Below are 288,358 nucleotides of genomic sequence, written 5' to 3'. Positions count from 1 at the left end.
TACCAGCACCAGGTTTGTCAACATATAAAATAATCACACACTAAGTATGTTTTATGTCAGGAATGTAAACTTTTCTTAATATTCAAAAGACAATTAGTGCAACACAACATAATCAATAAAGGACAAAATTATATGATCATCTCAACAGACTTAGGAAAAGAATTTGATAAAATCCACTACTCTTTTTATGAGAAACAACAAGAAGCTAGGAATAGAAGAGACTTTGATCAACCAGATAAAGAGCACTGGTGGAAAGTACACAATTATCATTCTGAATGACGACACTGAATCCTTTTCAACAAATACTAGGAACAAGACAGATGCTTCTATTGAACTTTGTACTGGAGCTTCTGGCCAGGGCAATTAATCAAGATTAGAAAGAAAGAAGCAAGACTATCTTTATTTACAAATGACATATTTCTTGTATATAGAAAATTCCTAAGAAATATGGTAAAAAAAAACCATTAGAACAAGTTCACTAAGTTTGTAGGATACAAGATATATGTATATAATTCATTACCACATTATAGTTCTTTATACTAGCAAGAAATAAACCAAAAATTAAAATAACAAATTTCAGTTACAGTAATACCAAAAAAGAATACATTTCTTAGGAAAATAAAAGAAGTCTAAAACTTGTACTCTGAAAACTACAAAACACTGTTAAAAGAAATTAAAGATCTAACAAATGACAAGACATGAAAAAGAGAATAGGAAAATAGAGAAGGTCCACAAAACCAAACATGTTTCATTGAAAAGTCTAACAAAATTGACTAAATTTACTATTACTAAAATCTGGTATGAAAGAAAGAACATCATTATGATATTACAGAAATAAAAAGTATTATAAAATTATGCTATAAACTACTATATACCATGTTCATGCATTAGAAAACATAATTTTGCTAAGATAGTAATTATCTCCATACTGATCTACAGTTTCAGTGCATCTCTATCAAAATCCCAGCTGCTGCTGCTTCTTATTATTATTCTTATTGATAATTTGACAAACTAATCCTAAAATTTGTATGGAAATGCAAAGGATCCAAAAAAAAAAAAAACCAAAACCGTCTTCATAAAGAAGAACAAATAGAAGGATTAATTCTTCCCAATTTTAAAATTACTGCAAAGCAACCCCAGTCAAGACAGTGTGATACTGGCACAAGGATAGACATACAGATCACTGAGGTGGGGAAGAGAGAGAGAGTCCAGAAATAATTCCACATACAAACAGGAAATTGGTCTTCAAATTTTTCAGTAAAAAAGTAATTTATTCTAAAAAAATTGATATTCATATGTAAAATAATAAAGTTCAAGGCCCTACCATGTGGAAATATTAATTCAAAATGTCTCAAATACCTAAATGCAAGCACTAAAACTAAAAAAAAAAACTTAGAAGAAAAAAGGTATAAATCTTCATGAACTTGGGTTGTCCAATCTTCCTTAGATATGACAACTAAAGCACAAGAAACCAAAGAAAAAGCAATTGCATTTTATCTAAATTAAAACCTTCTGTACTCTCTTGATGCTCTTAAGAAAGTGAAAAGATGATCTACAGGATGTGAGGAGATATTTGCAAACCATGTAGCTAATAAGGGTTTATCCAGAACATATTTAAAATTTTGTATCCAGAATATATGAAGAACTCCTAGAACTCAACAACAAAAAGACAAGTAACAATTTTCAAAAGGGACAACGTGTTGATATACACATTTCTGTGAAGAAGACAGACAATTAGACAATAAACACATTAAAAAGATGGTTGATCTTACTAGCCATTAGGAAAATCAAAATTATAATGAGATGCCACTTTTCATCCAATATGAAAACTGTAATAAAAAAGACAAAATAAAAAGCATTCATGAGAATATGGAGAAACTGGAACCCTACAGCCCACTGACAGGAATGTAAGATGGTGCAGCTGCAATGGAAAATTCTTTGGCAGTTTTTCAGAGAGTTGCATTAGAAACCAAAAATAGATCTACATTTGATCTAGTTATCTCACTTCTGGGTGAATAGATCCAAAGAAAATATAAGAATATCTAAGAGAAACCAGCACATCTATGCTTATTGCTTTCCTATTCACAATAGCTAAAATATGGAATTCACTTAGATGTCCACCAATAGATAAATGAATAAAGAAAATGTGGTATTTTATACACAATGGAATTTTTTCAGCCATAAACAATGATTTCCTATCATTTGCAGCAAAACGGATGAAACTGGAGGACATTACATTAAGTGAAATAAGTCAGGCAAAGAAAGACAAACACCACATTTTCTCTCATCTGTGGATATTTTTAGAAGTGGATTTGGATGTAGAAGAGCAATTTCTAGAGGCTGGGAAGGGTTGGGGAGGCAGGGAGGATAGAGCGAGGTTGCATAACAGGTGCCAAAACACAGTTAAATAAGATAGAAGTAAATCAGTTCTAGTGTTCTACAATAGCACAGTGGGGTGACTTTAGTTCACCATTACCTATCATATATTTTATAATTTAACTAGAAGAGAGGAGTTTAAAGTCTCCACTATAATAAAGATATGGAAATGTTAATCATCCTGATTTAATCAGTGTATATTGTAGATATGTATTGACATATCTCTCTGTACCCCTAGACATGTATAATTTAATGTGTTAATCCAAAATTTTATGAATTGTTTTAGGAGATAAAAATGCTGACTATCCTGATTTGATCATTATCTACTGTAAGCATGTATTGAATTGACACACCGTTTGCCACACATATGTATGATTAAAATAGCAATGTAAAATTAATACATTTTTTTAAATAACTAAAATTGATTGTAGCAATGGTTGCTCAAGTCTGTGAGTGTACTAAAAGTCACTGAATTGTATACATTAAATGGGTAAATTTTATGGTATGTGAGGTATATAGCAATAAAGCTGTTTGAATTTTATTGAAAGATTATTTTTAATTGATTAGGAGTGTCTAACAAAATGTCATTCCTTCAGCAAATACTTATTAAGCATCTACTGTGTGCCTGACACTGTTGAGGGCACATTGGCTAGAGTTCTGAACAGAACAGACTTACATCTCTGCCCTCAGAGGGCCCAATTCCCAGTGGAGGAGTCAGACTACATACACAAGGAGAACACACAGTTTTTAATTATTGCCAAAGATTTGGCAGAAGTCCCTGCCCTCATGGAGTCTGACTTAATGTATTATCATCTTTGCATCTCTGGTCCCTAGACATCATTACAAAAGTGGAATTAATAAAAAAAAATCTTTTGGCTTACATATACTGAAAATTCCCAATTGCATGAATCATCCAATTTATGAAGTCCTTATTCAAAGCACTTATCTCACATGCAGGATGACGGCGGAGACAGAGCTTTCCTTCCACAGCAGGCAGCAGCCTCTCCTGCATCTTCACCTGTTTGGGGGGCTCAGGACTCAGAATCAACATTTTCCCCACAAGAGCATTCTTCACCATGTACTAGGTGCCCTGGACTTCCCTGAATTTGCTTCATGCCCATCTCTCTGGGTGAAAGGGAAATGCACCAATCCCTTCTCTAGATTACCATAAGCTTTGACATAATTCTGTGACTTCAGATCTTTTGTCAATGGGAATATTATAACATACCTACCAATTTTCTATTGTGGACATGTAATTTTCCTAATTTGGGCCTACTCTAAATAATGTGAGAAGACTTCTTAGCATGATATCTTCATGTTACCTTTTTATACCAATGAGAGAACCTTTTCAAGGTGGATTTCCCAAAACTAGGAATGATTTATCTGAAGGTCAGTTTGGACAATAATTGTGTGAGTCAGAAATTATTGAAAGCTTTGAATGTAGGTATATATTTTTCCCCTGAGTTATAAACTCCTTGCATCACACAGAGTGCTGACAGAAAACAGGAGGCAGAACTCAAACTAGATAAATTGTGGGGTATTTAAAAAGAGAATTACTTACTAAAAGTGAGCCAAGTGTAAGGAAAATGGTCAGAGACTAAGACTGTAACCCAATGCTAGTAATAATGAGGAGTTATTATAGGCCCTCAGCCTGAAGGGGTGTGGAGAAGAAACAGTTATTAGATTTTATTCATTCAACAGATATTTATTGAACATATGCAATGAACTATAGGGAGCGTAGCTACTAAAAGTGAGATGTTTAACTAGGCAGATGTTTTGTAACTAGGCAGATATTTAATTAATATTACCACCATTTATATGATCAGTGAAGTGCTAAAGACATCTATTACTTCCTTTCAAAATCCAAATTTTCTTTGAAGAAGAGGCTATTAATACCCTTTACATTTTACAGGTGAGGAAATCAAAGTGGTTAAGTGATTCACCCAAGTTGTAGAGCATGCATAAGAAAGAACTAAAATGTAAGCCCAGGTGTGCCTGGCTCTAAAGAGTCTCTATGCATAGTTCTTCTTCCCTGTGAACCACTGCTTAAAAAGTACGAGTGTGGTGATCCCTGCCTTTGAGAAATAAATGCAGCAATAGAAAGGGAAAGCCTGTTTGAAATTTTTACAGTGAAGTCAGACTAGTGTTACCTTATTTATCAGGTGTGAAATTGGATTTTAATCCTTTTCTGGTAAGCACAACACACTCTTAGTTGCAACTTTGTAAGTACTTCAAGAAGTTTGACCTGACTTAAGTGAACGCATCCATCCCTGCACTTGTTTGTTCCATTTTGAAGATGTACAAATGAGTGTGTGATGGGTAATGTTATGTGTCAACTTGACTGGATCCTGAGATACTCGAATATCTCATTAAACATCATTTCTGGTTATGTTTGTGAGAATATTTTTGGAAGAGATGAACATTTTGGACTCGTGGGCTAAGTGTAGCAGATGGCCCTTCCCAATGTGGGTGGGCATCATTCAATCCATTGAGGGTCTGAAAAGAACAAGAAGACAAAGGAAATTTGGTTTTGCTCTCCCTAGACTGACTGTGGGTGTATGTGTGTGCTCTCCCTAGAATACAACACAATGCATATTCTAGAGAGCAAATTGTGTTTGGGGTGGGGGCATGTTTATTCTATTTCTCAACTCAGTGCTGAGTTCCTATATGATTCAAGTATTCCTCACATTCCAGAACCCTGCAACTCCAGCCATTAACTGGCAATCCCAGAGCTACCAGGGATCCCAGGTAACCACAAAATTCCACAATTCTGAAATACTAAAGGAAGAAGGATGAACTGGACTAGCCCATTTAGTCCTCAATTTTTCACCTAATCCCACATAGAACACTGTCTATAGATAGTGTTTCTTCTCAAATACCAGCAAATTTTAAATAACTGTTACTGAAAACATTTGCATAATTTCTTTTAGCAGTCAGCTAGGAAGATTAATGTGACAAAATAGTGTCTGAATAAACAAAAAATTGATAGTGTGCTTTTATTAAAGGGCTTTATGGCTTTGAAACTAGCATATAATCCAATTTGCAACTTATAGCAGCCTGTTATGATAGCTTTGACTGCACTTAGCAAAGGAAAAGAAGTAAGAAGAGAAGATAAACAAATTACCCAAAGCTATACAGCTGGATGTTGGAAGAGCTGATACAGAGTCCATTGCTTCTGATGTGTAAAACAGTCATCGTTCTAGTTAATACAAACAGAAACAGCAGAGTAGGAGCTATTCTGTGTCTTACCTGGATTTGATAAATCTCTTAACAGAAAAGCCCTTCATGCCATATGAACTGATCAGGTGCTGACACCCCTCCCTCAAGATAGATGACAGACATAATTACAGATAAAGAATCCAGAAGACTGAACAGTGAATCAATGAATTTGCTAGTGGAAAATTTAAATGTTTGGAGAAATGGGGAATAAGACCACGTTATCAGTAATTGCCTTTTAAAAATGATATCCTGGGGTATAGAATTTTTTTAATGTTCTTACATCTCTTCATCTCATATGCCTACATAAAATTTTTGCTCATATAACCTTGAACCATTTGTTCTGTGGAACCAATCCAGATTCAAGGACTCTTTAGCTGACCTCCTGAAATGTTCTTTTTACTGTTCTTCTCCATTAGAACTCTTGGCTTCCCAGATACCACTTCTTTCTTTCTTCATTAAATTCCTTGTTTTGATGGAGTACATCCTCTAATAGCTTCCCAAGAAAGGAAAAATGAGATGTATATTTTTTCAAATATTGGAACATCCAAAATTGGTTTAATTGTCCTTAGTGCATAGATAATTTGATAAGTATAGAATCTTATCCTGAAAGTAATTTTACCTTGTAATTGGGAAAGTGATGGATCCATTGTGTTTGAATCTTTGAAATTGCTGTTAAGAAAATATTTGTATCAGAAAATGCTATGGAATGAATCTGACATGGCTTTCTTATGCACATGGATGAATATTCTAAGTGACTCTTACTATCACATACATCCTCAAAACTTAATTTTAAGAAGATAATTATGGGAAAATGGCAGAAAGATCCAAAGAGGGAAGAGAGCAGGGGCTGGGGAGGGAGGGAAAAGGAGAGGTAGTGGGGAATGAATTAGAACAAGATATATTCCATGGGTTTAATAATTATGTCAAAATTGATTCTACTGTCATATATAACTAAAAAGAACAAATAAAAAATTAGGAAAACATTTGTATCAAGACCTTGGAAATGGCACCCAAGAAGGTGTCCACTTACCCCACCCCACCCCCGGGACTTTTATTTTCTCCTAAAAAGAAAAAAAAAATTCTACTCTTCTGGTTGTGTGTGGGAGTTGCTATATCGCAGGCTGTTGGCATTCTGGAAGTAGGACTAGAAAATAAAGAAAAGGATCTTCAAAACAGGGACCACATTTTTATCTAACTCTGCTTTCAGAGAGTTTCTGTATTTTATTTCATCCTTTAAATGTGCAGCACTGTTTCATTTTCCCAGAAAATAAATTTCAATTATCCCCAAGAGTGGGTAGTGATGGGTGGACACGGTAGTAGTAGAAATACCAGAGGATAGTGTTTCTGGTATGTACACAGTAATGGAGGGAATCTAGTGTTCAACCACTTAGTATACAGACTTTTAAATTAGTATTGCAACCCCTCAACAGACCCTGTTTTCCCTAGGAATCTGGAACCTCTAAGTAATACTGTTTCAGGGATTCTGCCTTGAGTTCTAGAAGCCTGTAGCACAACAGTATACATACAGCAAACACTTGTATTGTACACTTTTAAAAGGCTAAGATGGTAAAGTTTCTGAACACAGTAAAAAAAAAAACTGTTCTCTCTCTACACGTGCACAGGCAGGCAGACAGACACACAGGTTACATAAAGCAATAAGGAAAACAGGAAAGTCTTAGTACAAAATAAATGACAGTTTAACCCCTTAAGTGATCAAAAACATGGAAAATATTTCATTCATAAGCCAATGCAAAATTAAAATTATAAAAATCAGAAACTCTGGTATAATCTTAGGCTTTTTGTTTCACCAATCTCCACATTCAGGGTAAGTATATAAACATATCATCTTATATTCTATCTACACACATATAATTTTATGTATGAATAAATAAATGTATAATGTATATAAAATCTGGAAACATCTTTTCCAAGAATTTCTTCTATACACTAGATTTTCTCTATTATTGTTATTATACATAATATCCACTTCTTCATTCAAGTTGTCAAATTTGATCTGATTATTTGTAAAATAGAACTGACTATAAAATAACAGTGTTGATGTTTGTATACTCATGGTGACTTAGGTAATACATTGGGGGCTTATATTTACATAGCCTTTACTGCATTGTATATGAAGTGTATGTATATATGTATGTTTATATTGTATAGAAGTGTATGTATATATGTATGTTTGTTTGAGATATGTATATACCACAAAGCAGTACGACTGTTTTAGATTACATAGATTATAAAAATTGTAAAAATACATGAAATGTTGAGGATGTAAATCAGTGGTGGAGCACTTGCCCAGCATGTGTGAGGACCTGGGTTTGATCTCCCATACTGGAAAAGAAAAATAAACAGTATGAAAAATGAAACATTTAGTAAAAACTTTTTTCTTTTGCAGTCCTAGAGATTGAACTCAGGTGTGTTTTACCACTGATATACATCCCAAATCTTTTTTATTTATTTTATTTTGAGGCAGGTTCTCTCTAAGTTTCTAAGGTTAGCCTCAAACTTGCAATCCACTGCCTCTGCCTCCCAAGTTACTGGAATTTCAGGAGTGCACCATGTCACCTGGTGATAAAATCTTCTTCATTGGTATAAGATTGCCTGAGTATCAGTAAATATGACTATTAAAAAATCAAGTCAATTTTCCCAACAAGAAAGGGATCAATGTCAAATAATCCTGTTGTTTGCAAGTATGATGTTAATTTTCCATTTATCTTATATAAATAAAATAAAAATTTAAAAAAATAAAATCTGATCCCCCAGAATATGTTTTTCTAGGCTTCCACTTCCATGGTAAGTACCTCATATTTTTTGTATCAAGCTCATTACAAAGTAATCATTTCTCTACAAACATTCAGGTGTTAGGGTTCTTCTCAGCCATGGCAACAGATCAATCAGACTCTCACTCAGGACAGAGCATCTGTGATTCAGAAAGTAGTTATAGGCGCTGAACTGAGAATCACCAGACTCAGTTGTGAAGCTGCCTCCATCATTGATTGGTTCTCTTCAGGACCATTTGCTCCTCAAGTCTTAGTTTCTGTTCACAAACAGAAATCATATGCCACAAATCCTTTCAGCAATAAAAAAAGCAAAAGTTCCAAGAAACAAGAAACATCACTTTCACTTAAGTTAGTACAGTTTGGTGGAGAAACAATTTGTTCCAGTCATTTGCCAATGAGCTTCAATTCTCTAGGAATTCAGTTCCAAGGTCAGCTGCGCCTGACACCATTATTCTTTCTCCCAACAACAGCATTTTGTGAGTCTGTTTCAGAATCTTCATGCTTATTCACTGGAGGAAATATTTTATCCATGATAAACAGTCTCCTCACTTTTGTTCTGCCTAGTAATTCACCATTACATATCTTCAGCCTGGTATTATTTTTAGATGAAAAACTGGATGCCTCTGAAACATTTCACCTTGTGAGACTTATCATTATTTGTAAATATTAAGATGAATTCTGTCCTCAGTGGACACAGTCAGGGCAGAAGATACTTCCACAGAGAAAATGACACTGAAAGCTAATTCAAAAATATTCTCCCGGAGAGATGAGAATGGGAACGCTGTGTGATCTGTGCATTAATCGGTTCTTGAGCACATTTGTGTGTCTAAGTCTGTGCCTCACTGTGCTCCTCATACCCCCCCAGAGTCTTCCTTCCAACAGTGATGATTCATAATTGTGAATCTACTTATGGAATCATATGTTTAATGCCTGTCTCTCCCACTAGCTTCCTTCAAGACAGGCGTTATGTCTGTTTTGCTCACCATCATGTTTTCATTGCCTAGATAAGTGCTTATAACATAGTAGGGCTTGGTGAATATTTGTTGAATAAATGAATGGAGATTCTGTAAACAGGCAATTCTGACCATAATTCCATTTTCTTTCCTATTACAAGGTCTAAGCTATTCGTTTATCTTTGTTAAAAGGCTTCTTGGGCCAAAGGTGCTGAATATAAGCATTTGGACTCTTTTGGTGGTGGTGGTGGTGGGGGGGGGTCTCAGCAAAGATTGAGTCTTTCTTCCCTTGGGAAGAGCATGTTTCAGAGAACAACATCATTGCCTAGGCATGATACACAGAAAGAATAGGATATTGAGAAGAACTTATGGCTCAGCAGTCTAGAGTAGGGACAGAAATTTGTCACACTCTTTACATGAGCATATTGGTCACTTGATTCATAAAAGACAAAGGGGGTCTGAATGGACTGAGACTTCTTGCTCAGAAGTTTTCAAAAAATACACAGTGTCCAGGAAGCAGGGGCTCTTCCCCAGGTTCTTCAGCAGAGGGCTGACAGTCTGCCTCTACAGAACAGGCCTCCCATCAGCTGCAGGGTTACTACAGGTAGGGTATTCTACTAACCAGCCTCTAGCCCTGGAGAGCAAACACAGTGACAATCTACCTAATGGGACAAAGGAGCCAAAGAAAAGAAGAACAGAATAAGAAAAACAGCAAATAAAAAATAGCTGTGCCCAGTGGTGTTGTCACAGCCTGCCATGACAAAGCAACCACACCAGAGAGAAGGGGTTGGCAAAGTTTTTCCATAATAGTATTTTAGGTTTCCAGGGTCATACATTTCTGTTACAAGTACGCAAGTCTGAAATTTTTGTGTGAAAGCAGCAATATAAAGGATGAAAAAATAGCGTTTGTTCCCCAAAAGTTTATTTAGAAAAATAGTCAGTGGGTCAGACTTTGTTAACAGTCCATAGTTTGCTCACCACTGGCCTGGAGTAAGACCAACTGTAGACCTTCCCTAATGATGTGTGAGATGAAGCCTTGATAAGATCCATAAGGAAAGCAGAATTTGAAGGTTGAGTTCCACCCAGTAACATGGCTTGGGAAAAATCTCAGACCTTCCATAAACTTTTCTTAACAAAATATAAAAACAAATCCAAACAATAAATTGAACTGACAACTAGAACAAAAATAAACATTCTTCACAGGAAAATAACAGCACTCAGAGTCTCTACAATGTATTATCAATAACATCTAGTATGAAATAAAGAATTATTAAGTATCAAGAAAATGTCACTCAGAGTCAATGGGAAAGAAGCCAACAGCAAGTCTAAAAAGTGACTCTAATGATGAATTTAGAAAAGACCTTGAAGTATCTATTTAAAATATCTTTAAGGACTTAGAAGAAAATATAATCTTGATAAGATCTGAGATAGGATCTCAGTAAATACAACCTATTTTTTTTAAAGGAACCAAATCAAAATCCTAATACTGAAAATTACCAAAAGTATAGTGAAGAATTCACTAACTGACCTTAACTGTAGCAGATTGAAACATTCACAGGAATCAATGATGCTGAAGATCAATAGAAATGGTCACGTCATGGAAAAGAAAATAAGACTGAAAACAAATGACCAGGGATCTATAGGATAACACCAAACTAACAATTGAAATTGGAGTCCCAAAAAAAGAGATCAAGAGAGAATGGGGAAGAAAAAATACTTGAAGATATAATAACTAAACATTGCCCAAGTTTAATGAGCAGTGTTTGCCTAACATTTTATTCCTTTCCAGAATTCCAAACTGTAGTATTGGTGAGACATTTCCCAAGAGTTACAGAACTATAGAATTAGTTGAAAACGGCAAAAACTACAATCTCAAATGTATAAAGGTAATTATGGTCTCCTTGGCTCTTTGGCCCAAATTAGATTCAATATTCCAAGTATAGTTCATATCCAAGAACATAAATAATCACAATCATTTCCACATAAAATGAATATGGGAAAACACCTTGACTGATAAATGCTGATATATAGATTTGATTAATAAAAGGGGCAAGAGAAGACTCATAGGACATTAGCAGTCTGAATTATCATATTGTGATCTCATAGCTGTTCAATTTATTCACATTTTTATGATTTAATTGCAAAAATAAAACTATTTTTCCCAGACTAGTAGTCTTACAAATATTTAATTTTTAAAATTACCCCAGAAGAAATAATTTATCTGTCATTTGTTTTTATAGATTATCCTTTCTCAAGGTATCTAAGTCTCTGTAGCCTGACCATTCCAGTGTTGTGGAAGTTCACACATATGACCTAAATCTTGACAGATGAAGGCCACATAATGAACCCATCTTTAAAACTTCAACCTTCTAAAGTAATAGTTCCAAAGGACATAAAAACTCAGAGGCCATTGCTTGAACTTGGTGTTTATCATAGTCTAGCTCTACTCATTTATCTATGAACACTCTACTGATTCTTAGAACAAAATTATGACACATATTTGCATTATGACTTCAGGAAATGACAGGTATCCTAGAATTTCTGGGACATATCCAATTTAATATCATTTTATTCCTTTTAACAAATTAGATGTCACTTAGTTTGTATACCTTTGTAAAACTTTTCCTACAACAAATCTATAATTTAGGGGGGTTAAAAAGAAAAAAGAATTGAAGAACATCAGAAAATGGGAAGCAAATGAATAAGTTAAAAATAATTTTTTTTCCTTCTCTGGGTTTTCTTAAAGGAAAACTGGTTGCTTAAAGTCAAAAATATAAATAAATAAATAGATAGATAAATAACAACATTATAAGGTAGGATTAAAAATGAATGTTGAACAGAAGAATGTGACAATGGCATAAAGGATGGGGGAATATAGATAAATAAAACCCTATAGTTGTAAAGTCACATTTGTCAAATGGGAAGTAGAAAGTCAGAAGAATCAATCTGAAGTGTGAAGTCAAGTTCTACAATAGTTATTCTGAGTTTGATAAATTAGGAGTCCATTGCCATTAGGCTTAAAGCAACCACTAAAAAGAGTGAAAAGAGTTACAGCAAGAAGCCAATAAGAGAAACAAAGTAGTTCATTAAAATATTTTGTCAATGAACCACAATCATGGCACAAAAGAGAAACTGAAGAGCAAAGAAGATTCACAAATAAAATGAGAATAGCTGGAAGATACAGATACAACTTGAAATAAAGAACAATAGTAAGAGTATTGAAGGAAATAAGGTGCAAAACAGAATTTCTGAAGGTAGAAAGTACAATTTCAAACTGAATAATTCAGTGAACAAATTAATGGGGAGCTGTTATATTGAAACCTCCATCAGTGGCAAGAAGAAATGCAAAAGGCAGCTCCAAAATACTTGTAATAAAAGAGCAACAATAAAAAGAGAAGGCATCCACAAGGGGAAAATACCTAAAAGGTACAGAAGCTTTGAAATACCAGTAATAATAGTTTCAGAAAATGAAAAGGGAAAGAGTTGAAGGCAAGGGAGAGGCCCTAATTAAAGAGATGCCAGTAGAAAATTCCCCTGTGATCAAGAACATCTGACTCTACACACCGACAGGGCCCAATAAGCACCAGGCAGGAAGAAGGAAAAAAGATTCTTGTGTAGGCATCTTGCTACTATTCCCAAACATTAAATATTAGGAGAAAATCTTATAGGCCTCCTGGTATTAAGCATAAGTTAATCTTTCTTTCAAGGGAAAATAACACTCTTGTCATTGAATTTCTCATCTGTCACACTAGGAGGTACAAGATAGTGCACTAATATTGAGAGAGAAAAAGAAAACAAATTTAATCTAAGAATCTTGAACTAGTCAAAGTGTCATTGGTGTTTTGAGGGCACAGAAGGTTCTTTAGGGGACATGTTTTGGGAAATGAGTATATGCAAGAATTTAAAGAGTGTATCTAAGTATCCACCTACCTCAACCATGAAAAATACCTAAGAAACAGTTCCAACCAAACAGAAAATGAACAAGTACAAAGACCTAAAGTTGAAGTAAGAAAAACAGGATACTATACAAACAGACACCCCCCCCCCCAAACACAGGAGCATCAACTGTGAAAAAACCCTGGAATCATTGAGCATTCAGTAATCCTAATATACACTCCACAGCAGAGGACAGCAAACTTGTTCCATAAACAGCCAGATGGCAAATAATTCAGTCTTACTAGCCTGGCATTCTTTGTCACAACGTCTCAAATTTGTCTTTGTAGTATAAAAGCTGCCATAGACAATGTGTAAGCAAATGGACTTTGACTGTATGCCAATAAAACTTTATTTACAAAAACAGAATTGTGGTTTGTCTCCAAGCTATAGTTTGCTGAACTCTGATCTATAATGCACAATACTGATTAATTTTCATTCAAAATACTTCCTTCCTGCTTATATATCATCAGTTTAAAAATATGAGGGAATGATACAAACTGAAACAGTAATATGCATATGAAGTTTCTAGAAGCAGTGAGACCTGAATAAAGAAAATTATTTTTAGAATGACAGACATTATAAAATTATTAACAGAGAAGAATAAAATGGTTATATTCTTAAAGGAAGGAGGCAGGATAACAAAGATGCTTTTTCTTCCTAAGTGAGTATTGTGGTCAACATAACACTAATCAAACCTCCTTGGGGCAGGGGTTGAGGAGGTGGGGGTAGAAGTGGGGGTTAGAATTTGACTCTTAAATTTATCTACAAAGAATAGTAAAAAGAGGACACAAGATGAGCAGGAAGTGGCTTTTCTCACAGCTCCACGACTCAGGACTCAAACAGCAAGAAAACTACTTCTCTGTGAGGTGAGTAGGAAATAAAATCACTTCGCTGATATTGGAACCAACCTAGATGCCCATCAGTAGATGAACGGATAAAGAAACTGTGGCATGTATACACAATGGAATATTACTCAGTAATAAAAGAGAATAAAATCATGGCATTTGCAGGTAAATGGATGGAGTTAGAGAAGATAATACTAAGTTAGCCAATCCAAAAAAAAAAAAACAAATGCCGAATGTTTTCTCTGACATAAGAAGGTTGATTCATAGTGGGGTTGGGAGGGGGCATGGGAGGAATAGATAAACTCTAGATAGGGCAAAGGGGTCAGAGGGGAAGGGAGAGGACATGGAGGTAGAAAAGACAGTGGAATGAGATGGACATCTTTACCCTAAGTACATGTATGAAGACACGAATGGTGTGACTCTATTTTGTATACAGAGATATGAAAAACTGTGCTCTGTATGTGTAATATGAATTGAATACAATCTGCTGTCATATATAACAAATTAGAATTTTTAAATTATGTAAAATAAAAAATATTAGACAGAAAACATTGAATTCTGGAAAATCTGGGGTACATCAGACAAGGGTAAGGAATGGAACTGGAGCTGAGCTGGGGGGGTGGAGGTGGGGGGGATTAATACACAATGTAGGCAAAGACTGAAAAGTGCTGGGAAAGTCTTGGCGTGGGGAATCCCAGGATTGGAGGGGCAGACTGCCCTGGGCCTACACAGAGGCTATTTGGATCATTAAACTGTTGCTCAAAAGTTACCTGGGTCTGCCTGCTGAGTGCAGGGAGCCCAAGTTGGAGAGGTTTTGGTACCTCTATGCAACAGCAGTGCCAACTCAGATGGGAAATTTCGATCAGTAAACTCCGAGCTGATTCCAGTACATGAATCCAGCAGACACTAACCTCGAGATCTAAACTGAGCCTAGCAAATCAGGACAATCTCTGGCACAGAGAATTTCTGGCATGGAGATCACTTTGCCTGAGGGCAACACAGGTCAGAGAGGCCTGAGAAAGCCCATTCTCCTCCATTCCCTGGACCTGGCAGTGTGCAGGACCAACAGCAGGGTGAATCTGAACAGGTGGAGTGACTGAGCTCCCTGGTGCTCAGAAACAGTCCTTAGAAGCTGAAAAAGGCAGTATCCCAGATCAACCGAACCAGCAAAGGACCAACTCCCCTTCCCAGGAGTGGAGCCCTGGGGAGAGAAGAGGGGTACAGTCCCAGAAGTGGTTCATTCATTAATGCTCAAAAACTCCCCACACAATAAAACACCTGGGGCTGACCAGAGCTAATCCCCGCACCTGGGAGCTTCACAGGCACAAACTCATCTCACAGAACCCAGCAGCAGCCATACGCTGGAATTAAAGCCAAGAGCATCTTCCACAGCTCCTCACACCCTCCTGCTGAGAAGGGAAGCTGAGAAAGGGAAAGGCAGTTGTGCACAGACAGCAGGCAAGTACTCTCATGGGCTCTTTTGTTATCTTTTTTTGAATGTGTGCTGACTGATACATGGTGGACATTTATACATTTGTACATATACATATTTGTTTCTGCATTTTCATTTTTAGCCTTTCTTGAAGGTACTTTATTTTCTATGCTCTGTTTTTTGAGGGTTAGGATTTTTTGCTTGCTATATTTTGGATTGATTTTCTCCTGTTTCACAACTCTGTTTCCCTTTATTTCTATTTCTCTTTCTTGCTTGCTAACAGCCAAACTCTATTGTTCTCTCTTTCACTCTTCCTCTTCTCTTTCACGCTTTCCTTCCTTCTTTTATTTCTAGTTTTTACTTCTCCACCCTCATAAACACATCCTATGTCACCTCTGAATTTTCCCTATTCACATCTACCATTTTCTACCAACCCAGTCTCTTCTTCTTTCCTCATAATGAACTCTAACTGGATACTTATACATATTCATATCTGTTTATTTTTTTCTCATTTATAGCATTTTTTAAAGCAATTATTTCTCATGGATCAGTATTTTGGGGACTAAGATGTTTGATTAGTATATATCAATTGTGTCCTTGTATTATTTTATTTCTCTTCTTATTTTTATTTTTTAATTTTTATTTTCTACATTTTTCTCTCACCTCTTTCCCACTACTCTCTTTCTCTCTTTTCTTCTGCTAATAGCCAATCTCTATTGTTCTCTCTTTCACTCTTTCTTTAATTTTTACTTATATTTCCTCTCCTCCCTCACAATCGTCACATTTTATATCACTTCTATTCTATCCCTGTTCACCACTGGACATTGTAAGCCCTTTTGTAAACTTACTGTTTTTACCATGGGTAATAATTGATCATATCATTTCTGATTATTGTGACAAGCAATATTGTAGATTTCATAGCAATAACGATTGGGTTTAATTCTGTAAATTGTTTGCTTTGGTTGTTGTTATTATCTGTCTCCCCCTAAACTGTGAGGTACTGTAAACCTTCAGTAACACTATAAGTCCACAGGGTAGAAACTCTACTACCTCAAAACCAACTGTTAGATAGGTAGACACACAAACAACATGAAAAAGCAAGGGAACAAATCACCTCAAACAAACCAAAATATTTGAATAACAGAATTTATCAACACTATAGGGGAAAAATGTCAGAAAATTTAGAATGTTCATAGTTAAATTGATCCACAAGGTAAAGGGTGATGTAAGGGCGAAAATACAGAAAGAAAAAGATCATTTCAACAAAGAGATAGAGATCCTTGGGGCAGGGGGAGAATAAATAATACATACCAAGCTCTAAAAGAAATGGATGCCAACCAAGAATACTATACCTGCAAAATTAAGCTTCAGAATTCACAATAAAATAAAGCATTTCTATGATAAAAAAAATGTTAAAAGAATTCACAAGTAGCAAGCCTACACTACAAAATGTACTCAATAAAATATTTCATGAAGAAGAAATGAAAATCAGCAAAGGGAGGGACTACCCTAGAAGAATAGTTGACCAAAGGAGAAACTATTCAAATTATAAACCAGAAATAAATCAAAATGATAGGGAATAAAAATCATTTCTCAATAACATTGAATGTAAATGGCCTGAGCTCATCAATCAAAAGACATAGACTGGAAGATTGGATTTAAAAACAAGACCAAACAATACGCTGTCTCCAACAGACTTACTTCATAGGCAAAGACATCCACAGATTAAAGGTAAAAGGATGGGAAATAACATATCACTTACACAGATCTCATTAACAGGAGTTTCTATCCTCATATCAGATAAAGTGGACTTCAAGTCAAAATTAACCCGAATAGACAAAGAAGGACATTTCATACCACTTAAGGGAATTATACATAAACAAGACAATAACAATCATAAATAGTTATTTGCCCCAATGGAGCATCTATATACATCAAACAAATCCTTCACAAATTCAAGAATCAAATAGATCACAATACAATAATTAATACTGGGTGACTTAACACGCCTCTCTCAACACTCTATAGATCTTCCAAACAAAAACTAAAAAAAGAATCTATAGAATTAAAAAATACAATTAATAATTTAGACTTAACATGCATATATATGATATCACATCCATCAATGAATAAATACACTTTCTTCTCAGCAGCACATGGATCCTTCTCTAAAATAGACCATAAAAGAGACAACAAAGCAACTCTTAATGAATTCAAGAAAACTAGAGATAATACCTTGAATTCTCTTAAATTATAATGAAATTAGAAATTAATGATAAAATAAAAAATAGAAGCTACTCTACCACATGGAGACTAAATAATATGCTATTAAATGACCAATTTACCAGAAGTCACCCACGATCTGTGCGTGAACTAAAACTAGCATGGAAGCCATTAGGTGGGAAAGTCTGGTAACTGGGAACTCACAGCAGCACTCCTGCTGGTCTGAGATTGCCCTGTACATGCGACATTCTACCCAGCTCTGCCAGGTTCCACTCAGCACAGGAGATGGGGGTTAACTGCTACAGCCAAATAGACACACAGCCTCTCAGAAATGGGTGTGGCTTGCCAAGATGCCAATCAAACCTGTTTGCTGCAAGTCCCCTGGCACATGGAGAAGCAAAACTCCTCCTGCTGAAACCTCATCCTTGCCTTTGATGTACTCTCTTAAATAAAGGACTGAAGCCATTTTCTAGTCCATTGGGTTCCAGCTCCCACTGGGGCTGGAGAACCTATCAGGCACTCTACTTCCCTTTTAAGACTATTTCCTGGCTTTGACTCTTTATTCTTCAGACTTTTATATTCTCAGGTGGGTTATCCCCTCCTGAGCAGAAAACTGCCCTAGCCATGCTGGCTACCCTGTGTTACTAATTGATAGCAGAACTAAGACAAAACTTAGAGGTAAATGAGAATAATGACACAACATATCAAAATCTCTGAGACACTATGAAGGGGGTTCCAAAAGGAAATTTCATTGCATTGAACTCATTCATTAAAAGAATAGAAAGTCATCAAATAAATAACCTAACTTTACATCTCATAGCCCTAGAGAAAGAAGAATAAATCAACATCAAAAGTAGTATCAGAGAGGAAATCATGAAAACCAGCCAAAATTAATGAAATTAAAACCAAAAAGAATTCAAAAAAAATCAATGAAACAAATGTTAGTCCTTTGAAAAAATAAATGAAATTGATAAACCCTTAGTCATGCTAATGAAAAAAAAAGAGAGAAAACTCAAATTACTAAAATTTCATGATTGAAAAGGAAATATCACAGACACACTGAAATACAGATGATAATCAGAAACTATTTAATAAATCCATACGCAAATAAAATAAAAAATCATTAAGATGTCGACAAATTTCTAGAGACATGACCTAACCCAAATTGAAAATGGATATAGAAAATTTTCAATATCGTTGGTTGAAATTGATGATGCCATCCAACAAAGAAAAGTCCAGGAACAGATGGATTCTTAGCTGAGTTCTACCAAACCTTCAAAGAAGACCATATACCAATACTCCTCAAATTACTCCATGAAATAATTCCAAACTCATTCTATAAAGCTAGTATCACCCTGATACCAAAACCACATGAAGACACATCAAGGAAAAAAACTTTAGACCAATATCCCTGATAAACATTAATACAAAAATTCTTAATAAAATACTGGCAAATTGCGCCCAAAAATGTATCTAAAAGATGGTGTACCGGGATCCAGTGGGGTTCGTTGAAGGGATAGAAGTCATTTCAACACCTGGAAATCACTAAACATAATTCATCACATCGATAGACTTAATGGCAGGAATGAGATGATTATGTTAATAGATGCAGAAAAAGCATTTGACAAAATACAGCACCCCTTCATGACCAAAACACTAGAAAAACTAGGGCTAGTAGGAATATACCTCAATATTATAAAAAAGTACATATGTTAAACCCAAGCCAACATGATTCTAAATGGAGGAAAATTGCAAGGATGTTCTGTTCCCACACTTCTATTCAACATAGTTTTTTAAACTCTAGCCAGAGCAATGAGGTGAAAGAAAGAAATTAAAGGGATATGGGAAGAATGCAAATTATCCCTATTTGACAACGACATCTCTCTTACCTTCCATAAAACTCAACTCAAAGTGGATCAATGGCCTAGGCATTAGACCAGAGACCCTGTGCCTACTAGAAGAAAATATAGGCCCAACTCTCCATCATGTCGACTTTAGAGCTGAATTCCTCAACAAGACCCCTACAGTGCAAGAAGTAAAATCAAGAATCAATAAATGGGATAGTATCAAACTATAAAGTTTCTTCACAGCAAGGGAAACAGTCAAGAACATGAAGACAGCCTATAGAATGGGAGAAAATCTTTGTCACCTGCACCTCAGATAGAGCATTAAACAGCAGGATATGTAAAAAACTCAAAACACTTAACACCAAAAAAAAAAAAGCCCAATCAATAAACTAGCAAAGGAACTGAACATGCACTTCACAGAAGAAATACAAATGGTCAACAAATATATGAAAAAATGTTCAACATCTCTAGCAATTAGAGAAATTCAAATTAAAACCATACTGAGATTCCATATTACTCCAGTCAGAATGGCAATTATCAAGAATACAAGTGATAATAAACATTGGCAAGGATGTGGGGGGAAAGGGACACTCATACATTGCTGGTGGGACTGCTAATTAGTGCAACCACTCTAGAAATCAGTACGAAGATTCTTCAGATACTTGGGGAGGAATCACCATTTGACCCAGCTATCCCACTCCTCAGTATATACTGAAAGGACTTAATATCAACATATTATACTGACAAGGTCATATCAATGTTTATAGCAGCTCAATTCACAATAGCTAAACTTTTGAACCAACATTTGTAACTCTTTGAACAGCCTTAAATTTATTTTGGATTATAGTGTGACAGATATAAATTATGTCATCAACAGATGAATGGATAAAGAAAATGTGGTACATATACAAAATGGAATATTGTTCAGCCATAAAGAAGAATGAAATTATGGCATTTGCCAGTAAATGGATGGATATGGAAACTGACATGCTGAGTGAAATAAAGGCAAATATTCTCTCTTATATGTGGATGCTAACCCACAGTAATGGGGGGTAGGTAGATGTTCATTGGATTAGATACAGGGGAATGAAGGGAAGGGAGAATGATGGAAATAGGAAAAACAGTAGAATGAATTGGATATAACTTTTCTATATTCCTATATAAATACATAACCAGAATAACTCCATGTCATGTTCAAACACAAGAATGGGATCCTAATTAGAATAAGTTATACTCTATGAATGCATAATATGTCAAAACACACTCTACTGTCACAGATGTCAAAAAAATGATAATTAAAAAATAAAAAGACTAATAATGGAGAAGGACCTTGCTTCACTACATGTTAAAACAAAATTTTAAAGTTATAGTACTCAAGATTGTATCTGTCTAGCAATAATAAAGTCAGATGTCTGAATTAGAATCATAACTTTGAAAATTACCCCGTAAGCTGAAGTGAGGCAGAGCAACTTTGATCATCAATGGGAAAATTACACTTGTTCTGTGAAAATTTTGAAAAATTGAGACAAAACATTTTTTTAAATGCTCTTAGCATCAACTATAGATGCATAGGAAAATGAAAAAAAAAAACAGTAAAACTTGTAGAACATTAGAAACACTGAAATTTGAGTATCTCCTTGCTCTGTTGGAAACTTACCAGGAGTCGTTTTGACATTGCTTGTCGTCTTGCAGCTCAGCTTATGATGCAGAGCACGCATCTTTTGCTCCCCCATAAGTTTTATTGGTCACACTCCTCCCTGGGTTTGGATCGCCTCCACAGTTTTACCCTTTTTGTCCTCAAATGCTGTGAAATACCTCTGATATTTCATGTGAGGCTGAGCTTTTGGCTGCATAACTTCCTCCAGGACATCTCCAGCCTTTTCATCATGTTTGCTTTTACTCATTTATGCCAATAAATGGGCTCTCACTACAGTCCTCCAGCTACTTACCCGATGGCAGCAGTTGTGACATTCCCCTGGTCATCTATTTCTTTTATAACTCCATTTTACGTTCGGTTCAAATTTCCCTTCCAGAGCGATCACATTTTATTTCTTAGCTGCACTTTTATCTCTGTTGGCCAATTCTCTCTTTTGATTGTCTATTTTTGTAAAGTGTCACATGCACTTATCAATGGAAGACAAAGTGGCAAAATAACTCACATTTTTCTGCCTGTGCATGAACTGAATAACAGATGCACCATGACCAGTCATAGACAGACTTCAAAGGAACATGGCTCCTCATTGATCATGACACACATCTGTTTTTTATGTAGTAATTTATGCACTAAAGAAATTACTTACTCTATATGTAATCAATCACACTTAATATACCATGATATCTGAAATTTGAAAAGTGTTGCTAGGGGACTGGACCTTTTTATTTTTTATTTTTTTTTTTGAGATAGGGTCTCATTATTGTTTAGAAAATTGCTAAATTGTCAAGGCTGGCCTCCAACTGCCTCAGCCTCCAGAGTTGCTGGGATTACAGGCACGCACCACATGTCTCCTTCCAGTGTATCTATGTGTGTATATGTCTTTCTGTGTACATGTGTGCAGACTACTCAGAAACAGAGATGGAAATTCAGAAACAGAGAGTGAGAGAGAAAGAGAAACCATTATATTCTGGGGTTAAAAGAAAGAAAGTTGTATAAAATATATTGGGACTATTGATAATTTATATCTGTCACACTATAATCCAAAATAAATTTAAGGCTGTTCAAAGAGTTACAAATGAAGTGATAAAGCTATAAGAAAAGTATACATAAGTGAGATTTGAACATAGTTTAGAGATCATGTAAACTAGGGTCAACAATGCTCAGAATACTGTGATTTATGATGGTCGAACTTCTAACCAGTAAATTTAATTTACTTAAAGTCTTTTGGGGTATATTATTTATCCTTTCAAAGATTCTGAAACACAGCTAGTAGAGACAGCAAGTTATGAGACTGTCTTTATTCTTATGAGACACAAGTTGAAGTATTTAGGTACGAAATGTCTTCTCTGCACCCAACTTTTTGGTTTATTCCCCAAAGATGTGCATTTATAGACAGATGATGTACAAATACATAGAAAACAGAAATGAAATGTTTAAAGAAACATAGATGTTTCTTATATGATTTTTCCCATATTTCTAAAGCTTTTTTAAATGCAAAGTATGGGAAAATAAAGAAAATAACCTATGATTTTATCTTTAAAAGGATACTTACACGAAAGTTGCTTTGCAATTCTCAGTTTGATTCACTGTTTTCTTTAATGAGATTCAGAGTGAAAATGCATCCCGTTGAACATTTGTCTATTTTGCGCTTTTAGCATTAAATATTTACTACAGTCCAGCTGTCTTTTAGAAGGACAAATGCTTTGAAAGGGTTTCTGTTGACAGCTCTTTCTCTTAGTTAACATCTAATGGAAAATGTCTGTGGGCCTGAGAAAGAGGCTGCTCAGTAGAGCAGTTTGAGTAGCTGGGTCAAAAATAAAGCCTTGTTTTCCAGTTGACAGTCTCTTGTAAACCAGAAGGTCTAACCTTGTCCCTATGGCTTCACATGACTTTTGCCAACAAACTTATAATTGACCATCAGTGGCCATTGGTCTCCTTCTTGACCATCTAGGACACAAGATGAGGGTGTGACAGTGACACTGCAGGCCCCCTAAGAGTGGGAAGGGTGGTACTGTGGAAGGAGCACTCTTTCAACAAGATGAGGTGACACGCATGAGGTTTCTTCAGTGCCAACTAGGTTTTGGCAGTTTCTTCTCAGGGTCCCTGTTCCTCCTACCCACCAGGGGATGTTTTCTATGTGGATTTGGGTTTGTTTGTTTGTTTCTGTTTTTTTTAAGCACCATCAATTCTATAGGTTATTGCTTTTCCCTCAAGAAAGGCTTGACCCCTCCCATATCTCTGGCAACGAAACCTACTTCACTGTAAGTGGAGGGTCCTGAAAATGACCTCATCCCATCACCTGTACACCTGGGTGAGGATGTCTTAAGATAGCATGACCAAGACTGCTGGCATCCTTGGGCCTCAGCCTGTGCTCCTGTTGAAAGAAAAATTACCCCCAATTCTATTTGAATCTTGACCTCACAATTCTATCAGCTCATCTTCCTGTCTCTCTAACATTCGTTAATCTCTTTTTTGCAAATCTATCATCTCCTATTCCCTGCTCTGCTAACAGATAGCCCTATCTGAACTCTATAGCCCTATCAATTGGTCCCCTCTGCCAGGTGGCTTTCAGTTCAGTTTGGCTGCTGGGAGACACTGGAAAGACACTGGAGAAAAGAAGTGGGAAGCATCAAGGTGTTTCTTTCCCACTAGCTCCCTCCCTTGAGGTGCATCTCTATCAGAAGCAGCCTGTTAGGCACCCCTCCCCCACCCTCAGGGTACCAACTCATCACACTCCTCATGACTAGGGATGCAGTGGCTGTATCTTTGGATGGTTTCTGGATGTCACATCTCACTGAATACTCTCTTCACTTAAGTCTCTTCCATTGATTGATCTATGGATGAAATTCAGTTCCCTCCCAGGGCCCTGACCCATACTGATATATTGGTTGTCTTCCCTTTTCTTCACCTTCAATCCTGCTCAAGATCCCATACCTTACATTGTGCACCATTTACTTCACTCCGGACCCTCTCTGCTGTTCATTCCAGAGAACCATTCAGTGGTTACAAGCTGTTGTCTGTCTTCACACTCATCACAGAGTATACTTCCCCCCCTGCCTTAACTGAAAATTACATCTCCCCTCGGGGCACTTCTTCCCCTGTAGTCTTCTTCTAGGAAATGCCTCATGGCCCCATAGCCACATACTGCAGGTATGAAGGCAGGTTCCAAATTATCAATGCTCCCCACGGCTAATGCTACCATCCTCATATAAAATTCATTTCTATTTTGAGATGCAGAGCACAGAAATGTGCAAGCTATTCTTTTCTTACTGTCATTTACCTCCCTCTTCATCCTTTGAGGATATTGCCATTTAGATCAAAGTCATTCTCCCTTGTCATTATCCTGGGGAATGTGAAGTTTCTTTTTCTTTCTTTCTTTTTTTTTTTCGTACCAGGGATTGACTCAGGGGCACTCAACCACTGAGCCACATCCGCAGCCCTATTTTATATTCTATTTAAAGACAGGGTCTCACTGAATTGCTTAGTGTCTCGCTTTTGCTGAGGCTGACTTTGAACTCATGATCCTCCTGCCTCAGCCTCCTGAGCCCCAGGGATTACGGGTGTGTGCCACTGCACTCAGCCCTAGAAGTTTCTTGATCCAGTCAATGTTGTAAAACTTCACTTCTATTCCACTACATGTAAATGCACCTACAGTGGCTACTTTAGACTTAGGTTCAGTTGCACTAATAGACTTTGTAGAATGACAGTGGCTTGAACAATATACAGATTTTCTTCTCTGTCTTGTACAAGTTCAAGCTGGAACGTTAGCTAAGTTCCATGAAAGCTTTGTGTTCTGTGAAGCTGGCGTTTGGGCTATAATCCTTGAGTTTAGAAGGCCTAGATTCCTACCTTGTTGTTCTGCCATCTGTAAATTACCATTCTTGTCTGCCTGGACCACCCTGGCTCACCACTGTCTACATGCCAGTGAGCACTAGTGGCAAAAATGTCAGGAGAGAGCATGCCTCTTCTTGCAAGGGGCAACCAAGATTGCATATATCATTTCTTGTTTACTAGTTACTGGAACTTTGTCATATGGCCACATGAAGCTGTAAGGAAGGCTGGAAATACATTCTTTATTTGGGGTGACAGTGAATCAAGCTGAAAATTCTACTGCTAAGCAAGAAAGGAGACAATGTGACCTGGGCTACTACTGCTAACGGTTTCTTTCACATATCATACCCTAGACACTGCCATCCCCCAAACCTGTCCACTGTGAAATGTTCAACAACAACCTCTTGTCCACATGTCCTTCTCACTCCATGCACTAACTTCATTTGTGAACAAAAAGAAGGCTTTTAATCTACTGATCCCTCATATTATTTCAAGTTTTCAGATAAGTCCTATAGCTAATAGAAACCTTATCATTAAGGTTTATAATTAATATAATTGCATATTAATTCCTCTTCCAGATTTATCTGGAGAAACTCCAAATCTGGATGATGGCTGTTTTCTGCCTTCCCTTTTTTTGCACATAGTAGACCACACTGATTGCTCCCATGACACACTCAAAGCTGCCATTATCTGCCCGCTGTCAGCCTTGCTTGGAAATCCTTCTGGCGCGCCCTGCTGGCCCCCTCTCCAGCTGTGCACAGTGAGCATTTTGTTTTCCTCATGTCTTTTTCTCCTACCAGCTTTCATCTTATGTCCAGAAACACACTGAGGTCATTTTCTTGCTTCTGGAACAAATTATCATGAATTTAATGCCTTAAAACAAAACATATTTATTCTCTTGTAATCCAGGAGGTCAGAAATCTAAAAATCAAAGTGTCGATGGGTCTTCATTCCTTCTGGAGCCTTCAAGAAAGAACTTCTCCCTTGTCTTCTATAGCTTCTGGAGGCCACCTGCATTCCCTGGGCCATGGCCCCTTTCTAAACACCACCTCAAGCTTTGATTCTGTCACCTCATCTCCTGCTCTGACTTTGTTCTTACCTCCTTCCTCTTATACAAGGGCCCCTGGGTTTGGATTGGATCCACCCAGAAAATCCAGGATAATTTCTTTAACTTCATCACCTCGGCAAAGTCCTTCTGGCTGTATAAGTAATATTTTCACAGATTCCAGGGACTTGGGTACAAACACCTTTGGGGAAGGGCATTGTTCAGCCTACCTCACTGACATTTCTCTTATTTCACAGGCAGAGTATAGGCATCGGGCAGAGGATGCCCTAATATCTATTCCCACTTCCTCAGGGATATATTTATTAATATTCAGACTCACCCCAACTTCTCTCTTCAGTTTCAGTGGATAAGATGTTCTTCCCATCCAAGATGGATCTCTCAATCTTTTTCTGTAACCCAGGCCTCTTTATTATTGCTTTGCACCTTAGATTCTTCCTTGTCTAATATTAGGATTGCTACATCAGCTTTCTTTTGGTTTATTTTTGCTTGTAAAAGCCCATGCCTTTAATATTAATGTTTTGCTTGTGTGATTATACTGTAGTCGTTAATTTTCTAAATACCTCCATGATTTAAAATATAGTAAGTTCTGCTAAAACATGATGTATGCGTCCCTAAAAGAAATTACCAAAATGCGCAAGGTTGGGCAGTAAAAATTACAGAGTTTATAAACAACAACAACAAGAAAATGGATTTTGGAGCACAATACTAAAAACATTCACCAGTAGCATATCAACAAAAGGGAAAATGGGAACACAGTTTTGTTGGTTAAGAAATAGAGAAGTGCTACAAGAGATTCTGCATTTCGGAAAAAGACTGAACATTTTCTTGGGGGTGTCAAAAAGACTGCTGATTGCAAGTTTTTGTGAGGTGGTGGAAAGAAGATTACCTGAAATCCGAAGGTTTTCTCAATATCCACAATGTCTGCAATGTTATTACAAAATTTCCCATGCATTTTTTTTTTTACTTATCCTGTTGAGGATGATTTGGTGCATCATTTCTCTCCACAGACCCACAACCAATTTTTAATATTGAAAAAATATTCAGCATTAGTCGTTTCAGCATTTTTTCCCCTTCAACTTTTTTATTCTCTTCTTCAACTCCTTTTAGATGTATGTGGAGGCTTCTCATTATAAGCATCATAGTTCATAGTTCCTATATCCTCTACTCTCTGCGCTGCCTTCTGGGTAATTTCAGATATTTCAGTTTATTAATTCTCTCTCTAATGACTTAGAGCTATGTTTGACCTATTTGTTCCATATTGTTAAAATTAAGGGAGGGGAGAGGGCAGTAGGGTAGGAATGATAACAGAACGAATTGAATATTATTACCCTATATGCATGTATTACTACCCAAGTGGAGTGATTCTACATCATACACAACCAGATGGATGAGAAGTTATACTCCATTTATGTATGATGTGTCCAAATACATTCTACCGTCATGTATAACTTATTAGAACAAATTAAAATGTATTAAAAATTTAACTTTTCAAATTCCTCATCTTCGTTTCTCTACTTGTCCCTTATTCACAATCTTTTACACACTGACCTTACCTTAAGTATTTTATTCCACACTTATTTTCAATTTCTGAACCAATTTATTTTGAGGTCCCCATCACAGTGCTTTCCTATCTGTGAATTCTTTAATTCTTGTGTCTTGTGACTCCCTCTCATGGAAGGAGTTGCCTACCTTCCTAAGGCTGCTTCTTACACATTGCTTTTTCAGTTAACTTCTCCCTGCAGCAATGTTTTCCACAGGAAATCTGTCACAAAGAAATCCCAGACAATATTAGTTTGAGGTTTTGATTTCTCAGGAGTTACTCTTTTCCCAGTTGTGGTTCAGAAAAGGAGTCCTGCACCATGGTCTTTGGAGATACAGCAGCCCCTTCATTATGCAGAACCACTTATACAGGAGCTTCCCTGACAAGCTGGAACCTTGACTTGAGACCCTACATTCAAAATTAACATTTGTAGGACTTCCTATTACTCTCTTGGTAATAACCCTTCACTTAAATACTAGCTTAGCATCATAGTTTTGGGCTTTCTCATCATTACTAATCTAGAAAGCTTTCCCTTTCTTGTTTTAAAACATTACCAAGTGTTTACAATACACTCTGTACAAATAATCTAGCATGTACACACACACACACACACACACACACACACACAGGTCTTCTTCTGGTTTCCTGTGTTTGCTACTCTGTTACATTGACCAGAAGTCTTTTCATATACCATTATCTTGGAATGATTCCCAAATCTGTATTTCCATTCCTAGATCTGACAACTGAGCTCTACAAACATGTCCCACTGCCTACAAATCTCCACATGGAATCAACAATCACCACCATGACCAAAATTACTTTTTTTATATTTCCCATATTCCAAACCTACAACTCTCTCTCCATGTTCCCATCTTAATAAATGGTGCCACCATAGGTCAAGATACACAATTTAAAATCCTGGAAGCAAATAATGTTTTACTTCTTCTACCTCTTCTTCTCCTTTAAGGCTTTGGTTCATTCACTGAGGATGACTAATCACACCAATTTGCCCTGTATTGAGGCGTTCCTGTGATTTGGAACCTTGTGAAAAAACCAGAAAGGTCCAGAAAACCTAGACAAGCTTGTTATCCTAACTTCCTTAATATCCTCTTTATCCCCACTTCCTTCCTCTTCAGACAACCATAATCTCAAACCAGAATTCATTGTGGCCCTTGCTCTAATCTCTTTTTGGCTGTAATCTTACCATTTCCCCTCCATTCTCCGTGTTATTGATAAACTGAACTCTTAGGAATGTAATTCTGCTCATCTCAATCTAAGTCATCCACTGGCTCTCCTTGTCTCAATAACAATTTCTAGCTTTTAGACACAATCCACTGTACTTCCCTCCAGAATGTGGCTCCTACCTCTGCAGTTTTGTTCCTTGATTCCATTCTCTTTCCCACGTGTGCTCCAGTGGTACTGAATGACTCATAATTCCTCAAATACACTGTAGGATTGGGTGTCTTTAGGCTTCCCAACCAGGTTACACCAGAACTGCTCTTCTCAGACCTTTCCTACCTACTCTTTGTTAAAGATACAGGTTCAGAATCACCTCCTCAGGAAACCTTTTCTACTCTAGCCTGAGCAAGTTACCTTTATATGCATCAAGTCACTCTCCGTGTTAGGAGCTATCTTGGCACCATTGTGTTCTAATTAACTTTGCACGGATCTGTTAGACCATGACATTATTGAAGGGATGTGATGTGGTATCTTCACTGTAATTCTACTGTTTAGGATACACCCAGAATGTTACATGAAACAAAAAACTGGGAGTTTGAGGGTTTGATAGAGTCCTGGCTCTCCCCTTACAAAGCTACTTAATTTCTATGTCCAAATTTTCCTGCCTTCTTTTGGCTTGATTACTTCTCATCCTCCAGGTCTGAGCCTACATGTCATTGGCCCTGAGGAACCTTCCCTGATCCTCCAAAGCAAGGTTAGGGGAAATTCTGATAAGATCCTATAGCACCTCATACAGCCTAAATCTACTTGTCTATAAATCCCATTAGTGGAAGAATCAATTTGGTATTGTTCACCTTTGTATCTAACACAATGGAAGATCTGTGAGTAATGATTGCAGTAATAAATTATGAGCTTCAGGTGTCAAACTGAAGAACATGATCTATAAGATACCTTTAGGTTTAAAGCAGTCTTCAGCGAGAAAAACAAAACAGGAGGCATCACAATACCAGAATTTAAATTATAGTTAAAAAAAAAACACAGCATGGTTTGGGCACCAAAACAGGCAAGAAGACCAATAGAACAGAGTAGAAGACACATAAATACAGCCATCTCATCTAGACAAAGCCATCAAAAACACACACTGGGGCTGGGGATATGGCTCAAACGGTAACGCGCTCGCCTGGCATGCATGGGGCGCTGGGTTTGATCCTCAGCACCACATAAAAAAAAAAAAAAAAGATTTTGTGTCCACCAAAAACTGAAAAATAAATAATTAAAAATTCTCTCTCTCTCTCTCTCTCTCTCTCTTCTCTCTCTTTCTCTCTTAAAAAAAAAACCACACTGGAGAAAAGATAGCTTCTTCAATAAATGGCGCTGGGAAAACTGGAAATCATATGTGCTAGAAGGAAATTGAACCCCTATCTCTCACCCTGTACAAAAATCAAAGTGGATCAAAGACCTAGGAATTAGCCATGCATGGTGGTGTATGCCTGTAATGTTAGGAGGCTGAGGCAGGAGTATTGCAAGATCAAAACCAGCCTCAGCAACTTAGTGAGGCCCTAAGCAACTAAGCAAGATCCTGTCTCTAAAAAGACTATAAAAGTAAGAAGTGCCACCAGGTTCAATACCTAGTGCCCCCCCCCAAAAAAAAACGACCCTAGGAATTAGAAGAAAAAGCAGGTCTAACACTTCAAAGTATTGACTCAGAAACTGACTTCCTTAACAAGACTCCTAAAGTGCAAGAAACAAAATTGATAATCAACAAATGGGATGACATCACGCTAAACAGCTTCTTCACAGCAAAGGAAACAAGAGCATGAAGAGAGAGTCTACACGATGGGAGAAAATCTTTGCCCCTTGCGTCTCAGAAGAACACTAATTTACAGGATATACAAAGAACTCAAGAAACTTAACACTGAGAAAGCAAATAACCCAATCAATAACTGGACAAAGGAACTGAATAGAGCCTTCTTAAAAGAAGAAATACAAATGGTGAACAAATATATGAAAAAATGTTCCACATCTCTAGCAATAGAGAAATGCAAATCAAAACTACACTGAGATTTCATCTGACTCCGGCCAATGGCAACTACCAATAATACAAGCAATAATAAATGTTGGCAAGGATGTGGGGGAAAGGATACTTTCATAAATTGTTGATGGGACTACAAATTGGTTTAAGCACTCTGGAAAACATTATGGTGGTCACCAGGACTTACTGCCCATTATCCTCCAGAATACAACTCCATGTCAGGAAAATTATACGTCTAAAGATAAAATGGATCATTAAGCCCTTGTTAAGGAGTTTTCTTAAATTATTCACCAAGAATCATTCTCAAGCCAGAACTCAAAACTTTCAAATGGCCAGGCAAGATTAACGCATTTCTTTGGGGAGGACTGCTTAGATCCTGGAGCTTTCCCTACTTCTTTTTTATTATTATTGTCATAGTCTTTTAATTTCCTCTACTTGTGAAAAGGCATCTTATGGTAGGAAAAAAAAAACTTTAAAGCTAAAAACAAGTCTCACGTCAAAAGAGCTGACTTGAGAACTCAGGGTGTTTGGGGAATGACGGAAACAAAAAGCTGTAAGGGAGAACGGAAATTGCTTCTGCGGAGGCTCGTGCGAGCTCTGAGGAGAGAGCAGCTGCAAACAGAATGGAAGGAGTTATTTTCACTGAAACCCTGTGAGGCATTGGGGTGCAAAGGGGGTCACACCAAGGAAGAAGATAGACCGTGCCCTCAATTTTGCATAGTCTTGCGGTTAGCTGTGGTGTGTTGGAGTTAGATATTCTTGGATGCTGCTGGTCAGTGGGCAGCCAGGATGGATGGATCATCTTGGTATGCATGGGAATATAATTGCATAGTGATGACAGGCATCACTATGGAAGGCTGGAGCAGGAGTAGACAATGGCCATCTCTAGATTGTGGTTGACAGGATTTGTTAATAAGAACTCATGAGAAAGTCTGAAAATTTTTAGAAACATGTCTAAAAATTTTCAGTACCCAGAGGACCTTTTAATAATCAATGGGGCCCAGAACCTGGCTAGTAAGGCTTATTAGAGTTAATAAGACCCTGCAATTAAGCATGGCCTCTGGGAACAGAGGTGATAGTTTGGAGGATCTGGTCCAAGGTTATTGATAATTCTGACATGGTGCCCACTCACATCATCAAATAATCATTATTCATGGACTAGAGCCAGAAGAGCATCTGCATCATGATTTCTCAACCACTGGCAGAGCCAAGCCTCAGAATAGAAGCCAATTCCCACCCAAGAGAGAAAAAAACTATTGAAGCACATTAGTTAACTTCTGGTGGCAGATATTGACTGGGCTTGATATGGTGGCCGTGGAGTGGGATCTTCACAGATTTGAACATCCTTAGGTATAAAATTAAGAACAAATTAAGAAGTCTTAAAAATCAGTATTGATATGAATCAAATTTGTTAAATCGTGTTTTTTATATGGGGTCTTTCTTGGAGCTAGAAAAGAAGATCTATGATACTAGCAAGTAATTTTGTATTAATCCAGATTCCTTTCCCTATTCCATCTCTCTGGGTAGAATCCCTTTGTGGGAGGCAAGAAGGAAAGCAGTCGAGTCAGAGGGAGAAGCAAATGGCCCACCAAATGAGCTTGTTTGGGGACTCTAACTCTCTGTTCATTCAGAGAAAGGTTTTGAAATTATGTTCTAATGCATACCAAGATGATGCCTACTGTGGTCTGAATAAATAAGTTCCCTCAAAATACATTTTGAAATCTAAACACCACTGATATTAGAAGGTGGAGCCATTGGGAAGAGATTAGGTCATGAGGGTGAAGCCCTCAGAAGTAGGAAATGCTCTTAAAAACAGAGCTGTTTTATCCTTCCCACCATGTGAGGATGCAGGGAGAGGGGGCCACCTATGACCAGCGGAGGGGTGCTTGCCGGACACAGAATCTGATCTTGGACTCCTCAGCCTCCAGAGGTGGGAGAGAGAATTTTCTGTTGTCCATGGGATGCTCATTCTATGGTATTCCATTGTCAAAGCCTGAGTGGACTATGACAGTGCCTTAGTGCCCGGTCCACAGAAAGTCAGTGTTTCCTGCATTAGAAATTCTACCAAAGCTCAAGGTTACTGGAGCCTTTATTGTTGACTGACTCTAAACAAAGATGTTTCCAAAGTGCAGGCAAAACCACTCCCTAATCAGGTCTCTTGTTGAAAGTCTGAATCCGAAACCACCATGATTTGGAGACTGGCTAAAATAGCCCTATTTGGAACCTGTGACAACAGAAAACACCAGCAATGAAATGCTACTGTGGACGCTCAAATTGCATTAAAGCCTCGGGGCCTCTTTGGCTCTTCACTGTCACTGTTAATCAGGAGGAGCAGATGAACAGAAGAAGCACACCCCAGAGGAGACCTGCCTCAGGCTTTCCTGGTAGAAGTTAAAGTGACCGTGGCCTGGCAATTTCAGTTTGTGTTGGGGTCTTTAATCCTTTTAGGGAGTAGAGACCACAAGGTTAGATCCCTAGTGGCAGAGAACCCCTTAGCTCCCAAAATACACACACACACACACACACACACACACACACACACACACACACTATCCTTCCTACAGGGAAGAGGATGAGGGGTAAGCAAAATTTATCAGCTCCAATGGTCAGAATAAAACACCCTCTGAAAACATATTGAGGGGATTTTAGAAAAGCAACAAAAGTTCGTTTCTTTAAAAGTTTTCTTACATTGTAAAAGAAAACATTTGAAGTCCTTAACACCAATGAATAATATATTGAATAAATATAAGTGAAGACTCACATAACCCTCACCCAGGACAGGAAGCAGAATATTGCAGCTTTCAGAAATCTCCTGTATGTTCATTTTTATATCCCCTAAAAATCACTGCTGCCAGAATTTTTTTGGTAATTGCTGCCTTTTTTTTTCTTAATAGTGTTACCACATAAGTATGCATCCTTAAAATTTACTTTTTCTTATTTTAATTTATATAAAGGAAATGTATTAGATATCAGTGTTATGTTCCTAAGATTCATTCATGTATTTGTGTAAAACTTTTCATTGATGTATAGCATTCTATTGTATGACCAGAGCAAAATTTTTCTCTATCTTCTACTATGGATGGGTGTTTGTGCTGTTATAGTTCGGGATGACTATGAAGAATATCACTATTAACTTTATTTTTTTCCCTGTGGTGCTGGGGATTGAACCCAGAACCTCGTGCATACTAGGCAAGCACTCTACCAACTGAGCTACATCCCTGGAGCACTAACATTCTTGCATGTATATCTGGTCCTCACCTGCTCAGCCTTCCCTGTGGTATATAATTAGGGGAGAAGTGACTAGGTTGCGTGGTTGATATGTGTATTAATAAGTGTTATCCAGGAAAAAAAGAACCAATAGGCTGTTGTATGTGTTTATAATTATAAAGACAATTTTTTTTTAAGAAATTGATTTACATGATGATGGAATCTGGTTAGTTCAGAACCTGCAGGCTGTGCCAGCAGCTGGCTATAGAGGAAGGAGTCAATATTGCTGTTCAAGTTCCAAAACTATCAGCTATAAATTCTCTGATTTAAATGTTAATCTCATCCAAAAACATCCTCAGAGAAGTATCCAGAATAATATTTGACCATTTATTTGGACACAGTGGTCCAGCTGAAGGGAGATGTAAAATTCACCATCACAGTAAGAAAATGCTCCATTTTTGTAGGTAATAGTATTTTTGCCAGAATGACTGTATAACACAGGGTTATTATAGGTAGAGATCTTTAGCTTCTCCTTAGGATACCATTGATATTGATAAGCAGCCCCCCTTTTTTTCTCTCTTGAATGTACAGCCTTCCAATACCTTCAGAGAAATGGAAACTAGAATGAAGAAAGCCTTGCCTCCTGATACTCAGGAGCTGAGATAATTGCCAAGACTTTCTGCAGTTGAGAGCAGCCTAGCTTTTTACTACAAAACCTGGTGGGATGTATGAGGGGAGGGCACCTACGTCTGGGTGCTGGAACTTCTACCTATGTTTCCTGTAGGTGAGTGAGGTCACCGTCCACAAAGTGGCCTCATCACAAGCCTGGATTGTTGAGGGCCACAGCCGAGTTGGGATGATGCATGGCGTTTTTGCCAGAAGTAGTGGTTGAGAGGTGACACCAGCGAGCCATTAAGATGATGACTTTTGAGTTCTCACGGAGTTCCCGTTGAGTTCCGGTTGAGCTCTCGCGGGGATTCCTGAAGAGTTCGAGTTGGTGGGTGAAGTTCCGGTGGTGGGAGTTCCGGTTGGTGTGTGGTGTGTTCCTGGAGGAGCCGCGTGGGTGGCGTTCAGGAGAGTTCCCGGGGAGTGTGCAGGTGGAGTTCGGAAATAAAGTTTGTTCCTGCTAGAGTGACTCGTGATTTGTGCCTAGCCAGACTGCGGCACTGGATTTTATCCCTGACTTTACCACCTATTTATAGCTAATTAGCCATCAATTCCCATAGACTCTGCCTCCTACTCTATCCTCTCCAAAACTCGATGAGTTCAGGCAATTCCTTGCCCAGACAACTGCAAGAAAAAGCTCTTAATTGGATCCCTGCCTCCAGTCTTGCCCACCCAATCCATTCTGGGTTCTGAGAAGCCCGGTGATTAGAAAAAATATAGCTAAGAAATTATCACTCCCCTGCTTAAAACGCTCACTTGGACATGCAATGAGGTCCTTGCTCCTTAATCTGGCTTCCCAGACTCCATGTGACAGAGACTGACTTTTCTTTACTGCCTTCTCCTTTCTGCTTCTTGTCCTCACAGCCTTCCAACCACAGAACACTTCCGTCAATTCCTCCAACCAGCCACATTCTGTAGAGTCTCTAGGCCTTCACACATGTGAAGTGGAAGCTTCTGGAAAATTCTCACGTGTCCTGGTTCTACTGCTCTGGCAAACTCAGCAGCCACCTGTGAGAAGGCAGAGCCCTAAGACTGAAGAAGCAGGATCTCTGAGTGACTACGGAAAAGGAAGTCCTCCAAGTCTGTGTCAGCCTTCGTGAGAGCAAAACACGGGAGGTATTTTATTGACTCACTTGAGTTTTTTTAAATATTCATTACCACAGCATGTCCTAGTGTCTTCTAATAGAGAAAACTGTCAGGCGGTGGATATTAACACTGTAATAACTTATATATGTGGCATTAACAGCACCTGGTGGAAAATGGTAAAATATTTCATAAACTTTTTCTGTGATGACAGAAACAACATGCCTAGGGAAGGTGTTGAGCCCTAATGGAAAACATCGGAAAGAAGAAACTCAGTTAAAATGTGTCACTTGATATTTGGCTTAATTGGCAAGGACTTGCTAGAGGAGATGAAATCAGAAAATAATTAAGCAGAAAGAGACAAGCTAGATTAAAAAAAAACGGATTATTCGCCTTGAAGGATTGGAAAAGTCAATTTCTTTTATACCCCAAACATAAATAGATTATGTTAAGAAAGTCTTTGAGGGGCACCAAGGCCCATTAAAATTCAGTCCTGTGTCAGAGATAAGTTTAGGTGTGAAGCTTTTCCACAAATGATCAACAGCCCTTCTTCAACTCCAGAATCCTCTCCATTAAGAGAGTTTGGAAGATGATAAAGCAAAGAAAAAGAGCAGACATGAGAACCATGTCTATAGATATCTGTGGCCATGGTGCTGACATGGGAGCTGGTCAGAATCCAATACATATGTTTTGGAAAGAGCTGAAGTGTTTAAAAAGTGTTTAAAAAAATCCAGATCAAATCTTAACCATTCAAGACTTTAAACAATACTTAGGTTCCCTCGTCTTACCCCTTAGTCTACCCTGACTCCCCCCTCTTTGGTCCAGACCCCATTATATGTGCACCTAACATGGCATTGTCATGCTATATCATGTTTGCCTCTTCCTGTGTCTCTTCCTGAGTGATGTTTGTGATGTTTACCCTCAAAGAGGGCATATTCCTCAATGCTTAATTCAGATATAGCCATAAAGGAAACTGGAAAAGGGATAAGCTCCAAAAAGGTAGGAACCAAGAGCCACAGAGCACAGGGAATGAGGGAGCAATTCCAAGGCTTTATCAAAGAATCCTCCTCATCTCCAGGTCAGGGTTTCTCAACATCAGCACTATTGACATTTTGGTCTCTTAAGTTTTGCTGCAGTGGAGGTGATTCTGTACATGTTAAAACCTTTAGCAGCATCCCCGACTTCCACCCACTACATGCCAAGAGCATCTCTTTCCCAGTTGTGACAACCAACAATGTCTCCAGACATTAGCAAATGTCCCCTAGGAGGTAAAACTACCCCTGATTGAGAACTACTGTTCCTAAGCTAAGGGAATTCCAGAAGGTGTGCCCGGCAAGACTTCAGAATTTTTATGACTAGTGACTATTGTGTGTTTCCTGTTCTTCTGTATTCCAGATGAGAATATGCATGGTGATATCTCTTGTTCTGTTTTATAATGACACATTGAAAGCACAGAAACTTGTCTATTCAGTTCATGTCTCCAGACCACGGGAATGCACATTCATATCTTATTTCTCCAGAGAGCCTGAGCTTGGAGTTTGATGCTATAACTGGCTGGGATACTGAATTGCCTCACATGCAGAAATATATTCTATATGTAGAAGAAAGAAGGAAATGGATATCTGGTAACCAGAAGGAGGGATGTGGCTGAAGGTGGTGTCGTCTCAAATGTTATATGCATTCAAAAATTCTGTATCACATTCCTTATTCTGGGGCACATGGCTATCACCTTCCCAGCCTTCTTGTGGCTCAGTGGAACCATGAGACTGTTTCGACCAAGGAAATGTGATTTAAAATGCTTCTTACAGAAGCAAGAAATGAATTTTTATTGACTAAACCAATGGGATATTGGGGCTGTTTGCCCTAATGTTGTTCCCATCAGCTCAGATGTCACTCCAAGTGTGAAGTCTACCCTGACTCCCCCTCTTTGGTCCAGACCCCATTATATGTGCACCTAACATGGCATTGTCATGCTATATCATGTTTTGCCTCTTCCTGTATCTCTCTTGTTGGAGACGGGGATCATACTTTTGTTCCACACTGCATAGCAAAGTCTAGCTCTCAAATGTTTGTTGAGTAGATGAATGATGATTACTGGTCTTAGGTGGGTGAAGTTGGAAATCACTGAAAGATAATAGAGAGGTAGAGCCAGTTATTGTGAATATTTATATTTCATGGAAATAGCAGGAAGGAAATGTCTTGATTGGGGGAAAACGCTAACCCTGTTGAAGGTGATGGCTGATGACACATACTTAATTACATTCTCTGTTAATCACAGTAGTCTTCGTACTGGAGCATGGAAAACAGTGGGAAATAAATCTCTTCAGTCACAAGCACTGTTCTAGAAAATTCCATTAGCTGAGTTCAGAAAGATATAATTTTGATGACCTTCCTGTTTTTGAGATGTGAAGGAGAGATTGAAACAAAGTGCTTGGGGCTGGAGCAAGAAAATTTTCTCCACAAGAATATGATATGGGGTAGGTTCAAGACAACCTACACACCAGAAAGCTAAATGACTCAACAGCGTCCAAGGAAAGATCTGACAATTAATGATCTGAGGAATCCTATTAAAGAACCGATGCTTAACTGGATCATTACCAAACCCCGCAGACCATATGCTTTCCCAATTGTGGTTGTGAGAAAAAAAGTCTAGAAACATTTGAATGTGTGGTGTACCATATTCCTAATTATATGATTAATATTGATGATTACATGGCACCCCATGGACAAGATGTATTGAGTTATTTGATAGGGAGCCAGCGATTCACTGTGTTGCTATTTCAGAGTAGATATACCAGATACATATGGCTCTTTCAGATTAGGAAGAAAAAAAAAAACAGTCTTTATTTGCCTAGAAAGTTTTATTCATTTCTGAAGGTGCCTCAAAAATATTTTCAAAGCCTCTCTTAATTTTAATGCTTAATGGAGAAAAAGATTGAAAAAAATTACTTGAAAATGCTCACACACATACATAGTAGAGAGGCGAAAGTCTTAACTCAGTTGGTTGAAATTTCTTAGAAATTATCCTTAGCTAATGCTAGGCTCATCTAGACTTTGTAAAACATGTTAGGTACATGGTATTCCACGTGAAAATGAGCACTGGTCTTGGAAAGATTTCTGCTATTATTCTGGCCATGACACAATAACCACTGGGAAACAGAGAACCATGTGAAGTTCTAGTTAAGAATTCAAGAACTTGGTGGAATTTTTACCCTAAGAAAATTCATGAACAATATTTCAATACCACAAACTGACACTGGGGTATTAGGCCTAAGCAGGGGCAATGGTTACAAAGTGAAGTCAGAAATGTATTGCCTTCTGGAGTTCAGTGGTGTGGGAAGAGAGAGTTTTCAATGCTTTGTTGGCCTGCTTGGCTCAGACATGAGTGAAAATAGGTGCACATTTTACGACTACTAATGAAACTATATTAGGAGGATAAAAGTAACAAAAAGACCATGGCTTTGCCAGCAGGTGTCCGTCAGCATGACTCAACATTTTATTTATAAGGACAGAAATTTTGACTCTGACACTGGTCATCAATTATCTTCAGAGATATTTGCTGACAAACTATCCCTTACCTATATGTGCTTATTAATGTTTGTCACCTCAAAGAGCCAAGCAGAAGCCAAAATAATCAGGGAAGAGACAGGTCAGGATCATTAAAATTTTTACCTCTCTAGGCTCATCTTCCATGAGTTGTGGAGGCTGGTAGCAAATCAAAGTAGTTGTTCAGCAGGGATGCATTATTAAGGTAGTCATAATAGGGAAACTGTGTAAGTGGGTGGGGATATGTAGGAACTTTCTGTATTTCCTGCTAATTTTTTTTCTGTAAGCCTAAAACTATTCCAAACAATAGTCCATTGATTTCAAAAATATTGAAATATTTCCATATTTGCTTGTAAGTAGGTGTGACCCATTGCCCAACAGCTGCCCCCCGACTCTGGCCGGTCACACTGTCCGCTGTCCCCTCCAGGCTTTTGCCTTCTCTTCTGCAGTGATGAAAAGCTGAGGAGCCAAGAAGAGGTCTCAGTAGTTCCATGGGGCTGACAAGACAAAAAAAAATGGAATCAGCCATCATGAAGAAGGAATGATCCTTACAAATGTCCAGAGTCACTTGAGACTTCGGAGAACATTACCCTAGGATTAATGGTGAACTGAAAATAGACCAAGCCTCACACACAGCAAGCTGTCCACTCTAATCAGCTCAAGTCCTGATTGGATTAAAGTCATTCTGACCACATGCCAAAAGCAGAAGGAACTCCCTCCCCTCTGGGGGAACATAACATTAGCCGGGCACCTCCCACAATTGCTGTAAGACCCCTTTTCTATCATGCAATGAGAATGAACATACAAAAAGACAAGAACTGACTTAACATCAAGAGAAATTGAGATAGTAGAAACAAACCCACATGATGTTCAGCTATGGGAATGAGCCAGCCTGGGCATTAAAGAAACCGTAATTAATAAGAAATTTTTAAAAAGATGAAAAATGTCAGCAAAGAACTGAAACCTATATAATAAATAAGTGAAGATTCTGAAATCAAAAGCATAAAATATGCTTTGCAAATACTAACCAAAAGAAAGTAGAGAACCGGTACTAGTATCAGACAAAGTAAACCTAAAGGCAGGAAATATGTACATATCATCTTATGTACCCATCTTATGAACCCAGGAACATGCCTACGTCAAAATATATAAGACAAAATCTGACAGAACTAAAATTAGAAATAAATAAATAAATAATAGGAATAAATAAATAAATAATGTGAATAAATAATAGGAATAAATAAATAAATAATGGTTCTTATTCCTTCTAATAATTTTATACATAGAAATTCCAGAGGAATCTAAAATAAGTCCTGAGAATTAATATTTAATTTCCCCAAGTCACAAATGAAAAGTCAAAATACAAAGAGCGATTATAAATCTACTTACAATAAAAATTTTAAATTGCAATTTGCAAAATCACTTCCAACACCATCAAAATTATTAAACACTTATCAATATGTGTTTAAAAAAAAGATTTGCAAAAACCCTCCATATAAAAAATTACAAAATTTAACTAAGAAACATTAAGCTCTAAATAAGCAAAGATGTACCATATTGGGGGATCAGAATTTCAGTACTGTAAAGATATCAATCCTTTCAAAATTAATTTATAGGATTAAAAACATCTTAACTTATATTGTAGCAATTTTCTTGTAGCAATTTGGAGTTGTGCATTTTTTTAATAAAATTGATTATTTTAATTCTAAAGTTTGTGTGCAAATGTTAAGGCTAAAAATAACCAAGGCAAATGTGAAGGGAAAAAAGTTAAAGGTTCCATGCTGCTAGATTATAATACAGATCATTCTAGTGCTATAGTGGTGTTGGAGCAATATACACAAATAGCCAATGGAAAAGGATGGAGAATTTAAAACTAGGCCTTCATAAACAGAGATAATTGATCAATGGCAAGTATGGCACTGAAGACAGACAGGTGGAGCATTCTTTCAAGTAAATTGTTCGAAGACAATTGAATACCCACAAGGACAAAGATGGACTTGAAGCCATTCTCCTACTGCACACTACTCATGTTATTCAACTCCAAGGAGATGATAATCTACATAGACAATTCAAAGCCATAAAGTTAATGGAAGATAATATGAGAACATCTTCATGACTTGGAGCAAGTAATGATTTCTCAAAGCACAAAAATCTTCGTTCAGAAAGGAAAAGAAATAATAATTTGGGATACATTAAAATTGGGAACTTGATACCATCAAAAACAGCGAGCAAATGAATTTGCAAATGATGGAACACTATGTGGTGATGAAAACAACTGAACTGTTATTACAAACAACATAAATGAACATCTCAATGGTGATGCAGGGTGACAAAGGCCGTGCAGATGTAATTCCATTCATTTTTTAAATTTAAGTTTACTTTAAAACTGGTACATATGTTGTTTTCATAATTTAGCTATTGTGAGTTGAGCTGCTATAAACATTGATGTGGCTACATCACTGTAATATGCTTATTTTAAGTTCTCTGGGTATAAACTGAGCAGGGTCAAACTTTCTGGGTCAAATGGTGGTTCCATTCTAAGTTTTCTGAGGAATCTTCATACCACTTTCCATAATGGTGGAACCAATTTGTATTCCCACCAGCAATGTATAATGTGGTATACATACACAATGGAATATTATGCAGCCTTAAAGAAGAATGAAATTATGGCATTTGCTGGTAAATGGGTGGAGCTGAAGAATATCAAGCTAAGCGAAATAGGCCAGTCCCAAAAAACCAAAGGCCACATGTTTTCTCTGCTATGCAGATGCTAACCCACAATAAGTGGTGAAGCCGGGCTTGGGGGAAGAACAGAGCTACTTTAGATTATGTAGAGGGGAGTAGAGGAAGGGAGGGAGGGAGGGAGGTGTGGGGATATAAAGGATAATAGAATGAATCAGACATTATTAATTTATACACATGTATGACCACAAGACCAATGGGATTCTACATCATGTGCAACCAGAAGAATGAGAAATTATACTCCATTTATGTTTGGTATATCACAGTGCATCCTACTGTCATGTATAACAAATAAAAAATTAAAAATAAAAAACCTGACACATAGAAACATAAAAATTGTACATATATGTGAAGTATTATGATATTTTGATATATATATATATATATATATATATATATATATATATATATATATATATATTTCAAAAATTCATCGTGTTTTTTAGGGTGAAAACATTCAAAGTCCTTTCTTTTAGACTTTTGAAATATATATTAAGTGTCATTATCTGTAGTTTCCCTTCTGTGAAGTAGTACACCAGAACTTCTTTCTCTTGTCTAACTACAACTTAGTACCCGTTGATGAACATTTCCCCATCCCTCCCTCCCTCTTTCTCTCCTGTGCCTGTTAACCACCTTTCAACTCTCAACTTCTATGAGATCAACTTTTTTATATTCCATTTGTGAGACAGATTATATAGTATTAGCCTTTCTGTGCTTGGCTTATTTCACTTAACATAATAATTTGCAGTTCCATCCATGCCAAAAGGACAGGATTTCGGTCATTTTATGGCTCAATGGTATCCTGTGTCTACAGACCTTCATCCATTCACACATGTAGGTTTTTTCTGTTTCTTGGCTTTCATGCTACAATAAACCTGGGAGTGTAAATGTCACTGGGACATACAGGTGTCATTTCCAGAGCATCCCTGGGTTAATTCCTGCCCCTTTCTTCTTAGAAGATGATAAGAACATACATTGGAGAAAGGGCACTCTCCCATTATGTATGTTATCTCTTCAATGTGGCTTTTAATTTTCATGTGCTCAACTTTAGTAGTTTTAGTTTGATGTAATTCCATTGCATATTTTTGTGCCTTTGTACCTTTGGGATCATGTAAAAAAAAAAAAAAATCCTTGTCTGTTCCAATGTGCTGAAAGCATTTGCCCTATGTTTTGTTTTCTCCTTGTAGTTCCAGAGTTTTAGGTCTTACATTTAAATCTTTAATCCACATTAAGTTGATTTTTGTAACTGATGAGAGATAAGGGTCTAGTTTCATTTTTCCACATGTGAATATCCAATTTTCCCATTTACTGAAAATACTATTTTTTCCAATATGCAGCAGAATGCTCTATTCCTGAGCTGAGTTACATCTGCAGCTGTTACATTTACTACCGCTACTACTACGATTATTTGAGACAGTCTCGTCTGGGTGCTGGGGCTGGCCTTCAATTGTGATCCTCCTGCCTCAACCTCCTGAGTATCTTGTATTATCCAATGTTCTTAGCACCTTTGTCAAAAATCAGTTGACTGTGGATGCATGGATTCTCTTCTCTATTGCAGAGGACAAGATTTTTGTATAGAAAAGCCTGAAGACTACACCAAAAAAAAAAAAAAAAGAAAGAAAAAGAAAAAAAAACTATTAGTAGTAATAAAAAAGCCCATCAAAGTTTCAGGACATAAACTTAACATTCTCTCTCTGTTGAGAATTTTTCCTTTGTTCTGTGTCTATTTTGTCAATATCATGCTGTTTTAGTTACTGCAGACTTGTAATGTATTTTGAAGTCAGGTAGTATAATGCCATCTGCTTTGTTTTCGTTAAGATTGCTGTGACTATTCAGTTGTTTTTGTTCATTTATTTGTTTTTTTAATGAATTTTAGGATTTTTTTCTAATTCTGTAGAAAATGTCATTGGTATTTTGATAGGGATCTCACTGCATCTGTAAATGGTTTGGGCTACTATGTACATTTTAATGATATTGACTTTTAATTCACGGACACAGGATGTCTTTGTTTTATCATGTCTTCTTAGTTGTAGAAACTGTAGCAATCTTCCACTACTTTGGTTAAATTTATTCATGGTTATTATTGAAGGCATTGTGAATGGTATAGTTTTCTTGATTTCTTTTTCAGATAGCAACATTCCTGATTTCTGTTTGTTGATTTTGTACCCTGCAACTTTGCTGGACTCATTTATTAGGTCTAATAGTTTTCTTTGTCTGTTTGTTTGTTTGGTTGGTTTGGTTTTGGCGCCAGGAATTGAACCCAGAGGTGTTTAACCACTGAACCAACATCCCCAGCCCTTTTTTTATTTTAATATTTTATTTTGAGACAGGGTCTCACTGAGTTTCATAGGACCTCACTAAATTGCTGAGGCTGGCTTCAAACTTGTGATCCTTCTGCCTGAACCTCTTGAGCCACTGGGATTACAGGCATGCACCACCGTGCCCAGCCAAGTTCTCATAGTTTTTTGGTGGAGTCTTCAGGCTTTTCTTTGTATAAGATCTTGTCATTTGCAAACTAACAATTTGACTTTCTCTTTTTCATTTTGGATGCCCTTTATTTCCTTTGTCTGCCTGATTGCTCTGGGTAGCACTTCTAGTACTATTGAATAAAGTGGTAGAAGTGGACAACCTTGCCTTTTTCCATATCTTCCCCATCTGATATGATGTCACAATTGTCTTATCATATATGACCTTTATTATACTGAGGTATATTCCTTCTATGCCCATTTTTTTCAGAGTTTTTACCATAAAGAGATGCTAAATTTTATCAAATATGTTTTCTGCACTTATTGAGATGATCACAATTTTTGTCCTTCATTGGTTGATATGATGCATGTTTATTGACTGACATGCGATCTTCCTGCATCCTTAGTCTGAACCCCTCTTGGTGAACAATCTTTTTAATATGCTGTTGAATTCACTTGGTAATATTTTCTTAAGGAGTTTTTGCATCTACGTTTATCAAGGATATCAGTTTTCTCTCTTGGGTTGTTGTTGCCTTGTTTAGTTTTGATATCTGGATAATGCTGGCCAAAAGCTGGATTGCACCAGAGTCTCACAACCACTGGGGCCTGAATAGTCTGGGGTAGGGGCTGGTGCCCAACGCCCACTCCAAGGCTGGCCATGGTGCAGGTTTGAAACATGTGTCCATCCAACCAGGATGCATCCCCCACCTGTTGCCAGATCAGTTCTAGAGGCTCCATATTTGAGCTCTGGCCTGGCAATAGGGGCCCTTGGTTTTTGCCTGGTACTGAATCAAACTGAGTTGGACCAGGCACTGAACTCCAGACAAAGAAAACTATTATGAAAGCTTTCTTGATCTGCTCCAAGCAGTGAGTGGGGGTGGGTAGTTGGGTGGGGGACAGTTTTCTCCCTCAGTTGCAGTTGAGACGCCCAAGGTTCCAGGAGAGGTGGTCATATTTGTCCCTTGTCCACCAAGCTAATGAAGTTCTAACAGTTCAGTCTGAGGGTAGTAGCCTGGGAATAGAACTCCACCTGGCCCTGGGTTTCACCATGGTGGATCTAACTGGGTTTCAAGTCTAAGACTTGAACTTAATTTCTTCTCCTTCTCCCAAAGTAGGAAGCATCTTTGTCTACTCTGCATTGCTTAGAGTAGGGGCAGGGACAGTGATGCAGGCAACTCATTCTTTTTCAATATGTCTTTTTAATATACTAAAACCCAACAGTGTTATTTCTCACCTGGCTTCCTTTGCTCTGCCTCTCCCATGATTTTTAAGTTTAAAAACATGCTAATTGAATCTTAGTTTTAGGAGCTAAGATAGTGGTTAACTTTGGAGGTGATAGGGTCCAGGAAGTACAGGAAATTCCTAAAATTCTGGTAATACTTCATTTTTGCTTAACCTGGGTTGTATTTACAAAAGTATATTTACTTTCCTTCACCCATTAGGTTCTACACATATGACATATGCTATTTCTGTGAGTACGTTTTAATTAAAGGAAATTCTTATTTAAGAAATTGAGATAGATACATATTTTCATTTCAAACATATCCGTTAGAGATGTCACTAACATACCCTGTAAAATATTCTCCACTAATAGAACTGAATCACTTGCTAGAAAGGTTAAAATGGTCTGAAAATATTTCCAGGTGATAAAAAAATAGGTTTTTTTTTAAGTTAACAAAAGATATGCAAAACCCCACAGAAATGTTATGTCGGTAAAATCACAGAAGTTGTAAAAATGCCAAATAGTTATGTAATTTTTCTAGCATTTATTCTTGAAATACAGGAATATATAAATATTTGCCCAAGCTGAACTTCTAGTGTAAAGGCTACAGAAAAGAGTCTTAAAAATTCATAACTCTATTCACAGGCACTTCTTAAAGAATCTACTACAAAATAAGCTTTCCAAAAGACCTGTGCAGAAACCAACAGAAAGACAGCTGGTGAGCACTGAATAGATTTCATTACAAGTCTAGGACAAAACAAAGGTGGAAACAAGTATGAAAGAGTCAGAAAGAAATATTAAATATTCTGATAAATTAGAAATAATGCAACTTTGGTTGTTTTTTTGTTGTTGTTTGTTAGTTGGTATCAGGAATTGAACCCACCGGTAAACTTTACCACTGAGCCACATCCCTAGCCCCTTTAATTTTAAGACAGGGTCTCACTAAGTTACTTATGGCCTTGCTAAATTGCTGAGGCTGGCTTTGAACTTGTGATCCTACTGCCTCAGCCTCCCAAGACACTGGGATTACAGGTATGCACCGCCGTGCCCAGCAGACATGATGTAACTTTGAAAATAAGAAGGAGCAAGAAAAGAAAAGGGGAAATATTTTGAACCATCTGAACTTAATCAGCCATTTTATCTACAAAGCAACATTCAGTATGGTTCATCTTAATAGGAAAAGCTAATTGATGGGAGCCTCAGAATATCATTTAAAGATGATAATACAAATAATAGAAGCCTATATGAATAAAAAGACACTGAGAACATTATAAACGGCACTAGTATATAAGTAGCCACTCTGAAGAAACCACAAATCTTTCTAAGTAAAAATAAAGTAATTTTAAAGCAAACAGATGGCAAACATAACTCATATGTATTTATACCTAAATGCAAAAAAGCACACTGAGGAATATACCATAAAATAACATGACAGACTTCAGAGCTCACATATCCGTCATATCATTAAATATGAATGGGTTGAACTCACCTTAAAAGAAAATTATTTTCATGCAGGCTTATAAGCAGAAACCCAATTCTACGCTACGTACTGGAAGAACACGTGAAACAAATCTGTTCAGAAAGCTGTAATTTAACTAAGGGAACAGGCACAGCTGTATCAAGTGAATGCAAACAAAAAGAAAAGAGGAGTAGAAATCCTGATAGCAGGCAAGTCCAGATTCAGTGACATAGCAATCAATTGCAGTGCATGATCCTTGATTGGATCTAGATCAGAGAAAAAAATGTTGAAAAAGAAATATTTTGTTTTAGAGTGAGTGTGGAAAACTGAATTGAATGTATACCATATACTAGATAATAAATAAAGAATCTTGCATCAGTTAAATTGCTTGAATGTGACAAGCAATTTTTTAATTGTGTAAGAAACTGTCTGACCTTAGGATTTAAGAATACCTCACCATTTCCTGCAAGGTTTGTTAAAGACAAATTTTGCCCTTCCGCAATGCCCACACCTTCTCTTCTAAACTCCCAGGTTTTGAATCAGGAGTCTGGGGCAGGGGATCCTTCATAATTTGCATGAACTGGATCAGATATCCACCCCCCGCCTTAGGATAGAGGACTTGTGTGCGACAGAGTGAAAGGAAAGCCCTCAGCCAGCAAATGGCTGGAGAGCCATTCAGACACAGTGCTGTTGGTAAAGTGATTGTTTTTCCCACTAATCTCTTTTTTCCATATTTACAATGTAAAACATTTTCCAACTATTTTGACAATAAAATAAATGGACAACATTGAAAAATCAAATATCCTTTCAGGTCAGGTGATGGAACCATCTCTGGACCAGGTGGACCTAATTATCATTCTTCAGGTCAAGTGCTGGTGCACAGAATGACTAGATGGGTTAAAGCAGAGCCTTTTTTGCAGTTGTTCCTGAGTGAAAACTGATGCTGTCTAACCAGTTTCAATGTCTTCCCAGATCCTAGCATGGTGTCTCTCATGCTGAGAAATGAATGAGTTTCGAAGCAGTGCCCTATAAATAGCTGCATTTACAGACCTCGAGAAAATGGCAAAGCCCCAAAACATCTAGCTAACCTGAAGAATCTCTGTAATATCCAGGATCTGAGCTGGCACCCTGGCTGGCAAAGGCTGAGATGGCTCCAGGTAATGAGGTTAGCCAGTTCCCTGAACCACTACCTGCCTAAAATTCAATCCACCCATGAGACCTCAGAAGGGAGGAAGGCCACAAGGCTCAGGCTGGCTGGCATGCCACATCGAGGAGCCTAAACAAGCAACCAATTACCTTGAATAAAGCAAATTTTGTACATATGGGTTTTGCAACATAATAATTTTCCAGAAGAAATTAGTTTTCTCGATCGAAGGGAATCATTTCAGCCACATAGTTGTCATAGAACAGATTTCTAGGTGGTATCCCTGATTTTCTCATTTTAGAGAAATTTACTTTTAATTTTTCATTTTTTCTTTGTATTAAAGAAAATCAAATTAATCACCGAAGATCCAGAAAGTGTTGAGAAGTGGAGAAGGAAAACCTTAAACAAATCCACAACTGTTCCCACTGCTAAATTTTGGTAAGTCTCTTTCCAGTTATTTTCTCTCATATGGGTTATACATATTAATTTTTAAGGAACTGAGATCAAATTATGGATGCTGTTTGGTATCCTGCCATTAAAACATCTGTTATAAGCCCTTTTCCACATCAAAGTAATGCTGAAAATATGACTTTTAATGACTGGATCATATTCCATTATATAGATGACCACAGATTATCTAACTCCCAGATTCTATCCTTGAACATTTATGCTCCTTTCATAAGTTGCTGTGGAGCCTCCTAAACAAAAAGCCCTATGTACATCTTTGAATTTTTCTTCAGAATGTAAATCTAGAAGCAAAGTCACTGGATCAAAGGGATAAGTATTATTTTAAGGCTTTAAAGACATAATATCCAATTGTCCTCCAGAGGGTATATGCATCAATTTATACCTCTACTCAGAAGAATTTAATGCCACAGCCCTGGAGATAAAGAATGTTCATTTGCCAAGGGACCCTAATATACATCGGTCCCTTATCAATGTGGGAGGCAATAGAGGACTGCGTTAGCATTTGAAGATCTTGGTTTCCAGCTTTTGATCTCATTTTATCAGGGGATCAGATACAAGAAAACAAAAACAACAATCATGTGTTTAAAATTCATCTTTTAAAGTCATATTTATGCAGTTTGCTCTCATTTTTAACATCTTTATGTTTGTTACTTTATATAATTTTCTTCATATAGTTTTTGCTTCTTAAAGTTTCAATCAGATGTATTTACTTGCATATTCAATTATATTTTAAAACAGAACCATCTTTGTTGTAAATTTTTTAAAATTCTTTTTTTCAGAAAGGCATAATAATTATTGAGTTGAATTTTATTTAATAGTTATTGAGTTAATAGATTTTAATTCTAAAAAAATACCCTTTCTAATTATACCCATTTATTTACTACCCTCTGTTTTCGTAGAAGATATAGCACATGAAAATGGTGATTAAGCTTCAATTTTTTTTTCTGTTAAATGTAATATGGCTGAGACACAGACCCCTTTGTATTTGTGTGTATGCGTTTCTGATCTAGGATGTCATCACATTGAAGCCATAAATCCTGAGACACGAGGTGAAGGCAGAATCACAATTAACAGGTATTAATTTTTCCAACTATCCTGTATGTGTTAACTGAAATTTTAGTCATTAGAGAGAGATATCTACTTGTTATTTTATTCCTCCTTTCTCTTCCATTTTGCAAAGAGACATTCAGACTCTGCTACATCTTCTTCAGCTCTTCATATACATATACCCTCCTTTAAAGAATCTCCCAGATAGACAGAATAAAATAACATTGGCCCCCACCCATGTTGATATTGGTCTCCATCTCAGGAGTTCACAACATCCACAACCCAGTACTGAATATTCTGTCCCACAAACATCAGTGGGTCGACCTAGAGCTCCAGCGTGTTGCTCGCCCTGCTCTCTTGTCTCTCCTCCTCCGCTGCCGCCCCCAACTCCCCTTCCTTCACCCAATGCAGCTTCTTCTTTTTTTTTGCAACTGTCATTAGGTGACTTAATTACTTCAGTCAAAATACAATAATTTCTTTAAGGCTTTTTAGGGGCCAACTTCTTCCTCTAAACTAACTTGGAAAACCTATATAGCAACTTCCTAAAGGGTATGCTGATGTCTCCCTCCCTTAAGAAACAAAGTCTCAGACAGACCACCAGGGCCTCTGTCCCTACTCTGGCTGAGCAGACCGCACTCCCATCCATAGCCTCCAGTTCACAGGGGGCTCATAGCTCAAAATGTGTCAGAAAAGGGCCTGTGTGGAAAATGGCTGGAGTGAAAAAATATTGCTCTCTCCCAGACAAGTGACAGAGAAATGCCATCCACATAAAGCTGTGATCACAATACTCATGCTGTAAATTGGAAATGCTGTTGAAAGTCAAATGGAGCCGATAGAACAGGGCCTGGCAGCCTGGCATGCAGTAAACACTACTTCAGGGCCTCCCACCCTCCTCTTCCTCCTTCTGCTGCTTCTTATTATTATTAATTGTTATTCTTATTCTTTTGTGACAGGAAGGCACACAGTTTGATGATTTCTGTGTTATTGCTGCCTCCTCCTCTCATATCACCTGCCTAACACCAGCCATTTTCATGCACTTTGACCCAGTTTAATACATTTGCATTGATCCTCCAGTATGCATGGGGTGAAGGAAATGAATGGTTGACTAATATGTTTTTTTTTTTCCCCTCTGGGAACTACTTAATTTGAAAGACACATAATGCACCCACGACACTTTGCCTTAAGAAAGGATGGCTAAGGAAGGAAGCCAGTGACTAAAGGTAACTCAGTGGAGAAGGAAGAGGATACCGCCACTCTGGTGGTTTGAGGGGATCCAGGTTTATGGGGCCCTAAGCCAAGCCTTCTTCCCTTTCCCTGCCAACTCCAGTAGCTTCAGAATTTAAGGGCAGCCAGACATAGGTGAGCTGTAGTCCTGTTGGAAAGTTGAACTAAGCAAACAAAAGAACCGGGCAGGAATTCTCTCAGCAGGCTGGGCATTGCTGGGAGGTCAGCCTGGGGACCCAGAGGGAGGCCTAAGGCAGAGGAATATGGATAGAATGTAGACTCAGAGATCGGAGAATCAGAGTGGCCCTTTGTGGGCAAGGCCTGAAAAACTCCTTAATGCCCAACAGCCCTGGAGGAAGCAGAAAGGGTGAGTGAGGTCTCTCTGTTCCTAGGGCAAGGAAAGGGAAGGCAGGGAGGATACCCAGTGTTATCCCAGCAGAACTCGGACAGCCTGCCAGCTTCTGTGATCTAGGTACGTGGGTAGGAGGAAAAGGAACCAACCCTAACCCTGACCTTCCCACTTCTTTCACAACCTAGAAAACCTCAAAGATCATTGTCTAGGATGTTGATTATGGTGTGTCCATTCTGAAACTCACATTTAAATTTAATCCCCACTATGAGTTATTCAGAAGTAAGAGCAGATTAGGGCTGTGCCCTTATGAATGGATTCATCCATTCATGCAGTTCATGAATTAATGAGTTAACCGGTTATTAGAATGTTTCTGCTATAAAAACTAGTTTGGTGAGCTATCTCTTGTCTCTTACCATGTGATGTCCTGTTTTAGGATTTTGCCAGCAAGAAGGGCATCAGCAAAAACAACCCCTTCCTCCATCTTGGCCAAGAACTATGAGACAAAATATATCTCTTTCTCTTTTAAAAATAACTTACCCAATCTGTGGTACTGTGTTACCAACAATAGGAAACCCACTCAAATAGTACCCCAACCACTAGAACTGAGAACCCAAAAAGGAGAACAAAAACCTTATCTAAGTTATTGTGAATAATTTTTCAGTGAACCTAGAAATGCAAATATCTTTTTGACATAGGTAATTTCATTTTATTTGTATACTTAGTAGTGGAATTGCTGGTTCATCTGGTAATTCTGTTTTAAATTCTTTGAGAAAACTTCCTGACTCTATCTTCCATAATTACTCATAATTTACATTCCCACCAACTACACATAAATGTTCTCTCTTATTCACAATTGCTAAAATATGGAATCAACCTATATGTCCATCAACAGATGAAATGGAAAAAATAAATGAGATATATTTATACCATGGAACACTGTTCAACCTTAAAAAAGAAGAAAATCCTGTTATTTGCCACAACATGGGCAAACTGGGAGAACATTATGGTAAGTGAAATAAGCTGGGCACAGCAAAACAAATACTGCATTATCTCACTTACATATAAATCCCCAAAAAATCAATCTCTGAGCAGTCAAATGGTAGTCACCAGAGAGTAGGATAGGGATGTTGATCAAAGGGTACAAAGTTTCAGTTAGATGAAATTTAAAAATTCTGGAGATCTATTGTACTATAATAATGTGCTGCATACTTGAAAACTGCTAAGAGTGAATCTTAAACATTCTCACTATAAAAAGTGATTAATATAGGAGGCGATAAACATGGTAATTAGCTTGATTTAATCATTTCACAATGTATAAACACATTGTATTGTGCTTCACAAACATTCATAATATAAAAATGAAATGAAAAGAAATAAAGAAAATAGCAACCCAAGCAAAGGTGCCTCAGAGTCAAGGAATCTGAAGCTCAACCACTGTAAATGTGCTCAGGTCAGACAGCGGCTGAAACAGATGAATGCCTGAATGAAACATAACAACAATAATAAGTGTCCTTAAGGAGACTCAAACACAGAAAAACATGATCTCCAGAAGCCAAACAAAAAAGCAAAACAAAAATATGATGGCTAAAATATTCAGTAGCTATATTAAAAGACCCAAAGGAATGGCCTAGAAGTTCAAGTACAAGAAATATTTCTCAGCACAAAGCAAAAATACAAAAAAAGATGGAAACTATGAGAAAAAAATTAGAGAAACTTGAAGGATTGCTTTTACAGTATTTTAACTGCAACTCATGGTAAGAAGAAGTGGGGAAGGAGGAGGAGGAGGAGGAGGAGGAGGAGGAGGAATAAATCCTTTTTACATTGAAACTCTGTCCACCAGAGGGTTGTGCTATTTTAATTTGTAATACGCTAGGCACCACCAACAGGTCAGGAATATTTTTTAAAATACTTAGAGGGTGGACCCAGGAGACTTCACATGCTGAAATGAAAATCTTAAAAAGAAAGAAAAGGGCTGATGGAGGTGAAAATTTCAAAAAGTAGTAGGAGAAAATTACCTTGAGATGATGAAAGGACTCACGCAGTCTCATGATGGATTTAAAACAGCATACTCACATATTTCTAAAATTTGCTTGAAGATAAGACTGATCCAGGGTACTTGTTAAAAACACAGATTGCTGAGCCCTAGACCAAACTAGTAAGTTAGAATTTTAGGGGAACATGATAACATGTATTTTTTTAACATGTACCTCAAGAGATTTTTATCTTCTGAGAAATTTGGAAAACATAGGATCTATTTTAAATGTGTACATAAATTTTAACGTATGTACAAGTTAAAGTTTTATTAAAATGCAGATCTGGGTTGAGTAGATCTGGGTCTAGATCTGTCCAAAAATTTCTATTTCCAACTAGCTCCTGGTGATGTCTGCTACTGTTTCAAGGACCAAGACTAAAATCATTTCTGGCTATTGGTAAAGATGAGATCTTTTTTTTTTTTTTTGATGTGTAACACTAATATCAAAACCTGAGAGAAAAAGAAAAAAGTACATAGTTATTAAGAAAATCAGTGCAAAATCTTAAATACATTAGCAAGTCGAATTTAGTGATATATCACAGGAATAAGATAGTTTCCGGCCAAGAAGAATACATGCCAGGAATACAAGGGTGAGTCAGTATTTGAGTCAGTATTAGGAAGTCTATTCACTTAATCCATTGTGTCAATAAACTAGTGAGAAAGATCATACAATCAATAGATCCTGAAAAAAGGCAATTCAAAATAAATGACAAGATATTCCTATTAATACTTCAAAGTAATAAAGCAGAAAAAAGCACTTAAGCATAAAAGATTCCTTAGCAAGTTTAGCTAAAATAACATTAGAATAAAATAAAAAATTAGTAACCTAGCTAGAAAATACATATGCATATACATACATGTATGCATACACAGAATCAAGTTTTTCTTTGACCTAGCATCAATATTATTTTAATAATGTTATTATTAAATTATTATTATCATCTCATTTACAATATCAAAAAAGTATAAAAATTGATTGAAATAAATTTAATTCAAAGACTAGATCTATTTTAACCTTAACTATAAGACATTTTTAAAAGACAGAAAACAAGACCTGAAAAAATAGACCATGTTCTTGAACAAACATCCCCAATATCAAAACTCAATTTTATCAATATTAATAAAACAAATGTTAATCATTTCCCATCAGAATATTAATTGGAATACTAATGAAGTTTCTTGTTGTTGTTTGGAGTTTTAAAAGTGGAATAAAAACTATTTAAGCTTAAGTGTGATATCCTGAAATAAGTAAGAAAAGCATGAAATGAGCCCTCAGGGGAACTTGTCCTAAAGAAATCAGAATTCCTATTCCTATATTACTCAGGATGGGCAATCATCTGATGAGCAATGAATTCATCCCAAATCCTGCCTTCATATAGCAATATTTAGTTTATTTCTTGCTTATGCTACATGCCCATAATGCTTTGACAAGGGTCTATGTTACATAGTCACTTGGGAACTAGAGATGATAGAGACAGAGTCTTCAATTACAAGAAAGTCACCTTGTAACTGAAACATTTGGAACATGGCAATTGGCAGAGGGGATACAACACATGGAGAAGACTATGCCCCAAACTAGAAGTGACACAAATTGTTTTCATTCACAATCTATTGGCCTGAATAATCACTTGACTCTGCCTAGCTACAAATGGGGGAGGTGGCTAAGAAAAGTAGGGCATCCTATGAAACACACACACACACACACACACACACACACACATACACACACACATTGCCATTGGTTGGAATAGACAGATGGATCAGTAGACTCTGGAGAATAGAAATATTAAATCACAAATATTTAAAAATTTAATTTACAATGACATATAATAAATGGAACTGTCAAAACTAGCTGACTATATGAAAGAAAGAAAAAGTAAATGTATTTTATTTGTATTTAAAAACATAAAATAATAAACTGTAGCTGAATTAAAGGCCTTAAGGTAAAAAATAAAATTTAATAAAACTTGCAAAGTTATCTAGAAAGTTGGAAAAAAAAACTAGGATTGTTTAAAATCAAGACAGGAAACCCACATGCTTTTAAAGTAAATATGACTGCATAAAATTGCTTCAGTTTTTTTGGAATATATAAATTCAGGAGAGAAATAATAGTATTGGAAAAATATTTGAAATATTTTTGACAGGCAAAGTGTTTGTACCTATAATACCAAGAACATTTAGAAAAAAAACTAGAAAGCACTACAACATAAAAAAGGACAAGACATGTGTCTAGAGAATTTATAGAAGGAAAAATTCAAACAGCCAAAAAGAAAATTTCTAAAAGAAATCAAATTCTCTAGTAATTGGGAAATTACTATAAAATTCTATAGTAACAATATTATAATACTTTAGAGCTACTAGACCAGTCTGAAAAAAAGATAAAAAGGCTTTTAACACTTATTCCTAGAGTATGTGTGGGGAAAGGAGTAATCTAATTGCTAGTGAAATATAACAGTATGTCATTCTCTTTGGAAGGCAATCTGGCAATATTAAAGTACAAATAGAAACAGCACATCTACATATCTGCACACGAATATAAATAATATAATAACATCAATTTATGGGTATTACAAATTACCCACCAACTCCACTTGGAATCTGTCCCATTAAAAGAAAACATCGGATGCTTCAGATGTAGCTCAGTGGCCCAGCACACACACACACACACACACAGAGAGAGAGAGAGAGAGAGAGAGAGAGAGAGAGAGAGAGAGCACAAGAAAGAATGAAAGCATTAAAAATATCAGGCTTTGGATACAGAGGTAAAGAATATTTAATGCTCATTGTTGCTAGTGGCAAAAACTGAAACAAAATAGAAATTTTAAGAATAAAAAATGAGTGTATGAATGATAGTGTATCATCTATACCATAATAATAATATTTAGCCATTATAAAGAATAAGTTCATCTATACTCGTTGACTCAGAGCATTTGTACAAAGTTTTGAGTGAGAAAAACAAAATGTAGACAACAATGAAAGTCCCTTATTTGATTTTCAGGTATGGGTATTATGTGTGTTTGCATTCCTGTCTAGATAAAGACAGCCTGGATTTAAAGTACTTTGTCAACAGGATTTCCTTCAAGATGGGTGACTCTGTTTTGTGTGTCAAGGAGGGAGGTCAGTAGAAAGGGAAGCTAAGAAACCCAAGGATAAGAAAAAAATATATCCAATCTTGGAGGAAAATAGAATGCATGGAATTTTACCTACATATTTGTGCAAATTTATTCCTAAATGGGAAAGAAAGTCATTACTTTCAAAAGGGGCAATGATAGAGAGTGTTCCTGCTCAGAGTGTGTTCACCTTCTGCTGCAGTATAACTATGGCATTTTGGGTTTCTATTAATTGTGAACCCCCTCCTGAGTATGCTTCGTTTTTTCTCTGGAAAGAAATTAACTTTAGCAAGCCATATACCCCCTGGTATATGACTACAAGCCATGAAGAACAGAAAGTAGGAAGGAGAGCAACCCAAGGCACTCGTCATAGGTGCATCAGGCTGGAGAATGCCCAGCTTTGGAGGCCCAGCCCAGGACTATAGGTGTTATGCTAAGTTAACTGGACAGTCTTCATGGAACTTCAAGCAGACTGACTTAACTTGACTTAAAAAAAATTAAAAAAAAAAAAACTCTGTCTGGGATATTCTCCTCCCTCTTATCTCAGCCTCTTCCCATCCTAACTCATCCTTCAGGGTTCTTGATGGGTAGGATTTTCTACACTCTACCCAGATTCCCTTGGTTGTCTAGGTGAGGTGGACTTCTTCTCTTTCACTCAGTGCTTAATACCTTTCTAGTATAGCTAGTTGCCTCTTTTTCCTTCTCTAGACTTAAGTCTCCTGCACCCCCAGCTCCTCAGGGCCCCTCATCCTCTCTTCAGAGCTCCTCCAGGTGGTGAAAGCAGGAATGAAAGATCCAAAATGAAGTGAGGAAGCCGTGCAAAAGAGGAAATTTATATTGTACCGCTAGTCTCCATCGGGGTTGGGGGGGGGGGGCACTATCTAAGGCATCCCTTGAGTTTTCTCTGCAGGGCTTAGAAACTTTAAGGATGCCTGAAAGAACGGAGCAGAGAGAAAGGAGGTTCCTATATATGTGCAGAAAGCAAAACCAGAATGTGTCACTTCTAGTTTGGGGCATAGTCTTCTCCATGTGTTGTATCCCCTCTGCCAATTGCCACAGGGGAGGGATCCGATTTTATCCTGACACAAATCAGTACAATAAAATTTCCAGCCTTAAAGTATTTGGCGTTAGCAGAAGCTTGCCAAACTAGTGCGCGCACACCGCTGTCTCTCGGGAGGGTGAGCCTGTGCGCCAGCCCAGCCTACGCATGCTGATGCTACCCCGCCTGCGTCTACCAGTTCCAAGTCCCCCGCAGTGAAAAAGGATGGCAGAGGGGTAGATGGCGCCCCAGGAAAGACTCCAAGGGTCCCTTGCGCACCGCAGTTCACTCACAACACACTCCTGAGCTCATCTCAGGAAGCATCTCAGCTTCTCCAAAATGATTCTCTCTGGCCTGCCTTTCCCCTACCTTCTCCCAGTGCCCAATCCCCAGCTGTACCTTTTGAAATTGCCTCTAACTGGGAGACTGGGGGCCTCAAAGTCCACCAGGGGCGGGGCGGGAATAGGAAGAGAAGGCAGGACAGACGTAGCCTACAGTTCCTACATAAACCTGGAAGAGGGGCAAGGGTAAGGAGCCCCCAAGTCATTCTGGTCCCAGCTGGTCCGCGGGCCAGGGAGGTGCGGAGAAGGTGCCAGTTCCCCGGAAGCGAATGAGAGTCCGCAGCAAGTGTTGGCAGAAAGCCCAGAACCGCGTTTGGGCAACAGGCTCGCAGGCTTAAGGGTGGCTTCTGCACTCACCAAGCTTCACAAGGAGCCCAGTCTAGTCCCCAGTGCTTGCGGGGAGGCTCGTCCTGAGAGCTCAGATGGAAGGCTTAGCAGAAGCTTCTCCTAGAGTGAGGAGCCAAGTCATCAGGGCGGCTGGAGAAGGTGCACGAAGGCTTAGAACCTTTCCAGGTGCTTTCCAGGCGAATCAGCTTGCCAGGGACAGGAGCTAATTTTGTTTTGTTTTGTTTTGTTTTGTTTTGTTTGGGGTGGGGGAGTGGATGGGGTGGCTACGAAAGTTTTCCAGACTCCTGAAACCGGTTGTTTTCAAGCAGTTCAAGCCTATGGTGCCCTTAGGCTGGAGCGCTGGCACCTTGCCCTCCCACTTGCCCAACTACCACAGCCTTAATAAGCAGGCGCCTCTGCAGAGTTGCAGCAGGGCTCTACGCTGCCTCCCTGAACGTTGACTGTCCTTCACTTCAACTGTTTCCCAAATCTTTCCTTTCCCCCCAGCCTCCCTGGTGCAACTGTGGTTCCAGCTGTGGACCCATCTGGCTCAGTTACTCCCAGGCCACCTACCGCCCTCTGGTGGATTGCTGCGGCGACCGGCTCACAGACGCCCACAGCAGGTAGCAAGCAGCAAAAGGCAGGGTTGCCGCGGCGGTGGAGTGAGACAGTTGCCAACAGCTGGCGCAGCGCTGCGCACAGGGACTGGCGAGTAAGCAGCCCAGGTACTGCCCCCTTCCCAGTGACGTGTCTGCAGCGTGTTATAAAAGCCTCGTGCGCAGCCTGCCGAGGTTCTGTTAACTCCCGAGCTGAGCAGAACCCAAGCCAAGAGACGCCTGCAAAGCTGCAGGCAGCGGCAGCGGCGGCTTCAGCTAAAGCGCAGAAGAAAAAAAAAAAAATCTTCAGCTGGACACGAGGACCCAGAATTCTGGCCATAGAATCAGAACTTTTATAGACAGCGCTGTGACAGGCCCTCTTTCCCTCCTCCCAAGTCCTCAAGCAACACAGGGCTTTGCCTTTCCCGCCGCAGAAAAGGGAGATAGGAGTTGCAAATAGCAGCAGGTGCAAAAAAGGCGGGGTTCTCTTCTTTCCTAGAACGGTAACCGGTGGAATTGCTTTTCCCCTTTCAGTTTGACGCAGAAGAGACGCTGACTTCAGATTCGGAACTCAAATGCTTCCTGAAGCTTGAAAGTGGAGGAATTCAGAGCCACAAGGGGCAGGCAGAAGGTAAAGCTAGCATTTATTCTCTGAGCGCCAAGTCTCCTGCTTATAAGGAGAGTTCTGCCCAGAAAGAGACTTCCTCCCTCCTGCCTGACTTAAGCAGGGCCCTGAGCCTCAGGAGCCTGCCACAGGACCCCCCGCTGCAAAGGGAGCCACAGTGTACAGAAGGGAGGTCTTTGCTGCCTAGCTGCACAATGGATAATGTCCTCCCTGTGGACTCAGACCTCTTCCCAAACATCTCCACCAACACCTCGGAACCCAACCAGTTTGTGCAGCCGGCTTGGCAGATTGTCCTTTGGGCAGCTGCCTACACGGTCATCGTGGTGACCTCCGTGGTGGGCAATGTGGTAGTGATGTGGATCATCTTGGCCCACAAGAGAATGAGGACAGTTACTAACTATTTCTTGGTGAACCTGGCCTTCGCGGAGGCCTCCATGGCTGCGTTCAATACAGTGGTGAATTTCACCTACGCTGTCCACAACGAGTGGTACTACGGCTTGTTTTACTGCAAGTTCCACAACTTCTTCCCCATCGCTGCTGTCTTCGCCAGTATCTATTCCATGACGGCTGTGGCTTTTGATAGGTGAGCTTGCCCTTTGCGGAAGTGAGAAAGTGTCCAGAGTGGACCACTGCATTGCTCTGGAGTTTGGGGGCTGGGTCATATATGGTCCAAGGGGAAGATGAGCCACCCATGCCCTGGGGCTTTTACTGGCTGTCAGTTGAGTCAATGATGGATGGAGAGCTTTATCTTATTTTTCTATTTCATCTTTCTCCCCCTACCTACCTTTTTTTTTTTATCACCCATTACCAGTCTCCCTTGCTTTCAACACACACTCCCATTTTCTTAATATAACTTTCCTTACTTCATTCATTCATCTCCCTGACATTTTCATTTCCACTCCTGTTTTGGTTTTTGTTTTTCCCATGTATTCCTTCTCTCCTTAAAGCCTGAGGGGCATTCCCAGGGCTTGGCCAAGGAGCTAGCCCCTGAAGGGAGCTTTGTAGATTCTCCAGGCCTGCTCTTCTGTTAAGCAGTTTCATGTTGTGTTGTGTTTTAAGCACACCTCAGCAAATTTTCTCATTTTTCACTTTTTCCTGACGATTCAGGGACTTTCAGTTCCCATCTCAACTCTCCAGTTATTATTTGAATGTGAAGAGCATTTCATCCAAATCATAAAACACTCCAGATTCTAATTCAGCTTCCTCTGTGCTGCGAGGAGTTCTCATTCAAGAATGAGAGCAGTACAGTTCCTAAGGATCAGGAAGCTTACCCAGACAATTCCTAAATTCCTCTTGCTATGGAAAGTCAATGTTTTTAGCCTGTCTGCATCCACAGAAAAGTATGCTTGGCCAAACAAGTGAGAGCCCTTCATTCCCTATAATTAACAAATTAGGGTTTCGGAAGCTGATGGAAAGTGAAAACATTGGCATTTTCAAAGACAGGCTGGTGTTCTAGAATGAATGGCCCTTGAGGGGCCATGATGGATAAGTAACTGTTAGGGCACAGCTTTATTGGTATTGACTTTTTTGTAGGTGTCCCAGGTCTCTAATGTGTGTGTGTGTGTGCATGGACACAGGTGTCAAATGCTCCTCTGGATGTGGAAGCATGTTTAAAACACCTGCACTGTGATTTTAAAATGGATTCTTTTGGTGTACCTGCTGAGATAAATGAATGTAAAAAATCCAGAGAAAGAGCTACAAGAAAACTTTTTAAAAACTCAAACTATTAACCCCTTTTACATAAAGATTGCTTATGATTTGCAGTTGATTTAAAGTCTCTTTCATTTTTAATGAGAAAAATCTGTATTTTTATCCTTTAAGGTGGTATCCAAATGTTAACTTGTGAATTCCATATACACTTCCCTTTGTGCAACTCTTATTGTGCTTTATATGTTGTGCATGCATTAAGCAAGTTGTAGTGAATCCATTTATATTTTAAAGGTAGAAGGTAAATCAGTTCTTTTTAAAGTGGTAGTGGTACTCTTTTATGCTATTCTGGTTTTCATAGATTCAATTTGCTGGAAGTGAGATACACCTGTAGGTCCTTCTGTATTGACTAGCTCCTTTACAGTAGCTTTTATAAACTTTAAAAAAAATTCAGTGCATGATACAGAACCATTTATCAGTGCAATGAAACATGATGTCATTTTGCCTTACATACACTTTCTTGATTCCTAAATTAGAAGGTAAGGTAGTGTTTTGTTTGTTGTTGTTGTTTCTGTGCTAGGGCCTTGCCTAAGCCCTGCAGACCTGTCAGTCAATGTGAGCTGGGGCATTCCGCAGCTGATGGAGCACAGCAGACAGCTCTCTCCCTTTGGCTAACACAGGAACATACTTCACAGCCCTACTCTTTCCTCTGGGATTTAGAAGATTAGGGGTAGAAATGAGGACCAGGACCCTCACAGTGAATTGGACAAGGAGACATATTTTCACTATTGTTTTTCTCTAGGTAAACCATGGCAGGACCTTGACCCTCTATGACACCTGCTCTGTGTGATCAAAGGGTCTCAGGTGCCAGAGTTATGAGAAATGACAGCAACAAGAAACGTCCTGTGTTTCTAATGTGCAGCCATGACTCAGGGTTAGAGTTCAAATTAGAGTTAGGTTTGGGGGTTCAGCTCTCTGTCTTCATGTACCTCAAGTGCTCCTTCTAGTTTTCCTTGCTCAGCTTCATGAGCACACAGTGAATTCATCCCCTGAGGCCCCCTGGTAAATGTGTCTCTTGCATGCATGGGCATCCATTCTCCCCCGGAAAAAGTTGTAGAATTGGAAAGGGGCCTTAAGCTCTCTATGAATTCTCTCTCCTTTTTCCAACATGGAAATGCAGACTTGCAAGAAATGTTAAATTACCTTTTTGTGTGTTCTTTGAATTTTCAGTGGACAACCTTGGAATCAAATCTTTAAAAATAACAGCATGTTTTTTCTGATGGTGAAATGAAACCTTTTTTATTGCAAAACACTCAGGAATTATGGAGAGCATAGACACAGAAATTCAAATCAGCCATTACCACACCATCCAAAAATAACACCTGTTAACATTTGATTTTTCTCTTTTATAAATATTACACTACATAATTGAGGTCAGAGTCTATATAATTTTGTAGCTCACGTTTTCCCATAGATATTGGTGGAAAACATTGGTAACTTTGCCCATGTTATTACAATATTTAAAACATAATAATAACAACTTAGTATTGCTTCATTATATGAATGAACTATTATTGATTTTGCCATTCCCCTACTGTATTTAGGTGATTTCTAATTTTTTTTCTATTATGACTAATGCTGTAATGGATACATCTATATGAAAATTTTGCTGTGCTTTTTTATCCCAGTAATGGGGATTGAAACCAGGAGTGTTCTACCACTAAGCTAAATCCCCAGTTCTTTCTAGTTTATATTTTGAGACAGGGTTTCTCTAAACCTGGTCATAAACTTGTGATCCTTCTGTATCACCCTCCTGATTGATTTGCTGTCTTGACAATTTCCTTAGGATAGAGTCCCAGAAGTGGAATTACTGGATCAAATGAAATATTTTTTTTACAAAAAAGAAAACTACTCCTCCTATTTTTACAGGACTATAAACTCTGGGCAGAGCAAAGAAAACATCTGTTCTGTCTTGTACATTTGAATCTCTTTGGCACAAAGCAGAATGTTTGACACCTAACAGTCACCTGAATGTTTATTGAATATATTAATGAATGAATAAATTACACATTTCTAGAACATTTGGGAAACAAGTTATATTGTAACCAAAATATAGAAATCACTTTAAAATCCCACTGGTGATAGTTAACCAGTTAAAATTCTGGATTACTGGCTTATAATTACTTTTTATCTGTGTTGTTTCTGGCATTGACAGTCATTCATATTTTTAAGAGTAAATTTTAGATCATAATGAAAACAATTTCAATAGCTGATGAGGGGGCTTTTTATGGCCAGGGGGCTTTTGTGGTTGTTATTGTTTTTCCTTGATATTAAAGCATAGGAGTTTTCCACGTCATAAAAAATGTTTTTAAAATGGGATATTTAATGGATGCATTATATTACATGACTAAAATCATTTATTTAACTATCCCTGTAGATTTTTTTTTACTTTTTCATTATTACAAGTAACTGAAATGAATATCCTGAACATAAGCCTTTGAGAGAGTCTCTGTTTCTTTCCTTGGAATAAACTCCTTAAAGTAGAATTGTTCAGAACAACTGTCCTATCAGAATTTGCCGTGTTTCCTTCTAGAACCCAGATGTGACAAAATTCAGTTGCAGATTGCAGTACTAACTTAAATGTTCCTTGAAGTCTTTTCTGAATGGGACAGAGACTGGGGGAAGGATAAGGGGCGATCTGGTTAAGAAGGTATACTTATTTTTTGAAGTCATTGATTACCTAGAATAAAATAAGTCTTTCAGAGATAAATGTAGCTGAATAAGTTAAACTCTAGCAAACACCAGGAAGTTTTTCCTGTGAAATGTTGCAATTCCTCACACTTAGAATTTGAAAATTCTTTTCTACTATGAAAACTAAAAGGTATGTATGGTGCTTTATGAAATTGGAAGATGGGGGATATTGAGAGATCATGCCCCCATTATACAGGGGCTGGTGACGATGTCCTGTTCTATAGGAAGAGCAGACTCTGAGGAGGGACCAGGAGAACCTATTCCTAAGCCCTGTAGGAGCAGATGAAAAGGCAACAGACCGGGAACCTAACTAGGAATACACATGCAGTAACAGGGGACCCCAAACAGCAGTGGCCTAGTGTCACAGCTCCTATTCCATGTCAGGGGCAGGTATGATCTCAGAGAGATGAAGCACCACAGTTGTTCACTACTCAAACTGGTTCTAGATAGGTTGTATTTGAGTGAAAGGAAAAATCCCAATGGGAATGGTCTCTGGATAACATAAGATATGATCAGGACCAGAAGTATAGTTACCCAGGTAGGGATGACTATTGAAAATAAAAGAGCTAATGAGCTCTCTGAAAGAGTAAAAGAGGAACCTAGCACACGCGCGCGTGCGCACACACACACACACACACACACACACACAACAGAAACTCTGCCCACTGATCTCTGGTGTCCATCTTACGCCCATCTTCCCTGGTCTCTGCTAGACCTGCAGTCTGTCCTCAAATCTTACCTTAATGGTTGGATGTGGAAGTCACTGTCTATCTAAGGGAAGGCAGTCCTTCAGGCCTTCCCACTTCTCCCAGAAGCAGGACTTAGATTCCAGGATCCTTTGCAATCATTTAAATGGACCTGGAAACCCAGGGTCAAGAATCTCTGGGATGCTGAGAATAGCCATTAATTAGAAGCTCAACAATCACAACTGGTCCTATTTTTTCAAATCAGGAACTGCAAATATTATTGTTGATGTGAATCAAACTTGAGTCTGTTACATCTCCAGTGGATATTTAGGCTTCCAGACCTCTCCTTGAGACGCTCAGTGCTCTATTGCAGCTGCCTCTCCACACTTGTGCATCCTCTCCTGACTCACGAGAGTCTCCACTGTCCTGAACAATCAATACTGTTTTGTTGTGTTTGGGGTTTTTTTTCTGTTTTTTTCTTCTTCTTGTTGCTGGTATGTGTTTTGTTTTTGCTTTTAATCTGGCAGAAATATAGGTCATACTGGGGAAAAATAAATAAAAGTATATACATTTGTTACTATTAGTGTCGCTGAATTAGAAAATGGTAGAAGATCATGAGGGAGAAACACTCAAACTTAGGAAAGATGTTGAATCCATTGAGGGATGATGCCACCAAGATTAGGTGATGTTTCCAGACTCAGGGCTTTGTGTCATCCCTCAAAGGGCTCATGCTATATATTAAATCAAATAAGAGTGATTTAGAGGTAACCACTAGAAAAGACGCCAAGTGATCTGTCTAATACCAGTTGCACAAATAATTCTACAGGAGAGGAGAGAGTTCATGGTCAGCAATGGTGAAAGATCAAAGATGACTGCAAAAAGTGGCAATTGAGTTGAGTCTTGATGTATAGATATGAATTTTAGAGAGGATGATTTTTTTTGTACCAGGGACTGAACTTGGGTGCACTTAATCACTGAGCCACATCCCCTGCCCTTTTTATTTTTTATTTTAAATCAGCGTCTTGCTAAGTTGTTTAGAGCCTTGCAAAGTTGCTGAAGCTGACTTTGAACCTACAATCCTCCTGCCTCAGCCTCCTGAGTCACCGGGATTACAAGTGTGTACCACCATGCCCCACAAGGGAATGATTTTTTGAAAAAGTGACATTCCAAGTACAAGACAGTGTATGACAAAAGCATGGAGGTCAAATGTTGCAAGGTGTTTGGGGGAGAATGATGGACTGATTCATCTAAATTAACTCACATGTGAGTCAGGGGATGAATGGAGAGTTTGGTGGGAAGAAAGTGATTACAGTTATCGGATCTGATGAGAAAATATAATGATTCGTTGGAAATGCCCAAAAAGCAACTTGAGAGGTGGGGGTCAGAGAATAAGAAGTTATGAATCAAAATGTAGATTTAGGAGTTTTCCAGATGAGCTACCTCTTCTGTCTATATACATGCCTCCATAGAACAGTCTCAAGATTCACAGGAACATCCTACCAGAAACTAGGATGGAAAAAAGAAGAAGCAGAGAGGGAGTAGAGAAATTAGAACCAGTGGAGTGACAAAGGTTAAGAGACTCAACTTGTGACTGATTCTGTTCATTTGTGTCATTGAACCCAAGGACAGTGAGGATGTTTGATTTGTCAATTAGAGAACATTGGTGACCTGTAAGAGACAGTGTCTGCAGGGTATGGTCAAGGGAATAAACTTGGATGGCAACAAGGGGAATGGCCTCTTTCTCATTCATCAAATGATCATTGACCACCTACTATGTACCAGATGTTGAGACAGGAAGACACTGTATTTCCCCTGTGGGATTGACAAAGACACAAACATCAAATAACCCAGTAGAATCGATGCCATGCTAAGGGAGCTTGGAAACAGAGTAAAGAATACCCTCGGGAAGACAGAAAAGACTTACTGGTAAAAGTAGGAGAAGGAAGGGTGGGGAGGGTAAGACGAAGTAGAGCAAGAGGAAAGAGACAGAGTTGGAAAAGAAGAGGAGGAGGGGGAGAAGGAGCAGCAAGATACAGAGAAAAGAGTGTGGAGTGTTATTTTTTAATTAACTTAAGAACACTGGATTGGGAATGCTCATAATGATTTATTAATATGTCACTTGAAAAGTAGAATGGAGATTTCATATTAATAAAATTGATAATGATATCTTCTATTTGTATGCTTTCCAACCCATTGTCTCATCTAATCCTCATGATGCCAAGGGGGATTCTTTTTCTCTCTTGGAAAGACTATTAGAAACAATTTCTTTTATCATTGTCCTCCAACTCTCCACCCCCTCACAGCTTGAAGACACAGGCAATTTGCTTTTATGTGCCTTATATACCTCCCTACATAATCCTGTTCATGGAGGCTTTTGAATCATATTGTATCTAATGAAAGCTGTCGCTGAAAGCATAAAGGTGATGGAAGGATCTGACTATACCAAATAGGACATAAGAGACCTTTTTTGACAATTTTTTTACCCAAATATAAATTCAACCCCACAACCTTCCAGATAGAGTCATGGTAAAGAGTTTCAAATTCTGCTTGAATATTTCACTCAATTTGCCCCACACATTAATCCAATCAATTGTATAGCATTATAAATTTCTTCCTTTTGTTGAGCTGAAATTTGCCTCTCTGGTTTTAGCCTGTTTCTACATCTACTCTCTCTTCCATGTGACAGCCACTCCAAAACATCCATCCCAAATCTCCCCCATCCCTGGTTAGCAGTCCCGGGTTCCTTCATCTTTCCATCCTCACTGGTCTGTATAAGTTATCCCCACTTGTTAATGGTCCTCTGAAGAACAAGTGACTAGAATGCAGCCTTACCTTATCACCATGACCCTGCCCAGCACAGGAATCCTCCTTGGTAGCCTTGTTGTCCTCTGAGGCTTGGCTCAGGAGCCACCTCCATTAAGAAGCTTATCTTGACCTATAAGTCTAAACAAGGTTCCTTTTTATCTATTCCCTTAGCCTTTATCCAATGGTGTTGTAATGGTCTATAATGTGCTAGTCTAGCACACCTCTCTGCCCACTAGACTAAGCTGCACGAAAACCAAGGTGCTTTATCTAGTTTCCTGTTCACAGTATTTACACAAGTGCCTGGCACGAAGTGAGAGCTTTTTAAATGTGTAAACTGACTGGATGAACTGACTATGCCTCCCTCTTGCACACAACAAAATCTGAACACTAGACCTAACACATGGAACAGATCCTAAACCCATCTATAAAGTTTTGTGTTCAAGCAAAAGAAAAATATGGGCAAATATTGGTTACTATAGAGTTGTACAACAACATAGGACACTTTTGATTAAGAGGAGGTGTTGGAGGAGGTGTTGATCATTTTTACCATTCTGCTAATTTCTCCACACATACTAGGGATGTCTAGACAATTTATAGAACTTTCCCTGGTCCTAACCCCCTGGCTTTTTCTCCAATTCTTACCACTAAAAACAAGATGTACACTCTCTTCTTTACTTGGCCTTGAGGTAAGACAAATAGAAAACTACACTCCAACCAGCCTTTCAAGTCCTCTGTCCACAATAGTTGTCTGAATGCCTTCTCCATTGACCCAGGAAAATTCCAGCATACAGTGGCCCAAGAAAGTCACAGAGTGGGGGACAGATTAGGCACTGGCTTATACTGCCCCAAATTCAAACCCCCTAGAGCAGCTGTGTCCCACCTCAGTGCAAGGGGGAAAAGGAGGCACTGTGGGAAAGGAACCCCGGGGATGAAGAGGTACTTCCGTCATGTCCCTGAGGCCTGAACCTCAGCATGGGTTCCAGCACTAGTTCTACCATATGCTAGCAGGGCAAACATAGGCAAGGTACTTGACCTTTCTGGACTTCAATTTCCTCATCTGATAAAATGAACACAATAAAACTTACCTTGTAGAATATTGTTTCAAGGAAAGAGAGAAAAGTATTTCAAAACCTCCAGTTTATTGACTGACCCCCAATAAGAAATAAATTAATAGGAATGAGCATTATGTTCACTAATAAACCCTGACACACCACTGTATTGATTAGACAATCTCATTCCTGTCTTAATCTCCTCCTGGATTCCTTCTACATCAAGTATAATAGCAATAGGATGCCATTATAGATCCTTTATAGATTCTTACTATAGGGTGAAGCATTTATAGATCCTTACCCACTAAATTGTAGTTTAAAATACTCCTGATTGACCCAGCAAATCCCTTGATAAATGCTTTTCAGCATTCTTGCCATCTTTTTGTGGGGATGCACACTCACTCCATCATTTAGATACTGTAGGTCCTGCTCCAGCTCAGCTAGCCCACAGAAGAACCAGTGCAGGGACCCATCACCTGTGCTTTTTCCTACAGGCCTTTCTCCTGTCAAAAGCTAGAGTCAAGATTATTAAAAGGCACTACCCTAGGAAGGACAGGAAAGGCACTCCTAGGGGAGTCCCAAATTTTAGACATAGTGATAAGACTGAATTAGAAAGTAGATTAAAGAAAGAAGGATTTAAAAAAAAAAAGTGGTGGGATTAGGTCCAGGGCTGCTTGGAAAATTCTTCTTTTATTATCCCCCAAAACCCATTTTCACTTCTCCAATCTTTTATTTCCCAAAGTCACCACCTCACATGGAGAGCATGATTTGCATGTTGAATGTCAGGGAAAACTTGTTCGTTGCCAAAAGTTCTTATAGCTGCATGATTTTTTATTGATATTCAACTTATTCCAGTTGTAGTGTGTACTTAGCCTTTAAACACATCTTCTAAATCAGGAATCATTTTTCTAAATCTAGTTTGTGTGTGTTGAAGTGTTAAACATGCACTGCCTCTTGAGCTTTGACTAAAGTTCAATTAACATCTAATCATGAGCTGCAGTCCTTTCCCCTAATATTCAACTCCATTTCCAGACTAATTAACATATTTTAAATTCGTCCCAAATTTTCCTAAACTTAACAAGTCAAATAATTTTTAAAATGTAAATAGCATGTATGAACTTGATGAATTAAATTCCTTTAAGCATCTCAAACTGTAATCACAAATTTAAAACATATGGTTTTCTTAAAAACTTAAAATCCCTAGTAAGATGACTTACAAATCGGATAAACAAGATCCCTCTCAGGATTTATATAGCTCTTGTCAGTCAAGTCAATCGAAACCTTTAGATCTAGCATATCAAATTCTCTTAAAGCATTTAAACTTCCAAAGAATTAAACTTATAAGTTCAGTGAAAGAAGTTCTCACGAACATCTAAATATTGACTAGAAATTAACTCAACAAATCCTCCTAATTGTTGCAATAAAATCACAAATCTGATAAGTCCAATTCTCTAATTGTCAGACTCTCATTTTTAACATAGTAAAAGCAAATCACACACAAGATAACACACCAATCACAAGACTCACTACTATACACACATTGCTTTCATAGAAGTACCATTTCCCATTGTTTATTTAATTTTTAAAAATGACCTTTTCAGCATCACAAAGTTATGCAAGCAAAGGTGGCAGGAATGCCTTCTCTGTAAAGGGCCACTGAAGTCCTGGAGTGAGGGGCCAAGTCAAAGATCTGAATCTGGAGGTGCCTCAGGGGGTCTGCCCAGAGCTACAGCCCAGCACTGAGCCCTTACTCTCAAGGGAGCCCTGCCTGCCCAGTACCTATAGGGTCCACCCACACTTTGCCTCTGGAATCAGGTTTTGAATCCCTGCTGTGTGTGTCCTGAATCTCCTTGGCTTCCTTCAAGTTTCACCTTTTCCCAATGATTATCTTAACATTTGATTATCTGATTTACAAAGATGGAATCATACAAAGCGCCCCCCTACCCCTTAGTTTGCATTCACCTTTTTTCCATCTGATTAGAGTTCACTGCATCCTGTACCCTCTCATAGCTTACCTTATCAACCTCATTTCAGAACTGTTCCTTGACATGTGTTTTAGTCCATTTTCTGTTGAAAAAAAAAAGTTATGGACTGTAAATTATTAAAAATAAAAGAAATTTGTTTTGACTCACAAATCTGGAGGTGCAAGTAGAGGAATTGCATCTGGTGATGGACTTCTTGCTGGCAGAGCCCATCAAGAGACAGGGAATATGTGTGTCTGTGAGTCTCTTCTGGTCTTGCTTGCTCTACCAGGATTCGGTCATGGAGGCTCTACCCTCATGACCTTATCTAATCCTGATCACCTCCCAATGGCCTCACCTGAAAACACCATAGTAAGATGAAGCTTCCACCCCCTTCATCCTCACAATGGAGAGTAATATTCAACACATAGAGTGCTGGGGGTGCCCTCAAACTGTATCCAGACCATTGCATGTGGAAAAAGTGATCCCCCCACCCCCACCCCCACCTCAGTTTCTTTTCTGAGACTTTCGGGTCATGAAAAGTGCATGCTAGAATTTTTCTGGGTGTATACTATGTCTCCACACAAATCATCAAAAATGGGGCAGTTGACAAACTGGGCTCTCAGCATGGTTCAGGCCTATGCTCTAGAGACATAGAGTGCTTCCAATACAGATCTATACAGTAGCTCCCTCTGGTCATGGCAAAAGTCTGTAGTGGCAGGGTCTTGCTTCCTGGAGCCTGGAAGGCACCCAGCACCCTTGAGTCCTCCAACTGGATCACAGGATGCTCTTTGTTGGGATCGATTGGGTTTCCCTTCTGAGCCAGAATCTGATGGTTTTTTCACGGCTCTGGAAGTGCTGGGTTCTTTCCCCCTCCCTTCATCCCCACTGTCATCATTTTTGGGTAACAAAAAAATAATCTAAAATTATGCTGCTCTTGCACCTCAGCCCAGTACCCGAAGTCACAAATGGACTGATGAGCGGTCACCTTAGCCATTCCGTGGTTGCCTGAGTGCACACAGGGAGGCTGCTGAACAGCAGGCCAGCTACCCGCTGCTCTCTGTTTCATAGAATATAATGAGACACTAATTTTTTAAAGCCTCATGTGCACATTCCATAGTATGTGAGGAGATTAGGAGCACAGGCTTAAATACCCACCTTGTACGATTTATTAATTTTATTTTACTGTGGAGGAACGTCCTCTTGAATAATTAATGTTTTCATAAGAGGATTTGTCTGACTCTGAAATTGGTTAAACAAAAGAGAACTCTATGAACAGCTGAAATACTCTCCTAAATAGTCCCAGGGAGTCAGAGGAGGACTTAAAAATGTTCTAGAATTCATGATGGGAACTGAAATAGAAGCAACCCTGAGTGGGAAACACAGTCAGCTTGACAGCTGGCCAGAGAGGAGTCAGAAGGTAACACAGAAGACCCTGTGACCAAATCCTCACTGGAACTATCCTTTAAATCTGTTCCTAAAGGTTTTTCTCTTCCCAGTTGGAAGAAAAGGGTCCGAAAGTGAGTGTGTCCAAGATTCGAACATGGGTGAGCCATCACAGGTATTCAGTGGCCCAGTGAAGTATCTGACATCCTACAAATGTCAGAAGGAACAGAAGAAGGTAGAGAGATACTGTCCCATTCTTTCTGAAGATTTCCCTCCAGTAATGCTTTAACTGGCTCAAATCTACTTTGACGCACATGCTAGTCCTGCGCCATAAATGCATGATCCCAAATTACTGCTCCGTTAACCTCACAGCACAATCCAATTTAGCAAATTGAATCGAACCAAGAGAAGCATAGCTGATTAAAATCACACTAAGGTGGGGGTAAAAGTAGTCCCTATGACTTCTTTGTACCTCCAAGGACTCATTTGGACTTTAAAATGGGAATGTGTTCATTCTAGTAACCGCCTCTTTGAGCAGGAAAGATTGTAGAGAATCGAGACAAACTTAGCACTAGGGACTGGGCCAGTTGCTACAAGCTGTAAGGAACCCTAATTTTTAGGTAATATGCATGTTTCTGAAGTCCTGCTTTCACCAAACAGCTCCATGTGTCTATCAAGGAGAAATGGAGAATCCTGGGGTGGGAGTGGTTGTTGTCGTGAGCCCAGATTGCTGCTAAACGACGTTCTTGTCTCTGCCCCGAGGTGCCAGTGAACTCTGCAGTTGTGTTTGGGTAATGAAACTAGGTTGAATTTGCTTCTGTTCTTGCTCATACTTCTTTGCAAGTCACTAGTTGTCTTGGTAAGCATGTAATGTTTTCATAACTTGGAGCAATGTGACCATCACACAGAGACTTTGGAGCACAGTTCCAGTTAGTCCTAAGGGTCAAGGAGGTGGGGGTTAAGGGAAGCAGTGTGGTCCTGTTGAGAAGGTCAAAGCTGATTCTTCACTTCGCCTGCATCTTTGTCAATGGGTTTGTGCTATTCATCAATCCTGGGATAAGGGCCAGTTTTCCAAGACCTGGGCTTCCTGCCAGGGTCTGTCTGGACCCATGCTTCATCTGGAAACTTTCATCCTTATTTTTTTTTTCTTGTCTGTGTCTTTTCTTTTTTCTCCTTTTCTCTCTACACCTGGATAAAAAGTTCCTTGCTCCATTTCCTGAGCATTTTGAAAATAGCACAGATTCAATCAATGTAAATGGCTGGAAAATAGCAATGGAACAGAAAAAAAATCTGTTCTGTACAAAATATTTACATAGCAAAATTAAAAAATCAAATTACTAGTGTTCAGATTAAGCAAATGAGTTCAGAAGGATCCTGAAAGGATTCTTGGAAGCTGTTCAGTATTTAGTGATGAACTTAAGTTACTTTTTCTAAGAAAAAAAATAGCTTACTCTTGAACTTTATCTGTCCAACTCCAAATTCCCTTCTGATCATATTTAATGTACTTATTTTTAAAATATAAAATATCATATATTTACTAAAGTGAATCAGGAAATTCCTAAAAAAATTAGTATGAAGACAACCAAAAACAAAATCAACACTTGACTGCCTGAATGCCACTTTCATCAATTCTTATGATTTTTTTATTCCAGGACATTTTTTTTCTATGCATAAGATCTTTTTCATAATTATAGTCCTTGTCTTAGTCTACTTTCCATTATTGTGACAAAATACTTGAGACAATAAACTTAATAAAGAAGAATTTATTTAGATTCGTGATTTCAGAGGTTTCAGTCCATGGTCACTTGGGCCTATGGTGACATAGTATGTCATAGAGGAGTACAATGTGGAATAGTCCTGTTCACTTTCTAGCAGTTGGGTAAGAGAGAAGGGCAGGGGGAAGAGTGGGCTGGGGCCCAATATCCCCTTTAAGGGCACTAGGTTCTATCTCTAAAAGGTTCTACCCTCTCTCAATAGTGCCACAGGCTGGTGACAAAACCTCTAATGAATGGGTCTATGGGGGACATTCAAGATCCAAACAGTCATTTAGCATATAGAATTTTATTTTAACATAATAAAGTGAGAAATATTGCTATGATAAATTTTCTTCTATAAAAGCATGCTGAAAATAGTCCCTTATCCTTAGATTTAATAGTGGTTTCTAGTTTTTGCTATAGTATGCTATTTGTAATTAATGTTTTACATATGCATGTTGTACACATGTACAACTATTAGGATACATTCTTAGACAGAAGAAAAGCTGTCTGTTATGGGCATTAAATATTTTCAGGCTTTTGCTTCATTCTGTTAAGTCAGTCTTCAGAAAACTTAAGCAACATAGCAGCATAAATAAGAATATACAGACCCAACATAAAGAAGAATTGCTTTATCCATATTCCTAACAATTTTGGGAAAACATTTCCAATTTAAAATGTTATTGCTGTATCACATCAGTTACCCTTCCATTGATTGACACATTGCCTTTCTAGTGTCTGATGTATTCTGCTGTCTGTCTTATTCTCTACTATCCCCCCTCCCCTCCCCTCCCCTCCCCTTTTCTCTCTCTACCCCTTCTACTGTAAATCATTTCTTCCATTTGTATTATCCTGTCTTACCCCTCCTTTCCTCTTATATGTCATTTTGTATAACCCTGAGGATCGCCTTCCATTTCCATGCGATTTCCCTTCTCACTTCCTTTCCCTCCCACCTCTCACCCCTGTTAATGTAAATCTTCTTCTCAAGTTCTTCGTCCCTATCCTGTCCTTGTTTACTCCCCTTATATCAAAGGAGTCATTTGGTATTTGTTTTTTAAAGATTGTACATATTCATGGGGAAAAAAAATAAAATGTTATTGATGTTTGCATTTCTTATTAGTGAGCATATTTTTGTCCATTTATTATTCCTGTATATTACATTTTTTGTGAATTAGCATATTTTAACATTTTAATCTTAGTTTTTAAGTTACATCTGGATTGCAGAAATGCTTTATTAAGGACATTGGATTTCATCTGGCATATAATGCAAACATATTTAATGCTGTTTGTTAAAACTTTAAATTTCCTCTTCAGTGATTATCTTATTTTATATAACTGCATCCATCCACATTTTTCTAATATCATTTCTCTTGTTGGCATTTTTCTTAGAAGGCCCTCCTCAACCCATAAGTAAATATGCACAAGTGATTTTATTTTTATTTTTTTATGGTTTAGAAGTTCTCAAAATTTTCATTGATTGTCCTCCACTTAATTTAATTAACAATTAGGCTGTCTCTTTTTTATTGTGTGATCTCTATTTTTTACTAACATATATAATTGCATATATTAGTGGAGTTCTGTGTGACATTTCCATGCATATATTCAGTGTATATTTATCAAATCCAACCATCTTGTTTCCACCCTGCCACCATGTTCCCTCCCTCTGCCCCAGCAGCCTTCAAAATTCCTAGTTATCCCCATTCTACTTCCAGGTCACCTTTTTTACTTTTTAGTTTCCACATATGAGAAAGAACATGTGATATAGTGATTTCTTTAATAGTATCAACATTATATTTATCCCTCCCGATAAACTCTGGATTTATTATTTGAAATACCTATATTGAAAATGAAATGTGTTAGTGCATTACATTTAGAAATTACCTTTGGGGAGAAACTGTTAGTGTATCAAGGTTTTCCAATGAACATGGTGCATCTTCTATATACTTAAGACCTTAATGTGTTTTCTTAATGTAACTTTTTCTATTTTTAATTACATAGAAAGTGCACATTTCTTTAAAAGCTTTATATATTATATTATTGTTTATGTCATATGTAAATTATAAATATTATATATACAAATCTAACAGCTTTGGTTGCTAATAAAAATGCAATCATTTCTGCATGCTTTTTAATGGAGTATTATTGGTGCATTAGGAAGCTACTGGTATAATTTTAATAGTTATTTTGAAACCAGCTATTTTAATGAGTCCTATACTTTAGCTGAGGTTCTAATATTTTTCCCAGACTTTCCTATCTATAATGTCTATAAGTCATTATACTGTTTTATTGTATATGTAGTGTCTATGTACTTCATTTCTTTTTTACTAGGTCTTTCAGAGCAATGTTAATCAAAATTGGTAATTGTACACATTTTTTTAAATCCATAACTCCAACCAGAATGTTTCTCTTAAAATCACTGCCACCTGTTGGCTTAAGGCAGACTTTTTAAAATTACAATATTCAATTCCTAGTTTACAAAGAGATTTGATCAGATCTAGATAATTTACTTACCAAGTGTCTTTTGGTATCAATACTTTTTTGTTGTTGTTGTTGCCTAATTTCCTGGGCTTCAACTGTTTTACAAGTTCTAGAACAGATACTATTTTATCTTACGCTTTGTTCTTTTAGCACACTGTTAGCATTACTTGCAAATATTTTATTTACATTCTTGCATCTTTGCTGTAAAGTACAACTAATATAAGCTTTTTAATGTTCTATTTTCAAATATAGGTTTCAGGGCTATGAATAAGTGAATTCTCTAAGGTTTGTTCTATGGAGTGATATAAGCAAACTTCATTAAGAGCTTTTCCTTTGCTGGGCATGGAAACACAGGCCTATAATCCCAGCTCTCAGGAGGCTGAGACAGGAGGATCGAAAGTTTAAAGCCAGCCTCAGCAATTTAGCATGGCCCTAAGCAACTTAGCAAGACCCTGTCTCAAAATATAAAAAATAAAATGATTAGGAATATGGCTCAGTGGTTAAGCACCTCTGAGTTCAATCCCTGGTACAAAACAAACAAACAAAAACCCTTTCCTTCTAATCAATTTACTAAACAATATCACTTCCCTATTTTTCTCTGTTTATCCATCACATCATAGTACAGGGATTTTCCAAAGCCTTTCCGGTGAAGCACCAGATGACACAAATACAAGGAAGCCACACTTTCATAGTCCAGCATGATCACTGCAGAAGCCAGCTTCAGGCCAGAGGAGGGAAAAGAGTCCAGTAGCAGTTCTCAGTGAACAGTCACTCCTCAGAACTCCATGCTCCATCTTTTTCCTACCACAATACACAGTGTCCCAAGGCATCCACATCCTTGTGAACAGACATAGATTTTGACAAAGCCCAGTGATATGTAACAGAGAGCAAAATATAGCAGCTTTAGTGTGCATTTCCTAAGAGCTCTATGAGAGCCTATGATTAATATAACTGCTTATTTAAAAAAGCCTACCCCCCTGAATTTCCTGGCTCCAAGGATTCAACAGTCAGTAAAAAACAAGCATGATTTCTTCCTTCAAGGAGCTTATGGTCAAGTGGGAGAAATGGATATTAATAATATATTCATCCAATGATTATTCAAATAAATGTATAATTGCAAACTGTCTTAAGGACTGCTAAAGAATATTAATGTTATGAGAGTATATAAATATGCACATTATTTGAATGGTTAGGGAGATAAGGTCTAAAGGAAGAGTAGGAATTAGGGATGGGGTTATAAGTATGGGCATTATGGCAGATAGTGTATTTTGGCTATGCAAGTCATTTCCAGTCCCCTTCTTCTGTGCCATCTCCTACTAATGATGCTGTCCATATCCCAGCTTTCCTAGCAGGGAACACAGGCCATATGACAGAGTTTTGTGGAGTGTGTTCCAGAAGGAAGTTTCTAGGTAAAGCTTCTCATGCCGAATAAAGAGGATACTACAAGGATAAATGTGGTTTTGTTGTTATTTTATGTTTTGTTTTGTTTTTAACCTTTTGTTTTTTCCACTTACTTTTTTGAAACACAGGTGATAGGCTTAGAAGGCAGCAGCACATTTGTCTATGAGAACAGCTCCTAACCACTGAGGATTGTCTATCAGGGGGTTAGAAAGAGCTGAAATTCCCTTGAGCACACCATTGATCCACATACCAGGACTACACTGCCTAGCTCTGGGCTTCTTGTTATGACAAGCAGTGCAACTTCTGTTTCTTTAAGCCCTTTTAGTTGACAGAGTGTTATGTGCAACCAAATATATACCTAACTAAAAGGAGTTAACTCATATGGGGAAGAAAGAGTCCTAGACAAGTTAACTGCATTTATGAAAACCCTGGGCAGGAGGAATCATGATGCACTGGAGAAACAAACACTTTCAATTTATACTTTCCACCTCTTATGTTAAAAACATTTCCATGAAAATGGAAGAAACATAAAATCATAACGCATGAATACTATGGTTATTCATTACCATTGCAACTATTTCAGTAATGGAAACTCTGTAGACTGGAGGGAGATAGGATAGGCTGAGAGTTATTGGAACTGTCACTATGAATTCCAACTATTATTTCATATTTAGGAGGGCAAAAGAATGAGAATGACATGATCATAGAGATAATGATAGACCCACTTTAATTCATTTTTTCACACTGCTAACATTTGACATGAGGAATGCTAAATTAATTTTAACATCAGACTGTTAAAGACCAATGGTCTGGAGTATGTTTTCTTTACTTTTTTGGTTTTTTTTTTACTCCCTTATTGAACTTGCTCAGGATTATTTTCTAAGTAAATAATTTTCAAAGGAATTTTGGGAAGAAGTGTTTTTTCAAAGTGACTTTCCAATCTTTGATCTAAATAAATTCCTATTTTTGAAGTTAATAAAATTAATGAAAATGAGGATTTAATTAATGAAGTAGAGCATGTTCCAGACTGGGGAATAAATTATGGATAGGGATTCCAGTTAGGAAGTGATTATAATATTGAGACAAAATATTATAGGAATCTGGACTGGATAAGCCAGATTCCAGTGATTGGGAGTGGAAGTAGATGATTTAGGGAGTCATTAGATGTGTGGAAGGGAGTAGGACTAGAAATGATAAAGAGGAAGGAATTAAGACTTCTCCCAATATAGTAACTCGGGAAACTTAGTGGATAGATAGTCAAATCAGGAAAAGAGGAGGCAGAGCAGGTTATGAAAGAACACCTGCATACTCACTATAAATTATCTATATATCCCCTGCAGGTATTCATTAGCTATTTATTGAGCCCCAATTCTGTCAGTTATCTATTGCCACAATAATGCTGTGGAACAAGTAGGGATGAGATCTCAGTGGTATACAACCATAAACAACTGTTGAGTACGTTAGACACCATCATCCAGCTGATTTGGGCTGGGCTTGTCTGATTTGTGACAGGGCTCACTCACAGGTCTGGGGCCAACTAGCTACCAGAATATCTAATCTGGCCACAGTAGAGATGAAGGGACACTCAGCTCCATTCCACATGTCTTTCATCCTTCAGTAGCCACGGTATGTTCTCATGGCAAGGAGAGGGTGTAAAGGCCAACTTTTTGAGGTCTATGCTCTTGTCTCCTATACGAGTACCCCAATGGCCAAAGCAAGTTCTAAAACTAGACCAGATTTGAGACTGGGGAACTACATTCTACTTCTTTAGTGGCAAGAACTTCAAATACCTATAGAAAGGGACAAGGATACCATGTTAATCAGCTTTTCACCACTGTGACCAAAGTACCTGATAAGAACAACTTAGAGGAAGAAAAGTTTGTTTTCAGAGGTCTCAGTCCATGGTTGGCTGACTCCATTACTCTAGGCCTGAGGTGAGGCAGGATATGGCAGCTTGAAAGCAGAGGGAGAGAGAGAGAGAGAGAGAGATGAAGAAGCCAGGGACAAGATATTGTGTCCAGTTCACATGCCCAATGACCTACTTCCTCCAGCCTTGACCCACCTGCCTATAGTTACCTCTCAATAGTCTATTCGAATTATTAATCCATCAAATGGATTAATCCAGTGATGAGGTTACAAAGCCCACACAATCTAATCATTTCACCTCTGAACATGGCTTCATTGCCTGACACATGAGCTTTGGGGGGAACATTCAAGATCTAAATCATAACAGATAAAGAATTAATTAGGACTGACTATGTGCTGCAGCAGAGAACAACAATCCCTCAAAAAAAACATTCTCCCTTTAAAGATATGGACAATCAATAAAGAAAAAAGATAACTTTTTTTGGTACTGGGAATTGAACCCCAGGGGTGCTTTGCCACTGAGTTACATTTCCAGCCCTTTTTATTTTATTTTGATACAGGGTTTTGCTAAGTTGCTTGGGGATTTGCTAATTTGCTGAGGCTGGCCTCAAACTTTCAATCCTTCTGCCTTAGCCTCCTGAGACACTGGGATTACAGGCATGCACCACCACACCGGCCAAAAAAAATATTTAATTTTGAGTACCGGCAAGTGCTATAATGAAAAGATAGGAGGCTAGAAAGTGGTGGTATGAGATAAAAGGAAGCTATTTTGAATATGGAGATCAGAAAAGGCCTTTCTAAGAAGATGGTGTTTGAATAAACACTCAAATAATGTGATGGAGACTGTTGTGTGATAAATTTGGGGAGGGATTTTCCAGGTAGAAAAGATGAGTATAATCAAAGACCCTGAGGCAAAAATGGATTTGGCAATAAAGCCTGGATGAGTCATTTGGAGGAGACTAGTGAGATTAGAAGTCCAAGTAGATCATATGATTTAGTCAGAGTGGGCTGTGACATTCTGAGTAATGGACAAACCCCCAAGTCTCAATGGCTTAATGCACAGTTCATCTATCACTCACTCTAAGTCACCACAAGTCCAACTTCTCTCCAGAGAAGATCCTGAAAATAGTGCTTAGTTACAGACCATTTCCATCTTGTAGCTCAACCATCCCACCTTGAGCTACTTGATTGCCACATTAGAGGAGGAAAGAACTGAGAATCATACTTGAGCTTTAACCTGTCCACAGGTGATACATGTCGTCTCTCTTAATAATGCATTAGCAAGAACTAGTCCCAAGGCCTAGTCTATTACAATTCCTCTGGAAAATGTGGGACAGCATATGAATATTTTGTGAACCTTAAAAGTCTTGGGGCTGGGGCTGTAGCTCAGTGATAAAGTACATGCCTCACATGTGAGAGGCACTAGGTTTGATCCTCAGCACCACATAAAAATAAATAAAGATACTGTGTGTTCATCTACAACTAAATAAATATTTTTTAAAAAAAGTCTTAGCTAGATAAATTGAGGTTTTATTGTAAGTGATGAGAAGCAATTAGAGGATCATGAGCAGCAAGGGGACATGAACTTAATTACATTTTGAAGTTGTCCCCTACTGTTGTGTGGAGAATAGAGAACAGGAGGCCAAAAAGGAAACAGGAAGACCAGTTAGGAGCTCTCCTATGGTGACCTCAGAAGAGAGATTGTGGTGCCTTAATCCTGGATGCAAGGTGGAGAGGGTGAGGAGTGATTAGATTTAGGATGTGTCTTGAAAGTATAGCCAAAGGATTTGCTGATGGAATAGATAGAGGATAGAAGAGAAAAAGAATGACTGCGGTTTGGTGCTAAGTAACTGGTGTTTCCATTTGCTGAGATGGGGAAGCCTGGAGAAGGCATATCAGGTGTGATTTGGGCCCTGGTAAGTTTGAGATAAATAGCAGACAGAGAAGGAGAGATATTGAGTGAACAGTGGTTGATTTTTTTTTTCATTAACTCAAATTGTTTTATTAGAAGTAGTGTCTCTGCAAAACACTAACAAAAAACTATAAACAGGCAGTTACAAAGTTTACAAGGAAAATACAAAATGAAATTAACAGAGCAAAAACAATCAATTTGTATAATAGCTATGAACCAAGAAAAATGATTTTTATAATCTTAAACATTTAGTTATATATCTCCTGTTTATTCTGAGATTATTTAAAAGTAATCTTCTTTTAAAATTTATTCTGATTTGTTATACATGACAGCAGAATGCAATTCAACTCATATTACACTTATAAAGCACAGTTTTTCATGTCTCTGGTTATACACAAAGTAGAGTCACACCATTTGTGTTTTCATTCATGTACTTTGGATAATGATGTCCATCTCATTCCACCATCTTTCCTACCCTCCTCCCCATCCCTTCCTTTCCTCCCCTTTGCCTATCTAAATTTTGTCTATTCCTTCCATGCTCCCCAATATCCCCATGATGACTCAGTGTCCTTATATCAGAGAAGACATTTGTCATTTGGTTTTGTCATTTGGGATTGGCTTACTTCACTTAGAATTATATTCTCCAACTTCATCCATTTACCTGCAAATGTCATGAGTTTATTCTCTTTTATTGCTGACTAATATTCCATTGTGTATATATGCCACATTTTCTTCATCCATTCATCTCCCGAAGGTTGGTTCCATAATTTAGCTATTGTGAATTGTGCTGCTACAAACATTGATCTGGCTGTGTCCCTGTAGTATGCTGTTTTTAAGTCCTTTGGGTATAGACCAAGGAGTGGGATAGCTGGGTCAAATGGTGGTTCCATTCCCAATTTTATTTCTAATTTTTTATTGATTTTATTATTTTTTTTAAATACACAACAGTGGAATGCATTACAATTCTTATTACACATATAGAGCACAATTGTTCATATCTGTATATAAAGTATGTTCATGCCAATTTATGCATTTATACATGCACTTTGTTTTGGGGTGGGTTTTGCATTACAATTCTTAATATACATATATACCACAATTTTTCATATCTCTGTTTGTATATAAAGTATGTTGACACCCAATTCAAGTCTTTATACATGTACTTTGTATAATGATGTCTAACACATTCCACCATCCTTGCTAATCCCCTGCCCCCTCACTTTCTCTCCCACCCCTCTTCCCTATCTAGAATTAATCTAATCCTCCCATACTCTCTCTCCCTACCCCACTATGAGTCACCCCCCTTTTATCAGAGAAAATGTTTGGCATTTGTTTTTTGGGGATTGGCTAACCTCATTTAGCATCATCTTCTGCAATGCCATCCATTTACCTGAAAATGCCATGATTTTGTTCTTTTTTAATGCTGAGATTCAATTTTCCAAGGAATCTGCATACTGTTTTTCATATTGGCTGCACCAATGTTTTTGTCCCACCAGCAATGTATGAGTGTGCCTTTTCCCCCACATCCTCGCCAACACTTATTGTTGTTTGTATTCTTAATAGCTGCCATTTTGACTGGAGTGAGTTGAAATCTTAGAATAGTTTTATTTGCATTTCTCTAATTGATAGAGATTTTGAACTTTTTTCATATATTTGTTGATTAGTTGTGTACCATCTTCTGAGAATTGTCTGTTCAGTTCCTTGGCCCATTTGTTGATTGGATTATTTGGGTTTGTGTGTGTGTGTGTGTGTGTTAAGATTTTTGAGTTCTTTATATGTCCTAGAGATTAATACTCTATCTGATGTGTGAGGGGTAAAAATTTGCTCCCATTCTGTAGGCTCTCTATTCACCTCATGATTGTTTCTTTTGCTGAGAAGAAGCTTTTTAGTTTGCAAGTACTTGATTTTTAAATCTGGAGTTCAGGAAAGCAATAAAGACTGAGATACAAATGTTGGTGTTATTACCATACAACTAAAACCACTGAACTATGTACAATCACTTAGGGAAGAGTGAGATAGAGAAGGTTGCCCTGACTGAGCCTTGGAGAATTCCAAATTTAGGAAATAAAGATGAGAAAAGAGAAGTAGCAAAGATAACCAAGAATGAAAAGCCAGTGAGTTCAGAGAACTAACAGGTGAGATATCCTGGGAGCTGAATAAGGAAGCATTTCAAGAAGGAGGAAGAACCTACTCCACTGTGTCTTAAGCTGCTGAGAAGTAAGATGAGGACCAAGTCTGGGTCATTGGATTTGACAAGATCAGAGCATTATTGACCAAAAAGATGGGTTCAATAATGTGGTAGGGAGTGACTAGGGTGGGTTATCAGAAGAATGTGCGGAGAGAGGTGGAGTTTTAAATGGTAGAAAGGGAAAAGTATAATAGGTAGAAGGGCAATTAGTTATAGGAAGGGGTGTTTGTTTGTTGTTTGTTTTTTAAGGGGAAGGTATTACAATATTTTTGTATAGAGACAAGAGTGGTGAAGCTTAGGGAGAGAGGAATTTAACAGGAAAACTTCCAGGTGACCAAAGAGGGATGGGTCCCGGGTTGTCCTCTAAAGCAATGAGTAGTGATCCACTTTAGCTAAAAGGAAGTGGATAAAAAGGTAGAAGTGAAGGTCTGTGTTATGGTTTAGATATGAGGTATCCCTCAAAAGCTCATGTGTGAGACAATACATGAAAGTTCAGAGGTGAAATGATTGAGTTACGACAGCCTTCACTCCATCAGTGTGTTAATCCTCTGATAGGAATTAACTAAGGGGTAGCTGAAGGCAGGTAGGATGTGGCTGGAGGAGGTGGGTCATTGGGGGCATGCTTTGGGGGGTATATTTTTGGAGCTTTACTCTCTTTGTTTCTAGTGTGATATTTTGAGCCACTTTCCTCCTCCTACTCTTCTGGAGCTCTAAGGAATGGAGCTTCCTGTCTATGGACTGAGACCTCTAAAACTATGAGTCTCCAAAAACACTTTTCCTCCTCTAAAATTTTTCTTATCAGGTCTTTTGGTCTGAGCAGCAGAAAAGCTGACTAACCCAATGGGCTAACAGAATTGATGGTGACATAGTAAATTTTTATTATTTCTGTTTCCCCAGGGAAGTAAAAAGTCAAATCATCAGCTGAAGGTGAGGTGGAAGCGGATATTAGAGGTTGAGAAAAGAAGTTGTAAAGTCATGTTGTGGAGTCGAAAGGTCAAATGACTAGAGAAATATTTTAGGACTGTCAAGCCATGGGCCACTTGAGATTTGTAAATTGATGAGAGAATTTAGAGATGATTTAACACAATGTGCTCTTTTCTGCAATATAAGGATAGCACAGGCAGAAAATCATTAGCATTGGGATTTTGCCAAAAGAATAAAAGGGAATCAAGGGTATGTGCATGGAGTGATTTTAGGGATGGTCCATGAAATCTAAGCTGGGTAAACAGAGAAACAAGGGCAGGGTGGGGGATAGACAGTGAAATGTGGTGGAATCAACAGGCTGGAGATCCTGAAGAATGTTCAGAATTGTTGGACATGAACTAAAAAGATAGGAAGGATGGTCAGAGACCCAGAGGCTTGAAATAGAAATTTGGGAAAGGATATAGTTATGGATGATGACAAAGTCCAGGTCACTGTACATTGTGACAGTGGAAGCCTGGAGCAAGTGGCAGAAAACAGAATTGAATTATGAAGAAGCTACAGAAATGAGACAGGGAGTTGGGTTGATCATGAAGGTGGATATCACAGTCACAAAAAGTGAAGGCAGGGACAGGGGTGAGAAGGAAGACAGTGATCCAGGGGATAGAATGTCCAATGGATGAGAGGGAATGGGCACCCGATGGGTCAGGGAATGGCAGCAACAGTGTAGAAGCAGTGTCAAAGGAGCTATGGTTTCTAAGAGAAAGAAGGAATGATGGTCTGGTGGTGACAATGAAGAGTAGTGAGTACATCAGCCCCTGGTCCAAGCTCTGAGGTGGGTGGACTGTGGGGGAAGAATAGCAACAGCCCAAGATGGCTACAGTGGTAGAAGTGACTTCCTCTAACACCCAAGGTGAAAGGAACCTTTGAAGAAGAGTTTGCTCTATACAGACTGTGTATCATGGGAGTTGAAGAGGGTGGGAAGGCACATCACACTAGGAAAATGTTTGGAGCCATATTGGAGAGAAGAGCCAGGTAGTAATTAGAAACAAGAAGTCAATCTCTGGTGGAGATCAGAGAAGAACGGAAAAACAGAATTAGTCCTGGGGTTTCTAGGAGAAGGTACGTAATCTCCTAATTAGGACTTCCTTCTTGGGATTAGACACTAAGGCATCTTGTAGTGGTAAAATGCATGGTGGGTGTCACAGGGACAAGGTAGAGGTCTTGGGAGTATAGGAAGACCAGTCTTGCCAAAGGCCCTTGGAAATCTAGAAGATTCCTCCAGAGATTTTTCTAGTAAAGTTCATGACTTTAGGAGTAGAGAGCTTACCAGAATTATGGAATATATAGTCAGGGAATTATCTGATGCCCCTCGCAAAATTAGGTTTAGTGGTATTTTGAAGGAGACTAAAGGGAGTTAAATCCAATGCATAGATAATAGACCCTCTTCAACTGAGAGAGACAGCAGGAATCTGAGATGCATATGGCAGACTGTAAGTTCTACTTTTTATAACAAATATTTTATAATGCTTCCATGTAGTGAAATAAAATTTACATATTTTATAATCTACCAATACATACATTTCCAAGGGAAAATTAGTATAATTTCAAGGAGAAATAAGATAAAATAATTTATATTTAAATATGAATTTCAATATGGAAATGCTCAGATACACGACAATTTGATAGAATAAAGAAGATATGACAGCAGACATAGGAACAGTTTCTTTTGCCTTTTTTTCTTTATTTTTGTTTTTGATTTTGGCAACTCAAATACAATAAGCCATGCTGCTATCTATAGCATGATGTTCTGAAATGGGGATTAATTCTTGATTATGAACAAAAAATCAAAATCATTTCTTCTTTATATATTATGTTCCTAGAAAATCCAATTCATATTAAAAATCATTCAAAATACTTCTTATGTCATTGTAAGGATAATGACCTCCCAAATATGTTCTCATCCTGATTGCTGGTACTGATGAATATGATAGTCCCTCCTCACCCTTGGTTTTAATTTAGTTACCCATAATTTTAGTTGCCCACAGTCAACTATGGTATGAAAAAGCTAAAAGAAAAATTCTTTTTTCAAAGAATTTACATTCTAAATTGCACTGTTCTAAGTAGTGTGATGAAATTTTATGCCATCCTGGTCCAGGACATGAATTGTTCCTTTATCCAGTGTGTCCACGCTGTATATGCTACCTATCCATTAGTCACTCAGCAGCTATCTCATTTATCAGATCAATAATCATAGTGTCACAGTACATGTGTTTAAATAACCCTTACTTTTGTTAACAGCCCCAAAACACTGGAGTAGTGATGCTAGCAATTTTAATACATATATGTTTATAATTATTCTATTTTATTATTGGTTATTGTTAATCTCTTCCTATGCCTAATCTGTATATTAAATTTGCCAAAGGCATCTGTAGGGGGAAAAAAAAACACATAGTTTATATAGGGTTCCATACTATCCAAGGTTTCAGGCATTCCCTGAAGGTATGGAATTTATTCCTCAGGGATAAGGAGAAACTATTCTGTGTTACTTTACGTGGCATGAGGGACTTTGCAGGTGTGACTAAGTCAAGGCTCTTGTGATAGGGAGATGGGGCTGGGTATCTGTGTAGGCCTAATGAAGTCACATGAGTCCTTGCGAGTGAATACCTCGTGAGGTAAGAGAAGGTGCCGTGCTGCCAGTTTTGAAAATGAAGAAAAGGGCCATGAACCAAAGAACAGGAGCAGCTTCTAGAATCTGGAAGAAAAAAAAGTGCGGGGGAGAACAGATATTCCCCTCAAGTCTCCAGAAGAACGGTAGCCCTACCAACATCTTAATTTTAGCCTGGCAAAATCCATTTCAGACTTTTAGACTCTAGACCTGTGAAATAATAAATTTGTGTTGTTTTAAGCAGCAACAGGAAATGTTCACTTGATTTATATAAAAATCAGAGATAGAGCTGGGCATGGTGGTACATGCCGGTAAGGGAGTCTAAGGTAGGAGGATAGTAAGTTCAAGGCCAGCCTAGACAATTTAGGGAGGCCCTAAGCAACTTAGCAAGACCTTGTAATAAAATAAAAATTAAAAGGGGCTGGGGATGTGTCTCAGTGATTAAGTGTCCCTGGGTTTGAGCCCCAGTTCCAAAAAATCTTGATAGATTCTAAGCTTGGGTAAATTATAAACTGGCTTTTCTCCTCCATGAATACCTGGAGGGATATTCAAAAATCACCTGGGAAGTAAGGCAATATTTCCTTGTGCAGGATTGTAGCACTCATCTGAAGGTATCCAGAGACCCTGATTTGTGACAACCAAACACATACCACAAATATCTAATTTTCAAAAGAAAATACCATCTAGAAGCAAGGAGATTAAGGTATAGTCATATCTGAACACTTCTCTGAATCAGAAAACCAATTTCAAAGATACTTTCAAGGACCTTTAGCTACTTGGCATTCAGTAGCCTGAAAGCAGATCCAATTTCAGAGTCAAGATCAATAACCTATCAGTACTCTGATCGATCAATAAAGACTCCCAAATTGATTTCATAAAAGCTTATATTTTGCCTCTCCTCATCACCTGCCCTGATAGTGGGAATGAGAACAGATCTGTATCTGAAAATAGAAGCCATCGTGATTGATCCATAGTCATCTAGTTTCTCAGGGAGACATCTTAATGAAATCCCCAGCCATTATAAATATTCACAATTGGGGAGAATTAGTGCAATTAAAATGGAGAAAGAGGTGATTCCCCTTTCATTCTTCATTGCTATAGATAACAGGGAATAAAAAAAATAACCTTTTACATAACATCTCCTCCCTCTGCAGTCATTTGTTATTATCTGCAAAGGTGGAGCATACTTAGCGACTGCTCTTGAAAGAAAAATGTCAGAAAACAATACAGTGGATGCCCTAACACTAAAGCCACTTTAGACTCCACTAGGGGATTCTGGGTGTAACACCCAGAGAAAGGGCTGCAGGATTCAAAGAGGGCAAGGCACTTTGGGAGCCAAGACAGGCAAATCCTTCTGTTTGGGAGCAAAGCACAGGAGTGGGTGTGGACGGAAGGCAAGAGAATGAATGTTTCGTTACTTAGCTGCAGTGTTGTAATTAGCCCTCACCAGGGAGATTAGGCACCAGCGCATTGTTTAGCACATCAGGCTGTCTGTCCTCAGGGAAGGCTGCATGGCTCAGGAAAATGGAGCAGGGTAAGACAGCTCATTACTGAACTGTTCCTTGCAGAAGAACAGGAAGCTCTAATTTCTGCACTGCTCTCTACTTAAGAATGTAGTTTGATCATTACCAAAGCAGAGGATGTTCTTTTTGAGTGAGGAGAAAGTATGATAAATAGTCTTTCAAGTTAAGAGAATAGATAATTGTATAATTAGACAAAAATTTCACCTTAGGGTTTACTGGAGGTGCACCCCTAGGTGAAGGCTGAGGAATGAGCTATTTTACTTTTTTGACTGCTTTGTTAGGAGAAGATAGCCGCTAAGTTCCTCCAGATGTCCCCATCACTCCTGCACACCACCTTTAGTTTAACCAGATTCATTTGTCGAGTAGATCAAAAGCCAGTTTCCTAGGTAGAAAATGACCTCTGTGTATTATTCACGATTCAGGAACCCAAAGAGGGCATTAACACAGTTGACAATGATCAGGTATGGTAGAAGTTCCGTGCCAAGGACTCTGAAATAACTCATTTTTAAAGAAATATTTGATGATTGGAAACTTCAAGGTTAATCTGGCAGTCGGTTGCTAATCCCTGACAAAGGCTCTCTGGGCTGTGGCTTGAAGAATAATATGCAGTAAAGTAGACAAATTTATGAAAACCCAGAGTGTGTGACAATTTTCACTGGATTGTAAAATGCTTACCAAGGCCTACTCATCCTGTGCCCCCTGAACCAGAGTGCACCATGTCTAGCATAGAAGATGCAGAATTCATCCACCAGCACTGTTGTGAGCTGAATTTTGCACATAACCACCTCAATTCACACGTTAAATTACAAAACCAGGCATGGCACCTGTCTGAGAGTTCCAGAAACTTAGGAGACTGAGGCAGGAGGATTATTTGAGCCTGAGAGTCCAGGGTTAGGTTTCAGAGACATAGCAACAAGACCCCATCTCTTCAAATCATTAGCATTTTGCTTTAAAGCTTGTCATGCAGTCATTTTAATAAAGCTCTGTTCAGCATCCCCCGCGTGTGTGTGTATGTGTGTGTGTGTGTGTGTGTGTGTACACGCGCGCACGTGTGCCTATGCATGTCTATATATATGTGGACACATAGACCCATAGAGGGCAGACAGTGTGAAGAAAGGCAGGGAGAAAGTAGTCATCTACAAGCCAAGGAAAGAAGTCTATAGTGGGTTCTTCATTCCTAGCCCTCTGAAGCAACCAACACTGCCCACATGTGGATCTCAGACTTCTAATCTTCAGAACTGTAAATTTTTGTTCTGCAAACCATCCAGTTTGTGATACTTGTTACAGCAGCCCTAGCAAACCATTCCAGGTACTTTCTACTGCTAACATAAGGAAGCCTCTGAGAAAGTCATTGTTTTCCAATGTGTCCAGAAGAATGTCTTCACTTTTTCTTCTTCCCTGAATGATACCTCTTAATCGCAGAGGCTGCAACTTCCAGGCTGTAGCAAGACAAGTAGAAGACAGGGAAGGGACAGGTATTGGCATCTGAGATGTATGTCTAGGCCCCATAGAGAGCACATGGAGGAGAGCTGCTAGGATAGGAGAGAGCCCCCAAACAAGAGCCATTGTCCCTTCTCAGATCAAAGGATTATGTGACTATTTCTTTTTATAGAAAAATAGGCATTTGGTAGTAGAGATTTTTCCACCTCAGTGCAGCAAAATTACTCAAATGTGATTTCTAATTACAACAATCTCTATTAACAGCTCTATTAGGGTTGTTCGATGCGCCTTCCAGATACAGATCCTAGAAGGAATTTGACCACGTCCCAAATGCCCAGTGGCCCCTGTTTGGCTCAAACTCAGATCTGGTTGACTTTCCATTCAAGAAACTCACTGGGGACTTATAAAAATTATTTTACAACACAAGATGGGAAAAGTGTTCTTCTAAAGAATGAAAGAAAAGACATTCTTTTAATAATTTGGCACAAGAAATAAATCAGAAAATATCCACATTAGGTTCATTGAATATACAACCTTTGCCCTTATTTAGATAAGAAGAAAATCAGGAGGATCTGAATGATAAAAGAGAAGACCATATAGTAATGCACACAGAAATCATATTTGTCATATAGAAGAAAACTAAGTTTTTCTAAAACAAAAGAGGAAGAGAAATGAAAATCTAAGAGAGAAGTTATTAGTTGTGAAAAAGACAAGATAGAAATGTAATTTCACATACCAAGTATTCCTGAAAAAGAAAGCAGCCTAAGTTTAACAGTTATCATAAATTTGCAATAGAATAAAACATTCCAGAGCAGAATTTATATTCCAGAATCAACATAGAATGGGCTAATATAAATGGGGAAAAGTTTCACACCCATTAATATTCCTTTTGCTTTGGGTAAATTTTTGAATTCTGAGTTTAAATTTTAAAATTTCTTTCTATATCTCAGCAGGAAAACCATCAAAGATACTTAAAAGAAAACTAACTTCTAGCTTCAGTTCTCTGATAGTTTGCAATAAATGTTAGAGAGAAATTGAGCTAAATTTATATAGTATTTTTAAGCAGGAAAGATTGTGACCTTATGTTCTTACATTGTTGTTCATGTATGAAAGATGTTCTCAGATCTGCAAGGACATATAAAACAGAATAATCACATGCTTTTCCTGAAGAAAAAAAAAGCAAAGACATAATACAACCAATGAAGAAATTAACTAAAATTGAGTACTTAAAGAAGGAAGAACTGATACAGAATAAATGATAATGAGAATTATAATCTATCAAACATGGTTTCTACCCAATTGCTATATGGTAATTCAATTGAAAGCAAAAGTTAAAATTTTTTAAAAAAATTCTTGAAAGAGATTTATGTTTTATTAAAAGCAATAAGACAATAATAATTTTTAGATTAATATTTAGGTAGAGTTATGAAGGTATATAGCCATTGTAAATATTTTTGATTTATTAATTTCAGAAATGTAGGTTAAAGCATATTTTACCTAACAATTATGTGCATTTTTTTCCTGATTACAAAGGAGAGACATGTTTGTTTTGAAGAACAAAAAATCAAGGAAGAAAAAACCCTCTTGTAATTACAACACCTAGAAATAATCATTGCTACTACATTTACCTTTCGTCCTTGGAACTAGGCAGCCAAGTGTGCAGTTTGATAATCTGCTTTTTACATGTGACTGAATAGATTCTTAACCAGTATGACTTTTAGGGTCTGATAGCAAATGATCCCATTTGTAATAGTTTTCTATTGCTGCTGTAACAAATTACCACAAGGTTAATGGCTTGAAATAACACAGTTTTGTTAGCTTACAGTTCTGGAGAAGTATGTTTATTCTTTTGGGGCACTCAGGAGTAGGTTTCTCCCCTTGCTGTTTCTAGTTTCTTGAGACCTCCTGCATCCCTTGGCTCAAACCTTCTTTCTCCCTCTTCAAAGCCAGTAACACCCTGACTCTCCCACGTTGTTCAGCTCCCCCGCCTCTGCCTCCCTGAGATCACAGCTGAGAAAGATTCTCTGACTTTGAGGACCCAACTGATTCAATTAGGCAGACTTGATAAGCCAAGATAATCTCTCCATCTTGGGATTCATAATCACATCTGCAAAGCCCTTTGTTCTATGTAAAGTAGCATATTCAGATCCTGGGATTAGGAATTGGACCTCTTAGGAGCCAGAGGATCATTATTCTGCCCACCAAAATACTGTACAGCCATAATTCATCTAAGTAATCCCTTCATTTGGCATCTGTTTCCATATTTTTTAAATAATAAATAACAATATTATCCTGCAAAAGTGTGTGCAAACATTTTCCCACAGGGCAAATTTCTAGAATTGGAATTCTAAGTCAAAGACTATTGCTTTTAAATGTCAAAATTCTTGACATGTTGTTAAGTTTACTTTCCGAAAGATCTAAACTCATTTTTCTCCAGTAGCATATGAAATTCCTGATTTTCTACCTTAGCAACCAGAGACCATATATCTACTTTTTGATATTTAACAATTGGATGAGTAAAAAAAAAAATGGCACACATTGTTGTGCCAGCTACATTTCTTTGATAACTAATGAACCTAAATATTTTTTTCCTATTTTTATAAGGTCCCAAGCCCATAAAGGTTTTTTATTACAATATTAAAATGACATAAATTGACTTTATAATCTGTAACTGGATAACACATATCTTATTCATCAGCCTGCTGAACTGATCTTTCTTCAGAAATACCAAAAACGTTCAAAAATTGTCAGATACCTGGTTTTTAACTTTCGGGGCTTGCTGAATCACAGCAGCTGAGTTTGAAATAAGTTCAATGCCATTTCTTTAAGGATTAACTCATCTTTCTGGGCTTGAGATACTGAGAAACCAACAACTGACCTCATTCGAACCCTCATTGTTCACCCAAGAAATTCCAGATTTCAACAAGAGACCCATTCTCCTGAATAATGACTTCGATGAGGAAATGAGTGTGCCGCGGGCCTCATCTCCTAACGGAAACCCAGTGTAACATCTTTGATCATGCACTTCTATGAATGGTGTACTACCAGATGATTTGTCAACCAGAGCTGCTTTTTTTTTCCCTTCTGAGGAGACTGAGTTCTGTGTTGATGTGGTGGAAGTCTCTCCTCAGGGTTCCTCTGGGGCCATTCACAGGAACCATGCATCTCATGAGAATGATGTGGGCATTTTCCAAAATGATCTTCCTTCTCATGGTAGATGTGTTTTTCTGTATCTTTACTGATCATATGTCAATCTTATGTTTTTAAATTATTTTAATTCCTTTGTACATTTTCTTATTGGTGTACAAATAAGAATTATCATGAATTGATTTCTAAGAATGATCTCCGTTTTTAACACTATTAGCTCCTGCCTAGAACTGAGGGACATTACCTTAAGTGAAATGGCTTAGACACAGAAAGACAAATACAAGTCCTCATGGAAACTAAAAAAGTTGATCTCACAGAAGTAGAAAGTAAATATTGTTTTCCAGAGCCTGGGAAGGATGTAGAGGAGGGGGATGAAGACTGTGGTTAATAGGTACAGGTGTGCAAGTAGGAGGACTAACACCCAATCTTCCAAAGCACAGTCAGATAACTACAGTTGACAGCAATTAATTATGTATTTCAAAATAGCTTGTAGAGAGGAATTTGAGTGTTCCTAGCACAGAGATGATAAATGTCTGAGGTGATTATCCTGATTTAATCATGACGTGTTGTATACGTGTATGGAAATGTCACTGTAGCCATTAATGTGTACAATTACTATTGTCAATGTTTTAAACGTCTTAAAAGATTAATTATTTTTAGTATAAGTTACAAATATATTTCAGGTTTATTTGCTTCTGAAATTTTCTGAGATATTTTTTAATTCAGAGTTTCACATAATCTATTACACATTTACTTTTTCACTACTAATTTCTGATAACCCCAATGTTTACCTCTATTTCCTTCTGAATTTTGTATGGGGTGAAATACACTATTTTTCCAAATAGTTCACCAATTGTTACCAGCAGGATTTCTTGACAGATCTTTCCTTCTTCCATATATATATAATGCAGTGGGTAGTTTATACTGAATTCTAGTGTGTGATAAGGCCTCCTTGTAGGCACTTTATTACAGTTATTTGATCCATTTTTCAATTCTTATGTTGATTTGGTCCATCTTGCATCCTTATGCTTTTATATTAGAACTTCAATGCTGTTTCTGATATTTTTGGACTCTTTTGCCAGTCTGTTTTTCCAGGTGAGCTTTAGAATCATTAAATCATTGTCCTAAGAAAAACCTTACTGTACTTTTAATTGGAATTACACTAAAATATAAAAAGATTGAGAGATCATTGATATCCTTCCCATTACAAGTCTTCCATTTTTAAGTTGTCTGTTCTACCCGTGACAAACACTGAATGTATTCATCATACAAATGTCCTTCACATTTTAGTTTGATTATTCCTACAGTTTATCTTGTTGCCATCATGAAAAAATATTTCCATGATCATGTACCGTCATTTTTATTATTGTTGATAGTATGTGAAGCTCTACTGTTTCATATCTATTATGTAAATAGCTACAATGAGCAGAATGCACATTGTATTATGAGAACACTAAGGCATCTAAAACCCTGAAGCAGGATAACAGCTGTATCACTGAATGAACTAGAACAGGCATCCATCTCTCTTTTCCAGCAAAGAGGCATCCTCAGATAATTTGGACTAAATAAAAAAGGATGTAATCTCTGAAGGCATCCACATTTTACATTTTGCAACTCCAGCCACCCACAACCTCCAGCCCACACACTGTGCTCTTATTCTTTCACTCTTGTTCTCTGTCTTCCAAATTGTCTTGGGAAGAGACTACTGGCCAGACTGATGAAAGTTTCTATCTCTGGAAGAGTCAGTCATAGCCCAGAGGGTAAAGGCCAATAAATGTGTACGGGGGAGGGGCAAAGTAAGAGGGCAAAGATGCTGATTGTTTGGTAAACAACTAGGTAAGGGTTCATCACAATCCTCTGGAATTTGCAAGTTAGATGATCATGTTAATGTACAGAATGTCTTAAAGCAGCTATTAAATATTTAATATTGCTATTAAAACATAGCAATAATAATAGTGGACATCCTAAATAGAATGGGAATGCTTTTATAGTTTTATCATTCCATATGTTGCTTGTTGATTTATGATGCTTTTTACCAAAAATGAAAGAACGTGCCCTTGTTGCAAGATTTCATGAGAATGGATGTTGAATTTTATTGAATTCATTTATGGTCTCTATCCAGAAGGCCACATGTTTTTCTCCTATAACCTAATGATGTGACTTTTGATTATTAATGAGTGATGTAATATCCAGTCAGTCTTGTTTGAATAGAGTGGTGTGTCTGTATGATGGCATGTTTTCAATTGTCTTAGTCTCATTCCTCTCTACTCACAGTAAGGGAAAAAGAATTTCCTTAGGGAGTGTTCATTTGTATGACTTTTTAATTAAAGATTAAAGACTTACAGGATATTTGTGTGCCTCTTTAATGGATATTAATTGTTTGAATTGGCTCATTAAAGTATGGAGTTTTTCCTTCTTGTTAAAAACTCATTCCAAATGTTCTGAGCTTGGTGGGGATAGAATATGTAATGGAAGGATAGAGAAAAAAATTAACTGGGGAGCCACATCCCAGAGGGGATGTGGGCTGTCTTCCTGTCTCCACGGCTGGTCATTTGTTATATTTAAAGTGGAGGACAAAACGATGAGAGCCCTAAGTTACAGGATTTGCCATGATGAGCAGCAGAGTAAGCTTGAATACATGGTGTTTTATGAGAACTCACTCTTGGGTGCAGAAAAGTCTAAGGCCCCTCCCAGGTTACTCCAGTGGTCCAGGATTATCACCTGGAGAATCTGGAAGTTGGACACCATTCTCAGTGGGCATGATTCCTGAACCCTCTGTAAGGAGTTCAAAGTCAGCAAATAGATCTTTCTGCTCTCACTATTTTAAGATCTTTCCCTCAAAAGGGGCTTAAGAGCATAAAAGGGCGTTGTGGCCAATTTATACCAAGATAGTTTCATAAAATGTTGATGGAGATCGGGACTCTCCTTGTCAGAGCCGATGTAGAGGCCAAGATGAAGTTTGACCTTCAACTTGGTGCCTGAAGGGGCCTTCTTGCAATCCTAGGAGCCAGATTACCCACAGTCCTGGATAATTCCACCTAGACTATGATGTATTCCCTGCCAGGTTCTCATGAATATTTTGTTTAGTGTTTCAAGGTTGAGGGGAGACCCGTGAGGACAGACTGGTGACTGATTCTTTGAGTTTGTGCTTCATGAAATTAATCTGGAGTTTTATCTGTTTTCTTTGTAAAGGATTAGTTTATATGTCATAGAAATTATATAACATCTCTCCTCACTCTCCTGTCCCCTTCCTCCCTCCCTCCCTTTCTCCCTCTCTCCCTCTCTCTTTCTCTCCTTTTAGACTGCCTGGGCCCAAAGTCATTCAATAGATGATCTTTTCATTGTCTTCCATGATTAGTGTTCTTTTTAGATTGCCATATTATGCTTCCATTGGTTTGGATAATTTGTATTTTCCTAGAAAATTGTCTATTTCATTTACTGCATTCAATTTTCATGATGTTTTTTGTATACTTTAGATAATGCCTTCAACTTACAAAACAATCCATTGTCATAATTTTTCCATTATTTTTATTTTGTAGAGTGTAAATGTTGTTAATCCTGCTTGCTTTAGTTTGCATGTGCCTGATTGTATTTGCTTTTTTAGGGAATGTGTTTTTATTTTAAGACAAGAGTGACATTGTTTATACCACTTCCTAAAACATTCTGAGAAACAGAACAATCCTTTTGTGCAAAATATCAACAGTTAATCTACATGTAAAACTTAAATGATTTATTTTAAGTTTCACTAAGTAAAATGAATAAATACATAAAGAAGAATAATGCAATATTGGAATAAGAATCAGTCTCAATACCCACCCCACTGTGTGTGTGTATGTATGTGTGGGTTTACCTACCCTGCCTTTACTTTGTTTTAAGACATCTACATTTTAATATTGACTAGAGTGTCTTCTTCAAAATAAATTATAAAATGTTTTCAGTGTAAACAGAGTTGAATGCAAACTTTGCACTTTTTAATTTTTTAATGCAACTGTTTGTGAACTTTCCAGAATAAGTCACTAGCTAGAAAGGAAGTTCAGAGTTCATTGCTCTTACCTCAAGTTGTTCCCCCAATTATCTGCTAAAGATTTAATTTAAAAAATAATAATAAATCTGGCAACATTTGCCTTTGTATTAATACAATCAATGCAGAATTGTATTTAATAGAACTTATGACTATGTAATTCTAAACTAGTTTTTCCTTTTTTTTTCCAAGACTCATATTTATTCTAAGATTGCTAAGATATATAACAGTAATTGTCATACCACTCTGTAGAATTCACTTCCAGAATCTGCTGTTGTTCCTATTGACTGATAATGTACAGTAAAAATTGCCACAGTTACAAATTCTGTTAAGATATTAAAAATTTTTTAAGATTTTTTTCTTCAGATGCATAAATCATTTCTTTTATTTGTTTATTTTAATTTATTTATGTGTTCAAAGTCTTATATAAATGTTTTTATTTTAGAAGGTGTACATTTTAGCTGCTGTGAACTGATTCACATTTTCTTTTTTCCCCAAACTCAGATTTTTTCAATCAATCAATTAATTAATTTTTTGTTTGTTTTTTTCCTACATGACAGTAGAGTGTACATACATGGAGTATAACTTATTCTAATTAGGATCCCATTTTTGTCATTGAACATGATGTGGATTTATACACATGATAATGTTCATGAATTCATATATGAACACATGAAAATCATGTCCAATTAATTCTACTGTCTTTCCTATTCCCACACCCCTCCCTTCCCTTCAGTCCCCTTTATCTGATCCAATGAATTCTATTTTTCTCTCCCAGCTCCTTATTGTGCGTTAGCATTTGTATATTAAAGAGAACATTCAGCCTTTGGTTGTTTGGGGATTGGCTTATTTCACTTAGCATGATAATCTCCAGTTCCATCCATTTACAGACAAATACCATGATTTTGTTCTTCTTTAAGGCTGAGTAATATTCTATTGTGTGTATATACCACATTTTCTTTATCCATTCATCTGTCAAAGGGCAACTAGTTGGTTTCATAGCTTGGCTATTGTGAATTGAGCTGCTATAAACATTAATGTGTCAGTGTTACTGTAGTGTGCTGATTTTAAGTCCATGGAAAATATATGCCAAGGAGTGGGATAACTGGTCAAATGGTGGTGGTTGCATTCCAAGTTACCTGAGAAATCTCCATACTACTTTCCAGAGTGGTTGCACCAATTTGCAGTCACACTAGCAATGCATGAATGTACCTTTTTTCCCACATCCTCACCAACATTTATTATTATTGTATTCTTGACAATTGCCATTCTGACTAGAATGAGATGGAATTTCAGTGTGGTTTTAATTTGCATTTCTCTATTGCTAGAGATATGGAACATTTTTCACATGTTTGTTGATTGATTGTATCAGTTCCTTTGGCCATTTATTGATTATATTATTTGGTGGGTTTTTTTTTGTTTGTGTGTGTGTGTGTGTGTTAAATTTTTTGAATTATTTATATATCCTGGAGATTAATGCTGTATCTAAGGTACAGGTGGCAAAGATTTTCTCCCATTCTGTAGGCTCTGTCTTCATGCTTTTGATTGTTTCCTTTGCCGTGAAGAAGCTTTCTAGTTTGCACCATCCCATTTATTGATTCTTGATTTTACTCTTTGTGCTTCAAGGGTCTTGATGAGGAATTCAGTTCCAAAGCTGACATGATGAAGAGTTGATCCTATATTTTCTTCTATGAGGTGCAGGGTCTCTGGTCTAATGCCTAGGTCCTTGACCACTTTGAGTTGAGTTTTGTGCTGGGTGAGAGATAGGGGCTCGATTTCATTGCACTACATAGGGATTTCCAGTTTTCCCAGCATCGTATTTTGAAGAGGCTATCTTTTCTCCAATGTATGTTTATGCTGTCTCTGTCTAGTATGAGACAATTGTATTTATGTGGATTTGTCTCTGTGTCTTTTATTCTGTTCCTACCGGTCTTTATGTCTGTTTTGGTACCAATACCATGCCATTTTTCTTACTATAGCTCTGGAATATAATTTAAGGTCTAATATTATAATGCCTCCTGCTTCATTTTTCTTGCTAAGGATTGCTTTGGCTATTCTGGGCCTCTTATTTTTCCAAATGAATTTCATGATTGGTTTTTCTGTTTCTATAAGAACATCATTGGAATTTTAATAGTAATTGCATTAAAACTGTATAGTGCTTTTGGCAGTATTGAAGGAGGCCAGAGAACCCCCTCCCAGAAGACCCTTACCATAATTAAGCAGAAACTCCCACCATATTTGTAGCATGTAGTTCCTCTTAGCCTATCAGAAAAGCTTTTTATCAGCAAAAGCTTCTGCAGAAGGGCATTGTGGTTGGTAGTTTACTCTTTTTGTAAATGTCAGGTTTGCAGGAGAAAAACAGTGAAACCTCTATCTAAAAGATGGAATGAAAAGCACTTGTCATGTGAACCTCCTAGCCCCCTCCTCCCACTGGGTATAAAGTTCAATGAATTTCAAAAATTTTTGTCCAAGGGAGCATTATTTTTAATAGCAATAGCCCATGTGGACCCTGTAGTCAATAAACCTACTTCCTGAAAATTCTTCAGGTGTTCAGCCTCTTCAGTATGGCCAGTTTGACAATATTAATTCTGCTTATTCAAGAACATTGGAGATCTTCTCTAATTCTATGGTCTTCTTCCATTTCTTTCTTTAGTGTTCTGTAGTTTTCATTGTCTTTCACATTTTTTTTGTAAGATTGATTCCTAAGTTTTGTTTTGTTTTTGAGGCTATTGTGAACAGGATAGTTTTCCTAATTACTCTTTCAGCTGAGTCATCATTGATGTATAGGAATGCAATTGATTTATGGGTGTTAATTTTATATCCTGCTACTTTGCTGAATTCATTTGTGAGTTCTAGAAGTTTTCTGGTGGTATTTTGGGTCGTCTAAATATAGAATCATGTCATAGGCAAACAGGGATAGTTTCAGCTCTTCCATTCCTATACATATCCCTTTAATTTCTTTCTTTTGCCCAATTGCTCTGGCTAATGTTTCAAGGACTGTGTATTTGATTCACATTTTCATTAAAAGCAAATAAATATTCATAAGTCCTCAAGTTGACCTCAAAAAGAAAGCACACACACACAAAAAAAATATATATATATATTAGGTGATCAATACCACTTGCAACAGACAAACCCTGAGTTCCCAGTATATCAGCACAACCATTGACTGCTTCCTCTCCCAAAGTCTGATGTGAGTCAGAAGTTCCTCTCCTCCATCTGATGACTCAGGCATCAAGTTTGCCTCTATCTCCTGACACTACCATTTCAACACATGACTTCCAAAGTTGCCATGACTTAGTAAGACGGAAGTAGATGTGGCATGTCAGCTCTTAACTGTCTCAGCCTGGAAGTGATCTCACTTCCATTTACTTTTCATTGGCTAGATTTATTAACATAACCTTTCTTATTTGCAAGAGAGCTGGAAGGTGTCATCTGTCATAGCATCAGGATGTAGAAAATAATTGAATATGTGAAAGCACCAGTAGCCTCTTCCACAAGTGATAAATGCAGAATGCTTCATACTCAGTAGATTGTAAATGTAATTCTGGCATAGAATTTTTAACAACCTTGAAACATCAACAAAATTTCTCTGAATCATCCATCTTCAAGTGAAATGGCAACATATAATTAATGTGCAAAAACATTTTAAGTGAAAAAAACGTCGGCACCTTAATTGTCTCCCAGGCATTAATAGCACACAAAAATGCTAAAATATATAATCATACTGACTTTCAATTACAAAGAAATGTATCCCTAATCAAGAAAGTTGTGAATATAATTAAATATGTCTAAGATGAAGCGGACCTCAACTAAACCTGTTCCCTTTTGATATATTTTTTACACCTACCTGAGGCTTTTCGATTTCCACTGGCCTAGTCCCATTGTTTTCTTTGCTAACATAAAATAACTAGACTTTCCTGTGAAGGCTCTGGCTCTCTTCCAGTGTGATTTGGAGATCAGAACCATTGGCCACTGAATTAGTATGCATGCTATATGTATGCTACAGTGTATGTCTCTGCTATGTGTTTTTCGGATTTTGTCATTTTTCTTGAAGAAATATTTAGATGGGATCACGACAGCATACTTTAGGATGCCTTTAATCTTTATAAATCTGATTATGTAAAACTTTTATTGCATGACTGTCTTTTTTTGGAATCTGTAGATGTCACAAAGCAATAGCATTTTATTCTAAAATGCATTTTTAGAACATTCTTTGGCTTACATTTTGCAAATATATTTCCAATATGCTTCCAAGTGATAATAATAATGAGAAGGTGCCCCCTCCCCCCCTTTTTTGGATGATCATCAGTACTTGAGTATTGAGTACTTGATAAATTCTTTGTTGGGCTTCTGTCCCTCAGTTTTGACAACTCCATTCGATGTTCACTCTGGATAAGTGATTATCTGATTTGCCTGTTTGTTCCCTTCCCAACACTGCCCATGAGGAGATAGGAGAGATAGGATTCACTTCCATTAGTCATATTTGAACACAGGTTATCCATCTTTCCATGTGTGACTTTTCCTGAATAATGATTTCTTTCTTTTCTATTCTATTTAGGTTTTTTTACATATTTCTGATCTTTTATCTTTTAGTAGGAGTGTTTTTGCCATTACTGTTTCTTGTGATGAGCATTTCTTGATTTATCATTGTCTCTTTACCTCTTTTATTACATGGATTATATTTTCTTTGATTTTGTTTCCTCTAGTACAATGGTGTTTTCTATTGTTGCTTTCCTAATGGTCAGTTTCACATTAAAAAAAAAAAAAAAAAAAAAAAAAAAAAAAAACTTGAAGCTATTCTTTTCTTCCCGTCAACACAAAGAATAAAACTGTATTTCTTGGCTATCTCTATGAAAAATAACATTTTTTGTTTCTCTCACCCAGTTTTTTTTAATTTTTTTTAGTTGTAGTTGGACACAACACCTTTATTTTATTTATTTTTATGTGGTACTGAGGATCAAATCCAGCACCGCACACATTCTAGGTGAGCGCTCTACCACTCAGCCCCAGCCCCAGCCCTTCTTACCCAGTTTTTAATGATAAAAATTTTAATTCATATTTTTACTATTAACTTTTATGCTGTATATTTTCTATTTCAAGGGCTATTTTAACATTAGTAGTAAGCCTTATAACATAACAACTATTGTGAAGACTTAATTTTCTGTTTGAATGTTTGTAATGTTTGGCATAATCCTTTTAGTCAACAGTATTCCTTTTCTGATCCTATTCTGAGCTGTTTCTCTCTAATTGAATAATGTCTTTGAGTAGTATTTTGTTTTGAGGGATTTGTTGTTATTGCTTATTTTTTCCAAGGATGGTATTGCTAGTATACTTTCTGAGCTCTGCCATTTCTAAGAAGTTCTTCCTGCTACCTTAACACATGAGTAAAAACTTGGGTAGAAAAGTCTCAATCTATAAAATTTCTCCTGCCATAATTTTATAAATATGTTTCAATTTCCTTCCATTATGGTAGGAAAGAATTGAAACTGACCCAACATTTTCCCCTTATATATGAAATGTTTATTTTTTAGTTAGCTAGTAGAATTCTTTGTTTTGGTACTGAGGATTGAACCCAGTGGCACTTGATTACTGAGCCACATCCCCATCCCTTTGTTGTATTTTATTTAGAGACAGGGTCTCTCTGAGTTGGTTAGGGCCTTGCTAAGTTGCTGAGGCTGGCTTTGAACTCATGATCCTCCTGCCTCACCCTCCAGAGCCACTGGGATTACAGGCTTGCACCACTAGAATTCTTTGTTTGCTTTTGAAAAAAATAAGAAAAATATATCAGAATATCTCAAAGTATGTATTCCCTCTCCTTGAACTTATTGATTTGCTTAGCGTAGACAGGCCCAGATTTCATTCATTTCAGGAACGTTTTTCTTCTACTATGTCTTCAATCACTGTTTCTGTTTAAATCATTTAGTTCTGGTCAGGAATCCCAAAGTCCTCATTATTTTTACCTTAGTGTCTTTTTCATTTTCATTCTTGAACAACTTGCATTGCTAATTTCCTTTTCTGCAAGTTACTTTTTCTAATGCTGATTTTATTTAATTCTGTCACCATAAGTTTTAACTCCTTCAGAATTGTTCTCGTATCTATCATGTAGTTATCCCTACCCCCTGCTAATTTCTTTTTATTTCAGCCTTTATTCCTTTTATTTTTAATTAGAACTGTTCTATAGTCTGTTATCCTGAAGAGCTTTTAAAGCCCAAAGCTTTCTAGTTTATTTAATTAAATTTTTAATCAAATTAAATTTAAAGACTAATTAAATCAAATTCTAATTTAAGTATATTTTTGTACAATTTATTTCAGAAACTTGCTCTTACTTATCCTTCAAAATTGTGTTGTTCCTCTGATTTTTGAGTGTTGGCTCCTCCTTTTATAATACAAACTCATAATTCATTGTTACCAAGTTCAAATTTTATATATATATATATATCTTTTCAGTGGAGAGGTCTGCCTAGGCTAGATTTTACTGTAAACATCTAATGTGGTTTTGTTTTTAACTTTGTTCCCCTCATTACCCACATAATTGCTGATAGAATTCTCAACCCAGATCTTAAGATCAAGTGTTGTTTGATATTCATACTTTCCAGCTCATTTTTCACTGTTTTGAATCCTTTTATGTAGGGTGAATACACTGCCAAAAGGAGACATCTAATCCCACGGCCCGTTTATCTTTTCATGAGTGGTGTTGATTCCTGCATAGTCAGACATTCTGTCCAATTCTTTATCATGCCTGTGCCTGACCCAGTGAATGGTAGGTTTGCTTAACACATAACAAGTGCTCAGTAAATGGTTTCCACTATTCAGCATAACTCCCAGAATGCACCACAAGCCCGTCAGAATCAGCTCATCCCAGCTGCCAACAGACCCTCCCAGATGTAAGCACTCCTAGTCCTATGGCATTATGGGTAGCTGCAGTCCCAGAACCAATGTGAGAAAATAGTAATTAGTGTCAGGGAAGATGTGAAAATAGCTGTGATTATTCCAGAAGTTAGATATAAGCTAGCTTCCCTTTCTCTGGTGGGAAGACTCCATCTTTCTTAGGAAAGCATTTGTAGTGAATGTAGATTGAGCAAATAAAAGAGATGTAATTTTTTTCCTTTCTTCAAAGCCTCCTCAGAACTTTGGCAAGTGAAAATTCTTTCCGTTTCCTGGCATATTGCTGAGGAATGCTTTGAGGCATGAGGAAACATGTTTGGCACACATTTCCTGGTCTAGAATTAGTTTATAGCCAAGTTGGACTACACATCAGCTCTATTCCTTGGCCTTTCCTACAAAATTAGCTACTCATCCTTCCCCCCAAGAAATTACCAATTAAAAAAATTTGTTTTTATGAGTGAGTATTGTAAGGATTAAATAAGGTAATACATCTCAAGCATTTAGTACAACAATCTTCTGTGGTTGGTGTGATTACCAACACTGTTTACAGATGCTCAGAGATTTGAGATAACTTTCTGGAAGCTGCACAGCTGATTTGTGGCAAAGCCTGGGCTAGGACATGGGAGTTTGGACCAGAGACTCAACTCTAACTAAATTGCCACATAGCAAGCATCTCACCTGATCACAGTTTCCTCTCTTGTCAGCTCCACTTCCTCTGCTACCCTAGGCATGTCAATTTGAGGCATACTAAGCTTTCATGGCCCAGCTGCCAAATTAGATTATATTGCAAACATTCAGCTGTCTCCCTGGGCTACACCACACACTCAGCAGGCATTTGAATAAAAATTAATTGATGAAAATATCTGGCAATCACCCAAAGCTGATAAAAACAGCTTTTAACCCTGCTGCTAAGTCTAGAGTTAGAACTTTAACCAAGGCCTGGGATAGAGATTCCCTCTTAGGACCATTTCCATTTTTGCTATTTATATAATTAAATATATATATATATATATATATATATATATATATATTTTAGAAAATAGCTGCCCCATTGCTGTCTTTTAAAGTAATCCCTCTAATTAAGTCAGGCCCTGGCCATACATGATATGCATATTCCTCTCAGGAAAGAGAGAGCAAAGAAGAGCTCTAAAGCCTAAGAAATCTCTTGATGCACACTTGGTCTACTTGAAATTATACCAATTATATAGTTACTTAGAAGAATGCTTTCTCCATAGCTTCCCAAGCCTTCACCCACATGAAGACCTCTGAGATTTTTACCAGAAATGAGGTAAAGGTAGTGAGGACTGTGGGGACCCTCAACTACCTCTGTAATCCTACCTAAACTCTTTACATAGCTAAGCTTCCTTTTTTTATGGTTAAAATAAGGCTTAGACCTAACCTCATGAGGTTGTAATGAGAATAGCACAAGTTGACTTGTGCATGTGCAAGTTCTTTGAGGAACAAGCTCCACGGTTCACTTCCATGTGCTCTTGGACACAGGTGCTCTCACCTTGTCTCTAGGAAGGAATGCTATCAAGTGCTTTCCATTGTCACTTCCCTCTCCATAATCAGCAGATTTTCTTTCAGACTTCTTCCCACATCTTTCTGATAATGGCCAATAGCCAGAGCTCAAAGAACAGAATGAAATACTTAAATTGCTTAAGATTTACCTCTTCCTGAATAACATAAATCTATTTATCAGTTTCCTTTTTTTTAAGGGAGTCAGGTTCCCCCCGCCCCCCCCCACACACACACACACTTGTCATAGTCCTTGCCCTAGGCCCTAGGCCTGGGCCACTTACCTACCTCTTTCTTGGAACATTGTACTTGAACAGGTTGGGGAACCAGATGGGTACAATGCTCCTTTTTCACTCTTACCAGTACCATCTCGGATGCCACTAAATCAAACCCTTGTCTTTGTAGGTCCTTCCTTACCACACCTCGAAAGGGCTCATTTGATGAGACCTGAGTTCTTTCTTTGGGACAGTAAGAAAGGGAAGTGTGGGTGGCTACCCGAGTCACCAGGTGGCCCTTGTTTCCATGGCTAGGTGGGGAGGACTAGAACAGGCAGACAGTGGAAAGGAAAATGAAAGAAAAAAGGTGATTTATCCAGACTTGGTGGGGAGATCCCAGCCTTCCTGCAAGTCTCAGTTATCAGTTTGCTCCCACGTACCACCCTTTCCTCCCTCACTCTTCTCCTGATAAATCCCCAACACTTGTCCACCACTGCTACAAAACTGAGTAAAAGCTGAAGAAACAAATTCTCCCTTTGTTTTTTTCTGACCATGGATCCAGGTCAGCAGCTGGAACGTGGTAGAGACATGATTTCCTTTGGAGAAAAGGATGGAGCACCAGCCCCTGCTCCCACCCACCCCGGGCCAGGGTAGGCGTCACTCCACAGTGTGCCCCAGGCCTCCTCATTTTCTCTTTCATAAGTAGAACCCCAATCTATCCTTTCATTTCACTACCTTTTTACCCACTTAGGAGGAAACTGCTTCTCAACAAACCTAACAAAGTACCATGTAGAAAGTCAGATTGGAAAAAAGATTGGCAAATTGTTGACAAAATGCCAGTATCTTCATTTCCTAGAGCTTCAGGAACAAATTACCACAAACTGGGTGGCTTAAAACAACAGAAAATTACTTTCTTACAGTTATAGAGGGCAGAAATCCAGAAATCAAGGCATTGGTAGGGCTGTGCTTCCTCCAAGGCTCTCAGGGAAAGTCCCTCCCTGCCTCTTCTAGCTTCTAGTTATTCCAGGGGTTCCTTGGCTGAGACTCCCTAAGTCCAGTCTCGGTCTCTACTGTCACATGCCCCTCACCTATCTTCTCCTCCTTTGTGTCCTAGAAGAACACTCGTCGTGGGATTTAGGGCCCACCCAGATAATCCAGGATGCTCTCCCCTCGAGATCCTTTATTAAACCTGCAGACACCCTTTTTCCAAATACGGAAACATTCAAAGGCTCCAGGCCCTCGGGCATGGATATGTCCTCTGTGGGTTCACCATTCAACACGTTGGAGTCAGATGGTAAACATTTTAGGCTTTATAGGCCATATGGTCTCTGTCACAACTGTTCAACTTGCTACTGTAGCACAAAAGCAGCTGCAGATAATAAGTAAACAAATGAGCCTGGCTGTGTTCAAGGAAGACTTAAATTATGGACACGGAAATTTGAATTTCATAGAATTTCACGTTATAAAATATTCTTCTTGTTATTTTTTTCCAGCCATTTAAAAAAAATACAGACTATTCTTCTACAGGCCATGTTAAAAAAAAAAAAAAACAGGCAGAGGCCAGATTCAGCCCATGGGTCCTAATTTGACAATCCTGCGTTAGAATAACAGAATATATTCTAAATCATCTTGATTTTTTTAAGGTCTCCAATAACCTAATAAATTCAACTGTCTGTTCTCTGTCTTCATTATCCTAAATGTCCCTGTGTCTTTTTTAAAAAATATTTTTTTAGTTGTGGATGGACACAATCTCTTTATTTATTTATTTTTATGTGGTGCTGAGGGCTGAACCCGGTACCTCCTACGTGGGAGGCAAGGGCTCTACCATTGAGCCACAACCCTAGCCCTGTCCCTGTGTCTTTTGACTCACATGGTAACCATTCTCCTTTTTGAAACTCTCCCTTCAGCCAAGTAGATATAATAAAAGGTAAATGTGGCTTCATAAGAAATATGATAAGGAAGGGTAACTGGTGGTTTCCAAGGGAGGAGAGTGATTGTCTTGACCTTGTCTCTGTGTATCTGAACTGTGCAATCCTGAGATCAGGATAGAGTAACATCTCTGGAAGGAGCAGAAGAGCTGATGACGCAGGGCTGAGAAATGAGGGCAGTTGTGAGGAGCTAATGCACATTTGAGAGAAAGATAGAAACAGAGAGAAAGGGGGAGGAAGAGAAGGTGAGCACAGAGAAGGAGAGAGAGGGAAAGGGGAGAGGAGAAGGAAGAGGCAGAGAGATGAACGGAGGTTGTGAGTGGCCAGGTAGGAAACTCAGAGGATTCTGAGTGAGCTTGAGGCTGGCAGGCTACCCCAGGAGAGAGGACAGACAGAGATGTCTTAAGAAGAAAGCAAAGACATGTTAGAAGCCACCATTCCAAGCACAGGAAAAGGATCCCTGAAAGCTTGAGAGCAGAACAGGCAAAGGCACTGGGCTTAGGGACAGTTCCTGGATTTTGTGGTTTGTCTTGTTGTCAGAATGGAGGTCAAGGGAAAACTTTCCGAAATAGACAAAGTCGGAGTTACCCAGCTCTTTCCTTTGTAGTGAAAGGTGGGGTCAGAGATGGCTCTGCTCTGTGAGGATTCAGGTGACTAAAGGATTGGGGAGAACAGAGACTTGCAGGGCAGAGGGCTGTCATGACAGAGGGAGGGCGCAGTGGCAGGTGACCTGGGAAGCCTGTGTTAGGGACTAGAGCCCTGGAGACCCAGAGGGTCGGAGGAGCAAGGGCTGAGCAGTGCACCGCAGAGAGGGCCTAGGGGGACTCCATACGGCTGCAGGGATGCAGGGTGGATGGACAGGGGACAGCTGGGGCAAGAAGACCAGAGGAGAACACAGGTCAATTAGGAGCCACCAACCCAGAGCAAGATGCTCTGTCCTCAGTGAGGATGGAAGAATAGGGAGAGCCAGGAAACCCTCCTCAGAGGGTCCCCATGGGCTCCCGACACACATTTCTCCCTCGGTTTGTGCTGGGTTTGCCTCTGAATGCCCAGTGTTTTTTGATTATTTATTTTTCTTTTTCCTCTAATTTATGTATTTTCTTGGCTTCCAATTATCCTCCCTCAGGACATTCTCAGTCTGGGGCATCTACTCCCCGTAGGTCCCTCCGGGGTGGTGTTGTTTGTAATTTTCAGGAACAGAACGTTCAAACTTCAGCAGCAATAGCACGACCCTAATCTGTTAGATGGAGGGAAGCCAGGAGCCTGGAGGAAGGCGGCACCAGGATCCTGTGGGCCACAGGTTTCTTTGGGCACCAGGAGGGGGCACCCAGGGGAGCTGGTGCTCTGCACAGTTAGCCTCCACCTCTGTCCTTCATTTAGTCAGTTAGCCAGCAGCTCGGCCTGTACCGAAACCCTGCGGCAAGGTCAGTCCCTTTACCAAAGCCTGTGTTCTCCTACAGCAGGGACCACCCAGCCCTTTTCTTTATACAGCACCCTGAATAAAAAGCCCAATCATGCTCATAATCAGTGATTCCAGCAAAACATTAGTGAGTCTGATGAGAGTATAAAAAGTATACTGATGACCTGGAATTAGCTGGAATAGAAAGAGAGGACATTAGAGGAGGTAGATTCCTACACAGAGGAGTTAAAGTCACATCCTCCGTCTTGCTTCCCTTTCCTCTCTTCCTCCTCCTACTTGAATTTTGTTGTAGCTTCAATCCCAGGGGTACAAAATTTCATGACTACTATAAGAGTTAAGAGATTTGCTTTCATCCTTTTTTTTTCCCCTTGATTCTGAAAATGAGCCCCAGATCATTAGATCTGAAGGAGACCTCAGAGTGCAGCCCTGGCATTTCATAAATGAGGTCATTGACCCTCAGAGAGGCAAGTGGCTTGTCCTGCCTCAGTGACCACATTTAACTGTCAGGATTATCTTCTCAGTGACAATCTTCCATATTGTCGCACTGGGGCATGGATGACTTCCGAAAAGACACTTGATGGTTTCTGTTTTCATGCCATAGCATCTCGTTAGATTCAATAAGATGATTGTGACCATGATGCCATTTCTGGACTGCTTTTCTGTTGAGCTTTTGCCTGAATCAAATTTCAGAAGAGGTTTTGGCCACATCTTTCTTAGGGATTAATAATCATCAATCTACCTACGGATGATGGCACAGAGCATGATCCATTTTCCCAAGGAGATCCCCTTAGGAGGAAATTTCCCTAATGGGAATACAGTTGGGATGATTAGGTGAGCTGTGATCCGCAGGCCTGTTTAGTGATATTTATCACTCATTTATTAAACATTTATTGAATTCCTATGCACCTACGACTAAGCTTGATGTTTTCAGAGTTAGGAAGAGTCAGATGTCTAACATTCAGCCTTTTGGATGAACCGGTGAATGAGATGTCCCTTTTCTCAGTTCCCAAAGAGTTTTGAGCATACGTTTATTAAAGTTCTTATCTCACCCTATTGTAATTAAATGCCAATATGTTTTTTTTTTTCACTAAACTCTGAGCTATTCAAGGGCAACACAATGTCATTCATCTTTGCAAAACCTTATTGCTGGCAAAGTGCCTGGCATTTCATAGATGCTTAACAAATACACTTTGTAGGGATGGCTGAGGGAGGGAGGGAGGGAGGGAGGGAGGGAGGGAGGGATGAGGGCTAAATCCATTACATTGTGGCCACTTGATAGTTGTCCCTGGAACATTTCCCACTAAGAGTCTGGAGAAACATCAGCCCCGTGGCCATTTGAGATCCTCATAGTAGACAGAAAAGACAATTGGAATGTCAGCAGGTCTGGCCATGTGCCAAGCATCTCAGGGTTCTGTCTGATGGGGGTATTTTCCAGCTAAGTTCTGGGAAGGAACATGGTGTGTATTTAAGTGCTGGCATCTATTTAGACAAACAGGAAAGCATTCTGCCACCTCCCTTGACTGGAAGTGGAATTCTGCTCACCGTTCGAAGGCTGAAACAATACTGCATTGCAAAACATCTCACATCAGTTGGCATCTCTGGCAGCTTAGTTTGCGTCAGTGCAAAAGCACACAGCAGATTGTGTTTCTGTGTTAACAAGGTTAACAGAACGCATCTTAGGATGAGAAACTGGCACTATGGAGGAGGTGATGGGGACATTTCTCAGGACCAGTATCTCAGTAACATCCTCTTTAGCACATTTCACATTAAAATGTTGCCTGGAAGATCACCAGAACCCAAAATAATACCATCTGTTTATATAGTGGTTTATAGTTTTAAAAACATGTCACAGTTTAACAAACTTTCTTCAACAACTGCAACCCTACTTTATAGATGAGTGAATTGAGACTCATTAGGTTTTAGTGACTTCACAGAATAGTAGATTTCACGTGTCCTGACGCCTTCATCCTAATTAGCATCACAAGAAATTCCACTGAATTTTAGCATCTCCACAATTCCACTGAAACTATTCTTGCCATTGTGACCAGTAGTCTCCTAAAGGCCAGAGAGAATGGACTATTTTCCATCTTTATCTTGCCTGACATATCTGCAACAAATAATCATGTAGACATGTAGACCCCCTCCCCACTTGCTAGACTTTCTTCTTTGGTTTCTAAGATGCTACTCTCCCAGTTTTCATATCATCCCATCTTCATCTCATTTACTGCCCCCTCTGTCAGGCAGAATATTGGTGTTTTCCAGAATTTGGTCTTTGGTACCTTTCTTTTTTTGCATTCATTTTACATATAGCCTCATAGGGGGTCTCATCCATATTCATGACTTCAATCATGCACTCTACAGTGGTAATGCCCAAATCTCTACAGCCAACCCAGATCTCTCTCCTAAATTCAAAATATACCTGCTTTCTGCACATCTCCACCTGGGTGTACAGTAAGAACCTCAAATTCCGCATACCTAAAATGGAATTGATTCCATTGTTTTAATATTATTTAGAATAATATTATTTAGAGTAATATTATTTAGAATAATATTATTTAGAACAATGGAATGTGCCATTATTCTAATAAATTCTATTATTATTTAATAATATAGCAATATATTAATCATAATATATTATAGTATAGTATATAAATTAAACCTACTATGATATATTAATAACTAATGTAGCAATATTAGGTGTGCCCATTCAGTAGCATATAATGTTTCTTTGCTTTTTCAGGTTTCTATTTTTTCTTTCAGTAAATGAATATTTAAGTCCCACATATTTGAATCTGTGCTTGTATGTGTTGAGGCTTATATATGCTCCCAACTATTGTGATATCATATTATTTTCATAATATTTTGTAAATGGCTATTCTGAAAGCTATGAATTGGCTTCAAAACCAACTATTTTCTAAAATCTAATTAGGTTTACTTAGTTTCTAATTAGTTTTCAGTTGATTATCTTTGGTTTTGTAGACAAGTTCTCATCTATGAATGATGATAGTTTTTTCCTACTTTATATGATCCGTATTTCTTTCTTCTTCTTCTCTTAAGTGCATTAGCTAACATGCTCAGAACAATGATACTACTGAAAATAATAACTACTTCCATAGTTCTTGACTTCAATAAGAATAGACAATTTCTGTTTTTTATCATTATACTTAAAATACTTTCACTAGTAAATTAAATATATGTGTACTTTATTTTATTAATGATATAGCATTCTATTTCTGTCTTATATTAGTTAATGATGTAAAGTTTTTATTAAATGTCTTTTAGTCATCCAAAGAAATGATTATAAATTGTTTGCCCTTTGATCTAGTCATATGATAAATTATATTAATAGAGTTCCTAATATTGAGTCATCTTTGTTTTTTCCCAGAAAAGGCCTATTTAGCTTAAGAACTTAAAATCTTATTCAACTCAGGCCTATACTCCAAATGTATTCATTTTTGCATTGCCTTCTAGATTTCTTATGACACTGTATTTTGTCTCCTAAAAATACCCTTAATGTCTCTTATATTTTCACATATTATATTCATTTCAGTCTTTTGCTTCTGGGATTTTAGAGGATTTCTCAAACTGAACTTTTGAATCATTGATATAGTTTTCTATACTATCCAACCTGTTATTCACTTCTACTAGTTGCACATAAAATTTTGAAATTTAAAATTTGAATCTACAAATTGATAAGATAAATTTACACTTAAATTTAAAATGTTTAAGAGTAATGTTTTATGAAGTCTGATTTTTGCTTTTGGATGGAGGTAGGTGCTCAAATCTTAAGTCTCATTGAAAATATGAGTCTATTCTGGGTGTTTTGTTTTGTTTTTTGTTTTGTGTTTTTGGCTATGTCTCCCTTTTTGATGTGAGCTTCTATCAGAGGAAAACGTTGGCTTTGCTTCTTCAGGTGAATTGTTTCAAATTGCTGAATCATTCCATAGATCTGGTAGTTTGCCTGTATTTACCCATCTTTCCTGAGAGAGCCCTGTTTGTTCACAGTCGTAAGTTACTCTGGTTTCTATGGGAGGTTGTAGAATTGCTTATTTCAATCTTACATCCAAGAAAATGAAAAATGGCAAAGTCTGAAGCTTGAGTTTGTAAGGTACTGCTGGCTGTGAGGAGCTTCAGCCAGAGTCATGTGTACCAACAAGAATCTGGTATTGTGCTGAAGAATTCCACAGTCCAGGGTGAAGTCCACAGTCATCTCAGAACCTCCTTCACTTTAACAACCACACCTCTGCAGGCTCAGGGGGTTCCATCTTTCAGCTCATTAAATTTCTGAATAGTGACCCCATAGAGCCCTGACCAGTTACTGCTCAAATTCAGGAATGTTTGTGCCAAGATGGGATTCCCTGTGACGGTGGAAAGCAGGAAAGTAATTTCTACTGAAGACAGTGTGATGGCACACGGCTTCACTACCAGGCAGATGGGGACTCACTCCTCTTGTACTGGATTCAGAACTCTCCTCTATACCCCACCCTCGGTCTCTTCTATTAGAAAAACCTCCAAGTTTGGAACTTAAGGGGATTGCTGTGTTGTATCCCATCTGCCCACAGCCTGGATCAACTCTTCCCACCCCTGCACAAAATTGGGAACAGGGTCCATCAGTCAATCCAGACCAGCAGCATCAAATTTTCACCTATATTAGGTAGTGTAATGCTGCACGAAACTACCCTATTTTTGGAGCCAGTCTCTTTGAGTTCAAATACTAACTCTGCCTCTAGCTGTGTGTGCTCGTCAACTTTTCATCACTGTGAGCAACATACCTAACTAACAAGAACAACTAAAAGGAGGAAAGGATTTTTTTAGGTTCATGGTTTCAGAGGTTTCACTCCATGGTCAGCCTGTTCCATAGCTCGGGACCTGAGGTGAGGCAGAAAGAATGTCATGGCACAAGGGCATGACAGAGCTCATCTCATGGCAGCCAGGAAGTAGAGAGGGGAAGAGCCCAGGGACAAGATGTAGTCTCCAAGGGCATGGCTCCAGTGACTTCCAACCATGCCCCACCTGCCTACCGTTTCCATCTATTCCCAGTAATCGATTCAAATCATTAATCCATTTCATGAATTAACTGATGATGTTAAAACCCTCATGATTGAATCACTTCCCAAAAGCTTGGCTCCTGGACACTGATGCATTGAGGACTAAGTCTTCAACACATGAGCATTTAGGGGACATTCCAAATCCAGAGCACCCTCATGCCCCATAACACTGTGGGACTATTGGATTTAGTTACCGTCCCCACTGCACCCTGCTCTTTGGTTTCTTCTTAATAGGACTGTAACAGCCCCTCAGGAGGATAATGATGACACCTCCCTCGTGGAGGGCCATGAAAACTCAATCAACGAACAATTCTAAGCACTGGACAATGCCAACCCCAATAATGCTCAATCAATTTTAAGTACAAAAAAAAGGGGGGGCAACACTTCTGCTTTGAGGAGTTGCCCTTCCCTGATTTTACTCTTTTTAAAAATATTCTTTGGATATTTCAATGGACTTTTGCCAAGAGTTCATGAGTAAGTTTATATTTCCATCTTGTTCCAGAAGTTCTAATGTTTCTGAAACAAAAGCTGATCATTTCATACTATGGATTTAAACTTCTGGATGGCCATCCACATCCAAATAGGAAAAAATGCAAATTTGCTGGTGGGATTAACAAGGCCACCCACTGGGAATGCAGACCACCTTCTAGCCTTTTCTCTAACCTGGTCCTTTTTTTGTAGCCAAGGCTGCAGCCCAGCCAAACCTCCCAGGTTCATCACAGGGCCTTGCTCATTTGGGACCCACCACTTCCCCTCCCTTCTCAGCATCCCATTCAACTGACTCACTTGTCTACACTTCCGAAGGCTCACTTCAGATGTTGTCTCCTGTAGGATGCCCAGAAACGCACTACGTGACCTCTCCTTAGAACCAACTGCACTTAGCCCAAGGTTCTCTGTGAGGTGCCTGTGAGGCTTTATCCCCATTTACCACGAGATCAGAATCAACTGGGAAGTTGATTATTAGAAGTGCAGGTGATGGCTCCAGAAGATTCTAAGGTCAGAGCAGGAATCCGGATATTTTAAAACAACTGAGGTGATTTGGAGAATTGGCTGATTAACATGCCTTCCTCTCTAGTTAGCCTGACCTCTACTCGGTTAGTGTGCTCTTCCTTGGGTTTACTACCCCCACTTACTGGTTAGTGCAGCCTCCTCCCTAATAGGCCATAAACTCCTTTAGGGCAGGCACCAAGTCTTATCTGTCTTATGACCCCAGCATGTACATAGCTCCTGGCACTCAAAACTGTGCTGCGTAAACAAATAAACAACCATATCACCTCTTCCCTCCTTCTATTAGGGATTTTTATCCTTTCCTGTTCATTGCTTTTGCTCACCCCATTTGATTTTTCAGACACTTAATTGAGGAGTTTGTTAGAGAGACAGGGACCATTGTTTCTACTTTGGCAACACGCACCAAATTTGTTTGCCAAACTTATTATGAATCTTCTGTCTCCTTTCTTTTTTTTTCTTTCCTTTTGTCTTCTGGAGAAGAGAGCCCAAGGGATCAGAGAGGTTATTGTGTAAGAGCCTTCTCCTAAGACTTAAATATTTGGCAACTTCAAGTTTGGCATAAGGATTGGCATAAGGAATGAGAAGTTTGAGCACTTGGAAGCCAACACCTTAAATAGACTTAGTGGTGAAGCAGGCAGAACTTGGAAGCAGAGGCTGGAGATACTGAGACTGAGCCTCTCCTCGTCCCCAGTGTCCTTCACTGGCTGGTCACTTCAGGCAAGTCATTACCCACTCTGATCCCTAAAAAAATGGATTATCACTGGTTGTTAAAAGAATTAGATAGAAAAGTGCATGTAAAGCCATGAAGTATAGTGCAAGAAATATTATCTCTTTCCACTGTGTTCAAGTGTGTGGCCTGGAAAATTGCAACAGAACTGAGACCCAGGCATGGACTCTTATGGTAGTATGGACAGACCTGGGCTATGCAGCTTCAGGAAACCAGAATGCATTCGCCTGAGCAGGCAGATCACAATTCCAGATAATATGAAAAACAGCATTGAGATAGAGCAAGCAGGCCACCTTCTTAGCATATCCGAGGGTCCTCAGGGGACTGCCGTAGTAGGAGATGTTATAATACATTTTCAGCAACTATAAGCACTTTTTGAGAAAAGTTTCATCTGTGTATTCCAAGCATTAAATAAAGGGCCTGATAAAGGATTAAGAAATATTTATAAATTCAAAAGTGTGTGGACAAAGGTACAGCTTGATGCCATCTCTCCTTAGTTCTTTCCTATTTTCATCCTCCAAACAAATTTCGGGCTTTTGTGTGTGTGTGTGTGTGTATGTGTGTGTGTGTGTGTGTGTGTGTGTGTGTGTGTATGTGAGTGTTTTTCTTCTGTGCATGATGGAAGTAAATTGATGCTTACTGAGAGTCAAACATGTGGTGCATACCCCTGTCTTCATGTTTTTATGGTCAGGACTTTCCAGACGGAGCTGAACTTGCATCCAGTTCCTCAAGGCTTCCAGAGACCATGTGCTCCCCCAACATGGCAACCAATGAAGTCTTAAGTATTGCAAAGGGCTTTGTAGGGAGGTTTCATACTGGAGATGTTGCAGATGCTCCAAGAGAGAAATGGGAGAGGAAGATAGAGCCAACAAGATGATGGGAGGTGCCCAGTGAGACCTTCCTGAGATCTCTAGTAAATTCCACCTTCTTACTTTGGACTCTACTGAGACTATAAAACTGAGAATTTGAGCCAAATGAATCTGGACCAAATGAAGAGGGAGTACTCATAATACCCGAATACCAACGGTGATTTTTTCTGTCCTTAGATCAAGTCCAAGGACAAAGTGTTACAAAGAGCCTTTATTTTTTTTTTTCAACCTTGGTGAACTGACTTATTATTTCTAATCTTTTTTAGTGGATTCTTTAGAATTTTCTATACTCAAGGAGGTCCTGTCACACGAAATTTTACTTCTTCCTTTCTAATCTAGATACCTCTTAACTTTTTTTCTTGCCAACCCTGGCTAAAAGTGGTGAGAGTGGATGTCCTTGTTTTTTTCTAAATCTTAAGGGGACAGTATCTTACCATTAAATATGATGCCTGTGTTAAACTTCTCACAAATGCCCTTTTTTTTCAGGTTTGAGGAGCTCACTTATATTCTTTTAGTTCCATTTATCAAAAAAGGATGTTCCTTGGCTGATCTTAAGCCTTACTGGAAAAGGGATGAATACCATTGGAATTTCTCTTCTCACGCAGTCATCTGCCCCTCAAGTATTTTCTCTGCTGATGGCAATATAAACTAGTTACAAAGAGCCTTTAATAGAGAGGGATTTGGGCTGGGGATGTGGCTCAAGCGGTAGCGCGCTCGCCTGGCATGCGTGCAGCCCGGGTTCGATCCTCAGCACCACATACAAACAAAGATGTTGTGTCCGCCGAGAACTAAAAAATAAATATTAAAAATATTCTCTCTCCCCCCCCAACTCTCTCTTTAAAAAAAAAAAATAGAGAGGGATTCCTGATGGAGAGGCAGCAAGTTCTGTTTAAGTTCTCTGAACTTGTCATCTTCTAGACATCAGAAGGAATGCATGACTAACTACAACCTGGTCCTTGTTCTCAAGGAGCTGACAGTCTTATTGTGCCGGATGTTAAACCACAGGACAGTGTGCCTTCTGACTGCATTTGAATTACAGTACACAGTGGTGAAGATGATTAGAGAGAGGCCTTGAAGAGGGCTTCTTAAGGGCCACCCTGAATTGCATCTTAAAAAGACATTGACAGGATTTGGTCTGGCAGAACTCAGGAACAGCCTTCCAGAGCTCCCTGTGGGAATCTCCTAAAACAAATCAGCCCACAACCATCCAAGAGAAAAGCAGCCCCAGCCACACTCATTTAAAATACCTGCCTCCCATAATCTACCTGTAAGATTTGCAGGTAAATTTGACTCCCTTATTTCTTAGAATAACTTTTAAAGTCATTTTTCCAAGTGGATATAGGCATTTCCCTGACTTTGCTTTTTTCCCAAAAAAAAAAAAAAAAAACCCAAAAAAACCCTTTTCTGTTACTTCTAGCATCCTACCCTCATTTCCATTTGCCCTTTGCTTTTCTGAATTCACCTGAGTAGGAGAAAGGGAGATACATGCCATCCACACAGCTCCCTACCCCTAAAAATAGAGTGTTTGCACCCAATACTACTTGAAAAATTAAAAGTTGTAACTTCCAAAGGCTAATGGGTGAATCTGAGCATTTCCATTTTCATTGTGACCTGGAAATAGACTGTACCCAGAAAATGGACTGTACCCTATGATGAGACTTTGATATTCATTTTAATGGAAACATATTGATTTCAAAGAACAAAAGCAGATTTCTGAATTACATGTCTTCTCTCCCCATTAATAACCTGGGTGTGCATCTAGAATTAATGCACTATATTTGTGCTTCTGCTTTGCTGATTGGGATTGGCCAGGCTACTGGCATTGACTGAAGCCTGATCTCTCCAGTGCTTACCTCTGTGGCTCACTCTGTTTTCCCCCAGCTGAATGAGATGTTAGTTAGTATCTTGGCCATGTCTCAAGTAAAATTACAATTGAGGTTTTTATCTCTCCCCCAATGGAGCTTCTCAAATCCCTTATCTTCTGCTCAACAGGAAGGAGATTACTTTGTTACCAGAATATTGAACACTGATGATTTACTTGTTTATATGTAGAGAAAAGAAAGCTCTGAAGTATTCCAGTTCCCATACAACAGTTCCCGATGCTCTGTGGAGGGGCCCAGCGTGGCTTAAGTGCATAGAGAAAAACACTGCCTTACCCTGAGCAGGGAGGAAAGGCCACCTAAACCCACGGATCAGACTAAGCTACCAGGTGCATATGATGCACGCAGGGAAACCATCAATGTGGATGCTCCTTTGCTGCTCTTCTTATAGTAGAAAAATTACAGATGCTAATGTCAGACAGCCTGGGCTGCAATCCTATGGGATCCCTGGCCACCGCCTCATAGACTTGTTCAGACACTTCTTCTGCTCTAATTCCACACTAGCAGTGTGACCCAGAGCAAATGACTTAATTTGCTTTGTGGTCTCACATTCCTCTGGGGTGAAATATGAATGATAGTACCCAGGTGATGGAGTGATTTATAGGAGATAAAAGACATAAAGAGTCTAGCATGCTACGTAGACAACTCTATTTGTTAAGCATTCCATATGGAATGCTTAAAATTTTTTGATTTTTGTCTTCCTTTCCTTTAGAAGACTAAATTAATGCCTTGACATTTCGTGCAGGGATCAGTAAACTATAAACTGTGGCTAATGAGCCAAATCTGTACAGCCACGTGTTTTATAAATAAAGTGTTATTGAATGTTTGTGCATTTGCACACTGCTTGTGGCTGCTTCTGCTCTAATGGCACAATGAAATGGGTGCAATAAATACCATATGGTCCATGAAATAAAAAAAATATTCACTGGGGCTGGGGTTGTGGCTCAAAAGTAGAGACTCACCTAGCACATGCAAGGCCCTAGGTTCAATCCTCAGCACCACATAAAAATAAAAAAATAAAATAAAGGTATTGTGCCCAACTAAAACTAAAAAAAAATAAAATAAAATATATATAAAAAAATATTCACTGGCCCTTAAGAGAAAGTTTGCTCATCCCTGGGTTAGCAGAAGGTGGCTGGGTTTTAGAGAAGTGGATTTTAATCCTCGCTCCAGTACTTATTAAGTGTGAGGCATTGAACAAACTAAGTGAACTTTCTGAGCCTGAGTTTCCTCACCTGTAAAATGAGAATAATCTTACCAGGCTCAAAGGGCGGGGTTGAGTATTAAGCAATAGAAAATATATAAAGGATCCGAGCACTCCTACCCCTTCCCTAATGGAAATCTGAAAAGAAAACTAAAAATCATTATTTTTTTGTAAGGAAAAAAAAAATCTTAGACATGATCTGCTGAAGTCTGGGAGCACCTAAAAAAATACTGATTTCTGAACCTCACCCCAGAAATTCTAACTGGGGAGGCCTGGAGAAGGGCAATAGCATCTACCTTGATTTATAGTTTCTTAGATGACTTCAATGATCAGCCTGGAGAGGGTGGTCAAATCCTCCCCAAACACATTTCAGGAGAAGTTGGTCATCAAGTGCAGAGACACTGTGGGCCCTGGACCAGAGGGAGTCACAGCGGCATAGAGGACACCCCCAGCCTTCCCCCTGCTGGTCCCTCCCATAGGAGCAAGGAGACTTGGTAGATGCACAATGATGTATGCAGAGGTTTCCTCTGGACCCTTAGCAACCTTGTCCTTCCCACTGTCCTTCTTGAGTCCCTGAGCTCTAAGAACCCTGAGAACCTTAAGGACACAGGATACCAGGGACTATGGTTTATAACTGAATATCATTCTGGCTTGCCTTTAGCCACTCGAGCCCCAGAGGTCATGAAGACTGGATGCACTTGAGCCCCAGAGGTCATGAAGACTGAATGCAGAGGGTTTAAGGAAGCCCTAAAGCCCTCACGCACCCATCAGAATTCAGAGAACCAGAATAGACTCTTCAGCATGCCAATCTATCCCCTTTCTCCTGTTTGAAACCCATGCCAATGGCCATTTCCATTCCATTCTACCTGCTTGCTACCCTGGTGACAGGCTGCCTGGGGAGTTGTACTGTTTAACAGCCAACAGACCTTGGGTACATTACTAAATCTCTTTGTGGTGCAGCTTCCTCAGCTGGGAAATGTGGGTCATCATAGCATCTATCTCTTCAGATTGCTGAGAGGATTAAATGGGTTCACATACATAAAGCTCTTTAAATAATACCTGGCAGAGGTATTGTGGTCATTATCACATACCCTCTTCTCTCTCACTTCCTGTGTTCAAGTTCCTTAAGTGTGCTGGGCTTTCTCCCACCACGGGGCCTGTGAATATGCTGGTCCCACTCTTCTCTGGAATCACTCGGCCCCCCAGGTTACTTTTTACCTATCAGATCCCACTCGCCTTGGAGGTTTCAGCTCAAATGTCACCTCTTCAGAATCTTTCCCTGACTATCTCTTCCTCCCCACCTCCATTGACCAGGTCACATTGTTACATGCTCTTATGGCCTTTCTTCTTCGTAGCACTTACTGCATCTGCGATTGGACATGTATTTGTAGGTTTAGCTGAGATTCATCCATCAACCTCAGAAGAAAAGAGCTTCCTGACACGAGAGCTGGTATTTATGATCTCTTCCTCTGTAGCCACGGCCTGTGTCACAGTGCTGGACTCTTAGCACTCAGTAAATATTCAAAGGCATGCCTGGGTTAGATGACTCAACCATTCAGGATGAGTCAGGACCACAAAAGTGACCAGTGAGGACACCATCCCAAACAGGCAGGTCTTCATCTTTTGACATGATTAGAGCCCAGCAGACGTCGGTTTATCATGGGATGAAGAAATTAGAGCAGCTCATGGATCCATGAGAGCACAGCCATTCACCTGGGTGACTCCCCACTGGTCTGGGATGGACCCATTCAAATAATCCCTCAATTTTGAGTCAAGAAAGCAGAATTTAGGGCTGGGGTTGTGGCTCAGCGGTAGAGCACTTGCCTAGCATGTGTAAGACTCTGGGTTCGTTCCTCAGCACCACATAAATAAAATAAAGGTATTGTGTCCAACTACAACTAAAAAAATAAATATTTAAAAAAAAAGAAAGCAGAATTCCTCTTATGGGCAAGGGACCATTTCAAAACTGGTCTCTTTCTACTCGAGTAGCCACATCTTGCTTGGAGTCAAGTTAGGTAACTTCAGTCAGGGTTAGAAGGCAAAAATTTCAATGAGTTTTTTTTTTTTTTTCCAATCCCTAATGCTCCTGAAGTGGTGGTGTCACAGTATATACTGCCAGCACGTAGGAGGTGGTTAAAATAAATAAGTGTTAGGAACAATGTAAAAATCTGTGGCCAAGTCATTTTCTGTCCTCTGTCTTTTCACTTGGGGCTCTGAACCATAAAGAATTTTGCACTCCTCTTCCAAAGCAGTGAATTTGGAATTGGACAGAACGGAGAGGTGGCCCCATCTCTATTATTTAATTGCTGTATTCGTGAGCCCATTCGGGTTTTCTCACATGTGGCCCTGGGATATGTGATAGTAAATATGTTCATCTTTGCTGATACGCCTTGCTCAGGTGTGCAGGGTCAGCATCATCTTATTCAACGAAGCTCTTACATTATCTTAGATATAAATGCATCCTGAATAGTGCTGCTGCATTCCCACCATGCTGAATTCAGCCCTATGCCAAAATTCCCATTACGAAGAAAGGCAGTTAAGGTCTAGGAGTGTGATGAAAGTGAATGGGTGTGAGGAAGATGAAGAGGCTTTGAACATCTCAAGCACTGAAGGATCCTAGAGCCTTAGGAGTCTCTGCACACCAATGAAGCGCTAAGGCATGTTTCTCTCTTGGACCTAGAAGAAGAAGGGAATTGAAGGGGGCACCATGTATCAGCTTGACCTAAATGATGAGGATTTTGTTTATATAAATTCTACTAAAAACACATGAATTTTAAATAACTTATAGGAGTGGACTAAAATAAGCTGTTATTAGAAAAATTGGGCTTTCCATGAAGCTCTTTAGAGATCTGGGATGTGGTATTTGAAATCCTAAGATTGTCAAAGACATGCAGATGCTGGTTTGGCTTGAAAGTCAATGGCCACAGAGGGAACTGGTGTCCCTCCAAATACTGAGGGTGGTATAAGGGAATTGGTATCCAAGCTCACCACCTGGGTGCAGAATAGCAGGCTTACCTCCTCCTCTGGGTGCAGGTGTCCAGCTACCACTTAAAATCACACAATTGGTACAAGTTCACCTTTTCAACTCATTCATGCTTCAAATCACTGTCTCTCACAACAGAGCTGTATTCTTTCCTGACTCTCGGTACAGCCTCTCTGGATCTAGCCTGAGTTCATCATTCTCATAGGACCTTACAAAAACAAGAAATGAGCCCACGTGTACCTTAGTTATAATGCTTCAGGCTTAAGCAGCTTGAGTTCTGGCTTCCAAGGTATAGTGGGCCATGTTTTGACTTCATAAGAAGGGTTCACAAGTTGCCAACCTGCAAAAGCTGAATCCTTAGCTTCTGTCTCCTCTTTCTCCCAATAAGCTAAGGCCATAGTTTATGGCTCTTTTCCTTAACATATCCACTTACAAGTGCCAAATTCTGCTGTTACTTAGGATTCAGATCAGCTGAGAGTAGTCTATCACATAAATAATCCCAGTGTGAGAAAGGTCAGCTGGCACTCTAAGTATGCCAGAGACATGAATTGCTAGGCTTATCTGAAAGACAGGTATGGCATCTCTATGAAACTACCAGAAACATGGGTTGCTGTTATGGTTTAGAAATGAGGTGTCCCCCCCGCCCCGAAAGCTCCTGTGAGATACAATGCAAGAAAGTTTAAAGGTGAAATGTTTGGGCTATGAGGGCTTTAGCCTAATCAGTGTATTAATCCACTTGAATGAATTAACCGGATGGTAACTGTAGGCAGGGAGGGTGTGGCTGGAGGAGGTGGGTCACTGGGAGCATGCCTTTGTGGTATATATTTGTCCATGGTGAGAGGAGTCTCTCTCTGCTTCCTGGTGTCATGTTCTGAATTGCTTTCCTCTACCACACCCTTCTGCCTTGATGTTCTGCCTCACCTCAGGTGCAGAGCGAATGGAGTCAGCCATCTATGGGCTGAAACGATGAGCCAAATAAACTTTTCCTCCTCTAAAATTGTTCTCGTCAGGTCTTTGGTCATAGTGGCAAAAAAAAAAAACTGACTAAACTAGCTCCTTGGAACTTTCTTCCCCCACCCTCACCCCACATACAGCTTCTATTCTCAAGCCACTTCATGGTACAAAATGACTGCAGAGGTTCAAGTCATCGCACCTGTGTTGTAGGCAGCAAAACAGAAGAAGGGAGAAGAAAGAAAGTTGCTTCTCCTGAAACTTATACAGTCTTTCATTTATATCTCTTGAGCCAGAAGTTACATGACTCCAATTAGGGTTTGTTACTGAGAAAGAAGGGAAGAATGAAGATCTGGAGTAGACTACCAGCTGACTGTGCTCCAGATAATGATTAGATACTAAGGGTAATACACAATTGTGGTGATTTATGAAATCACCACAATCAGAGAATCTGAGGGAGGCATTGCTTTCCCAGAGCAGAGGCAGACGGTTGCTTAGCCTATTAGGTACTTGGGAGTAGACAATTACATATGGATGAGATTTGACAGGAAAGGCACCTTCAGGCAGGTGAGACATCACACCATGGCTATTCCAGGTGTGTTACTAGACTCCTCCATCCCTTCCCGGGGCCCATCCCATCTCTCATTTCACATCATTCCCAGCCCTCCCATACCCATGGAACCTGTTAGAAGTAGGGGTAAAACAAAGGAAAAGGCTTACAATGGAGAAACAATTTTCTGCTCATTAATTGATATCTGAAAAAGATTGCTTCATGCTGACCCGGCCACAGTGAAAGAAAAGACTTATCAAATCAGTTAAGTGGAACCATCCTGCTTCCATTCCAGCGGGGGCACCTCCTGGGTGACAGGGCCCCAGCGAGATTCCAGGAGCCACTTGGAATGTGAACCACCTGGCCCCTTTGAAGACAATAGCTCCCGAAGTGGCTCACGGCCACCTCTGTCAGTGAGGCCTTTCACCCCGGGGGGAACTTGCAACCGCTCAGAGTAAACAGTCAAAAGGGAAAAAAGAGAGAGAGAAAATATTGAGAAGAGAGGCCTCAAAGCTGGCCGGGTGGCCATGAAACAGAAACACAGCCACTGAAGCTGTTCAAACAAATGCCTTTAATCTGTTTGTGACACCTGTCGCTAAGACACGGAAAAAGAGCTGCGGAAAGTCAGAGCCCTTCCAAACACAGTGGGAGAGAGAGTCCTTTCATGAACACCCCTCCGGAGGCATTATAAAGCTGGGTACACAACACCATCTTTTCTGTGTGCACTGATGCTTATCAGTAAAAATCCCATCTTGGTGCATTTCATTGGTCTTCCATATTGCTTCTTGTGGTAAGAGAAGTTGGTGCTAATGAGTTTGTGGCCACAGATTACTTTCCTGATCACCTAAATCTGGGCATGATATGGAGCTGCCAGCATTCCTCTGAAGTGAGTGTTCACGGCCCACAGAAGGACCCAACTCTGCCCCTCCTGTTTCCATGGGACCCCTGCAGAGCCTCTACTGGTGGCCTAGTCCAGAGGGAGGGCTCATGGCTGAATGGAACCAGGAGGAGTTGCACTCTTCCTCCTTTACCCAAGAAGGTTCAGGTGGCCACAACTAGTGAGAAGGAGTTTCAGACCATTTCCTCCCCTCTGTGTCCGCTCTGTCTTCTTGATGGGACAGGTGCTTTACTCCCCCTGGGTGATCCCCACATTCATAGTCTGGGTGCTTCATCCTCTGGCAGAAGCTGCCCCAGAAGATAGAGGGGGTAGGGAGCAGGAGAGGGGAATCTGGCTCCTCCACAGGGAAGCAGAACCTTGGGGTCCCCCTGCAAGGAGAGGACTCACTCCAGTGTGTAGCTGGCTGGTGTGGGTGCCCCCTTTACTAGCTTCGACACCAGGTTTCAAGCAATTATCGTGCGTCAATGTCTCACTGGAATGAGCAGATGGGGACTGGAGATGAACAACATCTCTTTAACCTATTTTTTTCCCCCATGAAATACTATTTAAGTTGTAAATCGGGTACTTCCATCTTTGACAGTAGTTATTAAGCTGACGCCACTGCTCACTGGCCTTTGGCTGTTTTGAGTATCTTTGGGCGCCTGGCCCTGGATCCCATCAGTCGCACTGATGTTTTAAGCGTCTGGTGCCTTGCGTAGCCTGGGTTTAAACTAAGCACTGAGTCTCAGGGAAGAGACCACATGGCCCTGGACCTATGAGCTACAAAGAGACAAAGGGAAGATGAACGTGTGTTGTGCACCCATTATGCACCAGACATCATCTGTTCCCTTGATGGGCATTATCTCATTCAACCATCAGTGCCCAGTAAATATTATCAAGCCTCATTCCAGAAGGAGAAAACTGAGATTCTGAGCCATCACTTGAAGAGAAATTAAGTAGCTGGAAAGCAGTACATAAGAGCAATAGGGAGAAAGAAAAATGACCTGTTCTGGGAGCCCCAGGAGAGGAGGGATGTGATAACTTAGGCGGCATCTCCACTGCCAGGGGATCCAGCCTAAGGAAGCCCTATATCACCAGCAGGACAGGTCACAGGGTGGTCTGTAAACACAGGTCTGAGGAATGTGTACTTTCTCCAAAGTGTGTTTCCTTTTTGGGGGCTCTCTGCGTTTGGCAGCCCTGGTCCCAGCACCTCTCACATGCTGCTTTGAAAAATAAGCATCCTCCCTGAGCACTTCACCAGCAGAGACCCACAGGGCCTTGTCCTTCCTCACCTGCCCTCTATCCTTGTTTCTTCCTCATCATTTGCAGGAGGCAAACTCAGAAGCTGACCTCTCTGCCAACTGCATGCTTCCTAGAAGGAAGGGGTCATAAAGTCAAACGACTGGCAGTTACTGGGAGCTATCTTGTGCCTAATCGGGTGTCCTGGAGATTCTGAGGATTTGAGATGCAGTCCTGACTCCTGATCAGCCAGACTCTACTTCCTGATTGATGCTCTTAAAATTAGCACACACACACAAAAAAAAAACCCTCTGAGTAAGATACCACACATGCACGCACACACACACACACAAGAACCTTCTTCAATACGTTCATTATCTTGTGAATAAGTAGAAGTTATATTTTGGATCTGAAATGTCCCCCAAAGTCTCATGTATTGAAGGTGTAATCTCTAAGGGAGCAAAGTTCAGAGGTGGGGCTTTTAGGAAGTAATTGGATCATGAGGGCTCTAATCTCATTAATGGATCATTCATTTGATGGATTAATAATTTGAATGGACTACCAGAAGTGGTGGAAGCTGTAAGTAAATGAGGCCTGGTTGGAGGAAGTGGGTCACTGAGGGCTTGTCCTCAGGGTGTGTAGCTTATCGCCTGTTCCTCCCTTTTTCTGCCTCCACAGTCTACCCTGAGCTGAGAAGCTCACATCTCCCATGCCCTTCCACCATGATGCTTCTGCCTTGGAGCCAGTCAACCATGGACTGAAACCTCTGAAGCTACAAGCCTAAATAAACTACCCTCCTTTAAGTTGCTATTATCAGATGTTTGTGCCACAGTGATGAAAAACTAGCTAAAAATAGTAGGAAACACTAAGATCACATTTTAAATGAAGGCAGGAATTCTAAGTTTTGGACAGAACAGCGAAGCTATTTTTTTTCTCTTGAGAGCTTTAATCTGATCTGCATAGAGTGTGGGGACAACGGACAAAGCCTAGGACTTTCCCAGGTGGGTTGTTGGGAACCAAAGGGCTGTACCCCCAGTCTAAGATAGAATTAGAAATAAATTTCTGTCCTGCCAAGGACAATAAGAAAAATTATCCATCTCTAAACTTGGTGCTAAGTGGATAGGAATACTCTCCTGAGAGTTTGTAATGGAAAAGGGATCCTTGTATGAGCATATAGGCCAAATGTGTTGGAAAACAAACAAACCAAAATTATAAAAATAAAAGATAATGACAGCATGTCAGATGTGCCAAAGAATCTGTGAACTGGAAAATTAATCAAAAAAAAATTATCCAGAATGCAGAGATACAAAAGGTTAGATCTATAAGACAAAACTCAGGGTACAAAACTAAGTTGTCTTAGTAGATAGGTTGTCTCTGTGTTTCTTTTTTAATATTTTACCACATTTAAATACTGCAAAATTATGGGTTTTTCTCAATTTCATGCCACTGTATTCTGAAACAGAACATAAATTATTTTCCAAAAAATGAGATCCTTTGAAAGATTCTTCTCACTAATCAAAATATTCCTAAAATCAAGTTAAGAACTTCAAACTTGTGCCTGTAATCTCAGCAGCTTAGGAGGCTGAAGCAGGAGGATTGCAAGTTCAAACCAGCCTCAACAATTTAGCAAGACCCTAAGCAACTTAGAAAGATCCTGTCTCAAGATAAAAAATAAAAAGGGCTGGGGATGTGGCTCAGTGTTGAGTACCTCTGGATTAAATCCCCAGTATCCACCCCACTATCACCAAAAAAAAAAAAAAAAAAAAAAACCTTCAAAATTAAATACTAATGCTTTTTTGTTTGCCATATTTATATCCAAAACTTGCAATTTGTTAAGAGCCTCAGAAATCAAAATTTGGGGGTACTTTATTAAAAATATTTTAACTAAATATTTTCAACTAATTTTTAAACAAAATACAACCAAAGCAGAGAATTTATTTATTGAGGGAGGGAGGAACAGCAGTACTATTACTAGAGTTAATTAACAAAACAGTTTGTCAAGGTTTCAAACACTTCTAAAATCTTACTAAAGCAGACTTTTATATATATTCATCAAATAAAAATAGATCACCAAAAAATGAATTAGTTATCCTACACTTATAAAATGTTATAAATTTCAATGACTATTGTTTCTATTTCAGTTGATAAAATATAACAGCTTGTTTGGACACAGTCAAAATTATGTGTATCATTCTATTCCAAGTAATTTCTGTTTCATGGGTTTCTTAATTTAGTAAAAATATTGTTTTTATCACATGGTGTTTGTATGAGTAGCAAAACAATTTATCTTCATCACTGAAGTTTGAAACAAATTTATGATACAATGTCAGCTGTTTCACCTTCCAAAAACTTTGAAGCTGTGAATTAACAGGATTAAAAAAGAATTGAGCCATTATTGAAATGAACTATTTGAAAAATCTGATGACATGGATGTAAAATTAGAATCATTTAGCTGTTTGCCAAGTTCTTCTGTTCTGCTAACCGAGCCAACATATTAATAGCTATCACTTGACCTTTTGTATATGCACAAGAAAAATTGGAACTGAAAATTACTAAAATTAATTGTTTCATCTAAATGAAAAGCCATGCTCCCCAGATAAGATGGGCAAATGTTTCCTTTTCCCCACATCTATCAATGTCGTTGGTCACAGTTGTGTTAAAATAACTACTAACTTTTTCACATCCTTGTAATGCTTTTTCAGCAGATTAGAATCTCTTGGTTTTCACATTTCAGTGATGGCATTTTGGCCCCAGAGAAGGTAAATGTCTAAAATCACTTTGTGCAAGTTACACATTCATCAGCAACTTTCATGGAGAGCAGAAATCCAGTACTTAATTATTTCATCAAGTATGTTCTTTTGTGTGTGTGTGTGTGAGAGAGAGAGAGAGAGAGAAGGAGAGAGAGGGAGAAAGAGACCAGGGATTAAACTCAGGGGCACTCAACCCCTGAGCTACATCCCCAGCCCTATTTTTTTATTTTATTTAGAGACAGAGTTTCACTGAGTTGCTTAGCGCCTCACTTTTGCTGAGGTTGACTTTGAACTCATGATCCTCCTGCCTCAGCCTTCCAAGCTGCTAGGATTACATGCGTGCATTACCATACCTGGCAAGCATGTGGTTTTGCTCACCTATAATTTACTGCTATCAAAGGATTATTTAACTCAAAAAGTACCATCAATCAATCAATCAATCAATAGTTATATAGTTACACTATATAATAAAAAACAAAAACTGTCACAAGGGGCACGGATAACTACACTCTCTACAGCAGGATCACTCAGCATCTCTCCAACTCCCTCCACTACTGGTGATTTTCCAAACTTTGCATTGACCGTGCTGTCTCCTTATTTGGGGACCTGGGGCATTTCAAGGCTGCAAGGCCCAGAGCACAGCAACAGCACATAATAAGTCCCACCACTGCCCAAGTCCAAGTTCACGACATTTGATCAGTGATTGTCCCACCTGGTAGCCCCGAGTGGGAGATGCCATCAGGCCTGGAATTAAAGTGGGGCAAGTGAGCCCTTGGGGGTAAATTTAAGAGAGAACACACACACACACACACACACACACACACACACACACACATACACATACAAAAATCAGCAAAGCAAATCATGTTTTAATAAGATAATTTAAAATCTCAAAATGAATGCAAAAACTAATGAGTAAAATATCAAAATTTCAATAAAAGAGACAATCAAGTTCTGCATTTGCACACCCTTGACTGTGAATGGCTCACTGGTCTTACCCTAATTCCAACCCACAGATTCTGCCTTTATGGGCCCAATAAAGGAGATTTGTGGGTGAAGAGGACCACCCTAAGCAAGGAGGAAACAGGAACATGCATTTCTCCAGAATCTTCTGCTACCTCCTCTACCCTTTTGTCCACCTGCCTCTGCTTCAAGTTTTCTGCTGCCAAGATTAAAAATCAAGTTTCAGATTGTCCAAAAAAACATGCCTATCACTCAGAGGGAGGGGATGGCAGAGAATTGGGGACACTCTAAATATAACTTTGTGTGACAGCAGCAGTTTCCATATAGCCTGCCAGGACCAATGAAATGAATATTTCAGCCTACAAGAAATGCACCTTTGGTGTTGTTCACGAAAACTTCAAAACTGATTGGAAGAGAACATTACCTAAATGAATATCACGGCCATAGTGCATAAGATGAAAATTCAATGCTCTATCAGATTATGGCCAATTACATTTTCCTACCTAGCTAACCTGAGAGGGTTACTCAGTACCCCAGTGACGATAAGGATAAAAAGCATGGCCAGCAATGTTAAAGATGCCATAAAGGCGAACTTCTTCCCATCATCAAGTTTGTCCTAAAACCATGACCTTCAATCACCTCAAAAGCCTTTTCCCTCATAATAATGAAAATCTCAAATAAATCACTTTCCAAACTTCTTTATTCTTCTCTCTTTTTTTTCCCCTCTGCCACCAGAGCTGATGTGGGCCCATCAGCATTTCCCAAATCATATTTCTATACACCCCAGTTTCTCATGGTCTCTATACCCCTCCTACCCAGCTTTCAATTCCAAATCCCAAACTGTGAATGTCACCAAGGACTGGAGTTTGTCTCCGGGCATCATCCTGGGACCCCGGGGGACAGTTACTGCTGCATGTTCCCACACACACTAGCACGCTCAGGGTGGAATCCCAGATGCAAGCGTGAAGATGCTCTATAGGTAGAGGGCAGTCATTAGAAGTGTAAGGAGCCCGCATGCTCATGACAACAGCCTTCAAACTGAAGGTGAAATGATGGATTACTTTCCTTACCTTCCATCACTTTTCAAACCCCCTGTCATTTCTCTTTTAAGGTAGAAAAAAAATGACAAGCTCTGTCTTCTTTTTCCACCCCAGCCAATCCCATCTCCAATTCAGCCACTGATAGGGGGGAGTTCCATCAGGAATTGTGAATCCCAGTGATTAGTTGCCTGTCACTCCTGAAGTCTCTCCTTTCCAATTATAATGGTCTGGCCTGCCTCTGTGCTGGCAGAAATTATTAGTCTGGAATTTTACTGCCTTTCTCCCATAGTTCACATCAGGCTTTAGTCATGGATACTCTTATGAAAGCTCTGGCTCTGGGAGCTAAAAAAAAAAAAAAGAGGGTAATCTAGACTGCTGAAGGGTCATTTCCTAAATAAGCCCAATCAAGAGCACTTTATTAATCCTGACTTTGTGTCTTACTTTCCAAACTAGCTTTAAGGAGTTCTGGAAAGAATACTCCAGAATTTACTCACCCATCCCTTTATAATCTGTCCCTTTGAGACTGGTCAGAATGCTCTGAGTAGGGCTACTAAATGTAACTTCTGAATGAAGATGGAGTTCTTTGGGCAACCACTGGCACTTCCAGGCAAATGTCTATCAATCATGGAAGGCTCTCCGTTAAGTTCCCCCCAAAAAATTAAAAGACAGGTGAGCACTGTCCCTGCCCTCTCAGGCAGTGACAGGGTGGGAAGGACCACATACTGCCCTCTAATGAGATGGAATGTGCGGGCAGCATAGGGAAACGCAGCTAGCAGGAACATGAGAGGGTTTTCAAGAGAACGTGAGGCAGATGATCTCCACGGAGCTTTTAAACAATCAAATAAGTTTTCTTAAAAGAGATGGGTTTTGATCCACCTTAGAGGATGGGCAAAATTTCTACAGATGGTGGTGAGATAGGAAGTAGGATCTGGAGAAGCCAGGTGTGCTTTCATGGTCTGAAATCGCCTTTCTCATTAGTCCATACAGAAGGGATTATGCTCCCTAATAGGCTGGGGACTCCATACCTGAATCTTCTTTGAACCCCATGAGCCCTTCTTTGGTCGCACGTCGGGTAGAACTGCTCGGACAAGAGTCAGCTGCGTCCCCTCTTTCACCTCACTCTAAACTCTCATGGGCTTGCAGTTCTTCGGGTCTTGTTGATGGTGCCCTTACTGTCAGACGGCACATTTTGAAGTGAGTCTCTTGACAGTGCGAAGATCTGCATCAGCCGGGAGATCAAAACCGCATACATCCCTTTTGGAATTACAGACATCACAGCAGTGAGGATGTGGGGGAGGCTGGCGCTAGTGAAATGCTCAGTGGTGTGTAAACTTTGTGCCATCTCTGGAGGTGGTTCAAAGGCCTCTTTGGTTATAGCTGTGAGAACTGGAGCTTGGTGGCATAGATGAGGCTGTTGGTAAAGTGATCTGGATAAAAGATAAAAGTCAGGTCCCCGGAACAAAATCCCAACTGATGAAGAAATGTTAGTGACCTCAGTAAAAAGACTGAGTCCTCTCTGACATGGAAGTAGACGAAAAGATGACAGAACTTATTTAGACGAAGAGCTGGAGGGCGTACTGTGTAGAAAGACTGAATGCTGCACAGTTCCCGGCATACGGTCAGTGATGAAGTTAGACAGTCAACAAAGAATTATTAGAAATTTACTTAAGGGCTTAATGTCAAGAGAGAAGAAATTCTGAAGACCAGGGACCATGAGATCACTCCCACAGGACGATCCTGGATGACTGTATACAGAAAATATTTCAAGCAGTGGTTATTCTCACATCATAATCTCAGCTTCTTCACTGCTGTGATTAAAGAACTCAACCAGAACAATCGTAGGGGAGGAAGAGTTTTTTTGAGGGCTCATGGTTTCAGAGGACCAGCTCCATTCCTCAGGGCTCAAGGTGAGGCTGAACATCATGGCCAACAAGTATGGTGGAGAGAAACCGCTCACATGTTGGTCAGAAAGCAAAGAGAGAGAGACTCCACACTGGAGATAAAGAATATATATCCCATAGCCACACCCCATTCCCACCTCCTCCAGCCACACCCAACCACTTCAGTTACCACTCAGTTAATCCCTATCAGGGGATTAATTCACTGATTAGGTTAAGACTCTTAGAACCCCATCATCTCCTCTGAACCTTCTTGCATTGTCTTGCATATGACCTTTTGGGGAACACCTCACATCTAAACCAGTAGCCACTGTACTGACTAATATCTACCCAGTGGACTTCAGTCTCAGCATTCTCAGTCTGTCAAAGGTGATGAGTGTTTCTGAAGTTTACACTATGTTGTCCCATGGCTCTAATTCCTCCTGTTCCTCATCTCCCATAATCTCTACCAGAAGCCAGCAAACTATGGTCCAGCACTCAAATCCAGCCCACCATCTGTTTTTGCAAATGAAGTTATATTGGCTTATGGTCATGCCCAACAATTCTTTCCTGTCCATGGCTGCTTTTACGTAACTACAAAGGCAGAGTTGAGTAGTTGTGACAGAAAGTACATGTGCCTCAAAGCTTAAAATATCTGCTATCTGTCCTTTACAGAAAAAGTTTGCCAGCCCTTGATCTAGAGCTACACTCTCAGCAGTCCTCACCCTTGGTCATTTGAACTCAGGAAGATGTGGTCCCTTATGGGAACCTCACACCATATGAGGAAGGAGTTCCTGGAGATCAGAAAAGGAGGGAGCAGAATTAGATGGAAGACTATGGATGAAGAGCCCAGTAAGACAAATCTTCTGAGGGAGAAAAGACATTCTCTCTGCCCATTGATTTAGGGCTGGGGTAAGAGGAAGTTACAAGGCACTGCTGTTTGTCAGAAAATGAATTCTTATTTACAATAAAATTGTTTCACTCTATTTAAAAAATATGCAACATTCTATTTTGCCAGATTTCAGGAATGCATAATGAGAGATCTTTTTATAATGCACAGTCACACAGAAGGAAGACTATACCTTTGGTTTTTCAGGCCATATACATTTCTAATCAGGTCTGATGGCCCTCCATGGGAATGAAACAACCTGAAGTGGAGAACACAATCCACATCCCACACAGCTTCCGGACCCCTGTCTCTGGCAGCCTGATGATTAATGCATAAACCAGAAAGATGTTTCATTGACTGCCTTGCAGTCTCATGAGCTCAGTGCAGTCAATAAATACTTATTGAATGTATTTTCCTACGGCTTGGAGCAATTTCTAAGTGATCTCCTATAATCAAATAAGAAAGATTTGTTCAGGGTGGTTCCAAATAAATATATAATTGTATATTCATGAAATCCAAACTAGGAATGGGGAGTAAGAAAGAAAATATTCATCCATGTACAAGTTATCCGAATGGCAAAAGTATTTGAATAAATAAGAAATAAGCAAATTATACAAGCCTCAGAAGTAAAGATAGCAATAGAGAGAAAGAAAGAAGAAAGGGAAGGAGGAAGTAAGATTTATAAATGGCTCTATTTTGAACAAATGAAAATATATACATTTATAAGCAAATTATACAAGCCTCAGAAGTAAAGATAGCAATAGAGAGAAAGAAAGAAGAAAGGGAAGGAGGAAGGAAGATTTATAAATGGCTCTATTTTGAACAAATGAAAATATATACATTTTTTAAAGCCAATCTTTTTTTATTCTCTCTGGCTTTGTATGGGGAATACTTTCATCTGTCATTGAAATGGCTCCTACACTCAAAAAAAGGCAGCGAGTTAACTGAAATGGGCTCCCAAATTGCAATTTTTGCAGTAAAGATAAAATATGGCTTTCTGCCACCCATTTGAAGCTCTAGTGCTAATATTCTGATGCAATCCCCCTTAAGTACAGTCACATTAGATTCTAAATGGTGTATCACCAATTTGGGCACGGGGATGGTTATTAGGATTCATTTATTTAAGACTGAGTATTTATCCTGAGTTAGAAACAAATTAAAATCTTACATTTGAGATAATATTAAAAGAGGGCAATGTAATTACCACACTCTCCCCTGTGCATCTTCCTGGATCTGGTTTGAAGCCTAAGAATGCACAGCTGCCGGTGCGGGGAGAAGCAGCCTGCATTGGACTGGAGGTAAAATAAGGCATCTTCATGCTCCCTGTCCAGGTTTGTGGAAATCTTGCTTTTGGGAAATGATCCAGTAAGTGCTCCTACAATTATAATGCAAACACACAAAGAGATTCTGGTCATGATTCTGGTTCCTGACGATCTAGGTCCATCCTTGACCAAACTAGAAAGAAGGTAAACATGATTGATGGTTGAACAGGCCCACCTCCACTGGCTCTGACTCAGGGGTTCCTCCCATCCACTATTATCCCATGTCTATACAGGAAACCCAGGTTCCATCCTGTCAGGCAACAAGGATGTCACAGGTCTGGGGTTGGGGACAGGAATCAAGACTTCTCAGGGTGCTTTTTAGGAGATTAATCCAGATGGGAAGATTATTTAAGTCTATGGTACGAGAGACTCCCTTAATGGTAACTGTGGCCCTCTGGGATAATGTAAAGAACACAGGTGATGCTTGATTCACAGCGTCTTGAGAACTCTCTTTGCCCTTTCAGACAGTATTTGAGTAAAATATTTCATTGTTACCAACTAGCCAGGGAAGCATCCCCAAAGATTTTTATTTTGCTACTCACCCCCACCGTAACATCTACTCCAAGTCTTTTCTAACTCCACTCTCTCCTGATTTCAAGACCACCTACTTACTTTTTGAAAGGGGCAGAAGGAAGTTTCTGGAGATTCCTTCCCGGAAGTTATCGTGACTTCTGACTGTGTATACAAAGGCTGACCCGAAGCATTCCCCAAATGCAGCCTCCCTATACTGAACACCTTCAGTGTAGCTGTTCTTGCCAACAGAAAAAGGAAGATCAGGTCCCTAGCACACACACACACACACACACACACAGAAAAAGCAGAGAAATGATAAAAAGATGCTCAGGGAAGAAATCTACAAAACAAAGCTATCAACCCTTTTCAGAAAGTCAGATCCAATCCTATCCCAGAGGAGGAAGGGCTCCAAACACTTCCTGCCCTTGGAGCAGGATACTCAACAGGTTCACCCCCAACCCAGCTGAGCGTACCTCTTGAAGCCCCTCCAAGAAATCACCCACTATTCCAAGACTTGATTACTTCTGCAGACTCCCTAAGGCTCTAAGGTACTGATCAGATTACCGCTTGAGGTCATTTTTCCTGCCGTTGGGTTTTGTGGTTGCTTATTGATGCTCCTTGTTTCCCTGGAGAAATTAGATCCTCAATGCCCAGAAGGAAAGGGTGTGTTCTGCAGGCAGCAGGTGCCCGGTGAAAATTGTAAAATGCATGCTGAATGAAATTGCTTTCCTTATTACCCTGTCCCACTTCTTGCCCAAAGGTTGTAGGAGTTCAGAAAACACAATGAAAGGATTATGTGGAATTACACGAAGCCAGCTGACAGATGTGCTGCTATTTGTCTGTGCGTTTCTGAAGTCTTCATGGACCATTCTGTCCCACGGAGACCAGAAATACCTGCATGCCAGAGAATCAAGTGTGTGATTCTGAGGTTTTGGTCAAATAATATTTAAACCCCAAATGATGTATAAAAAAACATAGCTGCAACTTTTTTAAACAGATGCATATTTTAAGAGATAAATCCATAAACATTGTAAGAAAAATACACATAGGGAGATGGCTTTTAAATGAAAGAGGCAGAATCGATGTGTTTATAACTGATATAAAATGCTGATTGTAGTATTTGTTTTTTCCTCACATCTCTGCAGCATCTTAGAGGCTGTGCACAAATTCAAACATGTGGATGTATTCATTCAAATGATACCATTTAGTTCACCATTTAGTTTGTTGCCTTCCGGCCCCTGTTTTCTGATGCAGGATTGATAACCTTTATCATGCCCCACTAGGGCTTTAAAAACTACCACAATCATATGCAGCTTAATGAAAGGGGACACATTCTGCAAAATTCATCAACCAATGTCATTGTTGTGCGAACGCCATGCAGTATACTCACACAAACTAGGACAACTATTATGTTGTTAGTCAATCTTATGGCACCACCTCAATGTATGTGGTCTGTCTTTGGCCAAAGTGTTGATATGTAGCACATAACTGTTGGTGATTTTTTGTATGGATTTTAGCATTGTGAGTCAGAAGCCATAAAACTTAAGGATAAAATATGGAAACAGGTTGGGAAAACGTCATCGGGAATCAAAGTGTTTCTGGAACATTTTTGTTGGCAGATTTTGATGACCAAATCAGAACGTTGTCCATTCTTCTCTGTTCCAGATACATGGCCATCATCCATCCCCTCCAGCCCCGGCTCTCAGCCACAGCCACCAAAGTGGTCATCTGCGTCATCTGGGTCCTGGCTCTCCTGCTGGCCTTCCCCCAGGGCTATTACTCAACCACGGAGACTATGCCCAGCAGAGTTGTGTGCATGATCGAGTGGCCAGAGCACCCTGACAAGATTTATGAGAAAGTGTGAGTAGAGACTTGTCCCTCTGGGAAGCTGCTGTGATTCAGGGCTCTATTGTTCCTGCTTTCTTTCCATATTCCTCATCAGTTAAAATTTAATGTGTATCTATAAACATTTCTCAAATCCACCCTGACATCAGGCTATGTTCACAGTTATGAGCAAATTAAAATACCCTCAAATACTATTCTGGATTTTGAAAAAGCATTTAAAAAAAAATGGTGAGACCTTGATCCTGTTATATCAGACTCACAGGTGTCCTATCATGTCCCTCAGGCATTTTATGAGAGCCAGTGTCCTCCCAAAATCCCCATTTCTTTGCCAGGGAACTTTTTCCTAAGCTACAGGCTGCCCCTCTGCCCTCCTGCAACACGCATTGGTGGGTGGGGAAGTTCCTGCCCCTCCTGGCAGCTCTCAACAATGACTGACAGGGGAGTTGGCCTATGCACACTCTGCTCCCTCCCCCTGGGAGGGATGTCTCTGGGTTTGAATCATGAGACGAAGCTCCAATTGCCCAGAAGGTACCTAGTTCTACAATATGCATTTCTTGACCCACCATTCTTTTCCTGAACCTGGGCCAGAGGGTGTTTTGTTTTTTTGCTTGTTTTTTTTTTCCTTCTCCTAAATAAGATGCTTGCTCTTGAATCATTCATCTCAAGATTCTACCTTCCTGGGTTTTGCCCTGTGAGAAGAGAGCACATATGAAATGCTGAGAATGTAGACCAGGGCATTGAGAACTGAGGAGTTAACAGAGCCCTAACAGGGAAGGCCTGCTTATCTTCCAGGAGGAGGGCTGGTCACAGTTAGAGTTTTTCAAAGTATCTTGGCAATTTTCTCTAATACTTCTTATCCTGGAGGCAACACTGAAATGGTTTATTTCTTTGTTTTGTTCTGCTCAAGCTAGCAGCGATGTGACATTTATGTTGTCATTCTGTTTTCTGTACTCACAGCACATGGGTAGAGTAGGTCCTTTGGAAAGTCCTCTATAATTCTCCCATCTTGTTTTTATTATGCGAATCACAGAACAATCTTGGTGTTAAAATCCAGAAGTTCTGGGTTTTAATTGTAAGATGGCCCCTAGCCTTGTGAACCCAGGCAAGGTGCATAGTCTCTCCTCCTTCCAAAAATGGAGGATAATAAAGCTTTGTTTCCCATAAACAACTGTTGTCAAGATCAAATGAAGTAATGTATTCTCACCTTGTCAGCTATTAAACGCCATACAAAAGTTATGAACCAAATTCATGAACCAGTTTATTCACAAGGCCTGTAAATTTATTAAATGTTAAAATGAGACACTATACCTGTCATGCCCCCAAGATTTGAAGGCTGGAGAGCCTGTTGCACATGGTTACACTGCCACATCTGTTCCACAGAGCATGGCAATGGGACTTGCCAGGAAACAATACATAAAGCTCAGACATGGCCTTCCAGGCACAGACAGTGGGATTTAATCGATCAAGCAGTGGGGGGATTAATGCTCAGCCTAGAAAGAGATATTAAAAATTATTCTTCCAAATGGAACTACAAGCCTGAGCAAGGTCTCACCGGGAGAAAGAACATAGCTTTGCAAGCTGTGCAGCACCCGTTAATGTGATCAAGCCAAAAGATTTATTCAAAAGTGTGGGGGGGTGCGGGGGGGACCTCCTTAAACTGCTCCAGAAACCTCCACCCCAGACCATGGCTTTCTTTTTAGTTCTCATCATTTTTTTTTCAAAGCCTGATCAGCTTTCTACAATTTTTGTTTCAAAATACTGACGGTTCTTTTATCTTACAACAATTTGAAGTTTAACTTACAAGCATCTGATTTTATGGATTGAACACATTGAATGATACAATAGCAAGCCTGAAGTGTCTATACTCCCCATTTGTATATTCATTGTGGTACAAACATTAAGTCAAGTTCATAGCAAAGCTTTATGCAAGCTTATTTTCTTTTTTGTCAGTGTCTCTATGTATATCGTGCTATATTTTTAGGGAATTTATATTTTACCATGTCTAAACTAAGTATTTAATTATATTCTCTTCTTTTAGAACTAACGATGATCATTTCCCCCAGAATAATCCCAAATTTGAAACCAGATGGAAACTTTATTTTGAGGCAGTAAAATAAGGAGAAATTATTATTATTAGAGTAAGGGTGTGGGCTCTGGAGTTAGGTGAGGGGTCACCTCCTAGGCCCATCACTCTCTTATTGAGACATAAACAGTCCACTCATTTAAGCCCCTAAGCGTAACAGTACATTCCACATAGAGGTTTTCAGAGAAGCAAATAAAAGAACCCACACGAAGTGCTTAGCTCAGGGCCCTGTGTAAGGTTAAGGACTACTGAATGTTAACTACCGACATTTGTATCATTCACTGATCAGGGTTCACTGGCAGATGATCAGCAGTGGGTAGTGTGCTGAGCAGATGCTTAAGCCCAATTTGTCTCTCAGATAATTTGTGCCAATAATTACATAAAAGCATTTTATGAAAAAAAAATTATAGATGGCCACAAATGCATTCTGGCTACATCATATACCTTCAAGCCTAATCATTCATCATTTGGACTCTTTATTAATATATTGATTAAATGAAGCATTGTGAAAGCAGGTAATCTAATTTAAAAAATGGACAAAAGTTTTGAAACATAACACTTCACACGCAAAAAAAAAAAAATCCAAATATCTGTTAAATATGTGAAGAGGCACATGACTTCATTCCTCACCAGCAAAATGCAAATTAAAACTATAATGAGATATTATTACACATTATCAAACTAGCAAATGTTAATAAGTAGGAAAAAACTATTTCAGACTTTCAAAGGATATGAGGCAATGAGTATTTTGGTGATTGCTAGAAGTATAACTTGATAAAATTATGCTGGAAGATACTTTCATGTATCTAAGAAAAGAAGGTGTACATATCCCAAAATTCAAAACTTCACTAAGAGGAGCTAGAGAAACTCATGCACATATGTACCCTAGTACACCTAACAGTGTTCTTTGGCATTGTTCCTTTTTTGGGAGGGGGCACAGGGGATTGAACCCAGGGGTGCTTAACCACTAAGCAGCATCCCATATCCTCACTCTTCTTTATTTTTTTAATTTAATACAGGGTCTCTCTAAGTTGCTTAGGGCCCTGCTAAGTTGCTTAGGCTGGCCTTGAACTTGGGATCCTGCTGCCTCAGACTCTTGAGTCTCTGGGATTATAGGCATGTGCCACCATGCTTGGCTCTCTGTATTAAACGCCTTCCACTGGAGATATTTTAAATGTCTATCATCAGTAGAATGGATAAACAATTGTGGTACAAGCATGTAAAGGAATACTATATTGCTAATGAAATGAACAAAATGTAGCTTCACATTACATTGAAAGCTCTTACCAAAAATAGTTCTAGAACAAGCAAAACAAAATGACGTTTTTTGAAATATTTAAGTGGCAAAACTACATTTATAGTAAGCAAGGAAGTGGACATCATGAAAATAAAGAATGTTGTGTGACAAGTGTTTCTGAGGGGATGACATTGTTATATATATTCAGCTCAGGGGCTGCAGCTAAATGGATGTTTGCTTTAAAAGTACTAATAATACCAGATAATCTGACATGCCCATTTTCTGGAATATATATTTCATTATTTTTTAACTTAAAATTAAAAACTCAGCAAAGTTTCCTTTCTTTTCTTTTTTCACAAACCTTAAGAAACTGATTTCATTGAGATAACCCCAAAATTCTCCAGAAGAAATTATTTTCTGAGGTGTGGGGCTTTGTCTAGGATGACATTTTTCATAGGAACTTACCTCTGAATGCTCAACATGTGTCTAGCCCCACCCATCCTGATGTTTGCTTGAACTGAATTTTATCTTGCTCACTCCTATGTGCCAGCTCCCCTGAATTTTCCCAACTTAAGGGAAGATAAACCAAATGTTTTTCTCTGGAGAGAAGTGGCAAATGTAAAATCTGAGAACAAGGCCCATCTAATCAGGGCTTACATCCCTTGCTGCTGCTATGTTCAAGGGCAGGGGCTTATGGACCACAAAATTCTGCAGATGCAGTTGGTCATTTTTCCTAGGAAGTCATTTACACTTCATTTACACTCTGTTTTGCATTTTAAAAATATGATACGTTATCGTGAATAATAAAATTCCCATGACTTCTTTAATCAATCATATTTCCATTATTTACTAACATTTTGATGACTATTTGTCCAGGTAAATACTGTTCTTAGTTTCTTTTGAAGCAAAATAGACATTCCAGTCAACACAAATGTGGATTGTCTCCCTCTTTGAAATACAAAACAGCTTATTATGCAAACTATTCTATACCCCCTTTATTAACTTAGCAATATGTCTTGGAGATCTTTCTGCATGAGTTCATAAAGATCTTCTCTTTTTTCAGCTACACAGTATTCTACTTTTTGAATGTATAATACTATTCAAGCAGTCATTTATTGGTGGACTTTGGATTGTTTCCAACCTTTTGCTATTACAGAGTGTTGTCATGAATAACTTACATCTATCACTCAAGGATATCTATAGTCTGAAATCTCAACAGGGAAATATGTCATTTTAATTTTGACATTTTTTTCTCTAGGTAAGATTGTACAAATTTGCATTCCCACCAAGAATGTGTGAAAGGGCCTGCTTTTCCAAGGCCTCGCCAACAAAATGTATTGTCAAACTTTTAGATTTTAGCCTATCTGATGGAGGGAAAATGATATCTCACTACAGCTAATATTTATTTACATGTCCCTTATTTCAGTTGGGTTGAACATCTTTTCATAATTCATGAGCCATTTCACATACATTTTATAATCTGGCTTATTTCATTTACCATGTCACCAGTAATTTCCTATGTCATTGAACATAGGAATATACAACATGACATATATGTGTGTGTTTGTACACACATACACTCACACACAGATGTTATTAGTGAATCCCCTCCTTTGAAAATTGATTAAAACCAGCGGTTTCTCTTAACTGGCTAGTCAGATAAAACCCCAAACTTCAAAGTAGGCTGCTTCTAGCTAAATCCCTAGGTCCCTGGGGGGACTGGCTCAGTTTCCTCTGCCATCCTCTATTTTTGTTTACAATGCAGTGATAGAAAATTGTGCAAATCTTATAAAACTCATAAAAATGAGATCCTTGGCTCATCATTAATACCATATTATCATAATTTGTAATTGAGTCTGCCACATAATTTGCAACCTGGCAGCCTAACCAAGGCCCTTCTAGCAAAACAGCAACACTACCCCAGAAGTCTTATAAAGGTGAATTTGATTGACAGGTGATGAAGGACAATTTCATATGTGACCAAATGTGCCTCTTCTCAGTGGAGGAAGGAAGCACAGAGGAAGGAAGATAAGGGAATAAAGAAGAAAAGTTTGGCTTTGCAAAATGCATTTTCCCCTCTCCCTACTTCTTTGAAATCTTTGAGGACTATGCAATAGCTTTCAAAGTTAATCAGAGCCAAGGCCATTCTTGTGGATGCTGTTCAGGCCATACAGTGACAGCAGTCTTAGAGGAACCAAAATAATGCCCCTGAGAACAAAGGAGATAAAGGAGTCAACCCTTCTTCATCAGAGTGCCCACTACCAAAGCCAAGAAGAAGTCTTTAATGAGGAAAAAAAGTGAGAAAGACATCCAAAAGAGTGAGATTTAGACAGCTTGGGGAATTTCAACTTCCCAAAATATTTATTAATATTGGTCATATGTCATTTTCTGTTAAACTTCAATGTCCATAACTTTGTGGTAGAGCTTTAGCAAGAAGTAAATGCCTCTTCTGAATTTCAAAGACTCCCAATAGTCTGAGAAAGGAGATGATGTTAGAAAGAAGTGTCACTCATGACTCTTTACCAGGAGATTTTTGTGGAGACATACTAACTCTAATCTTATTCTCTGTAAGTTCAGGTTGTAACAGAAGACTCTAAAAGTATGCCATCACCAATGTTCACAGCAGTTTCCCTTTTATATGTTATAATCCATTATCAGAAATCAGTTAAAATCGTGTGTTTATATTCATTAATTAATAATAATAATTGAAAACCAATTCACTGCCAAGGAATGAAAGTGGAAAATAAAATATTAGAAAATACACCTGCAGTATTACTTCTCAAATTTTCCAACTTCTTGATCATTTGACAAATTAAAAAAGAGAAAGAAGCAAAGGAAGAGTAGACCCTCTGCCAAGCTGCTGCAGGCCTTGGCCAAGGATGTCAGCATATTTGTGTTTCCAGAACCGATTGTTTATGCTAGCTGCTGTGATTCATCTTCTCCCCCGACACCCACTACATTTATAAACATAGCCCCGGGTCCCTAGTGTTGTCACCATTGTTGATGAGAAGCAGTTGAACCAAGAATGAAGAGTGCATTGACACTACAGGGAAAGATGGTGGCATAAAAAGAAATCCTGAACCTTGACTCCCAGAAAGAAACTGAAGTAACCAAAGTTGTTTTTTGTTGTTGTTGTAGTTGTTGTTTAAAGGAAGAAAGAAAGGAAAGCACACATTAATGCAGAAACTAGGAAGGTTACTATACAAATGGCAGGAATTTCACTATGGTTCTGGTAGATGTTGTGCAGGTAGAACCCAATGGGGGGCAACCTCCCGGGCTACTGTGGCTGATGCACAAATGCAGCCTCTAGATAGGAGGTCAGAGGGTGAGCCTAGAAGCCTTCAGATGGGACCACCATCTGAAGGCCCATTTGGGATTCCTTTGGACAACTGCAATCAACTTCTGGAGCAACTGCCCTCAGATTAAGAAAGATAAAGCCCGTGCAGGCCAGTGAGCATGACTGACAATAAGCTAAAATGAATGATTTTCTGTAAAACCATAAATAACCAATTTATACAGTTCAGAAAGTAAGGGACAAGGATGAAAATATTGATCAAGAATGACATTTACCAAAGCAACTGGAATCAAAATTTATTCAAGGAAATTCTTTCAAATGCCCTAAGTTCTGCATGAGTACAGAACAATACGGAAATCTTGTTCATTTATTATATAGAATTAGCCTAAGCCAGATTTAAACAACTAACAAAGAAAGCTCCAAAACCAAAGTTTCAGGCAAAGTCCGTATACAAATATGCACATGAACATCCCAGTTAAAATATCCACCAGAAAATTCAAAGTTATATTAAAAGAACAATGTTTTGCTTTTAAAGATGACTTTTTCCAATAAGTAAGATTTGTAAATTATCATGAAGTCTATTATTATTTTCATCAAATTACTTGATCAAAGGGAAGCATATATTCATCTCAATAATGCCAAAAATATATTTGTTAAAGTGTAATATCTCTTAAAGAAAAAAAAAGTAGCTTGTAGACATAATAACCCTTGCCAAAATAAAGTAAATAAGAGATCTCCTTTCCAACTGAAACAAAAGAACACAGAACAATTTAGAAATAGTCAGATTTTACTTGAAAATAATGAAAACTATCTTGTTGTTTTAGACTTAAGAAAATGTTGAGAAATACATTTTATGAGATTTGAAACTCAAAGTCTCCCTTTTATCTTTATATAATTCTGCAAGGATACCAGTTCTTCTCAAACTATTCCCAAGAGTATGTGTAGGTGTTTGATAAAGTGGATCATTTGAAAAGAATAAGTGGATTAAAATAGTTCAAGAAAATATTGAATGAGAAGTAATCTTGATGATCAGCAAAATGAAACAAAATCATAAGAGTGATCTTCCAGATATCAAAATACCCAGTGCTGGGGGATCGAAGAAAGGGACCAGAAATCACATACTACACACACACACACACACACACACACACACACAAACTCACACACACAGGCAGGGGCCGGGAAGAGGATCCCAAGAATAAAATTTTATGTTTAGTTCATAAGGATCGTTCCATACTTTTTTGAAACCTAGGTAGCCCACAAAACTACTGTAGGATTCTATCCTCAAATGAGTTTGTAAAAAATAAACCTAGCCTAGTCTACCATCACTCCCAGCTTGGAGAACTGCAATGTATGTATTACTTTATTGAAGCCCCTGAGCATATGGAAACTCTTTACATTTTTTCTAGTTTATCTTTCTAGGTAATATGCTCATGGCTTATACACCAGGAAGTCTAAAAGGGCAGACAGGAATGATTTCTCCCATTCATTTTGTCCCCCTCCTGCTCCTACGCTTCAATACCTTGTAAGCCTTCCAACGCTTCTTTATGCTAAGAAAGTACAACTATATTCTCATTTTCTCCTTTCTTAAAAAAAATACACCTCATTCTTGCTTTTATCTGTGAGTTTATCTCAGATGTTCTTTCCCATCAATATATAATAGCCTTCTCATTTTTTTCTTTCCAGCTGTATAGTATGCTTTTATATGGGAAAGCCATAATGTACTTATCCAATGCAATATTAATTTATATCTGGATTGCTCCTAGTGTTTTGTCAGTTGAAACTATATAGCATTGAATAATCTCCACTGAGATGTTTTTACAGTAAAGAAATCTGATAGTTTTGCTTAAACCTTGTGTCTTCTAAAATTATTTGATCACAGAATCTTTTGATTAACTCTGTTAACATCCCACAGAAATCATTTATAAAACATTCTGGTAGAGATTCCTTGGAAAGCTGGGAATGGAACCATCATTTGTCCTAGCTATTCCTCTTCTCGGATTATACCCAAAGAACCTAAAAACAGCATACTACAGGGACACAGCCACTTCAATGTTTATAGCAGCACAATTCACAATAGCTAGACTGGGGAGCCAACCGAGATGCCCTTCAATGGATGAATGGATAAAAAAAAATGTGGCATATATACACAACGGAATATTACTCAGCATAAGAAATAATAAGATCATGGCATTTGCAGGGAAATAGATGGCATTAGAGTAGATTATGCTAAGTGAAGCTAGTCAATCCCCCAAAAAACAAATGTCTTCTCTGACATGGGGGGGTGACTCAAAATGGGGAAGAGAGGAAGAGCATGGGAAGAAGACTACCTCCACATAGAGGGGTGGAAGGGGAAGGGAGGGAGAAAGGGAATTGCATGGATGGTGGAAGGAGACCCTCATTGTTATACAAAATACATGTGTGGAGATGTGAGGAAAAAAAAAAGAATAGCATTACCCTAGATTGGGTAGAGAGAAGGGATGGAAGGGGAGGGGAGGGGTTGGGGAGATAGGAAGGATAGTAGAATGAAACAGACATTATTATTACTGTGTGTAAACGTGACCGCATGAACAATGCGATTCTGCAACCTGTATACTCAGAAAAATGAGAAAGTATATCCCATCTGATTCAAATGTATGATATGTCAAGGTCATTGTACTATCATGTGTAACTAATTAAAACAAATTTAAAAGAAAAAAAAAACATTCTGGAGAAATTCTGGATTAACCATAAAGCTGGATTTCTTTCTCACATATTAAAACCAATACATAGTCCAAATAAGTTGAAATGGAATAAAGGCTTCAAAAGCATAACACTGAAGACAAAAGTCAAAATGAAATAGATTGCTGAAAGTGGGCATAATGGCACATGCCTGTAATCCCAGCAACTCGGGAGACTAAAGTAGGAAGATCGTAAGTTCGAGGCCAGCCTCAGCAACTTAGTGACACCCTGTCTCAAAATTAAAAACAAAAACAGCTTGGATGCAGTTCAGTGTTACAACATCTCTGGGTTCAATCTTCAGTACAAAAAAGAAAGAGTTGTGGGGGGTGGGAGAGAGAGAGAAAGAAAGGTATTGCTGATCAAATGCAGATATATATACAATTTCAGATATAAATACAGATGCATATAGATATAGTTTTTATTAAATTGCATATCTGAAAACTTATGAACATCTGGGCAAGTCACAAATAGGAAAAGAGTACAATATATGAGACAAACTAACAATATCATTAGCATAGAAGAGCTCTAATTAATAACAAGGCAAGATTCAAGAATTAACACCTCATGAATGAATATGAAAAATTACACTGCAATAATGGATACAATTTTTCTTTTATTTGACTACCCCACATTTAACATAATGAAAATGCTAAGTGTTAACATGGTTATGAGGGAGGTAGATGTTGTTTACCAAAAGATAATGTAACAATATCTATCAAGGTTTCTAAATGTACACTCGATTTAAATCAGCAATTGCACTCTTACAAAGTATGAAGTATAATAATGTGTATGTAAGATATTGATGTCAGTATGGTTTATTAGCTTGTAAAATTAGAAATAAATGCCCATAGATGACTGATTTCAAAAATGATATATAATCTATACAAAGAAATCCTGTGCAATTGTTAAAAATGGCATTGTACACATATGTTAACATGAAGATACTTTCATGATATTCTGAAAGTATATAGCTTCAAAGTAAGTAATATGTGTAGTTAGTACCGTCTGTGAGTTTCATAAAGTTTACACATGTACTTAACTGATTCTAGGTGAAAAGTGTGGAAAGATGTGCAGGAAAGCTTAATACTCAATGTTTTTGTTTGGAATGTGGGATTATAGGTCATGAAAACAAATGTTTTTGTTTATCTGCAATTTAAGTTTCTTCCTACTAATTATAAGTTTTGTCTCTATGGGATTAGTTTTGGGGGGAGTACTATGGATTGAACTCAGGGATGCTCGACCACTGAGCCACATTCCCAGCCCTATTTTGTTTTTTATTTAGAGATGAGGTCTCACTGAGTTTCTTAGCACCTCGCTTTTGCTGAGGCTGGCTTTGAACTCATGATCCTCCTGCCTCAGCCTCCCAAGCCTCTGGGATTACAGGTGTGCCCCATGGCACCTGGCTTCCATGGCATTTTTAATTTAGTAGCATAAAAGTCATCTCCTTCTGGAATCAAAAGACTATCACTTTAAAAAGTCAATAGAGAATAAAAAGGTGAAATAAAATGAGTATATTAACTCCAGAAAAATAGATCACAATTATTTTCTTTCTAAATTCTTCAGGATATTGTTCCTCCGTCTCTGACACTGAGTCTTGCAAAATCAGATGCCTTCTGACCTTTTCCACCTTAGATTATTTGCAGTTCCTGTCTGCATGCAGTTAGGATTTTTTGTTATATTTTCTGTCAGTGTTGAGGAACTTCCAATCTAAAGTCAGATATCTAGTTCAGGGAAATTTTCCTTCTAAAAACAAATTTTAATTGATTGCCAGAGTTATATTCTACTCTCCTTTTCATAGTTAGTGCTCCACATAAATTGTGTCCCTCCAGTCTGCCTCTTCCTATTTTACTCATCTCCATCATTTATTTCATCTCTTTTTCTGGTTTCTGGCGGAATTCTCAAGAATTTCTAATGAAATTGTAAGATCAAGAAGAGATTGTCTGCTTCTCCCTGCTCCCTTTTTGTTTTTAATTCTATGTTTTCACTTGAAAGTAGCATTTCCTGCCCTTTTCGAGGGTGACGCAGCCTTTCAAATCTTGTTTTCAAAACAAATAAGGGATTACTTTAAATATCCACCTGTTTCTTGAAATAAGATCTTTCACAAGGAGACATTTACTTTTCCCCCAGATTGGTTCCCAGTTGGTCCTGGCAAACATCCCTTCATTTTTTTTGCCCCTCTTTATAAAGTGTAGTCCTGTGTGGGGAGTTAAAATGGACTTGAATAGTACTCTAATCTCACTCAGAGAAGAATTTCACTCTTAGTAAGTGCCTCCAATGGTATGGGGCAGCCCAGAGATATTGGAAGCCTTGCCCCTTCTTTGATCTTTATCTAGTTCAGGTGTCCATCTGTCTCAGCCAATGGAAAACTGAGCTGTCAGTTTTGTGGGGTTTGTTTGTTGTTTGTTTGTTCTTTGGTTTCTGCTCTCCATCCCTAGCCCAAGCTGACAGTTCTATACCCTGAGGCCTACTGCACATCCAAAAGCTGGTGTTCGTTTTTTTTCATTTCCCCAAGTTCTTCCTCAACTCCACCCACAGCCTTTTCTATTGAAATGGGTTCCTTTCACGCGTTTTCACAAGTGGGTTTTTTTCTCCAGCTGGCTGGACTCTCCCTCCATTGGATCCCAGCCTCACACCATCTGAAGAAATTCTCCCTGGCCATAAGTGAAACCCTGCACTCATTTCCAGAGCTAAAATGGATTTTGACGATCCTTTGATATTTTCAGGTACTATTTCCAAGAGAAAAGGAATTATCTCTATTGGACTTACACTAGAATATTAAAAACAAATATTGAAGTGATTCTTTTCATATTTCCAACTGATAACAGCAAAGTAATTAATTTTATGAGCTTTTCTTTTATCTAGCCAGTTTATTAATTCTAATAATGTTTCAACTCTTTTTCCCCTGAGGATTACAATCTTATCATCTATAAAGATTTCATCTCCAACCTTCAAGTGGGTATAAACACTTATTATATTATATTATATTATATTATATTATATTATATTATACCTCTTATTTTTACCTCATGTCATATTATAACAACCAAAATTTTCATGGAATTAAATAATAATGACTTTGTTAGCTGTCTTACTTTAATTGCTTTTCTGGGACTGTCAGGCCACTGAATTGAATTTTGGTTACTGGTTTACCAATTAAGTTCGAAGTTGAAAACTTTACTGAGAACATTGATTCTCAATATTCATATATTTTATTATATAAAAGAGCATCCTTAACAAAAAAAATATTATCTGCATTTGTTGAGGAAAGTATTTTCTAGTGTACTCCACCACTGCAGATCACTGTAATTCTATCCCTTTCTCTCTTGGATAAATCAGGTCATGGTGCACTATGTGTTTAATATACTAGCTGGTTAGTTGCATTAAATAAAATATTTATACCAATATTAAAAAGTAATATTTGGTGGTTTTCTGTGCTCTTTTTAGAATCAAGTTTAGGGATGCTTTTAAAAACTGTTCTTATTTACTGAAATAGCATTGGAATTAGCAAAGGAACTCACCCATAAAACCAGCTGGCCTGAGAGCCCTTGATAGGAGGAACTCTATAATACATTTTACACATCACAGCTACTCTGAGTATTTCTGCCTTTTCAATTTACTAACTTATACTTCCAAGAAAAAAAGCATATATTTCACATTGGGTTTTTTTAAAACATTTTTTTAGTTGTAGATGGACACAATATCTCTATTTATTTTTATGTGGTACTGAGGATGGAACCCAGAGCCTCACATGTGCAAGGCGGGCGCCCTACCACTAAGCCCCAGCCCCAGCCCCCACACTGGTTTTTTAATTTAAAAATGCAATTATACATGACTTTTAAAATATTTTATTTCTACTTCCTTCGTTTTTATTCCGGAATGCTTGCCAAGAGTTTATACATTCTACTGCTTTTAATTCACAAATATGTCTTTTATGTTTACTCTTTCCTTTCTTGCTTTTCTTAAATTTATTTAAATGCACATTTTCTGGATTTCTGAGTTTAGCACTTAGTTCATTGTTTTTGTTTTTCAAATAATGAAACATCTACTAATAAAATCTGCTTTGTCTCCATTCCATAGCACTGTTAGTGTGTGCTTTCAATTTCTTTGCTTTTTAAATAATTTACTGCTATATATCTTTTTGACTCAGTAGGCAGTGAGAAAAGTTTTATTTTTTTAAAGTCCAAGACATCTGGAGTCTGTCCTTCGCTTCCTTCCTTCCTTCCTTTCTTCCTTCTTTTCTTTCCCCTTCCTTTCTCATAAAGAACAGATACTAAGGCATGTATCAAAATAGTACCTCTTGAAACTTGCTAAAATTTCTTTATGGCTCAAAATAAAGACACATGAAAAGATAATACAATCTGTTCATATGGAACTCAAAGTCTGATAGTGAATCCATTTACTGTTTTCTTTAAGGTGTTGTTCTCGTGGATTTTGATAACTTATCCAATCACAAAGTAACGGTCACGCCTTAAAATCTTTCACTATAATTGTATTTCTGCTAAATTCTCCTTATATCTCAAAAAGTTTTTGTTCTACATATGTTGAATCCATTGTGTTTTTATTTCTGTCCTTTAAGCAATAAAAAATGTCTTCCTTTCTCTATTTAGCGGTTTTTGTCATCAATGCTACTTTCTGTAGCATCAATAGTGACACCACTGTTTGGTTTAGTTGGTTTGTTTTCTATCTTATTTAGTTTTAGTTTTTCCATTTATTTAATTTGTCTTTACATTTTTATACTGTCATTTATTCACATATCTTGTATTTAATCTTACTTTGTCATTTGGTTTTACACTTTCAGTTTTTATTATTTTCTCTTCATTCTGTCTTTGCTTTATAGATGGTTTTGTTGACTATTATCTTTGATAATTTAGAGAGAAATATTTTTATTCTAAACAGTTATCTTAAAGGTTTCAAAGGCTCTTCCTTACTTTTAGCTATTGACATTTATAATATTTATAATGTCAATTGAGATTATATCAACCTAATGATGACAGCAGAATTCATTCTTTGCTTCCATTTATAATAAGAAATTTATCACTGGATATCCTGATATTCCCATGCCACTTTTTCAGCTAATAAACTGGGATTTATAACCTGTGCTTTTAACAATGTGTTTCAGCCATTCTCCAAGTGTGATCAGAGGACTCCAAAGACACTTTCCAGTGATCCGTGGGATCAAAATTTTTTATATGAAGACATTGTGTTAGTCAGCTTTCAATCTCTGTGACCAAAATATCTGACAAGAACAATTTAGAAAAGAAAAAAAATTATTTGGGTTCACGGTTTCAGAGATTTAGTCCACGGTCAGCCAACTACATTGCTCTGGACCTAAGATGAAGCAAAACATCATGGTAGAATGGCATGCCAGAAGAAAGCTATCAGCTCATGGCAGCCAGAAAGCAGAGAGAGGAGGGTAGGAAGATAGGAGAGACAGGAAGAAGATATAGTTCAGGCTACTTCTCCAGTGACCTACTTCCTCTAGCCAAATTCCACCTGCCTACAATTATCAAATTATCAATCCACTGATAAGGTTACAGCTCTTATAATCTAATCATTTCACCTCTGAACATTGTGGCATTGCCAAACACATGAGCTTCTCAAGGACATTAAAGTTTTAAACCATTTTAGATATTATTTGCCTTTTTCACCTTCTTTCTCTTGTGAATGTACAGTGAAATGTCCCAAAGGCTCCATGATATGTGATATCACAAAAGACTGAATATAGAAGTAGCTATGGGAATACAAATGGTCTTTTATTCACTCAGAGATCAAAAGCCTTTGTTATAATACAAAACAATGCCACCTGTAATAAATTTTTTGGAAATTGTTATTTTCATAAATATAATTATTTATAGTAACTTACAATGAATGAGTTTGTTGTTGCTATTTTCAATTCTTATATTTTAGAACTGTTTTTATTTATATAAAAGATAGTAGAAAGAGTTCCCAAATACCCCACACCCAGTTTCCTTTATAGCTAATATCACATTTATCACAGTTAATTAACTTAATATTGATACAATATTACTAACTCAAGTCTATACTTGGTTCAGATTTTCTCAGTTTTGCCCTAATGTCCTATCCAAGATACCACATTAATTCAGTTATCATATCTCTTTAGGCTCCTGTTAGTTGTGGTCATTTCTTAGGCTTTCCTTGTTTTTGAAAACTGACAATTTTGAGGAATGCTGATGAGGTATTTTATAAAAGCTCCCTAAATTGGAATTTGCTTTACATTTTTCTCATTATTACACTAGAGTTATATGTTTCAGGGATCAACGGAGAAAAACAAGTCAACCAGGTACAATATCATTCTCCTCATGTCATACTAAGGGGATCTGAAATCAATATTACTTATTGCTATTTTTTCAGCTTTATTCTAATATAATTGAAAAATAAAAATTACAAATATTTATTACATAAATATAATGTGTTTATACATTATGCAATGATTAAGCTAAGCTAATAAACGTATCCATCACTTCATGTACTTCTTTTGTGTTGAGAACACTTAAGATCTACTCTTTTTGCAACTTTTAAATATACAATGCATAATTATTAATATTGTTTTCCTATGAATATTAATTGTTTGCTCAAACTGTGAACAAAACCCAAGAGATGCTACTTTTGTTGCTACATGTTCATACAGACACAGAATATAGTAATATAATTTAGCCAATATCACTCCCCAGCATATGATGCATTAACTATAATCACCATATTGCAAATAAATCTCTAGAACTTAATCATTCTGTCTATCTGAAACTTTGTACCCTTTAACCAACATCTTCCTATTCCCCTCCATCTCTAGCACCTAGCAACTACCATTTTCTTCTCTGTTTTCATGAGTTTAACTTTTTTTTTTTAAGGAAATCACACAGGATTTGTCTTTTTGTGCCCAGATTATTTCACTTAACACAATGATCTCCTTTTCGATTCCATGTTATCACAAATGATGATTCCCTTCTTTTTCCAACTGAGTGCTATTCCATTGTGTACCCATACCACATTATCTTGATGGACACACTTAGGTTGATTCTAAATCTTGACTATCTCAAACAATGCTGCAATGAACATGGGAGTGCAGATATCTCTTTGACATATTAATGTCATTTCTTTTAGATATCTATCCTGAAATAAAATTACTAGATCATATGGTAATTCTATTTTTAGTTTCTGTGGGACCTCCAAACTATTTTCTGTAATGGGTATATCACCTTACATTCCCATCAACATCATAAGAGGGTTCCCATTTCTCCACATCCTCACCCGTACTTCTTCTCTCCTGTCTTTTTGATGAGGGTCATTCTAACAGATGTGAGGTGATAGCTCATTGTGGTTTCAATTTATATTTTCCTGATGATTAGTACTGTCAGGCTTAAAAAAAATGTTTATTGGCTATTTATGTGTCTTCTTTTGAGAATTTTTCCTCCTATTATTGATTTTTAATTTCATTCTACTATGGTCAGAAAAGATATGATTTCTGTCTTCTTTAATTTGTTAAGTCTTATTTTGTGGCCTAACATTTGATCTATCCTGGAGAGTGTTTGGCGTGTAATTGAAAAGAATGTTTGTATTCTTCTAGTAAAAGAAATGTTTTACAAATATCTATTAGGTTCATTTGATCTAAAGTATGGTACAAGTCCAATGTTTTCTCATCGATTTTCTGTCTCAATGATCTATCCATTGTTGAAAGAGGAAGTCCCCAGCTGTCATTGTATTCTTATGATTTTCTCCCTTCAGATTTATTAATATTTGTCATATATAGTTGGGTGCTCTAATATTGGGTGCTTATATATTTATAATTGTTGCGTCCTCTTGTTGAGTTGATGGCTTTATCAATATAACAATGGCCTTCTCTGTCTCTTTTTATAGTTTTTAACTCACGGTCTATTTCGTCTGATACAAGTATAAGCTCCCTTGCTCATTTGGTTTGGTTACATGGAACAACTTTTTTCAACCCCTTCATTATTAATTTTATGTATTTCTAAAGTTGATATGAGTCCTTTGCAAATGGCATATAATACACTCTTATTTTTTTTTAACCATTAGTTACTGTATGTCCTTGATTGGAGAATCCATATATATTCAAGGTAGTTAGGAATGAGTAAGCACTTACTGCCATTTAGTCCATTGTTTTCTGGTTGTTTTGTAGATATTTTGTTCCTTTCTTCCTCTATTACTGTTTTCTTTGTGATTTTATTGCTTTCTATAATGGTGTGGCTTTGATTCTCATTTTCTTTCTCTTTGTGTATCTACTATATGTTTTCACTTGGTGCTTACCACAAAGCTTACATAAAATATGTTATTGTCATAATAGTCTATTTTAAGCTGATAACAAATTCAGCTTTTATCTTCCTCTTTATTCTCTTGCTGCTCTCACTCCCTCGGTGTTAATCTTGATTACCCAACTTGAGATCATTGCTGTAGTTTGGATGTGGTGTCCCCCAACAAGCTCATGTGTGAGACAATGCAAGAAAGTTTGGAGGAAAAATGATTGGGTCATAGCATTAACCTCGTCAGTGAATTAATCCCTGATGGGACATAGCTTTGGGGTTTATATTTTGTATCTGGAGCATGGAATATCTCCTCTCCCTCTCCCTCTCCTTCTCCCCTCTCCCCTCTCCCCTCTCCCCTCTGCCCTCTCCCCTCTCCTTTCCTCTCTCTCTCTCTCTCCCATTCCCTCCTCCCTCCTTCCTTTCCTCCCTCCCTCTCTCCTTTCTGATCATCATATGAACTACTTCCCTCTGCCACACTCTTCCACCATGATATTCTGCCTCACCTTGAGCCCTGAGGAATGGAGCCTGCCTCCCGTGGACTAAGACCTCTGAAACCGTGAGCCCACAAATAAACTTTTCCTCCTCTACAATTGCTCTGTTCAGGTTCTTTAGTCACAGCAACAAAAAAGCTGACTAAAACAGTAGTGTTGGTAGTGTTTCTCTACTATAAAGTTATTCTTTTCATCCCCCTCTCCTATGTTGTTTTCTTTGGAAGGGTTACAGTTTGTAGCCCATGCTTTAGAAGTGAAGCATTAGGTTCACCCTTCTACGTTAATTATTTGGAATTCCTACCAATAATTTGTCTCTTCTTCACCATTTTCTTATTTATTTAGTCATTTATTTATATTAGAATGGATTCATAGTCATTTATTTTGTACTAAGGTTATAATCCCTTTGGGTTATTTATTGTGTTGCTCTAATTGTTGCAGCATTGACCATTGGAATCTCTTTTAAATGGCTCCTATATCCCCTTGACACATCCTATTATGACGTAGCCAGTGTATTGTTGTGATATGGGGGTTTAGTTTATTGTGTTTTGTTTTTGTTTTTATTTTGTTCTGTTATAATGTGTTTTGAGCACTTTCTCATGTTGTGGTACCACAAGATGTTCTAGGTTAATCCTGTAGATTTCTTTGTCCCGTTCCAACCACCAGTCATTTCTCTAAGGTACCCTAATTTCCATTTCTTTTTCTTTTTCTTCTTTCTTTTAGAATAGTATTAGAAACCAAGATCCAAGCTCTTGGCGTAGTATTGTTATTTTTATATGATTTAACACTTTAAATGTTCTCAGGTTTCTTTTTTAAAGTGGTAAGTATTGGTAGGTATCACCCACATAAACAAAAGCACCTAGGATCCTCAATGAAGTTTATTAGTGAAAAGAGATCCTGAGACCAAGTAGGTTAAGAGCAAATGATATAGATGTGCTCTCTTAAAAGTTTTTTCCTATTCCATTTTATAATTATGGCTCAAAACAATGGTTTGCTGTCGTCTCTATATACTTCTGTTTCCCCAGTCATTGCTTGTTTGCTAGCCCTATGACCTCTTTATTTTGAATTCTCAGTTTCCATTCATCTTTCACTATCCTAAAGCATGCCTTTGGTAATTTCTTTACAAAAAAAAAAAAGTACTTTATTGCATATTCGAGAATATCTTTCTCTTCCATATACTTGCAAATGTTTCCCTTTAAGCTCTGCAGAGATGACTCATATATTGTTTGAAGCCAAAATGATTTCTTGTTTTATACATAAACCTGAAATATATCCCCCAAATATGAGTAGAATCATATGGTAAGCTTAGAAATACAAACAAGAATGAATGAAGTCAGCCCACAATCAAATACTCACTGTCAATTTTCAGGACAAGATATATAAACTCAGTGAGACCCTGTCTCTAAATAAAATACAAAAAAATAGGGCTGGGGGTGTGGCTCAGTGGTCTAGTGCCCCTGAGTTCAATTCTTGGTATATACCCCCTCTAACCCCTCCCCAAAAAAACAATGATTTAAAATAACAACTGTTCATTTAGGTCATGGTTGTGTGGGTTGGCTGACTGGTCTGGTTTGTGCCAGCTCAGCTGAATTTTGTGTCTGAAATCAGCTGTGAGTCATCTGGCTGCTAGGTTACATATATAGCACTTAGAAGATTGTCAACCAGTGTGAGAGGGGTGACAGACCATGCCAATATCTAGTAGGGGAGTTCAGTCTCCTTTACTTGGCTGGATTCCAAAGTAGTAAGAGAGAACACACCCCATTGCACTGATACATTCTAAGCCTCTGCTTAGTTTTCAAATGCTAGCATGGCATTTGCTAAACACGCATATGGCAAAAAATATGTACATATTTAATTTTCATTTGCCAAAGAGATCCTGGCATTCATTCCTCAGGTAAAATTCCAGAATTATCCTGATGAATTTCCCAAGTTGGGTCAAGAAGTCACTCCCAAAGTATTCTATAGTAAAGTCACCACTCACCAGCTGTGTGACTATGGGCAAGTCATGTTACTACTCCTCTGAGCCTCAGTTTCCTCATCTGAAAACTGGCAACATTTATCATACCTAGACCATGTGTTATTATGAGGATTAAATGAAATATTATATGTGTAGCCTTTAACTCAGTATCTGGTACACAGTAATCATCCATCTAATTTTAATTTGGTTTGCCAATTATTATTATTGCTAATAAAGATGATCTTGCAGTATTATTACTAGGAGGGCTTATAAGAATGATATGGCAAATCTATGACTTCATCACAATCGTTCTGATATCTTTCAGAAAATCTTTTGGTTAGTAGGTAGGATCTCTTGAAAATTTCACTTCTATATGATATTTCTTACCTTCATTTTTATCTTGCTTTTCTAAAATACTCTCAGAGAATAATCAAGTTATCCTTTGCCTAACTGATCCAATTTTCACCTTGTCCAACATGTTATCACTGCTCCTTTTTAAAATTTAGAAATTACACTCATCACCGTGGTTGACTAGGCATAGATGCTTGAACTCCTATAATGGAAGTTTTCTTCTTTTTTTCTTAAAAAGACATAATATTATTGAGCATTTCTAAGTACATAAAATTAGATACTTCAATAATATTCTTTTTTGTCTTGTAATAATCTATTTTAGGGATGCTTATCACCAAGAATGTTTAGTGAATTGGGAATGACAGTCTTCTGAACCACAAAATTTCTCCATAGTTCCCATGATCATTTTTTTCCCCAAATTATTCTTAAAAAGGGAGTACCACAGTTATTCAGTATGATTTGTCAGTTCATATATTTAGTTAGCAAATATTATGAACCCTTATTTCCTAGCAACTTCTATACTGGAGACGAAACAATGGGCAAGATGCAATCTTCACGCTGAAAACAATCAGAGATGCAAAACACACATGTAAACACAGTAGGCACTAAATGAGAATAAACCCACAGAGACCAAAAGCATAAAGAAGGGGTGTTCCTTGCCACAGACCAAGGAAGTAGCCAGCTGAGACCCGGAGGCAAGGCATGAAGGAATCAGACAGCACCTGGGTGGAGAGAAGCCGAGAAGTAGGCAAGACTCCGCAGAGGAAAGAAAGGTAGAGGCAACTACAGGCACAAGGCCTGAAAGAGAGTAGGAGATTGTGCTTTAAAAATTAAATTTAAAAGTGACAATAGCTAATGTTCATTAAGCACCTATAAAATTCCAGGCATCATTTCTTTTTAACCTTCTCAGGTGCTCAATGAGGTAGGCACATTGTCCAAGATTCCCCAGTGCCGAAACCAGAATTTGGATCAAGGAAGTCTAGTTTTGGAGCTCAATTCGTTAGCTACTACATCACCTGCATCTCTAGAGAAACTAAGTATGGTTGTGTAGGGCTGGGTGAGGGGTGGGGAGATGTGAAAGGCAGGATGGGAATGAGGGGAGACATACCAGGCTGAAGATCAGAAAGAGTATTGGAGGCCCATTGAGTTTCAGCTTGACCCTGACAACAGTGGAGAGTACATTCTGGAACAGGAGAGCACCAAACAAAAGCATCATCATGCAACATCCCAATGGCCATATGAGTCCAGCTCATGAGTCAGGACTGAGGAAGAGATAAAGCACTATTGAGTCATACGCTCATAGATGGATTTACAACCTTGGAGACAGAAGAGTCACCTGGAGAGGGCTAAGTAAAGAAAGTCTGAACAAAGTCCTTAGAAAGTCAGTAGAACAATAGGATTCAAGAAAGGGTCTCTGAATCAGTGGTCTGCAGGTTAGGAGGGAAGCTGAGGTGTGGTGTCACAGCAGCACAGAAGGAAAGGGGCCCAGGTATCTAAAGTCACATCAGTCAGGTTAGCTGTGCAAATCTCTCCCAGTGTGCACCTGAAGCATCTAAAGCAGCAGCAGACAAGAACGTAGGTAGATGGTTGGCACCTTTGACCCAGTTATCTCACTCCTCAGTATATACCCAAAGGACTTAAAATCAGCATCTAGTGACATAGCCACAACAATGTTCTTAGCAGTTCAATTCCCAATAGCTGAGCTATGGAACCAACCCAGGTGCTCTTTAATAGAGGAATAGATAAAGAAAATATGGTACATATACACAATGGAATATTAATCAGCCATAATGAAAAATGAAATTATGGCATTTGGATGGAACTGGAGACTATTATACTAAGTGAAATAAGCCAATCCTAAAAAAACAAAAGCTGAATGTTCTCTCTGATATGCAGATCCTGACTTCCAATAGGGGGTAGGAGTGAAAGTTCACTGGATTGGATGGGTGGATGGGGATAAAGAGAGGGAGGATGGGAATGGGAAAGACAGTAGAATAATCAGACATAACTTTCCTATGTTGATATATGAATACTCAACCAGTATAACTCCACATCATGTGTAACCACAAGAATGGGAAGTTATACTCCATGTACGTATTATATGTCTAAACACACTCTACTGTCATGTAAAACTAAAAATAACAAATTTGAAAATTGAAAATAAAAAGAATGTGGGTGGTTGAATTCGTCCTGAGCTGAGATTTTTATCAGGTGAGCATGATCGAGGAGGGAAAGTGTAAGGGAATTTACCAGAGTTATCTGCATAGTAGTGAGTACAGGCTGAGTATCATTTTTTTAAAAATGCTTGAGACTAGTCGGTATTTCAGCTTTTATTTGGGAATATTTTCATATAGATAATGAGATATCTTGGAGATAGAAATGCTGAGTACATATCATATTTCATATACACCTTACACATGTAGCCCAAAGGTAATTTTATGCAATATATTTTAATAATTTTGTGCATGAAACAAAATTTCATGCTATGGGATTTCCTCTTTGAAGTCATGTTGATGCTCAAAAAATAGATTTCAGATTTTTTCGATTAGGGGCTCAACCTGAAAAACTTGAAGGGGCTGAAAAATAGAAAGAAAATGGCGGGTTCAATTGATGTGAGTTCTCACAAAGACAGAATTGTGACAGTGGAATTGGGCAAGTGAGTTGGGATGATGGACATGGTATTTATGGAAGGCATATTAGTCTGATTTTTGTTATTATAATAAAATACCTGAGGCTGGATGCTTATAAAGAGAAGAGGTTTATTTAGCTCATACTTTTAGAAAATCAATGTCTAAACAATAGAGCACCAGCTTTGATGATGGCCCCTTGGCCATATCACCAGATGGTAGATAGCACTGCAATAGCAGAAGTACATATGGAAGAAAGACATCATAATGCCAGATAGGAAGCCAGAGAGAAATTCAGGGGTTAGGCTCACTCTTATAGCAACCTATTCTCATAAAAACTGTCTTAATGACTTCTGAGTACAGCACCCCTAATGACCTAAGGACCTCACACAAGGATTCATCTCTTAAAGTTTTACTTCCTTCCAACATCACCACACCGAAGGCCAAGTTTCCAACACATGAACCCTTCAGGGGACACAGTAATCATATCCAAACCATAGCAGAGGGGATGTTTGAAATCTGCATCTCAATAGTGGTGCATACTCCAGGGAGCACAAAACTGAGGGAAGGAAGAGATGGAAACGAGGAGTCTAAGTCCTGAGATGCTAAGCTTCTGGGCAGTCTTCCTTGGAGACCATGAGGTCATTGGAACCAGGCAGAGTCCAGGACAGAGGAGGAGGCTTTGAGCAAGAGCCAAGGTCCTCAGTGGGAAGAGTGCCCAAGAGGTTGGAGTGTGACAGCAGTAAGAGAAAGAAGTGGCCTAATATGTGCTCTTTAAAGGGATGGTATTAGGACAGAAGGTGGAAGTGGTCTGGAAGCTGCAGGGAGGAGGAACAGGAGAACCCTGGCTTCACCTGCTAGTTCTGGGAGGAAAAAATGTGAGAGTAAGAGGGGAGGGCAAAAAGCCTTAATTTACCAGAAAAAAAAAAAAGCATATACATTCTCAGGAGCTCTATAAAGACTAGAACTAAAAACCTTTCCAAAACTTTGAGTATAGGCAGGAATTTACTTGCTCCAGAGCAGAAACTAAAAGACAAAGGTGGGAGTTTGAAAGGAAAGTGGGTTAACTAATGGAGCAAACCTAGAAGTAGGAGCATAAGAACCAACTCTGAGCCCCCACCCCCTACCGGCTTGTTGGTGAGCAAAGTTGTTGGGGATATGGGTTCCAGACTCTGAGGCCCGTAAGTATCTTACCAGCTGGGAGTCACTCAGTTCAGGGAGCTGTAGTCACCAAGGATGGGCCAAATATTGAGGCAGCTCTTCCCAGAGGGTTCCCTTCATCTTCCTCATGGCACAACTGCTCTCATAGTCTGTCTCAAAAAATATTTCTGGGAGATTTATTTATTAAGGTAAACAAGATCATTTTTTACCAAAAATTGGAAACAAGCTCAATGTGCTACGATATGGTCTAGATTGATTATGTGCTAGAAAGTTATACAACTGCTAAAATGTTTGCAACAAATTTGTACTAACATGGGAAAATGGTTATGATGTGTTAGAGCAGGAAAAAAAAAAGAAAGATGAACTATTGTTTTAGTCAGCTGTTTCGCTGCTGTTACTAAAAGACCGGAACAATTGTGGAGGAAGAAAGTTTTATTTGAGGTCTTGCAGTTTCAGAGGTCTCAGTCCACAGAAGGATGCTGGCTCCATTCCTCGGAGCTCAACGTGAGGCAGAACATCATGGCAGAAGAGTATGATGGAGGGAAGCAGCTCATATGATGGTCAGAAAGCAGAGAAAGAGAGACTCCATTAACCAGATAGAAATATATACCTCAACCCCATGCCTCAATTCCCATCTCCTCTAGCCACACCCAACCACTTCAGTTTCCACCCAGTTAATCCCCATCATGGGATTAATTCACTGATAGGGTTAAGTCTCTTACAACCCCAATCTTCTCTGAACCTTCTTGCATTGTCTCCCATGTGAGCTTTTGGGGGACACCTGACATCCAAACCATAATAACCCTAGTGTAATAATGACAACTATGTAAGAACTAAACAGGAAACACAATCTAGGCTTAGGATTTTCTTTCTTTTCTGAAAATGAAATATATCAAATTATTTCGTTTTATTTTGTTGTTTGTGGTGGTTGTTGTTGTTGGGTGGTGAAGTTCCAGTCACTTTTTTCCTGTCTACTCTCTGCCCCACACTTCTATGACTTTCCGAAGCATGTGCATTATTTTTTAACAGAATGTGCAGCACATTCTGCATCATGCCAGCACCAATCACCAGAGCCCGTTGTGCACATCTCTTCCCAACTCCAAGTCCAGTGGCATCCTGCTGTAGATTGAAACTGAAATTGGCCATGGAAGAATTTTCAATATAGCATGCTACATAGGGATTCTCCTTTTCTGGGAGCCAGATGTTAGGAGCACATCACTGGCTGTGTAACACCATCAGGAAAAGACCAATACACCTAGAGAGGAGAGAAACAACTTGTTCATGTCCCAGCTGAGCAGTGGAAAGAAAATAAAACCCACCTTTTAGATTTAGAAAATAAATAATTGTTGCCTCAATTTTGGGACATCTGGACAGTGCACAGATGTCCACCCCAAGAATGAGAGTAAGAAGGTTAGCTGAGACTGACTTAGCCCCCAACAGTCCTGACTTATGTGTGATGATTTGTCTCCATCATTACTTTTGACATGTTGAGCTCCATTGTTTTCATCATTTATTTTAAAAGACCCTGGGTGGCTCTAATTGTGATTGTGCTATTTGTTAGATGAGAGATTGTTTAGGTCAAGTCCCAAATATTCACATACTTCACAGAACAGAGAAATAGCATCATCACCTACAGTAGGAAATAGAAGATCAATGAAGCAACAGCATTGATGAAAACCGAGAGTAGAAAAGAATCAAAGAAAATGTTACTGAGTCATTTTATCTAGTTTCTTAGTTGTAAAATAAATAAATGGCACTGTGCACCTACTCAGAACAAAAATCTCAGGGGGAAAAAAAAAAGACACTTTCTCTTTATTTTCCCATATTCATCCCACCCATAACGATTTTTAGTTGCAGTTAGAAGACACCTACTTCCATTCTTCTCATCCAAATGAGCAAGGAAGTGGAAATGGAAAATTTAAGTTATTCTTTCAGAGATATATGTGGTAAAGAGAAGGCGAAAAATAACACTTAACCTCATGAGGCAATTTGCTAAAGTGTCATTTTTTGGAATACAAGAGACTTGAACACATTATCTGACTGAGAGCCTGGGTGTACTGGAAGATGCAAAAGAGACAGGGTTTGATTGATGGAGCAAAGTCCTGGAAGTGTTGTGAGCCCAGGATGGGGGTTGGACTGGGTGTCTCACCTTCCTCTGAAGGAGAGAAGAATGAGAGTTATTACAAAGGAACAGAAGGTGGGATACCCATGTTGGAAACACTTGCTATTCTCAGTGGGGAAAAAAAAAAAAGGCAAAGTCATTCACAGAAAGATGTAAGAATGTTCTGGAATGAATACCACAGGCGATGTGAGAGGGAGCCGTGAAGCTCCCACTGAAACCATTTTGCAGCTTTATACACACGATAATATAGTAACTCCACATATTTGCAGATTCCTCGATAGTGCACAAAGCCACAGCACACATTTTGTCTCTATTTTCACAATATCCCTGTGCAACAGGCAGTGAAATTACCATATCCAATCATAACTGAAGACTGTAGCCCAGAGAGATTAAGAAATATATTCAAATTCACACTACTGGTAAGTGGTGGGGGAGGCAGAATTCAAACCCTGATTTTCCCAATCCAAATCCTGTGTCCTGTCACGCTAGCAGGGCATTTTCAAACTGGATTTTGAGTTGCTTTGGGGTTCTGAGGAGCCTCCACTGGGGGCTGGCTGATGTTCAGGGACCTGCCTCCTCACTCCCTGCTTTTACTACAGTATTGCCCTTCCTTTTAAGCATGTCAACCCAGTTGCTGCAGCATTGCAAAAGGCAGCACAGGCAAAGGAATGGCACTCAGGGAAAAGGTGAGGGGATTCATGGATTTTACAGCCACCTGTTTTCCTCAATGCCCAGAAGATCACTGCTATCTGGTTGCACCTGAGAGGAAGCTTCTCAGATGAAGCAGACTTGACCTCATTCATATCTTTTCCCTCTTGTTGACACCAAACTACAGAAGCTGTCAGGATATTGTTCTAACAAAATAACTGAAAACCCCAGGTCCTTATCACTAGAAAAATTCATTTTTCATTCACAGAACAAATTTCACCCAGATCAGCAAAGATCTTCTCCTCACAATCAGGAAGTCAGATCATGGAGGCTCCATTGTTTTGTAACTATATCACCCAAAGCACTTTCAGGGGCACCACGGAAGGGGCAGCAAAGGGTGGACAAGATGTCCTGAGAGCACCTGGCTGGAAGGGATGCTTCACTTTTGCTCATATTCCTGCTCACTCATGGGGCCCCAGCTCACCACAATAAAGGACAATCATGAAGAGGAGTTTGTGGATATTAGGTGAGCATAACTGTCCTGTTTCAGAAGTCCCTGTCCTAATGGTTAGCCCAACTCCTTTACCTTAGTGAGAATTCAAGGCCTTCTCCAGTGTGCCCTGAATGAGTCATCCAGCAGCCCCCACATGGCTCCACTTCTGCAAAACTGATCCACTCATGTCAATGCCTGAACCTCAGCCCCAGCTTTCTTCCCCCCACCAAAACATACTCCATTCCTGCTGATCCAACTCCTATCCTCCTTCAAGATTCAGCTTAGAAATCACCTCTTGCATGAGACTATCCCAGGCTCCCTGTCCTTCAGTGAATTACCTCCTCCATTGAGCTGAAAGGAGGGAAGACTACCCAGGACCATCATGCCTGGGGGATTCTTTGAAGCTGCACTTGGACTGGGCACAGCCATGGAATGGGGGTCTATACAGGTGTGCTGCTGTCTGAACATGAGCACACAGGGAAACTGAAGGGACAGGTCAAGGGTGAAAATCAGCCACATGTTCAGCCCCTCGACCAGGGTTACTTAGAGCAGTTAAACAAGACCCAGACATTTTCAGAGTGTCCATGGTGTACTAAGCACAGCACCAGATCCCTTAGAAAAACCAAAGAACATTTTATATCACCTTTCCCCTCCTGGGGCCAACCATGAACTGCACAGAGCATGCTCCCCCTCAGTGCCCACTCCCAGTCAGTTGTCAAATTCTGTTGATCCACAAATGCCTCTCATACCTACTCTCCTGTCTCCTAAGGGTTTGTGCTATGGGTGAGATCCTCATCAGATTCTGTTTGTTTGAATGATTCTAGTCATGGTCTAGCTGTTTTTGTTTGTTTGTTTGTTTTGTTGTTGTTTTTAATCCTGGGTGAAAACCTAATCAAAATTTCTGTTCTAGAATCTAAGTTTTCACTGGGTATCCTTTCTGGGGTTGTCTTTTACACTTGTAAAAAACACCAATCTCCCCGTGTTCCAAGGAGTCAGGGAAACATACCCTCCTGGGAGCTGCTTCCTCAGCTTGGAATTTCCATTCCCACAAACTCTGACGATTGAAATTCTTGCTTGCCCTTGAAATCTGAAGACAAAGGTACATCTGTCACAACTACTGCCCATCACCACCTTTTTGACTACCACAACCATCACTATCACCATGACTACCACCATTACTACTTCTTTCCCACCACTGCCTCTATGACCATGATCACAATGACCACTACACAGCCATCATCATCATCGCCTCCACCATTATTATTTCCACCTCTACCACTACCAGCATCACTACCAACCCCTATCTTCACCCCTAAGAACCAGCACCACAGCTCACTAACTCAGAGAAGCATCACTGCAGAACAGCTTGAAAGTCAAAACCTACATAGTCTTGACTTTCTATAAATGTTGATTACTTGCCCACCCTGAGAGACTTCAGAACCACTGCAATCCCTGGACTGAAGCAAATTCTACTCCTGGTTATGGGAAATATTTTACCTAAAAGAAAAATTTGAGGAAATGAAGCTCTGTTCAATTTTCTGAATATTGTATTCAACTAAATTCCTACATTTATTTATTTTAACTTCAAAGAGATATTCAGAAAACTTAATTTGGACCTGGAACAATGCTTCAACTCTTTTATTCATTCAACTGTATCTCTCCCATTTAGAAAACTGTAGGAGCTTCCACCCCCAACCCCCAAGGCATCCATTAATTAAATCAGCACAAATAGTATTGTCATCATCAATCACAAATTTGTTTGTAAGAGCTATTTGCATGTGGTGCTATCTGCATATGGAATATTTTTAAAATATTTTATATTATATGTTATGTTAAATATTTTATAATAAATATATTTTTAAATAGCAGCAAAAACATATTAGGAGAAAGCACTATGGCTTAGTGACAGAATACCTGGGTTCTAGTCCTCAGTTTGCCTCTAACAAGCTGTATAATCATAGTTCTACCTGTGGGTCTATTTTCTCATATATGGAAAGAAAGAACTTCTTGAAAGAGATCCCTTTTAATACCCCAGGATTCTAAAGCAAAAATTCTAAGCTCTTGTCTTGCTATCCCACAGGTAAATCCAGGTACCAAAAGGGGCATCCAATAGCAATGACCCCAAAAAAATTATACTTCATAATAATAATGCAAACATATTCTTTTTTAAAATAAATTGCTATTTGCCAAATAGCCTATATTGTTGGTTACTGAGGGGTTACAAATAAAACAGTAAGTATCAATCTTACTCCCAAAGACAGAATTACCTCACAACCAAATGCAAGGCAGAGCTGGGTTCTGCAGGATACCACAGGTGGATGAATGGCAGAGGCTGAAGACTCCTGACTTGATTTCACAGGTGCCTTGGGCCCCCAGGGTCCACCCTGAACTCTACATCACTGTCCCTAACTATCGCGGTCTTAAGTTGGTTGAGAATTCCGCAGGGGGATTAACAGCAGATCAGATGCATTCTTATCCAAGTTGACTGATGGAGAAAATCTAGCTAAGAGAACAAAGCTTACAGCTGTCACCGACAAGCCCCCCAGTTCGTGTCACTGCCTAATCTCCTAATTCCTGAGATTTGGAGCTCTTCCAAATATGGAAAACTAAAATCTTTAGAGTTTAGGTAAATCCTTTCTCTGCTTTCTGGAAAGTCTAACTGGAGGATCAATTCATGCAGAAGAAAAAAATCAGAATTAGAGGTCCCTGTTGGGAATAGTAAAAAATAAGACTGCAACACATCTTTACTCCCCTTCTGTCTCTTCCTTTGTGCTCTTAAAGGGCCCCACTCTCAGCGATACACAGTCGGTTTCCTGCTGTGTGCCTACCATCATCCGTAAATGATTTATAACTCACTAAGAAATTGGAAATGAATTTGGTTTGTCTCACATAAAATAACTTTGCCTATAGATAATAAGAAGCAGTTGAAGACTCATAATTATGGATTTCCTTATTTTGAGAGCTTTAATTCCATTTGCAACTCCAGATTCCTTCCATACCCCTGGATGGAGTCTTCCAGAAAAAGATAATCACACTGCATGATATGTTCATGTAGATGGTCTGCAATAGGGAATGTTGACCAGTGAAGCTGATCTCATGAACCAGGTTTATAGACCTCATATGTCAGTCCAGGGAGTGGAATTCTGATCCTCTGGGTCAAGTAGTTCTAACTGATCTTTGAAGACCTTTTACCCCCATCTCAGAAGCTATCTCAGAGGGAGTAGCTGTGAGTATTCAGTGGGGCTCTGGGTCTCCAGACTACACTCAACCAAAGTATAGTAGTAGGTGAGCTTTGGTAGCTGAAGTATAATTGGTTCCATTATTCAGTTCTAGAGCTACTTTACCCAACATTGGATTCTCCTGATCCATCTATATAACTCTTTCAGAAATTAGATTTAAAAGACCCATCTCCCATTTTCTAGTGTCTTTCTCTTTCTGCATTATTCTTTGTTTTTTGTTTGTTTGTTTGTTTTTTGGAGGGGTATACCAGAGATTCCACTGAGCCACATTCCTAGCCCTATTTGTATTTTATTTAGAAACAGGGTCTCGATGATTTGTTTAGCACCTTGCTGTTGCTGAGACTGGCTTTGAACTTGCAATTCTCCTGCCTTAGCCTCCCAAGCTGGGAATTACAGGCATGCACCACCACGCCCAGCTCTACATTATTCTTCTAAGTTGACCAAAGAAGGTTTCGATGATAAAGAAGATTATGATAATATATAAGGAAAATAACCCTTAATATTTATAACCCAATAATTTCCCAAAGACAGTGAGTCCTGTTAACCAGTGGAAACTCCATTTTCTGAGCACCACAATGAGTTGTAAACATGAGTTTAGAAATTAAAGCTAGTGTTATTATATTCTGCACAATCAACCGAGGAGGAATTTGAAGTTGCAGGAAGAGGAGAAGAAAGAGGTGGGTAACAGAGAGGCTGAGCACCGTGTAGTAAAAGGCAAGTTGGACTGTGGATATTGGGTTGTTTGCTACAGTTTGTGTTGCTGTCTCCTGGTAGGTCTTCAGCGAGGCCTTTGCTGTTCCCGTGTGTGTGTGTGTGTGTGTGTGTGTGTGTGTGTGTGTGTGTTCTTTTGAGAGAACAACAAGGTATTCTGAGATTATATATCCAGATTTATTTGGAAAAAAAAAAAGAAAACAAACACCATGCACTAATGTTACATTCATTTCCTCATTTAAATTTCTCTTGAAAATCCTAGGAGGTAGGTGTTATTGTTCTTATTTAATGAGCTAAAATACCTTGTAAGGTGAAGCTTATAACATTTGCATAACCTGTCCCTAGTCACACATCAGTCAGTAAAAGAACTACTTCTTCTTCCCCATGTGGACTGCCTTCTGTCCAGCTGTCAACATTAAGGAGTCCCCAGAGGGTATGGCCCAGCCCACACCGCAGACAAGTCTCAGAGCCAAACAAGCAATTGTGAACAGATCCCTTTCCTTGACTATTTCTAAAATATTTTTATTAGTGCATTATAGTTATACATAACCTGGGGGTTCATTTTAACATACTCAGTTGTGGAATATGATTTGCTCCACACCCTAGTACTTACTCTTTTCCTCTCCTCCTCCCTCCCCTTGTTTCCTTCCTCTACTAGTCTTCTTTCTATCTATTTATAGGTTTATTTTTTTAAAAAAATGGTGCTTTATAGATACATAAATGTGAAATTCACCTTGGAAGAGTCATTTATGTACATAGCATAATTTGGTTCATTTCATTTGACAGTTCTTCCATCAAAATACCAATGACATTCTTCACAGAACTAAGAAAAACACTTCTAAAAATCATTTTCTTGAGTTTTAGAATGCAATTCAAAGTTCACTTCAGATCATTTGTTCTGCCTAGGTCTGTCATTCACAGCCAACAGTGATATAAAAGAAAAATCGAAGAGCAAAGTGGAAAAAAAGGACACAGACTTTGAAGTTAGACTCAAGGTAGAATCTCAGCTGTCTCACTAAGGGTCAGTTAAGTAAATTTTGTGTGGGTGGGTTGTTTTTAATAATTCTTAGCATTAGTTTCCTTATCTGAAAAAAGAGCATAAGTGTATCTCCTTTACAGGATTATTAAGAAGACTGGAAATGACATAATTGAAGGGTGTGACAGGCTCTTGTGAATGGGAACTATCATTTTTATTATTGCATATGGGCCATGCTATAAAATTAGGTATGATCTCTTAGAATATGAAATCAGGGGAGGGCTTGAATAGCATCTAATTCAACTCCTTTTCTGTAACATAAAGAGAATAAGAGCCAGACTGAGCAATTTCCCAAAATTACCATGAGTTATGGAAGAGTTAAGGAGTGGAAGTTTAGTTAGAATTTTTTTTTTTTTTTACACCCAAGTACGTAAGAAATGGCTATCCAGCACCAAAACGTGTGAGAACAAACAGTTTACACTATGAGTAATCAGGAGCAGGCAGAATAGACATAAACCAGATCCTAAACAGACATTAGGACTTTGTTGGAAATTGAGAAGAGTAGACTCCTAATGGGCAAGAGGGATGGTGATAGACTTTTTCAGACAAGGTGAGCAGTGCTGGAGGCTTAACTAGGTAACCTCATTTCCACAGTGTGTCTAAGGAGAGACCAGTCGGAGAGATTCCAGTTAGAGTCAATACAAGTCACTTGGCCACACTTTTGAACCTGGACCATAAACTCCATATGCAGAGGAAGATGACCTTGGGAGCATGAAGGACACATTCTTGAGGGGAATGGTCACCACTCTTCTGTGGGAAATTTTTATCCTAATTCTCAAAAACTGTCAGAATAACGATTAAGAGAAAGGAGATTGGAGATAACAACTACTAGGTAAATATTTATTGCTTGATTAGCATGTGTGAGAAACTAAATGTGTCACCTATATCAAATCTTTTAATCCTTACATGAATGCTATGAGCTAGGCATTAATGTCTTCTGTGATTTACACATAAGGAATCTGAGACAAGAGAGATTAAGCAATTTTCCCATAGTCACATGCCTAGTTTATATTGACATCTGGCCCTAGAGCCTCAGTCTAATCCTATTATAGATGAGCCATTTTCAAAGATGTATCTATACTTATTGCCTCATTTATTGCCTAGCAATACTTATTGCCTCCCAATTATCTAACTATTATCTCAGAAAACCCTAGCCCTTCCCTATTCATACACCCCAACATGAAGTAATTAAGCACTGGAATCGCATAATCTGGTTTGTGTATTTCAACCAGATTTCATTCTGGTTGCAGAGTGGCAGGTGAATGAGATGGAGACAGATGAGAAAAGAAGCCAAATTGAAGAAACAAGTGAAAGAGGCTGAGGGACCAGGAAAGGAAGGCATCTAAGACAGAGTTGGAGGGGACAGAAAGAAGACATTACCGAATTTATAATATCTAAACAACAAGTGAGGGGAGGATTGAGGAATTAGACCATTCTTCGATAACAGCTGGAGTTTGGATCTGAAATAAAGAGTTGGCTGACTAAATGCAGATAAGGAAAATGTAATGATGTTCACTGGCTTATTTTCTTCCTGGCACTGTTCCAGATCAACTTCAATTAACAAACCAAAGATCCCGTCCACACTGAGTTTATATCTTAGCCAAAGGAGACAAAAAATAGACAATAGATAAGCAATAAATAAGTCAATTAGGTTGTGTGTTGGAAGGTCAGAAATGGTGTGGGGTTGAAAAAGAAAAAGCAGAATAGAAAGAGGATGAACAGTCAGGGGAGGGGAAGGAGTGGGTTAGAACTTTCCAGCAAGGTGGTCATGTCTCTGAGAAACGAACTTTGGGCAGACCTGAAGGAGGTGGAGAGATCTTGTTTATGCAGATGTTTATGATAAGTCCTGTACCCGCCTCATGGACAAAACAATGAAGAGACAATGAATGGCACCACAGTGATTTTAATGAAAATGGTAGTGAGCTGCCACATTTGGTTCACTTATTTTAGTTCAGGTGGTGCTTTTGAGAAATTTATTTCTTTTCTTATAATATTTATAAAACCCTTATAATGTGCCACAGTTCAAGGCAGGTACTGAATATGGATGAGTAATGGTGGTTTTGACAAAACTCTACATGAAGTTCACCTCTCTAGCCAGATGTGGTAGTGTATACCTGTAATCTCAGCGACCTGGGGGACTGAGACAGGAGGACCACAAGTCTAAGGCCAGTCCAAGCAACTTAGTGAAGCCCTAAGCAATCTAGTAAGTTTCTGTGTCAAAATAAAACATAAAAGGGCTGAGGATATAGCTCAGTGGTTAACACCCCTAGGTTCAATCCTTGGTGCAAGGAAGGAGGAGAAAAGAAGAAGAGGAGGAGGAGGAGGAGAAGGAGAAAGAGAAGGAGGAAGAGGAGGAGAAGGAGAAAGAGGAGAAGGAGGAGGCTGTTCTTCACCTCTCTTGGCCTCATTTCCTCCTCTGTCACTGACAGCAGTGACCAGCCTCAGCCACCAGCTCACCATACGCCCCAGCAGTGTGTCCACAAGGTCATGCATTTCATCTACCTAAAATTTGCAAAAAATCTACACACAATTTATTTAATGAAAGCTCTCTATTTTTTTTCTTTTCTTTTAGTTTAAAAAAAAAAACTAGTCTCTACATCATCAGAAGCCCTTATTCAAGAATGACAGTTTTGTAAAGAGGGCTCTTAACCTGCCCATATTTAATAATAATCTCAATGGTATGACTTTCCAGTTTTCAGAATAAAGCCAAACAATCCAAATAAAACATTATGAGAAAGATGCAGAGTGCACACATTGTGAGATCCCATTTGGGCAGAGTCCTGGGGGAGATGAAGGTGAGCCACGTGCTCACCTGAAGGAAGGGTATTCCTGGCAGAGGAGACAGCAGGTACACAATACAGAAGCAGAGCATTCTTGGCACAATGAAGGAACCAGAAGGAAGTCGGTGTTGCTGGAGTGGAATGAGCAGAGTGAGTGTAGTAAGAGACAGTTTGGAGCTGATGGTTGCATGGACGTCGCTTCACTCTGAGTATTCTTTGAAGGCTCCTAAGCAGAAGAAACACATTACATTCCAACAAGATCACTCTGAATGAGGTGTCAAACTTGGGAAGTGAAAACATAAGCAAATATACTATAACAATAATTCTAAAGAAAGATGGCAGTGGATTAGGCTAGATGCTACCTGTGGAAGTATGAGAAGTAGCCCAATTCTTGATGCATGTTTAAAGAGAAAGCTAGCAGATTCTCCTGATTTAAAAAAAAAAAAACTGACATTTATGCAAAAGACAAGCCATGCTGCACCTACCATGTAAGAGCACGACATCTCTGATCTATAGGAGACAAAGAGAATTCCAACCAGCAGCTTCATCTGTCCCCAGCACACAGCCCTGAGTTCTAGGCCAGATGAGGCATAGGCTGTGAGGTCCCTGATTGAATCTGTGCTGTCCCATGTGGATGTTTTAAAACCAGGAAGTTGCCTCGGTGTGCCCCAGGAGAGCTTGATGCTCCCCCTGGAAACTGTCACACTAGCAGGAGGGTGGGGACAGCATGCAGGAAGGAAGGAGAGGGAGCCATAGGCAGAAGCCATAGGCAATGAGATGCCACATTTGGTTCAATTATTTTAGTCCAGGTGGTGCAGATGAACTGTGGAAATAGCAAATCCAGGGAGAAGACAATCTCAGAAAGTATGGAGGAAGAGCTCAGGCCAAGGGAATGAGGGAGGGAGGGGGAAAAGGAGTGATTCCAGATTCCAGCTGACCCACCTAAACCATCCTCACCTCACACATGATAACTATGCTCTCAAGCACAAGGGTCTCCTCCTGTGGAAAAAGGAGGGGATAGGAGAGTGTCCCCTCTGCCGAGCAAACAGCACTCCCTCTGGTGCAGTTTGGAAGTCCGCAGAAAGAGCAGAATGAGCACATTTATTCACTCATTCACTAAATATTTATTGAGTCCCAGCCCTGGGGATATAAAAGTGAACAAAGCAAGCTTCATCCCCACCAAATCAAGTGGCAAAGGAAGGTCTCTAATAATCTTATGACCACATAAACCATATATTATCAGCTGTATCTTGAGAAAAGCCCAAGCCTCCATAAGAGCAAATTTGTATTTATTGGAGGTCTTAGGGAAGATGCCTTGAGGAGCTAAGCTTTGAGGAGGAGTGAGCCACATGAAGAAGGAGGAAAGGCCCACACATCATCTAGGCAGAGAGCACTGTAAGGAAAGACCATCCGGCTGGAGGCAGCAGGACTCGATGGAGGAAAATCACCAAGGCCAGAAAAGCAAGGTGCAGAGAAGCATGAGCTCTGAGATGTGGCTGTAGAAAGAACCAGGGGCAGGGCAGATCAGGAAAGCACGGCTGGCCACATTGAGAGCGTGGGGGTTTATCCATCCTTGTCAGAAAAGATGTAGGTTAGAGCTTCCAGCTACAGAACCAAACTGCAAGGCGCAAGGTCAGCTGCAGAAACAAGAACCCAGACATGGACAGACTACAAATGAGGGGAGTTCATTCCAGAACTGAGAAGAGCTTCCCTTAGCAGGATTTCAAAAATAATCCCTGAAAGCCTGCCCCTGGACCTGAGTTCCCCTCTGGTGTGTAGTTCTCTGTGTAACTTTATGGAGCCTTTTGCTGAACAGCCACAAAGAGCAACTATGCAATTAGAATAAGTAGCTGTTGGAAACTTCATGTTTAAGTAAGAGCATCAAAAATGTTTCTTCAACTGGTTATGTTTAAACCAGGCCAAGAAGTGACTAGGAACCCTAAGGAAGTGAACAGAAGTCCAATCATTTACTGTTTAAAATGGCAAGGAGTGGGGGGAGTCAGTGACAACCTGAAGATACAACTGGGGAAGCATTACTAGCACAAATGGGAATTTAATCACAGATTCCTCCTTGAAGTTGTTTGGGATTGATGGAGCTTCTTAGGCAAGGGCTTTAATTAGTTTCCGTTTGAGTTTACACTTCTACAGCTTTTCTCAACAGTAAGTCCTGTCAAATATATGTGGTGAATGATAATTGTTCTTTGCAACCATCTATTAATGGTGCCTTCCAAATACCCTATAGAGATAAATACTGTTTTGCAGAGAGGGTTTGCAAAGTCTTGTCCCTGGTAGTCCTTAGAGAAGCACTGCTGCAATCGCTTTTCCTAAATTAAGGCATCTTAATTCCTTAGTCCAGACCAGGGCTGCCCGTAGAAATACAATGCAAACTACAATTTAAAAAAGAAAAAAAAAATCTCCCTTTTTGAAGTGCCCCTATTTCTGATGATCCTCCGTTTGGGGCTCCATCTGCAGAAAGCACTTAGTCATCTTTATTCTTTCTTTGAAGTATCTCTTACACCCAACATTCACTACACTGCTAAGAGCCTGACCAGCCCTTTCCCTTTGAATTAGCATCCTAATCTCGCATTTCTCAGGCACATTTCCTCCTGAGAACAGGGTGCAATGAACTGGGTGAATGAAATTCCCCAGTGCAATTCATTCATTTGGTTAATATTTATTGAGCATCCTCAATGTGCCAAGTGCTGTGCTTGAACTTGAGAATAATTCACAATTTATAAAACTAGCATGGTAAATCTTCCAAGAATATTGGATTATTCAGTAATACAAAATTTACAACTTTATTTTAACAGACACAAAAATGTATTGGGAGGTAGAATATAAAATCTGCATGAAGCTTTAAGATAAAACAAAGACTTCACACAACTGTCTAGACTTGACATGCATAGCTTGGGGTTATGCTCTCAAATTCCTGGAAGACCCGCATTCTCAATTCCTCTGCTATAAGAAGCAACTTTGATGGAAAAAAAATCTAAGAAATCCAGTAATTGCTCTCCCTCCTCTGTTTTTTCTTTCTCCTCAACCCAAACAGTACAAAATTGTCCTAAGGGTCCTGTTGCAGCCCAGCTTTGTAATCATTTTTTTTATCTAAACTGTTCTTCATCTGCATTTTTAAGGAGATTTAAGGAGATCAAAGGGACACTCCTTAAACTATTGGTTTTACAATTAAATTCTAAATGGCTAGTTAGGTTCCCCAAAACTGCTTGTGCATGCTGAAGGTACAGAGAAAGAATTCCAGAGGTGATCAGAAAAGGGAGGTGAGTTTATGGAATGGAAAAAATCTAACACTCTATGGAAGAAGTGGAGTTTCAATAAAATATGAAGAACGGTGGGAATTTAGCCATGGTGGAAAGCAGAGAGAATGATTGGGGCTGGAAGGAATCAACATTGCCTGGCTCCAGGCAGGTCACCATTATTATTGTCATTACTTGCCAGATTTTTTCCAGTCATTCACATTCCTAGGAAATTTTTCCCAACCTTAACAGAAATTCAAGGAGAAAATCAAATTCCATCTCCTGTGGGGAAGTCTCCCTGGATGCTTGCAGTTAATTTCAGCAAAAATTAACTTCCGCCCCATCATAATATCCTGGAGTGTAAGTAATAGTCATTTCACAACCTTTTGCATAATTGAAGAGTAACTACTTCCTCTAGTACTATGATCTGTGAACATATCAACTTAAAGACTTCAAAACCAGCTTCCGACAACCTACTCTGCACCTTGAGATGCCTCCACCTGCCTTGACTGATGGGGCTGCTTCGGAAAGGTTGATCTCTCCCTTCTCCAAATTATTGTAGCATTCAGGCCTGTCACTAACATTTGCAGATCAGAAACAAGAGTAGAGCATGAAAAGCATTTCCAAATACACAAAAAGTCATAGATCAAAGCTAATCAACCATTAATTAAAATATCTTTCTCCTGCCCTGGAATAATTCCCCTTAATAGTAACCAGAAGGCCAGGTTTGAACACTTGGACTCCTGGAGTTCTTTGTGGGAAGATGGCCTCCCAGGACCTAGCTCTCAACTTGGCCATGTTCTTCCTTCCCCTCTTCACCTCTATCTCCTACCCAGAGAGGCTCACACGCGTGACCTCCCAATCTCTGCCTACAAGTTCTTGCCATATCAGGTCCCTAGAAGGAAATGCCTGATGGTGCCCCCTCAGGCAACATGGGCTGCACTGTCTAACCTTGGGGAGGCTGACCCCAATGGAAAAGGCTCAAGCAGGCCCTAGACAAGTTCTAGGGGATCCCAGGGTCCCAGTTACAACAGTGCGAGAAGAGGAAGGGACCACCTATGGGCATGTCTTCTAGACCCCACAGACTTCCCACCATCTGGGAGATGGCCCTGGTCTTAGAAGGGCCTATATGGGTCTCCTATATCACAGGACCCAGGAAAGGAACACCTCTTGCCTGAACAAGTGTTATTGTTGACATAATAAGTATAAAGCTGGCAGCACTGATGTGCTCTTTTTATACAACGTGGTATCTATTATTATATAGTCGCATTCTATTTCCTGATTTACCTCACATTTCTGACACAATTGTATCCCACCCCCGGGTCAGGCCTAGCTTTTCTTTTTGTATTTCTCCTAGCACTTGTCATATGATGAATGGAGGGACTGATGCATTGACTGACATGCCCATTATCCTCTCAAGCAATCTGCCATATGGCCTGGAATTATTGCAATTTCCTGGTTGACTTTGTGAAGATGATCTTTCCCTAACAGATTTATCCATTCTTACACCATGTGCCCTATTTTCTGGCCAATCACTTTCTTCCTTCCAGCTTTCCTCACCCCAAACATTACCATTGAGGAAGTATTTCTTCTGTGTACACGAATCTACCTGCTAATAGAGTAATGATCGAGTCATACTTACATTAACAACAAGAACACATGGTGCATGATTCTTTTTATCTTTCCTAAGTGCTTTCACTTTGTTTCCTTCTATATACCTTCATAACAGCCTTAGAAAGTCGGGAATGCATCTGTTATCCCTGTCCAGAAATATGAAAAGATGGAACACTTACTCAGGCCCGCAGGATTGGTGTACGGAAGAGCTAGAATTAAAGCTCTGGTCTTCTGTCCTCTAGAGTTACTGTCTCACCTTCTAAATTAAGTGCTGGATCTAGATACCACATCAGCTTTCTGCGGTAGGTAATAAGGCTTTTGTATGATGGGCAGTTCAATGTTTCCAAAATTCTGAGTTAGAGAGACTCTAAAATCTAACTATAACTGCCCCAAGGACTAGTGGTTATGTGAATATTTAATGAGTAATTAGTTTTTCCAATATCTTTATTAGTGCATTATAATTTTACTTAATAGTGGAATTCATTGCTACATATTTATACATGCACACAAAATAATTATTTCTGAGCATACAAATGGGGTTAGGTGTTCAAGGGAAAAGATGTCAGCTATGTGTGGGCAGTGGGGGGGTATGAGAGAGAGAGAGAGAGAGAGAGAGAAAGAGAGTGTGTTTTCATTCATGGGCTCTATGTGTGTACAGCCTTTTGGGGATTGTTTTTCACCGGACAGAATGACTGAGAACTACATTTTCTTCCTCCGCACATTTCAAAGAAAAATTCAGTGTTCCAGCCATGTGAAATGTAAATCATTCTCTTATAAATATTTATGCCAACTTAATTAGAAAGTTATAATTGCATTTCGATTTCTAATTTCAGTAAAAATTAGCTTCACCCCAATCTTAATATCCTGAAGTATAATAGGCAGATAATAGTGTTTTACAAGATTGGAGAGTAACTGCTTCCTCCAGTGCTATGATCTGTGGACAGAGCAGCTTAATTACCTCAAAGTCATCTACCGACCACCCTCTCTGTGCTTTGTGATGCAGCAGTCTACTGATGGTGACACACTGCTTAGAAAGTGTGGCTTCTCCACCCACAGTCTCTTTCCTCCAGATAACATCAAATACCTCCATGGTTATCAGTCTTCCAGAAGGATGCTACTACTGAATTACTCCCCTCCCCCAAAGAATAATCTTGCAAAGGATGGATGGAAATTACTCACTCCAGAGGAAGTCAAAAAGGCATTAGGTCTAGAAGCACATTTTGGACTTTTCCTGAAATGTAAATGAATCACACTTGAACACAGTGGGTAAGGTGGGCACACAGTCCAGAGAAAGAATAAATATGGAGCAAGTAAAACCAAAAAGGCAGAAAAATCACAAGCTATCCTTGGCAATAAGTTGTTGTTCACAGTAACTGGGTATACTGCTGGGGACCACGGGTTTGGGGTGCATTAAGAGGGAAGACAGGAAGATAGGTTAGGACCAGTAGAGGAACAGCAGGAAGGACATCACGGGTAATAAAACTGATTTCAAATGGCAGATTTAACATTTGAACTTTAACCAGCACACGTTAACCCAAATTGGGAAAGAGAAGTCTAGCAAGAATGGAGGAGCTGGGTTGGAAGAGAGAGACTAGACACAGAGATATGCTAAGGAGTCTTCCTACTGTAACCAATTCAAATATGATCATAGTACAATGGCAATGGCCCTGCATCGAGACATAAAGGAAAGTGTATGAAGGAGGGAGTAAAAGCTATCACACAAAAGAGGTGTGGGACTGAGAGTTGCTCCAGAGGACAAAATCAGGACAAATGGATAAAAGTGACATGAAGGTGTGTCATGTGGCTTCCATGTAAAAACAACTTCAGGAACTAATTCCTCCTGGGAAGTAATGGTTCAGGTTGTTTATGAAGTGGTAAACTCCCTGATATTGGTAGAGACTCAGCCACAGATAGGATTTTAATATTTTGATGTATTTTCCAGAGAGCTAGGGGGGGTGCATGATTCAATCTCGATATTCACTTTATACAGACTTTAAAATTATTTTGTCATGTTTTCCCCTTATGTTTCTGAGAATCTTCAAGATTAGTGACTAAATAGATGGTGGGCCGAGGAAGGAAAACTAAAGGGACAAAGAGCTCTCCTTACCCAGAACATGCAAAGGCAAGTCATGGTGATAAGCACTTTGCACACAGCATGATCATCAGAAAAGGAACAAAATAAAACCAAGAATATTTATCGTTTGAAAAATCACTTGGAATTCCTGTTTGATTTTTCTGATGCCCAGAGAAAATAGTTGCTGTGACTAACCCCAGCCAGCACCACAGTTTCATGGCACCATGTGGGACCTCCATGATGTCGGAAATAGCGTGGATGATGTGACTGGAGAGCATCGGGGCTGGAATTTGGGAAAGCAAACCAAGACGCCACTGAACCTTTTGCCTAGAAAAAGAATGTCTTGATAGAAAGCAGAAAAGGGGGGAAATAACAGAAGTTAACTCTTATGATTTTGAATAGCTTACGTGTATATCAAGCTCTTACCACGAGCCTGAGTGCTGTGCTAGACACTTCAAATGAATAGACCCATTTGATTCCCACAGCCTTCTATGAGGAGGGTTCCAATAAAATCTCTACTTTACAGATACATAACCTGAATTTCAGGGAGTTGTGAAAACCATTGAAGGTCATGCAACTTGAAAAATCATGCAAAATTTATTATTCTAGGCTCAAATGACACAACAATGAAAACCCCAAGTAGAATCGGGACAGTGACACTGGTAGCATCAGGCTCATAATTCAGTTGTTGAATATTGTATTTAAGATGATCATAATTTGACATCTCTCTCAGATCATCTCTGTGCCACTGTCCTGCCCTCCTCAGTGGTTTGGAGGCCAACCTGGATGATTTAGGAGATCCCCTTCACCCCTGTTCTGGAATATTGCCTGACTCCAACTACAGTAGTTACCTCAGTAGAGAAGTGGTTTATTTAATGTCAGATTAAAATGCAGATTCTCCAGAAGGTGTCATACAATATATGGGAGTGAACTTTCCAACTTGAGTTAGTTTGACTAGAGGAAGAAAGAGAAGTGAGCATAGAGGTTGGTCTCAGTAAAAAGAGGATCCTGGAAGATAAAGACCAGGTGAAAAGATCATTAATGAGTTGTGTTCCTGGGAGACTTCCCTGATACTCTTATCTGAGGAGGGGCCTAGCCCCCTTGCTCCCAATGGCTCCTCTGAAATCTTGGTAGACCTGAGCTCCAAGCAAGGAGGTACTATTTCAGTACTGCTGATCACCACCACTCCAGAATCTCAAGCCATCAGTAAATCCTAAGAAAATATTTGATCAATGGATATAGAAATGAATGAACGTAGACCCTGACCTGTGGACTTCAGTGTTCTGCCTCAGGAGGGCCTACTAAGCATCTCTTGCCAGGATGTCTGTGTATGTGTTGTTCCCATGTCAGCCATCAAATATCTGTGGATTTTTCTACTGACTGTGTCAACCATTCATCAAGAACGTCTTCCCTCTAGCTCCTTCTGGAAGCATTGTACCTTACTAGAACAAAAATTCACAGCAAATCCACCTAATCTCTTATTGGAGATATCTTCTAGCCACCTGGGTAGGTTGGCTGTCATGGAAAAAGTACAGTCTCTGGCATCGAAGATTCGAGTCTGAATACTGTCAACACTGCTATTCAAAGTATTCCCACTTTGACTCTCTGTTCTATAAGCAGTAAAATTAAAATGGTAATAGATGCCTTGTGAGAATTCCCTGAAATTACTCCTGTAGAGCATGTGAAACCCAGGGGGCACCTGGTAAGTGTTAGTTCACTTCCCTCTTTCTACTGAATAAAAAAGTCAATTGACAAAGGAGCTAGTGTCCTCAGTCTCTACCAGAGCTGGGAAGACCACCCATGTAAGAACTCAGTCCCATCACTTCAGAGACGAGAAAGAGATACAGAGACAAGCTGAAGCTTGCTCAAGTTTGCCCCAGTGATTTGTCAAGGCCAGAAAAGCATCCTCAGGCTCCTGACTCCTGTCCTATGTTAGCACTACCAAACTAGCACCACGCACTTAGTCCTTTCTGCCTGCTACGAAATTGCCACTGAGGGAAGCCATACTCCCAGTTTCCACAAGTGGCCCCTCCCATGTTTCCAGAGGTATGGATACCATCTGTATGGATACCAGTCTCCCCGTGAAATCAGCCTGAACAGACTTCCTTACTCTGTCGCCTCCTAAGTGACTTCAATAGGCAAAGGAGACAAGCAGTTCCAAAATACTGGTTCTCTGGACTGTTCTTTCACTGTGTCAGTGCTGACAAAGAGGTATATAAGCTTCTGCATGTATAAAGCTGCGTGGGATAGGAAGAGGCATTTGGGACGTAGTATTGTTAGGAAAAATGACAGGTGATGAATTCTCCTGGGACAGACGGAGGAAAGAGCACCAGCTGCCACTGGGCTCATCCATCAAGTTACTTTCTAGACAGTGCCTGGCGTGGGGGTGTGAGGTTTGTTCGGATTCCTCAATTGTGTGGTGCATTCTTTTTTCTTCAGGCATGAGAAATCAATATCTAACAAAAGGGAGAGACCTGCTCAAGGTCACACAGGAAATTAGGAGAGACAGAATAATAAAGGCAGATCTATGCACAAACCTGCCTCTACCACTCACTTGCTGTGTTAAAATCTCCCATTGTGATTATGTATTTGTCAATTTCTCCAAGTGATTCTGTTGAATTTTACTTCATACAGCAGAGCTATGTTATATAGATTCAAGTAAGTTATAACTTCATGGGGATTTTGTAGAGACTTGACTTGTCATGTTGGACACTGGGATATTAGATAGTTTTAATTTTTGCCTTAATGTCTATTTGTCCAATGATAGCATAGTTACCTCCAGCTTGTATTATCTCTTCTGTTCTTTTGCTTTCAATTGTTTTCTGTGTCATGACAACATTGTGTGTGTCTCTCTAAACAGCATTTAATGTTGTTATTGTTGTCTAGATATAATCTTACCAGGCTTTGCCTTTTAACCAGTTAATTTAGTCTCTTTACATTTACTGTAACCAGTAACATATTTTGATTAATTTTCACCTTCTCATTGTCCCAAAATAGTTATTATATCTTTAATTTTTACAAATGAAAATATGTAACATATACGTAAGTAATTGGCATAATGATAATTGAAAACTGTGAGCCCAACACCTACTATGAACTAGACCATTAGTAAGCCACAGGAACGCTCTCCCTCTCTGCCATAGGTATCTCATATGTACTTCTAATTAATAGTTTCAACTTTCTTGATTTTGAACTTTATAGAAATGGTATCATACTGTATATAATTTTCCATGATTTATTTGAATGTTTTGCTCAACATTTTGACTCTAAGATTAATTTGTGTTATTTTATGCAGCTGTAGTTCATTAATTTCAACTGCTGTGTATTATTCTATATGTAAATACTTCACTATTTTGCTTATTGTCACTTGGGTGGTTTCCAATTTTTTGCTGCCATGAACATTTTTTATATGGTTCCCGAGACCCAAATACAAGTTTCTCTAGGGCATATATCTTTTTTGTTGTTATTTATTTATTGGGGTTTTTTTTTAATTATACTTGGTGGTAGAATGCATTTTGATATAATTATAAGCATGGAATATATCTTATATCTTAAAGGGAAGTTAACATGGGTTGGCTCGTGTTGAACTTTAAAAGATAATGCCTATAACTGTTTTCCAAAGTAGATGTACCAATTTACATACTCACCTCCCATAAGAGTTCCTATTATTCTGTCCTTGAGAATACTTGGCACTGTCAGACTTCTCTATCTTTACTCTAATGAGCATTCAGAAGGATTGCATGGGTATAGATGCACTTCATCTTGTTGTAGCCCTGACTTGTGTGTTTCCCTGAGAAAGGAGACAATTGTTTCAAGAAGAAGGAAATGCTCAGCTGTGTAGACTGCTGCTTCTCAGCTGTAATGGTTTAACAGACCCAGCTTCTAAAGGGATCTGCACTTGAAAATAAGACTATTCCTTGAAAAGGCATTATTCTTAAGTAGTGAATCATCAGCCTGCTACTTGCCTGTATGAGAGGAATGCTAGAAAGAAAAGCAGAATCTCAGCACTTCCACATCTATGGTGACCAACCATTCTGTAACTGAGAGGTTTCCTGGAAAGAGATTTATAGTTTTGGAACAAGGAAAATCCTAAGAAACCAGACTAATAAGCCATTACCTATTCTGTATACATAGATGCTTTCTATAATGCTATAAGTCCTTAAATGTTTTCTTCCATACAAGGAGCCTAATCTTCCTGCACATACACACTTCAAAACATGTCTATGTATGGCAGATGGCAGCCTATAAACTACCTTGTCACCAAAAAAAAAAAAGAAAGAAAGAAAACAAAAAGCCATCTCTTAATTACCAAGATGAATTAAATATATTTATTTTTACTCCTAAAGAAAAAGCTGTTTTCAAAAAAAAATTTCTTATTTCCCCAGGTTGGAAAAGTGTGACATCCCAACATGACATCTCAAAAATAGCACAGACTCCAAGGCTAGCCTGCCTGTGAGAGTCTGCCACATTCTGTACTGTGCAGACATGAAGTCTGAGCTTGGCCTCCCCACAAGGCCTGGGTACAGCCAGGAACTCCTGATGGATGATGCCTGTGTCTAAAAGCTGATTTAATTGGGCTCTTGCTAAAGGCTGGAGTTTCAGGGAAAGAAGATGACAGGAACCCTCATCTCTCTCCTTCACAACAAGTTAGGACAGCAGCAGCCAATGTATATGTGGGTGGTTTCTCATCCTGCAAATAATCTTGGTGCTTCTTGAGCATTCAGAAGGATTGCATGGGTATAGATGCACTGGTTGTAAAAATGTTTTATTAATTCCTTTCTGTTTGGCAAAAGTATTATATAATAAGTAGCCAAAAAATTAAATTAAAAAAATGGTTAGGAATATAAATTCTAGTATGTATGTTTAATCTTAGTTACTGTAGATAGCATATCGTTCCAACACATATATTTTAGTTTGGGCAGAGCACAGAATGGGAGAGGCAGGGAGTACTACAGACTTCAGAGTCTTGTTATCTGTTTCAGGAGTTGAGTTCTCATGAAAATCATCTCTGGAAACACCTTCACAGACACATCTAAACATGTGCTTTGCCAGTTTTCTGGGTGTCTCTTAAACCAGTCAAGTTGACAACTAAGACTAAGCATCACACTGGTCAATGTCAACATGGTGCCTGATTTCTTCACAGTGGAGTTGGGGACATCTGCCTTTTGGGCTCCCAGAGTCTGGAGCCAGGAAGCTCTGGAACAACCAACCAACCTCCAGGGGCTGAAAACAATTGCATCAAGTATTTTGTTATAGAAGTCAAGTTGACAACCAAGACTAAGCATCACACTGGTCAATTGTCAACTTGATCAGATCACCTGCAGCCAGGTGAAGAGACCAACCCCCATGCCCTGTTGGCTTAGCATCCCTATTTCTCCCTGGAAATGCTTTACATGTCATATTCTTGAGAGCATGGCTAAGGGCCCCATAGCTCAGAGACTGTACATAACGACAAATGAGGCTTCTGGGATCAAAATCTGGTGGCAGGCCCTCAACTGGAGAGAAACTCTCACAGTGAATGCCCCTTTGGGGAAACCTCATCAGCCAACCAGCCAGCCTTCCCTGGAGGCACCTGTGAGTGCCACAGACACCTGTTTTCTTTCAAACTGTGACAAAGGCCCCTAGTTTATCTGTCTCTATGGAGGAATTTGGATGACTGCCCTAAACCAGACACCACCAGGACTTAAAGGGTTTTGAACTTCCCTCTTAGGGCACTGTTTTGTTTACATGTGGGTGAGGGCCACCTGCCTTAGAATCACTTGTGCAGTTGTTAAACTTTATGCTCCCAGGCTCTACCTTAGAATGGAATAGGACTCAGGAATGGTCATTAAAAAACATGCTATGGTGATTTTTTTCACATAACCTGTTTGAGAACAACCACGATGAAGACAGAAGACAGCAAATGGGTTTACATCTGGTAGGGAAATCCATGTCTTTCTTATTCCAGACCCAAGAGATTGCCTTCTTTCTTATCTTTAAAAACCTTTTTTTGTTGTTATTATCAAGATGGCACCAATAGAGTTTGTCACCAGGACTATACTGAGAGAGTCTGGAATGAAGTGGGATTGTCGGATTTGGTACAGCGATGAGACTTCTGTAACAAAATTCCATTGATGAGGCAGCTTGAACAATAGACATTTATTTGTTACCGTTCAGAAGCCTGAGAAGTCCAAGACCAAAGTACCACCCAATTGGGTTCCTGGTGAGGATCCTCTTCGTGGCTTGATGTCTTCTTGCTGTGTCCTTACTTGGCAGGAAGCAGAGGAAGCAAGCTCTCTGAGGTCCATTCTTAAGACGGGCACTAATCCCCTCCTCAGGATCCTACCCTCTTGACATATTTCCTCCTGAGATCCCATCTCCCAATACCATTGCATTGGGATTAGGGTTTTAGTACATGTACATGGGTTTAAGGGGAAACAAACATGTGAAGATCTTCTGGAAAGAATAGAGGGGTCTTAAAGGTGGACTCTCATTAGTCCATGTTCCACTCCTAATTTTCCAGGACATGAGAGAGGACAAAGCAAGAAGTCACCCTCTCCATCTCTCTGCCCAGTGTTCACCCAGATGGAAACTGGTACACTGGGAACCCTACACAGTCAACTTCAGCAGAACATGTTATCACCCATGTGTTTAGTCATGAGGGTTTAAATGAAGGCTAGTCACAATAAGGAAGGATGTGTGATTTGATAAAATTGAGAGCACTGATAAGTCTCTTTGCCCTTTAAGGTTTCACTTACTCCCCTGACCCTGGGGACCCTGGCACCTCTTGAAACACCATTTCCATGGTATAAAGGCATAGTGTTAGAATGGAAAAAGAAATGAAGATCCTGACTAAAAGCCCAGCTCAAACCACATACTGTCCCTATGATATTCATCAGGAAACCTCTGTGTACCTCAAATTTAATTGCAAACTGTAGGTGACAAGACCTCAACATAGCATAATTCATAAGAGCTTTCAAAAAAGGTAACACATGGTATTTGTGTACTTCAGTTGCTAAACTCAGAGGCAGCTCCAAGGCCCAACCCCAGCCTCAACTTTCTTATCTTGTATTTCCTTTATATTTTCTTCCTTGTTGCTCCTGGATCTCCAAAGAATGCTAGTGAAGTCAGGAAACCATGCAAAGTGTAGCCATATTATTTTATGATACTTGGCAATCTTTCAGCACTTCTTTCCGATGTCATCAGTGGCCTCCCTGGTCTGTGGTCTCTGATCTCTAATCTGGGCCTGCCATCTCTTGACCCATAAGATGATTCCTATCAACCTCATTGGAAGACAGACACTGGACCATTTCTTTCCTCTTTTCCCTTCTCTTGTCCCCTCTGCCCTTGACCACTCTTTCTACTCCTCCTGAGCAGTCTCCAGCTAAACCCTTCGCCATATTGCCATTAATACCTTGTTTTGTATCCACAAATCCACTCCATGTTTCCCCAAGACTACACTAGGCTCCTGGCTCCCACTTCACCCCCTCCTTCTCAACATAAACATTGATACTACACTTGCTGGTATTTTTTTTCCTTCTAGTTCCTACCATCTGGCATTTGTCTCCATCCAACACTGAAATTGTTCATGAATAACCTCGTAATTATCAAGCCAGTTGGTTCTCTGCTCTCTCTTCCAGGATGGTCAGAGCATGGAGAAAGCAAAGGGAGGAACATGGATTTGGCAGCCACCCTGTTCCAAGCATTAATCTGGACATTAGTTAAATAGTAAGAATTAAGGTGGAAAATTATATTATGGAGAGCTTAAAATGCCATGCTAAAGAGTTTGTGCTTCATTTGGTAGGTAATTGGAAGCCTGAGCAGGGAGGTGATTTGTACTAGTTGTCAGAGCTGGGCTTTGGAAAGCTGAGCCTGTGGAGGATAATGCAAGGAATGGAGAGGAAAGAAACGCATGGTCTCTCTTCAAGGAGTTTGCAGACCTCTTGGAAGATAAAGCAAATGTGCATGAGATGAAGAGCTGCACATGACATCCAGTTAATCAAAGGCTCAATAGATACTAAATACTCTGGGGGTTCAGAGGAGTGGGAGGGATGGTGAAGACCAGACTAGCCCAGAGCAGATTCCAGAAGCAGAGCACAGACTCCGAACAAGGACAGGATTTGAGTTGGTGCCAAAGAAGGGACAGTATCTCAGTGACCAAGGTGAAACCAGTGAAGGCTCAGAGTTGGGAAAAGGTGGGCCCAGCCTCTGCTGCTTTCCTCAGTAATGGCCTTAAGTCAGCCCCTTTGAAGTTTTAAGATGGTGAATTTAGGTTCTCTTTTTTTTAATTAACTTTTTAATTTATGTATGACAGTGGATGCATTACAATTCTTATCACACATATAGAGAACAATTTTTCATATCTCTGGTTGTATACAAAGTATATTCACACCTATTCGTGTCCTCATACATGTAATTTGGATAATAGTGTCCATCACATTCCACCAACATTTCTACCTCATGCCCTTCCCTTCCCCTCCCACCCCTCTGCCCTAGCTAGAGTTCATCTATTCCTCCCATACTCCCTCTCCCTACCCCACTATGAATCAGCCTCCTTATATCAGAGATAACATTTGACATTTAGTTTTGGGGGACTGGCTAATTTCACTTAGCATTATCTTCTCTGACTCCATCTATTTACCTGCAAATGTCATGAGTTTATTCTCTTTTATTGCTGAGTAATATTCCATTATATATATATGCCACATTTTTTTATCCACTTATCTATTGAAGGGCATCTAGGTTGGCTCCACAGTTTAGTTATTTTGAATTGTGCTGCTATAAACATTGATGTGGCTGTGTCCCTGTAGTATGCTGTTTTTAAGTCCTTTGGGTATAGACCGAGGAGAGGGTTAGCTGGGTCAAATGGTGGTTCCATTCCCAATTTTCCAAGAAATCTCCATACTGCTTTCCATACTGGCACCCATAAATCAAAGGCATTTTTGTATATGTGTGACAAATCCTCAGAAAGGGAAATGAGGAAAACTACCCCATTTACAATGCCTCAAAAAAATAAAATAAAATACTTGGGAATCAGCTTAACGAAAGAGGTGAAAGATTTATATAATGAAAATTACAGAACCCTAAAGAAAGAAGTCAAAGAAGACCTTAGAAGATGGAAAGATCTACCTTACTCTTGGATAGGCAGATTTAATATTATCAAAATGACCATACTTGGACTGGGGTCATGACTCAGAGGTAGAGCACTTGCCTAGCATGTGTGAGGCACTAGGTTCAATCCTCCAAGGCTCAATCCTCAGCACCACATTAAGAAAAAATAAAGATAAAGAAAAAAAAATCTTGAAAAAAAAAAGACCATACTCCCAAAAGCACTATACAGATTTAATGCAATTCCAATCAAAATCCCAATGACATTCCCCAGAGAAATAGAAAAAGCAGTCATGAAATTCATCTGGAAAAATAAGAGACCCAGAATAGCTAAAGAAATACTTAACAGGAAGAGTGAAGCAGGTGGCATCTCTATATCAGACCTTAAACTATACTACAGAGCAATAGTAACAAAAACAGCATGGTATTGGCACCAAAACTGGTAGACCCATAGACTGGTAGACCAATGGTACAGAATAGAGGATACAGAGAATAACCCATAAAATTACAATTATCTTATATTAGACAAAGATGCCAAAAACATGCATTGGAGAAAAGATAGCCTCTTCAACAAATGGTTTTGGGAAAACTGTATTCATATGCAACAAATGAAATTAAACCCCTATGTCTCACCATGCACAAAACTCAACTCAAAATGGATCAAGGATTTAGGAATAAAACCAGAGACCTTGCATCTTATAGAAGAAAAAATAGGCCATAATCTCCATCATGTGGGATTAGGCCTCAAATTCCTTAAAAAGACTCTTTTGGAGCAAAAATTAAAATCAAGAATCAATAAATGGGATGGACTCAAACTAAAAAATTTCTTCTCAGCAAAATAAACAATCTGTGAGGTAAATAGAGAGCCTACATCTTGGGAGCAAATCCTTACCCCTCACATATGAGATAGAGCCCTACTCTCTAGGGTATATAAAGAATTCAAAAAGTTAAACACCAAAAAAATAAACAGCCCAATCAATAAATGGGCCAAGGACATGAACAGACAGAACATCTCAGAAGATGATATATAACCAATCAACAAATATATGAAAAAAATGTTCATCATCGCTAGCAGTCAGAGAAATGCAAATCAAAACCACTCTAAGATTTCATCTCACTCCAGTCAGAATGGCAGCTATTATGTATACAAACAACAATAAGTGTCGGTGAGGATGTGGGAGAAAAGATACACTCATATACTGCTGGTGGGACTGCAAATTGGTTCAGCCAATATGGAAAGCAGTATGGAGATTTCTTGGAAAATTAGTTTCTCTCTTAAAGCAAGGGTTGACAAGTTCTTCTCTAAGAGGCCAGGCAGTAAATATTTTAGGTCTTGCAAGCCCCACGTTCTTTGTCACAACTACCCCATTCAGCCCCTGGAACACAAAAGTAACCACAGATAATACTGAAGTGAATGGAAATGACTGTGTTCCAAGGAAATTTTATTTATGGACATTGATATTTGAATTTCATACAATTTTCACACACCATGAAATAATATTCATCTTTTGTTTCCTGACAATTTAAAAAATGTAAAAATCATTCTGAATTCATGAACCATATTACAACAGATGGTGAACTGCTTTGGCCTGTGGGCTGGAGACTGCTGGGCCCTGCAGTAGAGGGTTGAGGCATAAAGCCCACAGAGTCGGAGGGCCTGGGTGAACAAGTGACATTGGCCACTCACCAGATGCACCGACAAGTGTAGCCTACATACTGCTCTGCCTCAGCATCCTCACTGCAAGGGAAGGTAAAGATGAAGCCACATTTGCCTTTTCTGGTTGTTATGAGGATTAGATGAGTAGGAATTCCTGAGCCCATGAAATTTACCAAAGACCTGGAGAAGCAGCAAAATATAGAAAATGAAAGTGCATTTGGAAGAAACTCAAGGCTTGTTGCCATGAAACCTAGGGTCCAGGGCAAGGTTTGCTGCATGACTTTTAGAGGTCAGTTCATTAATGTCCCTCTTATTTAAATTAAGAATGATTTCCCTCATTCTGAAGGGTAGGCATTGGGGGTGAGCATAATAAACATGATTGCTCTTAGAAAGGTTAATGAGGTTCCATATCTCATAGAATTCAGAAACAGGTTTCCCTGGAGAAACGATTCTAGGACAAAAACCGTGGATTTGCAGCATGAGCCTGGAGCATCTTGTATTTCCCAGAAGGAAGAACATGCTCAACATGCATGCTCAACACACATGCATGCATGCACACGTGGGAATACACCCAATGTCAGGGGGCTAGAGGAACACAAGAAGCAAGTGAAACACTCTAAATGTCCAAAGATATAGGAATGAGAGCAAAACCACAAATAAAAGTAATAGTATTAGATTATGAGCCAAAATACATAATAAATGCCCATGAGTCCATACTAATATAAAAGACTGAATAAAAAATAAATGGGAATAGACAAATCTTCCATGAAAAAGAATTACAAATAATTTATGTAGATAGTCTGTCTTCAAGTGGGAAAGCATAACCCCTCATTTCTTAAGTCAGAGCTGCATGTAGTAACTTCCTTCCAAAGAATACCTCTTGGAAAGAGAGAGGAACGAATACCTTACCGTGAAGTCCCTGACAATACAACCTCAGTCTAGAGACCGAGGTCATTGGCAACAGAGCTCAGTCATGATGGTAATGATATGAAAAGATGAGAAGGGCACTCTTCCTCTGTAGTTATTCTCCCCAAAACACATAACCCCATGCTAACTGTGAAAAAGAATAGGCAAATCCCAGCTAAGGGACACTTTTCAAAATACCTGATTGGTCCAACTCAAAACTGTCAAGTTCATCAAAAACAAGGGAATCTGAGAAACTATCAAACCTAGAGGAGCCTAAGGAGGCACAGCTAGTAGATGTATTGTGGGGTGTCGGAACAGAGAAAGGACATGAGGAGAAAATTAATGACATCTGAATAAAATATAAACTTTAATACTAAGGAATTGATAGTGGTTCATAATTGCGATCAATGTACCACACTAATAACGTGTTCATAGTAAGGGAAGCTACCTATACTATGTATTAGTAGTGTATGGCTACTCTGCATTGTCTTCCTAACTTTTCTGTATATCTATAACTATTCTAAATGGTCAGTTTTTAATTTTCTTGTCTCTTGTTTTTAATGACATAATGATTATAGAAATTCATGGGGCACATAGTGTGTCTCAGTACATGCCTATATTATGTAATGATCATATCAGGGTAATTAGCATATCCAATCACCTCAATCATTGATCATTCTTTGCAGTTGAAACATTCAAAATCTTCTCTTCTAGTTTTTTGAAATAGATAACACATCATTATTGACTATAGTCCCCCTTCTGTGCAAACACCAGAATTTATTTCTTCTAATTTTGAACCTGTTGACTAATCTGACCATCTCCTCCTCCCCACTAGGTTCTCCACCCTCTGGTAACCACCATTCTACTCTCAATTTATATGAGATGGACTCTTTTAGATTCCACATATGCAGTAGCAGTCTTTTTGCATTTGGCTCATTTAATTTAACTAACATGATGTCCTCCAGATTTATGCCTGTCACTAATGACAGGAATTCCTCTCTGATGGATGAATAGTATTCCATTGTGTGTGTGTGTGTGTGTGTGTGTGTGTATCACATTTTCTTCATTTATCCACTGATGGGTACTTAAGTTGATTCCATATCTTATATGTTATGAATAGTGCTACAATAAATACATGAGCAGATACCTCTTTTGTCTTTTTGATAATAGCCAAAAAGGTTTGAGGTGAAATCTCATTACAGTTTTAATTTTTGTGTCCCATAGGACTAGTGGTGTCAATCACCTTCTCCCATACCTATTGGCCATTTGTACATCTTCTTTAGAGAAATGTCTATTCAGATCTTTTGCCTATTTTAAATTATATTTTTTGTCTTTTGCTGTTACTTGTTTAAGTTCTTTATATATTGTGACTCCATTTCCCTCACATATTTTTGGATTTTCGATGTCACAATTTACATTTTTTATATTATGTATCCCTTAACAAATTATGCAATTATTGAAATTTTAATAATTTTGCCATTTTTAAACTCAGCATACTATTAAATATATACACATATAATAAAAGCATATATATCACATACCCAATGTACTTTCCCATATAATTTTCCAATCCAATGCTAACTTCTAAAACATAATTCTTGGGTTAGTCACTTAAACTTTCTGCCAGGGTCAACTGCCTTGCACAACTCTAGGGAATTTTATTTACACAATAGTTGTGAGTGTGCTCTGGAATTATGCTGTGTGTGGTGATGCAATCTTTGTGACTAAATTTTATCATCTGTAAAACAAAAATTGTTGTTGGTGAAAGTGAATGAAGATATATGAAAGGCATTAAGAGCAGAGTCTGGCTTGTGGCACACACTCCATCAGTGATAGTGATTAATACGGTGCCAGTGGTGGTGATGATTGTTGTCATTGTTGTTATTAAATGTCTCCAGATCAAATCCTGAATTTTAGTAGCTCTCTATCCTAGTTGCAACCATATGATAGTTAATTTTGTGCCATGCTGGTCAAGCTAATAGGCCAACCCTAGCCTAGATGTGGATATGAAGGTATTTTGTAGGTGTGTTTAACATTTATCTTGAGTTTGCTTTAAATAAAGCAGGCCACCCTCCATAATGTGGGCCATACTTTTGCAATAGGTTGACGGCCTTAAGAGCAAAAGATTTTCTGCAGAAAATTTTTCTTAAGGACTGAGATTTTTCTGGACAGGAAGGAATTCTGCCTCAAACTCTTAGCTAAATTTTTAGCCTATCCTACAGATTTCAGACTTGTCAACTCCCACAATTATGTAGGCCAGTTCTTTAAAATAAATTAATCTAAGAGATACATGGAGGGATAGATGAGAGAGAGAGAGAGAGAGAGAGAGAGAGAGAGAGAGAGAGAGAGAGAGAGAGAGACAGAGAGAGAAACAGAGAGAGACAGAGACAGAGACAGAGACACAGAGAGACAAAAAGAGAGAGAGAGATCTCCTACTGAGTCTGTTTCTCTGGAGAACCCTAACCAACACAGCCTTCTGGTCTCATTGTCTTACCCAAATAAAAGTGCAACGTCTCATCTGGACCCTGGCTTGCATGTTTAACTACCCCCAAATCAAAGCTGGTTCATGCCCCACCCTGCTTGACCCCTTCAGTGACGTTTTTAGGCACTTCCAAAAAAGACCTGGCTAACAAGAGAATGAATGACCTACAGGACCCTCAAGGGTGTGGCTGCTGCTTGTATCTCCTGGTCCTCATCCCTCTACTCCTAGAATCTAGCCACAGAGGGCTTCTCTTGGCTCTAGTGTACCAGCTCATTCAAACCTCAGGGCCTGCTCTTGCCTCTGCTATGCCTTCCCATGCCTTTCCCAGAGCTGCCCAGCCCTTCAGGGCTCTATGAAAGAATCACTCATCAGAGTTATTTGAGTGTGAACCCCTGGCATTTACCACCACTACCCACTGTTTTGTTCCTTTATTCACTTAACACATTTATGATTTCACATTTATTTACTATTATATTTCTTTACTATCTGTCTTCCCTCTACTGCTTAAGCTTCTCAAAGGTGAGTCCAGGTCCTTTTTAATTATTAGTATATCCTCACACATAACCCAAAGTAGGGATTTCATCAGCAGTTAGATGACAGAATGAGCGGGGCCCAGAAAAAAAATGACATGGCCTTTTTCTTCCACATTCCTCATCCGTAACTAAAGACACCACCTCAACACCAGGAGGACCCCAAACTTGAATTGGTGACTTTTCTAACAATATGCATGCCACCTTCGTAAACCCTAAATAGGCATGGTTCAGTATCTCAGTGCAATCAAGTTCATGAAGCCTAGTTCAATAGGCCCGAGAATAAGAATTTCATTAGTAAATACCCTAAATAATTGTTGATGGTAGACCTACCAAAAACTCCCTGTCTCTGCTTACCTCCTGCTTTCATATCCTGCCACTCCTCCCTTCATACCCTCCCCCACCCAAACCTCTTCCACATCCAAGCCGTATGGACTTTTCACCTCTATTGCACAGATTAGCTTTTCAATAAAAGCCCCCTTTTTGTAAGATGAGGAGGTTGCATTAAAAAAAAATGATCCAGAAATTATTAAGTTCTCTTTGGCCAACTTGGGGAAGTAGGAAAATCTGTCCACTCTCCCACATTAAAAATGTTCATCCTCTCACATGCAACTCAAGCAGACTTCAAATTGATTCATGGAGCCTTTTTGATCATTTCTGGGGGACATGTAAATTGTACTGCTCAATTTGTTAATGGAAACTGTAGCCCCACAGCCTTTTGTAGCTCATGGCATAATGGTCTATTGTCTATGCTGAGAAACTTCTGGCTGAGGAACAGAAAGTAGGGTGTTTGTTTTTCTCACATATTTCAGTCAATTGAGAGTCTCGCTGGGTTCAGGGTTCAAGACAAGCAGAGGCTGAAGAAATACGAGAAGGAGTCCAGACATAAACAGGAATCCAGCTGGACACCTTCCAAGTCACCCATCTAGATGGAATCCAATTCTGGGTCTGCTTTTGTAAGCTGTGCTATTTTTCAATAAATCATCTGCCATGATTACATGCTGCAGATAAATTGTGTGCTTGACATATTTGCTCATTCTTGAAAAACTGTGGTTTCTCTGATCCGAGTGGCATTTATCCATTCTTCTTAGTGCATCTGAGCAGAAAGAGAAAACAGTGCAAAGGGTTGGGATGAGAAAAGGACAGATCTTTTTTCCATTTCCATTTCAACCCTGAGTGACTTGAACAAGGCAATTACCTTCCCTGTACCTTAATTTTTCAATTTGAAACAGGGTTAGCAATATCTGTCTCTTACCTGAAGTCCCGAAGGTAATGACATGAAATCAAATCCACTTTGCAGAAATATCTTTATGCTGAAACTACTGCAGGTGGAAAATGTGAAATTTCTATGTTGTCCACAAGCCCGTGGCTATTTACATTGGATCACACTTGTACTAAATCTCTTCAGAAGAAAAGTTTTTCTGCCTATTTGTTGGTGGTGGTTGTGTTAAGATTTGTCCTGTGGAGACAAAACATTTTCCAGTCACAACAAGAAGGGTGGGCACTTGACGCATGGGCCATGAGACTGGGCACTTAGTCCAGACTTGGAGACATGGCCAGTGATTAGTCACAAACTATTGTGACTAAGATTGTTTTCAATTGTTTTAAGTGTCGTTCCAATCCAGAAACTGGAGTAAATGTAAAATACCAACCAACACCCACATTTGTGGTGTAGCTTACCTATATGAGAAATGCTTAGTCTTATCAGTTGCCATTGTTTGAAGTAATTTTAGACAAAGCCCCACCAAAAACAATGTGTTCAGCAGAATGGAGAAGTATAAGCTTCGGTTCTTCTGCACACATCCCAGCCCTCCCCAGCTCAGCATTCATCACAGGCTGCAGCAGCCAAGGCAGAAGCCCACCCCAGATCTGTCACTGGTTACTCACCCAGCATGGACACACTGCAGTGACAGACTAGCTGGAAGCAGGGCATCGCACAATACAGTTCAGACCCACCCAGAGGGGTTAGAGTAGATGAGATATAGGGGCTGGGAATATAGCTCAGATGGTAGAGTGCTTGCCTTGTATGCACAAGGCCCTGGGTTCAATCCCCAGCACCACCTAAAAAAATAAAAAATAAAAAGGGCTAGAATACCCTGGGGTTCAATCTCTAGTACCACAAATAGAAATAAGAGAGAGAAAAAGAGAGTTGATGAGTTATATCAGCAAAACCCTGAGCAGTGCTCACTGGTACTCAGAACAAACATGTCACTTACAAAATGCAGTGGGGTTAGAATATTCCAAGAAGGTTTGTATAACGCTTGCTATGCAAGTCCCAAATTGAAAAACTGAATGATGATCTAGTCAGGGACATGGGAGATGAGGGTGAGTAGTGGGTAGCATACAATGAATTCAAGCACATAAAGTGTGTGTATTGCTTTATTGTTTAGTTAATGAAATGCCCGTTAGCTAACAAGTATTCAGTGGTCCAGGTGCCAGTTGCAGTTTGGCGCCACCTGGTGGCAGTTATCTACCTCAGCTTTCTGTAACTGGGCTCTGGCTGGTTGGGATTTGTGGAACATCCCTCAAGATTTCAGGAATCCTCAAAGGATTGGGCATCATTTGGCAGATTGGAAAGAGGGACCAAGGAGCATAATACATATTCTGGGGATCTCTCTCTGTCTTCCTCTTTCTGAGGCAGGTTCCCCCCTACATCAGATCCCCTCCCCCACCCAATATGAGAAACAACTTACCCCTGGGAACTCTGCTGCCCCCATCATCTATCACTAGCCCACTTAGCTCCACTCTGGAAATAATTTCTCCTCCTTCATTTTCTCAAAGCCCCATTAACCTAGAGTTCTTGGATAAGGCCTAGTTTAACACTTGGGAAGTAAAATCATGGAATCACAGCATTGGACAGGATTATACTTTCTTGATATTTACTCTCAGATACCACTGTTGCTTGCAGTGCCTACAGAAAGTTTCTTGCTAGCCCTACCCTTTTGCAAGTTCTTCTTCCAACCACAGGGCTCAAGCTCTCTCCCTGCCGCCACCACCACAGCTGCTTCCATTGCTTTTACTTTTCCCCACAAAGACCAATTCTATATTTTTTGCCTCATCCTGAATTAGGCTTCTGGTGACCTTTTTTCCTATCCCAAATCTCCATAAGGTCTTCAGCCAAACCAAGGGCCATCTAATTTCCTCTCTTTCTGCAATATGACCTGCAGAAGCTTTTAATGGAGGGTTTGTTTTATTTTTACATATCAACCCAATCAAGATTTCAGGCAGAATTATTAGCCACCTGCCTCCAGAGGTAGACATTACCAGCTCCTCCACTCTGCACCCCCACACACACCCTACCCTACTCCTAAGCAGACAGGAGGGAGAAGGAATGGGGGCAGGGAGCTGGGCTTCTCTCTGCTGGAGTTTAGTATTTGAACATCATTTGTGAGAGCATTTCTAAACTCTGAAGGCAGACTGGGTGGTTTGTCAGAGAGATACAGAGGTCTGCATATCCCCTGCCTTTTCAACCAAACACAAAGATGCCTTCCTTCATCTCTTGCCCTTCATTGAGCTATGGTCCTCAACCCTCCCTTCCATGGCCATGCCTGTTAAGAATGGAGTCACCACCAACTGCCTCCACTTCCTCACTTCATTCCACCTATTCTAGCCATCACTGACCAGCCTGGTCCAGCTTGACGAAACCAGACAGCAAGTTCCCAACCTCGTTGTCCTTCCCCTCAGACTGGTTCCATCTGCCCCTGGAGCCTTCCTCCTGTCTGTCTTTAGACTCTCTCCCTGGGCTTTTCTCTCCATGTATGGCCTCCTCTCTCTTCATTTCATGGTCATCTGCATCCTGTCACCTTCTCATGGTTTTGGACATGAGAGCTTCCAAGGTTATGCCAGCCCAGACTTTTATCCCAGCTCCAGATCCATGAATATACCCACCTGCCCTCCAGGACAGTATGCCCAAATGATAACTCCCCTGCAGCTCTGCTCCTCCTCCCTGGGGCCCCAGCACTGGTTGGCCTCACTCTTCTCCACAAGTCTAACCCAGAAAGCCAGGAAAATTATGCCTCCAGCAGCCAAGTTCACTAGCTCTTTCTCCCAGCCATAGTGCCTCCCAAATCCCTCCCTTCACACCCACCCATCATGACCCTGACATGGATCATCCTCACTTCCTCCAGGTCAAGACTCAGCATCCTAAGGATGCCACCTGTAGCCTTGCCCACCTCCATCCACCACCAGAGCACAAGTATCTGACCACGTTAATCCCCTGTTTAAAACCATTTTATGGTTTCACATCAACTTCAAAATAAATCAGGATCTCTCCAGCCCATCATAAAATGCCCTTCGTGATTTGGCCTTTGTCTTCCTTTCCAGCCATGTCTCCTGACACTGCTGTACACAGCCAGCTTCCATTCAGTTCCACTCACATCCTAGGACCCACATCATGCCATGATTGCCCCACCCTCATGCCTTAGTACTTGCAGTTTTTCCCCACCTATAACCACCTCACCATTCTTGGCCTGCCTACCTACTGCTTCTATTTCAGGGCCTAGCCAAATAGCTCCTCCTCAGGGAAGCTTCCCTGATTAACTGGAGAGAGTGTTCTGCATTCCCATCACTCTCCATGCACTTAGAAGCATTACTGTAACTAGCTAATAACTTAGCTATATCTTGCATATAGGGTTATTATTAAATTTTGAATATTAATGTATTTTATATCATATCTCTATTTACAAAAAGTTACTTACATCCCTCCAATGTCTCCACTCTCCTTGAAAAGGTGACCACTCTCCACTTGCCACGTTACCCTCTCTGGTGGTTGTCCGTGAGACCTTGGAGAAAGTACCAAAGAATGGGAGGACTCTTTTCAATGTCCCCAACCCAGAACCAGCTCAGAACCAGATATGTAATAAGGACTAAATAAATATTTGATGAATTTATCAACTGATAGGTTGCGATTTTTGCCAGCCTCCAAGAGAGCTTCAAAGTACATGGGATTTGGCTGTGACCGTTGAATAAAAAATTGAGCTACAGAAATGCTTGGGTGCTGCTTCCTTTTTCTACAAAGAAACCACACTGATTCGCAGATCTTTTTTCTAGGAAGTACAAAGGTGAGGCAAGTAAACAGTCAAGCATCTAATGTCATCCTCTAATAAGGAGAGAGAGCCTGAGGGTCATTTGAGGAGTTGCAGGCAGATGAGGCTGCTCAGCACATATAAAAGGAGAGATGATCCCTAAAAGCTCTCTGTGCAAAAAGAGCTCTGGGGAAAGGCAAGTTCATGGTCATCTCATGTTTGCAGGGCCATCCCATGAGATGGGTTCAACTTGTTGCTTATGACATAGAATGGATAGTGAGAGATACAGGGCCATAGGCTTTCACTCAATTTGAGAAGTAACAGCATCAGTCCCAGCCATCATCAGCAGGGGTCTGGAAGTTATGCTCAGCCCTGGTTGCACAAGAGATTTGCCTGAAGAGCTTCTAAAACTCTGCTGCACCCACACTGTAAACCAACTGAATCAGAAGAATTAGCATGCTATCCATGCACTGGAATTTCTGAATACTCCTCAGGTGATTCCCCCCATGAAAACAAGAGAAAAAAAATGCTGTGTGCTACAAACTTGAACTTGCTCATAAGTCACCTGGAAGCCTTTAAAATGCACATTCTGATTTGGCCCATCTGTGGTGGGGCCTGAGAGTTTGTACCTCTAACAAGCTTTCCTACAGTCACTGATGCAGACCCATCCAAGGTGGGGCCTAAGAATCTGCAACTCTAACAAAATCCCTAGTTACTGATGTAGCTCAGCTTTAAAGGTAGTGAGCAGAATGTCACAGGGAATCTTCTAGAAGATGTTTAATGCTTATGTGGTATGTATATTGCAAAGGGTTGATGCCTTGGGTGGGAGCTGGGATTATACCAGGGCTCTTCAACTTTTCTGAAACTATTGAAATCTTCTACCCACCACCTTTCAAACAAAATCATCTGCCTAAAGTCAATGCAAAAACAAAAGGCAGAGCCACCTTGTTAGAGTGAAGATGGGGAATGCAGGGCCATGCTCTCTTGGCCTCCTTCTTCCCCAACTCCAAGACACCTACTGTCTCCCCCAAGCACGTTATGAAGATCTCTAGATACTGTTTAATAAGGCTATCCAGCTCGATTTCAAATGTAAAGGATTGTTTCAGAAATCAAAACTGTTGATACTTTGAACAATGAGGTAACTCCTGTTTTAGTGAGACCAATAAGCCCTGGGGTGAGCAGTAAGGTATCAGGGCAGTAAGGACAAGGGAATCTGTGGGATTGGGGATACATGGTTTATATTCGACAAGCTTATCCCATAAAAGATGCCAAGCCCCATTTGCTGCTTAAAGAAGTGAACTCGATGGAGCCACAGCATGAAGTTGTTGCAGGCACCTTCCTTCTGAAAGTTCTGATGAGCACATCAGCAAGACTTAATGATCAAAATCAATGTGCTAGGTCCCAAGCATACATCTCATTTAGCACACAAAGAACTCCCTTCTGTCACTGCCTCTTGCTTTCATGCCTGGTTCTTTCTCTGGCTTGCTTCTAGTGCATTGCTGACCCCGGATCCCTTCTCCCAAGGCAGATATTAATTCTAAGAGCTCATAAAATCCTGCCTGGCAGGAACCTAGGAAAAATCAGACTCAAAACCCAAGTGGAGCGGCACAAAATAGGATTACATTGTTTCACTGACCTGCTCTCTAAAATTATTTTAGAAAGAGAGAGAGAGAGAGAGAGAGAAATGTATTTAGTTGACTCCAATTAAATACAGAATACGGTAAAATTCCTCCAGAAGGGTATGAAGGTAAAAGAAATGTATTTATTTCCTTTTTTCTAATGATAGAACTTCATGCATTTGACTTACATTCATTTAGAATTTTTGATCATTTGAACACTGGATTGAGTATTTGCAATTTCTAAGTGATAGGGGTTTTTCTGAGCAAAATTTAGGAAGATGTACCTGCACAAATATATATATAACAAATCCTGCTATTATGTATGATTATAATGCACCAATAAACTTTTTTAATTTTAAAGTTAAAAAATAAAAACTAATGTGTTTTTTTAAAAGATTTAGAAGCATATGTTCAAATTTTAATCTCATCCAAGAATTAAGTCTACCTTTTCAGAGTGAGGGGCTGTGTTGAGGAGTAGCCAAGGGTAGAAAAGCCTGCAAATTTGGAGACCTGGGATCCTGGGTAGGCTGAAATATTTTTATGAAATTTTTTAATTGTGATAAAAATACAGATTATAAACTCTACCCCTTTAACCACATTAAAGCATACAATTCAGAAGCGTTAAGGACACTCAGAATGTTGTACAATGAACACCACTAACCATTTCCCGTACTTTTCATCATTCCAAACAGAAAATCTATACCCACTACATAGTAGCTCCTATCTACTCTCCCCAGCGCCTGGTAGCCTCTGATCTACTTTGCATCTCCATGACATATTTCATATAAGTGGACTCCCACAGTATTTGTCGGATTGTGTCTGGCCTACTCACTTAGCATGATGTTTGCAAGATTTATCTATATGTCAGAATTCTATTCTTTTATGTATTGGCCGGGGCCAAGGGCAAGGGGGAGGAGCATTGTACAGAGATTGAACCCAGGGGTGCTTAGCTACTGAGCCACATCCCCAACCCTTTTTAGATTTTATTTAAAGACAGAATCTCCCTAAATTGCTTAGAGCCTCCCTAAGTTGCTGAGACCGGCTTTGAACTTGCGATCTTCCTACATCAGCCTCCCAAGTTGCTGGGATTACAGGCAATAATTCCATTCTTTTATAAAGCTGAATAATAGTCTATTGTATGAATATACCACATTTAGTTTATTATTCATCTACTGGTGGACATTTGGACTGTTTCCACCTTTTAGCTATTGTAAGTAATGGTTTGCATGCATTTGTTGAAGTCAAGACTTTCTTTTCTTTTGTGTCTATACCTAGAACTAAAATTGCTATATACTATTCTTAGGCTCTTCTGAATTATCTCTACTAGAGCATGGGAAAGCCTTGCTCTACCTGAAATTAAATCCATATATTTTGTTGATTCCAAATAACAAAATGACTTTTCTTTCTTTGAAAAAGGAAGAATTATTAAAAGGTTGATAAGTTATATTTACTGATTCATCTTAGCATTTTCCTGTGGTCTGATTTATGAGTTCTCACAGTGTTCATAGTTTTAAAATGCAGATTTTATTTTATATTTAAGTATGGTGAGGTCAACATATCAGGATGCAACTGCCATTAAGAAGATACTCTACGGGGCTGTGGTTGTAGCTCAGTGGTAGTGCACTTACCTGGCATGCGTGAGGCACTAGGTTCGATTCTCAGCACCATATATAAATAAATAAAAGTCCATTGACAACTTAAAAAAAAATCTTTAAGAAAAAAAAATAAGATACTTTATGGGCTGGGGATATAGCTCAGTTGGTAGAGTGCTTGCCTTGCATGTATAAGGCCCTGGGTTCAATCCCCAGCACCACACACACACAAAAAGAAGATTTATAACTCGCAGTACCCAAGATGAAGGGGCACAGTCCCATACAAAAAGAAAGACTTCATGGGCCTTCTCAGGAAAGAACTAGTGAGGCAGAGTGAGCAGGTTTAAGACTGACCAGCCTGAATAATTTTAGCAGCTCTGGGGTGGAGGAGCTACCCTACTTGTCTGATATCTGGCTTCAGGATAATCAGGGCAGGCAAATAGTTTTCTGCAAGGTAAGAGCCCAATAAAGCTTAAGGTTTAGATTGTTATTTTGCATATGGAATGCACACTCCCAAGAGAGTCATTTGTTATCTCTAGGAATTAGCTAGTCCTGGGAGCGGGCAGTCCTTGCCTGATCAGCAAGGCCCCCAATGCAAAGCATCAGATACATCACAAAATGAATGTTTCTAATGAACACCTTAATGAACTCATTCAATCACAAACAACAAGGAGGTTCCAAAGAAAGACTCATTGGTGTTGCAGATCCAGGGTCTGAAACAGTGGTTCTCCATGCTAACCATCTGTTAAAATAACTTAGGAATTTTCTAACCGGTACCTTTGGGCACTGATCATTTTAAAATCTCCTCGGGTGGTTTTCATGTGCATTTTTGGTTGAGAAACACTGGTCCAGGACAATCTTTTTCAGAGTCTGAACCAAAAACAGCAGCAGCAATGTGTCCTGGGAACGTATTATAAATGAAGATTCTCAGGCCCACCCCACGGTAGCTGAGTCACCCCACAGTAACTTCCAGGAGGTTCTGAGACCTTCCTGATTGTAAGGACCTGTGGTGTAGGGAGAGGAGCACCAACTTGACTACAATGTCCTCCCTTCACACTCCTGAGCTGATAATTGTTCATCACACTCAAACCTTAAAGGCAGTGGCCTGGTGAAGCTCAGCTAGCGTGTTTTGCCACCAAGTATCAAGTCTGCATGACACGGGGCCATTCTTACAGGGAGGTATCTTGAGGACATCTAGGAGGTTCTCAGGTTCTCCCTGACCCTACAGTCTCTCAAGGCTGGGCTCGCAAGCACAGTCAGCACTGTATCCTGAAGGAGTGGCTGAGATCAGGTGGGAAATACTATATGCAATCACTGAAGTGGTAACTGGAGAACCCAGTGGTTCTGGTGGAGGTAAAAACCCAGGGGACCTCAAGAGCCTGCTGAGGTGGAAGCAGGTGTCTGCACAGAGCAGATGAGCTCACACACTGCTTTTCTGAATCAATGACTTATTACTTAAGAACTCCTCAAGTATCTTCAAACTGCAGATTTTAATATTCACAGGAGACTAAATAAGTGGGAAAGCTGTGAGCCTTACAAAGAACCAATGAAAGCAAATGTAGTATGGAAGAGGGAGAAATTGAGTGAATAAGTGGATTTTTCCCTAAGGAAGAAAATCATTGCAGAGAATTAACATAGACTGTAACCAGAATGGAAGAAAAGAATTTGTGGATAACTTTTCCTCAGTAACAAGAAACTGGTTCTTGGGTCTTAGACCTGCATCCTGATCCCAGCCAATCCCATTAGCAGTAGTGAATTTGGACAAACTAATTAAATTCTAAATGTTGTTCTTCATCTACAAAATGGAATTATGATAGTAACTACCCAATTGTTTGCTTTAAGGATTAAATAATAGAATGAAAATAAAATGCTTAGCATTGTGCCATTTATGAACACTCAAACTCTAGCGACCACATCTGCTACTAATGCTGTCATTAAGTTTATTATTAGCACAGTGACTGTGTTAGTCTGTTTTATGTTGCTATAACAAAATGCCAGCGCTGCATACATTATAGAAAAAGAGCACTATTTAGCTCATATCTCTGGAAGATCAGGGGCACAGCAACAGCATCTGGTCAACTTTGGCAAGGCCCTCATGGCAGATGCCATCACAATGACAGAGGTGCATGTGAGAGTAGCAAGCAGCATGCATAGAAGAGGGACTAGGGACAGGTACTGGGCTGACCTCTATCAACCCTTCTCAAGGGAACTAATCCAGTCCCAGGAGACCTGCCCTAGTCTCAGATAGCATCAATTAATTTTTTAAGGGAGAGCACTCATGGCCAAAGAACCTCTAAGCTCCGCTGCTTAAAGTTTCTAGCATCTCAATATAAAACCACCACAACAAGGGTCAAGCTCGAAGAATGACAAGCTTTGAAGAACAAACCACATCCAAACCAAAGCACAGACCTAGAGCGAGTCTCCCAAGTCATTAGCTGTTCTCATTAGTAATACCACTACTACTGCCTCACGATTACACTCACGTCTGGGAACAGGCTGTAGCCAGATACACAAGCCAATGAACCCCCTCAGAAAAATGTTCTTCCTCAACATTCAGAAAACTTGTCTGAGTTTCCTACTTTGAAGAAATCTTGCCTTAAACAAAATAGGCTAAGTTATGCTGCCATAACAAACCTCACAACCTCAGCAATTTAACATTGGAAAGGTTTGGGGGCTTTTTTTTTACTTGTTTGGAGGTTTTTTGTTGTTGTTGTTGTTGTTGTTTTTCTTGCTTGGGTCCCAATCAAATGTGAGTCAGTTGATATTTGCCGTCCAAGTGGTGACTCAAAGACCCAGCCAGCTTCCTTGTGCACATATACTCATGAAGGCCAGGCTTAGAAATGGCTTACACTTTGTGGCTTTCCCTCCTGGATCCAAGTTCTAGAACTAGAACTAATCTTATCCTCTTCCCCAAGCTAATTAATTATACTGATATTTGTGAATCCATATATCTCATAGAATGAATTGAAGCTCATGAACCATTATGGTAGATCTCATTTAAATATACTAGTTGGTCTAAATCCCAAGTAAAATTGAGCATAAGTGTAGTCTAACAGATATGAATTGAGTGGTGCAATTACCTCCTTTATTCTAGATAATAAACTTCTATTCATGAAGCATAAGTTTGCATTCTTATATTTCTTGAGGGATGGGGTGGGGCTAGTAATAATGAACTTAGCATGAACCAAAACTGTCATAAGTATACTATGAATTCAGTTCCCTCTTATCAATATTTTTTCCCTTTTGAATCTGAACAAGAATCTCCATTATAGATCTTCACAAGGAAAGCATAAATCAAAGAGATTTGATTTCTCTGATTTATACCCATTCACTCTGAGGTGGCTGCCTCTCCCCAGTGTGCCTGATAGCTCAGCCATACTGATAGCAAAGGTTAGAAAAGGTGGCTGCAGAGCCTTAACCACCAATTATTTCTCTGGCTGACCTTTCTCCTCCATCTTACTGCAGGTACCACATCTGCGTGACTGTGCTCATCTACTTCCTCCCCCTGCTGGTAATTGGTTATGCATACACCGTAGTGGGGATCACACTGTGGGCCAGTGAGATCCCTGGGGACTCCTCTGACCGGTACCATGAGCAAGTCTCTGCCAAGCGCAAGGTGAGTGAGGAGCAGACAGTTCCTAATGGACCCTGGCTCAGGCTACAGGCTGGTGAGCAGAGCCACCCAGAGGCAGCAGGCATAAGACAGCCCTGGGTCTGGGTAACAGACCAGGGAAGGAAGAGAGCCACCTTTCTCCATATGTACATATACACTCATACACACTCAAACACACACTCATACACACTCATAGACTCATACTCACCCTCATACACACACATACATACTCATAGACTCATCCACACACTCATCCATACACTCACATGCACTCATACACACTCATACACATACACACACATAGACTCATTCACACACATATAAACATACATACACACAATAGTAACCACTATTGTTTGTTTCCTGTTAACCCTCCTAGATATTGGCATTTATAAATAAAATTAAGATATACTATTTTCTCTTTTTTTATGCAAATAGTAAATATATACTGTGGTCACATTTTTCACTTAAAATTCACAAGAATCTGAAAATCAGTAAATGAGAAGCTTCCTCTTTCTGTTCTCTCCTTTCAGTTCTTCTTTGCATGGTATTTCATTATGGATGCTGTAGTGTTCTTCACTGAAGATTTCTTGGGGATAAAAAGAAGTTTATGTCATCCAGATTCTTAGTGCATTTGAGACACTATAACAAAATACCTTTGACTGCAAACTTACAAACAACAGAAATGGATTATCACAGCTCTACAGGCTGTGAAGTCCACTATCAAGGCACTGGCAGATGGGGTATCTGCTGAGGGCAGCTCCTGGTTGGTGGGTGGAAGGTGCCTTACCTGGTGACCTCCCATGGTGGAGGGGTGGGGGTTTCTCTGGATTCTCTGGTAAGGGTTTTAATCCCATTCATAAGGCTCTGCCCTTCAGGCCTGATCACCTTCCAAAGGCACCCCTACTACTACATCACCTAGAGACTGAATGAACGCATGAATTTGGGGGTGACACAACATTTATACCACAGCACACAAAATTCAGAAGACCTTCTTTTAAATCCCTTTAAACATCGGATGCACCCTGGCAGCCCTTCCCCTCCCTCTCCTGCAGTCTCCAGACCCAGCAGCCTGCCCAAGCCCATGGCTCCTCTCTTTGCCCACCTTTTTGCTACTCCCTCCATGGCCCTCTCTCCAGCACATCCCTTCACCTTTACTTGTTAATTGACCTCCCTTGGCTTAAGCCATTGCCCAGAAGAGTCACATAACACAGTTGTCCCCAAATGCAAGATTACATCAGGATCCTCTGAAGGGTTTGTCAAGCATAGAATTCCAGGTCGCAGCCTGGGAGTTTCCAGTTCACTAAGTCTGAGGTGAAACCAGGAATTTGTATGTCTAACAAGTTCCCAGAGAAGGTGATAATGACAGTCCTGGGGCCATCCTCTGAGAACTGCCCACATAACCAACGTCCCTTAGTGCTGGACATTAAAGATCCTTTCTCCTCCTTGTAAGGCAATGTTCTAAATACCCCCCACCCCATATCACACCATGTGTGGTGAGTAGAGGGAGGAGAAGGAAAGCAGCCATGAGAGAAGGAGGATGTCACCTCACCTGCTGGTCCTCTCACCAGGTGGTCAAAATGATGATCGTGGTGGTGTGCACCTTCGCCATCTGCTGGCTGCCCTTCCACATCTTCTTCCTCCTGCCCTACATCAACCCAGATCTCTACCTGAAGAAGTTCATCCAGCAGGTCTACCTGGCCATCATGTGGCTGGCCATGAGCTCCACCATGTACAACCCCATCATCTACTGCTGCCTCAATGACAGGTGAGTACCCCATTCCCCACACTCTCCAGGGGCCACCAGCCACCAAGCAGCTGAATGAGCACAGAAAGAGACAAGACGAGGGGAGGGGGGATAGTAGGGGATAGGAAAAGTAGCAGAATACAACAATTACTAATTGGGCATTATGTAAAATTGTGGATGTGTAACCAACGTGATTCTGCAATCTGCATTTGGGGTAAAATTGGGAGTTCATAACCCACTTCAATCTAATGTATGAAATATGATATGTCATGAGCTTTGTAATGTTGTGAACAACCAATAAAAAAATAAAAAAAAATTAAAAAAAAAAAAAAAGAAAGAAAGGGACAAGACGGAGAGGTATGGACTGCAGCAAACTAACCATCACACAGTCCTCCATGCAGAGGACTGTGAGCTCAGCATGGCCTGATTATCTTTTCTTTTTCAAGAGAAACCAGAAATCTATATTTGTGTGTGAGATCTTCTGATTTTTAAATACTGGTAACTGAGCTGGGGAAGAGGGACAACATAGGATTAGAAACCTTTGTGACTGGTGTAAGTGAACAAAGCCTGTAAGCTGGATCCTCTCCCAGTTTAAGCAAAAAAGAAGTCAGGGCCTCAGAGACCTGATTCCTGCCCTCACTTGATCAGACAAGGCCTGGGGGAGCCATCCTCACAGCAGAAACCAACCTCAGACAAGCAAGAGAAGGGAAAGCCCATCAGGAATGGCACTCAGCAATAGGAAATGCACTGAGGCCGGTAGAGGGCTTCCCAGAGGGGTCAGGATGCTAGACCTCATCCAGGGCACCACCCCAGCCTCTGTGTAGGGAAGGGAACAGACAGGAAGGGAAGGAACAAAATGCCTTCTATCCATCAGTCACTAGCCTGGGAAAAGCCTTCTCTTGAGTGAGACACTCAGGTCACAGAGAGCAGGAAAGACATTCTCTTAAACTTGCCCAAATGGTTCTGTTAGTCTTACTCATAGAAACATCCTTCCCCTAAGAGCTTGATGACATGCCTAAATTTATTAGAGTAAATCTCCCTGCATATTATTAAATAAAGGTGGATTCTCTCTGTTTAGCAAACAAAGGAACTGAGGCATACCAAAGGGACATGACCAAGGATCATGACTCTGGCAGTCAGTGGCCTACTAGAGGGAAAGGAATGAGTCTTGCATTGTGCTTTGCTGTAAGCTTACTATGGTGCACCCAGTAAATACTTAGTGAGTTTTAGGTTGATGTTGGATTGGCCCAAAGTCTTCTGACCCCACACCAGAAGAGGGAGCATACATAGCTCAAGGACCACCCTGGATAAAGACGTATATTGCACATGAACATGGGTGCTGGTCCTAGATTTAACATGATTAGCTGACCCTGAAATCTTTTTGGCCTCAGCCTCTCCAGCTGTTCATTAACTTGCAAAATAATCAGATACAGTCACACTTGGGAGTGTCCTGTGTTGAGAAGCTGATGAAATGGTGGGAAGTCCCTTGAAAAGCAGTCTGTCCCCACGGTGTCACCTCCTTATGTGCTATCCTTCCAGGTTCCGTCTGGGCTTCAAGCACGCCTTCCGGTGCTGCCCCTTCATCAGGGCTGGCGACTATGAGGGGCTGGAAATGAAATCTACCCGGTACCTCCAGACCCAGGGCAGCGTGTATAAGGTCAGCCGCTTGGAGACCACTGTCTCCACAGTGGTGGGAGTCCACGAGGAGGAGCCCGAGGAAGGCCCCAAGGCCACACCTTCATCCCTGGATCTGACCTCCAATGGCTCCTCTCGCAGCAACTCCAAGACCATGACAGAGAGCTTCAGCTTCTACTCCAATATGCTGTCCTAGAGGGCAGGCCCTTAGCAAGGCAGCCACCACCATCCTTGTTCTGCCTCTCTCATGCATGGGTATTTCCTTGATCTGGAAACCATCAGAAACACCTGAACATCAGAGCTTTGGGGGAAGAATCAGATGGTTTAGGGAAGACATTTCATCCTAAAGTCAATCTGGATTCTTCCATCTTTGCCATCCCCCATCAGTGTAACCCAAAGCAAATCTGAATTTCTCTGAGCCTGTAAAATGAAAATATTGCACTAGATTTTACCTTCCAGTTTATTCCATGATTCTAGAGATAACTTCAACTGCATGTGGGTGCTCATTTCAGGATGAATTTTGTAGTGCAATAACAGATCCAACAGGACTGTTTGCCTGGCGCCTCTGTCTTGCTCCAGCAAAGTTGTCCTCAGCCAAGCTCTGATTAGCCTCCCTCAGCTCGTGGCTCACATCACTCTAGCCTTCACTTCACAGCATGAACAAAAGAAGGCGCCACATAATGAAAGATCTAACCTCATCTTCTCAGCACCCATGAAAAGAAGACCTATGCCTGCCCCTATTGGCATCTCAATGTTTAGGTTCATTTGAACATCACAGGATTGAAAGCCTCAGTTTCTTCTGCGCTGTGTCCCCAGTGACCATCCTGAGCTTCCATGGTGGGCAGAATATGTCAGCTGATGCCATCTAAGGTCTGTACCAACCAAGGGTCAAGAGACCCCAGCCAGACTTAATCTATCTGAGCCTCCTTCTTTATTGGCAAAGCAATGGGGCTGAACTAAATAATCTAAGTGTCACTTTGAATCTTAATGTGCCATGGTTCAATGATTGTATAAGTGTTTTGTATAATTTACAAAAAAAAAATAGTAGTCTCAAAAAGAGTAGAAGCACTAATACCCAGCTCCTAGAGAGGCAACAACTGCTAAAACATGTAAATATCCATCTCAGACATTCTCCAGGTGTCCTGAAACCCTGAGTACGTTTCTTCTGGAAGTTTTTGGCCTTTGACAGAGCAAAAGAGTCCATGCCAAAGCCTGTATATTTCCAGCATGCTTTAGTGGGCTGAATTCCACAGCTCAGAACAACACAACAAGTGGGCTTCGTGTCTAGCCTTTTGGTATCTGAGGCAGAGGCACAAACCCAAATTTGTGACTTTATGCTAGCATAAAGTGCAGGCTCAGATGCCTATTGAGCAGGGAGGTTTCACCTGCAACTGTGCTTCTGGAAGAGGGCAACTTGCATTCTCCTCATTGTTTGAATCTTCCCTTCCTCCCCCATAGCTTTGCTAGTCTCCTCTCTATAAGAGATAGAATGACCCACCAACCCTAAAGGACAGTCAGTCTGCCAAGAGCCATGAGCTGAATGCTTCATGTTCTAATGCAGCTTTGGGGTCTCCAGCAGGTGAGCATTTCTGTATCCTGCCCAGATGTGTCTGGAAGCAGAAACTTCATGTAACATTCATGAATGTCCTTGTGGTTTGAATAATGGATGTGCATTGGCTGCATTCATGATGTGAAGAGGAGAATAATACCACCCACAGGTTTTACAGCCTCCACCAGCCCTGCTGGCTCTAACTCTACAAGGGTATGGACATGCCTGGGGAGAGTTAGTTGTATATCAGTAGCAGAAGCCAGAAAAACCTGAGAACCATATTCTGCAAAGCAGCATGGGAAGATTTAAATAAACCAAGTAAAGCCAACTCAATGCAGATCCATGAACGGAAAGCAAGATTTAGGAGCAAAAAAAGGCAGCTAGTCATGCTTCCAATGGAAAATCATGCCCTGTGTGGATGTAAAGGATGAACATGATTATGAGAAGTACCTAAGAAAAAAGTATCAAGGAGTTGATACTCCCATCTACAGGAGAGAAAGTTGGAGTTGAATTCAACAATGATTTGTTGAGCACTTGCTCTGGATTTTGCCTTGAGCTGGGGACATGCAGTTCCTTCCACACTTAAGGGGACTTATCCCAGACTTGCCATTCCTGGCTCAGCTGTCCTAGTGAGTCCAGGCTGCCTATGGAGGTATCTGGGAAGCAGACTCTTCACAGGATTTTTAAAAACCATACTTACCATGGGTAACTGAGCCAAAGGCTGTGGCCTTCAGAGAGCCTTTGCAATGAGAGTTCCCTGAGATCACTGCAAAGAGAACCACTAGTCCATCCAGGGGATCTAAAGGGATGTGATTGAATGGAGTCATCACTGTGCATAAAAGGAAGTGTGAGATAGACTTGGGCAGCTTTCAGTAAGGTTAAACATTCCCTCAAAGTGCCAGCAAGCCTTCCATCAACTCATTCTCCAACATCCATTTAGCTTATAAAAATGTTGTCAGTTCCCATGTGTGAGGAACACCATGATTTGCACTGTGCATGGGTCTCGTACATGTCACCCTGTGTTTATCTCCAAATGTTTACCTCCTAAGTATGTTTGCTTGATGTACCTGTCCAGTAGTAATAGAATAGGAGACATCACAGGGCTGTCTTTGTGACTTCCAAAATGTGGAAACCAGTTGCTGTGGATGTGTTATCTGTGTTGTGCCAATCTCCTCCCTGTCACCGTTCTTTCTCGGGGAGGAGCTCTGATGTATATTATGTACTCACAGTAATTGGTGGTGGGGAGGGGGACCTTTGGGGAGGAACTAGATAACAAGAATCTTTATGTTCCTGAACCCCCACCAGAATGCTAAGAGATAGGACTGAGTGGGATCCCAGGAAAAGGGATTCAGGAGCTGACCTCATTGGCCTGATTTTAGGGGAGAAGTATGTAAATGGAGAGGGGTCATTCCTGAGGTTTCCATGTTTTCCTACCTGGGATCCTGGAAAGAGTCTCTATAAAAAAATAAAGTATGTTTTTGATCATCTGTGCCTTCGTCTCTTCTCTAAGCAACAGAAACACCCTACAAGAGGCTGAACAAGATGATGCTGATAATAACCTGCATAGCTATAAAGGTGGAACTAACATCCAGTAAACTCCAGATTCTGTGACGAAATGGGTTGGCAAGGTCTGGGAACTTTGCTCCAGGCTGACGTCTGGGAAGTGAAGTGGGATTATGACTTGTGATCAACAACGTCACCTGGGAATAGAGCTGAGTCAGTTCAGGTAATCCAAGAAGCAGACACAAAGGCAGAAGTGGAAGAGCAAGAGATTAGCTGGGGTGGGGTGGGCTCAGGGGAGATCACCTGGGAAGATAAGGGATAAAAACAAAAGGAAGCAGGAGCAGGCAAGGGAAATACTTTCAGATCGATACACAGATCTAACTCCTAAGAAAAAGCAGCAGGAGGAGCCTCCAGATTGTGGGGCAGCTCCTCAGCTGGGCAACAGTGTGCAGAGACTACCCAGAGAGAACTCCCACATTGGCAGAAATAACCAGGCTTAGCACCCTGCCAGGCTTGGCCAGGGGCTGAAGCTCTCTGGGGAGGGTGGTTTGCTCTTGAACACTCTGGTGGATCTGAAGCCCTGTGGCTGGAAGCAGTCAGCTGAAAGCACTCCCCGCCACCCACTCTCTCCTGAAGGCAGATCAGTGCCACGTAGCTGCACAATGCTACCCCAGCTTCAGTCCAGCCTCTGTGTTTGAAAACACATCAGGAAACCCTGGCAAATTCGAAACATCAGAGGTGATCACTGGGGAACCCTGGCAAACTGCCTCCTATTCCCAGCCACCTGTTCCTCCTATAGCACCTCACCCTGCAGATGGCACCATCCAGAGAACAAATGACAACAGACTCACAGTGACAAAGAATATAAAGGCTTTGGGAGACTGGCTTGGAGCAAAACATAGATACAGCTATCCAACATAGTACTGGAAATAAATAAAGGTGCTTGCACTTATATTAAGGCATCTTAAGTGGGAGTCCCTGGTTAAGCTTGGAGGAATGCACAAGCCCCAGTCAAGATCCCCTCAAAGCGTATGTAAAACATTGTGTGTGTGCGGGTGTGCACATGCACACATGTGTTTAATGAGGATTAAAATTAATCTGAATCTCCTCAGAAGAAATCATTAACCCTCTATTCTTCAGAACGAAAAGGAGAGACATTAAATTGTTTATAGGGAGAGGGGCAAATAAACTAGAGACCTTCCAAGCACAGTAAGAAGCAGATGAATCCTGGGAGGATCCAACAGACAGCCGGGGAATGAGAAACAAGTTTGGAATAAAATCATAATTCATTGCATGCACCCAGATGAGTTAAAGCTGTAGAACGCCATCAAAGACATCTGTGGCAGTAAAAACATCAAATTCATGATGAGGGAGTATGCTCACTCTACTCCGTGAAAAGACAAGTACTTATTAGCTGAGGAAAGACTACACCCTAGTTATAGATTGACAAATAATATAAGATATGGGGCACAGACGTTCCCGTCCAAATGCAAAGCCGTTTTCGTTTATTCCTGGGCACACGTGACTTGCATACAACTGAAGGTGCTCAGCCTTGGGAGTCACACCTGTTTGCCTCAGATCACTTTTGTAAAGAGACCATAGGTGAGTAGATGGATGTCCTCAGCTCTGGAGCTTGAAAGCAGTATTTTAGTCATGGCCCCAGCAGAGGTGGGTAAGGAGGGGGCACAGAGGAAAGGTTCTTTACCTTTATCTTCACTGGCAAAGGAAGCATGCGATTATAGAACTTGCTTCTCTGACTCCACAGTCGATACTCTGAGACACCATCATTTATTTCTACCCGGTTGAGGGTAAACAGAGAAGGGGAAAGAGGCCACAGGCCAGCATTTCTCAGAAGCTCTGATTTCAACATAAAGGGTGAAAATATAAAGCCTTTAGTCCTGGCTTTTCTCAAGCAGGAAAGCTTGCAAAAGGAAAAGATTGCTAATTAAGAAAAAGTGACTGACGCTGGGGCTGGGGCTCAGCGGTAGCACACTTGCCTGGCATGTGTGAGGCACTGGGTTTGATTCTCAGCACCACATATAAATAAATTTTAAAAAATAAAGGTCTATCAAAACTAAAAAAAAAAAAAAAATTTTAAAAAAGTGACTGAAAGACCTGAGCAATGACATGAAGATGTGGGTCAACAGACCATCACTGTCTCGTGCATGTTAGCTGTGCTGGCTTCGTAGGTTTTCATTCAGATTTAACCCCCTGTTCTCTGCATTGTGTGCATGTCTCCTTTCTTTCCTACCTTCCTTCCTTCCTTCTTTTTGCTCCAGTTTCTGTTTGTTCTCCACTCTTTAACTGGACACTACTCCTGTCCCAAGAAGCCACTAACTTCAGTGGGTAGAGTCCTCCTAACAGTCCTCTACCCACTGAAACCTCTGGGTTTTATCCCCACTGTGTGTTAAGGACTGTCTCCCACCTGCCAACTTCACATGACGGAATCCTAACTCTCAAAGGGATGATGTTAGGATCTGGGGCTTTGGGGAGGTAATTAGGCCATCAGAAAGGAAACTTTATGATGGGATAAGTGCTCTTGCAAGAAGATACCCAAGAGAGCTGGCTTCTCATTCTGCAGGGTAAGCAGACCACTATCTATAAACCAGGAGTAGGGTCCTGATCATAAACTGGCCATGCTGACTCCCTAATCTTGGACATCTAGCCTCCAGAACTATGAGAAATACATTTCTGTTGTTTAATCCACCCAATCTGTGGCAGTCTATTATAGCAGCCAAACTGACCAGGAGAGTATGGTAATGAGAACTCACTCCTCCCTATTCACAAATTCCCTCTACCCATCTCTCCAAATCCCTCCTCTCCCATCCCATTACCCACCCACACCTTCCCTTCATCCCCTGTGCTACTTTCACTTACTTTCCCAAATTCAGATGATTTTCAGAGCAGGGCTCCTCCTACCTTAGTCCCAGTACTTAAGCAGCTGAGCAGAAGGTGACACTGAGGTGATTGACAGCATGCAGTGAACTCAGAGCCACCCCAGCTATACTCTGGGTAGACCGCACTCTATGTTCCCTTCAGGCTTTGGCCTCCATGTTCTTATTGCCTACATTATATCTGTATACAAAATAGGGTAGCAGAGAGGACGGAGAGCAAGACATCACCAAGGTCTTTAATGGAGGAAAAGCACATGTTAGAGAAAGCAGAGCCGCATTCGTGCACTCCAGGAAAGCATGAAGTCCCCAAAGTAGAAAAACAGAAGGCTTCCTTCCCTCTCCCCACCTCGAATGTTAGAACCATCTAACATCACAGGTATTATGATCCAGATCCTCTGTGCAAAGCACTTCATGTACATTATCAAGTGCAGTCCTCACCTGCCATGAAGTCATTATTGCTGTCCTTCATTCAATACGAGAACAACAGGGCATGGTTGAAGTATTTTGTCTGAGATCCCATTGCCAGCACAGAGCCTCAGTGATGAGATTCCTTGGGCAATTCCAAAGCCCCAGGTCTTCAGCAAGACCCTCTGCAGTCTCCTTTACTCTTCCACCCTGGACCTCCATCCTTCTCTTAAAGGTACGGTAGCCCAGGCCAGTGTGATCTCCCCAAATACCCCGCCAGGAAGGGAGTTCAGGAGGTGCTGTTTCTAAGCAGCACATTTTCAGAGCTCAGTTATATCATCAAAAATATTTCAAAGGGTGCATTGTCCTCGTAGTCTTTGTAGGAATTCTTCTAATTAGGCAGGATGTACAGCCTAACTTTGATTTGAAAAGCCTCATCAAGGATTTCCCCCTGACATTAATCTTGGCACATTTAATCTTGGGTACATAAAATTCTCCAGATATGCATTTCTTTGGAAAATAAAGCCTTCTTTTAGAAAGAAAAACATCACTTGGAAGGATTAGAGCTTAGTTTTACAACTAGAAACTTAGGGATCCAGGAACTGCCCCCAAGGCCAGGTTCACCTAGGTTCTAATGGCATAGGGAGCAGGGAAGGGAGGACCTGTAAGCTGTCCCTGAAAATACACAAGCTGACGGTGTCCTGGGGCCCAGATGGACTAGAACATTACCCAAAAGGTTGCCCACAGGCTTGGTAGACAGAAAAGAAAGTTAGCTCAGAACCTAAGCAAAGGAACTAACAAGTTGAAAACTGAAGGAACCAAGTCAATGGTTTTCAAATCCAAATGGGCTTAGTTCATTTAAGGGGTTTGCCAGGGTCTGGATTCCTGGCCTCATCCCCAGAGAGCTTGATTTGGTAGATCACATCCTAGGCCAAGGAATCTGCATGTTAACCAGCATGCCAATGATTGTAGTACAGATGGCCCACAGGACTGCTGAACTAGGCAAAACCAAAACAGAAAACAAATTGAGATGTTGATGACACGGGGCTTCACCAGGACAGGAAGAATTATAAGCAGGTGAACGGAGGGGGTACCTAACACACATGTTCACCAGGTAAAGTAGAACCCCAAAGGACTGGGCATGAGAATTTGGTTGGGAGCAAGACCCCATCTTCAGCTCCACAAGAGGAAGAGGAGCAATGGGAAGAGATGGAGGGAAGTAGGGTTACGACCCAGTTCACTCCTTCACCTTGCTCTGTCTGGCCCTAGTCCCAGTGTTTTCTCCCAACATTTCAACATTATCCCTCTGACACAAGGAAGCTTGCTATCCCCAGCCTGCTCACTGCTGTAGTTTTTGTCTTTCTTCATAAAAGTTTGCAAAAATCAGAATAGGATTGTTAAATTTCCACTTTCCAGCTTCTAAGACACATGTCTTAGCTGCTGACTCCTGGGAGGCCCCTTCTTATGCTGCGTCCAACTTGGGATGAAATTGCTTTTCCTGAATGGAAAAACCATTCCCAGAGCAATTTATGGGAAGGTGCTTTATTTTTATACAGTCCTAATACTCAACCCATTTTTATGACTATTTCAATTATGTACAGCTTTCCCCTTATGTTCAACTTAGATTTGTATCCAAGGAAGGAAAGAAGTCTGTATACCAGAGGGATGCTGTTCAGGGAGAGAGACGGGAGGAAGAAGGCTGAACAATAAAACAAAAGCAGTTAGAAGTAAGGTATATAAAATTTTACAACAAAGAAAGAAGAACCACTATAAACCACAACGGTCCCCAATTTTATCCCTCTTTAGATAACAGTCCTGAGTTCCAGGAGATATCATGAAGACAGACACAGCATCTGGGGTATGATTGAGAAATGGGGTTCAGGATCTTTGGATGCTCTTTCTAGGCTATACAATGAGAGCAGGGCTAATTGTGACATTTCCCGAAACTCACCCTTTAGATAAACATTTACCAAATCTCCAGAAATATTCTTTTACAGGTGATGACTCATTTCCATGGGAACAGGACAATGTCAGTGCTTTGATGCCACAGAAATAATCTCTGATGGTCCCGTAACAAGGAATGTGGGGTTTCCTTTAGGTCAGAGGGCTCCTTTTCTTCATTCAGCTTTGGTCTGCAATGCCCCAGGACCTGTGCTGGACATTGGGAAGGGAACAGGGTCGAGAACACTCACAGTTCCCACTGACAAGCTGCTTTCAGAATAATGGAAACAAATGCTAATCAAATAATCCTGTGAATGAGAGTAGAACTAAAAACTGAGATGGGGACTATTAGAGGAAGCAAGCCTCTTTGTTCGGAGTCTGCCACAAAAGTACTAGACCTAGGTTTTGGTCAGGGGAGTCTGCTCTGAGAAATTGAGACCCTGAGGATGAGTGAGGAAGAGTGAGAGTTTGCCAGAGGAGGGAAAGAGAGCCCAAGCATAGAGAAGGGCATGGGAAAAGGTCTGTGACGAGAGAAACATGTTATGGTTTGGATGTGAGGTGTCCCCCATAAGCCCATGTGTGAGGCAATGCAAGAAGGCTTAGAGGTGAAATGATTGGGCTATGAGAGTTCTAACCCAGTCAGTGAATTAATCCCAGAATGGGATTAACTGAGTGGTCACTGAAGGTGGATAGGGTGTGGCTGGAGGAGGTGGATCATGGGGGACCTGCCTATGATGTTCTGCCTCACCTGGAGCCCAGCTATCTATGGACTGAGACTTCTGAAACCATGAGCTCCCAAATAAACTTTTCCTCCTCTAAAATTGTTCTTTTCAGGTCTTTTGGTCAAATTAAAAATTAAAAAAAAAACTTACTAAAACAAATCAATAGTGTTTTCAAGATACTGAAGAAACATGACCAATGTGCCTGGATGGATGAGGCAGGAGGGAGTGGGAGAAAGTGAGGCGAGAAAAGAGAGAAGGAGAGAATGTAGAGACCCATGTGGGCCATGATAAGAATTTGGGTCTTAAAAAAAAATGAATTTTTGTCTTTAGACTTGAAATAAAGGAAATCACCAAAAGATTCTGAAAGTCACTCCAGCTGCATAGAGACCAATTAGGAAGCAATTACTATTTTCTAATTAAGAAGAGATGGGGCTCCTGACTAAATTAGTGGGTGCAGATAGAGGAAGAAGTGAATGGATATGAGAAGTGTTTGGAAACTACATGAGAAATATTTATTTGATGGTGGACTACACTGGTTGTGGGTAGTGGAGAGGTCTTCCATTTCTTGTGTTGCTAGTTGAATGATGATGCCATCTATTGAAACAAGGAACATTGGACAGCAAGCTCTACAGAGGATGAAACATGAGTTTGATCTGAAACATGTTGAATGTAAGATAACTTTGAGATGTCAAAGGAGATACCCAGAAAGCAGCTGAATAGGCAGATCCACAGCTCAGGGACAAGTCTGAGGAAATCAATTTGCCAGTCAATGCTAGCTGGCAATTGATGCTCTGGCCATGAATGGTCTGCCGAGTGGGATAGTGTTGGGGAATCAACTACAACTTTTAATAGATGGGTAGAAGGGGAGTCAGGATGTGTCCAAAGAGATAAGAAGAAAATTAGGAGAAGGTGGTATCTTGAAAGCCAATGAAAGAGAATGTTTCAAGGGAAGAATCCTGTGATGTCAAGTTCTCAGAAGTAGTAGAGAAAGCAGGGAAATGGAAAATGGCCAGTAGGCTTAGTGATGAAAAGATCAATTGCAGGCTTAGCAAGAGCTGTTTGAATGGAGCCGTGAGATAGAAAGCACATCACAGTGGGAAATGAATGTCTAATGAAGAAATAAAAATGCATCAGGACTCCTAATTTAGGAGAGAATAAAGAAGGTGGTAACTATAGGAGCACAGGACAAAGGGAGGTGTTTTTGACTTGTATTTATTGCTTAGTAGAAGATTCTTGAACATATTTCCCTGCCTACAGAAATGATCCTTTTGAGACGGGGCAATTGAATATCCGGGAGGGAAAAGACTGAATGGATAGCAAACAATTTCCGAGAAAGCAGGATGTTGGTATGCTGAGCACAGCTGGAAGATGGAGCACAAAGGGTGAAGGTAGGTGAGGGGATTTGAAAGCAGGGTAGCAGAAAAATTCCCCTAGCTGATGGTTTCAATTTCCTCTGAGAAGCAGAAAATAAGGTCATCTACTGTGAATGTGACAGGAGGTTATAGAACAGAGCTATAAACACAGAGAAGAGTCCAAATAATCACCGTCAATTCCCTAGAAACTGTGACTTAGTGATTCTGGAGCAATGCCTCCAAATCTACATTTTAACAAACACTGTAGCTGATTCTGACAAAGAGAACAGGCTGTGGGAAGCACTAGCCAGTTTCAAGGCATGTCTCCTTTGGTTTCCCTAAGAAATCCACCATCAAGAATGGAAGAAATAGGGGCCAGGGTTGTGGCTCAGCGGTAGAGCGCTCCCCTCGCATGTGGGAAGCCTGGATTCAATCCTCAGCACCACATAAAAATAAATAAATAAAGGTATCATGTTCATTTACAATTTTTTTTTAAAAAAAAATGGAAGAATAGGGGCTAGGGCTGTAGCTCAGAGGCAGAGTGCTTGCTTAGCATGTGTGAGGCACTGGGTTCAATCCCTAGCACCGCATAAAAAAATAAAGGCATGATTTCCATCTACAATTACAAAAAATTTTTTTAAAAAAATGGAAGAAATAAATGTTTCCAAGAATACTGTACTGGTACACATGAGGATTATGTGATTGTATGGCCCCACTCCCCCAGGGGGCTGTTTGACCAAAGTAGCTAATCTTGACCTTTTAAGAAACTTAATACATCTTTTATTTATTTTTTTTTTAGTTTTAATTACAGTTTTATTGAAGACCTTGCATTTTCCATTTACAATGCTGCGTTAATAAAGGTTAGTTAGTTCCTTTCCTCTGTACATGTTCCATTTTCAAGAACTGAGAATGCCCAGGAACTTACTAGAGCAGCTCAACTTAAATATTGCTACAGAGTTAGCTATAAATTTGGATCCTTAAATGTGTTACTATATAGATGATGCTACATCCTGTACTTGGGTTGGTTTAATCCCCTCTCCAGTGGTGGGCTGAGGAAGCACTGCTAGAAGAAGGAGCTTCCACACCAGAAGTCCCTAGTTAGTCCTCCTGGGAAGCCTCCTGCACTGCTGCAGCTTCTAATGATGGAGCGGCCGACTTTCTTCTGCTTTCTGCTGATGTGAAAATCCTTCCTTCCCTGATGTCTGATTCGTATCTAGCCCATTGATGACTTCATTACACTTGCCAAGGATCTTCTCTTTCACCTCATCATTGATCTTGCCTTGAAGTTCCTTGTCTTCAACAGTTGCTTTCGTGTTGGAGGCATAGACTCCCACATATTCTGGGATGACACCTTGTCCCTTTGCTGCTGGACTTCAGCTCTGTACCCCTCAGTTTCCTATCCTGTCGTTAGTAATCTCGTCCTCTTCTCCTGCACTGTTACCTGCAGCAGTAAACATTGAGGAGGCCATTGACTTGGAGATCAAAAGGGACTTCAATCTGAAAAACACCATGGAGGTTTGCTCATGGGTTCAAATTTGCCAAGCAGGTTGTTACTCTTTGTCTTGGTACATTCACCTTCAAGAATGAGTACACCAGACCCATCCATCAGGTAGGGTAGGTAGGGAAGGTCAGTGTTGGGGCAGAGCCAAAAATGATGGTAGTTAGGCTCCCTTGATGAGATTTCCTGAGGTCTATGTTATGTTTTTAGTGTATCCAGGGCTGGGAATTGACTGTTATGGTTAGTCAAGGCCAGAAACAAGCGCTGATTCAGCCTATAGGCTCAAGGCCATACACGTGAACTTGTGAACATGCACCTCCCCTTAGGTAACCTATTGGCAGTGTGCCTTCTTTGTTTGGCCTGCATATAAAAAGGGCCCAAGGAAATGGGCAAGGAGAAGAAGCTAAAATAGAATTGGCTGAGGACTGCAGCTGAAGCTGGAGACTAGCTAATGGTGGTGGCCACAGTTGAATAAAGCGTGCCTTCTATCCTCACTGCATCTCCCATCTTCTTCCACCTGCCAAACCCCGAATCTGTTTCCTGGGTCACAGCCCCCGCATGACCGTCAGTGTCTACTAGGTAAGAATGGTAAGTATTCCATCTGAGGAGGACAATCATGACTCCATCAGAAGTTTCAGTACCAAGGAAAAGAAAAGTGACATCCCAGAGCAGCAATCTTGCACATTTTCAGATTTCTTTCCAGATGGAATGGCTGGACAGCTGCACCATAAGCAACAGCCTCATCAGGGTTGATGCTCTTACTCTGTTTTTGTCCATTGGAGAAGTCTTCCAGAAGCTTCTGAATCTTGGAGATACAAATAAAGTCACACACTAGGACTATCAGTGTCAGAAAACTAAGGACTTCATGAGGATAACACACTGAAACAAGCATGTTTTAAAGGTGTTATGGTTTGGATGTGAAGTGTCCCCCAAAAGCTCACTTGTGAGACAGTGTGAGAGGGTTCAGGGGGGAAATGATTGGGTTGTGAGAGTCTTAACCCAATCAGTGAATTAATCCCCTGATGGGATTAACCGAGTGATGACTAGAGGCAGGTGAGGTGTGGCCGGAGGAGGTAGATAATCGGGGGTATGCCTTTGGGGTATATATTTGTATTTTGCAAGTGGAGTGAGCTCTCTCTGCTTCCTGATCATCACGGGAGCTGCTTCCCTCTGTCATACTCTTTCTCCATGATGTCCTGCCTCACCTTGAGCCCCAGGGAATGGAGCCTGCTGTCTATGGACTGAGACCCCCAAATAAACCTTTTCTCCTCTACAGTTGCTCCTGTCAGGTCTTTTAGTCACAGCAGTGAAAAAGCTGACTAAAACAGAAGGAATTATATGCATATTAACTTTAGCAATGCTGTTTGTTAGTGCAAATATACATCATAGCCTATTAAGGGACTAACCAAACCTTAAGAAAAATAAAATTAATACTTTAAAAATCAAGAATAGCCAGATGTAGTGGCACACACCTGTAATCCCAGTTTCTCAGGAGGCTGAGGCAAAAAGGATCACAGCTTTGAGACTAGCCTCAACAATTTAGCAAGACCATCTCAAATTTTTAAAAATAAATTTTAAAAAGGACTGTGGATATAGCTCAGTGGTAAAGCACACCTGACTCCAATCCCTAATAAATAAACTCAAAAAAAAAAAAAAAACAGTTGCCACTAAAAACTTACTTGGAATGTTGTAATGATGGACCAGTAACACAGCATCCCACACTCTGATCTTTGTAGCATTATCAAACACTGTGGAGTAGCCAGACTTCATGATATAAGACTGAATTAGGATCCTAGGAAATTCTATTAGTCTTAATATGAAGTTTTTGAATATCAAGTTTTGGTTACCTTTAATAATTGACTTAGTGGTTACTAGTAATAAATGTACTTACTCTGTGCCTATAAGAAGTTAGATTTAGCTGGGCTCAGTGGCACACGCCTGTAATCCCAGCAACCCAGGAGGCTAAGGAAGGAGAACTGCAGGTTCAAGGCCAGCCTCAGCAATTTAGCAAGGTTCTAAGCAACTTAGTGAGACCCTGTCTCAAAAAATAAAAAGAGCTATAGATTTGGCTCAGAGGTTAAGCACTCTAGATTTAATCCTGTGTACGAGAGAGAGAGAGAGAGAGAGAGAGAGAGAGAAGAAAATAACTTAGATTTTTTTTTAATTAGTTCACTGTTCATATGATGGACCCTCATGATTTACCGGATGACCAAGAACCATATCTGAGATTGGTGGCCTAGCAGGTGTGCAATCCATACATTCCTTTAGATCTACTCTGTCCTGTCATTTTGTAACTGAATACAATGGTTTTGCACCTTGGTGAGTGCAAAGCCAAAAAGCATAACCAGGAGATAAGAATGGTCTTTACCTATTACTTAGCACAAATGAGGAAAACACTGCATCCAAAACAGTGCTCTCCCTGAAGAAAGGAAGCCCGAGGATTTTATTCAGGGAGCCTATACATATTCATATAGGAAAGCATATTCATTCCGGGTGAGCATTTTCTGAGCATGCACTGTTCAAAGTGTACATTTTTAAGCATTCTCTATTTGGGGTCATAGTTCAAGAAGGAAAAATGGCAAACATTTCTAGGCATATTCAGTTCAAATTCATAAAGCACTTGTTTAAAAAAGGAATGATAATGGACATGAACATCTCTGGGCATGCTCAGTTCAGTATTATTATGAACCATGTTTACTCTAAGTTGCCCAAAAGAATGAGCAGGAGTGACTCAGTGACCTTGACTGGTTCCTCTTAAGTTTCTCCAAAGAGTTTTAGCTGAAACAAAAATGAAGAACAACTTCATAGGTTCACTAACAGTCTTTTTAAGGAATGACAGCTTTCTCCCCATAGAAGTATACAATTTTGCCTCTAAAGTTGCCTATCTCGCTTAGTGAGCAACTAATAAATTTATCCAATGAGGACATCAAACAGCCACATATTGGACCACAGTATCTGTGACTTCTGTAACACCATGCTCTTGGCTAGAGCTTTTTCAAGAAACAAATGAAATCCACTTCTACGTTTGCTATAAATCAATCACTATAGATATTACATTGTCTATTACTATGTAATTTGTATGTGGTTTTTATATAATCATGATGATGGTGGTGGTAGTTAATACTTGTTTGAGTTTATTGTGTGCCAATCACAATTCTTAGCATGTTTGTCTCATTTGATCTTTACATATCCCTAAGGAGGAAGGTGCTGTTATTATTCATCTGTTTATCTGCAAAGTCTCACTATACTCCTTAATTAATCTCTGCATGAGAATTTCTTTTGCAATTTACTGCCAGGAAAAGTTTGATTCTTTGGGGAGGCTGGAAAACTTCCTTTTTCCTGATTTTAAGTTATATAATGCTGGGCTGGGGATGTGGCTCAAGCGGTAGCGCGCTCGTCTGGCATGCGGGTGGCCCGGGTTCGATCCTCAGCACCACATACAAACAAAGATGTTGTGTCCGCCGATGATTAAAGAATAAAATTTAAAAAAAAAAAAAAAAAAAAAAAGTTATATAATGCTGCCTGCTTGCCTTTCATCCGTGGATTCCAGGAATTGCACAGTGGAATTTGGATCTGACACATGATTGGTGTCATCATCAGTACACTAATTTCCACTTACTTATTCTTGTTCTTTTCAAGTCCATTTTATTTGTTCTATTGCATTTATCCTTGCTACTGATTGTTTCAGAATGTTTTGGAAAGGGGAAAAGTAGAAGTACATTTAATTAAACAACAACAACAACAACAACAAAAACCACACTGAGTTTATCCTAGGAACTCTATACCTGAGCAATTGGTGAAGGAGAGTAAAAATACAGCCCCACCACTTGTAGCAAGTTTGAAACCATTCAGGAAACAAACTATCTGTTTCTGCAGTTTCCAGGATATGGTGGCTGTTCATCTATTTTAAAGAGAATGGAGTTGGAGATCCTTGAAATCCATGAAAAAGCTTTGGGCCGGAGCACCAGAGGTCTTTAAAGGGAGTGGAATTATACAATGCATCTCTATTATGTGCCTCTTTCTGTAATTTGAATATAATATTTAAAGGAAATGTTTTACTTATTAAACAATTTGAGCCTAGGCATGCACATGTTACTAAGGGTCAAGGTGACAAAGAACTACAAAACTATTCCACTGTTTCATTTGGCTATATACAGCTACCTATAAAAGTCAACATATAACACACGAAAATTTAAATACATTCAGAATGAACAAGATATACCACAACCCTTTTGCTTAGAAGGAATTTGGTGTTGTCAGTTGCTTCAAGTGATGGGTCTGTGAACACCAGGTTATTTCCCTAGAGCTGCTATGGTGACTATAGAAACTCCCGAAATTCCTTGGGAATTCCTTGGCTTAAAGTTTAACAGCAAATAGCACTTACTATTTGTTATTTAATGCTAAAAACACAAAGTAATGAGAGAGGAAGAGAGAGAAACCTGCTGCACTTCTTTCTAGGTCTCCCATGAGAGTTTTCTTAGCCATTCATTCTATATTTCTGTGCAGACCTACTAAAATTGTGGGCGATAGCAATTCTGTTAGCACTTTAATGGCTACAACTATTTTCAGTAATAGTGCTTGCAATCTGGATTTGATGGCTCAGGATCTCATGCTTTACTACAGTTCCAAAAGATTTGTGATTCTTTCCTTGAAAGTTCAAATGATCAGGCTGATTCATACATTTGTGATATTTTTTAAACACTCAGTTAATTAAATTTACTTCCTCTTAATCCTCTGTGCTTAAAATGCTTAATTGGGGTCTGAGAATGTATACCTGGTTTAAAGAATTACTTATACAACAAAATACTCTATCTTTTCTCTTTATCCTTTCTTTTTTTCCTTTCCTTTACAGCAAAAACCACACCTACAATCTTTGAGTGAAGAGATGCCGTAAATGTCTGCATCCAGAAAAAGTTACCAAGTCTCTATTCATCACACCTTTGCTCCCTGGATCAATACTTCTCTTTTTTCTTTTTTTCTTTTTTTTTTTTTTTTTTTTTTTTCATTTTGTTCCAAGGATTGAACTCTGGAGTGTTTAACCCTTGAGCCAAACCTCCCAGTCTGTCTTTTTTTTTTTTTTTTTTTTTTTGAGACAGGGTCTTGGTAAGTTGCTTAGAGCCTTAGTAAATTGTTGAAGTTGGCTTTGAACTTGAGATACACCTGCCTCAGTCTCTTGAGGCACTGGAATACATGTGTGTGCAGAGCCCAGCAATACTTCTCAACATTAATGCATATGTGAATCACCTGGGCATCTTATTAAACTGCATCATCCGATTCAGTAGATCTGGGGTGGGGCGTGAGAGCTGCATTTCTAAAGCACACAGTGAGGCTAATGATGCCAGTCCACAGACCCCACCTGGAGGAGGGAAGAGTTCAGAGATGTAGAGCACTTCACCACATATGTAATTGTAAATTGTCTAGTAGCCACATTAAAAACTAAAGAGAAACAGCTAGGCGCAGTGGTGCACACCTGTAATCCCAGGGGCTCAAGAGGCTGAGGCAGGAGGATTGCAAGTTCAAAGCCAGCCTCAGCAAAAGTGAGATGTTAAGCAACTCAGTAAGACCCTGCCTCTAAATAAAATACAAAATATGGCTGGGGATGTGGCTCAATGGCCCAGTGCCCCTGAATTCAGTCCCTGGTACAAAAACTAAAAAGAAACAGGTGGAAACATTTTAAAGATATATTTTATTTAACACATTAAGATAGTATCATTTCAACATATAATCAATATGAAATTATTAAGGAGATATTTTAAATTCTTTTTTCACTCTAAGTCTTTGAAATCTGGTATACACAATTTACAACACATCTTGAATTACGCTAATAATTCAACTAGAATTACAAGTCCTCTGTAGCTACATATCACTTGTAGCTGCTGTATTGAATTGTGCAGGGTCAGAATGTCTCACTGTTTTCTCAAAGAAATTCTGTCAGGTAGCTCTTGTATATTATAAAAACATGTGTCAGACCATGAGATCAACTCAGATGACTATCTTTAGGGTGAGGGCCTCCTTTGCTCTCAAACTGACAGTTTCATTTTGGAAGGTGAGTTACTCAAGCCAAGACAGCCTCCTCGGGTGGCAAGAGCCTCTTCCTCTGTGCTGTCTCCTTGCTTTGTACGCTTCCTGGCTACAAGTTAGATGAAGCCCACAAATGAGAAGTGGCAGAGAAAATTTGAGACCCAAAAGAAGTTCAGGAGGCTGGGTCACAATGTGTGAAATGAGCCATGAAGTAAGCAGAGACCAGGTAGTGCATGACCTAGAAGTCTTCACTTGGGAGTTGGCATTCTCTCCCAAAAGCCATGGGGACCACTCAAGGATTTTAAACAGGGAAACATGGTAGAATTGGGCTTTCATTTTAAGAAAATTCTTTAGCAACAAAGGAGACAATTTCTGGAGAAAGATAAGACTGAAGGCAAGGAGATTAGTTAGAAAACTTGCAGAACCCCGGGTGAAAGCTGATAATAGACTGAATTAGGATACTATCTCTGGGGCTGAAATAAAAAGAGTAGAGGATTTTATTTATACTTTAGTATACTACAGTATAGACTGTAGTTAGAGAAAGATGGTGAGGGAAGACTCAGGAATGCTGGGCAGGCATAGTGGGCAGGGTCCCAAGAGGAAACTCATATTAGGAGAACCAGAGGAGGACTTACAAAGGCACGTTGACAAAAGTGTGACCTGGGTGTAGGGAAGCCCCAGGGACTGTGCAAATTCCCAGAGGGGTTGCTGATAACAACCTCCATCCCTGATGGCCCCAGAGAAAAGAGCAGTTACTGTACCCCAAAGGAGAGGGTTCTATGACAAGGGCTTCCATCAGAGGAGCAGGGACCTCTGGTTAAAACACAGCCAGACGGTGCACCAGGTGAACCAGCAGGTGAGGTACAGGACACTGAGTCTGCACTCTCTTCCCTCCTCTCCTTTCTTTCCAGTGCTCCCCATTGACTGACCTCTCTCAGAAGATAAAAAGCAAGGGAGCACTTTGGTGTCTGTTTCCATACAGGTCCCTGCACCCATGAGAGGATGGAGAGAGAAAAGGTAAAGAAAGGTACCTGGAAAACCACATTTCTGAGTTAGGTGGCTGCATGGAGCCATTTGTTGGGAATACTAGAAAAGCTGGTGTGAGGAAAGAAGGTCATGATGTGTGCTCAGACCCACATCAGCCCCTGGAATATCTTTCAACTTCATGTGAGCTTACAGCAACCCCCCCATCCTGAAGTCTCCCGTTAAGATTAAAAAAAAGAAGAAGAGAAAAGAAAAATGAAAGGAGGGAGGGAGGGACGGAAGGAGGGCCATCACTATGTCACTATGAACTTCTGGTAGCTCCTCAGGGTCTCAGTGTTTCCTTTCTACCTCTGTAATCCATTCTCATCACAGTCCAGCAAATATAAATCAAGTGAGGCTATGATTGTCCTGCTTGAAAGCCTTCAGGGGTTTCCCACTGTGCTCAGGATAAAATTGAAAACCTACAATCCACAAGGTGTTGTAGAAGCTGACCCATCCTTGTCTCTGTCAAACCTGACACCCACTCCCTATTCTCCAACTCCACCTTTCCACCACACAGATGCTCTTGTCCAGGTCTCCACTAGTGGGCAGCTGTGTCCCTCTCAGCTGCCCTGTCAGCTTTCCAGACCCTACAAAATAGAAGACCCACCTGCCCTGGCTTCTCCAGCTCTTATAATGACATGAAATTTGACTGTCCTCTTTCACTAGAAAAAAAGTTCCAGTATATATAGAGGTCTCTTACCTGAATTTTTATTGCTGTTATCCTCCCAGCTAGAAAAATACTTGGCTAGAACTCAATAATATATAATCAATTGACCACAGGTTGAATATAAAATGCCAATCATTTCAGAGGAGGCAGGTGAAACTTGTGCAACTCAGACTTGAGCTTGGGTGCAGGATGCTGAGATGCCTAGGATACCACAAAGATGCAGGACCATCTGTGCCAACTGTCCCCAAAGGCTGAACATGATCTGTACTTGAGGTCTTCATATACTTGAACATGTATCTGTGAAAATTTAAATAAAGGAGAATATATAAGATGCTACCTTTCATACACATCACCAATACCCTCATGTAAGAGGTATTACATTAATAGTCCCGTGTTGACCTCCCTAGTCTGAAGTCGTACATATATGTTACATGGAATGAGCATGTATGCACATATTAGCTATGTATGCAAAAAGTATTTACTATTTCTTACCTATTTCTACATTTAAATATAAACACATAATTTATACATACACACATATATCTCTATAGATATATATACATAAATTACTTCAATACATATTTTCCCCTACTTCTATACATAAGTAGTATGGTTTTTTACATAAAAGGAAATGGACTGATTCCAGACGTGTTGGCTACGCTGGGCACTATGTTCTCCTGGTAGCCTCCAGAGCCCCCACCACCCCAGCCATCATTCCCAGGCCAGGCCTTGCTTCTTCGGGCAGTGCCTGGCACTCTGAGAACTTCTAGCAGCACCTTGGTGGATGAGTTGGAGTCATCATTTGAGGCTTGCTTTGCTTCTCTCATGAGTCAGAATTATGTCAATAGCATTGATCAGGAAGAAATTCAAACTAGTGTTGATCAGTGTTTTCAAAAGTTCCTGGATACTGCAAGACAGAATTTTTTTTCCCTACAAAAAAAAATATTTCAATTGTCTGTCCAGAGACCAGAGCAAGTGATCAAAAAGGACGTCTCAGAACTAAGGAATAAATTGCACTGGAAAGATGCGCTGGTGCAGAAGCACCGAACAGAGCTGAAGCATGGGCAGTAGGTGCTGGAGGACATCGAGGTGCAGCACAAAAGCCCACGAAGTCCCTCAGGGCTCCCTGACCTATCTGGAGCAGGCATCTGCCAATGTCCCTGTGCCTCTGAAGCAGACCTGAGAGGGGTCTGGCCCACAAGGTAGCCAAACGTCTTTGAGTGTGTACATGGCATTTTAGAAGAATCATTTGCCAGAGAATGAGTTGGTGTTCATCTTGTTTCTACCTAAAATTTTTCCCCAACCCAATCTTTATGAGCTGTTAATTACTTGAGTACTTTATAAAATACCCAGGCTGGTAAATGAAGTGAAGGGTTTTGGGGTTTTTGTTTGATTTGTTTTATTTGTCTGCAGTAAAATTTGGACTATTAATCTGATGATGCAGATTCTTTCTTGGTTTTTTGCTTGTTTTATTTATTTTTTTTATTTTGTACGTAAATAGACGGTGTAGTGCAGGTGACCTGCAGAGTGATTCTCTGCTACTTCACCTCCACAGAGAGCAGGGGGAGCCTCCATTGGTAAAGGTATTTTGCCATCTTGTTGGAGGAGGTTTTCCTTCCTGTGTTTTATGCATCTCTTGTTTGATTACATCGCTTCGCCCAGTACAAACATTCCATTGTCTTCTGAAGAGTCAGTAGGTCTGTGGCTCAGTGTCTTGGTTCATTTTGTCCTCTCCAGCCCTGCAGATCCCTCCCCACACACTCCTGGATATCCTCTCATGTTCCTGGTCTGGCCTGGATGCCATCTGCTCCACGAAGCCTCCACTCCATTCCAGGGCACAGGTCTTTTTATTCCTTCTGCTGTCCTTGCTAGCTTCTCCTGGGTGGGTTAGTGAATAGTATCTGTTTTTGTGTCGTTGATGCAATTGCACGTCCATAGGAAGGAGGCATGACTCCCCTTGAATATACAGGAATATGTATTATACACACACACACACAGGTTTTGATCAGTGCTGGAGGTGATGCTTGGTACTCACCTGGTATATGATATTTCTTACACGTTTTCTTTGTGTGCTGTGTGGATGATATTTGGCTGTGGACCTGTGACCTGTGATGACCAGTCTGAGGCCAGCAGAACCCCTCCATTAGAATGGATAGGTCAAATCTTTTCAGTTATTTTTTTCTTATATCATAAGGGTTTAACCTGGTGATCTTACACTAGTTAGAATCTTTGACTGGCAGCTTTGGGTTTCTTGATTAAAAACCTAAATCAATTAAGTTTGGGGCAGTCTTTCAATGATAAAGGTGATTTGGGTGAAAAGATTGAAAACTGTTTTACTTGGTGCTTAGTCAAAATGTTTTAAATGAGTGTATATACAAGTTATTTGTCATTTCTTTATATTTATTCAAAAGTTATTTGTCAAATAAATAACAATCTTTCAAAAAAACTATATCAAAATTTTGTCCTTTGCTTCTTTTACTTAATAATGTCTTAAAGCTCATAAGTACACATTTATCTACCACTTTTTTTTTTTAAAGAGAGAGTGAGAGAGAGAATTTTTAATATTTATTTTTTAGTTCTCGGCGGACACAACATCTTTGTTGGTATATGGTGCTGAGGATCGAACCCGGGCCGCACGCATGCCAGGCCAGCGCGCTACCGCTTGAGCCACATCCCCAGCCCCTATCTATCACTTTTTAATTGCTGCATAACAGTGAGGATCCATAAATTATTTAATAATTCCCCTATTAATAATTATATAACTATTTCCTTGTGCATGTGTATGTTTAATTCTCTAAGAAGTGTAACAGTGGAACTGCTGGTCTGAAAATTATATATACTTTAAACTTCTATAAAAAAATGCCTTTGCTCTTCTTCTCAAAAGTTTATTCTATTTATTCTCTTGCCAAGAATATAGAAGTTGCTGTTTCTCTCATGTCTTATGAACTACGTGTATTACCAATCTTTTAAAAATACTTGCCTGTTACTTGTTTTGTTTGTTAACTTGGGTAGGTCACTATATTCAGAGATTTGGTCAAATGACAGTGTGTATGTAGATGTTGTTGAGAAGATGCTTTTAAAATGAGACAAATATTTAAATCAGTAGACTTTGAATAAAGCACATAATAATCAGTTGAAGACTTTAAAAGACTTCCCAAAGAGGGAATTCCACCTTCAAGCTGCCTTTACATTTGAGCTGTAGCATTAACTCTTCCCTGGGTTTCCAGACAGCAAGCCTGACCTGCAGATTTTGGATTAGCCAGATACACCCAACTATGTGAACCAATTATTTTAAATACTTAAATAAACACACACACACACACACACTTGGCTTAGTTTCAGTTTGCAATTTTCTGATTATGGGTGAAGTTTAAAATTGTGTGTGTGTGGGGGGGGTGAAGTTCAAAATTGTATGTGTATGTGTGTGTGTGTGTGTGTTGTTGTTGTTGTTGCTGATGTTGCTTTACCCTATGTCTTTCTCTGATTTTCTGTCAATAACCATTGCCCATTTTCTACAGGGCATTTGACTTTGTCTGGAGGGGTTCTTTCTATATTTGTGTTTTGATTCTTTCTTTTGGGATATGTGCATATCCCATATGATCTGTCCTCTGTGGTTAATGTAGTGAACATCTCAGCCTCTAAGCTGGGATGCCATCCAGAGGCCTTTTGGAAGGACAGCCCTTTCCTCTCCACCCATCCACAGTTTTCTCTGTGCTGGTTTCTCCATCATTCCACCAAATCTATTTTCTATCTTTTCAAAACCCTCAATATTTGTAATTTAGAATGTCTTTGTAAATGTATGCTGCTTCTGATACCCTGTCAAAACAGGGCAAAGGTTTTCAAAGTCTCCAGGACCCAGCTGGTTATATTTTTTAAAAATCCATTCAGATACAGCAATAGAACCAAAACCACATAATTATCCCTAAGTTGCCTGTGAAGGACAATCAGAACAAAGTAGTGTGCTCTTTTTAAAAGGCTAATAAATGCCTGGTAAGTGGGACACTGTGCAAAGAGGACTGCAGGAATGTGCTTTTGGAAATCTGAAAGTTCACCATAGAGAAGTGGTACTATAATCACTGGAGGAGTTAAAATAGCATACAATTATGCACACAATGAAAACTACTTTTTTCCTTTGTATATAGAGTTCTGTTTGATTTTCATGCAACTGAAAGTGCTGCATTTAATTGAAAAAATACTATGTTTTGTGTTATGTGTAATTTACAAATAAGAAGTAGACATTCAGGAAGCCAGAGATACTCCCTTTCTTTACGACAACTTACATAGAACAACTGGGAAAACCATTCATAGATCCTGAGGGACAGGCAGCAAGTTTCCTAACTCCCCTGGCAGAGGAAACATAAAATTTATGGTTGAGAGCAGAAACACACATAGGATTTGCCTCCCAAGATAGAAACACAGGGCCAATTCCACTTCCTTCATTTCCTAACAAACCCAGGTACTTAGAACTCTAGCATGACTGCTGTATTTGCCTGTCCCAATCCCAATCCAGCTAGCTCTTCTCCATTTTCCTTTGGAGAAATCTTGGGGTAACCACCGGGAACAGTGTCCTGCCTTCCCTTGACCCAGGAGGAAGATGGGAACATGACCCAAGTAGGCCCCAGGACACAATTTGCAATAAGAAATGAAAATTCAAGGACCCTATTTTAACAATAAGAATTTCAAGGTGGCAACATTGGCACATTAAACCACACAGGAGCCCTCTGAAGCGTTTTTGCATGCCTGTGAAGCCAGCCCTAGTTAGAAATTGACTTTTTGAGAAGACTCACAGGGAGAGAAATAGGAAAGCTGAACCCTGTTCTCAGCAGATCTCTGCAGGGTCACCTGTGCATCACAGGACCACCCTGGGTTCTGTTTCTTTCCAAGGTGTGGTGATTCCATCCTCCAGCTTTGCCTAGGATTCTGGGGGTTATCACCTCCTTCCAAAAATTCCTTTTTGGTTTAGATTGGTTTGGTTTCCCTTGTAAGTTTCTTTGGCTTGCTCCAGGAGATCCTAATTGGCCCTGAAGTTAGCAAGTGATTCCCATTTACTGGGCACTGGAAATAAGGCCACTTCCAGTGAATTGGGATGGCAACGATAAAAAAAAAAAAAAAAACACAAAAATACCTTTTTCTCAATTGTAGGGGTCAGGATGGCTCTGCAACCTCAAAGATCAGCTCCCACACTGCAAAGAGGATATGGGGAGCAAAAGAGGCAGGCAAGAGAGAGAGCCTACCTGAAATCCCTCCATTTATTGGGGGAAAGCCATTCATATAATATTCCACCCAAATAAAGAAAGGGATTGGGTTTCAAAGGGTGGAGCAGGGGTCAGCAGGTTGATTGACATCTTGGAAAGCCACACCCATCTCAGGTGCTGTGTGGGATCACAGGCCGAGTGAGAGAAAGGCACATATATTGCACAGCCCAATCAGGCAGTAACATCAGGCCAGTCCCCTCATTCGCTCAAATGCACAAAGCTCACACACACTGTCTATGGATGGCTGGCGACAGGGCGCACTTTTACACCAGGCTCAATTCTAAGCGTAAGGGATGAAGCGGTGAGGTCTCTGCTTTCATGGAGCCTGCTCAACGTAACATAAACTGTAATTCAATGAATAAATCAGTAATTTCTAAAAGTGCAAGATAAACAATGAGGATCAATAGAATACAAGGTACTGGGGAGAGGAGTGCTCCCTACTGGGGGCTGTTGCACTCATGTTCCTTCTGCCCACGACACCATTTCCTCCATGTTCCCTGTGCTCACCTTCCTATTCAACTGTCACCTTTTAGTAACCTCCCCAAATGCCCTACCTAAAGTGGCACTGGTAGCATTCCTGCTCTCATTTCCTCTCCCCTTATTCTGCCTTTATTTCCTTCATAGCATTCATTACCACATCATACATCCTATATTTCTTTGTTTACTTAGGAATTATCTCACTTTCCCCGGTCAGACATGAGCTCCAAGGAGAACAGGGGTTCTGTCTGTTCATGGCCATCCCATTGCACTGAGGACAGCCTGTGACATTAAGCTCAATAAATGTTTGACAATGAATGACTAGGAGTGATCAGAGGCCTCTCTGAGGAAAAAAATTTAAGGCTGAAACCTAAATGAGGAGAAGGAGATGGCCAAGTGGAGAATGTTCCAGGTAATGGGAGCAGCAAGTGTAAAAACACAGAGGGAGACAAGTTTCTTGTGTTTGAAAGACAGAAGAAAGGACAATGTGGGCACTCATTTCACCTGACTCCAGGTGAAGAGGGGCTTGAGGTCAACTATGATAGACCAGGCCACTGGGTAGATAGCCCACTGCTATCGGAGCCCACTACATGACCACCACCACTATCCCTGGTGGCACTGTCAGAGCCTCCTTGGTGCCCTGGCTGGGGTAGCAGGTAGAGACGGCTACATGCAGAGATGATGAGCTGGCCAGGTGGCCACTGGATGGGGGTGCAGCTTGAGGGGGCTGTGGATCAGGTTTAGATCATTAAGGAAATCATAGAGAGGTTTAAGGGAGCATCTATGGCTCCCAGTGTAACTTCTGAAATCTTGATCACTCTTGTGTTGGCACAAGAAATCGGCCAGCACATGACCATACCATCAACAGCCACACTAGCACTAGGCCCAGTGTAGCCAGTTCTCTCTCCCTCCATCACGAGAGATGATGTCACAGTACGCTGCAGCTGCAAAGTCCAGAAACTGTCCCAAATTCTTTCAACACAGTGCCACAGGCAGCCACTAACTGATTGGAGTGGCATATGACATGTGTTACCAATCCTGGCCTCCAGACTGATGCAAAAAACTCACCTGGGCAGATTTGTGTCCCTGGTTAAGAATTTAGGAAAAGTGGACTCTCTACCTATGATTTACAAAACCCAATGCATGATTTTAAGCTTTTTTGTTTGTTTGTTTTTTGGTTTTTTGGAACCAAGGATTGAACTCAAGAACACTTAACCACTGAACCACTTCCCCAGTCCTTTTTGTTTTTTATTTTGAGACAGGGTCTCACTAAGTTTCTAAGGCTGGCTTTGAACTTGTCATCCTACTGAAATTACAGGCATGCACCACCATAACCAGCTTTGGTTTTTTCTTAAAGCATAACAAACATACAGAAAAATACATGAACTAGGGTGTGGTGGTGCATGCCTGTAATCCCAGTGGCTCAGGAAGCTGAAGCAGGAGGACTACGAGTTTGAAGCAGCTTCAGCAAGAGTGGGGTGCTAAGCAACTCAGTGAGACCCTGTCTCAAAATAAAATTTAAAATAGGGCCGGGGAAGTGTCTCAGTGTTCGAGCGCACTGAGTTCAATCCCTGGTACCTCCCCGCCCCCCAAAACAGTACATGGACTAGAAGGCTACCCATTGACCAAACCCTTCCTATCCCTCATCTCCCGTATTAACCTCACTCTCTGGTGTGAATTCTACTCTCAACTTGTATGAAATATTCTTTTTAAGATTCTGTATGCCAGTATGTTTTTTGAGCAGAGTGTGACACACTTTGATTTGTGCTTCTAGATGATCTTTCTGGCTGCAATATTGAAACTAGCTGGTAGGGGGCGCCATGGTAGAAGCAGGAAGAGCATAAAGGAGGCCCCTGCAGTAACCTGCCCAGAGTGATGGGGGCTTTGACCAGTGTGGGAGAAGTGTCTGTTTCCATAAATATTTTAAATATAGAGCCAGGCAGATTTGCCAGTAGATTGAATGTCCAAGTGAAAGAGAGAAGGAAGACAATAATAAGTGCAAGGTTTTTGGCCTGAGTAACTGGAGAATAAAGCAAGAAAGAAAAGTAGCAAACATATTGTTAAAAAGAGAGAGATAATCCTCTGAGAGGAGGAAGGTACAGAAGGAGCATATATGGTTCAAGGAATCAAAGGCACCTCAAATTTGAGATGTCCAGTAGTCATCCAAGTGGAAACATCATGTAGGCAGCTGGTTATAGGAACTGAAGGTTCAAGTGAGAGGGCATAAAGAAGGTACCAATTTGAAAAGCATCAGATTATAAGGGGCATTTAAAGCTAAGGACTATGTGAGATCACAAAGGAAGTGAGAATCAAAAAAGAAGAACAACTCAAGCATATGAATGGATCCTAGAGAATGGGGAGGGTCTCCTAAGTAGAAAAGGAGGAGAGAACCTAGCAGTAGTTGGCACTTATTGAACACCTACACTGCTTCTGGTCCCACACCACGCATGCACTGTCATTGCATCATCCCCCACAGCAACTGTCTGGGGAAAGCACTATTTTCCATCCCTAAATTACAGATGGGACCCCTAAAACTTAGGAGAGTCAGATTTGTTCAAGTTCTGTAAATGGTGCTGGGCCCTGCGTCCAGTTGTTCTGGTTCTAAGCCTTGGAGCCTAAGTACTATTCTACACCACCTGTCCCTGGACAGTGCAGCTAGCACTAACAAGATGAACAAATGTGAAGTCCAATGTCCTCGTGAAATATCAAATTAATATGACCAGAGCACTAGCCTATATAATTGAAGCCAGATTTAAAGATAGATGGTTAGTGTAGTTAGGTAAATCAGGTCTAATATCCGGTAAGATAAAGAAAATGGAGACCATTGTCCAGAATGGAGTCCAGGAAACTAGAACAACACCTGGGGAAATTGAAATGTTAATGTCCCCAAGGCCCAGAACCCATCCTAAAGAACTGTTAATGAAGCAGCTCCCAGCAAACAAGGAGGTGCTAATCAAACCACCCCAGGCCCTTCCTGCATAGATTATTCCTCCCTGCCCCACCAGTCCACCTGCAAGACAGAGGGAAACAAAGGACAGGAATGTGGGAGGACTAAAAGAAGATCTTAGATATAAAAGGTGTTTATTATTATTATTATTATTATGTAAAATACAAATTTTATGAAACCAAATATTTCCCACCTAGTCTATAAGGGGTCCCTTTAAATGTTGATTTTTAAAAAATAAATATATAAATAAATGACAGCAGAATGCATTACTATTCTTATTACACATATACAACACAACTTTCATATATCTGTTTGTATATAAAGTATGTTGACATCAATTTGTGTCTTCATACATGTACTTTGGATAATGATGTCCATCACATTCCACCATCCTTGCTAACCCCCTAGCCCTTTCCTTCCCCTCCCACCCCTCTGTCCTATCTAGAATTCATCTATTCCTCCCATGCTCCCCCTCCCTTCCCCACTAGGAGTCAGCCTCCTTATATCAGAAAAAAACATTCAGCATTTGTTTTTTGGGGATTGGCTAACTTTACTTAGCATTATCTTCTCCAATGCCATCCATTTACCTGAAAATGCCATGATTTTATTCTCTTTTATTGCTAAGTAATATGCCACATTTTTTTTTTATCCATTTATCAACTGAAGGGCATCTAGATTGGCTCCAGTTTAGCTATTGTGAATTGGGCTGCTATAAACATTGATGTGGCTGTGTCCTTATAGTATGCTGTTTTTAAGTTCTTTGGGGTATAGACCAAGGAGAGGGATAGCTGGGTCAAATGATGGTTCCATTCCCAGATTTCCAAGGAATCTCCATACTGCTTTCCATATTGGCTGCACCAATTGCAGTCCTACCAGGAATGTATAAATGTACCCTTTTCCCCACATCCTCGCCAACTCTTATTGTTGTTTGTCTTCATAATAGCTGCCATTCTGACTGGAGTGAGATGAAGTCTTAGAGTAGTTTTGATTTGCATTTCTCTAATTGCTAGAGATAATAAACATTTTTCCATATATTTGTTGATTGACTGTATATCCTCTTCTAAGAAGTGACTGTTCAGGTCCTTGGCCCATTTGTTGATTGGGTTATTATTATTTGTCAGGAACTAGAAGGAAATTCTCCTTCAAAGATTAGCCTGACAGCCCCCTGGGAGACATTCTGCCCTGAAGGCATCCTGCAGCTACCTATCTCCCTGGAACATCCTGGGGTTATCAGGATCATCAGACATCTTGCAGCTGGCAGTTTTACCACCCACATCCAGCAATTGCAGAGACCTTCCTCATCCCTAGCATATGAATACCCACCCAGCAATTGCTGATTAGAGAGCTTCCCCATCCCCAGCATATAAATACCCCTGTGTGAACAATAAAAGTTTGCAGCTTGATCAGAACTTTTGTCTTGCTGTCACCTTTCTTGTCTCTTGTCCCTTCATTCCTCCCCATCTAGGTTCGCTGCCCACGTTGATGTGTCCTGCCCGACGGGACAATTATTATTATTATTATTATTTTTGGTGGGTAGCTTTTTGAGTTCTTTATATACTCTAGAGATTAAGTGCTCTATCTGATGTGTGAGGGGTAAAAATTTGCTCCTAGGATGTAGGCTCTCTGTTAACTGTAAGGTCAGGCAAGACATCCAAAAGGAGTCAGATTTACCTTTTTGAACAAAGCTTTATTGAGATATCACTCCTGGGCAGAATTCTATCAGACGGTCAGAGTGGGCAGGAAGAGGGTCTGAGGAGAAACCACATGGGGGCTCCACCAGACTGAAATTTTATGGAAGGGAAGGGCTTGGGGGGGGGGGGATGTTTTAGACTACCTTGTCCCCTGGAGTGGGTCTGGGGAACTGGCTGAAATCCAGGATTGGCCAAGACATCCCGCTGATTGACAGGCGGTTCCATAGGTGCCTGATTGATGCACTGCAGGCTGCTTGATGCTTTGTTCCTAAATCACCGCCACCGACCTGACAATCACCTCACAGATTGTTTCTTTTGCTGAGAAGAAACTTTTTAGTTTGACTAACCCACAAGATTACAATTATCTTATATTAGACGAAGGTGCCAAAAACATGCATTGGAGAAAAGATAACATCATCTTCAACAAATGGTGCTGTAAAAACTGGAAATCCACATGAAAGAAGAAGAAGAAGAAGAGGAGGAGGAGGAGGAAGAAGAAGAAATTAAATCCCTATCTCTCACCATGCACAAAACTCAACTCAAAGTGGATCAAGGACGTATGAATTAAACCAGAGACACTGCGTCTAATAGAAGAAAAAAAAGTAGGTCCTAATTTTCATCATGTGGGATTAGGTCCCAACTTCCTTAATAAGACCCCTATAGTGCAATAATTAAAGCCAAGAATCAATAAATGGGATTGATTTTTTTTTTAATCCTCCTAACAAAAAAGCCTTCCATCATGGTCATCACCCTTACCTACCCAAAGAACCAGTAGAAAGAAGCTTAAAAATTACAGGATATAGAGAATATTTTTCACCTGTGCCAGTGTAAACTCTCAGGTAGAGCCTCCAATATGTCAGTATCTTTGTAAATAAAAAAAGGATCAAGAAAACATCCTCCCCTTTTATTCAAAGTAAATTTCTAGGAATTCAGTAGTCATGGTGATAGGAGATTTCTTCCCCTTACAGACAGAAAAGGTAAAGTCACTGTATTAGTAAAATAGCTAGTGTTTTCATACAAAGATTATTTTACTTTGTGCCCACAACATCGCTATAAACTATGACCTTAAATCTCCAGATCTACCTGTGTGACCTGAAAGCTGGATTGGCACAGGCTGTTCTCCTGGAGGAAGCCAAGGGGTTCCAACTAGGAAAAGGAGCAGACCTTTCTTCTAACTTACCTCTTGACACTCCTTAGAAGCTATTGTCAGGCGTTTTGAATAAGTTGACTCCCATCTACTCAGACCCATGCTCCACTGCTCCTCACCTGTTCAGACACCTTACACCTGATTTCCTAGAGGAAAAACTGGACAATGATGGTCAGTTTTATGTGTCAGCTTGGCTATGCTACAGGCCACAGTTATTCAGCCAAACACTAATCTAGGTGTCACCATGAGAGTATTTTGTAGATGTGACCTATATCTACAATTAGTTGACTTGAGTTGAAGGAGATTGTCCTCAGCTAAAATAAATGTCTTATGTTATTAGTAAAGCTGGGATTCTGTAACTCTAGATTCTCTAATCTTTCAGAACCTAAAATATAAAAATTCTGAGGACAAGGAAAGTCAAATTCACTGTCTCCAAAATAAACAGACACAAACCACATGAGCATTGGGATGATCCTGCCTGCAATACAAATAATAAAATCATTGCAAAAAGAATTTTGTTGTCAATGTTGTTTTGCTTATTTCAAATGTTGTCATTTTGTCCTTGTTGCCCGAGACTATCACCCTACAAAAACTGAAGTTTTGCAGAATAATTGTGATATCCCCTTCAGGACCAAATCCCTATACCAAAGTGTTCAGTTCAGTAAAGATGCCTTTGATTGGTCATAATTTTGGTGAATGTATTATTTTACAGAGAGAATGCTAAGATGTGCGGCTCTTGTATAGATTCAGACATACATGTAGGTTAAATTGTCTTAGTCCATGTCTTATTGCTATAACAAACTACCTGAGATGTGGTAATTTATTAAATAAAAGGGGGGAGGAGGGTTATTTAGCTCACAGTTCTGGAGACTAGGAAGTCCAAGTGCATGACACTGAAATTTACCTGACATCCAGTGGAAGATGGCACATGGCGAGACAGAACAAGTGTACCAGACAGCTACCTTTATAACAAAGCCACTCATGTGACAAGCCAGTAATCTACCAATCCATGAATGAACTAATTCCTTCATGAGAGTAGAGCCCACCCAGGCATCCCAGCTCTCAATGCTGCTGCCTTGGGGACCACATTTCCAATACATGAAGTTTGGAAGACACATTCAAACCATAACATATATCAATAAGGTGAGAAGAACAAAAAGAAAGAAGAAAAGTTGCAAACATATTGTTAAAGAGAGAGAGATAAATTGTGGAGCAAAAAGAACAAACCAGAAATGTGTTGTGGCTCAGAGGTATAGCGCTCACCTAGCACGTGCAAGGCCCTGGGTTCGATCCTTAGCACCACATAAAAATACATAAACAAAAAAAGGTATTTAAAAGAAATAAATAAAGAAAAAAATGTGTCTTCCCAGTGGTGCCTGCTCTCCCCAGATATGTGGTCACTTGGAGGTCCACTTCCCTGGACACCAAAACATTGGCTCCCTTTACTCCTGACCCCTTCTGCCTGCAGCTATCTTATAAAGTCATGGTTCCCAGAGCCACCAATACTGTTGTTGAGATTTGGGTCCCCAAAGGCTTAAATGTCCCCCCAAGGCTCAGGTGTAGAAGGCTTATTCCCCAAGCCTTTAGTGGTGGTAGAAACTTCAGGAGATGAGGGGCCTGGTGGGAAGAAGGTAGGTCAATGGGGGAATGCCCTTGAAGGAGACATTCAGACCCTGGCCCTCCCCACTCCATCTTTGTTTCCTGGCCGCCACAAGTAAGCAGCCCCCCTCCACCATGCTATGTTGACTTGCCACAAGCTCAAAAGAAATGGGTCAACCATACCAAATCTTCAACAACCATAAACCAGCCAGGCATGGTAGCACATATCTGTAATCCCAGGGACTCAGGAGGCTGAGGCAGGAAGATTGCAACTTTGAGGCCAGCCTCAGCAACTTATCAAGATCCTATTTCAAAATAATAATTTTTTTTAAAAGGGGCAAGGGATGTGACTCAGTGGTTAAGTGCCCCTGAGTTCAATACCTAGTACCAAAAAAGAAAAAAGAAAAAACCCAAAATAAACCTTTCTTGCTTTTCAATTGATTATCTCAAGTATCTTGTCACAGCAATAGAAGGCTGACTAACATGACCCCTAACCAAGCTCTCCAAACAGATGAAATGAGCAAGATATTTTTAAGTATAGCTGTTTTTTCCTAAACATTGAATTTTTTAAACTGTTGCTTGTTATAAGGTTATGATGCCTTTTCTATTATTTTTAAATAAACAGTTAGTTTGGAATTGTGAGTTTTATTGCTATTTTTGTTTTTTTCAACTGTGTCCTTGAAGAAAACAAATGTTGATCACAAAGAGTTAGTTCTTAGATTTTTTTTTTTTTTTTTTTTGGTGATAAGGGAGGGAGGGAGTGTCTATGAATTTCAAAAGAATAAAAATCACTTACTCAAGCAGGAGAATTTTCTTTTATAAAGGTTTAGGATACCTATAAAGAGATTATAGAATCAAAAGGAACCCACAATAATTGTAAACTACTGCAGTGAAAATATCAAATAGTTTATTACTTTCTAACCTATACTTTAAATAATTTTATTTGTTTAATATGAAAGTATACATGTTCATTATATAAAAATAAAAACATGAAAGACATAAAGAAGAAAATTTAAAGCACCGTGATCTCAACATTGAGCAATAACCCTACTGACACATCTGAGTATTTTCTTTCAGGTTCCTTTTCCAACATAAGTTTTTATTAAAGAAGCAATGCTTACAAAATTATTAATAGGTTTTTTCTCCTTTGTCTTTCTGAGTGCAAGCCTAGTCTTTCCAATTTTGGTATATGTATGAGCTAAAAGGGAGAGAAAGGAGTTAATATTTCCAACACATAAAATGTGATTATGCAACCAAAGGAGTCCATTGGGAAGCTATTGTGAGAGGGTAGTCTGCAATTCTTAATCTCCTTCTTTTGTAGATCAGGGTCTAGACTTGACTCACTGGACCATAAGGTAACTTTGCAAATGAGGATGGAGGAAGGCACCTGCCTTTCTCCAGGCCATACACATTGTGGGAAGGGAAAAAAAAAGTAAAAAATTGAGAGATATGTTCTGATTTTATCTTTCCAAAGATTCAACCAGAGGAGGAAGGAATACCCCCGTTCAGCACTCTCACAAGCCAGATAAAACTAAATGCTAAGTTGCTATCCACTACCTTGGTGGTAACAGGCTCACTGAGAAGACTCAATCAATTGAGGCAAAATAAGGGGCCACCATTTTTTACTTTCAGAGGTTGCTACATTTTTTTAAAGATATACTTAAAAACCATGCCCTATCCCTTTTTCAATAAATAAAGCAATTTTTCTATTGTCATTAAAAATTCTCTGTAACAAATTTTATATTTTTAAAATATTTATATCTAGAGAGTTGTACTCTCATTTGCTTAATTGTTAACATAATTTATTTTCTAATTTTCATTATTATAAATAATGGGGTGATAAAGTCTTTGCATTTATGTTTGCTAGAAATGTAAAAGTCAAAATTAATGAATATATTAGGGTTCTTGATAAGTGCTGCCACATTGTTTTGCAGAAATACGATCCTAAAAATAACAATTACAGCAGTAGTAGGTTAATGATCCAATTTTACCAAGATCTTATGATCATTAATTCAACAAATACTTATCACAGGTCTATTATAAGGTAGTCATTATTCTATTATGCAAGAGATACAGTAGGAAATAAGACAGAAAATGTATTTTCTTAAGGAGCTTCGATATTGGATATGTCTTATAGTAATAAGTACTGTGAGGGAAAATAAAGTGGAGCAAAGGGTTAGAACAGGGGTCCAGCAGCTCCCTGAGCCAAATCGTGCCAGCTACCTATTTCTATAAATAAAGTTTTATTGAAACACAGCTATGAGCATTCATTTATGCTTTATCTATGGCTGCTTTCACTCCACAATAGCAGAGTTGAGTAGTTGCAACAGAGACAATATGGCTCACCAAGGCCCTTGTGTTTATAGCATACAGTCTCTTGGAATGGGAAAGATCCAAAACCTCCTGGGATACTGTATTAGGTATTGAAGGCTAACTACGATATGAGATTTTCCCTATTTTATTTTTAATATGTTTTCAACGACATGTTATGCCACTCTTAATTGGTATAATTTTATTTAATATCTGCTCATATATATTTTCAAAATAACAAATAACAAATATGTGTGAAAATATATATTTTGCTTGGTTCCTTTTGTGGGGCTATAACAGAATGCCACAGCCTGGATAATTTATAAAGATCTTAGATGTATTTTTTTACAGTTCAGGAGGCTGGAAAGTCCACAGTGGAGAGGCTGTATCTAGTGAGGGCCTCCCTGCTGCATCATAACATGGAGGAAGGCATCACATGGTGAGAAAGCAACGTGAGGTGAGAGCCCTCATGTTCTAAAACCTTCATAGGCTCCACGCTCCAACACTGTTGCATTAGAGAATACGTTTCCAGCACATGAACTTTGTGGAACACATAAAACCATAGAAAATTTTAGTGAACTTTTGCAATTATTGTATTAAATTTCTTTTAAATTCATATTAATATTCTAATTAAGTCTATTTTATATCCACATATCAATTTGGAAAATTGACATCTTCAAAACCTAGAAAATGCTCCTCATTTGCTCTTTTATGTTCTTCAGAAACACTAATTGGTTATCATTATGTAAATCCAATACATTTCTTATCAATTATATTCTTAAGTATTTTCTATTTCAGTGGAATTAAAATATGAGATTTTCCCTATTTTATTGTTAGTATGTTTTCAATGACATGTTATGCCACTCTTAATTGGCATAAAATTATTTAGTGTCTCCTCATATGTTTTCAATTTATTTTCTTAAATTTTCTTGAGAAACAACCATATACCTTACCAAGCAAAAATAATGTTTCATCTTCATAAATCAATGTATACAGCACCTCACATTTGGGTTGCTTTTTGATTCTTGCCTACTGCATTCCCTACAACAGTGTTGGCGAGTCCATGACCCATAGAAGCCTCCTATCCCATGAATTTGGAAAACTCTGGGTACTTTGTCTTTCTCTCATAGGTCAATAACTTAACACATGAGTGTTGAGGGTTTTTTAAAAGTCAGGTAGTAAATAAACCTATTAAACTTATTTAGCATTGTATCCCTAGCATCTTAGAATCCCAGCAAAACATCCACTATTATATCTCAGAACCATGGCAAACCTATCTGAAACACCTTATTCAACAAGTTTATGTTCTCTTAAATTTTTCTCTTAATAGCAACCACTGCTTAGAAAACCTGTGTTCATGGACCAAAGTTCAGGTAATTCTGGACAACTTCCAAGACAATGTTGAAAAATGTTTGTGATAAATGGCACCCTGTGAGCCACTCGTGTTGAGAGCCACAGCCGACAGCTGCCAGCTGATTGGCTCCTCTGCGGTGATGCTCATTGGGCTGTTTCCCTGCCCTTTCAGACCACAGAGCTGCTCATTGGGGGACTCTTTTGGCTCCGCCCATGCGACCTAGCCCATCGGCCTCAAGAGCAGGAGGAATGGGGGGGTTGAGAGGCTCTTGGGAAGCCAGTGGTGGCAGTTGGGCTCTGAGGGAATTCCTGAAGTGGTGCGGGGTGTGTGTTCTAAAAATAAAGTTCGTTTCTGCTTGACAAGTGGCTCGTGAAATGTGCCCAGCCAGACTGCGGCCCATTCATATGATGTATAGTAATAGTTAACTATGTTTGTGTTCTTTTTTTCCCTTGAATACAGTTACCAGAGATTTATATAATTTATTATATTATTAAGAGTTTCTCTTTCATTTATCAATTCTATAATTTTTGTGGGTCTTCTTTCAATGAATCTGCTTTAATACCGCCCCCCCCCACACACACACACACACTTTTCTTGAGTATACTTTGCCATCATATTTTCTCATTTGGAGAGCAAGATGCTTAGTTCATCTATTTTCATATGTTCAACTATATATCAAAATGTATGGGGTTTGGCCAAATGCTAAAATGCTCCTACTATTAGAGAAAAGAAATCAGGGAAAGATTAAGTCATTAAATTTCAGGCTCATTGCTTCTCTTATAGAATCCAATACATTAATTAAACTATATCTCTAAAGGAACTAATATAAGAATAGAGAACCACCAACTTTTTGAAATGACTTTGAAGACTAATGAGGTGAGGACAAGGACGTAAGCAGCAGATTCCCTTTAGCTCTGGGCAAATCAAGTCATGTGACAGCATAGAAAAAGCTCAACTAAAACTAACATTCGTCCTGGGTTCTTCTGAAAATGAAAGTTGGCCTTACATTCACCTCAGTTTCATTTTATAATTTTAGAGGCTGTCTTAACTTAAGTTCCTCCAGAAGCCAATCCTAAGGTGAAAAATGACAAGCATGGAGTTTACTGGGGAGGCAATCCCAGGAAGAACCATGAGGAGGGAGGGGAGTGAGGTGAGGAAGGAAGGACTCCAATGCATTTGCAGATACATGGATGGGGTTGGAGAAGACAATGCTAAGTGAAGTTAGACAATCCCAAAAAACATATGCCCAATGTTTTCTCTGATATAAGGTGACTGAGTACAGTGGGGTAGGGACGGGGAACATGGGAGGAATAGGGAAACTCTAGATAGGGCAGAGGGGTGGGAGGAGAAGGCAGGGGACAGAGGGTTAGCAAGGATGGTGGAACATGATGGACATCATTATCCAAAGTACATGTATGAAGACAAGAATTGGTGTGAACATAGTTTATATACAAACAGGGATATGAAAAATAGTGCTCTATATGTGTAATAAGAATTATAATGCATTCCACTGTCATGTATCTAAAAAATAAAATCATTTAAAAAAAAAAAAAAGATGCCGCTCCAAGCAACCCCAGCTTGATTCTGCTGTGGTACTTGGGTGCCAGTGCTGGCCCACACGTCAGGCCTGCCCTGCCCAAGGGCCCAGAGATGGAGCATCCATGTGCGCAGCCACGCCTGCTAGTTGGTTGGGGGCTGCGGACCTCCAGGGTACTTCTTGCCTGATGCTTGCCAGAAAAAGATCATTTTAGGAAAGGCTGGCGCTAGCAATCACGAGTCAGACCAACCCGCAGGAAGTAATAAAGATGAGGGAATATGATGACAGTGGAAGGTGAGAGCTGGGAAGTGCCCTGACAGCGGCCAGAAGGACATTAAATTTCCTGCCCTTCAACCAGCCCTATGTGTATCACACAGGCCAGAGTTACTTGGAGTTACTTCTGGGCGAAATTGCTTTCTGGGAGACATAAAACTTTAAAAGAGATGTGTTTATAGGGTCAGCCTATGACCTACTCCATTTTTATGATCAGAGTTGCATCCTCAAGAAATGCAGCAGAGAAGCCAAGATTGAATCCGTGGATGTCTTCCAGGGATGTAAAAGCTGCGTGGGAGCCAGGGGTGGGGATGGTCCCCCTTCAAAAAGAGAAAGCATCAGAGGTCACTGGGGTTGTTGCTAAAGGGACTCCTCAAACTTCAGGGGGTTGAGAATGGACAAGGGAATAAAAAGACAGAGGGGGCTAATTGTATCTTTATGACAATTTTATTGACTTAATAATCATTTTCTCTTTTTACCGACTCCCCGTGTTATAAAATCCTAAACCATAGTGAAGAAAAATGACATCTCTCCTATGCCTCGTTCTGTCTAGAAGACCTTGAGTAAATTCCTTCACCTCTGAATAGGGAGGGGACATAAAAAGTGCTTCATACAGAGACTGCTTGTAACAACTGATTAAATACACAGAAAACCTTTTGGTTAATAAGGGCTTGCTAATAAAAGTAAGCAGTTCTCACCAGAACTTGCTCAGCTTAATTAGTGCAGCAATCTGTTCTCCACAGCACGGTGGAAATGCAATATAAATAAAAGGGATTTGACCCTATTTTTCATTGCCAACTTCCATTGAGTGGGGAATAATAAAATCTAGGTTCCAGTCTGCTTTTTTTACACTGATGAATTTGCTCTCCAAGGTGATATTTGAAAATTAAAATATGGTCTCATCGGTAGCATGCCCTTTTAATAAATGTAATTCTCTTCCATTCATTGGCTGGAATTTATAAACTACTTAGTACACCCACAGTACAATAGTCACCATTAGTACTGGCCTTTATTTTGCTGTATGGAACTCCAACTAGATGCTATCAAATGCTTTTCATCTGTTTAAAAAAAAAATTAACGTAGGTCATTGTCACTGGTCATTGCTGCTATCACCATTGCCACATGTTGAGAAGCCCCATGCACAGGACAGCCTAAGAAAGATTGCTGCACCCTCCAAACCTTCCTGCTGTCTGGAAAGGCCAGGTGACACAGCCAGAAGTAGAGCGGAGTTACACCCCATGGGATGATTTGACCAAGGGGAGAGAGTGGGGGTTGGAGCTTGAAGATAACTTCTTTTCCTTTTTTCTGCCACATGAACTATTGGGAGACTCTTGTATATTTTCTAAAATATGTAATATCGACCATGTCACTAATCATCAGAGAAATGAAACTCAAAGCTTCACAAACCCGTTAGAAAGACTGTTATCAAAAAAAGAGGAAACAAGATGGGAGTGAGGCGAGGGCAAGGAGTATGAGGATGGGAAGAACAGTGGAATGAGACCGACATTATTACCCTAGATACATGTCTAATTTGTACACAATCCATGTGACTCTGCACCATGTTCAGTCAGAGGAAGGAGCAGTTGTGCTCCATTTGTGTACAATGTGTCAAAAGACATTCTACTGTTGTGTATAACTCATGGGAAAGTTTTTTTAATGTTTATTTTTTAGCTTTAGGCAGACACAATATCTTTATTTTATTTTTATGTGGTGCTGAGGATCGAACCTAGTGCCTCACGCATGCCAGGCGAACACGTGCTACTACTTGAGCCATATCCCCAGACCCCAATTTTTTTTTTTTTAAGAAAAGATGATCACTTCAATAGAAGTGAACAAGAGTTAAACTAATTCTAAACATTATTCTTTTTGATGCTAGTTGATCTTTTTCATCACTCATTGCAAAGCATATAGAAATGCAATTGGTTTTGTAGGTTAATCTTTTCTTGCACCTTTGATAAACTTATTATGTCTAAAAAAAAGAAAAAATGAAACAAGTGTTGGTAAGGTTGTGAAGGAAAGGGAACCCTTGAACCCTTTTGGTGATAACTCATGATGGCCTATTTGAGTCTTTTGCCCATTTTTAAATTGGGCTTTTTCTTTGCTATTGAGTTGTATGTGATCCTTACATATTTTGGATGTACCCCTTATCAGATGCATGGGTTACAAATATTTCCCCATTCTGTACGTTGTCTCTTCGTTCTTTGGATTGTTTTCTTTCCATGCAGACACTTTTTAGTTTGACCATACCCTTTGCCTATTTTTACTTTTGAAGTCTATGAAGAGTTTGGCTCTTGAATGTCCCTCAAAGACCATGTGTTGAAAGCTTGGTCACAAGTTTGTGGTGCTTAGGGGTGGAACCTTTAGAAGGTAGGGCCTAGCAGAAGGAATTAGGCCATTGAGAGTGTGCCCTTGGAGGGAATATTGGGTCAGGCCCTTCCTTATTCTCTCTCTCTGTCTTTGCTTCCCAGTCACCATGAGATGGATCATTTCCTCCATCATGAACTCCTAGCAATCATGTATGGCCCTGCAACAGGCCCAAAGGCAACAGGGCCAAATGATCATGGATTGAAACTTCCAAACTTATGAGCCAAAATAAACCTTTCCTCTTTTAAAATTGATTTTCTCAAGTATTTTGTCTCAGCAACAGAAAACTAACACAGGGTCATATTCAAAAAAAATTTTTTTCCAAGACTATTGTCAAGAAGCTTTTTTTCCTTATGTTTTCTTTCAATAGTTTGATGGTTTACTATCTTGTTTTTAAGTCTTTAATCCATTTTGAGTTGAATTTTATGTGTGATATGAGAGAACGGTCCAATTTCATTCTTCTCCGTGTTTTCCCAATGCCATGTATTAAAGAAACTATCCTTTCTCCATAGAAGGTTCTTGGCACTTTTATTGAATATCAATTACCCTAAATAGGTGGTTTATTTCTGGGATTTCTATCTTGCCCCATTGGTCTAGGTGTCTGTTTTTATGCCTGTGTGATTCTCACACTTGTATCACAAAATATCACTAAGATATTCACGTGAATTCCACTATGTCTACCCTCAGAAGATAATGAGATGAGAATAATGATAAAAATATTTGGGATTCAGAAATGATAGGGGAATAATAAAAAGGCTAAATTCTATCCTTTCAATATCCTAGGCCATTATTTCCTCCATAAATAAGTAAATGTAGGGTATTAAGGGCTGCTAAAGTCTTGTCTAGAGAGACATAAAAGAATCTTGGTCAAGGGAACTGTCTATAAACATCCATCACTTATTTGAGTGATTATGGGTCAGTCCAATTGTATTTTGAGTACCCTCTTCTAAAACATCCCTAAACGTATCCCTTTCCACTTTCCTGTTGAGAATAATCAACTTTTGCTTCTTAAGAAATTAAAATATTAAGAAAACTAATTTGTTTTTTAACCTATATGTTGTAAATGCTTCCCTAATTTGTCATTTGCCTTTCAATTCATTCACAAAATATTTGAGCCCACACAAATTTTAAACATACATGGAGCCATGTCTTTCAATATTTTATAGCCACTTTTTGGAGGATCCACTTTTTTCCCGTCACTGGTTTCTACCATGCTCCTTCCCATTCTTTAACTGCATCCTGGCAGGGCTGGAGTTCTCTGTCTATCTACTGGCTGTCTTCATTCTTCCACCTATATAGATAGGTAGCCATAGCCAGAGAAGCCCTCTGAGTAGCAGGTGTACAAATGTCAAACATGGGACAACATCCAAATTCTCCGGAGAGCCCTGAGGGGCATTCATACACTTGGTACCCTAATGAGACAAGTCTGGTTCCACCTATCTCTTCCTTCCTACATTACCTCTCACAACTGGTAGTATAACCTGTGGCATTTTGCCACTGAAACTCCTGTTGGAAGTAGTTTCTTGCACTAGGTAGACAATGCAAGACCAGATAACATCCATGATGCTGACTTGAACAATGGCAAAATTCACAATTATTTGCTACAGTGATTTCAAGATATGTCTACACATTTTTTTTTGGGGGGGGGGCATTCCTCTGATAAAGTAAAGCTTAATTCTGTTCCTCTTGGGTGTGGACTAGATTTACTGATTCACTTCTAACTAACACAATAAGATGGTAATGATGTATGATTTCTGAGCCATGAAAGACATTGTGGCTTCCATCTAGGTCAGTATCTTGGGCTGCTCCTTCTAGAGAAGCCATATTGTGGGGATAGTCAATAAGTCTATGGAAAGGTCTGTATAGCAAGAATCTGAGTCCCCCCACAGCCAGTGGGGAACTGAGGATGATGCTTCATCAAAAACTCTGAATCCCCTGAAATTCACACTGTTGGTCTCCCTTCCCCTCTAGATGAAAAGCCATGAGACCATCTTCTCACCTCTGTCACCCAATGACTGCCTGGTTTGCCCAGCTTGTCTGGCTGATCAATCTGACAAACTTTCTCCTTTCACCTCTCTGGGACCATGGCTCATAACATTATCCACACCCCAGTACAGAACAGAGGCTAAGAGTGTGCAACCTACATCCCAAGTAGATAGTGAAAGCCCCACCTCTTCAACTAACTCTGTGACATTAAAAATGGCACTTCACTCTGTGCCTCATCACAGGTTCAATGAGACTGTATCACTTATGTCTTAGGACTGATAAAGGATTAAGTGGATTAATGCATGGGCCCATAAGTGCCCAGTAAGTTTAGTTAACACTATGATTGAGTTTATGATTATCTTCCTGGTAATTTTTACTGTCCTAGAGATGAACCATATCACATATTGGCCTTACACAGTTGACCATGTTAGTTACGTAGATATTTCATCCCACTGTAATCAGGCTGTCATCATATAACACCTTGGACTGGGGAGCTTAAACAATAGACACTCACATTCTCAAGTTTGGGAGGCTAGAAGTCCATGACAAAGGTGCCAGAAAATTTGGCTTCTGGTGAGCACTCTCTTCCCTGCTTGTGGTCAGCTGCCATCTCAGCAGGCCCTCATGTGGCCTACTCCCTGTGCACTCGTGGAAAGAGAGAGCTCTCTGGTGTTTCTTCCTTGTCAGGTGGAGGCTCAGACCCGAGAAACAGATTCAGAATTCTGGAAGTTGAAGGAAGATGCACTAGGCTAGTAGATGATTTTTATTCTGAGGCAGCCGTGGCCCATAGCCAGCACCCCGTTTTCAGCATCAGCCTCATTTTGCCCCCTGAACCATTTCCACAGGACTTTTTTATATACAGACCAGATGAAGGAGACATTCTGCCAACAGGTTACATAAGAGGGAGCATGCTCACCAGCAAATGTGTATGACCTTGAAGATATACCTGAATCAGGGTGTTCATGACCTTGGCTGCATGCTAAAAACATAGCCCTCCAGAAGCTTTGGCGGGGGACCCTAACTATAGCCATCTTGGCCCTGACCTACATTTTTCTTTTAAGAACTCTTATGAGGGGCCTATTGGTCAGAGCCACACCCTCCCTCATGGCCTCATTTAACTTTAGTTAACTCCTTAAAGCCCCTGTCTCCAAAGGTAGTCACATTGGCTGTAAGGCTTCAACGTAAGAATTTGACCGTGGGGCTGGGGGAGACACAATTCAGTTCATCACAGGCACACACCCCCAGAGCTGCAACCTAGAACTTACCATTGTCTGGAAAGTTTAACCCTAGCCACGACTTCCTGTCCTTCAAGCTCGCCAATGCCCTCACTCACGGCATCTGCCCTCTGACTTCCCTGAGTTCCTCCATTTTTCTCTCTATCATCACCTCCTCAGCTCCCTACCTGTCTTACTCTTTGTCCCCTCTTATCCTAGACCACATAACTCTAACTCCACAGCTGGAGCCTTTTAAAACCCCATTGCATCACTACCATGAGAACATCCCCAAGAAACAGGTGTTTGAGAACCCTCAGGTGGACATCATGGCCACATCCTGTCTCCCCCAGGTGTTAAGATGATACCCAGAAAGATGTCACCCACTCTTGAGGGAGGCCTATAGGATACTCAGAGGTGTGCATTAATCCAGAGTCCATGGATACCACCAGGAGCTCATTCTTCCATTCTCAACCAGGACAGGAGCATGAGAAAGTAATCGGAGGAGGAAACTCACCTCGTCATCTCAAAGCCAAGGAACAGAATGGACTGTCTAACTCCAGAGACTTATTAGTTGTCTTACTGCCTGACAAATTTGGAATCACACTAAATGTTTATCTGTCCTCTGTTCACCTCCTGTTCATTCTCAATGAGCCTCTCTCATCCTCCATTTCCACATGATAAAAATTAAAAGCACTTAGGAGACAAATGAAAATTATATTAGATAACATATCTAGCCCTGGAGCTGAAACATAATAGTCCCTTAATGAACTGTAGTTCTTGCCCCATTTCTTGACCATTTTTTAGAGTATCTGCATTTTGTATATTTATTTTATTTATTATATATAAGAATGTATAGTAACATTATTTTGGATAGTTTTCAAAACTATCACCAGTAATTCCACCACCTTAACACAGCTATTTCCCATTTTATGCATTTCCTTACATTCTTTGATTACACAAGTATATATGTTTTAGGACACTGCAATCGAGAGTGTGCATAAAATTTCATATCATTCTGTTCCTATGTTGCCATGATCTCCATAATTAAAATCCTCATGACTATATAATATTTCAACAAGGGAATGTAGTAGGATTTAATTAATCATCATCTTATTATTGAATAATTAATTTGGTTCTAATGTTTCCCTATTATAGAAAGGAGTTGAAATGAACACTTTTGTGTTTATTACTTTTTTTCCTTATTTAGGATTATTTTCTTCTGACTCATTCCCAGAGGTGGAATCTCTGTGTCAAAAACTAAATATTTTTAGAGCTTCTGATATGTTCTACGATGTTACCTCCTGAAGCACTTCTAGTAGTCTCCACTGCCACCAGTAGTGCCAGAGTGGGTGTAGTAAAGAACACCTTACACAATTTGTGGAGAATATTTGTTATTCTCCAGTTGTGAGTCTTTAGTTATCTAAAGAATTTATACCAAGAATGGCCAACTCCTTCAGACACTTGATTTGAAGGGAGTGAGTATGTAATTGTGCTTTCATTTCTTTAAAATCCTTATTCTCCAGAGATATACCACCCTTTTGCTTCTCTTTAATGCTAGAGCTTTCTTTTGCATGTCAGTGATGCACTCTAATCCTATGGGGGCACAGACTTTTGTTAATCATGTGAACATGACAACTTTCAGACATTACTTCAATTTTATGGATGTTCAGGTTACTCATAAAACAGGCTGATTTCTGCTGGGCTAAATTCCAGGAGAAGAAAGACATCAAAGGGAGCAAGTGGACAGGACTCCTTACACAGTGTCAATTTTGTGGGGTCCTCAGAATCCAGGAAAAGGTCCTTAACTTTGTAGATCCCAAAAGTCCATTTTGCCTAATTTCCTATCCTAGAGGAATACAAAAAAAAAAAAAAAAAAAAGGATAAATTTGCCCAAATGAAATTTAGACAAACTGATGGCTCTGGTTCATTATCAGAGCATGGAGATAATACACAAACTTGAGAAATTATGTTCCACAGAGGATCTCAGCAAGGGAGGGGGTACATTTCATCACTAGGTCATTCCATCTGGAGATAAGGAGAGAAAGTAGCAGTTGTTCATTGGATATGTTAATAAGATGGAGAAAACAAGAGAGCTAAATACTGAGGAATAGGAACATGAGTATGTGGGAAAGGGAGGGAAGAGGTGAGGAGTTTGCACAATGGGTGGCAGGCATGCTGGGTGAGTGTTGACCCGGGTGCAGGGGAATGTAGTAGAATTGGAAAATCAGTGAAAAGGACACTCAGGCTGAAGATGCAGGGGGGATTGGAAACAGTAGCAGCTTCCCTCTAGTGCCTGAGTTGTGTGCTTCCTCTGGCTTCAGTTCCCAGGCAGGTGAAAGGCGGGGGTGCAGATGTGCAGAGTATGGATCAAAGCCCAATTAAAATTCAAACCACGGGAACACATGGAGGCCAGAGAGCTCCAGCTGCAGCTGGTGTGGATGGGTAGAATGGGGTGTGTTAGGTGCAGGGCAGGCTGAACTCTGCTGTCTGCAGGGCATGCTAAACAAAGATTAGCTGCAGGATAAACCGTGCACTCAAGCCCCTCTCTGTCTGGTCCTCTACCATCTGTTTGCGTCAAGTCTGAACACTCAACCCCACTCAAGGCTGAACACTCGACCCCCACCCGTCTGGTGCAATGGAAACCCACATCTAGCCCCTGCCCCGTCTGCCTGAAGACAGAAGATGACACTACTGTATGATCCAATCACTGTATGCCAAAAAGGCAGCTTGCAGACCCAGAGACCCCATTAGATTTGGGCTATAAAAACTCCCTCCTGCCGGGGCCCCTCTCTCTTGCTCTTGCTCTGTCTCCCTCTCCTGCTTTCGCTCTCCCTTGCTCTCTCTTTCTTCTCTCTCTCTCTCTCTCTCTCTCTCTCTCTCTCTCTCTCTCTCTCTCTCCCTCCCCCCACCTCTTTTGCACTGCTGCAATAAAGATTTCTTGGTCACACCGAGTGTTGTGGTCACTTTCCTTTCACTGGTGCCAAAACCCGGGAAGAGGGTTAAAACCCACTTTTGGGTCCCTCTTCCTTCAGGAGTGCCACTCACCCGATGACCAGAACCCATTTTCTTAATCCCAGAACTACGTCCACCACCACCGGCCTTCAATCCGTGAGTTTCCCCTTCCTGGAGTCCTAAACCCAATGGTGGTGTCAGGAAGATTTGATCCTTGATCTTCTGGCAAACCTCTTTGCCCACCTGCGGAGAGGAAAACACCCACCACAGCCTTTAAGGCCACGGTGATCCTCAAGGACTCCTTCCTCAGACAGATTCGACTCTTGGGTTCAAGATTATTTCCCTTCCCCTTCTCAGCTGGTAGTTTACCAGCATAGGCTTTGTAGGTCTCCCTCAAAGGACTGTGTAACCTCCAGGAACACATGACAGAGAACTAAACATCACACCCCACCCAGACCTTCACCATCTTGGTGGCTCTCATAAAGTCCTAGTCCTCTCACTTTTAAGACTCGGCCGCTAGAGAGACGCTTACCCTCCCCTTCCTCTCTCTTCCCTTGCCTCTCTCTCTTTCTCCCTTTTGCACTGCTGCAGTAAAGATCTCTTGGCCACTCTGAGTGTTGTGGTCACTTTTCCTTTAGGGTGAGCATGTGAAAGTTAGTAAGATCTCTTCAGAGGCATCATCCCAAAAAGATAGGAGTAGAGCCACATGCCTATATACCTGTGTGAAGACGAAAGGATGACAATCATGTTTTGGAAACTCATTGTTCCAGGGGAGTTCTGGAATATTCATGAATACAGCCATCCCCTGCATTGTCTGGGCCTGATCTCAACTTGGAGGCAGAAATCAAAGAAGGCAGCTCCTGAGAGTGTCAGAGAAGAGTCACCCCACTCAGTGACCTTTTGTGGAGACCCAAGTTGAGCATATAGATGTGAACCTTGATGGCCATAACATGGAGTCTGTACTCATGCTTCAGGCGGGCATTCTGTATTTCCTGAAGCTCCTGGGAATTCTGGAACCTCCTTGGTTGGTTCTTCGGTGCTTAGATATCCTCCAGGGTCCTCAGTTGAGGGTTGAGCAATTTCCCAGAGACAAGTTAACCCACTGTCTCTTTCCTAGGTAAAGCATCTGCCTGTTGGTTCATCCTGCCTGAAATTCAGCAGATGGTGCCTGGTTCCCAGCTGGTGATCACTCCAGTGGGAATTGGACAGAGAAAGCTAATCAACTGGGAAGAAGCACTTAGTGTTTAAATAGGATAATTTTCTTTGAAACACTCAAGTCACCCATAATGCAGTCAATTCACCTCCTTGTGGTGAAAGTCAAAACAACAGAGAATTTTCTTAGCTATTCCCAGTCCTTTGGGCTTCTTTCTGAAATGTAGGGGCTTAGCGTGGCTGTTGTTTCAAAGAGCTCCTTTTTCTTTTAAGTAAATTTTGAGGTTGTGCTGAAGGTCTCTCTGTCAACTGAAGGATGATTCTTTTGACCTGCCCATTGTGTCCCAGACACTGTGATAATATATCATCAGTTAAAGTGTGTTTGGCTGCAAGTAACAAAATCCCTGCCTAAATGTCTTAGATAATGAAGACATTTTAATTATTCCGTAGAACTAGAATATGGATATAGGCAGTACCAGGATTGGTGCAGCAGCTCAACTGTGCAAGCAGGAACACAGGATCTTGCCAACTCACACCTCTGCTACCCTCATGGATTCCAGGATGACTTCCACAGCCCCAAGACACAGAACCTTAAACAACTACCTCCTAAGGAGGAAGGAAAAGATCTGAGACAAAAAAGAGTTTTTTGCCTCATACAGATTTCTCTTTTCACTGAAGGTACCCAGAAAACCCAGAACTAGATCACATGGCTATTTATATATCAATCACTGGCAAAGGAGAATAGGATTACCTCCTTCGACAGTTATGGTTCATCCTTTGGAGATGAGTTCTATACCGTAGGAACAACAACAACAACAAAAAATGTGATTCATTCATTAAGGAAGAAGTAGATATAATCGATGGGAGGCTACCCCCATTGTTTGCCTCAGCCAGGCACAAGAGATACAGTGATGAGCAAGATAGACATGAGCTCTGCCCTTGTGGATCTTACCGTTCTGTAAATGAGACAGCAAGCAAATTAGACACTAAGTATATGATCTCAAATTGCATTGATCACTATGAATGAAAAGCTAGGGTTTATGAGACAAAGCCTCGCTGAGATTTGGAAGGTAAGTGCGTTCGTCAGCTTTTTTTTTTTTTTTTTTTTTTTTCTGTAATGAAGTACTTAAGGCAGGCTACTTATTTAAAAAATTTATATAGCTCACAGTTTTGGAAGTTCACAGGCATGGCACTGGCCCGGTTTTTGCAAGGACCTCTGTGTTGTGTCATATGTCAATGGGAGGAGCTTGTATGGGAGTCAGTAGTCACTTCTCCTAACAGGAAGTCAGAGAGAGGTTGATTGAGGCCAGGCTCAGGCATTTGTAACAAACCTCTATAAGAACTAACTGGAGTCCCATGATAAATACCTTAATCCCTTGCAAGGGTATGTCCCCAGTTGCCCTAAAGACCTCCCACTAGGCCCCACTGATATACCTAGCCTAGTTATCTCATTAGATTAGAAGCCAGCTTGTCACAAGTTATGAAGGATTCATTTCTGTTTTCTGTAAAAATATCAGGATGTCTGTATGGCCTGGCCATTAGTTGGTGTTGTAAAGCTGATTGGAATGCCTGCCCGTGCCCTGAACTCACCCAGGTCCGGTTTTCCCTGACCATATAACAACCCTTTCCTAAACCTTAGTGACGCCTCATAAATTCTGGCCTTCCCTGGCCGGACAACGACCCTCTCTGAGTCTCTAAGATCTCCATAAATTCTGATGCTGGGGCCAGCAAAAATGTAAACTTGTGTTATGCTCTTCAGAATGTTGTTATCTGTAACTCCCCCCCCTTTTGTGTAACTTTTTGGGCTATAAAACTGGGCCACAAAGAAGCCTCGGGGCTGTCCTTGGCTCCCACGATTTTGAGGGGCAAGGCAGCCCGGCCGGTCGAAATAATAAGCTTGCTTTAATTTGATTTTAATTGGAGTCAGTGGTCTTTTCTTGTGTCGTGGTCTAACACCCACCTCTTAGAGATTCCACAGAACCTCCTAATACCACTACTATGGGGACCCAGCTTCCAACACAAGAAGCTTTGAGGGACACTCAAACATTATCCAAGCCATAGCAGCAGCTAGGTAACCTCCATCCATGAACCCAGCTTTCATTGTATGGCAGCATAATGTTGTTTCCCTTACCCCTCCCTCTGCAAAAAAAAAAAAAAAAAAAGTCCACTCCCTAGTTTCTAGAACCTGTTACTTCACATTCCAAAATGGATTTTGCAGATGTGATTCAGTATTTTGAGTAAGCTGATTATCCAGGTGAGCCCAATGTAATCATAAGAGTCTCTGTAAGAGGAAGGCAGGAGGGTCAATGAGGCAGAGATGTTGTAATAGAAGCAGAGGTCAGGGTGACACAGCTCCACCCACAGAAAGTGGGCAGCATCTAGAAGCTGGAAAAGACTAGGAACAAATTTTCCCCTAGAGCCTCTAGAAGGAATATGGTTCTGCAGAAGCAGGTTTTATTTTAACCCTATAAAACCCATTTCAGATTTCTGGCTTCCAGAACCATAAGATAATAAGTTAGTGCTGTTTTAAGCCATTATGTTTGTGGTAATTTGTTGCAGCAGCAATAGGAAGTGAGGTCACACCAGGTGCGTCCCAGTTTGAATTCATCACATCTGTGCTCACCTATAAGTACCTGCAGAAGAAAACCAGAGGATGCATCTCACTTGGGAACTTAGGGCAAGGGCCAATGTCAACCACTTAAAACTTCAAGGGTAGGTGACATAAAATAAATTGCTGAAATATTTTTTATGAACACTCTTCTTCTTCCCTCCAAAGAGACATAAAAGAGAGTTGTAGTGTTTCCTAAGTATTCTCTGAAACACAATCAGAGGAGTTATACTTAGGTTCTCTGAACTGTTCATCATCAACTGTACTGAGTAGAGAGCATGACTTTATAGAAGTCTTCTTAGAGAAATATAGAAACAACTATTTCCCAGCAATTCTCAAGAGCTGCTGCTGGTGCTGGACATAATCTATCTCTGGAGGAAGATTCTGACATGTGCCTTGCCCACTACGCACTAAATCAAATCAGTCTTAGCCTTCGGTTGTGATCAGACAGGAAGATCAAGAGGTGCTGAGAATGCCTTTTATAGGACTCAGGAAGAAAACTCAGTGATAAAAAGGCATCCAACCACCATCTCATGGGGGGAAAAAATCATTACTATAGCACAAACTTAAAAGAAGGTAAGATAATCTAAAAGGGGACATTTAAATAAAACTTTAAAAAGTGCTAATGCAAAGAAGTACATAATTCCAATGAACACAATGGTCATTTTATGAGATTTAAAGACCTAGCAAAACCTTTCACCTCCTCTCCATCCCTTCCTGCCCAGCGCTGCTGCCACTGCCTTAATGGGTTCTCAGCATCTCTTGCTGGATACTAAAACAAATTTTACCAGCTATCTCTCTTCTGCATCATTTTCTAGATTATTTTCCATGCTGATGCCAGAGTGAATTTAAAAAACATAAATCTTATCAAATCATTTCCATGCTTAAAAAAAATTCTAATTCCTAACACAAAGCACCTGGTAGGAATAAAAAATTAATTAAAAAACATATATTTATATATACATACATACATATCACTAGTAGAGCTGATCTAAGTCTGATTTGCACACTGCCCCTTACCTTCAGCCTACAGGTCGACCATATTGAGCTGACCAAGCATACATTGCTGTCTTCTGCATTCACACATAATCTTCCATCTCTCTGGAATTCCCTCTCACCCACTCCACCCTAAATCCACCTAGCAAACTCCAGCTACAAACATCTCTTTCTTGGTGGTCTTCTCAGCCCACTCATTTGATCTTCCCTGACCACCAGTGCTTAACTCTACTTTAGCTGTTGTCATACTGTTTTACTTTCATTTTTCATACACCTGCCTCCCCAACCACACTGTGAAATTTCTAGAGAAAATATTGTAGTTATGCACTATTAAATCCCTGGAAGCCATAACAGTCAGGTACTCAATAAATGTCTATTGAAAACAAATCTATTGGAAGTTGTGTTGTGTTGTGGCTGCCTATAACAGAGAACCCAACATAAATCCATGGGAATTAATTTTTCTCACATACTTAGAAGCCCAGAGGTTGGAAGTTGAAGGCTGATGCATTAATGCCATGGTGGCATCGATACCTCAGGTACTGTCTATCTTTCTGCTTCCCCAGTCTGAGCTTGCTCAGGAACATTAGGTATGCATTGAACATGGAACATGTGTATGAGAAATTGAGGCCTAACAAGGCATTTAACTTAGCAATACCTTTGACAAAGGTATGTTCAGAAATAATGCTTTTGAAGGTCAAGGTGCCCAGTCCAGGATCAAGCACAAATAACTTTGCTCTAGTTGTTCTCCTCTCAATTGTGGAGCTTTTTAACAATGCATATGCCCAGGCCCCCCTTCATGCCACTGTCGAGAGTGGTTATTGGAACATGGTCTCTGTCCAATGACAGGAGCACGCTTGCGCTGGGAACTCCTCGTGCAAAGGCGCAAGTTGGGACTGCACAGTTGCTATGGTGACACCCTGTTCAAAGGAGGTTCTGTGCATGGCTTTGCACTATCAGTCTTGACCCTGAATTCAGACACCAGCTGCCGGGGGTAAAGAATTACAAGTGCAAGTTGATAATTATAATTGGGCTGCCCAGAACTTCATCTGTCATCCTGCATGCTTTGAAGAAACCTTCCCACAAAAAATCCATTTGAAGTTAAAACCTGTATAATAAACTTGCCAAGTAGCTCTGGATCATTACTCTCCACCAGAAAATAATATCCCATCTCCTTTCAGCTTTCTCTCTATGTGTCTATTTGTCTTTTCTAATCCTCCATCGCCCCTTGCCAGTTTTCTGAATTAATAGTCATGCAGGGAGGGGTATGACATGAAATCCCAGAGGTTGGGAACCTAGAATATAGGTCCACTACACACAGCTGTAACTGATACAACCATGTGGCTTGACCCTGCAGACATGTGTGACTTTTGAAAACTCTAAAGCTTTTCTAATACAAGCCAGGGTTCAACCTCTGCTAGACTTTTGCTTTTTGCGCTATGCCATAAAGTCAGACCTCAGATTGAAAAGATGAGCATCTGAAGTAGTGGTTAAGGTATGGGACTTGGAGTCAGACTGTCTTAGCTCCTCCCCTTACTGGCAGGCTAATTTTAAATTATTTGATGTCTTTGTGTATCTTTTCTTACCTCCAAATGGAATAATCATAGTACATATCTTATAGGGTTATTAAGAAGAATAAAGCCTGGAGGAGTGGCCCATGACTGTAATCCCAGCAGTTTGGGAGACTGAGGCAGGAGGATCCAAGTTCAAAGTCAGCCACAATAACTTAGCAAGGTCCTAAGAAACTCAGTGAGACCCTGTCTCAAATTTTTAAAAAAGATAGACAGACAGACAGGCTGGAGATGTGACTCAGTGATTGAGTGATCCTGGGTTCAATCCCTAGAACTAAAAAAATAAAATAAAAAGGACCAAATGAAATGACACTTGTATAGAATTTAGATTATAGTCTGGCACATAGTAAATATTCAATAGCTATTAGATACTGGTATTAGTACCCTAGATCTGTGAGCAAAGAGTAAGGAGATTTCATACAATTGGTTTGTTGAAGATGACTTTCATCAAGTTGAAGAAGTTTTATTCTATTTCTAGTTTGATGAAAAACTTTATCACAAATCAGTGTTGAATTTTGTTGAATCATTTTTCTACATCCTTTTCTACCTCCTCTGAGACTCTCATTTGATTTTTTTCTCTTATTCTGTTAATGTGATTATTACATAGATTTTTGTAATGTTAAATGAACTTGCCTTCCTAGGATTAAATTATCTTGCATGTGTTACACCCTTCTCTATGTAGTTTGATTTTTATTAGCTAATTGCCAAGACTTTATGTGGATATGGTCAGAATGATATTAATCTGTAGCTTTCTTTTCGAGAAAAGTAGGGATGGTTTGTTTTCTTTTGTTTTGTTTCATTGTTGTTGTTTTGTTTTGATATAAAAATAAGCAAAGAGCAATGGTTAAGATGGAAAGCTCCAAACTGAATTACTTGGGTTGGACTCTAGAATCCACTACAGACAAATACATGACTGGTTCAGCTTCTAGTGCTGCATAACAAACTATCCCAACACTCAGTGGCTTAAAACAACAGTTTTATTGCACTGAATTTTGTGATTTGGGAATTCTGCTCAATTCAGAATTGATGTTAAACAAGTGCATCTCCACTTCATATGGTGTGAACAAGACTCATGGAGATGCAGTCAGCGCTTGATCAAGCTGGGCTGAAGGTCCAAGATGGCTTCATCATGTAACATTGGTCCACTCAACACTTTGAATGTAGCCCTCCCTGTTCTGCCACTGTGACTTACTTTTTAAATGGACATGTTTCTTCCTCTTCCTTCCTCCTTCCTCCTCTCTAATCCCTCCCCCTCCCTCATCTCAGAAACAGGATTTTATTTCTTCCCCATCAGAGTTATCTGTCCTTGTACATATAATCACCATAACAAAGTAATTCAAACTTGGTGATGGCACCAGAAGATCTAAGAAATAACTGTCTCCCAAATTAACAAGTGAATTACAACTCTGGACAGAGAATTGCCTCAAAAAAAAACAAAAAACAAAAAACAAAAAACCTTTTACACATAATGGGAAAGAGTCCCCTGTGTTTCTCCTTTGCTAACAAAGCAATAAAACTTCTTTTTATGTTTTTCTCAAAACCATGTCTTTATTATTAGATTGGTATTGGGGACAAGGACCAAGAGTTCAGTAACAAGTTGGTGGCCCAGTTGGAACTTGAGAGGAGCCCTGACTCCAGTTTTCTTGGGAAGTTCTGGCTCCCCAAGCAACCCTACTTGTATCCTAAGGATGCAAGATGAACTTGCCAAGAGCCAACTACTGGAAAGTTAGGAGACAGGTGAATCAGAGGAGCTATCCCTGTGAGTAAAGGGAGGGACTGAGGGACTGTCCCAGCAGCTACAGAAGAGTTTTTTGCTTTAGAGAACTCTTCTCTAAGAAAAACATGATATTTTACTGAAATGATCTGGCCTTCAAATGGCTTTCTGAATTATTGTACAATCTCATAGTTGGAGTTGGTCTGTCAGAGATAAAGTCAGTGGAAGAAATTCTGCATGCATAGGTCTGTTTATTTTAAAGGTTCTCATATGTCAACCATGGTTTTGTGGGTTCTCTCTGGTTTTCTGTTTCTGTGTTTCTTTATTTGTATCTGTTACTGGTCCTTTAAGACATGAGCCAGTAGATCAATACACCTATAGGTGTAAGCCTATCTAAGATGTTTTACTGTAACACAATCCGGCCTTTGAATGGTTTTCTGGATTATTATACAATCTTGCAGTTGAAGTTGGTCTGTCAGAGACAAAGTAAACAGAAGACATTCTATATGCAGAGGCATTTGTGCAATTGCATGATAAGGAGTCCAAACAGTCAGAAATTAAGTTGAGGGTGCAAAACAGCACTGCCCCTGGTGTGCAAGGATAGCAGGACACCAGAAGAAAGATTTTTAAAATATTTAAAGCCTTTAAAACCAGCCCTCCCACCCAGTAGTTAGCTTGGCCCCAGACAGATGCAGATCTTCTCAGTATGGGTCAGAAACACCAGCCCTGGGCTAAAAGAAAAAAAAAATCCAAGGAAATGGGCAAAAGGACCTGGCCTCTGTCCTGCCTACCAGCTCCCTTAGTCCAATGGAGACTGCTGGTGACAAGGGATGTGGCAGCAGTCTCCAGCATTTAGTTCATGACCTGGGGGCAAGAATGGTCTCCACTCCCACCCCTTTTATATTGGTACCAGAGATAGGACCCAGAATTGCTTAACCACATCCCAACCCACTTTATTTTTTATTTTGAGACAGGCTCACTAAGTGTCTTAGAGCCTCACTAAGTGGCAGAGGCTGGCTTTGAACTTGTGGTTCTCCTGCCTCAGCCTCCCAAGCCACTGGGATTACAGACATGCATCACTGCACCCAGCTCTTCTCCCCTCCTCAGAGCTGATAAGACACCCTATTTGGCCAGAGGATATCTATCACCTGGGCAGAGAAATTCTTGCTATAACAGTATCCCATCAAACTTAATACATTAGGAGACTGGCAGGATAAACAACTGTATACAGAAAAAGGAAAAAAAAAAAACAGAAACTAAAACCAATTCGTGTTTTGTTGGAAGTCTCTGCAAAGGGATCTTCAAGGAAGCCTAAAGAAAAGGATGTAAACGGCCTCTTCCGTTTAATAAAAATATCTCTAGTTACAATTGACAGTGGGGAACTCACATTTGATGGCACAGTGACAATGATAAGGGAGACGGATCAGGATCAAAAATATCCTGTGCTTCAACCCTTTGAATGCAACCTAGGAGAAAAAAGATTAAGGCACAGTTCTTGTGTATGCCAGACTGTTCAGTATTTTTCCTGAGATGAAATTTGTTGTGTAAATTAAATGCACAGATAATGTTCATAAGGATTGTTTCAGAATATGGATTTAAGAAAGGGTTTGAAACCAGAAAAGAAATGTAAGTAAGCTATAGGCGTGGAAAAATATTTTAGTATGGAAAATTAGAAGGTAAAATAAATATTTCTGGGTGAGAAAGCACTTTATATGGTCAAGTCATATTCTAATACTAAAGTCCAAGAAGAAAGAGACGACAAACTAAGGACGTAATCAAGTTGTAGAATGGCCAAGTAAGTTGTAGAAGGTTCATGGAAGGTAAATCTCAAAAAGTTTGTGTGTATGGTTAAATTGACTGTAATTAGTACAGTCAAAGTCATTCAAATTTTAATGTATTAATATAAAGCAAAGTCTGAAACATGGATCCGCTCTTATCTATCAAGATAATTTTCTTGTGTCTGTTCGGTTTTATTACTTAGGGAAACTAAGTCTTAAAGAAATTAGTATTTGTAACTATTTTTAAGTCTTTTAAATCATTACTTCATAACTGGTTAAACAACTGTTATTTTAGATTATTACAATATAGATGACATCCTAAATAAATGTGACTATAAATATGTATGTAACTGAGAACTATTTTGGTCTGAGCTTTCTCTGAGTGTTAAGGAAAAGTGCATAAATAAAAATGTATGTAGGTTTACTGGCAAGGTCACCAATAAGGGCTCTCTTTTATACAATGTATCTGACATAGAAGAGCCACACTGCCATTTGAAGACCTGGCTGATATTTGTTTGCTTGACTAAGTTTATTTCTGATCACTAACACTGTTTCCTAAATGTATAAAAAATTTAAGGCTATCCTTTGATTATTCTAGTACTGCAGACCTGTGATTATTGTTTCAATACACTCTGGATTCTAAATTTTACTTTAAAAGTTAAACTTAGTTAATATAAGGAAAACTGTGTAACTGTGATGCTAATCATTACTTGCTTCTTTGTGTATGAGATGTATTCATGCTCCTTACATATATAAGCCTTTTAAAATGTAAGGCTTCAGAAAGCACTTTACCAAATTGGTGTTCTCCAAACTAAAATCGTCTTAGCAAAAGTCTTCTTCAGATTTACATGAAAATAACAAATTCGGTTGGTATTTATGTCATTCAATTTTTTGTAATGGGATAAAGGTAACCTGTTGTCAATAAGTTATATGTAACTTTTTATGTTACTCTTTACACTGGGATGGTAAATTAAATGTATTCTTTTTTTTAAAAGAAGAGAAAGAGAGAATTTTTTACTTTTTTTTTTTTTTTTTAGTTTTCGGCGGATACAACATCTTTATTTTTTTTTTTATTTTTATGTGGTGTTGAGAATCAAACCCAGCACCCCTTGCTTGCCAGGCGAACACGTTACTGCTTAAACCACATCCCCATCCCAAATTAAATGTATTCTTGAAAGATAATAATGAAAGTCTGAAGTATTCAAAGGCTGACAATGTAGAACATGAAAACATTTTGCCACTTTTTTCACAAAAAGGAAGAACTCTCTTAGTTTTTCTCTTTGACTCATGTTTCAGATGTAAACTTGTATTATGTTAACTGATACTCATATAGACTCAAAACAACACATGAGAACAATACATAGTAATATTATTCTTAAGAAAGGGACAGCAGAATAAAATAGACACTATTATTGCTGTATGTATATACGTGACTATACAACCAATGTGATTCAGCAACCTGTACACTCAGAAAAAGGAGTAATTATACCCCATTTGATTCAAATGTATGATATGTCAAGATCATTGTACTGTAATGTGTAACTAATTAAAAAATATAAATAAATATGCGTCTGATAGAAGAAAAAGTTGGCTCTGATCTACATATTGTGGGGTCGGGCTCCAAATTCCTTAATAGGATACCCATAGCACAAGAGTTAATAACTAGAATCAACAAATGGGACTTACTCAAACTAAAAAGTTTTTTCTCAGCAAAAGAAACAATAAGAGAAGTAAATAGGGAGCCTACATCATGGGAACGAATTTTTACTCCTCACACTTCAGATAGAGCCCTAATATCCAGAGTTTACAAAGAACTCAAAAAATTAGACAATAAGATAACAAATAACCCAATCAACAAATGGGCCAAGGACCTGAACAGACACTTCTCAGAGGAGGACATACAATCAATCAACAAGTACATGAAAAAATGCTCACCATCTCTAGCAGTCAGAGAAATGCAAATCAAAACCACCCTAAGATACCATCTCACTCCAGTAAGATTGGCAGCCATTATGAAGTCCAACAACAACAAGTGCTGGCGAGGATCTGGGGAAAAGGGTACACTTGTACATTGCTGGTGGGACTGCAAACTGGTGCAGCCAATTTGGAAAGCAGTATGGAGATTCCTGGGAAAGCTAGAAATGGAACCACCATTTGACCCAGCTATTGCCCTTCTTGGACTATTCCCTGAAGACCTTAAAAGAACGTACTACAGGGATACTGCCACATCGATGTTCATAGCAGCACAATTCACAATAGCTAGACTGTGGAACCAACCTAGATGCCCTTCAATAGATGAATGGATAAAAAAAAAATGTGGCATTTATACACCATGGAGTATTACGCAGCACTAAAAAATGACAAAATCATGGAATTTGCAGGGAAATGGATGGCACTAGAGCAGATTATGCTTAGTGAAGCTAGTCAATCCCTAAAAAATAAATACCAAATGTCTTCTTTGATATAATGAGAGCAACTAAGAATAGAGCAGGAAGGAAGAGCAGGAAGAAAAGATTTACATTAAACAGAGACATGAGGTGGGAGGGAAAGGGAGAGAAAAGGGAAATTGCATGGAAATGGAGGGAGACCCTCATTGTTATACAAAATTACATAGAAGAGGTTGTGAGGGGAATGGGAAAATAAACAATGAGAGTAATAAATTACAGTAGATGGGGTAGAGAGAGAAGATGGGAGGGGAGGGGAGGGGGGATAGTAGAGGATAGGAAAGGTAGCAGAATACAACAGTTACTAATAGGGCATTAAAAAAAAAGACTGAGAGTGGAAAGGGGATTTGGGGAATTACAGGTGCTGCGTGCTCACCGCTGGCCAGCCCTGCTGTTGATTAATTTCCTTATAATGTCTCATTGAACACTCACCAAAAAACTTCTCTGAAGTCCTGATGGAAGCAAGAAGACAAGTGTGCCCAGGTGCAAAAGCAAATGTCCTGACTTAGAAAGCAGATTCAGTATTAAAAGAGAATAAAATCAGGACATTTGCAGGTAATTGGATGGAGTTAGAGACTATAATGCTAAGTGAAGTTAACCAATTCCAAAAAAACAAATGCCGAATGTTTTCTAGTATATAAGGATGCTGATTCATAATGGGGTTGTTGAGGGGAGCATGAGCGGATTAGATGAACCCTAGAGAGAACAAAGGGGAGGGAGCAGTAGGGAGGGTGCATGGGGGTAGGAAAGACAATATGTATGAAGACACAAATGGTGTGGCTCTACATTGTATACAACTAGAGATATGAAAAATTGTGCTCTATATGTGTAATATGAATTGTAATGCATTCTGCTGTCAGATATAACAAATTAGAATAAAAATAAAAGATTTAAATATATATATATATATATATATATATATATATTTATATTTATAAAAGGAAAAAAAAAGAAAGGCAAAGATCAGCTTCAGAAATAAAACAGATTTGTCAAGAGGCCAGCCTCACTTGAGTTTCGCCTCCGCCTATGATCCTTTTCCATGTTAGGATGACTCCAAAGTAGTCTAGAATTAAGCTTATTTAAAGTTGTGTTCAAAAGATATATTTTTTGTCATAAAGATTACTATGATTTCAAAATAAACAGGGAATATAATAACAAACTTAAGTAAAGGTTTGGACAAATTGTAAAAGGTACTTAGGGTTTGTAAAAATGTTTTTAAAGATTGTAAAACTTATATGTAGTTGAGTTGATAAATATATAGGTCTCTGTAGGAGCTAAATAGATACTAAAGATACATTAATGTGCATTTTGTATTTTGCTTATAAAACTTTGTAACTGTTGCCTATTTTGCAGAAGTACGACTTCTAACAGAGCAACATGAGTTAATTTAAGACAATGTCATCACCTACAAGACAGATAGGATCTAATGCTGACTCCCAATGCAAATACTGACCCCAATTAAATGAAATGGGTAACTATGAAATTATGGATATTGAAATTATAACCTGTTACTCCCACTGATGAAACTGGACTACTGGGTGTTTAAAATCAAAAACTTGGAGAGCAAAGTCAAGGAAGTAAAAGAGCCAAAGAAAAAAAAAACCAGTCAACATTTTGGCCCTGACCCTCTAAGGTCAGCCAGGACTCAGAGAATGGCAGGACCCCCACTTAGAGCCCTGCAGCTCCAGTGAGTTACCCAACCTCCTAATTACAGGGATAGAGAGGACCCTAGAGAACAGGAAGCCAACCAATGCACATTCTGTAAAGAGGAGAGTCATTGGAAAGGGAAATATTCCTAATACTTCAAAAGGAAGCCACGTATGGTCAACAAGACTCTGACCCATCCTGGCAGATGACACAACTGATAGAGGAAAGCTAAAGAAGCCAAGAGGCTTCTCACACATTCCCAAGAGAAGACTCTCAGCTGACCCTAATAGTAGATAAGAACAAGGTCAATTTTGATCAACTTGGTCTTAAACACCTGGCAAGAAAGTATAACCCAACAAAGTGCAGTCATACCTGGATATTTAAAAGGAAAGACAATTTTTTTTTTTTTACTATAACTTAAGATGTATGCTTGTGTTAGCCCAACCAAAAAGTATGTAAAACTGGAGGCTATAAAAGAAGACTTATTGTATGGGAGTGCCTAATAATAACTATCCCAAAGGACTCTAGAGTCATAAGTTTGTCCAGAGTCAATTTGAGCCTGATATCATAGACTACAAATCATCCTAATCTCCTATATAGATAAACTCTGTTTGTCACTAGTATGATTATCTAGCCTGATATTTATCCCTCATATTGGTCTGAAAGATGCAATGTGGCACACAAAAATCAGATGACATTAGATATCTTACCTACTTATCAAGGTGACACAAGTGCCATTATAAAAACTAAATGCTGTGTGTGTTCCTAACAACTCTGCTAAAGTCTTAAATGGCCTCCATCCACAAATCAATGGCATATTGGATCCCACCTTAAGTTTTAATGAATTATTGTCTTTATGGTTCTCAGAGACTGGCTGAAATACTAATTGCTTTTGTGCTAATTGTTTACAAAAAAAAAAAAAAAGTGATGCTTTGCTGTCTTGTTTATTGTTGTCCTAGCATGATCCCTGCCTTATGTGTGCCTTGTTTAGTCATCTGCCAACTGCCACCATGGACCTCTGGACTGTCCTGATGCTAAATATGCTTAACTATTCATTTCCCAACTGATAGAGAACAAGGACTTCGAGCTACTTCTTCCAACTTTGCCCTCTCTCAGCAGGAAGCAGCTTGGAGATGTCATTATCCATTTTTCATACAAATGGAATGTAGACATCAAAAGGGAGAAAATGTAACAGTGGTCCACTTCATGCTTTGAATATAGCCCTCCTGTTCTGCCGCTGTGACTTAGATTTTAAGTGGACATGTTTCTTTTTCTTTCTCTCCTTCCTCCTCCCCAATCTCTCCCCCTCCCTCATCTCAGAAAAAGGATTACCTTCCTTCCCCATCCTAGGCAGTTTTATCTCTATCTTATCTCTAAGTCTTATCTCTAAATTATCTATCCTTGCTCACACAACCACCACAGGAACAAAGTAATTCATACTTGAAGAAGGCACCAGAAGATCTGAGAAGTGACTGTCTCCCAGATTAAAAAGTGAATTGCAACTCCTGACAGAGAACACCTGGAATGCAGCTTTAAATCACCTCTTTTAAAAAAGTCCTCGTTCCCAGTGATAGGCAGAATCACAGCCTCTGGGACAAGAGTACCCGTATTTCTCCTTTTCCAGGAAAATAATAAAACTTCTTTTTCCTTTTTTCTCAAAACTGTGTCCTCCTTATTGGATTGGCATCAGGGACAAGGACTGAGCTTGCAGTAACAATCACACAACTAGGTCTTAGTGTTGTCACTGGCACATCTTGGTTCCCCCTTCCACATGTCCTCTTTCTCCATGGGGCTCACTTGCTCATTGTCCGAGATCCCTATTAACACAGCCTACCTCTAGAAGGTGAGCCTGGGCTTCTCTGTGAAGAGTGAAGGTACTCAGAGAGTGGAAACCCAATCTGGAAGGCCCTTTAAAGCTGGCATCAGAAATTGAACTATCCCCTTTCCTTGTACTCTATTAGTCAAAGCAGATGACAGACTAGTTCAGTTCAAGGAGAGAAATAAGTTCTATCTCATTTAATAGACGTGACAGTCACATTGAAAATCAGAAAGAATTATTGCCAGCACTTTGGAAACAATACACCACAGAGACCTTGAGCACTTTACTCACACTCTCTGTGCCTCAGTTTCCCCTCTATTCAGGGGATCAATACTTCTTAGATTAAAAGTAGTTATGAAAAGTAAATAAGAAAATAACATGAAGCACTTACATATGTATAGTACAGAGATTCTGAAACTTGCTGTGTAAAGATCATTTAAAAGACTTGTTACAAAGATATTCATAGGCCCCACCACGTAGAGTTTCTGATTGAGCAGATCAAGGGTGAGGTCCCAAATATTGCATTTGTAACAAGTTCCCAGGTGATGCTGATGTTGCTGGTCTTCCACCTTTAAAAAGCACTGGTGTAGTACACAATAAGTACTCAATAAAAAAAATCAGCTGTTTTTATTTTAAAAGAGGATAAAAGAAGATTATGGGCAGATTTTCTATTTAGACCCTGAAAGCACAAGGAAATAAAAATTATTGACTTTTTCCACTCAAAGGAGACAGTGTATGGGCATAAGGTTGCAAAGTAGAAGAGAATGCTTGGACTGAACCTTTCAATGCTGCAGTTTGCCCAGGGCCAGTCAATGAGCGCTCACTCCCTGAGGAAGTAGGTTTGGAGCTATACAGAGAAGAATGAGTAGAAACTAGACTTGGAAAGGGGGAGTGCCTTCCAGGTGGAGGAAGTCCTCCAATACACGTGCTGTAGGTAGTAGTCACTGTGCATGCATTTAATTTAATAGGTTATTTTTTTTTTAATCAGGCAACATGGAAGAACTGTAGGGAATAAGAAAACACTTATTTCTACCCAATCAACGGCCCCATTTTTTTCTCATCTAGAAATTCGGATGCCAAGCTTTGTCAGCTCCAAGGTATCTTCAACCTTCCAGGGCCAAGTTGTCATGGTAACAGAATACCCTCATCCTTCTTGTTTCTTCTCACATACTAGTCAAAAGAATACAGTGCCGTGGCACTAGGATCTCTCCCATTTTAAACTCAATTTTTTTTTTTTTTTTTTTGGGAAACTGCATGTTCTCAGGAGTTGATCAGAAGTTCTTGAGGTTGGACCCACTCTTGGATAACTCTTCACAAAAATATATCCTTTTGTGTTTTGAAGCAAGATATTCACATTTCAGTTCTAAAAGAACTTGACTTTGGCACACAGGGTCCCCTGTTCCCTGTGACTTTGGATGATTTTTGTGTTTTCTCCACGAGAAAGTATGTGAAGCTTTCATATCAAATTTGCTCTAGCCCTAGGCTGTCCTGTTCAATAAAAGTCCTCAGACAATGAAAAGGAAAGCACAATTATCATTCATCAGACACTGTAAAGATTAGGTGAGGGTTTTTTAAAGAGTCAATTCATATTTTTTTATTATTTATTCAGTTTTTAAAAATCCAAAAAATTGTGTCATTTATATTATGAATGCCAGTGGTTCTCACACTTAAAATTACATCAGAATTCCTGCAGTCTGATTAAAAAAGGGGTGGGGGGCTGCTCCCCCACCCATACCTCCAGCAGCATTTCTGACTTAGCAGATCTGGAACCAGGTTTGAGCGTTTATGTATCTAACAAGTTCCCAGGTGATGTTGATGCCGCTGGTCTAGGCAGCACATTTTGAAAACCACTGATGCTTACTGAGCTAATTATTTTTGCAAACTCCTGAAATGTACCTCTGGTTAGCTTGTTCAAAGAAAGAGAAAGGAAAGGGCTCTCACAGTATCTGGAGATAGAAAATACTGGTCTCACATCTACATCTATATCCCTCTCCCCATCCCCCAACTAACCAAATTACTGGGTCACCTTCCAATCATCAAATTCTCTAGGCATCAATTTTACCTGAAAAAAGTCATAATAATAATATCCCCCCAACTTTGCTGTTATTGTTCCAAATAATTAGAATACAATGTGTGTGGATTGGGGACGTGACTCAGTGGTAGAACATAGGCCTAGCATGCCCAAGGCCCCTGGGTTTCCTCCCCAGAACCACAAAAAGAGAGAGAGGGAGAGAAGCAAAGAGTATGAGGCCACTCATTCATCCAGAAAACAGCAACTGTGGCATCTGTGGCTACTACCCACTAGAAGCCACTATTGCATCCTCCCCTACTGTTGTCACTACCAGAAAATTAAATTAAAAAAAAAAAAGAAAGAAAGTATTCCTCCCTCAAGGGCACCTCAGAGGTTACTTCCTCTCTAGGGGATTTGGTCCCTAATTCTATAGACAAAATTTGGTCCTTTTCTCATCAGAAGTTCCACATTCCCTAGTTTATATTCTATCTTGACATTTAATTTTTGTCAGATATAAGATGTGATAAGGTATGTGCCTATCTCTCCCCAAAGACTCTGACCTTCTTGAAAACAGGATATATGTCTTCACTTTTTTTAACCTTCCTCTGCCCCATGCTCCATCTTCTTAGCACAGTGTTATGTACTTAGGTCTAAATTAATGAATAAATAAATTAAAAATTAAGATTATATATCCCTGTCTTCTAAATGATATCGTAAACATGTTACTATTGGCATTCTCCCATGTGACTCATCATCTATCCATATAACATTGAAATTAATATATCACAGTTTTGTATACATACACATACATATATATGTGTGTGTATACACACACACACACACAATGAAAAATGAACTCAGGAAACTAAAAATCCTGGCTCAAATGGCTGGCCTGAGATGGTTTTCTAGATCCAGCAAGACTCTCCCCTTGCCTACCAGTGCTCTTGAGATAGCCTTGATAATGAATAATTCCTATCCCCAAACTAGATGGTTGACGTCATCTACCAGAACCAGCCCTCAGTGCAGAACACAGATTGCCAGAACTGAGATCCCTTCTGATAATATAGCTCCCAAAGCTGTAAGGATATCAGGATCCACATAATATTTTCAGCCACCTTCACTACCATAATTCTGCAGCTTCAGAACCCACTCTACCCCCTTTCTTTTTGAATGTTGACTAGAATGTTGACTAGAAGACAGGAGATTGAGGAGCAAACATCAGTGTTTTCACAAATCCCATCTGGGGATCACTGGATGGTTTTGACTAATCATAAAGCTCCCACATCTTGTTGGCATCTTGGCCGGCAGAGAGGGAAAGCCTGATGGGCCCCTCCCAGAGTGAATGTAGATGATTTAGCAAGGGTCTTATCCTCAAGCTCAGAAGGGATCATCCACTTGGCTAGAACTCAAGCCTAGCACAGGATCAATCGTGCAGACTAGACATAATGGGGATCACTTTGAGAGGTAGGTAAGTAGGTAGGTAGGTAGATTATAGATAAGAAAGAAGAGAAAATAAAAAGTGAGATGGATAATTTGAATAAGATTCATTATTGGTCTTTCCAAGAGAAAAACAAGAATTTTATAGCTATGAAATTTTACTTAGCATTTCTAAATTTTCCAAGTCATTTCACTTGCAGTATCTCTTTGTAGTTCCCTATCAGACATGATATTTTAATTATTTTTTTAATTTATATATGACAGCAGAATGCATTACAATTCTTATTACACATATAGAACACAATTTTTCATATCTCTGATTGTATACATAGTATACTCACACCAATTCGTGTCTTTATACATGCACTTTGGATAATAATGTCCATCACATCCACCATCATTAATTACCTCATGCCCCCTCCCTTCCCCTCCTACCCCTCTGCCCTATCTAGAGTTCATCTATTCCTCCCATGCTCTCCCTCCCTACCCCACTATGATCTGCCATTTGGGTTTGACATTCTGCATTTGGGTTTTTGGGATTGGCTAGCTTGACTTAGCATTATCTTCTTAACTCTATCCATTTACCTTCAAATGCCATGATTTTATTATCTTTTATTGCTGAGTAATATTCCATTGTGTATATATGCCATATATAATCTGAAACCCTATTTCCCTCTAGGCAGCATGTTTATCTGGAGTCATGGGCATGGGGTGCTGAGGGTGGATTCTGATGGGAAACTTAGGTGACACTGGTTACAGAAACTTGAAATGAAATAGAAGATGACCCAGTCACAAACCACTAGCCAGAGGAAGCCATGGATAAATGGAGGCAGAGGAGGGGGTAAACCAAGGACTCCAGCAGTAGGAAACAGACTGCACCTACTGTTCATCTCTGTGGCCCAACTCACCATGAATAGGCTATAGCCCAGGTACCCCTCCTGCAGGGATATGGAATATCTATATCCACAATCTCCTGTGAATTTGGGTTTTTTGTTTGTTTGTTTGTTTGTTTTGTTTTGTGTTGTTTGTTTGTTTATCTCCTCTGAATTTATGGCACACAAAGCAAAGACCCCACCACAGTCATGATGGACTTCTGGGACCCTAACTTGAGCACCTAGATTTCTTCCTTCCTCTCACCCCAACTTCTGTCCTCTTGAATGTTGCGGCAATCAGCTTTCCATTACTATAACAAATTCTTGAGCTAAGCAGCTTTAAAAAAAGAAAAGGTTTATTTCGGTCACAAGTTTTAAAGGTCTCAGTCCATGGTTACTTGACCTTTGGCCTTGGGGCCTGCAGCAAGGCTGTTCATCTTGTCAGGACTGCATGGTGGAGCACACTGCTTACCTCATGGTGGGTAGGAAACAAAGAAAGAGAGTTGAAGAATAGGGGTGGGGATCCCAATAACTCCTCCAAGGGCATGCCCTCAATGACCAGAAAACCTCCCAACAGGCCCAGCTCTTAAAGGTGCCACCACCACCCCAAAAACACCAAGCTGAGGACTAAACCTTTAATACATGGGCCTTGGCGGGGAGACATTTAAGATCCAATTTATAGAAAATGACAATATAGAGAAAAATCATTCAAATAAAACTTTCCAATACAATTTACATTTTGAGAATATTTTAATCATTTGAGGGTTTTGACATCTGAAGAGGAAGACCACTTTATTGTGGCTTAATGTAGCTTTTTATTGCTGTGACCAAAAGAGCTGATAAGAACAGTTTTAGAAGAAAAGTTTATTGGGGGCTTGAGTTCCAGAGGGCTCAGTACATAGATGATCAATGCCAATGCTCTGGGCCCACGATGAGGCAGGACATCATGGTGGAAGGGTGTGGCAGAGGAATGCAGCCCTGGACATGGTTCCAGGAAGGAAAGAGAGAGCTCTCTCTCAACAAGGACAAAATATATACCTGAAAGGAACGCCCTGGGGGACCTCTAGCCCCTAGCCACAACCTCTCTGCCTCCAGATCCCACCCAGTTAATCCCTATCAGGAGATTAATGTACTGATTAGGTTAAGACTCTCTTAACACAATCTTCCACTTCTAAACTTTCTTGCATTGTCTCATACATGAGCTTTTGGCAGACACCTAATATCTAAACCGTAGTAGTAGTTGTGTACATATTCCCAGAAAGATATTCACTTCACATACCACAGGAAATAAAAGGCCTAGAAGGGCTTTCATTTTTAACTGTCACTCTGCACTTCTAAGTCCACCAAAATGAATGGGTTTTGGAAAATTCTCTGTATTTATGTTCTGCACCCTCAGTGTTGACTTGCCTAAAATAGTTCTTGCTCTGTGCTACAAAATATGAAGAAAGAAAATTGTCTGGACTTTAAAGGGCATTCCTGCTGATGTTCAGTATAAAATCTCTATAAGATTCTCCTTCCAGAATTTCTTGGCTGGAGCCCTGAATGATGTTTAAAACCAGCCTGAGGGCCCCAAGTCCTTCATCACTGTGGTGGATGGACAGTTTGCTGCAGCCATTCTTGTCATCAGATTCATAACTGTCCCTCAGAAGTTACTTAAGTAAACAGCCAACAGAGTGCACAAAGCTTTGTGACTTTTCAAAATCTTGATTTTTTTATTCTATCATTTTGAGGTGGTTTCTTCAAACCAGTTAGAAGGTTGATTATTTCTATTTATTTACTTACTTACTTATTCTAATTTGTTATACATGACAGCAAAATGCAATTCAATTATGTCCTATATGTGTTCTTAGTACACACATAGAACACGGTTTTTCATGTCTCTGGTTGTACACAAAGTAGAGTCACACCATTTGTGTCTTCATACATGTACTTCAGGTAATGATGTCCATCTCAATCCACTGTCTTTCTTACTCCCATGCCTCCTCCCTTCCTCACCATCCCCTTTGTCCTACGTAAAGTTCCTCCATTCCTCCCATACCACCCCGCCGGGCCACTCATCCCCACTATGGATCATCATCCTCGTATCAGAGAAAAGATTCAGCATTTGGTTTGGGGGAATTGGCTTACTTCACTTAGCATAATATTTCCCAACTCTGTCTATTTACCTGAAAATGCCATGATTTTATTCTCTTTTAATGCTGACTAATATTCCATTGTGTATATACACCACAGTTTCTTTATTCATTCATCTATTGAAGGGCATCTAGGTTGGTTCCAATATTTAGCTATTGTGAATTGTGCTGTTCTGAACACTGATATGGCTGCATTACTATAGTATGCTGGTTTTAAGTCCTTTGGGTATAAACCAAGGAGATGGATAGCTGGGTCAAATGGTGGTTCCATTCCAAATTTTCAAAGGAATTTCCATACTGCTTTCCACATTGGTTGCACCAATTTGCAGTCCCACCAGCAGTGTATGAGTGTGCCTTTTCCCCATATCCTCACCAACACTTATTGCTGTTTGTATTTTTTTAAATTCTAATTTGTTATATATGACAGCAAAATGCATTACAATACATATTACACATATAGAGCACAATTTTTCGTAACTCTGGTTATATACAAAGTATATTCACACCATTCATGTCTTCATATATGTACTTAGGGTAATGATATCCATCTCATTCTACCATCTTTTTTACCCTCATGCCCCCTCCTTTTCCCTCCCACCCCTTTCCCTATCTAGAGTTCACCTAATCTTCGCATGCTCCTCCTTCCAACCCCATTGTGAATCAGCCTCCTTATATCAGAGAAAATATTCAGCATTTGTTTTTTTGGGATTGGCTCACTTCATTTAGCATTATATTCTCCAACTCCATCCATTTACCTGCAAATGGCATGATTTTATTCTCTTTTATTGCTGAGTAAGATTCCATTGTGTATATATGCCACTTTTTTATCCATTCATCTACTGAAGGGTATCTAGTTGGTTCCACAGTTTAGCTATTGTGAATTGTGCTGCTATAAACATTGATGTGGCTGTGTCCCTGTAGTATGTTGATTTTTAGTCCTTTGGGTATAGACTGAGGAGTGGGATAGCTGGGTCAAATAGTGGTTCCATTCCCAGCTTTCCAAGGAATCTCCATACTGCTTTCCATATTGGCTGCACCAATTTGCAGTCCCACCAGCAATTGTATGAGTGTGTCTTTTCCCTATATCCTCACTAACACTTACTGTTATTTGTGTTCTTAATAGCTGCCATTCTGACTGAGTGAGATAAAGTCTTAGAGTAGTTCTGATTTGCATTTCTCTAATTGCTAGAGATGTTGAATATTTTTTCATTTACTTGTTGATTAATTGTACATCATCTTCTGAGAAGTGTCTCTTCAGTTCCTAGGAGAAGGCTGACTGTTTCTAAATATGATTCAGACAAAAAAAAAAAATACAACAGGGAAGCTATGAGAGGGAAGTTTATTTAGTCCAAAGAGTGTTTTGATCAGCTACATTTACTTATCCTAGAAGAAAGAAAATTAAAAGCAATAAGGTCTGAATAAAATGAATAACATTTATGGTTGGTCTTCCTATTATAAAAATAAGAATTTGATGGCTATGACATCCTGCATAACATTTCTAACTGTGCAAAATTGCAGCAGTCTGGCTGGGCACAAATAACCGAGCTGCCACAAAACCTTGTAGGTTCAAACAGCAACTCTTTATTCCAGAACTCTCACCAGCACTCTACACACACTTCCCGGGAACACACTCCCTCCACCGGGCTCTGAGCCTTGTGCCAATTCTCCAGGAACTCAAAGTAGCGGGCGCCCTAATCTCAGCAGGATCCGCCCGAATCCCGGAACAGGGTCACCTTTCAACCATTCCCTCTGGCAAAAATGCCAGGCATCATTCTGACTACACTGTGGCTCTCAACAAAAAATGATTTCACCCAAAAATCTCTTTGTGTCTGCCCAGCCAGCCTGGTTGTTTTGTGCATATTATTGTTATTATTCCAACTATTATTTCTGCTTAATGGCAGTCAAGATAAAAACCAAAAATGCCTGGAAAATCACCTCATGCACCTTAGGACAAGTGGCTTTGTCCTCAGAGATTCTTCTGTTTGATGTTTCTGTTTTATATGTTGCTTAGTCCCAAAACAAAATACCTGTGTAAAGAAGAGAAGTTTCTTTAGCCCATGGTCCTGGAGGTCCTAGGGCATGAGACCAGCATCTGTTCAGCTCTGGAGAGAGCTTCATAATGGATGGCATCCACTGGTGAGAGCACCTCTAAGAAGAAGAGACTGAAAGGCACAATGGGAAGCCAGAGAGAGGGGACAGCCAGCCTTTTTTTATCTTTTTTTATTGGTTGTTCACAACATTACAAAGCTCTTGATATATCATATTTCACACTTTGATTCAAGTGGGTTATGAACTCCCATTTTTACCCTGTATACAGATTGCAGAATCACATCAGTTACACTTCCATTGATTTACATATTGCCATACTCGTGTCTGCGTATTCTGCTGCCTTTCCTATCCTCTACTGTCCCCCCTCCCCTCCCCTCCCCTCCCCTCTTCTCTCTCTACCCCCACTACTGTAATTCATTTCTCCCCCTTGCATTATTTTTCCCTTTCCCCGCACTTCGTCTTGTATGTAATTTTGTATAACCCTGAGGGTCCCCTTCCATTTCCATGCAATTTCCCTTCTCTCTCCCTTTCCCTCCCACCTCTCATCCCTGTTTAATGTTAATCTTCTTCTCCTGCTCTTCGTCCTTACTCTGTTCTTAGTTACTCTCCTTATATCAAAGAAGACATTGGCATTTGTTTTTTAGGGATTGGCTAGCTTCACTTAGCATAATCTGCTCTAATGCCATCCATTTCCCTCCAAATTCTATGATTTTGTCATTTTTTAATGCAGAGTAATACTCCATTGTGTATAAATGCCACATTTTTTTATCCATTCGTCTATTGAAGGGCATCTAGGTTGGTTCCACAGTCTTGCTATTGTGAATTGTGCTGCTAAGAACATTGATGTAGCAGTGTCCCTGTAGCATGCTCTTTTTAGGTCTTTAGGGAATAGACCAAGAAGGGCAAAAGCTGGGTCAAATGGTGGTTCCATTCCCAGCTTTCCAAGAAATCTCCATACTGCTTTCCAAATTGGCCAAACCAATTTGCAGTCCCACCAACAATGTACAAGTGTACCCTTTTCCCCACATCCTCGCCAGCACTTGTTGTTGTTTGACTTCATAATGGCTGCCAATCTTACTGGAGTGAGATGGTATCTTAGGGTGGTTTTGATTTGCATTTCTCTGACTGCTAGAGATGGTGAGCATTTTTTCATGTACTTGTTGATTGATTGTATGTCCTCCTCTGAGAAGTGTCTGTTCAGGTCCTTGGCCCATTTGTTGATTGGGTTATTTGTTATCTTATTGTCTAATTTTTTGAGTTCTTTGTAAACTCTGGATATTAGGGCTCTATCTGAAGTGTGAGGAGTAAAAATTTGTTCTCATGATGTAGGCTCCTTATTTACCTCTCTTATTGTTTCTCTTGCTGAAAAAAAAAAATTTCAGTTTAAGTAAGTCCCATTTGTTGATTCTTGTTATTAACTCTTGTGCTATGGGTATTCTATTAAGGAATTTGGAGCCCGACCCCACAATATGTAGATCGGAGCCAACTTTTTCTTCTATCAGATGCAGAGTCTCTGATTTGACATCTAGCTCCTTGATCCACTTTGAGTTAACTTTTGTGCATGGCAAGAGGAGGGGATTCAGTTTCATTTTGTTGCATATGGATTTCCAGTTTTCCCAACATCATTTGTTGAAGATGCTATCCTTCCTCCATTACATGCTTTTAGCTCCTTTATCAAATATAAGATAGTTGTAGCTTTGTGGATTAGTCTCTCTGTCCTCTATTCTGTACCATTGGTCCACCCACCTGTTTTGGTACCAGTACCATGCTGTTTTTGTTACTATTGCTCTGTAATATAGTTTGAAATCTGGTATCGCTATACCGCCTGATTCACACTTCCTGCTTAGAATTGCTTTTGCTATTCTGGGTCTTTTATTTTTCCATATAAATTTCATGATTGCTTTATCTATTTCTACAAGAAATGCCATTGGGATTTTGATTGGCATTGCATTAAACCTATAGAGAGCTTTTGGTAATATTGCCATTTTGATGATGTTAGTTCTGCCTATCCATGAACAGGGTATATTTTTCCATCTTCTAAGATCTTCTTCTACTTCTCTTTTTAGGGTTCTGTAGTTTTCATTGTATAATTCTTCCACCTCTTTTGTTAGGTTGATTCCCAAGTATTTTATATTTTTTTTGAGGATATTGTGAATGGAGTGTTTTTCCTCATTTCTGTTTCAGAAGTTTTGTCGCTGATATACAGAAATGCCTTTGATTTATTCTTGTTGATTTTATATCCTGCCACTTTGCTGAATTCATTTATTAGTTCTAGTAGTTTTTTTGTAGACCCTTTTGGGTATTCTAGGTATAGAATCATGTCATCCACAAATAGTGATAATTTAAGTTCTTCTTTTCCTATTTTTATGCCTTTAATTTCTTTCGTCTGTCTAATTGCTCTGGCCAGTGTTTCGAGAACTATATTGAATAGAAGTGGTGATAGAGGGCATCCCTGTCTTGTTCCAGATTTTAGAGGGAATGCCTTCAATTTTTCTCCATTCAGAATGATGCTAGCCTGAGGCTTAGCATAGATAGCCTTTACAATGTCGAGGAAAGTTCCTGTTATCCCTAGTTTTTCTAATGTTTTGAACATAAAGGGATGCTGTACTTTGTCGAATGCTTTTTCTGCGTCTATCTAGATGATCATATGGTTCTTATCTTTAAGTCTATTGATGTGGTGAATAACATTTATTGATTTCCATATATTGAACCATCCTTGCATCCCAGGGATGAATCCTACTTGATCATGGTGCACAATTTTTTTGATGTGCCTTTGTATCTGATTCGCCAGAATTTTATTGAGGATTTTTGCAACTAGGTTCATCAGAGATATTGGTCTGTAGTTTTCTTTCTTTGAGGTGTCTTTGTCTGGTTTCGGAATCAGGGTGATGTTGGCCTCATAGAATAAATTTGGCAGAGCTCCCTCTTTTTCTATTTCCTGAAATAACTTGAAAAGTATTGGTATTAATTCTTCTTTAAAGGTTTTGTAAAACTCTGCTGTATACCCATCCGGTCCTGGGCTTTTCTTGGTTGGTAGTCTTTTGATTGCTTCTTCTATTTCATCCATTGATATTGGTCTGTTTAAATTGTGTGTATCCTCCTGACTCAGTCTGGGCAAATCATATGACTTAAGAAATTTATTGATGTCTTCACTATCTTGTATTTTATTGGAATATAGGTTTTCAAAATAATTTCTAATTGTCTTCTGTATTTCTGTAGCATCTGTTGTAATATTGCCTTTTTCATCCTGTATGTTAGTAATTTGAGTTCTCTCTCCTCTTCGTTAGCATGGCTAAGGGTCTGTCGATCTTATTTATTTTTTCGAAGAACCAACTTTTAGTTTTGTTAATTTTTTCAATAGTTTCTTTTGTTTCTATTTCGTTGATTTCCACTATGATTTTAATTATTTCTTGCCTTCTGCTACATTTGCTGTTGTTTTGCTCTTCCTTTTCTAGGCCTCTGAGATGAAGTGTGAGCTCATTTATTTGTTGGTTTTTCCTTTTTTTGAGGAATGACCATCAGGCGATGAATTTCCCTCTTAAAACTGCTTTCATTGTGTCCCATAGATTCCGATAGGTTGTGTCTGTATTTTCATTTATCTCTAAGAATTTTTTGATTTCCTCCTTTATGTCTTCTGTAACCCATTGATCATTCAGTAACATATTGTTCATTTTCCATGTGATGTAGGATTTTTCCTTCCTTCTTTTATCATTGATTTCCAGTTTCATTCCATTATGATCAGATAAAATGCATGGTATTATCTCCACCCCTTTATATTTACTGAGGGTTGCCCTATGGCATAATATATGGTCTATTTTTGAGAAGGATCCATGTGCTGCTGAGAAAAAAAGTATATCCACTTGATGATGGTTGATATATTCTATATATGTCAGTTAAGTCTAGGTTATTGATTGTGATATTGAGTTCTATAGTTTCTTTATTCAACTTTTGTTTGGAGGATCTGTCCAATGGTGAGAGAGGTGTGTTGAAGTCACCCATAATTATTGTGTTATGGTGTATTTGATTCTTGAACTTGAGGAGAATTTGTTTTATGAATGTCGCAGCACCATTATTTGGTGCATAAATATTGATAATTGTTATGTCTTGTTGGTGAATGGTTCCTTTTAACAGTATATACTGTCCTTCCTTATCCCTTTTGTTTAACTTAGTCTTGAAGTCGATTTTATTCGATATGAGGATGGCCACCCCTGCTTGCTTATGAGGACCGTGTGCGTGGTATATTTTTTCCCAACCTTTCACCTTCAGCCTGTGTATGTCTTTTCCAATCAGATGTGTCTCCTGGAGGCAATATATTGTTGGATTTGTTTTTTTAATCCATGTTACCAGCCTATGTCGCTTTATTGGAGAGTTGAAGCCATTAACGTTTAGAGTTACTATTGATATATGGTTTGTACTGCCAGCCATGTTTGATTATCTATCTTTTTTTTAAATTTAGTTTGTTTCTCCATGATTAGCTTCCCCCCCCCCGCCCTCTGTCATTACCAAGGCACTTCCCACTGATGGTTTGGGTTGTTGTTTTTCATTTCTTCCTCGTGTAGTGTTTTGCTCAAGACGCTTTGCAATGCCGGTTTTCTGGCTGCAAATTCTTTTAGCTTTTGTTTATCATGAAAGATTTTTATTTCGTTGTCGTACCTGAAGCTTAATTTTGCTGGATACAGAATTCTTGGTTGGCATCCATTGTCTTTCAGTGTTTGAAGTACGTTGTTCCGGGATCTTCTTGCTTTCAGCGTCTATGATGAAAAATCCATTGTTAACCTTATTGGTTTACCCCCTGAATGTAATCTGCCTCCTTTCTCTTGTAGCTTTTAATATTTTATCTTTGTTTTGTATATTGGATATAACAATGTGTCTTGGCGTTGGTCTACTGTGATTTTGTGTGCTCGGCGTCCTGTATGCATCTACAATTTGTATATCCATTTCCTTTTTTATTTCTGGAAAGTTTTCTGTAATTATTTCATTCAGCAGGTTACTCATTCCCTTGGTTTGAATCTCTGTACCTTCCTCTATCTCGATGACTCGTAAGTTTGGTTTTTTTATGTTATGCCATAACTCTTGGATGTTTTTCTCGTGATTTTTTACAGCCTTTCTGAGTTGGCTAGACTCTTTTCAAGATGATATATATTGTCTTCATTATCTGACGTTCTGGCTTCTACTTGCTCCACTCTGTTAGTGATTCTCTCAATTGAGTTTTTAATTTGGTTTATCGTTTCCTTCATTTCTAGAATTATTGTTTGATTTTTTATAATCTCTATCACTGATAAAGATGCTTAAGTTCTTCTTTTATCTGTTTATGTAATTCATTTTCAATGTGTTCTTTCACTGTTTGGATTTGCTGTCTCGTATCCTCTTTAAGGTTCCATTCCATCTGTCTAAAGTGTTCCTTGAGTTCTTTATATGACCATTTTTCTGATGACTCTAGGTCCTCCTGAATATTTAGGCTCTCTTCATTGTTTGTACTCCATTTCTTCCTTGCTTTTTTTATGCTGCTCATATTACTTCTTGTTCTGTTTGACTGCTGAGTTACTGTTTACTCTTATAAATTTATTTGATGCTTGGGAGGAAAGATATTAGAAGGGAAGGGAAGAAGTCACTAAAGAGAATGAGAGTACACAGGTAGAATTCAAGGAAGGGGGAATAAGAAAATTGAAAAGAAATGAAAAGACAAAAGAAAAAAATAGAAAATAAAGAAAGAAATAAAAAATTTAAAAAATAATAATGATAATAAAAATGAAAATAAAAATTTTAAAAAAAATAATAATAATAATAAAATTTAAAAAATTTTAAAAATTAAAAACATTTTTAAAAAGTTAAAGAACAATAACAAAAAAGTGAAAATGGAAGAAAAAAACCCCAAATTTAAAAATAATAATAATAATAATAAATGCAGTCAAAGAGTTCGATTAACTTCTCTTCCAGTAGGTGGGCTGTGCCCACTGGGCCAAGCTTCTCCTCTCAATAGGTGGGAACCAATCACTGTGCAGCAGCTCTTCCTCCCAGACTGGGCAGGTCTTCAATCCTGAGTGTCTAGCGCCTTCTCTTGTATTTCCTCAAGCCAGGCCCCGCTCACCTGTGATGCTCACCACAATACTGGCTACAGGCCAGGTCTGCTGCTCCTGGGAGCCCTGTTTTCATGAACGCCTGGGCACACTCTCCCTGTTTGCCTCCCTCAGACCCTAAGTTTGTAGAGCTTGGGGCTGAGAACCTCCAGTGAATTTGCTAGCCCTCCGGTAGCCATGCCCCAGTAGCTGGTGCAAGAGACCTCAGTTGTCAACACTGGTGGGAGCGGTAGCCGGGAGTTCCGTGCCGCGAGTCCCGCACCACTCCTGATTCCCTCGGTCTGGCTATCACGCTCATGGGAGAGCTGGGAGGGGCCCTTAAGGTTTCCCCGCTGTGTGGAGAGGGATGGCTAGGGGATTACACACCTGCCACTGCTGGTTTCAATGAAGTTATCTCCTCCGACCGTGACATCAGTTCTCTGCCATGGTGGTATCCCATGCAAATAGTGACCGTTCGTTCCCTTTGCCGGGTGACCAATGCAACGGGTGGGTCCTGACTGTCTCTCCCAAGCCCCGTTTCAATCCTGTGGACACTGCCTATGAAGGCTCGGTTGGCTTTTACCTCTGTAAGTTCAGAAGGTCCGACCAGTTATTTCAGTGGGGTCGTTAGTGCTCAGTCACGAGAAGCAGGCGAACCAGAGCTTGAATGCAGTGTGTGTTCTGAGAGGCCCAAACTGTTCGCCCCAGATCCACGTCAGCTCAGCATTGCCCAGTAATCCCAGACCCCGGGGAACTCATCCTCCAGCTCTCGGAGTGGAGCGGGTGTGGGGGCAAGCCAGCCTTTTTTTAACAGCAACTCATTCTCATGAGAACTAGCTGAGGTCCCAAAGACTATGTAATCCTTCTGAAGGCAGCAACCTCGATGACCTCCCATCACCTCAACACTACCATATTGAGAACCAAGCCTCCCACATGTGAATCCCTTGGGGGAAAATCACATTCAAACCACAACACACACTCTGCAGTCTAATTTTTCCAGCAGCCATCTCAGTGCACTTAAGGAAAGAAAAACCTTAGTTGAGAATTGGGGGAGATCAGAGACTGAGTAAGATGTTGGGGACAAGTAGGACAAGACAAAATTATTCAGGATATGGGCTGTGAAAAGAGTATCAGGAATGTGCTAGTATCCAATCAGCTCAATGACCTCAGAGCCAGCTGGGCAGAGAATGATAGGTTGTGAAATCCAGCCACCAAATTTTAACAAAAGTGGGGTTGCATGAAAACTGTCAGGCTACACTAGCAAGCACCCATTTATGGTAATCAATCCAGATCATGGTGGATTAGGAATATTATTGGTATCCGAGAAATTTTCTATCATTGTAGAAAGTTCTACTAGAGAGCACAACATCCTATGTTTGAAAATTTCTACAAGGAGATAATAATGGGCTCCCTCATCACCTGGGCCTTGAAGGCAATTGTGTGACTCTGACTCAAGCCCTCACCTGGTGGAGCCAACAGATTTGCTTGCAGAACTCCCACAAGAAGACCTCAAATTAACCCAAAGAACTAATTCTTGTCCTTCAAGAGTGGATAGCACAAATCCCCAGCCTAGAACTAGATTATGTGATAGCCCCACTTACCTA

The 288,358-nt window shown here is 39.5% G+C and overlaps 1 protein-coding gene, 1 non-coding gene and 2 pseudogenes across 2 annotated transcripts; 2 read left to right on the top strand and 2 right to left on the bottom strand.

The window, feature by feature from the left end:
* Window positions 1-34,068: 34,068 nt before the first annotated feature.
* Trnat-agu (transfer RNA threonine (anticodon AGU)) lies at window positions 34,069-34,148 on the bottom strand. Its single transcript has one exon. It is a non-coding gene; the product is annotated as a tRNA-Thr (tRNA).
* A 25,666-nt stretch (window positions 34,149-59,814) lies between these two features.
* Tacr1 (tachykinin receptor 1) lies at window positions 59,815-209,983 on the top strand. The gene is made up of 5 exons (XM_026397447.2): window positions 59,815-60,203; window positions 137,549-137,743; window positions 206,258-206,408; window positions 207,977-208,173; window positions 209,692-209,983. Exons 1-5 carry the CDS (start codon window positions 59,815-59,817, stop codon window positions 209,981-209,983), a joined length of 1,224 nt encoding a protein of 407 aa, XP_026253232.1.
* Window positions 92,744-93,268, bottom strand: LOC113188892 (large ribosomal subunit protein uL6 pseudogene; annotated as a pseudogene).
* Window positions 209,984-229,974: 19,991 nt separating the features above from the next.
* On the top strand, window positions 229,975-230,548 carry LOC113188918 (mediator of RNA polymerase II transcription subunit 28 pseudogene; annotated as a pseudogene).
* Window positions 230,549-288,358: the final 57,810 nt, after the last annotated feature.

The sequence above is a fragment of the Urocitellus parryii genome, chromosome 12 (assembly GCF_045843805.1).
Source record: "Urocitellus parryii isolate mUroPar1 chromosome 12, mUroPar1.hap1, whole genome shotgun sequence".
NCBI classification, from domain to species: Eukaryota; Metazoa; Chordata; class Mammalia; order Rodentia; family Sciuridae; genus Urocitellus; species Urocitellus parryii.
The sequence above is the reverse complement of the archived record's forward strand: the minus strand, read 5'-3'. Positions and strand labels throughout refer to the sequence as shown.

Excerpts from the sequence above, each read along its gene's own strand:
- Tacr1 (XM_026397447.2), top strand. The coding sequence starts at position 59,815 with ATGGATAATGTCCTCCCTGTGGACTCAGACCTCTTCCCAAACATCTCC. Across the intron at positions 137,744-206,257 it reads GACAAGATTTATGAGAAAGT|GTACCACATCTGCGTGACTG; the intron begins GTGAGTAGAGAC and ends ATCTTACTGCAG. Across the intron at positions 206,409-207,976 it reads AAGTCTCTGCCAAGCGCAAG|GTGGTCAAAATGATGATCGT; the intron begins GTGAGTGAGGAG and ends TCCTCTCACCAG.